Source organism: Lissotriton vulgaris, chromosome 12, assembly GCF_964263255.1.
Source record: "Lissotriton vulgaris chromosome 12, aLisVul1.2, whole genome shotgun sequence".
In the NCBI taxonomy this organism is placed as follows: Eukaryota; Metazoa; Chordata; class Amphibia; order Caudata; family Salamandridae; genus Lissotriton; species Lissotriton vulgaris.
Window position 1 is genome coordinate 778,827,316 of NC_141700.1, and position 265,587 is coordinate 779,092,902.

The window sequence follows — 265,587 nt, forward strand, 5'->3', positions numbered from 1 at the left end:
ATCTCTTCTACAGTGGGTATGGGTCACTCCACTGTCTTAGAAGGCCATCCTACTATGCACATTGCAAAGTGGAACAGGTACTCATGGAAGAAGCTGGGATGGAAAAAGGAAATGCTGGTTCACATGTGCATACAGTGGATTTTATGTATGTTGTTAATCCATTAGTCTGTACCCACTGGTGTTTGACCCAAAAAAATCCCCAAAAAACAATTGATTAATTTATATTTTCACACAGCATTGTCTTTTTGTTAATGATTATGACATTTGCTGTTTTGTTACAAGAGATGTGTTGTGCAGATTGTTTTTAAAAAAAGTAATTCTGACTGACACCACTACCAGCCTATGAAGATTATATACATGATATTTATCCGATGATCATGGTGGTTTATAGGGTAGCCGCTGCTCTCTTTATCGAAAGGAATGAAGGCACAAGATTTGAAACCAGGCGTTTTCATGACCTGAAGTTATGTGGCAGCCATATCTCAACGTAAGAAGAGGTTGGTGAATGACGGAACAGTTGGAAAGTCAACCTAGAGACTATCAAATGTGCTACGATACTAACGGGCAATTGGGTGCAAGAGAATTGCCACATATATTGTTGCGAGGAAATTAAGTAGTGTGCTTGAATATCAAGATATGTCATCACAAACCCAAAACCCCTACTGCCGGGCACAGCTATGTTGGAACATAATGGAAAGAGCCATTCTACATTACACACACATTTGTTGGGGAATGACCCCATGATGCCAGAAAGAAATGCTAATTCTGAAAGATAAGTTGGAATTCTCCAGATATATCTTCAACGGAGACGAAGATGGTTACAAGACGATGAAAGGCACACGGACTGCACAACCGCAGAAAACTGTGGTAGCCATTTCGAGAATCTTGCCAATGGTATCATATCATGAGCGATGTATACCATGTCATACCTCAGCCTCTAAGAGAACTAACAAGAACTAAAATGGTGTGGGTTTTAGCAAAATTGCATACTAGTGCAAGAGGCGAAAGAGACTTTGATACATAATACCACCATCCAGTACCTCAACAGTAACACGTTGAGTGCACTTATGGTTGATGCAAGTCTGTGTAGGCCACCCCAATGATGGGTCGTGTTGAAGGAAAGTAGAAACATAGCGCCCTTCCAGGGCCCTCACTGGCATGGAAAAACATACTCTCAAATCAAGCGGAAAGCGATGGTGTAGAAGTCTGGGTTTAAGATACAAAGTGTTTCCATTGGGGAAGGATCACTTTACATTTCATATTGTTTGTTGTGTTTAAACTAGTGAAGTGTTCATTCATATATTAATCATATTCAAACAATGCATTACTATTTAAGTGCAGTCTTTATTTTCACATTCATACAAAAAATACATACATCAAGTGTTTCATATCAATACATCCCATATCTGTACAAAACGTCATGCTGTTTCTCTCACTTCACATTTGTTATAGTATTTCTTTTAATAATCTTCTGTGCGTGTAATTATTTATGCAGACCAAGACACCGAAAGTCCAGTTCGGTCAATTGTTAAAGATGCCTTTTTTCAAGGTTGGACGAGTTTCAACAACCCTTGTAAGAAAAGTTCAGACTGACAGACATGTACAGAGTACTGATTTTCTTGTTAGTTTTCACCGCTCCTTCCGATTCTAGCGGCAGGGGCTTCCAGCTCTGAGCCGTGGGAGGTGCCGCGGGAAGGCATCACACTTAGATCTCATACTGTTTTATTTGAGGATTCGTCATTTTCTCCACTGACCCGTGGGGTGTTTGTTGTGCCTTCATCGCATGGCAAACTAGCCGCAGGAAATTCCTCAGTGTCGTCTTCGTGACTTTCTTGAATTGAGAGATGTTGTGGGTTCCACTTTCTTGGCCTCTTTGAGCGGTTACTTTGGTACCTTTGACTTTGACTACTGTCCACGGGTCGAGTTCAAACAGTAATCGAAATTTCCCTCCAGGATGACGGTCTTGCACCAATACATGGTCCCCTACTAGGATCGAGCGTTCTTGAGCGTGTTTCTGGGAGGCTTCTTCGCTGTTATGGGTTCTTCTGGTGTCCGACTGATTTGGGGGGTTGGGTGTTTCCTCCCACACAGGGTGATGTGGGATAGTAGCAGTCACAGTTCGACCAAAACATAACTTGCACAGAGAAATTCCTGTGGTGCAGTGCGGGGTGAATGTCTGACATAATATCGACAGACAGAATATCGATATGCAAAAATATCGGAGCAAAAATATCGACAGCAAAAATATCGGAATCCTATCTTCATTAAGGTAAGTACAAAAATATCGAAAAAATAATATCGAAGTACAAAAATATCGGAATCAAAAATATCGTTTTTTTAAATGTATTAATAATAATGTAAAAATAAATTTAAAATACATATAATTTTACAACTATTAAATAAAAATATTAAAACAAAATTAAAACTAATACATATACATTTAAAATAAATAAAACACGTAATAATTTAAAGTAATTTTAATTTTTTTCATGTAATTTATTTGATTTACTGAAATTTTTTTTTGTTTTTACCCTGTACGCCTGTACCTCAAAAACCCAAAACTGACCCTGAACCCTAAAAATATCCCTGTACCCCAAAAACCCAAAACTGACCCTGAAACCTAAAAATACCCCTTTACCCAAAAACTGAAAACTGACCCTTATCCCTAAAAATACCCCTTTACCCAAAACCTGAAAACTGACCCTGAACCCTAAAAAGACCCCTTTACCCAAAAACTGAAAACTGACCCTAAACCCTAAAAATACCCCTTTACCCAAAAACTGAAAACTGACCCAGAACCCTAAAAATACCCCTTTACCCAAAAACTGAAAACTGACCCTGAACCCTAAAAATACCCCTTTACCCAAAAACTGAAAACTGGCCCTGAACCCTAAAAATACCCCTTTACCCATGAACTGAAAACTGACCCTGAACCCTAAAAATACCCCTTTACCCAAAAACTGAAAACTGACCCAGAACCCTAAAAATACCCCTTTACCCAAAAACTGAAAACTGACCCTGAACCCTAAAAATACTCCTTTACCCAAAATTAATTAATATTATTTAATTACCAATTAATTATTAATTAACAATAACAATAAAGTAAATATATTAGCACATTTGCTGTAATTAATTTAATTTAATAATTAATATTATTTTTCCCAATTAATTAATTAAGAATAACAATAAATTATATATAAAAAACATTACTATAATTAATGTAATTTAAATAATTAATATTAATTAATTACCAACTAATTAATAATTATAAATATGTCAAAAATTATATTAATTAATTAACTAATTAATAGAAATTAATTACCAATTAATTATTAATTAAAATATGTACAAACAAATATCAATTAATTCATTATTATTAAATTACTTCCCACCCTATTCCCCTATAAACCCATAACCCGCTACAGAACATATTTATCAATTAATCAATTAATTAAAAATAATTAAAAATTATTTCTCAATTAATTAATTAATAATTCCTACTAATTAATAATTAATTTAACATAATTAAATTACTTCCCACCCTATTCCCCTATAAACCCACAACCCGCTACAGTAGTAAAAGACAATATTTAATTAAATTACATTAAAAATAAATAATAAAACATAATAAATACAATATAATATACACTAAATTTATTTAAAAATTGATATTAGTAACATCAAAGTTATTAATTTCGATATTATTGACATCGATATTTACAACTTCGATATTACTGATATCTGCCAATATCGATATTAAGACTGTCGATATTACTTACCTTCGATATTTTGTCCCATCGATATTTAAACTTCGATATTTTTGTATATCGATATTTAAAAATCGATATTTTGTCTGTGTACCGTGCGGGGTAAGCCGATATTCACATAGGAATTGGTACAAAGCTTGTTCCAGGTTGAGATTTTCTGCTAGGGCGATCTGAATCATCTTGTTGAGGGTTCTCATTAGGCGTCCTACTTTGCCACTGGCTTCAGGCCATCCCAGGGTTATCCGGCAGTGTTTGACAGTGTGGGATGCTAGATAGTCTGTGAATTCCGCGCTGGTAAATGGCGGGCCATTGTCAGTATGAATCTCTTTGAAGAGTCCGTGTGTTGCCATGAGCTTTTCGAGCTTTGGTATTACTTCAGCCGCAGACATTGTAGATATGATTTCTACTTCGTGGTACTGTGAAAAGTCGTCCATTACGACTAGAATGTGTGTCCCTACAGGGAACCTGCCGAAATCCGCACTTACCCTCTCCCAAGGGTTGCCGGGAGCTGCTTCGTAATGAAGGGTGCGGGCCTATCCAGTGGCCTAGTTGCTAAGCAGACGGGACAGTGCCTCAAAATGTTCTCTGTCTTTTGGTCGAGCAGGGAAACCGGACCTTGCTTCGAAGTCGGTTCTTGGAATTGACAATCCCTTGGTGAGCTCAGTGCGCTAAGAGCAGCTTTATGAGTCAGGCCTTCGGGTAGCACGAGGCGTGGGCCCCGAAGGAGGAAGCCAGCAGTAGTCACGGATAACTCTTGGCAAACCTTGTAGATGGCTTTCAGGATCGACTGAGCTGCCTCGGTATGGAGTGGGGTTGGATTTTGCAGTGTCTTCCAATCACACGAGGTGAATGCTTGTATTGCGATTTGAAGGCAGTTGTCTTTCTTCGTGGCCTCTATGACATCTTCCAAGGAAATTGGGAGGGGCCGTGACCTTTCTATGATCATCTTCACATAGTCTTCGGTGGCAGCCGCCTCCGTGACCTCTGGGATTGGGGCAGGTTGAGAGTGTCTTGACAGGAAGTCTGATTGATTTCGGGTGCCAGGTTGGTATTCAACAGTGAATTGAAATTCTTGCATTTAGCAAAATCCACTTCTCGATCCTCGGGGGAGGGCAAGACAAGGAGCCATGAAAAAGCGGGATCAGAGGCTTGTGGTCGGTGATGACAGCAAATTGCTAGCTGTACAGATATATGTAGAAGTGTTGACAGCCCCACAGGATTGCGATCGCTTCTCTCTCAATCTGTGAGTACCTCCGTTGTGTGAGTGTTCGGCTGGCATAGGCTACTGGAGCCCATTCTCTGCACTCTTGTCGCTGAGCTAGGACTGCACCTAGGCCAGTGGAGCTGGTATCCGCTACGAGTTGTGACTCTCTCTTGGGGTCAAAATATACCAGTGTGGTGTCTGCCGACGGGGCTGCTTTGGTTTATTTGAAAGAATCTTCCTGCTCAGATTCCCATATCCACGGGCTGGTGACCTTGGTCAGGTCTCTGAGCGGGCCGGTTAGGGCTGACAGGTTTTTGACGAACCGTCCGCAGTAGGTTACCATACCCAAGAAACTGAGACTCCTGACACTGAGGTTGGGGCTGGTGCCTCTTGGATGTCTTTTACTTTGTGGGGGTCGGGCCGATGCCTTTATCGGAGAATCAATAGCCAAAGAAACTGATATCTGTTCGCAGGAAATCACACTTCTCCCGGTGTAGGGTAAGCCCACTGTCTCTGAGGCGGGAGAACACTGCTTGGAGACAAACGAGATGTTCTTCCAACGTGGGGGCGTGCACCAGAATATCGTCACTTACGTTGAGCACTCCATTCAGCCCATGGAGGACGTTTCTGATGATGTTCTGGAAGACCTCGGCAGCGCTGGGGATCCCAAAATTGAGCCTCGTGTACTTCTAGAACCCTGCATGAGTTGAGAAAATGGTGATGGGGCGCGACTCTGGGTGCAGAGGTAGTTGATGGTAGCCAGACCGGAGGTCCTTCTTGGAGAACAACTTGGACCTAGCCAGCTCATCGATTATGTCATCCACAGTCGGTGTGAGGTGGTGTTCCCGCTTAATCGTTAGGTGTGGGACTCATGTCCACGCAGATGCGTACAGTGTAAGACTGTTTAGACTTCTTTGCCACAAAGATGGGTGATACCCACGGTATCGGTCCTCTCACCTGTTCGATGATACCCGCTCTCTTTAGGAGTCGGAGCTCGGCCTCCACTTACGGTCGGAGATGGAATGCGATTCTTCGGTGTCTGAGGGCTTTTGGAGCCACCGATTTGTCGATATGTAACTGGATGGTTGGTCCTTTCAAACACCCAATCCCATCAAACAATGGCGTGAAATCCTGCAGTAGGCGGTCTAAGTAGTGTGCGTGTACGTCAAATGAAAACTGGATCAGATTGAGGTTTTGAGCAGTGCGGCAGGTGTATAGGAAGCCTGACCCTTCCTGCTACACATGGACTTTGGCCGGTTGGTGGGTAGCGTCATGAGAGAGATCTGCCTGGAAGACAGCCACACAGCTTCAGAGGTGAAAGGTTGCCAAATGCATATACTTGCACATTGGTGCTGCGGAGCGTTGATGGTACATATTGCTGAATTATTGTGTGTGTGTGTGTGTGTATATATATATTCCCAAAGTGCCCAAAGCAACGGGAGAGCACTCGACTGTGACCTGCCATCCAGCATTCTAATGCATCCTTCCTGTTTGCTCCAACTTCATTATTGCTGCCGACGCGTTTCGAGGCCATTAGCCTCTTCTTCCTGGGCTGCTGGGGAAATCAAACAAAAGGCTCGCATTAACCATTTACGTCATATTTATTGCATGCTCGCCTCCAATGGGCGTATGTTCACAAGGATCTTTCTCACTGCATGCTGGATGTTGTTGTTCCCATAATGCGAGCGCTATTGTTCAATGTGCATTTCCTTATTAAATAGCAAAGTTTTTGTCCTTAAGTAGGTGTCAGAGCAACACCGAAGGCTTGGTTCCGCATTTGGGTCACAGTGCTTAAAATGTCTCGAACAGTTCGAAACCACAGCCTCTGACAGCAGGGATTGGCTTGTTCCCCCACTGACGATGGTTCTCTCCCCACGGCAGGACGGCCGTGTAAATTTTGATTCCCAAAGTGCCCAAAGCAATGGGAGAGCACTCGACTGTGACCTGCCATCCAGCATTCGAATGCATCCTTCCTGTTTGCTCCAACTTCATTATTGTGCCGACACGTTTCGAGGCCATTAGCCTCTTCTTCCTGGGCTGCTGGGGAAATCAAACAAAAGGCTCGCATTAACCATTTACGTCATATTTATTGCATGCTCGCCTCCAATGGGCGTATGTTCACAAGGATCTTTCTCACTGCATGCTGGATGTTGTTGTTCCCATAATGCGAGCGCTATTGTTCAATGTGCATTTCCTTATTAAATAGCAAAGTTTTTGTCCTTAAGTAGGTGTCAGAGCAACACCGAAGGCTTGGTTCCGCATTTGGGTCACAATGCTTAAAATGTCTCGAACAGTTCGAAACCACAGCCTCTGACAGCAGGGATTGGCTTGTTCCCCTACTGACGATGGTTCTCTCCCCACGGTGTTGCTCTGACACCTACTTAAGGACAAAAACTTTGCTATTTAATAAGGAAATGCACATTGGACAATAGCGCTCGCATTATGGGAACAACAACATCCAGCATGCAGTGAGAAAGATCCTTGTGAACATACACCCATTGGAGGCGAGCATGCAATAAATATGACGTAAATGGTTAATGCGAGCCTTTTGTTTGATTTCCCCAGCAGCCCAGGAAGAAGAGGCTAATGGCCTCGAAACGCGTCGGCACAATAATGAAGTTGGAGCAAACAGGAAGGATGCATTAGAATGCTGGATGGCAGGTCACAGTCGAGTGCTCTCCCGTTGCTTTGGGCACTTTGGGAATCAGAATATATATATATATATATATATATATATATATATCCTTTCATAATTTAATTTTTGGTACGCCTTATATGAATGCTTTCTTTGGTTAATTCAATATAGGTTGGATTTTTTTCATACCAACTTAAATCACAGTACATACACGTTACTCCTTCAAAAGCTCATTGTTTTCTAACTACGTTTATACCCAGTCTCCTGGGGTAACACTGAGTAGCCCTAGTGTGTGTTGTACATATAAAAGTAAGCACAGTTAACACAATTAGCTAAAGACATACAATTCCTGTACAAATATTCACCAGAGCAGGAAACACATTATTTACCTAATTTTAATGAATAGTACTATCATCTGGATGATTTCATCCGGTGTGACAAGATTCCAAAAACTTCAAGCAATACATTTAAATACCAAGCTGGTCAGAATCTATTTGTACATCTATTTATAGTGACTTTATATCACAGCAACATTTACAATATTTTAACAGATTTATTAAGGCCATATGCAGAACAATTGAATGCAGGGGTCTTTTATAGTTGCCAGTGTTCTTTCAAAGTTACCACCTCTATGGTTGATAAACACTGCCAAACGTTGCAGGACAGGCATCTGTTCCAACGATAATCCAGTTCCATCTCTGTCAATCTAAAACAAGACAACATAGGTCAAGCCCAGATGGGAAAAGAGGGAGAGGAGCAAAAGAGACACAGGTGGTGTTTGTTTGCTTTAGAACTTTAATAAGGATGTGGCAGTCTTCAAACTAAATATACAACAAAATATGTGAGCAACATAGAACAAAAACACCCGGATACAAAGTGTGGTAAAGAAGAATTAATGTCACTTACCGGACTTTGTGGCGGAAGGAGCTTTGACGAGCCCAACACCAACTAGGATACAGGTGCTTCAGTGGGACTCACAGGTGAGTTCAACTAAGTGTTGCATGCTAGGATCAGTAGCACATTTTCAAAATTCATTTACCCTTAGTAGGTTTCTGTGCTCTAGCAAAATGTTCATTTATTTTTTCTTTTCCGCTTTTCCACAAAAGAAGACCTGGAAACATGTGCAGGCCTATATACATGTTGTGGGGAAATGGGTTGTATTATATGAGGTGATTGTGGAGTCTCGTCGTGTAATACACTACCAGAGCCTGTAAGACCAGTCTGGTTTTGTTTGTTAAACCTTAGCTCAAGCCTGGGTAGCTCTGGCCCTGAGCCGTCAGGCTTTCACAAAAGACCAAGTGTAAATCATTTAAACCACACCAAAACAACTAAAGAAGAATGGCACTCGACACTTAATAAACCTGACAACAATTTATAAAAATAGAAGATATTTTTTAAGAATTTATGGTCACCAAAATGAAAAGCTCCCCTGGAGGGTTCCGGAAATATGAATTTGACAAGAAACAGTAAATCAGGGCCTTTAGCTTAACAGTGAACAAACTTGACACTTAAAACTTTTTCAAGAAAAACCTTTACAGTCATTTAGAGTTACTTTGGGTGACCAATTCCAAAAAGGGACCAGCAAGGTCCAACAAAACATTTACCTCCTCAAGAAAAGCAGTCTTCAGTCCAGTGCCACTGTCCATGGATTCTTGCCATTGACTTCTATGAATTGGTCCTGATGCAAGGGACCCAGGATGCTGAAGATAATCGACAGTTGATGGGAGTCTCCCTAGGGCTAATCCTCGGTCCTGGTGAGTGGTTTCCTTTTTTTGGTGGTTTAACTCTTCTTGTGGGTGATGAATCCACCTCCTGCGTCCAGCAACCTTGGGTACAACTTTGGAGCCTCGGTTCTTGGTCTGCACAGTGGCGATGAGCGGTGATACGGTATTCTCGGGTACCAACTTGCCACAGCAGGCTCCTTCAGCATTTGTGGCCCTGTGCTGCCAACAGGAAGTCAGCCAACGGAATCTTGGAGTCTCTGCTTCAAGGTGGGCTTGGGGGATGACTTCTCCACGAGCAGAACACAGCACGCACAGCACTTTGCTAGCCTAAGGAGCAGCAGGTGCAGTCCAACTTCAGTGCAGCCTCATCTTCACGGTTGCAAGGGCACTACTTCTTCTGTCCTCTTCCAGTGAAGTGAGATCTGAATTCTGGGTGCCCCTTTAATGCACAGAAAGTGTCCTTAGGTGAGGTTGTGGTCACTAGCCATGGTGCTACCATGATCCCTCCCGCCTGATGACAACTTCCTGTTAAGTGTGACATCTTGATATCCCAGCGTGCTCTATTCTGCTCACTCTCAAGATTGCAGACCTTCTCTCTCTGACTCGAGAGCTTGGTAGCCCACGCCTGGGATGTGGCTGCCTGTGGGCAACACACCCATGGAACAACTACTTTGGCAAGTGGAGTGTAGTGGAGAAGTGTGGCTCAATGGTTAGAGTGATTCAGAAAAGGGGGTGGTGATGAACAGAGTGTCTGAATTAAGCGGACCACTCTTACCCAGTCCAAAGATCACCGTTTTTTAGCTCACTGCACCATCCCAGCTCAGAACCTGGCTACATGCAAATTAGTCTGTTCCCGTCCCAGTGCATGATGGGAACAGGGCAAACCAAACTACCAAGCCAATTCTTATACTGGGAAGGAAACAAGCTTCCGGGGACCGGTTTCTGGCATTTCAGCCGTCGTCGGCCCGGCTTGCTTGAATCCTGATGGTGCAATGAGCAAGGGACTTACATCTGAGTATACCCTTCCACGCTTATGGTGGACAAAATGATTCAGAAAAGGGGGTGGTGATGAACAGAGTGTCTGAATTAAGCAGACCACTCTTACCCAGTCCAAAGATCAGGGCTTGATCCATCACCGTTTTTTAGCTCACTACACCATCCCAGCTCAGAACCTGGCTACATGCAAATTAGTCTGTTCCTGTCCCAGTGCATGATGGGAACAGGGCAAACCAAACTACCAAGCCAATTCTTATACTGGGAAGGGAACAAGCTTCCGGGGACCGGTTTCTGGCATTTCAGCCGTCGTCGGCCCGGCTTGCTTGAATCCTGATGGTGCAATGAGCAAGGGACTCACATCTGAGTATATATTTGTGAATAGACTACATGCAAGAGTGGGTTGTGTTGAAAAAGAGAGCCCCAGAATCTAGAGCAAGTTTAAGTTTAAATGCTGGCAGAGTATCGGAAACAATTTGTCTGATCTGTTCAACTTCTTTATTCCTGCAACTCCTCTAGCATTTCTGAGGAGGAGATTGAGAGGGATAAGAGTAGGACACAGACCATCATGAAGATAAGGGGGTGTTCTGTCTCCTCTTTTCAGTATATATCTCAGCCAGCTTGGTATAAATAATAGGACTCAACAACTAAGAATTCACCAATGGCACCCACAACAGACTTATCAGGCAAACCGGTGCCTTTTAATAAATGCTGCACTCACATCTAAATGTGTGAAAATTAGGCCTGCGACAAACCAAAAGTCTGCACATGCACTGCTTTACACATAAACAATAAGGTTGTATGAAATAAAGACACTTCTCTGCACACCCTTTTAAGGATTGACTGCACATACATCTTACAAAGAACGAGCAAAAAATAAGCAGCAAGAATTGTTGCTAGGGAACGCACCAATGTTTATACCACCACTATGGAGGTAATTTCCCACAACCCAAATCCAAGCAGCAACGGAAAACCAGGTCAAGCCCAACAAGAACCTCCATTCCTGGTTCCTTGACAAGATAGGAAATAAAGCTGAATTGCGAAGAATGCCTGCCCTTTAGGCCACCCAGTTTGGTGTGTGGGTCTTTAACTTTCAGCAATTATGGTTTGTTTCCCCTCTTGGAAGTGGAATTCAATAAACATATAATAACACGGAGTACTCTGGGCTCCATTTTTGGAGACTCAGGGCTGACTGGAGGAACATGTGGAGGCAGAGGACCCCTCCCCCCAGACAGATTGTGGATTGCTGCCAGCCTGTGAGCTGGGTGGGGAACACACTGGAGAAAGAAGTGTCCGGCTCTTCAATCTACCTCAAAGGGTGCTCATGATTAAGGAAGGGGTCACTGGAAAGGGGCCATGGCACATCTCAGGAAGGAGATAAGGATGGTAGGGGAATCATAAAGAGTAGGGCTGGGGCCCTGGGGTAACCTTTTGATGGATATATTACTGTGGCTAACATCCAGGTGTGAACCTCTAATCGTCCCCGTGGCCTGTGTTTTGGGGGGGTATCAGATTTGGAGGTGCTCCTGCTGTGAAAGATTGCTTTCTGAAGGAAGGACCGGGGAGAGGAGTGGGCACTTCAAAAGGAACCAGCCTCTCAACACAAACATTTAAAGACTCAGACACTAAATCATATGACGTGCTGGAAATGGACTATGAAAAGGAGAGCTTGAGGCCCCCAAAATTGTCCATATTCAATCAGCCAGTTGAGCTGCACGAGGAGAAGCTCTGCAAGACTTCTGCTGCCCAGGGCTGGGGGCTAAGGCATGCCAGTCTCCCAGCTGGGAGATGTGATATCACCCAGGAGAATCCAAGACCACCTGCCCCTGGAGCACCAGTGTCTCCCTTCTTGCCAAGACCAGTGAGCCTTGTGAGGAAGAGGAGAGGACTGGAGGCAGCATGATCCAGTGGGGTTTTCTGGCGAGTGGATCTGAGTAGCGAGGTGCGAGAAGATGGTTGCTGCACTGGCCTGGCAATCACCTGTGTGCAGATCCCAGTCAATGACCCCATATGCCACAGGAGGCTGCTGAGAAGTTAGCTGTGGTTGCATTGATTGGGGATCAGCCCGTGTGCCTAGGAAGTCATCTACCCCGTATGCCACAGGACTGCCATGAAGATTACTGCTGGGCAGATCAGGCAGTAGCCCTGGTGCTGAGCAAAGGCAGTGACCCTACATGTCAGAGATGTTGCAGTGAAGAATTATACAGTGCCGATTGGGTTGTAGCCAGTGTGCAGTGTGAATTTGGTGAGCCTGTATGCCAGAGGAGGGCACAGTGAAGACTAACTTACGGCTGTACTGAACGGGCTGTCCTGTCACCTGTGTGCGTAGTAAGGTTGGTAACCCCGTATGCCAGAAGAAGCCACCTCGAAGAACAAGGAACGTTGCCTGGTTCAGTCATCATTGAGAGGACGCTGTGGTAACCTGCGTGTACCCGAGCTCTGACTGAGGATCTGAACCAAAGCATTTGTCCCCATTACCTGTGAGTAAGATCAGAGGAACTTACTGTCTCATCGGAGAAAGTGCTCTGGACGCCCTGCCGCTGCCCTCGCAGAGCCATTGGTGCTAGTCATAGGCAACAACCCTCCACCACGTTCGAGATAGAAGCGCTCCCAGGGATTCAGTAGTGCAATCGCTGCAGATGCAGGTAAGACTAATCGCAGTCGGAAGAGCGCTCAAACACTTTTGAAGAAGTCAGAGTGGAACTCCTGAGACTCAGGTTTCTAGTGGAGCTTAACCAGAATGACGCCTATAGAGAATGGGGAATAACCATTACCAGAAGGACGGGTAAGCAGGACTCAGTTATCTGCCTATCGAACACTAAAGCCCCATCCTCAGGGGACGTTGTGTATCGCGTATGCTGGAATTTACCTTGTGTTCCTATATAAATGTTCATAAAATGTATTTTGAGTTATGAGCCTGTATTCACCTCTGCATTTACCCCAGTATCCCTGCCCCACCAAGAACTTGCACTGCTTTATCCCCACGATCACTGAGAGCCAAGTGCAGAAGGGATATTGGGCCCAATTGCTCAGCACCGATAGCAGGTTGGGCCCCCGGGCATAAGGAGTAAAAGGCCTCAACCTCCAAGGTTGGGACGAGAGCTCCAGCTTGCCTTGTGGCCCTATGAAAAAACACAGAGCTGCCTTAAAACCAAAGTTTAAAAAAAATAGAAAAGCGGTGTTAAAAAAGATTAAAGATGGTTTAATATAAAGCAAAATTTAAGTATCATGTCCGTAAGGGATACAAATGGCTGGTGTTTTTCTCTGGTAAAGGTGAGTACCCTAATTAAGATATATGTTTTAGGCAAAAATGTAAAAAGAGATTCATATCTATTACCTTTCCTGTGAATTATGCCTCAATTATATTTGTCAAGTGAAAAGAGCGAAAATAACGTGCAATTGTGGTAAACTGGAGATTTAAAATGGTGTTGGAAAGCTTCTGCTTTCAGCAGGAACAGGCAGTTTAAAAAAACTCATTCAGAAACACCTCCTTGCTGCTATTATCCATACAAAAATTGGACACGAAGAGAACAGGCTGAAAACGAGGCTTGAAGCGCATCGTCCCGTGAATAACGTGTACACGGCTGGCTCCAGTTATAGTTTAATAAAGGCGGGGACCTCTTGGCTGGATTTCCATACGACTGTCTGCACCGCCCGCGTCTCCCGCCAGGTCGCCACTTCGGAAAGAGAAGACGGACGACAAGGGGAAAGCCACCGGTCTTTACAACTGAATCTCAACGTAAAGGCAGTGTACATCTTGGAAAGAAGTACATCGTCATCTACTTGTAAAATTCAAATTCAAAATTGCAAGGAAATAAATTACAGAAAGGGAAAATGTGTTTATTAAAATCATGACGAGTGACAACAATCTTAGCTTTACAAAAAGCCTCATGTTGGGTGCGAAATATTTCTACAGCATTATCTAAATAAGTGTGAGATTTTATAAATAGTTACGAAAAAAGGAAAAATAAAGACTTGTGAAGAAGATCACAGATTGTCTGACAGTTAAATCCCTCCAAGTTGTTAATATCGCACGGATGCTTATCTCATCCGACATGGCCGTCACACCTTCCGTTACATTTGTCCGTCGTCGACGCTTATATCCGTCTGGCCGCCCGGTCGCTTTTTGCCCATCGTGGTCGCGCGCGTGTGACGCCGGAACGGCGACGGCGGCCGTGAGGGCTGGAGACAGAGAAAGGGGGTAACAAAAATAGGGGGAGACGCTGCTGAGGGGGCCGCGGCGAAGTGCCAGGGCAGGAACCGAAGCGGCGGACGAGGGGCGCCTCGGTAGGCCGTGCAAGGTCCCCCCGGAGGAAGAGGGCGGCTCGCGGGGGATGAAGGCGGAGGAAGTGAGGGGCGCGTGACCGGGAGAGGTGAGCGGCCAGTACCCGAGGGGCGGTGTGGGGGGAAGGGGCCTCTAACCGTTCCCGACAGGTGTCCTGTTTGATCGAGGAAAGTGAGAATACCCGGGGGGTAAAGGGGGCATGGTGGGAAGAGACGCCCCCGTGGGAGGGGGAGGCGGGGAAAACCTGGAGCAGTTGCAACTTTGTTGTGATGGTAAAATATCAGAGGCCCCTCCCCTCGCATAGGGGAGGGGGGCACAAGTGCCTTTCTCCAGACTTGGAGATGACAGCTGATATTGAGACCCCCCATACAGCTGGCGTTGTAGCAGGAAAGCGACAAAGGAGCGGTGTTGGAGGTGTTTTTTGGCAAGGATTGTGCAACACCAGTTGATCCTCATTTAGTCTCCATCCTTTCCTTATCTTAGTAAACTAAGTACCAGTGTCTTCCAGACATTTCACGCATTCAATGCCTACCCATGTCAATAGAAACACCCCTGTCTCCGTTGTAACCTGTTGATTGCTGCTAGTTTGTGAATAAGGAGTGAGTGGTTGAAGTAGCGGCTGGTAGGTATTGGGTTGACGGCAAAGTATGATGAGGTGCATAGTTGGAGAGAAATGTTGATGCCAGGCCGGTGGGTCAGGAATAGTGATGCAGATAAAGCAGCCTTCTAGTGTTCGGGATAGTTTGAAGGCCAGAGGGCATGGCAGGGGTGTGGAAGGAGTGGAAATGACATTGCCCCCCCCCCCCCAAACAAAAAAAATACCAGCGTTAGTTGATTTATTTTGCACCTGCAGGAACAACAAATATCTACCCTCTGTGCATTGCATCTCTGTAAGATGTGCTTACCTGTTGGGGCACAATAAAGTGCATTGGCATGGGGGTGTGAGACGTTTTATTATGATTTATTTACTTTTATATTTTATAGACCGAAAATAGTTTTGTATCAGTACCTTAACCTTCCATTTCAAGGGTTTGAAGCAGTTTCAAGATATTTTAGGGCTACTCGTTCATCAAATGGGTGTACTTTCTGATATTTGTTGCTTTCGTCTTCAGTGCTTGATTTTGCTTGTGAAAAAGTGCCTCTCAGTCGTTGAATGTCACTGATAATTACACTGAAATTATAAATGTCACGCATAAGAATCTGAAACCCTGGCTGCTATGCAGGAGAGTCCTAGTAAAACCAACATGTTATCAAAGGAATGTGTAGAGGATGCTTAAAGTGGTCATGATGGATGGTTAAATCAACTTGCCTACATGAAACAAGCATGGCACATTTATAGAAGGAAACAACCAATGCAACTAAACTGTTCACACTACGGTTCTTTAGATTGCACAGTAATAATGGTGGATACGCTAGAGGCTAAAATGCAGCATTCTAGAACTTTTTATTTTGCATTTTTATCTTTCTCTTATCAAGCCACATAGTGGCCCATAATTCCTGCCCCCAAAAGTAGTATGTCCATATATTTTGCATCTAAACTTCATCTGCGTTGCTCATTTGCCAGTTGAGAAGATACCCATCTCCCATATTGTTCACTTAAAAAAAAAAGTGTTGGCAAATGTTGAATAGCAGCAACAAAAACCAGCATTGGCATAGCCAATAGGTCTCGCCTTTGGAACCTTATAAGTGTTTAGCTAGAGCTATTGGCTTTGACAATGTTTTTAAGCTATGTTCTAGAGCATAAACAGCGAAATATCTTCGGTGGCACTTTCCGCATAATTATAAATGTTGCCACATAATCCATCGTTTTCTGCATAAACTGCACATTTTTACTCCCCCCCCCCCCCCCCCTCCCCCCCCAAAATTCTAACTTTCTAACTCAAACGGATCAATAATTATTACAAGACAGCAACTGGTGTTGTTGGCAGTGGAAGGCCATTCACAAAGAGTGACTAGTCAACTGTAAGTTTCTTATTGATGTGTTTGGGTGTTAACTTGGTATTAATGAGGTGAAATGTTTATCCACACGGTGTTAACACGAGAAGAAAAATAACAAAATAATGAAGTGATACTATCCCAAAATGTGGTGCATAACTTTCTTTTGCCACATAATATAGTCAACCCTGCTGCATACTTTGGTTCTCCCCTGCCGTCTAAGTCTGGTGACCCTGCTTGTATACCACAACTCTACAAACCTGGTAGTGTGGTGCCTGCCAATGACGGTCTGTGTTGGAGGTGGCGCGGGCAGCCGGCCTCCTTGGATGTGAATTCTTGGCGTTGCTCTAGTCTAGAGTTTATACACGGCTTGCAGTTAATCGCACCCGAAAAAAACTAAAGAACTTGTACGCATGTTGAATACTTTAAACCCAATTGTTTTAGAAGCCGGCTCTTATTTTGCGCATATTTCTGGAAGTAAAACTGTCAAGCCGGTCTACGAACCGTGGACCCTTACAGCTCTCCTTTGCCAGTGGAGTCAGGGCATCCGATGTATAAAATATGCCAATTCGATTTATAAAATAGCAATAAATGAGCAAGGCTGTCCGTATACTTTTATAGAAAATATATCGCAGAAATATAAGTTCTGGTGCAGGTGTTTGCAAATTCATTATTTTTGCAGAAGGCAAGCATTGCCTGCAGTTTGTTCTATACCACTAGACTGTACTGTGTCTAGTGCTACAGACGCAGTTCTGCACATCTAAGCGCTATACATAAAGTATTATGACGGAAAGCTGAACAGGCTTGCCTGGATTCAAATTTTAACCTTCTGATCATCACCTTCTGTTAGTGCGAGCTCACAAGATCTAATCGCACAGGATTTTATAGTAAAATAAGAGTTCAAATAAATGAACTGTTACAGCTAGGTGTATGTTTGCTAAAAATGCTTTTAGACACATTTGAGGAAAGAGAAAGAAGAATAAGGCGATCCTGTTTGAAAGAAGGCTCCCGAATGTAATTTTTGCACGTGTTTTGCGATGCTCGTGGCACAGTTGTGTTGGGTGTCCCAGCAGCCTTGCAAATGCTATTTCCGTTCAAACGAGCAGTGTTTACACTCTTTTAACAAGCTGGCACAAAAGTGAAAGCGACCACAAATGTAAACCAGTGCAGCCACGCTAATTAGAAACAGATGGCCCCTGCGCGCCGCTGCTCGCTCCTGCAAAGTGGATGCCGCCGCATGCACAAATGTTAGAAATGCGCAGACCGATTCCAAAAGATAAAATAGAGCAGCTCAAGCGCGCTGCGCTAGGCTCAACCTAAAAAACACCATGTGCATTCATACATGCACATTGGAAAGAACATAGGTGCCATTATTTAAATTGACTTTGAAGATAGCATATGTGTGTCTCTGAGCTGTACATAAAAAAAGAATACAACGTGCATGAAAGGGCCTTTTAAAAATGGAGCGGCCTGAATATTTAATAAAAAAGGATGCAATGGGCAAGAAGGTGGAGGGTACAAGTGGTCAAGTGCAGCAGAGGGTGAGACGGACCTGGGTGTGGAAGCTTTAAGAAAATGACGAGAGCTCAGGTGGGATTTTTGTTGAAATCTTGGACGAGATAGGAAGTGCAGCACAGAGCTCAGCAGGATAGCAGGAATGCAAGGAGAACAAAAGCAGCATGGCAGAGTGCAAGAAAACAACTTCTGGTGGAATCCCCCATTAGTATACCAAATGCACAACTGGTTATAAAATATGTCACTGTGAAAACATTAAACTGTGCCTAATTTGGGTCATCAATAATCAGTCAAGAGATGCACTTTTTAGAAAAAATATATGAATTCTATTTTATATATTCATTTACATTGTCTGAAATCAAAAAAACCATTTGAGATTTTTATATTTGCTTGTATCAAAACACAATCAATATAACGCTACTGTTGTACAGAATTGAATAAACATGGCCGTCAATCAATTATTTGCACATTTATAACATAATCACAGCTTGGAAAAGGCCCAATGCATTTCGGGAAACTCCCTTCTTCAGGGGCATTGTGGAAATAATAAACATAGAACACTTTATCAACTCTTTATATGTCTACTGAATTTTGTAATCATCATATTACTAGGTAATTCTAAGAAAGAAAGATTGGGATTTACCGAATAGCAGTTTGAAAAACAAACTGACACCGTTGTAGATTACATTGCATATACCTGATGAACTTATTGCTAGGTCAAGAGGAATCAAAATATGACAGAGCAATGAAAGTTACGTGTGAAAAGACCACCACCAAAGGTGTCTCAATATCAAATGTGTTCCTGCTCCTTTAAGCGTATATGGTGTGTGATTGTGCTTGTTAAACTAATAACACCACTGTGTGAACTAAGACACCAAAAGAAAAACTGATGCTGCGCTCTTGTCGAGAATGAATGTACTCCCTTATAAATGTTGTTGTATGACACTTGTGTTTTCGTATTGAATTTCTGAGCAACAGCGTCTATAATGTTCAAGAAAAAATGTTCAAGAAAAAATATCAGTTGCTGTTGTCCGCATTAATGCAACGTCTTGCTGTGAATTAAGAACTCAGAGACCCCGGTTGCCAACTTGCTGGTAGCAATGCCGTAGTACTAAATAAAACTCACGGTTTGAATTGTAAAAACAGAAATCCGCAAATGCGTGTTGTTCTCTCGCTAAATCTCGGCCCTGGAATGTGAAAATAGCGCTTACTAAATGTTAAGGGCAGAAAACTGTGGACTAATCTAATGGCCTGTTCGTGATAATAGGTTCGAACTGTGATCCGAACTCACCAGTAAAAGCTAATCAAATCCCTCTGGATTCTAGTATCACAATCCTGTTCAGGATAATATAGAAACAAGTGGCTTGTTCGAGATCTGCAATGAATAAACAAAGCACTATGAGTGTATGCGTTATATATTGTACATAACGCGTTTCTCAATTACATCTGCCTAAAGTTTCTGAAAACAACTCGCCAAAGGTATGAGAAAAAGGGGAATCCCTTTAAACACGTCTGTTAGTTAGAAAACGGGTTCTGAAAAAAGACCGAAAACACAATAAGTGTTTCGTGCATTAAAACTTGAGGTACCTACATCAGCTCCCAAACGCCTTTCTCAATTGAAACTAACAAGGATTTAACACACCGACTCACCAACAGTAAGAGTCAGCGTGTGGTCCCTTTAAACACGATCTCTATTCGTTAGATAACGCGCTCTGGAAAAAAAAACGTAAGCACAATGAGTTTACCCGCGCTAGAACTTAAAGATACCTGCCTGACCTCCCCGTAACTAGGAGGATATTCTAGTAATCCTGTACTCACCGGTCGATAGCAACATGTGGTATTATCTCCCAAACGCCAAAGCCGCGACTAGCACGATCACAGGATTCAGCGAGCCCCGTGAATTTAATTAGTGTGTACTTCCTAAATGCGCTTCCTGTATGCGCATGGAAAGCGGACTGAGCTGGTCTGCCACATTGAGTGGGAACGATCTATTGGAGGAAGCAGACTACACTTGTCCATCGCGTTAGGTGATTGGAGTGATTGTACTGAGCGCTGTAGAGTGTTGTATATGGAAAAAATGTATGTTCCATGCAGAACTAAATGATGTCGAGCATGTAAACAAACACTTGAGAAACGTGAGATCTGTTCTCACCAATCTGCTGCACTAGTTGAATACAAACCACCTAGTTATCCTACTGAATATATCCGCCCAGCTGTGAAAGAATCAAGCGCGGGAGGTGCCTAGAACTGCGCGTAAAACCAGGAAATATGTACTAAAAACCTAATTGTCCGACTGAGTACAACCGCCTTGGTGTAAAAAGAATCCAGCACGGGGGTGCCTAAAACTGCGCAAAAAACAAAGAATGTACACCAAATTCAATGGTACGAGCAGTCTGAAATGTACCTTAGACTGTCCGCGAAATACTGAGTTTTGGAATTCCTGATAGATAGTTAACAAGAGTGAAAAATACTGGTTACTGTATTTTGGAGTGCCTAATGGTTTGTGTGATTGAATGAGTACTAGTTACATGATGCCCAGCTTATAAGTAAATGCTTGAAAACGTAGAATCTGTTGTCGTAAAGAGAGCTGTGCTAGTAAATGTAAATGTACATGTATTTATATAGCGCAAATTACCCACATCGCAGGCATCTAAGCGCTTGCTTAGGGAACCCGTCCTGGTATTCCCCTGTGAGATAACCCCGGCAGGGTATCCACAAAGTGAAAGCCAGGCATCCCGCCGCGAGGGGCCGTTGTGGAGATTAAGCAAGCTATTGCCCAGAGTCGCAGAGTGTGAACCCGTGAGTCGAGTAGGCACCGGAGCGAGAATTATCGAGTCTGTGGAATTATTGAGCACAAGCCCCGTCGAGGTGGGGAATTGAACCCTGGTCCAGGGCCGATCTCAGATTCCGGGTCTGCCGCCTCTAACCCCTGAGCCACACTTCTCCACTAGTGAAGTGTTAAACACCCAGTAATCCAACTGAGTACATCCACCTTAGTGAAAAAAGAAACCAGCACAGGGGTGCCTAGGCCTATACAAAAACCAAAGAGTATATATTGAATTCAAGAGTGCGAGCAGTCTGAAAAATACCTGAGACTGTCTGCTGGAAACTGAAATTTGGAGTACCTGATAGATAGTTTGTGTGAGTGAGTAAATTACTGGATGGAAAACCAAGAGAAGATGTTACTTTCTTGTGAATAGACTACATGCAAGAGCGGGTTGTGTTGAAAAAGAGAGCCCCAGAATCTAGAGCAAGTTTATCTGAAAGTCCTATAGAAGTGTAAAATCAGGAAATGTGCGCACGAGAAACTAGGAGTGACAAGTCATGACATTGACCTAAGAATAAATCCATTTACAATAGATGGAAGGCAGTCTGAACATACAACACTATTTACAGTACTGGAAATGATCTTAGAAAACATTGTAACTCAATTCTGTCATTAAGTCACCCTGGTACTAGAGTTTGCAAATGTTTGATCCACCAAGCTTCTCTCTGTGCTAATAGTATTGTGTGATTATAATCAGATTTGACTGTGACCGTTTCCAAAATAGTAAATCGCAGCTGCGCATTAGTATGCTGGTGTTCTAGCCAATGTAATGCAAAGTGAGCCTTGGTAGACTTGGTGCGAAATGTGCTTTTATGTTCTGTTATTCGTACTTTTATTTTTCTTGAAGTTTTCCCAACGTATAATAATCCGCATGGACATTTTATTGCATACATTACGTTGGAACTGTTGCAATCTCCGTTGTATTTCAAAGAGATTGCTTTCCCTGTCTGTGGATGATATAACGTGTTGCTGATCATTACATTGTTGCAATGCACAGAATTATGGCATTTCCGCATGCCTTGATATTGTTGTTCAGTTACAGCTTTGGAAGACAGAATTTCCTTGAAATTTTTGCTGCGCGTGTACGCGAACAAGGGTTCCTCATCATATATACCCTTGAAGTCTGGTTCTTGTTTAAGTAATTCCCATCTTGGTTTGATCTTTTTGATTGCATGGGATTTAGATGAATATTTGGAAACAAAAACATGTCGGTTGGATTTTTCTTTAGGCTTAGAAATCAACAGATTCCTACGTTCTTTGGTTTCAGTCTTGCAAATTGCCTCTGACAATTTCAGGGGGATAGCCCCGCTCATTGAATTTTACTTGTTGTTTCTCTAATTCCTCTTGTAAGCTGGTTGTGTTAGAGGTAATGCGTTTAACCCTCAGCATTTGTGAAAAGGGTACATTTTTCTTCAAAGAGGGTGGATGGAAACTTGTATACAGTAACAAATTATTTCTGTCTGTTGGCTTTGTGTATACCGAAGTTTCCAATTTATTATTTTGTTGACTTATCAGTACGTCCACACATATTTTGTGTAAATTAGCTTCAAATACAGAGTACTTAGCATTTAGAATAGGTGTGCGCAGGCAAACACTCCACAGAGTGCAAGAAAACACATGGCTTTGTTTATGCTTTTTAGCTATGCTGTGCAGCATGACTAAACGTAAAAAAAAAGCATTGGCATAGCCAATAGGTCTTGCCTTTGGGACCTTATAAGGGTTTAGCCATGCAACAGTTGATGTTGTAGCACCAAAGATATTGTGCCGGATAACTAGGTCCCAAAGGCGAGACCTATTGGCTATGCCAATGCTTGTTGTATGTAATCGCATGGCTTGTTGAGGCAGAACAATTGGTTTTTGCCAATGCTCGTTTTAAAAGTAAATAAGAAACAAGGGGCCCTATTGACCGGTAACACGAAAGTCAAGGTCATGCAGTTATTTGTGTTCTGCCATGAAGGCACTCGGCTCATAACTTTTCAAATAAATACCCATGATGAAACCCTACATGTGTAGTTTGGGGAGGAGTCGTAGCCTGCATGTTCATAATCCTCCCATGAACTGCATGAAAGGATGCATGATGATAGAATATTGGTGTCAAAGAAACAGCTATCTTTGGTACTCTGAGACAAGGGTTCTAATCTCCGCATCACCATTGAGGAAACATTGTGTGATACTGCTCATTTCATACCTTCATGTGAATCCGGTTCTAAAATGTAAGGTAAATGTGTGAAAGAAGCCTTCAAAAGATGTGTAATACAAGCATTGGCAAAGCCAATAGGTCTCTGCACAGGGCCGGACTCAGAACCAAAACGGGCACTAGCAAAGTGCTCGGCCGGCCCCCTGGGGGTGCGACCGAGCTCTTTGGTGGGTCCGGTTTTCGACCGATTTTGTTACACTGCTGATTTTGCAGCTGTGCTTTAACAAACGGCCCCCAGGGCCCAAACCCGGCCCCACACCCTTGCGGCGCACCGGGGGATTGCCCGGTGCCCGCAACGGCCAGTCCGGGCCTGTCTCGGCAGTGCAAGAGCTATAGTCTTTGTTAATGCTAATGTTTTTTAGCCGTCTGTGAGCGCAAGGGAGGCCATCGCCTGAAACAGCAGGGGAAGTTATGATGTAGCAAGAGCAGATGGAACTGGGAGCATACGTCACAGCCGTCAAGGTGGGAGGTAAAGTGATGTGGGCGGGGACAGCCTGTGTACATAATTAGATATGTACTTCTATAGAATCACATACAGGCACTTTTACAGAGATATGCAAAGCCAACTTAAAAGAAAAACGCACCCATGCACATAAGGCCATGATTTGTAGTTTGATCTGCAGGGAAGAGTAAAGTGTGGTGCAGTAACATGCATGTTACGCTGTGATGGTGACTTCCCCCCTCCATTCGCAAGGGGTTGTCTTAGACTCTGTGACTTGTGTAGCTTATAATAATAATAATAATGTTCAGTACTGTGTGCTATCAGAATTTAGAGTGCCTATGTTATGGAGCTTAGAAGGGTAAAGGGCAGAGTTGGCCCTGCGAGGAGCCATGAATATGACTGACAGGTTAGGTAACTAGGCGAAACGTTCACCCTCATAGGCCGCTGAGATGTCTCATTGGTATCGTAACAGAGTGCGGTTATTAGCGTAGAATCAGGGCGCTGTAACAATCCAGTATCACTCCTTTACCGCCGTCAGGAGGATCAGAGACTGAGCGGGCCAACTGGGAGTTAATTTTTTAACTTTCATGCATTGCATACTTCTCTGCAGTGAGGAAATTAGTCCACTGAGCTATCTCGCAGGGCCACACTGGTCCTGGCACCGTCTTGTCCAGTTAAGAGGGAGACAGAAGGAGAAACGTCCACACAGCCTGTGTGTATTATCAGCTAGAGAAATAGAAAGACCGATTTTTAAAAAAGAGGAGCGCAATAGAAATAAACAAAAGAGCGAAGCAGATAGTATGAGAGAGAGAACTAGCAGGAGACATAGAGAGGATGCAACAACAGACAGTGAAAGAACGGGGAGTGAGAGCAACAAACAAGCATTGGCTGCGAAAGTTAAACTAATGAATGCCGCTAAAGTGAAACTGATGAAAGTGATTGTGCGGCCTGCTGCAGTATAGAGAGGTTTGGAGGGGGGGGGGGGGGGGGAGTGGAGGCCAGCACCTCTGGTAGAATTGAAGCACAGAGAGGCATGCAAGGTGGAGGTGCGAATTGAAGCACGGGGAGAGGCAAGCAAAGCATGCTCCTGAGCACATGCACTCCGCTCTAGGCTGGCCATGGCAGCATCTGGTAGCACTTTTATTACCCGTTACTAAAAGTCGAGCATACAGCGCATGCGCTGCTCTAAGCTAGACCTAAAAACTATTGACATTTTGAGGGTGGGGGAGAACAAGAGGGCAAGCACATCACTGGGGCGGGTAAGAAGCACATGGGTGAGAGAAAGCAGCATGGAGAGGGAAAGAGAAGGAACCCAGTGAGATAGCCGAAAAGTTTGCACCCTCGTAGAGTTCTCAAACGAAAAAATAGCACCTGAAAATAAAAGCGGTGTAAGGGCACAAGTAATGCGTCCTTGCTCCAAGGAAGGGACAAACACAGGAAGAGGAAAGAAAGTCCACACACAAGCGAATAAGAAGCACCCGTATAAGTGAAATTAAACCAAACAATAGTAAGTAATGGCAGGCTGTAAGCCCACTGTAAGTTAACAATATTTGCAGCAGTCTGCATGCACGGTCTAGTAGTCTTAACTTAAAAATTAGTTCTTGAATGTGAGCATTGGAGGGATTCACGTTATCCAATAACAAGGATGCTAAAGAAGCTGTGCAGTAGGGTAGGGAGACACGAGAAGGATAGCCATCCATTAAGATGTATGGAATTGCGAGTGGCAAGAAATTCAACCAATGATGGGTTGATCCAAAGCCCACTGAAAGTATTTGTACTGTCCACAGTAGTTCAGTTGCTGTATTTGCTCAGTGCAGCTGCTGGATGTTAGAGGGTGTGGATTAATCCCTCTTACAAGGTAGAATCCTGAACCTTTTCACATAGTAGGACAGCTTTAATTATTCATTCTACAGACCCCAAGAATCTAACCACTTGCCAGCTATTCTCAAACCTTCTACCCCAATCCCGGATTTGGAGTATAACGTAAGCCATGGGCTTATTGGACCAAATGATCTACTTATCAGTATGGTAGGAAGAGGAGCAATGCACTTTTATATCCAGGAGGCCCTAGAATCCCTATATGCTTTTGAGGCGAAAGCAGGGCCCTGGTCTGAGTGGAATGTAGTGCATTAACGTGTTCCGATGAAGACTAGCAAAGCTTTTGTAACATTGTGGCCACACCCAGAGGAATCTCATAAAAAATCAACTGCAAGTAGGATAAATTTATTCGCTCCTTCCGAATTAAGAGGACCAGAGTGGTACAAATAAATGCAGCTTAAAGGTTTGTTGGAATCAACAGTTGTCTGCAGGTGACGAGACACAATGAAACATTTAATCTGTTGACAAATGTCACAACAATGGACATATTTCTTGGCCTGTTAATATAAGCCATGCCACCAATAACGCTGTTGCAATAAGGAAATTGTGGCTGCCGCATGTGCAGATGCAACACCTTCATGTGCAGCTATCACTAAGGCCAGTCTTGGTTAGGAAGCGCATGATCACCAACTCCTGCAATTTTAGCCACAAGAGCATTTTGTTCCTCAAATGATAAGTAGATTTAGCTGAAAAGCTTCTTGACAAAGGGGTGCTTTTGCATATAGTATGAACGGCAGCCAGTTTATAGTCATTTACCTTCATATGAATGCTATCTTCACATCACACCACTGTAAAAAACGGAACCCTTTATTCCAGCAGATGATTTTAAATCAGTTGTACAATCAATCCGGTCTAGAATTGATTACGGTAACGCCACTCTTGCTGGTACCCCTAAACTCCACCTAACCCCTTTCAAATTTGTTCTTAACCTCGCTGCCAGGCTTATTACTGGCTGTAAGCGTTATGAGTACATCGCCCCTGTTCTCAAAAACCTTTAAATGGCTTCCGATCTAAGGCAGATCCACCTACGAGATCACCTGCATCGCGCGCAAAGCCCTTCATCAAAATAACCCATCTTACCTCTGACAAAATTCAAAAAGCGGGCTGTACTAGAACAATGAGGAGCACTAATGCTCTTGTCCCTCCTCTGTTAAAAAAGAAATCAACAGTCTTGCTCTTCTCTGGTAATGCGCCCTCCGCCTTGAATCCCCTTCCCAAAGATCTACGTTGCAACCCCTCCTACCCCTGCTTTAAAAAAGACCTCTAGCTGCTCCTTCTCAATAAATACTGGGGTTCTTAATTTATTTTCACTGGCTACGAATTCCTCCCCCTTACACTGTCAATACTGGCCTCCCTTTTACTTAGTTTCACTCCCTACCTCCGCCCCATCATATTTATTTCTTTCATCTCGAACACCCACCAACACCTCACCCTTTTTTCTTTCTCGGATAATACCCACCACCTGCTTTCCACCTACCCCGCACCCTCCACAATTGTCCTTCACTCTCTCTCCTCCCCACCTTCTCACACACTATATGATCTTTACTGTCTTCCAGTTCTACTATCTTCGATCTGTTATTTGATTTAGATCTTCCTAATTTAAAACGTTCTTAAAATGTGAAATTGCCTTACCTCATTTCTCAATGTACAAAGTTTTTCTGTTATTCTGTGTTACCAAATCCTGTAAAGCGCTCTGATACACTTGGGTCCAGCTGGCGCTATATAAAACCTTTTTTAAAATAAAAAAATAAATACAAAATAAATATGAAAACGAGTAATCGCAGCAACTGTCGCAGTCGAAACTGCAGATTTGGCAACTTTATCTGTAAAAGAATTCCCAGCAGCATGTATTTCAACACACTGACTCAATTTATGAATTGCATGAGTCTGCTAAAACCTATTTGTGAGGTCCACTACCTTCATCCAAAGCAGTTTGTGTTATAGTGATTCCTTTAGAATCTCTGAAACCATTCTGGTGCCAATAATGTAAATGATCATTAAAAGACTGGACACAGTAATACAAATCACACCCTGTAAGAGTGGGGAATTCAGAATCCGAAATATCTGGTGCCAGAATTAATGCTTTTAGTTCAGCCAACTGTGTAGCACAGTCACCAATGGATTGCTTGCATGTTTTTCTGTGTTTAGAATTTACCATTCAACATTGCACTGTGAACAGTAGCGCACACCGGTGAATATTGGTGCTTGGTGCCTCTCGCAGGCTGGGCTTGCGTCATCCGTATAAACGATATATTTAATCTGCTTAAGAGGAAAAAAATTGCTAGGCATGCAATAGACATTATTGCAGAAATTATTGTTTTTATAAAATGGGATAAAGACATTCTGTCTGTAGCTGTTAAGGATGTAGCCCATTGTATCCAACGTGGATGTTAGGCTTTTGATTTTGCTTTAGGGACACTTGCTTTTGTGACAGCCTCTAAGGCTAGAATGGGAGTAACGACAATGTTTCCCTTGTACAAGTGGCCTCTCTTTAACCACATGCGCGCTAGTGGGATTCTCCTTCTATGCTGAGATTTTAAAAAACCCATGTTACATAACGAGCTGGGCTCGTCATCAGCATGCGAGGAGGCTACACCATGACGAGCCCAGCTCGTCATGAGCCTGGAAGGGGTTAATGAGTCATTTGAACTGCAGTCAGTATTTTTTCAGTCAAAAAACACATTGCCGCTTTGGAATATAAACGTGATTTATATGCTATTGGCACAGTTTCACCTTTGCTAAAGGTGACCTATGTAAAACCAATGGCACCCACAACTATTCGGAGGGCCAGGTTTGTGGTATTGACACATAGATGTAGTGTCGCAAGCAAGTCAGATTGCGGTGATCTGAGTATGTCTCTATGAGCTGATGTTCAATGTAAACTGGAAAAGTCAGGATGAATTAATATAATTGTTTAATGTGTTGTGCATAGTCAGAAATGTAAGTTCTGCCCAAATTCAGGAATCGGAGTGGAGATGTTTTTTAAAAGTGTATTTGGTGGTAACAGAGCACACTTCTCTAGGAAGTGTGGTGCGAGGCTCTTTCCCTCATGGGTAAGTTTGCATCCCAGAAACAGGCCACTTAGAAAAGCTTTATAACATTTCTTAAAGTTGAATTTGTAGCCATAGTCCTCAAATCCCAATATTATGCGATCTACTTTATCTAAATGTATATTTATTTAATTAATTTTCTGTAAGGTAGATATCTACGTAGGACAAAGCTTCTGGTTCAATAGCACGTAGAATTGACACATTTAAGGCAGCAAACGGTTCTGTACTATTCTACCCCATGGGGAGTCAGCAAAAGCGACATTAAGAGCCTAGCACAAAGAAGGCAGTCCAATCCCTACTTTCAGGTGCTATATTCTGGCAGAAAAACCCATTGGAAAGATCAGGGTTTTATATTTGTTAGTCTAAGTGCCTTACTATGCGCATTTTGTGTTGCAAATGGGCGTGTACGATTGTTTACATTTCTTTAGTCTCAGATAAGACGATAGGAGTGGTCAGGCTTAACCAATGGAAAAAGAAGGGTGTTCATTTGGGAAATACAATGCTCAGTGACACTTCTAATAGTGAGAGTGTGTCTTGGACAGGAGCTTTAGCTTCTCGTTTAGTTTGGTATTCTGGTTGCACTTGTGGGCTGGACCTTGAGGAGAGGCATATCTCAGACATGTTTGTGGTATAACGCTGGGGCTTGTGCAATATCCCATTGAGATTCGTAGGCTTTTTTGACTTACTTAGGGAGAAGCCCAGAAAATGACGGTATTATTACAGCCTCACCTTGTGGGGATTTGCGTCCAATCTCCAGGGGGTCAATCTACCTCCACTAAGAGAATGTAATTAAATGTTCCCAGAATATTAAATGTATGGTGTGCTTTGTCACCCACAATTTGTAATTCCAAATCATATAATCTATCTGGAGCGCCTACGTACCTATCTGGGGTTTCAATTATATATTTTAGTTCCATTCGCCGCCAGAAACTCCTGAAGATTCTGGTGCACCATACTGATCTCTTCCGTGCTGTCGAAGAGTCACTGCCCACATCCTGTTCTGGAGGAGAGTTCTCAATGTTCGTTTCTTTTTCTGAAATCTGTGTTTAAACTGAAGACGTTTCTCTTTCTTGTTTATCTTTGCGTCAGACAAGCGTGGAGTCCTTTACCAGTTTCATGTACTCCTATCTGCACTCTGAATACCATCCTGTCTGTTGTTTATCCGATGAATCCTGAAAGGAACGAGAAGGACAAATATCAGTATACTGATACCTATCAGGTGGCTTAAATTTTGTGCGATCACACACGTTATAGTGTCTGTCAGAAGGCTCCTGTTAAGGCGAACATCCTCGAAACTGAGTTTTTTTTCATTAGGTTTAGGTTTGTCGCATCATTTTTTAATAAACTGTGTTTTACTTGGCAGTGTCCTTGTCGGCACCAAGTTTGCCAAGATGCGTTTTATTTAGTCTGACCCCCAAATTATTACTAGGTATGGAGGTGTATTTCTCTGCTGTAATTATTGGTAGTTCACGTTCCTGGTCAACTAGTGCGACCAGCACGAGCTGTTGGCGTATACTCAAAGATAATGCTTCACCTTTAATGTTAGCTAGAATCATTGAAGACCACAGGAATGTTTCCCATTCATTTTGTCCCCAAATCCAGGGCAGAAGCTGCCCTGTGCTCATTTTGTATTTGTTTCAGCACCTCCGGCAAGATTGTCATAGGTGGAGTACCATGCATGATGGTACAGACTGCAGCAAAGACTGCGCCCCAAGTGGCGCAGACACTTATTTGGGGAACCATCCCAAAGGTTAAGTACATAGTTAATATTCTATCTTTATCTTGTGGTCCCATAAGGGGAAACACTGCTTCAATCAGATTTGTTGAGCAATACAAAATGGTATTTCATCACGTTTTGTGGGAATTTTACCCATAATTGCATTAATAATTACGAGGCTAATTTGTGGTACAGCAGGCAACTGTTTGCCCTGCTAGAGCTGCGCGCCCAGGGACAGCTATCTGGGTGCACGTAATCCATTGAGTTAAGCGTCTTAATAGCCTTGATAGACCATTTTATAGTGGCAGCTTCTATTTCTCATAGAGAATCTGTACCTTAGGGTATGGTGCATAGCCAGCTAGCACCAGCCACGTGGCTCCCTCCTTACTGAGTATTCTGTGTGGATATTGTCCAGCACGTGTACTAGGTCGCCTCAGTGCTATGTTTTATGTTACCAAACACAAGGTGATATTCCTACCTGCTGGTATGTTCTGTATTGGGTGGGGGTGCAACGTCAGTGTATGTTTGAAATGTTTGTACGGTAACATCCACAGCTGGAAAATTGACCCAAGAATAAAAAAATTCCAATCAATAGCCATCGCGGACTTCCACTACGAGCATGGACTTCAGGTCTGAAATTATCAGCTATAGGTATAGGCTGGGGATTTTATTTCCGTATTACTCCGGTAAAACGCCGGCAGGGTGAATCTATCCTCCGATGTGGACCGTATTATCGACCCCTGACTGTATCTAACAGCACATTCCCTTATTACGGAGCCATTACTTTTGCCGTATCTGGTAGCTCCCACACCCCTAGGACAGCGACCTCTTGGCGCCATCCCCACAGGGGTTGAGCAAGTTAATTTATACCTTGTTACAACTCTTAAAGTGAAAAGGCATATATTTAATGTCCTGAAGATGAACCTGTATCAATCATAGGTTCGAAACGTCGTCGACTGAACCACACTATATGCAGTTTAAATGTGTATATTGATTCCAGCAATAGTGTGTTTATAATATTGTCTGACTGTGAATTTACTACACAGACTGTCAAGTTGCCTTGTTTGTTTTTTCTTTGTTAGTGTGTCAGTTGACATCGGCTGGTGTCCTGCTGTTAACACTTTTTATAAAGGCTTCTAAAATTTGTCTATTACAAAATAAATCAGTCCGGCTGGACTAAGAATATAGTGTCTATTTAGCCTATATTGACCTGACATCATTACCCTGTCTAGGGACCACTGTCCTGTTTATAGATATAATTACCCTAAGGTCCCTAGCGTATTGCTTCCTTGGGTTCCCTTGTAAATTACAAATGATAGGTATAGGCTGTGGCGCAAACTTTACCAACAAAGGAAAGGAAACTGAGTGGAAGCATTAAGATGGGTATCCTTTCAAAAATTCAACCTTGAACAATCAACCGACAAAATGTAGCTATTTCCTAAAAATACTGCAGAGGATTAATCCCCAACACCACAGATGTCTCCTGTAGAGCTGTATAGGGTACTAAGGGCACACAAGTTCTACTCAGGAGACCTGTTAAGTACTTCACCATAGCTGGAAGAGTCATGTTGCACAGACCATACTGGTAACGCATAAATGTGTTAGGACAGCATGCCGTTGGAGTCTCTCTATGGTGTCAGTGCCTGTCAGCCCAATCCTGGCTAACCTGAACTACTAATCTTTCCAGAGTAACAGGTGATTTCGGCAACCTCAAACATGACCCTCCAGTTCCCAAAGAAAACGTGAAAACTGATCCTCCCCTTTTGTTACTCGTGCATGCATACCTGTAGTAAACATAAGAAAGACATAAAGAAAGTTTCGAATATATTTAAGGCTTTCTGTTTTCCATTTTACAGATATTTAAGTCTAGAAATACTGATAACTTGGCTTCTTTTGAGTGACTCTCCATGATGAGGTTAATGACTTTCAGACCAATAGCTATGCATGGGGAGTTACAAGCTCAATGAGATTTGTGTAAATTGCTACACTTTGCAGCATGTATTGGTGCTAGTATGCACATTTTTAGGCCTCTCCTATGCAGCGCACATGCGCTGCATAGGAGGAGACCTCTTGGAATCTATTTGCTTTTTCACCCAAAAACGTGCATGCTTTGCATTTGCTTTCAATGGCAACGTGTGCATGTTTGGCGATTCCCTTGCGGGAGAGAGCTTTGGCGACATCTGTTTGTAATTAACTTGCAAACAGATGGTACCCCTGCTCGCTCCCGCAAGTGCATCCCTGCTCTCTGCTGCATTCCCCCAACCCCTCCCACTTATTATTTCTAATCTTTTCCCCACCTTGGTTTTTAACGGATTCCCTGGCTCTAGCCGCTTTGATTCATCGCCAGAGTGTAAGCCTTTCTTCCCTCCGCCGAAACTTCTACATAAAAGTTGAAATTATATATTTTACCTGCTCTTCCTCACTTCTTGCAACGCATATGTATTTTGCATGTCTGCGCATTCCCTCTGCAACAATGGAAACAAAAGATCACGTGACCATGGAGCAACAGCCAGCACTGGGGCCTATTGTATTACATGCAGACTAGAATCGCACTAGTTCTTCGCCAACCACTCAGCTGCATTTAGCTGTCGCGCCACGACTGACAGGGTTGCGAGAGCGCGCCCACCTTCCTACAGCGACTGCCTCGTGCGTTCTCTGGATGGGCACACTATATTTATAGGAGCGGCAGGTCCTGAGCGCTGTTGGAGGTGTGTTTTCCTCTTTCGTTATTTTGTTGCAGTTTTATATAGCGCAAGATCTACCCTAACAAAGGTTTTGCAGCTCTTTCCATGAGCGCCAGTTACAATCACAATAAAATATTTAGCTGCCACTCGGACTCTAACCTGGCTTTCCAATTCCAACGTCACCAGCTCTGACCTTTACTTTGTAGATTTATGTACCGTGACCTCGACCCGAATGTACCGGAGCATACATAAGCACCAGTCCCATTACACAAGGACACTTTCATTTTTGGTAGGCCCGGGAGATTAGGTGATTTGCCAGAAGCACAGATGCTGAGTAGACACAGAGGGTCGAACCTGGTTCACCAGCTCCAAAGAAGGCAGCTCTGGCCGTGAGACCACTTCTATGCCTTGATCTTGAAAGCAAACGAGTGGTGCGACCATTGTAGAATCGATACGAGTGGTCTGGCCTGAAGCAGATCTCTTATGGGGTGCGAATATTTATTTTCCAGTATATAAACAATTCTTAAAACAGCCCGCTATGAATAACTCTGCTCAAGCTATCAAACCATAGTCCTAGAGAGGATGTGGAGTGTGGCCAAAGCTCCTGACTTTAGAAGTAAAAACCAGTTTAAATTCTCCGAAGCCGCTCAACATCCTGTGTTTCTGATCAAACACTTAACCTCTTAGTGCCCAAAAAAACAAGCATTTGCAATGCAATAGGTCTGTCAATTACGTGAATTTTAGCTATTGGCACTTTAAATGAAAATGCCTTTTATGTTTTGCTTTTTAAAACATGAATAAAAGGCATTGCCATTTACAATGCTAATAGCTTAAACTGTCAAAGCACTGAAACACCAGAGCTGGCCTGGCTATCGCTGTTTTGCCCCTGAACCCAGGCGCCGTCCCTGCCTCTCGCTTCCTTCCAGCTGTGTTGCTGCTTTCCATGATTTCACCCAAAAGCAAAGAGTCTGCAGCGTCGATCCCAGCAACATCGTAAACGAGCATTGGCATAGCCAATAGGTCTCACCTTTGGGACCTTATTATGTTTAGCCATGTAACGGTTGATATTGTTGCACCAAGGATACTGTGCTGCATAACTAAATACTTATAAGGTCCCAAAAGCAAGACCTATTGGCTATGCCATCGCTTGTTTCAGTGTGTGTTTATTTTACTATTTTTGGATGTGTAATGTACGAAAACCTGGCAGACCTCAAAGTATGAGTGCATGTTTAGTTGTTGAATAAATGTGGAAATATGCAAGTTTTCTCCTCATCTGTGCACCAAACAAGAATGGAATAAATTCCAATAAGGTGGCCAAAAAAATTATGGATAAATGACGGAAATGTTGAAAAATAAATACTGTAAAACCGGGAGCCCTAAATATATTTATTGGAGCTATTGTCTATTGCGAAGCAAAAGTGCTGCGGTTACCAACAGACTGTATAGGACAAACATCGCAACCATGACAAATTCTATATTGTCTGTCTACCCTTACTAGGTAAGCACAGGGATATATTTGCAATCTATGGAATTGGCCTAGAACCTCATACCTGGTGTATGCAGTTAGGTGGGCCGCATCATTAGTGTAAACCTAAGCTTACACACGACTGCTGATCAGATACTCCTATCGTTCCAGAATTCTCCTCTCTGCTGGAATTCTCTTCCCTGCCAGAATACTCCTCTCTGGCCCCCAAGAGGACAGGATAAAACTTATATGAAAGAACTATTGTGCAGGAGATGCAGATGTACGACCGTGTTATGTCTAAACGTTAGTAACTGTTGCTGAATGAGCAAAGAAACAGTTGACTATTTTGTTATGTATTGCCAACAACCTTGTACAAATTGTGTAGACGAAATCCCTAGAAGGGTCCCTGTATAAAAAGACATGTACAGTGTATTTATCGATTTGTTTTGTTTTATTTTGATAAGGCTCACTCAAGTTGTCTTCAGTTGTATTTCACGTATTTACTTAACTTTTTTGAAATTTTTGTACACGTTTCACACTTTTGATAACGTTTTTAGCATGGAGCGCAGTTTAATTAAAGGGTCGATTATGTACTTTTTTAATTCTGATTGAGTGTTCCTTTTGTCTTAGTTACACCTGACGAAGGCCTGTGGCCCGAAATGCATGGTGTATAGCTTTTTATGGTGATTCACAAAGAATTGTGAACCGTTCAATGAAAGCTTGAATTGGCACTATATTAAACTTGTGGATTAAAAGTTGTTTGGAAATTTTAAGAATGAACACACCAGATTAAAAGCTTGAAAGAAACTGCTTTTGGTTTAATAGACAAAAAATTTGCTTCGTATAAAATATAAATCTAGCCGCATGACCACTGACTGGCCTCTTAGTTCATTAACCTTATTGCCATCCGGGTGGGGGCAAGAATGTTTCTTAAATCATGTTTCAAAAACCACTTTTAATAAACATACCTGAAACATGAAGTGGCAGCACACTTCTTTGTAATCAGTAGCTTTCCCATTGAAACAGGCACAACATTTTCCCACTAATGTTGTTTTACTAATAAAACAAAGTGTATAATGTTTGGAAATCAAGTTTCTGAAAATGTCATTTGCACATCAATCTGATTTTATTTCGCTCCTATTTCAATCTTTTTTTGCATCACACTTCTGAATTGCAGAAAGTTTTCTTAATTTCTGATATTTTGAAATACTTGTACTATTCATTTACATGGTGTTGAAATGTTGTGTTAGAAAAAAACCTGACATTATATATCCTTTTGTTTCTCAATAATTGTCAGACAGCTCAGTTGACAAAAACCTCTAACTGTAATAAGAGAAAGAAAAGTAAACCCAGTTTTCTAGGATGAGATGAGAAACCATTAGTGAAAAGATAAACTGACATTTGACTTGCGTCCTTGAATAGACGGTAAATGAGTCAATATAAACCAAGGTTTAAAAGTGTCTTTATTGTTCGTTCACTTTCTGAATGAACAGTACAACTGTTCTTCCAGTTTAACTTCACTCGCCACAACGGACCTGTAGTTGCAAAAAATAGCTTGACCTGATCAGATCCGACTCACCATAGCAAGTGGGCTTTCGAGGCCTGTGGGTGGTGGATGAGGTAAAACTTGATAGTCAATGTTACATGTCAGAAGAGCTCGAAGATGTTGAGCGTCTGTTGGAAGGGTGTGCAAGGCTTTCCTGGTCATGTATGTTTGGCAACTTACAGGATTCTGTAGTGTTGTGGTGGTGTCATGATGTTCAGCTGATTGTTAGTTAAAATTAGCCATATTTCTCAAATGAAAATAGTGTAATGGCTGAATGTGTATAACTAGGTTGACTTTGTCTGCTGAATGCATTTAGGGCAATGACTCAGCTGGTCTGTTCAGTGTACTTGGTGCAGACTGTGCTGAGGATGGTGACTGCGTGGCTGATGCATGGTATCTGTGAAGATAGTGCAATGTTTCATGTGCAGAATGAAGCATATGATGACCGGTGTGTTGCTGTGTTGTAGGAGGGTTTAGATGGAGTTTCTGCCACTTGCCAGGCCTAGCATGAATCGCCATTGCCCACTCTTGGCCAGAGTTGTCCTGAAGTAAATGGGGAGAATTGTATAGTGATTGGTGGGCGTTTGCTATTCTGACAAGTATTGTAACCATCTTGCGTTGCCTCCAGAGCTACAATATTTAATGTGTACCTGCACCTTTTGGCCCATATCAGCTAACATTATCTCCACCCCAAAGATAGAACATAAAGAGCCACTTCTACATGGCAGAAAAATTTACTGAAGAACCCCAACACTTTCTTGTGCTAGATTACTTTTATTTTGGATGGGGTGCTTCCTGTGCCTAATAGAGTTAAAATTGCCAAACACCATACTATTCGCAATCGGCGGATCCATCTGGACCAGCACTTAGTACACAAGATCGGAAGAACATGGGTGTACTCTGATGCTATTACTTTGACGAGATTCTACTGCTACGCCAGTTGAATTATTTTTATTTTACCAATCCCTTCTATGTAGAACCAATCTCCTTTTTGAAAGTTTGTGCAAGCGTGCACTGGCATACCCATCCCACATTTGTGCCATGTGCCCATTATGTATGTAATGGCCTACTAGAAACATGGATTTCTGATGTGTATATGTGGCTGGGTAGTAGTGATGAAATGACAATTGTATACTGATATACACGGCTCCAGCCGGTTTTCTTCTGCTGGAAGCACCGCAAATTCGGAGTCCCAGCAGCCCCAGCCCTGCCAACACCGTCAATACGCTTAAAAGCGCGCCTGGAGTCCTGCAGTGCTTTAGCCCCATTTCCACTGCTCCTGCTTGTTTTCTACCGCTGGGAGCAACGCAAATTCGGCGGGTCTCTGAGTCCCTGCCGCCCCAGCCCTGCTAACACAGTCAACGTGCCTGGAGTCCTGCGGCGCAAGACTCACGCGTGGACTCCCCGGGCCATTGGTGGGCCTGTCCACGCCCGGGGGGAAGCTGGGCCCCCCCCCCACTAACATCTGGTCCAACAGAGTGAACCCTTAACTTTCAGGGACTGTACTATTGATTTCTTTAAACAGTTATCAAAATTCCCTCAGCCCACCTATTTAAGAAACTCGAAATTAAAAAATGAGTAAGTGCAAGGGCCGTCCCGATTGTACTGGAGTAGCGGGAACCCTGGACACTTTTCTCACGCGCTCTGAATCAATGCTTACTCATGCGATCCAGTTAACTGAGCGTCGTCTTTCAGCTCGACCCGCTCACCCTGCAGAGATGTTCTACATTAGGCATTGACAACTCGACCAGCATTCTGCAATTCGCCCACCGCTGGGATAAACCCCCTTCTCCTCACCCTCCACCAGACTCTGTTGCCCCATCTCTTCTGATATTCCAAATGGGTCCAGCATAGGAATAACGGACAAGGCTTCCAAGTCACATGATGATCTAATGAGTTAACTTACAGTAAAGCGAAGGAGGGGCGTGGGACCGAAAGGGGCTCGTTTGGCCAAACTCACAAAACCTAAATGTCACGGCGATCCCGCACAGGGGCAAAGTCCTACTTCATTGGCCTCTGACCAGACAACACTGCCCTTCCTGCTGGACGGAGATGAATTTTGGAAACTAATGGAGATGCTGTTTATGGTGTCATTAAACCCCCTGCAGCTGAAGCTATCTGAAATTGAAGAGAGGCTGGCCAAACTAGAGGGTCTGGGTTTGCAGGGTCTCACTCGTACATCACACTCAACTGCGGGAATGGAAGAAGGGCAAAGGACTCAAAGAACATAATCGGGAACCATGTCAAAATATAAACTTGAGAACTCTTGCTCCATCCCTGGCAACTCCTCTAATTTGAGGGAACTCTTAACTACACCCCCCCCCCTAATTTGTAGTAATATCTCGGATACGCCCGGAAGTAGTCCACTCCCAAGTAAAACCGTGGGAGCCAATGATGTCAGTTTAAATGGGGAGGGGGGTGGTTTAAAGGGCCAGGCCCTGAAGTCGGAAATCCTGCATCTACCTCCTTCAGTGGCTCCTCTTGTATTGGTTTTAGGTAATGTTCCCATTTTGGGGGAAGGTCAATTTGAATGCACGATCCAGTTAATTGATAAATCTCTTCACTGATTGTCTAGCCATACAACAGGCTGGACGGAGGGGGCATTCAGGGGGGTCACGCCTTGCCAGCCATATTATGGCAAGAGTAAGGTGGGTGGGACCAACCCAAAAATACCTTGTAGGCGATTGAGGTACTCAACTTTAATAACTCAATATCCAGATCGCTTTTGTTTCAGTAACAGAGTACCACCTAGGGTCTCCCAGATTATAGCCCTCCCTTTGTCACTTTTATACCCCTGTCCCTCATATAGCTCTGGAACCAATACGTAACTATAGGGAGGGTCATACTAATCTTACCTCCCTGGGAAGCTTGGGCATACCTACCTCGAATAGATTTGCCCCAGTCTCAGGTATGAACCTCTGCGACTGACTGCCCCCAAGGCCATCTGCTGTGCTCTCCCTACTTCAAACGGTACCACCTGACGTTACCCAGTCCCCTAGATCATCTGACCACAAGCCAAGGGAGCCTAGTACATTTTTTTAGCATCCTGGAATGTTGCAGGTATAATAAATAAGTTGGGTGATGACAAGTGGGTAAAAACTTGGCAGAATTGCAACACCATTTCCTTCCAAGAAACCTAGGCAACAGACACGATTTTTGTAAATGGCTACTGCTCTTTTCAAATTAGGGCTGCTCTGTTGTCGTCAGGGAGGTCTAAGGGGGGCTTGTTAACACTGATCCCTAGCACGTCTGCCCTGGAAGTACAGAGGTTTAAAGACCAGAGCCAGCTTTTCTACATTATTATTTTTGAGCTAGCTAAACAAGGCGTATGTCTTTTAATTAACTTCTACAATAACAATTTCATGCCTAATATGAACCTGGCTGTAGACCAAGTAAATAGGGAATTGGATGAAATATTACCAAGGTTAAAGGAACCAACACATATTATATGGCTGGGAGATTTTAACATTCATCCTTGTAAATAAAACCTAGAGAATTTATGTGGTTTGGTGGACCTTGCCGGTAATCTGTTCTCATTTTTCACACTGCACCTATGGTAACAGTCTTAATCGAACTCTATAAGCCACGAATTTGATGGTTGTGAATAACTAATCTTCCCTCTCGGACTCAATGTTAAAAACCTTTCGACGGTCAGACTACGAAGCAACTATTGATTTTATCCTGGTCTCAAACCCTCTTAATGAGACCTGTACTAATGTTGATGCCCAATTCATGATTTTTAGTGATCATGCGATCGTTACCTGAGAGTTTTGGTCTTTCTCCAGAAAAGTGCCCACGAACAGGACGTTCATCCACCACTCTTAGCGAGAAGAAATGGATACCAGCTCAAGTGGGCTCAGATTGATTGTTCTAAATTACTTTTTGAAATGGTGAAAAACTCTCTTGATAAACTTTAAACCTGCTTGGATTTGAATATCTCTCCCCGCGTAATGTTACTAGGGTTTACGAAAATCCTAGAAAACATAAGCGGCGCGGTAATACGTTATAAACCCAAAAGGGCAATGGGCTTGTTTGATACATCTTGTTCAAAATCAAGAAAGGCCCTGGCAATTGCACTCAGGACCCAACCTAGAGACGCATTATTAATTGCATCGCTCCGTAGGGAGTCTAAAATGGCAAGAACGTCCAGGGAAAGGGTACTAAGGGATGATATTTAGGCAAGTTTAAAGGAGACCTCAGAAATGGGAAACAGTAAAGAGTTCTGGGATGTGATTAATTCCCCCTACTTTAAGATGCAAGGAGACTCCACATTAGAGTCCCATGTAGGTGAAGAAGATTGGGTGGCACACTATTAAAGTGTTTTGTTTCCTTTATTGACACCCCGCCCGGTTCCAATAAAGTAGGGTTTAATTTTCAGGATAAATTACTGTTCCCTCTCTTAGAGGTAAAGTGTGCCTTAGAGGCATGCAGTATGGGAAAAGCGCCGGGCACGTATGGGGATTCCATAGATTTTTCTGGTGGATCCGTATCTCTGGGTCCCCCTCCTGACAAATGTTTTTAACAAGATTGCGCAAACAGGCCCACTACCTTCGTGGAGGACAAGTGTAATAGTCCCCATTCACAAAAAAGGTAGATAAGAGAAATCCCAAAAACTATAGACCCATATCTCTTATAGACACCACAACAGCCAAATTGATGGGTCATCTCCTCCTGTCTAGACTTGAACTCTGGGCCCGAGACAGGAATCTTCTAATGCAGACCCAGTATGGTTTCCAGCAAGGGAAGGGCACTGTTGATCTGTGTCTGATCCTCTCCCTTACTAGGGACAAATATACAAGAGCCAAGAGTGGGAAGCTATATCTTGCCTTTATGGATTTATCCACCGCTTTTGACTGACTCTCCAACCCTTCCCCTCTATCTGTATTTCTACATGATAACTTCGAGCAGGAGAGTTGCGTGTTAATCCGGTATTTCTACCAGAATGTTTTCTTCATTCGAAATCCCATCAGATAGTTCTTTTAGGTTGAGCCTAGCGGCAGCGCGCATGCACTCCTCACTCTGCGAGGCATCCTGTAGTAGTGTATGATGTGAAAGCCTCGTCCACTCTCCTCGCATATTTGTCATTGGCTTTGTGTCATTGTGCTTCTCAAATGCTGGCTTCAGATTGGTAAATAGGCTTTTTAGTCCCTGCTTGGTACGGCCTTGTCTCAATTTGTTACCACCCATAAGGACTGGACCTTTTACTGGTCATGCTACACGGTTTTTCTGTATCATGGCTAAGAGCACTATTTATTTATTGCAGCGTGGTTGGCTTTCACTTTAGCAGACGCGCTTGTTTATTTAATAAATTTGCAGTTCAGCCCGATCACTTTAGCAATTGCGCTTGGTTATTTAATTAATTTGCTGTTTTCTTCTGCGTGAGGGGCACAGATTGGGGCTTGAGCCAGGCATGTCACGCGAGGCTTGGTTCTGTTGTGGTGAAAGGCAGGTACTTTTTACCTAAACCAGCATTTGCAATGCAATAGGTCTGACATTTACGCGAGTGTGAGTAAACTACAAGTCCCATGGTTCGTGTAGTTCATAGGCCATTCCTAGTCCACCAATCAGTAGTGCTCATGGTACTCGAGGGCATGCTGCTGTCAATTCCCTTCTTCTTTCTTGACTGCGATTAACATGACACTGAAGCTCGTCAGTCTGTTTTGGAGCCTTCAGACCCTTGGAGAAGCCAGAATGAGAAACCAATGAAGCCAATCTCCAAACTGCGTCAAGCATTAGAACAATGTACCAAATGCTCACAGAAACATCAGACAGCAAGACCACATCAAACAGCCTGGAAAAGCATATACTTATCCCATACGTTGGGGGGGGGGGGGAGAGAAACCAATCGTAACAATGTTCAGGCGAGTCTATATAACTGTGTGTTTGGGTGGGAACAGGTCTCCTTGAGCCGCGGGCGGAATTAATCCTCGCCTCTGCCTCCTTAATAGAATTGCAACTTTCCTTCATGATTACTATGACATTTTTCATTCTATGTCGGGATCTCTGGCGAGGATTATGCTTGTTCAAAGCTTATCCACCACCAACGACGCCATGTTCACGACTGGTTTAAAGTAGAATTTTTTGAACATGGAGTCTGAAGACCAGTCAGCAGCATTTAGAATATCTTCTAATCAGGCGCCCAGAGAAAAGCCTTAATTTAATTAATGCCTGCTACCTGCATCACCCATCTGATCCAATGAGCTATTGTTGGTGGCGACACCGCTTTGAAGGGCTTCCTTAAGGAAATTAGTAGTTGGCCCTCGCCTGGTGGGCTAGTCTCTTCTGTTATGTTCTCGTACTCTTTGAGACCTCTGACGACGCACAGCTTTGGGGAGTTATCAAAAGCTGGTTAGGACACTATTCGAGAATCAGACTTTGTTCTACGCGTTATATGAAAGGTAACACCTTCCGGGGTAAAATCCTGACCAGAAATGTCCAGAGCTCGAACATCAGACACCCGTCGGCAAGCACAGGAGCATAGCCAATTTGAATGAAAGATCTTTACAGGAAAGATATCTATTAGCTTGCCAAGACTGGAACAGGTGTAACACCCTATTAACATCCCATAAGGAGGAGTACCGTGGTTCCGGAGGCAGATAAGACTGATCCCTTGCTTTAACTTGCAGATCAACTGATGTTCTCCCACCGGGGCTCCTGCGACCGGAATGTATCCAGCAGAATTTGCCGATCTATAGGAATTGACAGTGCGATACGCAAGGTCTTGGGCCGCCAGCAAGGCCAAGAAATTCATAATGGCTACCATTTCGCATCCCATGCTATCCTGGTCGTTCCGAACTCACCAACGGACCCATCTGGACCATGCTGACTTACAGTGCTTGTTAGTGCTGTCGGCCCAAGCCACTCCCAGTAATGTTTGAGCTTCGGCCAGAGATTCTCCACCGTTGCCTGAAATCAGTCATGCTACCTAGGGCATCCTCCCTTGCTGAATTAGAGGGTGTGGAGCGCCCTGGGGTTCCCTCAGGAGAAAGATCTTGGGGTAGAAGGATTCGAGAATTCCAAGAAAGATCCAGAAGAACTGGAAACCACACTTGAGACCTCTAGTACGGGGTGACCAAAACCACCTTCGCCTGTTGCTTCCGGACTGGTCATGAGCCTCATTATCATGGCAAATGGGGGAAAGGCATAAACCAAATCCTTGGACCAATTCTGGAGGAAAGCATCCGTTGCTGACGCTAGGGGATCCGGTTTCCAACTGAAGAAATGCAGGAATTGGTTGTCCAAGCGGGACGCAAAGAGATCCACTGAAAAAGGACCCCATTGTGTCGTGGAGACGTTGAAAGGTCGGAGGATGGAGCTGCCAGAGACTCATGTCTGACCAACTCCTGGAGCACCAGTCCGCTATGATGTTGGAAGCTCCTGGATACTCTGCCATTACCGAGACACTGTGGGAAAGGCAAAAGGTCCAAAAATCTTTGGCTAGATCCGTCAAGGCCTTGGACTTCGTCGTCGTCCCCCAACCCCCCCCCCCCCCCCCCCCCCCCCACCCCCAGATGATCGATGTACCGGACCGCTGATATGTTCATTTTCAGAAGCATGCTGTAGGACGCTGTCTTTCGTCCAACACTGGATTGCGAAGGACCCCGCCATCCGTTCCAGACAGTTGATGTGGAGTTGACCTTCGTCTGCCGACCACTTTCCTCCAGTAAAGGAGTCCCCGCAGCAGGCTCCACAGCCTGACTTGCTAGCATCTGACTCTATCACTAAGTCTGGTTCACAACCGAATATGGCCCTGCCATTCCAGGCATCTATATGGGCGAGCCACCACTGCATCTCCAGGCACACCTAGTCTGTCCGGGGTACATGGTCCAAGTATTGTAGGCCCCTGCTAAGGTGGGAGTCTTTCAGGCGTTGCAATGCTCTGTAATGGAGCGGACCCTGAAAAATCGCCTGGATTGAGGAGCTGAGCAAGCCCACCAGACGAGCAATCTGTCTCAGCGAGGTCTAGGAAGGGCTAACGCACGTCTCAGTTCCCTGCGTATCTTGGTCATCTTCTGAGCCGGAAGGTTCAAAGTGCGGGATGCGGAGTCTACGACAAAACCCAGGAAGGTTACCTGTTGGACAGGTATCAGAAACGGCGACTTTGTATTGATTATGAACCCCATGCTCTGAAGGAGGTCTGTAGTTTCTTGGAGTTGTTGGGAGAGTCAGAGGGGACATTGCTCCAAAAGGACAATGTCGTCCAAATAAATAAGGTGAAACCCTTTGGCCCTTAGCGTATTCAGGGCTTGAGAACCATGGTGAAGCACCACAGGGCTGAGGACAAGCCGAAAGGGAGCAAGGCGAATTCACACACCTAATCTTTCCACATAAACTGCAGGAATCGACTGCGGGGGATAAATGGAAATCACCGGGTATCGATCTTTTAAATCCAGCCTGGCCATCCAATCGTCCGGTTGAACGAGGTCTTGCAGCAGATGGATTCCCTCAATCTTGAAATGGCGGTATATCAAACATTGATTGAATTCTCTCAGATTGATTACTAGACACTGTCCGCAGGCCATCTTGTCTACCAGGAAGACATTGCAGAGGAAACCCCTGGGCTGAAGGTTTGTGGGAGTCACCGCTCCTTTTGCAATTGATCCGTGACTTCCTGGTCTGAGGGCTGCTTGATCTCTTGCAAAAACCAGTAGCCGAGGACGAATGTCCTGCACAGGGGAACCGTAGAATTTTATATGGAACCCATGAACAGTCTGTAGCACCCAGGTGTCGGAGGTAATAGCCTTCCAGTTGTTTACAAAAAACGCCAACCTGCCCCCCACCGGTAGGTGTGAAAAAATGGGGAGTCTCCCCTGAGTTAGGCATGTTGTGGCCTCTGGCTGCTTCTCTGCCACTGTGGCCTCTGAAGCCGCGACGGGACTGGAAAAACTCCTGTCTGCCCATATCCTGCTGCTTTTTGCCGTTGCCTCTTTGAGAGCTTTGGTTGAAGAAACGCCGGTCGAACTTCCTCTGCTACGGCTGGCCCCAACCAAAACCTTAGGGCGAAACACCCTCTTTATGGAGGATTGCGCTTTGTCAAGCGACGTGAAGGTGATCACAAATTTGGTCAGCTCTTATAAACTGTTCTCCGAAGAGATCGCCTTGTGCCACTGCTCCTGCCTCCGTAGTGGGGAGGTCTCCCAATTTGGGGTCTACCTTCAGCAAAAACGAGCGCCTCCTTTCCACGGAAAGGGTGCAGTTTGCATTGCCCAAAAAGACTACAGAGCGTTGCGCCCAATTCCAGATTCTCTCCGGTGAAAGTGGGGTGCCACACGATTAGGCCTCTTCTGCCAGCTCCAGTACTTTGGTGTGGGGACCTGCGATGTCTAAAGCTTATCTTGACACGACCTCCATGATCGGTTAATCCCTTTTTTAAGATCACAAATATATTTTTACGGATGGTTGCCATCCTGGGGTCAATTTCCGGGGTCAAAGCCACCATGCCCGGCTGTGCGCGGGCATTCTACTTTGAGGCAAGCTCTTACCCCCTTCTCGGGTTTGTGTAGGCTCCCCCCGCCACAAACGCCGAAACTTTAGTGGAGGGGGTCCACTCTGAGCACCAGGAGGAGGAGGAGATCCTCAGGGACTAACCTGTCTGAGATTTTCTCACCCTCTGTGGTGTTGGTGGCTGAGGGCTCTACAGGGCGCCAAGGCTTGGATGGGCCTGCTTCATTTGTGGACTCATCTACTGCAAGCTCATCATCGTCTTGTAAAGGAGGGTCCTCTGGGAGGAGAGACTCTGATCCCCTTTTTGAACTGGCCAAAAACGTATTTATCAGGCGATAAAAGGTTCCCAGATCCATGTTTGAAATGCTTTTGCGCTTTGGAGGGTGCTGGGCTTGACAAGCAATTGTGAATTGCAAAATAAGACGTTCAAAGGGTCCCATGGTAGCAGAAACTGCCTGGTGGATGGATGTGTCCACCGCGTCGCAAAATTCATCATCTAGGAGAAGGACTTGGAGGGATTCCTCTTCTGTGTACTCCTCCATAGTAAAATGAGTTAAAGCCAGGAAAGGGGCTGACAGACTGGAGGTCATGAGAGAGAACAACTCTAAGCGCTAGTAGTGGCACTACACTTCAGGGGTTAAATTATGCGTGAATAGAAAGACTGGTTTTGGCACACAAGGTGTAAGCTGGGCTAAGGAACCTGCTAGGGGTGACTTCCCCCTTGTTCAGTTGGGTGTCCAAAGCGTCTGGGCCCGCCCCCGAGAATCTCCCCTCACTGCTCTGATGCGCGTGAGAAACACTGCCAAAAATCGCCGTTCGGTGTTGCTACCGACCCGCAATGCCGGCATAAGGGAGCTCGTTATTTAGATTCACGCCCGCGGAAATAAGGTCTTCTAGAGCTGTTGAGGCAACCGTGTATCAAGGGAGCTCGTCCGATACTCTCTGGTCCCGTCACAAGCGCGACGCGGACTAACGAGACGCACCCACGTGCCCCCTGCCTCGAGCATGTGAAAACAAACACTGCCTCAAGATGGGCCACGAGTGGAGCGGTGAAACCTCCCGCAGCCTGAACCTGAAAGGAAAAACCACCATAATAAACACAGGCGCTCGCGTGCAACACATATACCGCAACAACCATAACGAAGCTGCTCAAAAATAAATGTTAGCCAATTAACACAGAATGCCTTCCGCCCTGACAAGCGAGAAGAAAACGGTACTTAGCTTGTTGAGAGCAGGCAAGAAAGAGGAAGGGTATTGCCAGGAGCACGCCCTCTAGGACCATGAGCACTACTTATTGGTGGACTAGTAATGGCCTATGAACTACACAAACCATGGGACTTGTAGTTTTTTTGTTATTAAAGTTGAAGTTGCTGAGTATGGAATTAAAAGAAAGATGAGCATAATCCTCGCCTCTGGTCCTGGCTTGGAATCATGGACAATCTACAGAACCCAGTCTTGTACACTTCCTGTAGTTTAGAGTACTCTCCAAGTGCCTTCCAGTCATACCCCAGGAGACAGTCCTCTTCCCCCAAGCAACCATTCAGATTGGGTTTAACAATTAAGTAACATCTTAGACCGTTCTGCAAATTCCTCTGTAAGTTCATCATCTTTCCTTGTCTCATTAATATGTTGCTCAACTGCCAGACCCCAGTCCTGTGGATCATTTTTCCATGTACTACATTCTGGTGTGCATGGTGCAACCCAATGAATTGCTATTAGCCTCTGGGTATACACTGTTCCAAGACTCAACAAGTTTAACCTCATTTTGACTTTTCTTAAGAGGAAATATAGCCAGCTGACTTTTTTTTCCCAGGGATCTATCTAGTTGCATCCCTGTCATAGATGTTGAGGTAGTGCACACCCATGCCAAAAAATTCTCAAGCTTTAGCCTGCTCCATGTCATGTGTACAAAGCCTGCCCCATTTCCACCACATCTCCTTCAGGAGGCCTGTTGGTCTGAGCATACCTGCTTGTTCCCATCTCTGTTTGGTTAAGGTACATACAGTGTAGGAAATGGAACTGGATCTGGCATTACATTCGGGGTCCTTGACCTGCGCTAATACTCTTTCCCAGTCAAGGCCTTGCGCACTCCTCAACCCATTGATTGTATGCTTGTGCAGTATCGCCTGCTCTAACCTCCGTCTCCGCAGTATACATTAGCTTGCATATCCTCTTACCACATCACAAATCAAATAGGAGCCGTGTGACGCCACCGCTGGGACTTCTCTTATTGTTCCTTATGCCTCTGACAGTCTTCACCATCCTGACATATTGCAAAAGATTGGCCGACAAACGGGCTTGCCTTTCAAGCCTCGCTTCCAATACAGCCCTCCGATTGGCTGCTGTGTGCCACGCGTCACCCGGCCCCTACCGGCACTCCTCATTATCTTTCCCCATGCCCCGGCTCGTATCCACAAGGTCCGGTTGCAGGAGAAGCTAGGTGCCGAGCGGGTGCCAGGCGTTGCGGGTGTAAGACTTCACAGAATTTACGAAGAGCTAAGTAACTAATGCTTTCGCTACTTTCTGGCGCGTAATTTTTACCAGGCTTTCCTCTATCTAATGTCCCCCTACAGGGTGTGCCATTGTCGCCTCCACCCCCTCCCGAGACCTATGGGGCGTGGATCTTTTAAAATACAAGTGAGATCATCATGTCTTGTACATATGTTTAGCGTGTGATTTACAGGCTAGCACTTTTGGCCGTACATTCATGGCCCATTGATCGCTATTCACATGTGTTGTATAACTAGCCACTCTGTCATGTGGCCCTGTTACCTTTTGCCATAGTGCATGCCCACACGTCTGTAATGGCCCCCTGGGCAACTATACAGCGTTTCTTGCACTAATTTATAACCTATGGCACCTGGACCACCTCCAGAACAATATACAGCACCATGTTGCAGAGACTGACCTTGCAAGAAACATTCTTATTCTGAAAGCATAATGTATATGTTATGTCTTACATGTTTGAATGTCTTTTTATCTTTACAGACTACACAGGTTCCTCGTAACTGAGGTAATTCCCACAACTTGTGGTTTGTTTTTCTTGCACTTATTTTTACACCACTATCTCTATTTTAACTTTCACGTCCTCAGGTCAGGGTGGGCCTTAGCGCGCCCATACCGCCGAGGTACACACAACACGGTCCTGAAGAATGCCCAGTAAATCATCAAGGGTAGAAACATGTCGACCCCACTATAAAGTGGAAACTTCCATCATAATCTATGGTAGTTCTCCAACACATCTTTTAACCATGTCGAACTGACCAGTGAATAACATTTTTGTTTGGTACAGTTTAGACCTTTTTTAAATCACTTTTTCACATCACTCACAACAACCAGCTCCGCAGTAATCTGGCGTTGTAGCACACCAGGGAGGCATTCGGCTTCTCCTGGTGGGCCTGATGATGAAGCATGTCACCAACCAGGTTGGTGAGTGAGGGCTTCAAAATAATCCCTACGAGATTTCCAGTGTGTTCTTTGAAGGGATTCTTCTTTACAGTCTTTGCCTCAGTGTTCATACACAGATCTTTTTGCGCATGACACTCCTTTTGTTTGATACATTTAACCCAGGGGGACCGAGAGTGTCTCTAGCCCTCTCTCTCATATTGTTTTCTAATATTGCAATAACTGCGCGGGCCAATTCCAGACAATGTCCGTCCTCTGCAATATCAAGTCTAGTATTCTCATACAAGTCCCCCACTCTTACAACATCCCTCCTTCCTACCTCTTGAAGGATATATCCGTTTGGATAGCATGAATTGGTTGCAGCTTCCACAGTGTGTTATCCCTTACGAATGGGGATCCCTCGCCACCACACTATACCCTCCCAAATCAGCCAGACCAGGTCTCTTGGCAATCCTTGTCCATTCAAAAACAGATCTGTTAAGGTATATTCCACACACATCCCTGCCAGTTAGGGCTTCTTCTGTTTGGGACCTCCTAAAACTAGTACACCTTATGCTGCTGCTGGGTAGCTGCCTAATATAACCTGCATTTACAATGCAAAAGGTCTCACATTTACGCGTGTTTAAGCTATTGGCATTGTAAATGACAATGCCTTTTATTTGTTTTTAAAACTAAAAATAAATACAAGGCATTGTTTTTGCAATGTTAATAGCTCAAACTCGCATGAATGCGAGACCTATTGCATTGCAAATGCTTTTGTTTGATTTGACCACCAGATGGCAGTCACAGCACACACACAACCATTCCCTTTGTAGGTTAAAACGAAACGCTAGTGAAATTTGTGCCAAGATGATTGATCTTGAAAAGGGGCCCCTTCCTCCCTCTAAAAATCGGAGGTGAAACGCTGACTTTAGTGCTCACGAGCCGTTGACCTTTTTAGGGAAAATTTGTGGAGCCTGAACCTTAAAACTGCAGCAGTGTTAACAGGGCATTTCACAAGCCTTGCTGCAGGCTCTGCAGATGGACATGCGTTTCTGATATATGAATTTCATAGAAGCCAGAGTACAAATACTGTTCTACAAACGAGCCACCGTGCTTCCAGCACTGAAGGCATGTTTGTTAACTGAGATTGTCACAGAGCAGGCACGCAAGACCAGGGGTTCAAAAATTCTTTAAAGTTTGTTAAAGATTAGCTAGGATAATTTCCTGAAGTTTTGTATTGCTATTTCAGTGGAGTAACCAAACCATTGTCTGATAACAAGCTGTCGCCTTTGCCAAAGCAGAATGAAAAAAAATAGTGCCTACAGATTAATGAAGGATACAGTGTAACGCCGCTAGTAAAAGATCCAGTCTTGATGGGCAGTCGCAACAGGAGACAGGGCGGCAATAAGGAGGGACTAAGAAGCCTCATCAATCGGAAGCCAGCATTTACCATGGACGATGACGCCAGCCAATGAAAAAGATGGGCGGGGCTTCCACTCCACTACCCTACTACAGCATTCCTTTGAGAGCGAGCAGCGCATGCGCTGCAACGCTAGGCTTGATCTAAAATTAGATCTGGTAACCCCAATCTCCCCTTTATCCTCAGCAGCTTAAGAATGGGCAGCCACACTACTCCTTTTCCCTGATCACACCAATTCACAAAGGAGCCATTCAAAGAAGCGGAATATGGCCAGGGGTATCGGATACATGGTGTTTTGCATCGTATACAGATATCTAATTTTAGCTAATGAAATGCGCCCCATTATAGAAAGAGGAAGTGTCTTCCAAAGGTTAACCGAGCTCTATAAACTCTCCCCCACTCTACCCATATTACGGGCACATTGTTAGCTGAAGTTGCTAGATATCCAAATATCGCACTATCTTCCCCAACCCGAGGGAAGAGCTACTATTTACCCTGCTTGGTTTTGCCACAAATATTCTCCCAGATCTCTCCAATTCCACAAAAAGGCCTGAGATAGTGTTGGATCCCTCAAATACACTTAACACATCCGCATGTAAGAACACACCATGGTTCTGCTCTCTCACCTGTATTTTCCATTCCGCCCCACAGTCGGCCAGCAAGCTGTTTCACCGCCAACACAAAGAGCATGGGCAGTGTCACCCGGCTCTGGTCCCCCTTTTCCACCCCCATTCTTCTGTGACATCCCACCCATTTGCACTCTACCAGTAGGGTCAGTATAGAGCAATTTTGCTCAGCTTATAAAATTAGGGCAACCCCTGTTCACCTCTGGACCACCCAGAGTTAATACCAGCCACATGTCAGAGGCATGGCCCAGATCCAGTGCATACTCTCGTTCAGATTCAACCAGATCTTGTATTGTGTGTCAAACGTCTAATGTTAAACCTTATACGTCTGCCCGAGATTAACCCAATTTAATTCTTATGCACCAGACCACATATGACTACTCTATTTGCCAAAGCCTTACTCAACACTTTGATACAGTATTTATCAACGATAAAAGTCAATGCCTTGACACTTGTGTATGGTCTTGTCCTCCTTCTGCACTAGATCGATCTGTTATCGCTTCTCAGTGTACATGGCCTACTTTCTGGCCTCCTCCTACACTCCCAGCTTTTTTTTTCCACAGAACTTTGTTGGCTTTACCTGGTAAAGGTCGACTGGGATACCGCTTGTGTTCTTTCCCTTACCCATTCCCTCTAGTGCCTCCTTCAGTTCCTGTATCTCATTTGGGCCTCCAACATCTTTCTTTGTGCCTCTAAATCTCCTGAGGCATGCCCCAGCCACATTCTCCTCTATCTCGTGTTCAACTACATTATACTTGTTACCACGCGCAAGGTACTTCCTACATTCCATTTATGTGGTCCTGTGCTATCATCTCCCTCCCATCTTCCTGCCACAATGGTAATGTCTGTTTCTCCTGTCTCAGCAGTCATGTCAGGAGAATAACAGACTTATCTTAATCCCTAAAATATCTGGGCATGTGTTGTGTGTGTGGATACTTGTCCAGCTGAATCCACTTGTCTGCTATTGTCCGTTACAGGCTATGCATATACTCTTGGTCTCCCACAGCTTTAATGTCCAGATCTGCATTTGCCCTCTCTGCATCGACTAATTTCTTCACTTGTCTATTAATTCCAAAGATTCACAACTTACATTCTCATCCAAATGAATGAATGGAGTCTTCTAAAGCGCAACTTAGCCCAAGGGCGTCAAGGCGCATAAACAGGTCAGGTAGAGAATAGTAGACTAGGGGAGATCTTACAGATACGCTTCAGAGAAAAAACAGGTTTTCAGTGCTCTGCGAAACAGTGCAAGAGAGGGTTGCCTTAGGAGCTCGGCGGGAGGAGGGGGGGGGGGTTCCATAATCCTAGGTGCAACCATGGAAAACGCTCCACCTCCCCATTTGGCCTTATTGAACTTGGGTACCTCAAGAAGATTTTTGCTAGAGGAGCGATGAGATCGACAAGGAGCATACGGATGTATAAGTGACCTAAGACCCTCAGCACCTGTACCATGGAGAGCCCTGTAGGCAAGACAAAGAATCTTAAAGGAAATCCTAGATTGAATAGGAAGCCAGTGTAGGCTTTTACGGGCTGCCGATGCCGAGGCACGTCTAGGGAGGTTAAGAACCATCTTTGCAGCCGCGTTCTGAACCATCTGAAGGCGATGGATAAGACTCTTATTAATGCCCACGTAAAGGGCATTACAGTAGTCCAGTCTCGAAGAGACTAAGGCCACAGTGGCCAGTTTCCGGTCCTCAGCGGACAGGTAGTGAGCAATGTTTGAGGACCTTGATGATGCCACAACAGGTGGAGACAGTCCTGCTGACTTGGCGGTCAAAGGAGAGTGCGGAGTCCATCAGAACCCCTAGGTTCTTGGCAAACTGACGGGGGGGGGGCAATCCCTGAGAGAAGCCGGCCACCAGTCATTGGACCAGACATCCTGACAGCTCCCGAAGATCAACACCTCCGTCTTCTCCCCGTTCAGTTTCAGGAAGTTCTGAATCATCCACTGAGACACCGCCTCCATGCAGTTCCTGAAGTTCGAAGCCGAGTCCCAGGCTGCGAAAGAGACCGTTATTTGGGTGTCATCTGCGTATGAAAGTACTTCCAGCCCCAATGATCTAACTATCCTGGCAAGTGGGGTCACATAGATATTAAATAAGGTAGGGCTGAACGAGGAGCCCTGAGGGACCCCACAATGTACAGGCTTCGGGGAGGAAAGAAACTGGCCCAGCTTCACTCTGTTCTCTTTCAGTAAGAAAAGAAGACAGGAGGCTCAGGGCAGGGCCTCCAACCCCAATCTACCTAAGGCGAAAGATCAAAATAGAGGGAGATAGGGTGTCAAAGGCCGCCGTCGGGTCTAAAAGGACTAGAAGGGTGGTGTGGCCTTTATCGACTTGAGAGCGGATGTTGTTAACCATGCCGTTAGAGCCGTCTCAGTACTATGGGAGCTCCTGAAACCGTGTTGGGAGATATCAACAAGGGCTGAGTCCTGAAGAAAGTAGCTGAGATGTTGATTAAGATAGAATTCCAACATCTTTGCTGAGGCAGGGAGGAGTGAAATGGGGCGGAAGTTTTTTCAAGACCCCTGGGTCTAGAGTGTGCTTCTTAAGTAGGGGTTTAACGACCGCCAAATGGAAATACTCCCTTAGAAATAGCACGATTCATGACATTCATGAGGGGGAGAGTCACAACATCCCGGCAGGATTTGCGAACTTTAAGTGGACCGGGATCCAAAGGGGACCTTGATTTGATGTTGTCCAAGAGCTGAATTGTCAGCTCAGGAGTGAGTAAGGGGAAGGACAGAAAACTGGGTGAGGATCCAACAGATGTGCTCGGACTCTGGGTGAAGCCAGAGTGTCAAGAGGAGTCATACTCTGATTAGATCATTCAAGGGAGCTATAGATATCCACGATTTTAGAGTGGAAGAAGACTGAGATGTTATCACACAGATCTTGAGATTCCACTATAGGATCAGCTCCCTGAGGGGAAGACAGGGAATCTATGATTTTAAAAAAGATCCCTGGAAGAGCTGAGGGAAACTGTAATCTTAGAAAAGTGGTCCTTTTCCTCCATAATAGCTAATTTATAATCTTTAAGGAAGAGTTTATGTAATTCCTTCTCTAGGGGATCCAGCTTAGTCCTCCAACGCCTCTCCTGCTTACGACACCTTTGTCTCAGCAACCTAAGTCTGTCCGAGAACCAGGGGGATGAAGGATTCTTTCTTGCAGAGTAATGTTTCTTAAAGGGGGCCAGGATCTCTAATGCCCCTGAGAAGGTGCTTGCCAGTTCAGGAGCAGCAGAATTGGCATCCTGCAGTTCAGCGGGCGTAAGTTTGTTCAGGTAAGGGGATAGGGATTCATTATTGATGTTTTTAAGGTTCCTCCTAAGTTCCCACTTCTTAGTGTGCAGGAGAGGGGGAGATGAGTCCAAAAGAGACTGCTCCAGAGGAACAGCCAGGTGGTCAGACCAGGCGGTCAGACCAGGCTAAGGGGACTGGAGAGCCCACCTTCAACCTGGGGTAATTAGAGAAGACTCCGTCTAGGGTGTGCCCAGCCAAGTGGGAGGGACCTACCACCCGCTGCGTGAGGTCACAGGAGCCCAGTGTGTCCAATAGAGTCTTCGTATCACTTTATTTCATGTTCTCCAGGTTAAAATTAAAATCACCAAGAAGGGTGATGTTGGACCTCTCATCAAATGGCTCTAGTAGCTTGATCATGTCCTGACTGAAGGAGGATCTAGGGCCCGGAGGTCTGTAACACAGTAGACCATAGAAAGAAATGGACGGGGTGGAATTGATAGAAAAATAAAGAGCCTGAAAGGCCTCAGTAGGAGAGACAGAACTCAGTGTGACATGTGAGAGTATCTTTATAAAGGATCCCTAAGCCTCCTCCGTGACGACCAATCCTGTCCAGTCTAGCGAGGGCATACCCAGTAGAAATGGCATGTATCAGGTCAGGCCCCGAAGAGTCAGACACCCAGGTCTCTGTGATTAAAAACCCAAGTGGGTTTCCTAGCAGAAACAAAATCGCTGAAGGCAATATTGTTTTTTATTAGAGACCTGGCGTGGATAAGAGAACCTCTTTCCGAGATAGTATTCGAGCCAGGCATAGGGACGACTGGACAGGGATAAAGCAGACCGACAATTACCATCTCCATACCCACTGCTACCACATCCACAGCCAGTCCCAGTTAACCCCTTCGACGCTGATGACGAGCTGGGCTCGTCATGGCGTAGCCTCCTCGCACGCTGATGACGAGCCCAGCTCGTCACGTATAGTGCGTTTCCGCAAAACCCAGCGTGCGAGCGGAATTCCGCTAGCGCGCATGGTGTTAAAAGAGCTTCCGGTGTAAATGAATGATGGCAGGGCTTTAGTAATGGTTTAAGGGCATACATAAGTTGTCTAGAATAGCATACACCTACTTGTGCGTCGACCATACATGGTCCAGCCTCCCAGGCGCGGACGGGCGCAGACGGGCTGGACTTTGGTGCGACTTTGGCGCACGCCCGCGGCGAGCGTCTGCTGAGCGCGGAAGAAGTCATGAGGATTAAATAGGGCGGCGCCTGTAGGAGAGGCTAGCGCGTGACCCTGAGTCTCGAATGAGGAAGGGACCAACAATCTGAGCCGGCGCCCTCCACAGCAAGCGGGAAAACCCGTGGTGGAACGGGGCGATGGCAAACAAAGTGATCAGTGCAACAAGCAAATTTTGGACAGGTGAGTGCATCAGAGCAAAGATTTAAAATTAGGCAGTAAAGCAGCAACGTTTTAAAAATGCAGCAGAGTGCAACAAACCAAGTTTTAAAATGCAGCGTAAAATGCATCAGACTGTGCTTTGCCCCAACAATGACCACTTATGTCTCTATATAAGCTTCACATTCTCTAGCCCTACTAATTGTGGACTTGTGATTCATCTGACAAAACTGTTCAAAGAAGTCTTGCACCTGGGCAACAAAGACTGCATCCGTTTGGACTTCTGTCCTCCACTTCCCTAAAGGTATTATGGATCTGTGCTGTCAGATTTTGACAGCATAAAGCAGAGGAGAGTATTCCGTAAGATCTATTTAGGTGTGCATCTTTTTCAAACAAATCAACCTTGTCCCACTCATTGCACCAACATATCTATTCTGCAGTAGGATTTGTGTACTGAAGAATTTAAGTAATACACTTGATATGTGTTTGTATCCAAATATCTAATAAATCAAATGCCACCATTATTCTCTCCAACACAGTTTCCATCCCAAGTTCCCCCCCACCCCGTCTGCTAAATCCCCAGATAAACCCTATATATTTTTATTGGCATGTGGTACATCGATAGATTAGTTATATTATAATCAAGACAATAGGGGAAGTAGCAAATTTGATGCTTTCCTTATTCTTCATCGCAAATGTTTGGATATTGACTCTCCCCTACCCTTCAAAACTCGCGAACAATCCCTCGCCTTTCCCCAACGCGTTCCTTCCTGAACCCGATGTCCTAGCGAGTTGCTGTTGCACAATATAATAATTGGTCAACCTTATCGATCTATAGAAGTGGAGTTCTGACTGGGGTACATTGTCAAAGATATAAATCACCCTGCGCACCCATGAACAACTAGTATCTATCAAATGGAAATATTGAAAGTACATTTATTTGGAAAAAAGGTTTGCACGGGGTTCAGTGCACAATCAAAACACGTAAGGCACTCGTATATTTGGACCACAACACAGAAATATATTCAGTTAACATCCTTAAAAGTGCCTAGAAATTAAATTAAGAGATTGAAAAAACCTCAATTCCATTTTTGTTTAGTGAAGTGGTTTAAACATTCGTCTGCTGTATGGCACAGGTGTAGAAGCAGTGTGAGCTTCCTCACATAGTGCAGACAACAGCAGTTCACCCCTCACACAATGCCTACATGGCAACTTGCCTCAACACCCACACTGTAAACTTGCCACACACCCACACTCGCGACACACAGCAAACTCTTCTCACTCACTCACAAACATACACTCGCCTCATTCGCTTGCGCACTCCCACACTGCAGACTCACCCTAAACCAGGACATCTATTACCATTGCTACAGGAATTGTGCGACTCTGGTGAGGACGTCCCCTACATAATGAGGGATTTGCATCACTTGCTACATATCTGCTATAGCATGTATTCTTTGTGCATTTTAATTAAAAATAAATCTCTACTCCACAAGGATCAAAAGTTCCAAAGAACATGAACAGGGTGCTCAACAGTAACAGACACGTTTTATAGGGTAGTTACTTTTTGGAGGTCTGCCTGCTGTATTCAGATGTTACTGGTACTAGGATGAAACCTTTGTTTCAATAGAATAATTAGTGTTAAAGTGACAAAACAGCACAATAATACTGCCACAGAATGTGCTGCAGAATTTGCCTTTTCTTGTGACCTAATTTAATTGGTAATTCCACATAATCTAGTCTGCTGTAGTATTGCTTTCTCCTGCTACTCTTAGAGCAGATTGTATTTAGCAGTTCCAGATATGTCGGTCATCTCACCCAGTTCTGCCCAACAGCCCAATCTTTATCCTTTTGAACTGTTATCCTCTATAATTCTTAAATACTGCATTTTAAACAGCTCAGTGCACCATTATTACCTTGTATACACCATTTTACCCATATACGCTGTAGACCCTTACAAATGCTGTGTCCTAGCAATACTAAATTTGGCTTCAGTCAACACATTGTTTTGTTCTAACTGGTGTTTCACACCCACTTATGTACAGCGCTCTGAAGCTCTATTGGTTAACGTTTGTGCCATATAATACAAATTGATAATTCCAGTGTACTTGCCTATGATGAAGGCAGCGGTAATACAAGCTTTTTTGTGCTTGTGGTTTTCAAGTCCGTCCAACTCAGAGTACGTTAATTTGAGCTACTTACACCACAAACAAAGATTGTTTTTGCTGACGAGAGGTGATAAAACAAGGATAAGTTGATTGTTACCACTGCGCTGTGCAACACACTACTTTTAAGATCTTCTCTGGAGTGTTGTGCAGTATTTTGGGTCGCATCTAGTGCTCAGGTAGCCTGGCTTCTCCCTGCCCAACTAAACCTCTTCCTGGAACATGTGTTCTAGTGACTGACTTGGTAATTGTGGTTCGCTCTGCCTTATAATCCTGAAACCCATGCTTGTACGCTAGGTTTAATCTTGGGTAAATTACTTTACCCAGCTGCAGACCAGATCCCTTCTTTGCCGAGCCATTGAGGTGTACATTTGATGCACGTGAATAGAAGGTTAATGATGTATTAAATATTGTTGTGCTATATCTCATGGTACATGTAGGTAGCCCACTGGAATTCACCTTTTAGGTCAAGTAAGCCACAAGGACCTGCTGTTACATACCAGACAATTGCATGTACCTTGCTTAGTCTTTTTCAGCAGTACCAGCGTGTTGTGAATCAGGAGTTTATCCTAGTGGCCAGCAAGACTTTACTTTGGAGTAGATATGGTGTGGTCACTAAATTTAGGTTCGAGGCATGTGGGCTGCTGAATTCATATCTGTGCATAGATCGCCGCCTAGTGTTGGGTCCGGATGATTGCACATTGTTGTCCTGGAAGAGTCTTCGAAGTATCACGAGATAGGTGGCTCCTCCCCTGGACTACAGTGCGCATGGGCATCGACTCCATCCCCAGATTGTTTTTTTCCGCCATTGGGTTCGGATGTGTTTCGGTTCCCTCTGTCGGAATCGATAGTTGTTTAACTTTCTTTACTTGAGACCAAAAGGTCTTTAGGACTCGCGTCGGTATTGTTTATCGGTCGGGTTGGTTTATTCATCGGCTCCGATCAACTGCTGCCCTTCCGCGTGCTGTCGGTGCGGACGGGCCTACACGACGCTCCAGACTACTTCAACATGGAACGAAGTCCATTTAAGAGGTGCCCAGTGTGTGCCTCAAAGTACCCGCACATCGATGTGCACCCAGTGTGCAACAAGTGCTTGTCGCCGGACCACGACGAGGCCAAGTGTATGGCCTGCTCCAAGTTCCGGTCGAAGAAAACTCTCAAGCTACGTCGGGCCGCAAGACTGCAGGCCCAGAGTTCGGCACCCCCACCGACGAACATCTTTGAAGAGGATGTTGAAGACGACACCATCCAGAATGTCTCGGACTCTAACCCGGCGTCGGAGGGCGAGGAAGACTACGACGCGGAAGACTAAGAGTTCGAGGAAGTCGTCGAGGAGGTAGGGGACGACGGCTGGGCCATTGCCACCGTAGAGGATAGCTCAGAAGAGGAGCTTCCTCACACTGACTCCGGGGCCAGCCAACATTATAAGGCCCAGGTCGAGGGATCGCCTTCGGGCCTTACCCAAGACCTCAATACTCGTCCCACGGCTCCGCCTTCTGGCCCGGCCACTGACATTGGTGCGGCACCCCTCCCGGTCCAGAAACCGAAAGTGAAACCATTGGGGTCGACGCTATCCGTATCGAAACCGAAAGTGCAAGTCGCACTGGTTGGATCGAAGGCTTCAGAGGCCTCGGCGCCGAAGAAATCCAACATGGCCGTCTAGCTCAAGAGCCACGCCAAAATGGCCGATCCGAAGAATCCGGTGTCGAAGCCAAAAACGAAGACGCCCGACGCGGCTGCATCGGCGCCGAAGCTGGTCGACGCTCTGAAGAGTCGCGCGACGCCAAGAAGGTCGATGACCATAAGAAGGCCCCAAAGAAGCGTCAGGACGACCCCAAGTCTCTGGCTGCACCGATCCCGGTCGACAAGGCAAAAGGGGGTGCTGCGTCGGCTCCGAAGACTGCGGCTTTGGTTGCCGACCCGAATCCGGCCTCGGAGGACTCGCTCGAGCCGGTCCGTCCATCCGCCTCACTCACCAAGAAGGTCACGGAGCCCCTTCAGCGTATCCGGGAGGGGGCCGCGGCGCTCGAGCCGAAGGACACTGTGCCGCCCAAGCCTCCACAGAAACCGGCGAAGGCGCAGACGCCGATTCACTTCACGCTGCCGCCAAGGACGGCGCCGAAGGCTTTCACTCCGAAACCTGGGGCCGGAGTGCCCTTGAAGCTGGTTTCTATGCCGAAGGCATCATTGGTGGCTCCAAACCCACGGCACCAACCACTAGCAGAGGAGGAGCGTCGAGAGGTCCTCATCGATGCCAACACAGGCAAGCTCTCTCTCCTTAAACGGAAGATCACCCCGGAGCCAGCGTTGGAGCATTTCCACATCCCACTTAAAAAGAAGTTGGACTCTGCGGGTGCATCTACCCCTATGGAGCCTGCATCTCCACAAGGTCTAGAGCTCTCACCCACTCATTCTAACGCTGGGGAGGGTGACGGAGACTAAGAGGATGAGTATGCTTATCCAGTTTACTCAGACCCAGAAGATGTCAATGAGCCATGGTCTGCCGGGGGCGACCCTGAGGACCCTCATTCAGGACACGAGCCGCAGCTTTTTGCTGCAAAAACTTCCCCAACAGAAGACTCTGCAGCCTTCAACGCTCTAATTGAAAGAGCTGCAGCCAATCATGACGTCGACCTCCATGCAGACCCAGTGGATGTCGATTTTCTTTTTGACACTTTCTCAGTGGCTGAAAAGACTGTCAAGACATTGCCAATGCTCAAAGAAGTGCTAAAACATGCGCCAGAGGTTTTCAAGGAGCCCACCCGGGCAAGAGTCATCAATCCTCGTATTGACAAGAAATACAAGGCAGCGCCCACTGATCCAACGTACATCAAGGGGCAGTTGCCACTGGACTCTTTGGTTGTATCCAACGCACGTAAACGAGCCAACTCACAAACCACGGGTGATGCTCCTCCCCCAGACAAGGAATCAAAGGTGTTTGAGGCTTCAGGGAAACGTATTGCTGCGCAGGCAGCCAATATGTGGCGCATATCCAACACGCAGGCGCTACTTGCACGCTACGATAGGGCACACTATGACACCCTAGAAACCCTTCTACAGCACTTACCAGATCAGTTTAAGGAGGCTGCTGAAATGTTGATTCAGGAGGGGAAGCTTATCACCAATGCCTCAATTAAGTGTGCTCTAGATGTGGCTGATACCGCCTCACGAGCAATAAACACTAGCGTTCTGCTGCGCCGGCATGCATGGCTCAGAATATCAGGCTTTAAACCAGACATTCAGACTACCATCCTAAACCAAACAGTAAATCCAGACCACCTGTTTGGGCCAGAAGTGGATGCCACCCTTGAAAAAATGAAAAAAGACACTGACACTGCGAAATCTATGGGTGCCCTACAGTCCCAGCAGTTTCGGGGTGGTTCCTTTCGCCGCTCCAATAACAGGGGCACCTCAAAGGGTCAAGCGTCACAATCCACGCAATTCTATAAAAGTAACACCCAGTCCTCATATACCAACAAGGGTAGAGGTGGTTACCGTGGCAACAACGTCAAGGGCAGAGGACGTGGAAATAACAGCTCCAGGTCCTCCACCGCCAGCAAACAGTGACGCCTTGTCACTGCCCCCCGACCACACAACACCGGTCGGGGGGAGACTCCAGCATTTCCTGCCCGTGTGGAAGTCCATCACCACGGACAGGTGGGTCAAATCTCTTATCCAATACGGTTATTGTCTGGAACTCACTTCCACTCCACCAAACATACCTCCAAGGAACCGTCCTATGTCCGGCGAGCACTTGCACTTGTTGCAGCAAGAAGTCCAAGTCATGCTGCAAAAAGGGGCAATAGAGCTCGTTCCACTGCAAGAAAGGGGAACAGGGGTTTACTCCCTGTACTTTCTAATCCCAAGAAGGACAAATCCCTCAGGCCCATCCTAGACCTCAGACCTCTCAACTTGTACATTCTGTCAGAACATTTCCATATGCTTACACTGCAGCAGGTTCTCCCACTGCTTCAGCAAGGGGACTTCCTAGCAACTCTGGATCTCAAGGATGCATACTTTCACATTCCCCTGCATCCTTCACACAGAAAATATCTAAGGTTCACCATTCAAAACCAGCATTACCAATTCAAGGTTCTGCCTTTTTGGGGTCACCACGGCGCCCAGGGTCTTCACAAAGTGCCTGGCGACAGTGGCGGCGCATCTAAGACGTCAGAACATCCACGTCTACCCCTATCTGGACGACTGGCTCATTCAAGCAAAGTCGGACAAGTAGTGCGCCGACCACGTGTCCCAAACCATTCACCTTCTGCACGATCTGGGATTCTCACTGAATTACCCATAGTACCATCTCCAGCCCGCTCACATACGGCAGTATCTGGGTGCGACCATAAACACTCTTACGGCTACAGCACAGCCGAATTCAGTGAGGATCAACCGCATTCAATCGCTGATCCAAAGTTTCAGACCTCAACACTCGCTTCCAGCAAGAGTGTTCATGCAGTTGATAGGCATGATGGCCTCCTGCATCTCCATTGTCCCGCACGCGAGACTACATATGCGTCCGCTTCAGGAGTGCTTAGCACGTCAGTGGACTCAGGCTCACGGGCAACTGAAAGACCTAGTGTTGGTGAGCGGTCGGGCATACAACTCTCTGCATTGGTGGAATCCACAAAACCTTTGCAAGGGCCGACCGTTCCAGGAGCCTGTGCCACAGATTGTCCTGACGACGGACGCTTCTCTCCAGGGCTGGGGAGCGCATGTACTCCATTACACAGTGCAGGGACTATGGACACTACAGCAGAAGAAGATGCACATCAATGTGTTAGAACTGATGGCGACCTTCATGGCCTTAAAGGCGTTCAAAGTACATCTGTGCAACAAGGTCGTGTTGATCCGGACGGACAACATGACGGCCATGTACTACATTCAGAAACAGGGAGGAACACACTCTCCGCAGCTGTCTCATCTGGCTCAGAGCATGTGGAAGTGGGCCATTCAGAGGAACATCTTCCTCATGGCAGAACACCTCCCAAGCAAAGACAATCAGATGGCGGACCTGCTCAGCAGGCACAGCCACCAAATGCACGAGTGGGAGATACATCCATCAGTACTCCAGCCGTACTTCCAAAGATGGGGTCATCCAGAGATACACCTGTTCGCCACTAGGGAGAACGCAAAATGCCAAAGCTTCGCCGCCAGGTTCCCACACCCGCAATCGCAGGGCAATGCGATATGGATGAACTGGTCAGGCAAATTTGCGTACGCTTTTCCCCCAGCGCCCCTGATTCCGCTGGTGGCACGCAAGCTCAGGCAACACTCGATGACTCTCATCCTGGTTGCTCCAACGTGGGCTCGCCAACCATGGTACACCACGTTTCTGGAACTGTCCGTGGTACCGCATCAAAGGCTTCATCTCACACCCAGCCTTCTGACGCAGAGCCATGGCGACATTCAGCACCCAGATCCGCAACAGCTCAACCTGGCGATCTGGCTCCTGAGGTCCTAGAGTTTGGCTACCTTAATCTTCCTCCCAATTGCATGGACATCATTCGGGAGGCAAGAAAGCCCACTACTAGAGCTTGTTATGCGGCCAAATGGAAGCGGTTTGTCATTTATTGCGCAAACCACAACATTAACCCACTGGATGCTTCCATTCAGAACATCATCTGTTATCTGTTCCATCTGTACCAGTGTAATTTGGCATATACTTCCATCCGCATTCACCTGTCTGCGATGGCCGCATACCTCCAGAATAGACAACACCTTTCACTTTTCAAAGTGCCTGCTATCAAAGCCTTTCTGGAAGGACTCAAAAGGGTCATTCCACTACGGACACCACCAGCTCCGGAATGGAACCTCAATGTGGTTCTTACGAGACTGATGGGTCCTCCCTTTGAGCCACTACATTCTTGCGAACTGCAGTTCTTGACTTGGAAAGTGGCTTTCTTAGTAGCAATTACATCGCTACGGAGGGTTAGTGAGCTGCAGGCCCTCACAATACAAGAGCCATTCTTCCAGGTTCATGCTAACAGGGTAGTGCTCCGCACTAACCCTAAATTCCTACCCAAGGTTGTGTCTCAGTTCCACATAAACCAAACAATTGAGTTGCCGGTGTTTTTTCAAAATCCTGAGTCACTGGCGGAGAGGATGCTCCACACCCTTGACGTTAAAAGGGCCCTAATGTATTACATTGATAGGACCAAGGATTTTCGAAAGACTAAGCAGCTTTTCGTTGCCTTTGCATCACACCACAAAGGTAACGCTATTTCCAAGGCTGGTATTGCTAGGTGGATCGTGAAATGCATTCAGATCTGTTATGCAAAAGCTAAACGCACTCTTACAATTCCACCAAGAGCCCACTCCACCAGAAAGTTGGGGGCCTCTATGGCCTTCCTTGGAAACATTCCCTTAGAGGACATATGTAGAGCAGCCACATGGTCTACCACACATACATTTACTAAACATTACTGTGTAGACGTGCACTCTAAACAGCAGGCAGCTGTAGGTCAGGCTGTTCTCAAGACACTTTTCCAAACTGCTGCAGCTGGCACGGGCGGCCGCCGCTAATGGAGGGACTGCTATGTATTCTATGCACAGATATGAATTCAGCAGCCCACATGCCTCGAACTGCAAATGCTACTTACCAGTATGCATCTGTTCTTGGCATGTAGGGCTGCTGACATTCATATCGCCCGCCCTCCTCCCCGGCGCCTGTAGCAGCTGCAGTGTTTACATATCATTTCATAGCCTGGTCATCATTCACAAAATTCACTCCATCTCGGCCACAATGGCTAAAAACAATCTGGGGATGGAGTCGATGCCCATGCGCACTGTAGTCCAGGGGAGGAGCCACCTATCTCGTGATACTTCGAAGACTCTTCCAGGACAACAATGTGCAATCATCCGGACCCAACACTAGGCGGCGATCTATGCACAGATATGAATGTCAGCAGCCCTACATGCCAAGAACAGATGCATACTGGTAAGTAGCATTTGCATTACCAAGAGTATAATCCTAGCTGTCCCACTTAACTACGTAGGTGATCCTGGGCAAACTACTTTGGTTACAGCTGAAATTATTTTCCTCAAAGCACTTAAAGATTTAAATGTCACTGTCATGTGACGGATAAAACAAAAAACGCATGGGCTTCTCCATTGCTTGTGTTTATTGGTTAGATATGTAGTTATAAACCTTCTATACCATGCTTTAATCATTTTTATCATTTTAACGGTTTCTGGCATTCCAGCCGTCTTCAGCCCGGCTTGCTTGAATCCCGTCCTCAGAAGCTTGTTTCCGGTCCAGGGAAGACATGGCTTGGCAGTTCGGGCTGGACTGTTCCCATGAGGCACAGGGTCAGACTGATTTGCATGTCTGAACTGGGGTGGCAGAGTGGGCTAAAGAATGATGATGGATTAAATTCATATCTTTTGACTGGGTGTGAGTGTTTGATTCAGATGCTCCGTCCATCACCACCCCCTTTTGTACCGCTTTTGGCCGCCATAAGTGTGGCAGGGTATGCTCAGACGTGAGTCCCTTGCTCACTTTGCCACTGGATTCAAGCAAGCTGGGCTGAAGACGGCTGGAATGCCAGAAACCGGTCCTCGGAAGCTTGTTTCCTGTCCAGGGAAGACATGGCTTGGCAGTTTAAGCTGGACTGTTCCCATGAGGCACAGGGTCAGACTGATTTGCATATAGCCATGTCTGAACTTGGGTGGCAGAGTGGGCTAAAGAACGGTGATGGATTAAACCCAGATCTTTTGACTGGGTGTGAGTGTTTAATTGATTCAGATGCTCCGTTCATCACCACCCCCTTTTGTACCGTTAATCATTTTTATGGCACTGTTGTGCTTCTATACTCTTGATCAGTTGAGGTGTTTTGGGCTCTCCCTGGACCAGTCTTGAATTGTCAGATTTGTTTATTCTTTGTCGAGGCCAAATAAAATTCTGTTAGCTCCTTGGCAGATGATTAGGATGATCACATATATAGTACAATATCTGACCATTATGAATGAAGTTTATAGGTTATCTTAAATTCAAAATGGATTCTTAGTGGTTTGTATTGATCTTAGAAGTATTTCAGCAGTGCATTGTCCAATATGTTTCAGTCAGTTTATGAACTTTAGGGGTTAGGCTGTGGGATGCTATGGTACAATGATGAATATACCCTTTGTAGAATTTAAGATAGGAGGAGCCTTGGGAATAGTTAATGAACCCAAGCTTCCTTCTACTGCACTGCTGTTAATGTCACTAATCCCAGTCCTTTCTCCTTCCACAGGTAGATCGTCACGATGAGAGAGAACATGCAAGCAAGAAGGTTCTGTAAACCTGCAGGCTTCCGTGACACTAAACTCTACTCTGTGCGCAAGGCAGACATCCTAGCACGAAGGGACAAGCTTCGGCTGGCCAGAGGGCTGGAGCCAGAGGTCCCCTCTGCCAAGACCACAGCTGGCTTCCAGAAGCTGATGAAATATGGTGGCTGTGTCAGGCAAGAGTTGGGCCATAAGGTTCGGATCCAAAAGCAGCTACCTAGGAACATAAACACCTCTGGGAGTGTGGCGAATGATGACAGTTGGGATTTGCCTATGATGTCTGGCTGGAACAGCTCGGACCTTGTGAGAGGTGGTGCTGTGAAATCCAAACACACCATGGATGTGCAAGGGAATTCAAAGGGCCATTGGCCCTGTGCAAATAATGTGGCTCGTGGGCCTCCGGTGGATCGAAAAAATAGCCCCAGGTTTGAAAGGGAGGATGTAGTGCCTGGCGAAATTTTGCGCAAGAGGGCCATTCGGAAAAACAGACGGTCATTTCTGGCGTACATGATGCTGTATCATTTGAAAAAATCGGCGTTGACATTCCATTGGAAGATCTGGCGGAAGGGTGGAGGTCGGCGAAGGAGCATTGGCTCCAAGCGCATCCGGTCCTCTGTTTCCTTGTCCCCGGCTTCAGAGGCTGATGAAGACCTGGGTTCTGCTTATTGCCCATCAAAGAAAAACTGCATAGGTCCCCGGGAGTGCTGTGAGCCACCACTGTGCGGGAGAACTGCACCGGATGATCACACTCCTGTGCGGCTGCAGGTTGGACATGGGTCACGGGTACAGCCACACACTAACCTGAGTCCCCCTCATCAGTTTTCTCTGATCAACTGCAGCCCCTCGCCAGGCCCCAGTACAGACAGACTCCCACACAACTATGGGTATCGCAGAAATAATTCCACACCAATGACTGAGTATAACTGTACAGGCTATGTGTCGGCAGAAACTAATCATTTGCAAGGTCTCCTCAACCACACCGGTGAGAGTACCAGCAGGTCTCCCCACACCGGTCTCCTGAGCTCGCTAATGACTGAGGACGAGGACGCTGGGGAGCTTTCATCCTTGTATCCACAGTACACAGAGTTGGAGAAGGTAACCTTTGATGGGGAGAGCGAAGAGGACCAAGATGCCTTGTATCATGGGATGGATTCCCAGTCCTCTGGGGAGCTGAAAGGGGATGCTTCGCTGGATGGTGACTCTGGTAAGGGTTGTAATTAATGCTGGGCATCTTCAGTTTGGGAGAGGCATCTGGGGACTATTAAACTCTTAATCCCAGGGTTTAAGGACCATTCTGTTTGAGTGTAATGAACTGCCATAGATTTCTTTCCTGCCATTGGTTTAGATGTTCCAGCATGAGCTCTGGGATTGTGAACAACTTTTTTTGTTGCTTTCTTTCCAGTCGTTGAGTATCCTGATCCATCTTCAGAAGATTCATCGAAAGTCACATCCATAACTGTTGCTATGGTTTCCATCCATTCTAAGATTGTTGCTTTACAGGACTCCGTTCTTACATAAAACTCTTGTGGGGAGGGTGGGGAACTGGCAACAAGAATATGCCCTTTTAATTCTGCCCCAATAAGAAAAAAATACCTGTGGTCAGATTACCATTGGGTCTGGAACCTCTGCCTGTCTACAGAGCATGAGGAATCAAACTGCTTGGCATGCCATGTGTTCAAGGATTAAAACAAAAATTAAATATTGCCGGGAACATTGCTGGGTACTTTAGACCCCACTGATCTACTTGCTGCACTATGATTCAAAGAAACCAAGGAGAACTACTGTGAGCAGAGGACTGTGTAGTGTACCAGCAGCACAAAACAAAGGGCCCTGAGCTCCTCTCAGAGGCTCGAACATAGATGGCAGCCTGCAGTGCATTAGGTAACCCACAACAAGCACAAAGACAGTGCTGAGTCACCATTCCTCTATCCGCAAGGATCAAGCCTTTGGGAATCACCCTTCAAAGCAGTCTTTGAGGCTGAGCACTGCTCCCAGGGGAGTTTGTCCTCTAGACACAAGACTAATCCTAAGACACCCTCCAGCTTTCGTATTTGGCAAAAGCCCTCTCTGCTTTTAGCGGGTCCTTCAAACATGAAAGATTTTTGGGATGAGCCACAAGCCTCTGCATCATCTAACTCAATCCTCACTGTCTTGGGCCAGCCACCTACAGAGTCAAAATCAGTTTGAAGCAGACTCCAGAGCTGGCCCCTATATGCATCTTGATGCTAAGGCCTGAGTCTAGTGCCTCTCCATTGTCATTGAGCTCCGAGAAGGCCAATGTAAGACAGTGCATGATATATATGCATCCCCCTGAGAGAACTCTTGCTCGGCCTCCACCTCAAGATGAGCCTCGTACCCCAGCCAACACCTTGGAATAAGCAGAAACTCCTTTTCGAGGAACACATTGTAGTATCTTGTTATTCCCTATGCCTTCCCTCTCTACCTCTATTAGAATGTTGATGTGATGCATCTAACAGAATGTTGGTGATCTGCCTGTGATTACAGTTGGCTGTGCTGAGCACCATGTTGGATGCTCCTGGTGGGGTCTCCCTTTACATCTTGGAATAAAGCATCACTAAATACTACTCAACGTGTGGACTTCTCATCATTACATTCATGGCGACGATCTAAACAAAGAACCTACACCTGTCAAGTCTGGAAGAACTTCAAGCTGTGTGAAATTAAGAAAAGAAACAAGAAACCATGGAAGGTCCTCGAGCAACAAGAAGTTACCCCAACTGCCAGCATGACCCCACCAGTGACCTACAACCGGTCGCCCTCAGCAGTCTGGCAGTCGTCCTGTGTAACAGTGAGTCAAACATTTTTAAAATGGAGCTGTGCCCTGACTTTGGGTAAGCGTGCCTGTTGTGACTTTGGGACTCACGTTTATTCCTCACATGAGGGCAAGCATTTGATTGGGCAATTTTGTATTTTGTCCTACTTTCAAGGAGAGCCAACGTCCTATTTACAAGGAATGCGTTTTTTTTTTAGTGGTTAATAAAGCATCACTAAATACTACTCAACGTGTGGACTTCCCATCATTACACACATGTATAATAAATTGCTCTTATAGCCTGTATCTAAACAGTTATAACAAGGACACCAGTCTTGTACCACAACCTTGCCCACCCAATTATCAACTTCTACATCGACCCCACACATGCTCATAATGAATTCAGAGCAGCTATGACTGTTGCAAAAGAAAGTACAGACTCTTCTGAACAATGGTGCTATTAAACAAGTGTCCCAAAACCAGTGGGGCCCAAGGAAAAGACTGACCTGCGGCCTTAGCTGGAACTCTGGTCACTAAATCGCTATATCCTGTCTGAACCCTTCAAAATGTCTACCCTTCAGGATGTCATCCCGCTATTGTGCACTTGATTCCCCATGGTAACCTCTGCCTAAAGGATGCACACTACCATGTCCCCATACCTCTGGTACATGACCCATACCTCTGTGTGGTGGTAAGGAGACCACCCTACCAATTCAGAGGTCTACCATTTGGGGTTACCACAGTCCTAAGGGCTTCCACCCAATGTCTAGCAGTGATATCTGCAACAAAACACCATATATATCTTCCAATACCTGAGTGATTAGCTGATAAACAGCAGCAACTGACGAATTCCTCATGCTCACTTGGGTTGCAGTGTCTGTTATGACGACTGGAGTTCACAATCTGTGCAATACTTTCGCATCCTAGCCAATACAGATCCATCCTTTCCTGGGAACTGAATTAAACTTACCCAAACAAAGGGAGGATGATAGCATGCCAAAGACTTCTTCCTCTTTTTCAGTGACCAGGTCCCTTTACGATAAAGACAGTAGTGAAACTGCTAGGGAGGAGAGCTCCATGTATAGCAATAGAGCTGCATGGAAGATTGCCTGTGTACACTGCAAGAGTGTCTAGTACGGCAATGGCCACAAAAAAGGGTCAATTGGAACGTCTAGTGTTAGTATAACCCAGAATTCAGCACACACCCAAATGGTGCAGCTCACAAGAACCTTTTGCTAGGCACGCTATTTCTTGACCCTCAAACACAGGTGACTATTACTAGACGCCTCACTCAGCATATCTAAACTGCTTGCTGTTCAGGGTACCCGGACACGAAAACCACAGGAATGTAACATCAGCTTTGCAGCGTGAATCTTTCTGGATTCACTATGCTGTGCATTATTCTGCGGTCTAGTGGTTGGGTCCGGAATCGTAGTATTTTTTTAAGGTTTTTTTTTGTAGCCCAGGTGGGCGTCGACATCCCACAATTTGATGTCCTCCTGTGACGTTGGTGCGCTTCCCCCGGAAGCTCCCACCTTTGAACGCAATCTTCAGATTCTTTTTTTCCACCGTTGGGTTTGGATTGTCACCGATAGGTTCCAGAGGTTTGGAAAGGTGAAGCAAAATTAAAGCAGGAAAATCACCAAAAATTAGAAAATACATCTCGCAATCCAGAACACCGTTTCGGGATGACGAAGGAGAGGAAGAACAAACTTTGACATCCAACGGAGAATGTGCATACAGGGGGCCCTCTGAGCGCAGGAATACACACACCTTTCAAATTCTGCCGTAATGGCCACCAAAAGTACACGCAGAAGGACCAGCAAGGATTGCAAAGCCTGCTTGGCATTCACCCCAAAGACCCTCCGAGTAAGAGAAGACAGAGGAGATTCAACTACAACATGCAGGGCCATGGTCAACCTCAGTCACTCCGGGACTTGGGCTTCTCCGGTGGTGAAAAGGAAAACCTCGCCAAGGGACCTGAGGACTACACGGTCGTAGAGACCGTTATGAAGTCGACAAAGGAGGTAAGAGACGTAGACCCCTTAAAAACCCGACAGACTCTCGAGAAGCAGAGTCAAAGTCCTCGAAAGGAGCACTGGTGCCGAAGCAATCGACAGCCACAGCTACATCCAGGGATAAACAGCCGAGCGGATCCTTCGAAAAGGGCTTCCAGCCAACGAAAACCCAAGACCAAACCTAGGTCGTCTAAGCACGTCCCAGAAAAGGCACGCTCGACACCGAAGGAAAAAGAGCCGAAGGCAACTTTGACATCGAAGAGAACTGCTGAAACACTCCACACCGAACAAGCTGCCGAGATGGAAAGAAAAAAGAGAAGGCTGGAGGCCGAAATGACAGTATCCTCCAGAGAAAGAAGGATTTCGACGAACGGGCCCTTCGAAGCCCATGACTATTGTAGAAGTCGAAGAGGAGTTGGACGCCGAAGGACGGCCGAAACTCCCGAATCTGCAGAACAGCAGGATGAAGAGGCCCTATTTTGCTACGAGGGAGAAGGCGCGGAAGACCGACAAACAAGCTTGGGGTTGGCATCCTCTGTGGCGCAGGACCTGGATTGGCAGGACGTCAACGCTGAAAGCCCGAAAGAGGCCATAGAGACATATCCTTCGAGGCCTTCGCCGCCAGACGACATTGGCATCCTATAACATGGTCATCAAAAATGCGGCTGCAGCATATGGGGTGAAACTAGAGGAAGAGAAACTAACCGCTTGCTTCCTCTTGGAGACCTTGCTCCCCACTCAAACTAGGAGCCAATTCCTCCCCATGCTCCCAAGTGTCCTGGACCAAGGCAGGGAAGCATTCAAGGAGCCATCGACTTGCAGGTCAGTCACACCTAGGACAGAGAAAAAATATAAACATTCCTCTAAGGACCCAGCATACATCCAGGGATCCGTCCCGGCTGACTCCATTATTGCAGCAACAGCCAGAAAGAGGGCCAACATTCCCACAAACTCCGGACCACCTCCAGACAAAAAGTAAGAGGCTAGACCTCACAGGAAGGAAAATGGAGAGGAATGTAGCTATTCACGGGCACATTGCTAACTCTAATGCCCTACTAAACAGGCATACGTACCAGCATTCGGAGGAGGTCGGACAGCTACTCAAACACCTCCCTGAACAGTACCAGCAGAGAGCAACACACCTAGTGGAGGAAGGCAAGAACATGGCAAACTCCTGCCTCAAATCAGCCCTGAATGCGGCAGACCCATCCTGCAGACTCATGATGGAGTGGATAACAGAGGAGGCATGCCAGGCTGAGGATCTCAGGTTTCATGCCGGAAGTCCAGAATGATATTCTAAACACGCCCTTCAATGGGGAGACATTGTTCGGGGCATCAGTAAATGACAAACTTGACACAGCTCAAGAATGAGATTGAAACTGCGAGGTCCATGGGGGCACTGCAGTTCAGAGGTATGAGAAGGGGCACCCCCTCAAGGAGACCCAAACGGCCGAGGAGGAAACCAGCCGGGAACGTCCCACCAGTCCTTCCAACAAACCTACCAGGGCAACAACCAAGAGCAGCAGGGTCCGCAACAGCAAACCTGGCAGTCCCAACCTAGGGGCCAGTCCTTTCGAGGGCGATCGAATGGAAGAGGGCAAACAAGAGGGGGCCAGCAACCCACGTCAAAGTGACTCCGCTACACCGTTCGTGCCCACCCACACAACACCTTCACAGGAGCGGCACAACAAAGGACTCAAAAACAATTACACAAACACAAAAGAGATCAACGAATATGTAACACCAGTAGGAGGCAGGGTAAGACACTTTTTTCAGGAGTGGAAGACTATACCAACAGACAAATGGATACTGAACTTCATACAGTCCGGATACTGTATAGAACTGGAAAAGAAGCCACCAAACAGGAGGCCAAAAAGCAAGACGCGCTCTGCAAAAGAACTCGCGCTCTTTCTGCAGGAAGCACAAGAACTCCTCCACAAGGAGGCAATAGAAACTGTACCGTTCAAAGAAAGAAACAAGGGAGTTTACTCAAACTACTTCCTCTTACAAAAAGGAGACGAAACGTTAAGACCCATCCTGCACCTACGATTCCTAAACCAATACATAAAGATTCAAAATGACATCCCTACAGGAGGTTCTTCCTCAGATAAGGTTCGGAGATTTTATGTCCACCATAGACCTCAGACACCTACCCACACAGTCCCATGAACAGACAACACCAACCACTACGAAGATTTGCCATCGGCAAAGCACACTACCAGTTCACAGCCCTGGCCTTGAGACTAAAATCTGCACCAAGGGTCTTCAAGCTGTAGTGGCACACCTACTAAGGGAGGGGATTCATGTATACCCCTACCTCGATGACTGGCTGATAAAGGCAAGTTCCTACAAACAAGACTTTCTGGATTCACTAGCGAACCCACCCACCTTATATACCTGAGCTACAAAAGAAAAAAGTACGATGATTCCAGACCCAACCACTAGACCGCAGAATAATGCACAGCATAGTGAATCCAGAAAGTCTTCAAGCTGCAAAACTACACTGACAGGTAAGAAACTATTCGTTATCTGGAGCTTACAGCTATTCAGTTGACATTGTGCGTGCTTAAGGAGCTCGTTGGAGACCAGGATTCCTAGTAAAGACAGGCAACATGACTGCTATGTACTGCGTCCAGAAACACAGAGAACTTGCTCTCCTCCACTATCAGCGATGGCCCAAAAGATCTGGCATTGAGCCATTCACAATCCGCACCTAGCTGAGCATCTGCCTGGTGTGGACAACAACGCTGCAGAGCTGCTAAGCAGGACACATCAACAAGTCTACGAATGGGAGAGGGATCCCCAAGTGCTTCAGTGGTACTTTCAGAAATGGGATGCACATTTGGTCTGTGTGCCACTGTACAAATTCAAAATGCTCCAAATTTGCCACCAGGTAACGACACCCACAGTCGTGGGTAGATTTTTGCTTGTGCTTTCCTCCACTGCTTCTGATCCCATACGTAGTGAGGAAAATGAGTTAAGCATCTATGACTCTCATTGTGGTTGTGCTTGCTTGGGCGAAACAGCCATTGCATTCGATGTTACTAGAAATGTCTGTCCATTCGCATGAAAAGTTATCCATCAAACCAGGCCTCTTCAGCTCAGATACCCTAACCTAAAGACTATGAATCCCGCAATTTAGCACCTGGGGCCTTAGTTTGGCTACTTCTAACTTCCTTCAAATTGACTCGAAATGCCTCAGGTGCTGTGCCTAGAAAGGAACGTTCTTTCATGTGCACTGGGGTTGCCCTATAATTCCATCCTAAGGTTGCCCAAAGAAATGGGATCAAAAATGGGCAAATGGAATACGTCTAGTGGTGGAATATGTAATCTCCCATCCCCCAGTGCCCCACCCGCGCCCTCCCCAGGTGAACTGCGTAGAGGATGGGATGGGATCCATCAACTGTGACTGGGAACGAATGCATTGGATAAGCTTTATACCGGGACCAAGAGTTTCTACATGTACTGTGTACTATTGGCATAACCTGAGATCTAACTTTCAACCTGTTGTAATGCTACAAGTCTTTAAAATGAAGTTAGACAAACATGTATGCAAATCTATGCGAGGCACTCCAGCCTGCCACATGAGTGTGCTGTGCCGCAAAATGGAAAGGATTTGTCCATTACTGCCTGTAAGCATTTAAAATCACTCTGAGCCACTGTGCAGGATATAGTTTGTTACCCACTGTTGCTTCACCTTTAAAAAGTATATCTTCAATTTGTTTACATTTAGCAGTAGTGGCAGCCTGCATGCTAAATGTAGAACACTATTTTGTTCAAAATTCCTGCAGTTAAAACTTTATGGAGGAGATTAAGAGTTCTTTCTACAAGGACTCCACCGGCACTTACATGGGACCTAAAGTGGGGCTAACAAGATTCATGGGACCCCCTCTTGTGATACACATTTTCTTCCTTTAAAGGCAGCCTTCCTAGACAGTCACCCCACAAATGAGTTAGTGAGGAACAAGCACTCGGAACGTTTGTACAGGGCTCGCAATACAGTCGTCTTCAGGACAAAAACAACGTTTATGTCCAAGATGATTTCCCCTCTGTCAATCGGGTAGTGGTTTTGCCCATCTTTTTCCCACAGCCAGAGACCGTGACAAAGCGGGCATTATACATATTAGATGTCAAGAGGGCACAAATGTACTACATTGAAAGAACAAAAGATATGCAAGACCAAACAACTGTTTGTTGCTTTTGTGAAGCCTCACTCAGGAAATCCCATTTCAAAGTGTGGTCTTGCTAGATGGATAGTGAAATGCCTGCGTACATGTATGCTAAAGCAAAATGTACACTGCATGCTATTCCTTAGACACATGCCGCTAGAAAGAAGGGTGTAACTATGCCTTTTTTTAGGGAACATACGAACATCGACATCTATAAAGCTGCTACATGGTAAACTCTTCCCGGTCACTAGGCACTTTTGTGTTCATTTCAGGCCCAGCAAGACTGCTTGGTTAGACAGTGTTGAAAACTTCATTCCAAACGAGAATTGTCTGCTCGCTACCCACTGCTCGATGCATAAACTACTGATATTCAATATACGCACAGCATATGAAATACAGCAGCACATGATTCAAACTAAGTGCTAGTCTGTTTGTAACTTGTAGTACTGCATATTCACATGTGCCCTCCTGTGTCTTCAGAAGCAGGCAAAGATCTCCGATGTTTGCTAGCTTTATAAGTTACAATGCACCGTAACTATGTTCTCTTACATAGTTAAGCTTCACTACTCGCCCATTGGGGAAAAAAACTGTTTGATATGGAGTCCTGGTGCATTGTAAGATTACTATGGAGTTGATATCTCAAGACCAAAGACTTTTAAGAAGTAAAAACAACTTGCAAACATCTGCACCCAACACTAAATGGCAGGAGTAAGCAGAGCATGCCAATATAAAACAGTACATGCAAAAAGACCAGATCATTACAAGGTGAGTAACACTCCCTTAAATTGCAAGCTAAATAAAGGTGAGCGTTGCAGGTGCCAGAGTTTGCAACCCAGGTTGAACTCTGACCCAGTTGATAAATCTTTCTTTAGTAAGTCCCTTAAAGGCGCTTTTGTAATTCCTACTAGGACTCCAGAGCATCAGAACAGAACCTTATTTCCTCAGTTAGCTAAAGAGAATTTGATGCAGTAAGGGAAATCATCTGGGTTCTGGGACACATGTTATACATCCATTCCTATTGTTCATTTCTAGTGTCTTTTCTGAATAGTCCTGGGTGAAAATCATGTAGCTACTTTACAGAAATGCAGTTTTGTTGTGCCGCATTGGTCAGATGTTCTGCTTTGGATTAAACTGACCTGAATCAGCAAATTGGTATGGGTTTCTATGTATTTATCTCCTACAAAGAAGCATTTATGGGTATTTATTTATGGAAGTTGGAGAATTTGTAACATTTTACTGAATATAGTGCCCTTTTCACCTCACTGGTTATAGGGGTGGGTAACCCAATATACCCTTGCGGGCTTGGGCAATCAATATGTTTAAAGTAAAAGTGCCAGCAAGGGATTTGTTTACTGATCAAAGTTTAACAGTGTAGTGAAGTCTATATTATTTAGACTTATCAGCTGAGCAGAACAGCAACTGTTCAACGTATTTATAATCTGTTTCAGAACCCTATAGAAGCTACCACACTAGCCCCATATAAGTCAAACAAATTAAACAGATTCACAACACTTTTTGTGATTTTGCTCAATAAATGAAATATTGGAAACAAGAACAAAGGTAAAGCAACACGGAAAGGTTTGTTCTTCAAAGAGAATTATTATTTATATTCTTTTAAATGCAGATTGTCAAATTTTCAAGGGTATACAGTCAATGGTAATTGCATATGTATCTTAAGTAAATGGAGATGACAAAACAATCCATTAATACATAAGAAAACAATCCAGTCTTAACGAAATATATAAAATTGACTTCTATTAAAAATAATAAATAGAAAGTCAAGTGCAGGAGGTAGACTTGGACTGATGTGTCGACGTTTCGGTCTCAGAGGTGAAATCCAGAGACCATCATCAGGACAGTGAATTTAATGCAATGAAGATGACCCTTATGGTGAATTTAAGGACAATCTATGAGTAATCAGAGCTGAAGTTCAAAATCAATGTTCATTGCCTTAAGGGAACGTCAAGTCTCCCCTGTGATTGTGTCCATATATTCAGACCGATAAGTGTTAAATCCTTATGGTGAAGAATCCTTGTGTAATCCATCTCAGGATACAAGTAAGTATGGAGAAATGGCGTAACAGACGTAACGGCTCCTCTGCGTGGGGTCAAAGGTAATCAGGATTAACCCATATGATGAAGTATGTCACCTAACGGTGAGTGAGGGTTCTTGTCCTGAAGGAAATTTCTCCTCCTGGCTCTTTCTTCTGACATTACATGACTCTTTTCAATTTTAATCTTTCTCACATTTAGCCAGACGTGCTCTCTGTGATATTTAGTGTTCTAGAGGGATTAGTAAGTACCCCTGGCTTTCTTTTGATCCCCCGTTGATCCTTAGTGTGTAAAAATCCATCCCTTACTATCTCCAGTCTGGAGGCTGATATTTAACTGGACAGGACAAACTGGACCGGATACAACTCGCCTTCCAGTAGATGCAACTGTCACAGCAATATATGTTGCCAGTTTCCCACCAGAGAGACCACAAACCTGCTCGCAATTCAACTATTTTTGATGTGCCTGCGGCTGTTTGAGCATAAGTGCTGTAGAACTGGTACTGATTTCCACACTCCTAGGGAAAAAATAAAAATTGAGCAATGTATAGCACACCAGCTGTCCAGGACTGAGTTCATAGTCTCTTGTTAATGTACTTCAATGATTTTGGTGAAACTTTTTTCCTGCTCTTGGGGTCTGCTTACAGCTCTGACAATATGCCGCAGTATGGACTTGTACCAGCTGTGCTGTTCCAGTGCTGCAGCCTACTGCCAGTGCACCTCAGTCTTGACTCATAGCACCTATTCTACAACTAGAACCCATATACAGGATTACAAGTGAACCCTAATCCCGACATGCAGCATATCTGCCCAGTAGCACAGCTTGCTCTTAATGGGTTCCCCATATCCACATATAGTACTCTGCTGTTCCAGCACTGGGCCTCACACACTTTAGTGTACCAATACAGCTTAGTGGTGACTGGTAACATGCCTTGCTATCACTGGGATGACCTAACCGATGCGCAGAGAGCTCTGCAGACCATGAATTCATCAGCAAGCTAGCTATGGATTAAATCCTGTTGATTTTGCAATAATTGTTTCTTTTGAATATGCTGTACTTGCTCCTCTTATTGCTGTAGTGTTCTGTAGAATACTCATAACCTGTTTTCTTTGCATGCACAGCAGCTATGCTCCCAAATGGCTACATGTCCATGACATCACACAGTGACATTTGCCTTCCTGGTGGGACTACGGACCCCAGCATCATGATTACCAACGTTTGTAGTATTGATTCAGTGTTGATAGATCAATTGCATAAGAGCCCCAGAGCGCCGGATGCAGTGATCAGCAATGGCCCTCGCGCAGAACCAACTGAGCCTGTTCCCAGCAAGCTGGAAGCTCAAGTGGGAGAAGAAAATGAGCAGCCTGAGAAGCCAGGCCAGTCTGAGTCCTTGACAGAAGAACACATAGCCTGTGTACAGAGTAAGCCTACTTTTCTAATATTTATTTGAAGGTGTTATTAAATTTGATTGACACTTCTCCAACTGAAGCTATTCTTAGTCGGCCAGCTGTTAGCAGGACTTGAAGCTGAAAACGCTGAGTATTAGTGACCTTCCCTCCTTCCCTCCTTCCTTCTATAAGAGGCAGGTACTCATTGTATCCCTTTGTGCAAGCTGCATAAAGGATGGACCTGCACAGCACTCTGACCTGTCGATGTGACTGCTAAACGAGTGTTGTCTCACATATGTAACTTTAGAGTAGCCCTCCACCATCACTATTCATTCCCCTGCTACCCTTTTACAGATACCAGTGAATCTGCAAGCTACTGCAGTACTGCACACCAGTGTAGCTTTGTCACACCAAGGGTAGCTACTCGGTTTATAAGCTACTCTTTGCTAATTGACATTATTAAACTGCTTTTATACAGAGTGGCTAAAATGTTATGGTGTGCAATCATGAAAAAGCTAGTTGAATCTGGTGAAAGTAAATGCTGCATGCCATTCTGGAGAATGTTTCAACTTGTGCTGTTTTCCCTAAATTCCTGCTCTTGCCCGGCCAGGTATTTTGGATCAGTTTTTGCAGACCTATGGGAGCCTTATTCCTCTGGGCACTGATGAAGTGGTCGAAAAACTGGAAGATGTATTCCAAGAGGACTTCTCCACTTCACAGAGGTAAACCCCTCTATGTTAGAAGTTTTTTCATGCAGATAGTTGTTTGGGAAAACTTCTGTCTATTTTAGATATAAGCTAGCCTTCTTTGGGTGTGACTAGCTATGGATGACCTTGGACAAAAAAAGTGCTAACATTGTTATATACATTTCTATAGCGCACGTTCCCCAAATGGTTTCGTGGCTCTATGGTAGCTGAAACAAAGCACACAACTGATCGTTACTCACATGCTTGCCTGAAAAGCCAGATCTGTAGAAGTTTTCTGAACACAGAGTAACGAGTGATGAGGGGGGGAAGACCTGATTTCAGGTAGAAGGGCTTTGCATATGCGGGGGGGGGTCAAGTCCTTAGAATCTGGAGCCACAGAGCGTCTTTTTTTTTTTTTTTTTTTTTTTAAGTAGCAATGGTGAAAAAATCCAAGTACATAGAAAGTAAATTGCGAGAGGGGATGTATTTTTGTATGCGAGCAGAGATAAAACCAGGACTACCAGTCTGTAGAGATTTAAAGATGAGGCAGCCAGCCTTAACAATGGAGCGTTGTTTTAGGACTATCTAGTGCAATTTCCTCAGCAAGGGAGGGGGGGGGGGAGATATGACTGTTCCGAGGTTGTTGGAACAATAATCTGGCTGCCTGATTTTGAACCAGTTAGTCTTCGAGTCAGATACTTACACTATGCTAACTCCTTCTACTTGGGCCTTCCCAACATTGAGGTGACTAGAGCAATGATAGTCTGAGTGAGAGCCTTGAAGAAAAGGAATTTGCTGATCTTTTTTTCAAATGTTCAAAACTGTAGAAAGCAAGATATTACAGCCCCTAATTTAGGTTTAATACACAATTTGGCATTGATCAGTACTCCAAGGCTCTTAACTGAATTCTTGGGCATAGGGAGGGAAACCATGGTGACAGACCAAAGTGTAGACTTCCACTGGTCATGTTTATTTCTAGTGATGACCGTCTCCGTCCTGTCTGAGTTCAATTTAAGTTTGTTGTCTGTCATCCAGTAGCGGATGAATAACATTGTATTTTGAGAAGAGCATTTGCATTCCGGGGAGTTATAGTGAAAACCAATTGCAAATCTGCAGAATTGGTAACCTTTACCTTCATTTGGTTCAGGGATCAGACCAATGGATGTATATATAGGTTGCAAGGGTAGGGGGACAGAGCAGATCCTTGAGTAACACCACAGGTCAACCTAATCTTAGGGAAGCAGAAAGCCTAAACGCCTGGGACCAGTCTTCCAAAAAATAAATAATCCAGTCCCGCCCAGAGCTCTGGAGGCCTGCAGCCTCAACAGTCCATCAGGATATTGTGGTCGACCACGTTCAAAGCAGCCGAAAGGTCAAGAAGTAACAGTGCCTGGGTGGTGTCCCTGTCGGCTGACTCGCGTAGATCGTCCACTGCTGAGAATAAGTCTCTGTGAAATGGGCCGGCCAGAAGCCCGCTTGGTGGGTGAAGTTTTCCTCCACGAAAGAGCAAATGCAGTCAGCTACCTTTGCCAGGTAGGGAAGCAAAGAGATATGACTGTTATTTTTTAAGATAGATGGATCGCTGCCGATTTTATTCAGAAAAGGGACAACTATCTCCTCCTTAAAGGTGGTAGGGCCCCAACAACCGCTCAAGGACTTGTTGAGAAGGGATAGGGCGAAATCAGGGAAGTGAGAAAAACAATGTTTAGGTCCTCAGGAGGGCAGGGATCATTTGAAGAGCCCAATTTCGCTTTACCTAAGAGGCCAATAAGACCTGCATTTCTAGTGGCGTGCAGATCAGACATTATGGCTGAGTTAGTCTGTTGAAGATGTAGCCGAAGGTGAAGGACTAGAGAGGATACTGGCTTTGGTGTTGGTAATCTTAACAATAAAGAAAGAGAGCCTCTCAAAGTCTGAGAAGGAGTGATTGTAGGAGTCTGTTGGAAAGTGAGTTATTGGTAGGGGCAAATGTAGGTCTGCCACTGGCAATAAGGCCACTAACACATGATAGGACTCAGCATAGGTCTTAGAAAATCATTCCTTTGCTCAACCCTTGGTAACGTGGCTGCAAGTACAGGCTTAACTTCAAAGACAGGTATGTAAAGCATTTAAAAACACAATTTAAGTAAAAAAAAGACACAACACAAAATAAAAATCCAACCCCAATTTATAAAAATAGGTAATATTTTTATCTTTTAAATGACACCAAAACGAAAATAATCCACTGTAGGGTACCAGAGAGATGATTTTTTTTTTAAAGATTAGTCACTTTCTAGTGCTTAGAAACCATCAGTGCCCCTTAAGTCATTTCGTTTTCTCTGTCAGGGACACCTTTATAAATTGTTCTGAAGAATTCTCACCACTGTAGTGGGCCACCTTCTTCAGCAAGCTGGGTCCAGTTAGAACACCTTCCTGGCGTTCTGCTTGCTGGTCCCAAAGTATCCAACACACAATCCAAGGTTATGGAATCTCCAAGAGGGTCCTTGAAAGCGTGAAACTTCAATTCCGCAATCCACTTGAACAAAACCCTTACAAATCCACTGGTACTCCAGGCTTTGAATTCTTTGCTGGGCTGTCCAGGTGATCCCTGTTAACCTGTAGCTTGCAGGGAGTTTCCACTCTTGAGTCTTTTGGCAGCAAGGTAATCCACGGGGCTGTAGTTCCAGATGGCGCAGTCTTCATAGGTCAGGCCTTAGAGTTCCTGGCACACAGCAAAATCTTCAGCAGGGCACTTCTTGCTTCATTCAGTTTCAAGCAGCAGATCTGGAGGGCTCTACCCCTCTCAGATACTTATTCAAAATTCTCTGGGTCAAGCACCAGGTTACTGCTGACCAATGAGAGCAGGCAACTCCTCATAGTTAAGACCACATCCTGTGGAGTGTGGCATTAGTTTGTCCCAGAGTGCATCATTCTTCCAAATCCATAATGGCTGATTTTCCAGCAAGGAGGTAAGAGCTGGCTAAACACACCCCCTACCATCTGCACATACCTTTCTTTCTTTTTTTTTTTTTTTGAAAACCTTTATTTATTGTAAATATAGTACACAGCGTCTGCCTACAACCACTGCGGGCCGGCCGCTATGACACTGTAAAACATTCCAGGTTACCTTGCGCTGCAATCAATGACAGAAGTAACAACACTACAATGTACTGGCAAGGAACTACAGGAAAAGGATAAAGAGGGTTTCATTTTGTAATTTTGGCGAATCGTCCTAAAGTCAGACCGGGCAGCTGAGAGGGCGAGCCACATAGCAGGGTATCCACAAGTGAAGCAGCGTTATTAAAATACTGGCGTAAGTCATTATAAACAGGATACACAAGCGCGGAAATACATGTCGCCCCAGTTAGCGCCCGCCCAATCAATATATCACCTCAGGAGTTGCGATCTAACAAGTCTATGGTATACGAGGATGGACAAGGGTTCATTCTATAGCATCAATGGAAGGATCTGACGACCTATAAAAAGCATGTATTACGTGGAACAATTCGTAGACAGGATATGCGCCCTCAAACAGAAGTATAGGAGGGAAGGAAAAGCGGAATATGCGGTCATTCAGCGAATATGCAGTAAAATCGAGATCTTAGCCATAGAATCAATAAACCATGCGATAAAGACATAAACGCAAAGCGCAAAAATCGTCCCGGAAAGAACTAAACCCTGACCACCCGTCTGACCCAAGATATATAAGAAAGAAGAAGAGAAACAAGAGAGAGAACAAGAAAAGAAGAAGATAGCAGGCCATGGAGACAGAGGTACAAACAACACATCCCATCCCCCACCCTGCATACCAGCGGAAGGCCACGGCCCCCCCCCCCCCCCCCCCCCCCCCCATTAGGCATGCCTGTCTCCCCAAGAAACCCCAAAAGAGGGAGAAACGGAGGAGGGCCATAGCACCAGCCCCTTGTGCACCCCCAACCCCAGAAGCAAGGGCCCACTGAAATAGTACGCGGGCATCAATATGCAATCACCCCAGCCACCCGCGGTCCCCAGTGCAGTCCATAATCCACTCCAGCATTCAATTCACGAATAAGCGACATGAGTGAGCAAGAGTCAGCCCTGGCCAGTACGGAAAAGAGTCAAAAATGAGTCACAGTTGCACACAGGTGGTATCAGCAAACACGTAGTACCCGGACGGGCAATCTCAGATCGAGCCAAGAACCAAAGGAATAGTCCAGGAGGGTCCCCCCGAGGTAGAATCACATTCCACACAAAGGCAGGGTGTTGGCATTCAGGCAGGCAGGCTGGCAATAGGAAGGAAAAGGGATAAACAGAGTCACTGATCTTGTTGTTGTGCTCCCCGGACCCTCCAACACGCTTCCTGCACGCCTGGGAGACCTCGGCTATGACAACCGGGGAGCATTCGGGCTCACAGTCCACAGTGCACGGTACCGTAGCCAAGTCTTTCGCAGCAGGAGAGATAGTAGGGTAAGAAACATGTGCAGCCGCCCGCAGCTCTTGCCACTCAGTGCGCCAGTCTCGGAGGGCCAGCCAAACATCCATTAGCGTGGGCGCCATGTTGTATCTCCAACGCCCAAGGACTTCAAGCCACGCACACCAAAGAAAGTAGTTCTTACCGGTGTCACGGCTACATCAGCAAATCGCGGTGTTTGGAGAAATAGAATGAGGCACACGCAGGTTCCTTCAGATGTGCAGCGCTACACACCTCTCACCACGGTGTAATCAGAGTCCGGTCAGGCAAGCCAATCTGCTGTCCGATCATATGCGCGAGGTTGCTGGGGCCAGCAGAATGTGCACTCCGCGTTAGTCAGTGCTGCGTTGCGGCGACAGTCACAGGATCATAGAAGAGCGGTTTCGGTTTCACCACTCGGGTCGCCGGGTATCAATGGCCGATGGAGGCCGGTGTTGACGCTGTGCGGGACGGCTGCTTCGCTACGTGAGGTCCCGGCTCGTGCTGGAGGAAAGGCCAGAAACTTGCAGGCGGTCTTATTCGGCCGTCAGAGGGCGCAAAAAGATCAGAATAACGCGGTCAAGCTCCGTCGAGATTCCGCTGCACTGGGTCGTGGCTGGGGTGCAGGATCATCGCCAGGATAGTTCCGGAGGTGAGGGCGAGCTGCGGAGCCGGGCGTCTATGCGGCCATTTTGGCCGCCGTCTTGGCTCCTTCTCGCACATACCTTTCTTAAGCCTAGCCTGGACTCTGGGTCAGACTGTCATAGTGGACTGAAACCCAGGCCTCCCCTCTTGCCTTTGAAGAGCGTAGTTTACGATGCCACCTCCTGGCCTGGCATTCCTATAGAAAAGCACACGGCCCTCCCAGCAACCTGGCTAATCCACTTAACTCTGACCAATCAGGGCAGACCACTGAAAGGCTGAATTTGGACTTACAAACAAGAAAGTCTCATACCTTGTTGTATGTACACTTTAGGAGAAATTTAACAATATAAAGTTGGATTTACTACTACCATTCTGGAAAGTCTTTGAATGGTCTGGCTAGTCCTTTCCTATCAGTATTTATTAATCAATCACTTCCTACCATGTTAACCTATGGGCCATGGGGTTTGCAATAGGGAAAATGACCTGGCCACTTTTCAAGAACTAGGGCTTATAAAACCATATTTAATAAGTATTTCCCTAATTTCTACAGGACTCCCACCCCCTGTGCAACTAGGGGAGACTTCAGGGGTTCTGAATCTGCAGAAACATTGCAGATCATCCGTACCCAATCCTTCTAGCATCCAAGTCGAATTTGAGCAGCTCTTTAATACAATGTGGGGAGTGAAATGTAAAATTTAACTTTACCCAGGCATATAAAAACTCATTTTATAAGGGTGCTCCTTATAGATAACTGACCCCCCCCACCGCTGGGATACCTAGGGGTGACCCTGGGGTCCCTAATATACAAAAACACGGTAGGTTTTTAATTTCTAAGGGCCCCTACCCCCAAAGTTGTGTTTGGGCACAATTTAAGGTTTAAAAGCTGTCCTGGCCACTAGTGCAGCTTTTAAACTGACCTCCGGCTTCAGCACTGCACACATGCTGGTGCAGAGAGTCTGCTGGCCTGTAAACTGCCATTCCCCAAGATACTGGAGACTTCTAGATAGTTTCAATCCCCTGCCCTATTACATACTAGGGCCTTATGGGATAGGGCATGCCAATTACAGGGGTACCCCACCATACCATAGTGTACCCTAGTGTATGTTGGGTGTCTTAACTGTATTCTAATGTGTTCCTTTTAGCTTGGCACTGGCCCTGGGCCTGGTTTAACAGAGCACAGGGTCGGTCAGAGTCAGTTACCACCAGTTCCAGTCAGCAAAAAGTTGGGGGGGGTGCCCAGGGCACAGGATGACTTTGCAACATAGTCACTCTATCAGGTTTGGAGGGTTAGGATGCAATTTTGAAGATTTTCTTGGACCTATTAGCTGACTTAGTAATTTTGTTTGAGAAAAAGGCTGATTTGTCTTGAATAATGAGCATTTTGCATTGTTTGACAAGTGTTTGGTAAATTGGCGGAGTAGTTTTTCCGGCAATTGCGTTTAGCACGACACAGTTCTAATTTGCTGACTTTAAATCCTCAGAGAACCCTTTTGAAGCATTGTTGCTCCTTGGAGCTCTGACTCCAAAGAGGAGCATGAATATCGCATAGGCAAGGAGTTTGCGAAGGAGCTGCAAAAGGAATCCGTATTGACTGTGATGCTTGACACAAATGTTGCCTCAGAAGTACCAGGAAGGTGATGCTCTTTCCACTTCCTCCCCTAACTGGTTCACCACCTGCCAGAATGATATCACTGCGCAGGAATAGTGATGTCCATCAAGGGAACACAGGGAGACAAAACAAGGAAAGTGTGGGGCGGGGAGAAAATACATGTGTCGTCATGCACTGGAGGAGTAACTGTTATTCCTGGAACCACCGAATTTCTGAATACAGGAGTCCTATGTAAATGCAAAGAACAAATGGTTAGTGTAGTAATTACTAAGCGTACTAGAAAAGGTACTGATGGTGAGAAAGTTACCTACAGGGGTAAGATGAGAAAGCTGGCAAGGTGTAAATATGGAAGAGATGGCAGCCAGGAATGGCAGTCTCTGTATCCTGTAATATAGTGCAAAGTGAGTGACCTATCTCTGTGCTATGCAGGTAAATGAGTAAATGACAACTTACTGCCTACTTGTGTATAGGTTTTAAAGAAGCCTTAACGCCTGGAACTAGAATCAACACTCCTCTAGTTCCAGGTAAACTATAATTAAGCGCCGGGACTAGTATCAATGCTCCACTAGTCCCGGTCTGTATCCAGGGAAAAATACTGTCTTCCAATATCACCTTCAATCCACCACGCACCGCGTGGAAAACTAAATTCCAAATAAACTGCAGGTAGTATCTTGACCAATCCCTTAAACTCAGGGAAACGCCGAGGCTAAATAAACAATATAAACGTACTCGCGAGTTTGTAAACACAAACGCACTTCAAACTCAAATAGCAGATGCGCACAACAAGGATCTCCCTTCAGACGATGGTACCTGCCTGGTGAAGAACCGACGCCTGCCGAAGACCCGACGGATCCCGCTACTCGCCACCACCGTGACCCGGAAACGAGCAACAAGCGACCTCGGAACCGGAACGGAACGTGAAGCGTTCAATGCAGGGAAGGGGGGTGGTTTAAAGACTGGTATGTTCTATCTGCGCATGCTTGGCTCTTCAGGCATGCGCCGTGAGTTTGCCAACCAACAGGAGCTGAAGCTTGCCAACCACGTCCCCGAACGCAAGCACAACATTGACCCAGCCTGGATTTCTGGAGAAACTGCCAGCACCCGATTGAGACTTGGACAGGGTCATGTAAACATTTCTTACATTTTGAAGAATAGTACACTCAATTCAAATGAAGCATAAATAATTACATTAATCCTTAGGGGACTGGTGGTTGTTACATGTAGATGGCACAAAGTAGTGTGAGGCCGCATAGGTAGCACCGGTACAGGGCAAAGTACAAAGACCTGCTTCAACAGTAAACTATGCTTGCAAAACCTTGGATACTGTCGCAAGTAGCGCATACATATTTCTTTGGGTATCTTGGCTGCAGAGGAGACTTGATGAATAGTGCAGGGCTGATCTTAGTCCTCATCCCTTTTGCGAAAACTCCAGGGACAAGATTTTGGAAATCTGTGGATACTGGGCAATCTGAGGAGATCCAGTTCACATTGTGGTAACTTACTAATCTTTTTATGATAGTGAAACCTGCTTCCCAGGCCTTGCAATGCTTCTGATTGAGTAACTATATATCTGGAATCCAAATGCAACTGATGGTGCTAGCAAGATAAACTGTGGGCAGAAGTGATGTGGGGGATTGTACTGCTCTGGTGCTGTATTGAGTTACTTACTATGTGCTGGCACCTATACAGAGATCTGCGAAATTGGTGATGCGGATGCTTTGCTTTCTGTGGAAGGGTTAAACCTTGATCTCTAACTTATGTGTCAAAATTGTAGCTTAGTTGTATAACGGCAGGACAGGTTAAGGACGGGGGAAGGGAGTGGAGTGAAAGTTTAGTGATGAATGATGGTAAGCAGATTGTCTAGGGAGTGGAATGAATAAATTATTGGGGATAACCCCAAGCCTGTAATACTTTCTCAGTTCTAAGGGATTTTTGCAGGCACTAAGGGGAGGGTTGAAAGAGGCAGATTGTTGTTGCGCTTCCTAGTCCCTGAATGATGGATTTCTGATTTTGTGGTAGGTGTAGGTTGCTACTAGGCTGAAAGGCAACCTCCTTTTTTACCTGACCCACTGATGAGTTTGTGATTGTTACACTTGTGGTCCAAAATGTGGTTTGCTGGCATTTTATTTTCTGTCCTGTCCTTTTTTGTAGGAAGAGCTTAGTGTACCATCTTATTCAGTCCTACCAGCGCGTGCCCGGCAATGCTATGGTTCGAGGCTTCAGAGTCAATTACAATCGCCATGTGCTGACCATGGATGATCTAGGCACACTTTATGGACAGAACTGGCTCAATGACCAGGTATAAAATCACCTACATATTCATGCAAGTACTGTACTTCTTCATTGCCTGTAAATGATTTTGTTATTGGTGGCACTAACCAAGATCTGTATCCCTTTCCCAGGTTATGAACATGTATGGAGATCTAGTAATGGACAGTGTGCCTGACAAGGTGAGATTTATGTTTAGACTGAACTGAACATGCTTTTAAATTGTCAAAAGGGAAAAAAACGTGTCGTCCTATCCCTTCCAGAATTTGTGGTATATAATCAAGACTAGACTGCTGCTTAACTTTTCAGAGATTTTCAGTGTCTCCTAGCATTGGCTTAGCTTTGGTTTTGCAGCATTAATCCCTTTGTGGATTCACATACTGTGCGTTATTTCGCAATATAGTGGCTGGGTTTTCCGGGCGTTGTTGACCACTGTTTTGTGCTAGGTCCATCCCTTGTGTGACGTCAGGCGGCGCCCCAGAAGTTCCTGTGCGTGGTAGCCATCTTCATATTATTTTTCCGCTGTTGGGTGTGGAAGCAAGGGATATTTTTTGTATGAAATCCTAGAAAATGTTTGGAATTTTAGCTTAAAGAACCATTGTACACCGATTAGCAAGGCACAGTAGAAGCAAGACCTCGGGCCACCTTCCACTACGTGGGACCCCGTCGGAGCGCCAACCAAGCAGATGGACCGAAACGAGGCAAGATCGGGACCATGTAGAGTACCCCTTTTCAAGTTTTGCCCTAATTGCCACCACAATTTTGCACAATGCCTTCCACATAACATCTGCAACCTCTGCCTGCCTAAAGACCATAAGGATCAGGACTGCGAGGCCTGTGCTGTATGTTTGTCTAAAACTCAAGTCCCAGTGGATGCTGAGGGAAGAGCACCATGCAACTATGTTCTGCAGCCTGTAACCGCAGGTATCGCTGAAGGACTTGGACCTCTAAAGCGATGAAGACTAACGGGGGGCCGCAGAAACAACAAACTGAGAATCGGATGCTGATAAGATCCCCAAGGACATTGGAAAAAAAGCAGAGATGGCAACGAAGACCACTCACACCTAAGATACCACATTCCTCAAAAAGACAGCGCAAAAGGCAGCCCAGGCATGGAAGACTATGACTGAGGGTCAACTGCCGCTGTAAGAACCCCACGGATCCCATGCCAGGGATACCAATGGGGGAAAAACATAGAAATCCACTAAGACGTGTGCCAACAAGACGTATTGAAGGATAAGACCATTCCTTCTGTGGAAGAATTCACCACACCAAAGATCTCCTCGGCTTCAGACGCTTCAAGGGCCCTCGGTGGAGGAAAGACTCCTGGAGGCAGAAATGGTGGCATTTCAACATAAGGCGTTTGAGGCGCTAAAGAATACTGAATTCCTTCAAAAGTCTCCAGTACACAAGAGGAAGATGATATCCTCAATGCTCTGGCAGTATCCGAACCTCATGACCTCTGACCCTGCTTGCAGGTCAGGTCACCCCCCCCCCCCCCCCCCCTTCTGCCGAAAAACTCCACCAGCTGCTTGCCTGCTCCTGTGCGCGTGTGTTCGCGCCCGCTGTCTGCCTCTGATCACAGCCGTGTCCTGGTCAGACCTGTGCTTTATTATTGTCTCCTATACTTCGCTGTGCTCGCTGTATTTGTGTTGTGCCTTTCTCAGCCCCTTTTTTAAATTGCTCATTTGTACCTTCCTCTTAGCCCCTTGCTAGCTCTTGTCGCCCCCTCCCCCCCCCCTTTGACTTCTGTTAAACCCCGCTCTTTCCCCGACGCTGCCCCTGAGGCCACGCCCCCTCGCCGCCCCGCTTCTCAGCTGCTCCTCCCTCCCTCCTCGCTTTAAATGGCGGTCGCTGCCCGAGCACGCAGTGGGCGCCCCGATTGTTATCCGAAGGCAAGCCCATCTGCACCAGGGCTGCGCCCAGAGCCTGGACCCCATACACGCCAGACTCCGATACGACGCCAACACCCTCCACTCTCTCAACACCGGGCAAGACCCCCGCTGCTTCCAGGCCGCCCCGAAATGCACCCACGGACCCTTCTCCTGCCACACCTGCAACTTCACATGCGTCAGAACCTCCAAGGACCGGGCCCAACCACCTCTGCTGCATACTCAACACCCGCTCCGCACGCAAACACAACGTCGAGCTCTGGGACCTGCTCGACACCACTGCACCTTCCTGACCGAGACTTGGTGGAACGTCTCCTCTTTACCCGCCATTGCCATAGCCATCCCGGACGGCTACAAAATCTTCCGCAGAGATCGCACCAACGGAACCGGAGGAGGAATAGCCATCGGCCACAAGCCCACCCTCCAGGTCCACACCTTCACAGGTGACTCCCTCAACTCCGACGAACACCTTCACTTCCTGATCTACACCGTCACCCAACACCACCCTCAGAGGAACACTCATCTGCAGACCTCATGGACCCCGGGCCACCTTCAGCGACTCCATAGCAGACTTCGCCAGCACCCACGCGCACTCCTCCACAGACTACATCCTCCTGGGACCTGAACTTCCACCTCGAACAACAAAGACGCAAACTCCACTACCCTGATAGACAACCTCTCCAACCTCGGCCTCCGACAACTCGTCATCGAACCCACCCACGTGGCCGGCCACACGCTCGACCCGCTCTTCTCAACAAGCACCCACTTCTCCTTCAACCACACCACCGAACTCCACTGGACCGACCACCGATGCATCCACTTCACCTTCAAGAAACCAAACACGCACCACTGCACCCAACTGCTGCCTCGCCGTTGCTGGAGCAAAGTCACCGAAGACCAACTGACCTCCACACTCGCCCAGAACCCACCCACCGACAGATGCCGCTGCCCGAAATTTCAGACAGTGGATTGACGAGTGCGCCAACACCCTCGCCCCGATCAAGAAACCCCCCAGCAACTACCCCAGCAAGAAAGCCGTCTGGTTCGCCGAAGAACTCCAGACCTCCAAACTCACATGCCGGAAGCTGGAGAAGAAATGGCTCCACGACCGCACACCAGTCGGCCAAGCAGCCCACAATGACGCCATCCGCAGACATCACCACCTCATCAGAACAGCCAAGAGATCGTCCTTCAAAGCCCGACTGGACAACAACGCACACCACATAAAAGAACTCTTAAACATTGTGAAGGAACTCTCCAGCACCAACAACATCCCGCCCTCGCAGGATCTGTGCGACTCTCTGGCCACCTTCATCCATCGCAAGATCGCCGACATCCACGACAGCTTCAACTCCTCTCCCGCCCCAACCACAACAGACCCCCACCCTGAACGACACCTGCACCAACCAGCTGACCTCCTGGTCCCACTTCAACGACTAAGACACGCAAGATCATGAACTCCATCCACTCCGGATCTCCGTCAGACCCCTGCCCACACCACGTTTTCAACAAAGCTGACGCAACCATCGCACCCCAACTACAGAAGGTCATCATCTCCTTCGACACAGCGACATTCCCGGAAAGCTGGGAGCACGCCGAAATAAACGCCCTTCTCAAGAAGCCCAAGGCGGACCCCAAAGACCTCAAGAACTTCTGGCCCATCTCCCTGCTCCCCTTCCCGGCGAAGGTCATCGAGAAAATCGCCAACTTGCAGATGACCCGCCACCTCGAGGACAACCACATCCTAGACCCATCTCCATCCGGATTCAGACGAAACCAGCACCGAGACTAACCTCATCGCCGCCACTGACTACATCAGGCGCCAGCTAGACAACTGCGAAACCTCAGCCCTCATCCTCCTGGACCTGTCAGCCGCTTTCGACACGGTCTGCCACTGCACACTAAAATCACGCCTCCAAGAAGCCGGGATCCAGCAGAAGGCCCTGGACTGGACCACATCCTTCCTCGCCGGCAGAACCCAGAGAGGAGTCCTCCCACCCTTCTGATCTGAAGCCTCCGACATCTGAGGCGTACCCCAGGGCTCATCCCTCAGCCCGACCCTGTTCAACGTCTACATGGCCCCCCTCGCACAAGTGGCCCGCTAGCACGACCTGAACATCATCTCATATGGCGATGACACCCAGCTCATCCTCTCCCTCACTAAGGACCCGCACACCGCCAAAACCAACCTCCACGAGGGAATGAAGGCCGTCGCCGAGTGGATGAGGAGCAGCAGTCTGAAACTGAACTCTGACAAGACGGAGGTCCTCATCCTAGGTCTCAACCTTTCTGTGTGTGACAACTCCTGGTGGCCGGCCACACTGGGAGCAGCTCCAAAACCCACGGACCACGCACGCAACCTCGGATTCATCCTAGACTCCTCCCTCTCCATGTCAAAGCAGTTCAACGCCATCTCCTCCTATTACAACACCCTCCGCATGCTTCGCAGAATCTACAAATGGATCCCGACCGAAACAAGAACAGTGACCCAAGCCCTCGTCAGCAGCAGACTGGACTACGGCAACGCACTCTACGCAGGGATCCTGGCAAAACCCCTGCGACGACTACAACGCATCCAAAACCCCTCCGCCCGACTGATCCTCAACGCCCCCCACCGCAGCCACATCACCTCCCACCTAAGAGACCCACGCACACAAAGCACTCCACAACACCAGACCAGCCTACCTGAACAACAGACTCAACTTCCACACCCCTGCCAGCTCCGCTCCACCAGCCTCGCCCTTGCCGCCGTCCCGCACATCCAACGCACAACCTCCAGCGACATATCCTTCTCCTTCCTCGCCGCCAAGACCTGGAACACCCTCCCCACCCATCTGCGGCAGACCCAAGACCTGCTCACCTTCAGAAGGCTCCTCAAGACCTGGCTCTTCGAGCAGTAGCAGCCCCCACACCCCCCTCAGTACCTTGAGACCCTCAACAGGTAAGTAGCGTGCTTTACAAGTTCATTGATTGATTGATGAAGATTAAGTAGAGAAAGAATTTGTCGTTCCAGAAGAAGAGGAAGCTACAGGAACCTTTTAGGAAGAGTGGAATGACTTTGACACAGAGAGCCCTGAAGAAGAGATCTGTAGCTGTCCCTCGAAGGCTTCTCCACCAGACATAGCCTTTTACAGCAGCCTCATCAAAAGAGCAGCTGATAATTTCGAGGTCCTCTTAGAGGAGGAGACAGGATACATGTTTTCTCCTAAAAACATTGACACCATCCGCAAAAGGTAGACAATACCTTCCTATGCTACCAAGCATTCTTGATCAGGGCAAGGAGGCTTTCATGGAGCCTGCCTCAGCAAAGGGAGTAACACAAAGGGTAGAAAAATACAAATCCTCCACAAAGGACCCTAAATACATTCAAAGGAACACGTTTGCTTACTCCATCGTTGTTACAACAGCAAGAAGGAGGATAAAGAAGTAAGAGAAGGGACATGGAGGGGAGGAAGATGGAAAGGGAGGCAGCAACGCAATGGTGCATTGTAAACTCGAATACCTTCCTCAATAGTTATGGCCGTCAACATGGGACGTCATTGAGGAAATAATGAACAAACGGCCTGAGAAGGATAAAAGAGCAAAATCGATCATACAAGAGGGATAGAAACATAGCAAACGCCTGCCTTAAATCATATCTAGATAACAGCCGATACAGCCAGCAGACACATGTGCACAGGTACAACACTAAGAAGGCACGCCTTGCTCAGAATCTCAGGCTTCAAACAGGAAGTACAAACATCCATAATCTTAAACCCTTCACAGGAGACATCCTATCTGGACATGAAGTAGATAAGTCCCAACACCAAATAAAGAGACCATGAAACAGCCAAAGTTATGGGAGCCCTGCAATATAGGGGACCTTAAAAAAGGGAAGGATTTAACTTCAGAAGACACACAGGAGGGGGGCGGGTGGAAGAGTCTTCTCAACATGGCAACAGCAAGCGCAATGCAATGGATACCAGTCCGGAAACCAAGTTTTGCAGCAGCGACCTAATCAGTCCTTACGTGACCGAGGAAGAGCCAGGGTAAAATCCTCAAGAGGGGCAGGAGCAAACTCAGTGACTTACCCACAAGGGAAGACCCCCCACAAAATACCAGTGGGAGGCAGACTAGCGCAACCCACAACAATGGGAAAGTATAACTACAGACGATTGGCTTTTAAATGTGGTACGCCACGGCTATTGTATAGAAATAACAAAGCAACCTCCACCAAAGGAGGAAAGATTCCAAAGAACAGAACTCTTAAATTGAAGCAGGAAATAAAGGAACTCCTAGAAAAGCAAGCAATGGTTGAAAGTACCAAAAAAGGAGCACAACAAAGAAAACTCACCTTATTTCTTGGTGCCAAAGCAAAATCTCACTTTAAGACTGATCTTCAATCCCAGATTCATAAACCAATTCATTGCACGCAGCATTTCAAGATGGCAACACTACAAGAAGGAATCCCACAATTACAAAAACGGGACTACATGGCAGCAATAGACGGACTCCTAACTGTAAATCCCCACGAATCAAGCACACAAAAGATACATCTGGATCATCCACGAGGACATTCGCTACCAATTCAAGGTCTTGCCCTGTGGAATAAAATCTGCACAAAAAGTTATCGCAAAGTGCTTAGCAGCACCCCTAAGAAGGAGGGAAATCCATGATTATCCCCATCTAGACAAATGGTTGATGAAGGCACATTTGAAACAAATATGTTACACACACGTTCAACAGGTGATCGCAATGCTACATGGATTGGGTTTCTCCATAAACCACAATAAATACTCACCAAAATCCAAACAGGAAGAAATATCCCTAGGCGCAAGATTAAGCTCCAAAATGGCACGGTCATAACCGACCCAATAGAGGATACAAGCAATCTAAGCGCAAAATCTCCTCTACCAGAAGTAAGTCTCTGACAGTGAGGACATTATGAAACTAATGGGCATGATGGCATCATGCATCCACTTCATTACGCACGCACGCCTACACATGCACCTTCTACAGGAATGGCTGTGCAACAGTTGGTCACAAACCGCAAGGAGTTGGGAGGATCTAGTAGTTGTAACAGACTGGGTACAGAAGGAGATCAAGTGGTGGGCATCCAAGAACATAACACAGGCAGACCATTCAAATCACCAACTCCCTCAGTGACCATCACAACAGATGTGCCCCACAAGGGTTAGAAAGCGCATTCAGGAAACCTAAAGATACGGGGTCAGTGGAACTATGCAGACTCCATAAAATATATCTTCCTAAAGATGAAGACTGTTTCAGGCACTTAAAGCCTTCCAAGCCCACATTGCGGGGAAGATGGTATTGATCCAAACGGGCAATACTACAGCGTTTTACCTCAAGATATTGGGAAGAACAAAATCATTTACCCTAAGCAAGCTAGCTCCGGAAATATGGCAGTGGGCTGTACAAAGAGAATCCGTCTGCAGACCATTCACCTGCCAGGGAAGGACAACACAGACTCTGATCAGCAGGCAGAACAGCAGCTCACATGAATGGGAGATAAAGCAAAGGAGTCTGCAAAAGGTATTCAGCCTCTGGGGGACACCAATATTAGACGTATTTGCAGCAGTGGAGAAGAAGAAATGCCAATTATTCGCCTCCAGGTTTCAACATGGCCTATCAAAAAGGAATGACGGGTCACTAAACTGGCCAGGTACGTTTGCATTCACTTTTCCTCCAATTCCTCTACTACAAAGGGTAGTAAACCAGACCACCAGGAACAAACCATTCTCATAGCCCCTAAATGGGCAAGGCAAATCTGGTACTCGAGCCTCATCGAACTCTCCTGGGTTCAGATGATCAAATTCAAGGCAGAAAAGGACCTTCTCACAATTCAAGGGGGGGGGGGGGGGGGGGGGGGGGGTAGGGGCGTCTTTCCCCCCCCCCTCCCCCCCCCCCCCCCCCCCCCCCCCCCAGCAGGCAGGCATCTGCAGCTCACCTCTCTGCTCCGTTGTCTGCACAGTTCACTTCTGATTCGGTGTCTGCACCTTTGGACAATTGAATAATGGGTACCATGCTGGTTAAAGTTCAAAAATCGAGCTAGACGAGTGCCAAGGCATGCTGGTGAATTTTCCACATCGCACACTGTTCATTTAAACCAGCAACCATGCACACTGGCTGCTGGGCCATACCGTGTATGTTCCATTGTCTTGCACGTACCCTGCTAACTCAGAAAACATACTGTGGTGCCTGGGCCATACCTTGTATGTTCTCCAGTTTCCCAGCACCCATACACAATGGTGTTCGGGTCGTATCTCTCATGAGCTCTACTAACTCAAAAGCAAGTCACTGTGGCTCCTAGGCCATACATCTCACAGTGCCCCCATCTGCTCAATGGCCTCTTCATTCATATATGCTTATGTTGTCAGCAGTCCGTAAATGATGGTCCAGAATGCATTGTAAACCACTGGGAAATCCTACAAAACCAAGGTTTACACTGCACAATGTTATTGTTCCATAATTGAGTGAGCTGAGGCAAGGTCTCATGAATTCCCAGAACGATTACCACTCTGCCTTGACCAAAGTTACAAGTGAATTTGGTCTTCATGGTTATCTACACCACTGTTCCAGAGGAACTGTTCTTTTAACCATAGCCCTGCATTCACTAATAAAATGATAGACCTTTCACTTGGAAAGTAGGATGCAATTCATACAAAAATACTTGAGTTTTAAAGTTTTTGACTTTTCGGTTTTCACCGCCATTTTAAAGGTTTTGCCGCTTCTTTTTTGCCCATAGATCTCTCGATGAGGATTGTGCTGCTGACCACAGTGCCAAACTTTGAGCCAACCTGTAGTATTTTTTCATGCATCACAATGTATTTCACTACCACAGTTGCTTTTATGGAACAAAGAAGGAAGAGCATTTCATAATTGAGTGGTGCTGGGATTTTTGAATTGCCCATGAACTACTGCGCATTTCTTCAGTCAGTCATTTGTCTCAAAGTGTTAGGCCAGTATGTGAGGCTTCAGTAGCCCCAGAATTGCTCATCTTGCAACACTTTACTTAAGCAGTAGCATCACCACCTCAAAGCTTGCACCTTCTGCCTCTGGCGGAGGAGACTGTTTCGTGTCTGGATTCCCTGTTCTTTGAGAAGTGGTGCACTATCCATATACGACCAGTACCACTGAAGCAGCTGTCCTGCATATGCATATAGTAAGAGACTATAAGTAAGAGGCCAGAAGTTAGTCACCTGTAACTTCAACCCCAGCCACCATTTATTTTAAAATTGGGGCAGTATATCAAGTTTCATCCTGGACTGACTGGCAATCTACCCAGCAGTGAGTTATACGTGCAGCTTTTCCAAGAGCCATACTAAAGTTTGTTTGCTGCTGACTGCTAGTGTGATCTGGCCTGGTCATAAGTTCCATCTGCATTGGAAGCCCAGCCCTTGCACATAGTCAGCTGAAACTCATTCACACATCTATACCTAGAAGCTCTGTCTGGGACTCTTAAAGCTGCTGCATTCTCTGGACTCACTGTTGCTGAATGACTATATAGACGAACAGCATGCTTATCTTTCAGTCATTATCTGCTAAATTCAGACTAGCTGTCTTTTTGCAGGTGCAATTCTGTTAGGAAGAATAACTACCATTTATTTCCGACCTTATTTTCCTATCCATTTGACACTGGATGCCTCAAAGGATTTCTTTTTCTCCTATCAAAGGGAAATCACTACAACTTAATAATGTTGGGCTTTCTGAAGTCTCAGAAGCTGGCATTGGATTGTTGAGTTGATTTTCCTTAAGCCTCTAGGTGACTAGGAATCCAAAAGCGTGTTGCACATGGTGCATCTCTAAGGGCCATTGACTTATTCATGATTGTGAAAAGGTTGCGCCTTCCAGGTTCTGTTCGCAAAACGTGCTCTTTGAGATGGCTTTTCTGCAATGATTCATTATGCAAACTACCAAATCAGTGATCTTTTATTGAAATGCCTGAGAGTCCTAATTTTGAAAGTGTTTGGAAAGAGCATTTGAAAGTAAGGCTCTCTCCAGTGATGTATCCTCTCTAATAAACGGGGCTTCATTTGAGATTACACACAAGTACTAAACTTGCCAGGTTGGCTTTACACTCTGTGTGATGATGTATTGCTGGTGTCTGCTCCTCGTTCCTTCTCTTTAATGGTAGTGAATTATGCTGCGTTCTCTGAGTGGGTCTCTAATGGCATTGACTGTCTCAAAGTCTCAAAAGCTTGACTTTTGTACTGAGGTTGTTTTACCTACTATCCAAAACTACAATGTTGTAGGAAATTAGGAGACCGTTAACTGTTATCAACATATTTAAGTTGGAGGCAGTTTGTTCCCTTGATACATCTGCCTTTTTCTTGACTACGTAAAAGACCCAACATTTAACTGCCTGGCCATAGAAATTTGCGGAAAGCATTGACTTTCCCCCATCATTGCAGAATGCATGTGTAAATCTAAAGTCGTAAAAGAATGTAATTCAGTTCTCTTCCCAACGCTGATCGGAGTTGTGTAAAACGTATGCCTAAGGATTTCAATTTCTGCATCAAAAAAGGAGATCTGATAATGTTGTAACTAAGTATTTGAATCCTCCAGGGCTGAGCTGCCTTTCAGCTTGCATTGCTTTAAAAATGAGGGTACATCATCCACCTCCCCCCCAACCCCCTTCTCCCAAAAAATTTGAGCTGCAAGAATCCAAATTTTGGGTGACCAATATGAAATCGGAGAGCAGTAGGTATGCAAGCATTTTGTTTGGAGAAAATAGGATCAGGTAGTTTACTTGGTGACAGCGGCAGGATTATTGATACAGTTTCATGTCTTTAATTGGTCTGTCTCCTAGTTGAAATAAGCTTTTCAAATGCTTGTGAATGACAGCTGAATCATTGTCGGGTATGTCACAATATTAAAAGGTAACCTTGCTCAGCAATTTATCTTTTGATAGTTTTGTATGCTATTTGAACATTGCCAATTTGACTTGGGGAAATATGTGAATCTTTTCAAAGTAACCTTTGAACTACATACCCACCTTTATAAAAGTAAGTTGCTTTGTTCATGAGGCATTTGTTCATCCGCCCAGGTTAAAGCCCCGTTGCTGAACAATTAATTTAATCAGGAGAAAGTCTCCTCTCATCTCCAGGCTCTGGTTTCATCCACCATAAAAACATTTGAAAGCAAAAAAGTGACTCTATGCACTTGGGAAATAGTCTTCTCTTAAATGTATCCTGTTAGATTTAAATGGCATGTAAATGTATTTTTCTTTTCACAGGTGCACTTCTTTAACAGCTTTTTTTACGATAAGCTGCGCACTAAGGGGTACGATGGAGTCAAGCGCTGGACGAAAAATGTAAGTCTTGTATTAAGTATTTAAATGTGATTCCTTCTCTGGATTGCCATGGTGCTTATCATTGTTTGTTTAATACTGTTCACCAGTATCTCTGTGCAGGCCTGATCTGCTTTGTGCCACTGAAATGTTGACTGTGAGTTGTCCCCTTTGGTCAATGGTTGTATGGTGTGTTCTGTTTTCTAGGTGGATATCTTTAAGAAGGATCTGCTTCTTATACCCATTCATCTGGAGGTTCACTGGTCGCTGGTGTCCGTGGATGTAACTCAGAGAAGCATTACATACTTTGATTCTCAGCGTACCCTCAACCGGAGATGCCCAAAGGTAAGACTGGATAATGCAAAGAAGGAAGGGTCACGGTAATTCACTAAGCAATCCGTACACAGGCCTCGCAAAATCTACTCGCCCACTCACTATGGCGAGTCAGATTTGATCAGATTGCGCTATATTTATGACCTACTCACATGTCCTTGAGAGCTGACAAAAACGGGTGCTGTGCAGTCAGAAAGGGAAGGAGCAATAAAGATGCCTTTAAATCTTGATTTTATCTTGTCACATTTGCTCTGCGCTCAAAGACTGAGGTCAGAAGTCAGTTTACAATTACTTTTCCTTATCTGACTGCAGAGTTTCAGAATTTTGTAAAGTGAACTGTCTGACCAGCCATACGAAGTGTGAAATGAAAGGCTGTAGGGTTTCGGGTTTTTCCTAACACTCGTTTAAATAGCTTATAAGTCAACTGTACAAACATTCCAAAATATATTCCAGCAGTTGCAAAAAAACATTTTTGATAAAAAAATATATTTTAATAGGATGAAAAATAAATTGGAACACTATACTTGGTGATGTGCAAATGATAAATGTTTTCTGAAACCTAGTCTTCACAGATTACTACACTATGTAGATTTATCAGTAAAGTTGCAAGGTAGTGGAAAGGCTTGTGACCATTTCTTGGAATTTTGCCATCTGTAAATGGCAGTGAGTTACCACATGCTTTAGTAATATATTTATTAAAAGTGAGTGTTTTTTTAACTGCAAAATGGTCCTTCCTTGATGGCAATGCTATTAGTGAACTGAGAGGCAAGTCAGGGATCATGTGTACCCCATTTGTGAGCTATATTCTTATTACACATGGGGCAAACATTTTGTCTATTTAATCAAACCAGTTTTGTACAGCAGAAATGCTGAACTCCCATATTTGAAGATGCACATGTGAGAATAGAGAAAGGAGACTCTGTAAAGTAAATATTTACTAATTGTAGGAGGCTTGCTCTGTATATGATATTACTAGGTGGTAATACCGTGCACAGAGTCCATGGGTTCCCCAAAAGTGTACTGGGCTCAATGTAAAAACCAAAGATCTCTATTAGTGGTAGTGTAGACATTTATTGCACAAACATGATCAATAATGAACACATGACTCAAGAAGGAGATCTGGACCAATTTTATGAAATTATATTTTGTACTTTATATGAAGACCCAGGACTTCATAATAAGGTAAGTTTTTCTAATTAAAACTACTTTTCACTTTCAAAAATCGACTTTCTGCTCACTGTCCAATGTTATCCTATGGGGAAAACAAACTTTCGGTTAAACAGTTGTGTATCAAATTTACTATTTCAGTCTTCGGACCCAAAAGTAATTATGGGCCAGGGGTCAGGCAAGTACCGAAACTGCACCACCAGCAGCACAGGGGCGGCCGGGTGCAGCGGTCAAAATCTGAGTTTGGCCCAAAGCTTTCCAGTGAGACAGGGGGTGCCTGGAGCCACACTGCTTGCAGGTGCCTAAATCTGCTGCAGGGGCCAAGCTTTGGCAGTTAGGTTAAGCACAGACTTGGATGGTGGTGAGGGGGGACAAAGCTTACACCACCAGCGGCACAAGGGCGGCTGGTTGCAAGATGCATATTAGACATCTGGCACCCAATGCTTTTCAGTGATTCTTTGGTCAGCTAAGAGGCTGCCGGCGTGGCACCGGCGGTTGCAGGAGGTAGACCAACGGCAGCAAAGGTAAGTTGGGAGGTAGTGTTGCAGGGGCACAGTCAGTACCGCTCTCCAGGGTCGTCTGGTGCAGGGGTGCCTTCGGACATCGGAATCTTATTACCATAGCCGGTCGTGGACGTGGGAGCCTCTAGATTCACACTGCAGGCCCTGTCGTGGAGCATAGGGGAGGTCAACCAACACTGGACACGAGGTCTGGATCGCTGGGGCACTTCCCTGCACACGTGAGCCACTCCCCACTCTGGCAGGGTGTGGAGTGGGCAGAGACTCAGATCTGCCTGGATGCGAAGTCTATGGAGTCTGTTTCTTCTAGACCGGTCCACTGTTCTTGGGAGAGTGGAGTCTTTATTGAAGGCAACAGTCCTCCCAGGGGTTTTAGAGGTCGTTGTTGCAAGACCGGTTGCAGGGTCGCTGGAGACAGGCCAGTTGGGCTGGGGCCAAGGCAGTTGTCGTCTTCTGGCTTCCGCTGCATGGTGTCTTCTTAGGTCATCGCAGATCTCCCTTCTTTGTCTGGAGGAGCCACCTAAATACTAAATTTAGGAGGGGTTTTTAGGAGAGCAGTAGGTAGGGCCAATGGGCACCTTACTTGGGGTGACTATACCCTCTATTATTCCACCCTCCTATAGGCGGAGGCCTAGACATAGCCCTGATTGGAGGTGTCACCTCTTCAAGATGGGGACTGACATTTGTGCTTCACCTCGCCTCCCCCACATTAGGGGTGAGGCGGGTACACCTTGTATTCTTTTGAGTTTTTCTGTCGGTTTTCCTGCCCAAAGTGGGGGTGTAAACCAGGGGCTGCCATCTGCTGCTAGCAGCAGAGGTTGGTGATCGCATTGCAAAGGCAGCAGGTTTTTTGAAGCGTCCATTTCGAGCACTGGCCCATCCTGAGGGAGCGTGTTTGACACCTCTGCCCAGGAGTTGCATTGTACCTGGTGCTAGAGAGCAGAGGCTCTCCACCGAAGGGTCCAGAGACATGTCTGTGTTTCAGGCTGCCTAAAGCCAGTCGGTACTCACATCAGGGTTGGTAGTTTTTCAGGGGGCACCTCTGAGGTGACTTCGGAGTAAATGTTTTAATATATCTAGGCTGTTCTACCGTCTGTTTTACTGAAGCTGCACCCGAGTACTTCACAGGTCTTTAAAAAGACCATTCACTTTATGAGGCTTTGTTGTTCTGTCGCCCCTTCTCAGAGTCCCTGGGGGCGGGGCTGAGCGCAAAAACAGTCTTCATTGCGTGCGGTTTTGTCACATGTCTGGCAGCCGGCCCTGCACCAGTGAGCTTGGAATCAGACCCCTATTTGGCTCAAACGGGCTTCTGTCCCGTCCGCAGCCCCCCCCACCTCCCACCTTCTCCCCCCGTAGTGTCAGCCTGGGCTGAGCAGCCTCCAGGGCACACACAAAGACACGTTTTTGATCTGCCAGCCGCACTGAGTACTTCACAGGTCTTTAAGACCATTGACTTGTTAATTAGGCTTTGTCCGCAGCCTCCAGTAACTTTCCACAAGAGGTGGCTGGAGGCGTGCCAAAGCCCTCATTCGTAAGGATGCCAGTGTCCATAGCAAGGGCTTCACACCAGGCCCTCATGACCATGTACTAACCTGGCTTCAATCCCTTTATTTTCCCACACAGGGTATTATTTCCATTTGACTCCTCCCTACATGAGTGGCAATGCCCTGTCCCCACGGTTGTCTTTACGGCCCCCTAACATTCTTTTACAAGTCCCTGGCAGGTCTCCTACACACTCTGGAGTGGGATTGTAAATGATATGCGGATCAGAAAACTCAGCGTGTGTGCCAAAATAAGTGGCAGGGCAACAGAAACCCCGTGACCTGGCTGCCGGTAAACACCAAAGAGAAGCAAACTTTGTTTCTTTAGAGAGTTAGAAGAAACCCTTAAAACGTTTTTAAAACTACGGAGCACTTTGTAGCGGGGAGGAGGCGGACCGGGTATCAGACACTACCCCAGTGCACGAGTGGTGGAACTGTGCCTTACGTCCTACCTCTCTTTCACCATCTCAGGATCGATGGGAGACTGAGTCGAACAGCTGGTGGACGCAGCCCGAGACAACAGGAGAGGCCTGTACCTTTTACGGGGCCGTCTCAGATGCAGAGGAACGCCCCCCCAGCAGAGTCACTATTGTGCCAGCCAATCCGGATGACGGAAATCGACAAGCCTCTGGATGACGTACACCCAATTGCGCCGCTAAGAGGAGGGGAGGACGGAAGAGAGGTGTGTCCCGACACCGAGAAGGAGAAGAGCGGAGAGCGAGTTTGCGGGAGGAAGACCGGAGGAAACCAGGAGGAGCGAGAAGCAGAGCCAGGAGGCCAACGTTATCACGCAGCGCCCAGCCACGCTCGTGGAGGAGTGTGGCTCTCCCAGATGCGTCACCGTGTGGCAGGGTGGCTGGGGAGGCGGGACGCTTCCGTGTAACTATTGTATAGTTTCCCTTGCCCTTTCTTTCCTTGACGTTTCCCTTCCCTTCCCTCCATTCCTCCCTCCCTGCACCCTACCGCTTACCTCCCCGACCTTTCCTCACAGTACGCCCTCACTACCAACGTCCACAGATACTGCTTAGCACACGTGTACAAACTCACCGGTGTCCTTACTGCTCTGGTACCCCCTGGGAAAGCTCTAACCTAGAACGCCAAACTAAGAGTGTTCTTTCTCCCCGCATGTGGCGCTGGAACACCGCGAGAGACGACGACCGTGTCGCCAGGGAGCGAAGACGTGCAAGCCCTGGGAGGACCATCAACATAGCTGACACCTTGGATCCGGCGGCCTTAGCCCGGGAAAGACTCACTCAGAGGAGAAAGAAAACATTTATTAAAATAAAACCATCACTTCCACGCTCAAGTCTTAGTGTCCCTCCTTCTGTATCGCCACACACTTCCTCCACACTAATCAACAAAGAGTCGCCAGATTTTATATCTTCATCAAAAGCACAAATGTCCGTATTCTCTGTGCAAAGGTCACTGGCTGAGACTGCATTGCAGACACTTTGCATGCCAAAAAGCTCTTCGGTTTTGATATCTCCAGCACTACTACAAACAGCAGGCTAGAGACTGGTGGAAGAAGGGCAGTAGTTTGTTAACCCCTTCAGCGCGGCGCGAATTTTCGCGCAGTGCTGAAGGTTCTAATGAGTCTATCGGCTCATGACGGAACAGTTCCGTCATGAGCACAGCTCAACCGACGCTCATGACGGAACCGTTCAGTCATGAGCATGGGAGGGGATTAATGTGAGAAAAGTTTTGCCGGTCCCCGGGCTGATAATGGAGCACCAGGCGACTTGCGGAAATGTAGAGAGCAGTGGCATTAACCAGGCGGAGAGCACCGGGCCCCGAGGGCAGCCCGGGCAGCGGCGCACCATGCAGTAGTAGTTTCCATGCTTGATGCATGCATTTGGAAGCTGTCAGTTTCTCAAATACCCTAAGAGAAGTTCCTATGCCTCAATCATTCGAAGTGCAGTTGACAGTCTTTTTGGGATCTCTAGTGCGCCTGACCTAAGAACCCAAAATTTGCACCACCACCCTTTATCTTTGAAAATGACTTGTTTCCTTGTGCCCAGGAACACTGAAAACTTGTTTTGATTTAGCACAAAGCATGTACATGGATGGTTACTAGTGTCCTCTATAAACTGCAGGTTTAATATTAGGATACAGATGGGATGGCACCACCATCTATTTTGTAGTATACCCTTGTCATTTCTGTGAATGTGGTATTTTGTTTCTGGTGGGAGGAAGGGTTAAAGCCATAGGAAGAATAACAATGTGATGTATATGTGGAGTCTGTACTTTACCCACACCCTCATTCCGTTTTTGCAAGAAGAATCAACTATTTTTGATAAGAGTAAATGGTGGAAAATGCAAAAAAAAAAAATGAAACCCATAAAACTTCACCTAGTTGAAAAAAGTTTCATTTAATACACAGGCCCATAAATAGAATATAATTCCTCTTTGAAACGACAATACTGTCTGCGATACACATACTAAACTAAAATGACCGTGACATTTCATTAAGAAATAAGACAACATATTTTCTCCCTCTCGCGTCATATTCTTTTGCCCACGGGCGCCTCTCCATGTAAAAAACACAGAGCCAATATTAGTCAATTAAAAGTCCCTACACAAACGTCTGCGTAACTGTCAATAACACACTCGGTCAAATCCAAAAGCTACATTATATTCATCACCAACTTTATTATGAAAGTGATTGTTTTGCTAAAAAAACAAATAATTGTTTTGTTAAAACCAAACTAAAAAGGCTATTTTGACCGGCCAAGACCAGTTCAGTGTCTGTAACTGGTGCAACGACAGACGCAGGACATCTAGATTAGATAAAACTGTAAACCAGGTCTTGTTACTTGGCAGAATCCATCAAGACACCCTCCCCTTCAAATAGCTGCCCGCCTACTCTCTCTTTGAGAGCATATTTTCTTTGAGCCTTGTGTCTACGTAACAAGTACAGGGGTACGTTTCCATCTTTAATTACTATTTGAGCTAATTCACTCGTAACCATTCAAAGTATGTTGTTCGTTCAGGAAGGCATTCTCTCATGGCTCCAAAACCACAGGTCTATTTAGTTTAAAATTCGGTATTGGTGACTTATTTGAATAAGTGTCTGGCATTTCCATAATTTCATTATCTGAAAGAAACAGGTTAGTATTAGATTCCTTACCTTAGAATATCCCCAGGCGTCCGTCTGGATCCGGAAATTTTTGCGTAGCAGTACCCCCAAGTGTCGGTAGGCGTCGTCTGCGGCTCCGCGTCCGTCGTTGGCGTCCGGATGATGTTGCCAGAGTACTTAGACGCTGCCCTCACGCGTTCACTTCTGTTCTTTTTTTGGTGCCAGCAAGCACAGGTCCGGAGAAAGTGGTACCCTTTAGTCACTTTTTGACTAAGCTTTTTCGATCCGTTTCAAGTAGTCCGACTCCATCGGTGCCGGTAGGGATGCCTGGGTTCAAGACCTGTGCCGACTGCAACCGACTGATGTCAGTTACCGACCCGCATCGCTGGTGCCTACATTGCCTGGGGCCTGACCATGATGACAAATCGTGCCCCGACTGTCGGGCCTTGACGTCGAAGGCTAGGCGGGAGCGGTCCCGCAAGCGCCTCGAGCTCTGGCTGTCGGCCCGCGCCGTTCGAGGTCCCGGTCTGGAAGGAGGTCGAGGGACCGGTCGCGGGGCCAGAGTCATCACAGCTCAACGAGTCGACACCACTCGTCGGGCTCCAAGTCCTCAGGTAAGAGGCACAAGAAGTCGAAGAAGCGACAATGCTCTTCTGACTCCCCCCGACGCTCACACGACGCGGCCGGGGGTTCAGGTGACACCGCCCACACGGCCCCGCCGGAGCCGCAGGCATCGCGGCCTGCTCTATACCTGCCGGTCCCTGGGCAGAACGCAACGCCGGAGGAGATCGATGCCTTCCTCATGGCTATGAGATCGCTCACTCCTCCGTCTGGTTCCGCGGCGCCTTCGTGCCATGCGGCCCAGACTGGAAGCCCAAGCGGGTCGGGTGCTTCGGCCCCGGCGACTTCGGTCCTGACGCCGCAAGGCCTGGATCTGGATCCAGGTCGCCGCTGGTCGACCTTACGACCCCGCCAGCGTCGACTCCTAGAGTGTCACCCCAGGCGCCCCTGGTCCAACCCTCGGTCCTGATCCGACGGCGAGCTGCGTTGCTAGACGCCGCATTCGTCGCCGGCCAAAGAGGAATTCTTCGAGGATCTGGGTCCATCCTTTAACCCTGAATATCAGGAGATGGATGACGAGGGAGGCTGGGTGGGGTCTGAGGACCCTCTGGCACGTGAGTGCCAGTCATTTCAGGACTGCACACAGGAACTAGGGGAGGCCAGTGGCCTGGATACCTCCACAGACACTGGTTATGTCTCCCCTCCTACCGTGGCTACGGAGGAGGAGGCTACTTATAGTGTGGTGCTGATGAGGGCGGCCAAGGCCTTGGCTCTTGAGCTCCCCATCGCAACAGTGAGGTGTAACATCTTCAAAGAGGTCATTAAACCGCAGGGAAGCTCTCCTGAGCCTCTACTGCCGTTCAGTGAGGCTCTCGCGAACGTCAGGTTGGGCACTTGGTCCAGGCCCACTATAGGTCCTCCTGTAGATAGGAACGTCGCTAGGCGCCACCGCCCTTCTCCGGACGACCCTAGTTTTTTGTCCACCTACCCCACCCCCGAGAGCCTGGTTATCCAGGGTTCTACTTCCCGATCCGCATTTCCGACTGCACCTCCAGATCAGGAATCCAGAAGGTATGAGAAATATGGCAAGAAGATGTTCTCCTCCCTTAGTTTGGGGTTGCGGTCGGTCAAAACCCTGTGCCTCTTGGGCCGTTTCACCCACTCCCTGTGGGTTACGGTTGCGGCCGTGCTGCCGGAGTGCCCGGAGGGAGCCTGGGTGAAGCTCGCTCAAGCCCTCGCAGAGGGACGATACGCAGCGCCATACGATGTGGACTGGATACCACGGACTCGCTGGGGAGAGCGATTTCCACGTCTGTGGCGGTTCGCCGCCACGCCTGGCTGAGGCCCGCCAACTTCTCGGCTGATGTCCAGAACACACTTATGGACATGCCGTTTGATTGGAGCCACCTCTTCGGTGGCAAGGCAGATAGTGCGCTGGAACGCTTTAAGGACTCCAGGGCCAATGCCAAGTCCTTGGGCCTGTCGGTCTGTGCCAGCAATCTTCCGCCCAGCGCTCCTTTCGTGGCCACGGAAGGGGCGCCCCCACACGTCCTGCCAGCCACGGGCCGCAGACTACCATTCAGAGCGCGGCGGGCGTGGTTACCGTTGCGGCGGTAACAGGGGACAGCGGCGCGGCCAGTCCACATCCACCCCCGCAGCATCCGCCTCAAAGCTTTCCTAGTCTGAGCTTTCAGGCCCATTTGACGCCAGTGGGGGGCAGGGTTCGCCATCACCTCCTCCACTGGCGCTCCATCACATCGGACAGGTGGGTGCTGCAAATCGTCCGAAGGGGCTACTCCCTCCCCTTCGAGGCGACCCCTCCAGCCATGCCACAGCAGTACCACCGCTTGTCGGGGGATCACTTGCAAATTCTGCAAGAGGAAGTTATGGCCCTCTAAGCCAAGCGGGCCATCGAGCGCGTTTCTGGGCCAGAAGTAGGGTGTGGTTGTTACTCCCACTACCCCAGTACTTTCTGGTTCCCAAGAAGGGCAAAGGGGGCCTATCTTGGACCTGCGGAACGTCAACTGCTTCCTCCGGACAGAGATGGTCCAGATGCTGACTTTGGCTCAGGTCTTAGCTGCCATAGACCCGGGCGACTGGATGGTAGCGTTAAGCTTGCAGGATGCCTATTTCCACATCCCCATCCTGCCGGCCCACCGGTGCTACCTGCGGTTCACGGTAGGCCACGTGCACTTTCAGTTTACTGTGCTCCCCTTCGGCCTTACCAGCGCCCCACGGGTGTTCACGAAGGTGATGGCGGTGGTAGGAGCTCATCTGCGCAGGTTAGGAGTTTCAGTCTTCCCCTACCGCGACGACTGGTTGTTGAAGGTGGGCTCACCCCAGACAGTCGCCAGCCACCTCCAGACTAAGGCCGACCTCCTGCACCTGCTGGGGTTCTCAATCAATGTGCAGAAGTTGTACCTGTGTCCCTCTCAAAAGCTTCTCTTCATCGGAGTGGTTCTCAACTCGGCGCAGTTTCGGGTTTATCCTCCCGAACAGTGGGTTCTGGATATTCAGACTCTGATTCCGATCTTTCAGCAGTTATCCTCTGTCTCGATCAGGTTGACGCTGCAGCTTCTGGGGCTGATTGCCTCCTGCATTCTTCTGTTGCATCACGGCAGGTGGCGGATGCGGGCTCTGCAGTGGGATATGAAGTTTCAGTAGGCCCAGCATCAGGGCAACTTGTCTGACCATGTCTTGATCTCGGAGGGCACTGCAAGACAGTTGCAGTGGTGGATCACGGACCGCGATTGGGTCCGCGGCAGATCCCTCTCCCTACCCCAACCGGAGCACGCAGTTGTGACTGACGCGTCCCTCCTGGGCTGGGGGGGGCCACATGGGAGAGGCGGAGATCAGAAGCCTCTGGTCTCCGGCAGAGTCCCGGCTCCACATCAACCTTCTGGAGCTGCGAGCGATCCGGCTTGCACTGAAGGCATTCCTCCTCTCTGTCCGGGGGAGTGTAGTGCAGGTGTTCACGGACAACACCACCGCCATGTGGTACTCCAACATACAGGGCGGGATAGGGTTGTGGACCTTACGCCAGGAGGCTCTGCGCCTCTGGCAGTGGCTGAAACATCAGGGTGTGACCCTGGTGATTCAACACCCGGCAGGTTCCCTGAACGCCAGGGCGGACGAACTCGGCCGTCTGCATGATTGATCATGAATGGCGTCTGAACTCTGACGTGGCACAAGGTCTCTTTCAGCAGTGGGGAGAGCCTTGGTTAGATCTATCTGACGTGGCACAAGGTCTTTCAGCAGTGGGGAGAGCCTTGGTTAGATCTATTCGCCACAGACGAGAACGTGCAATGTCATCAGTTCTGCACGTTGGACTTTCCAAGGCGGCACTCGCTCGGAGACTCTTTTCGTCACGCGTGGAGTTGCGGTCTATTGTACGCCTTTCCGCCTATACCACTTCTGCCCAAGTGCTGAAGAGCAGGCGCGACCGTGCGCAAGTCATCCTTGTGGCTCTGGACTGGGCTCGAAGAGACTGGTATCCCGAGCTACTCAGCATGTGTCAGTCGATCCCCCGATTTTGTCTGCCTCTTCAGGAGGACCTTCTGTCGCAGCAGCAGGGGACAGTCCTCCACCCGAACCTGTCCAGCCTCCACCTCCATGCGTGGAGATTGAGCGGCAACAGTTGAGGCCATTTGACTTGCCTCCTGAAGTCTGTGGTGATGTTCTGGCAGCCAGGCGTCCCTCCACAAAATCGGTATAAGCCTGCAGGTAGAACAAATTTGTGGCATGGTGCACAGCAAAGGCTGCGGATCCCCTTTCTACCCCTCTTTCTGAGGTTCTCCTCTTTCTTCTTTCCCTTGCCCAGCAGGGCTCTGCTCTGGGCACTATCAAGGGCTACCTCTCTGCCATTTCCGCCTTCTTAAGGCTACCTGATCAGCCCTCTTTGTTAAAGTCCCCAGTTGTAAATAGGTTCTTGAAGGGAATCACTCATATGTTCCCTCCTGTTCCTTTCGTGATGCCTCAGTGGGAGCCACTTCATAACTGTCCTCTTCGTCTACTTACCCTTAAAACTGCATTCCTGGTTGCCATCACCTCTGCCAGGAGAGTGAGTGAGCTCCAGGCCCTTACTTCAAAACCTCCGTTCCTTTCAGTCCATCAGGACAAAGTTGTGTTGCGGACGCGACCCTCTTTCCTGCCCAAGGTAGTCACAGCCTTCCACATCGGGCAGTCCATCACCTTGCCCACCTTCTCTCCGCCTCTGCATCCCTCGAAAGAGGAAGAGAGACTCCACCGTCTAGACCCAACACGTGCCCTCTCATACTATCTGTATCGCACACGCCAGTTCCGGGTGGATGACCAACTCTTTGTTGGTTACGTGGGCGCTAAGACAGGCGGTGCACAAACTGACCATTTCCCAATGGGTCATCTTGTGCATCAAGGCTTGTTATAAACTGGCTAAAAAGGAGCCTCCTGTGGGGCTGCGTGCCCATTCCACTCTGGCCACGGCAGTTACTAATGCCCTGGGTCGGGGAGTCCCCTTGCAGGACATCTGTCAGGTAGCTACATGGGCCTCGCTGCACACGTTCGCTAGACACTACTGCCTGGACAGCCAAGTCCGGAGAGATGGCTTTTTTGGCCGTTCCGTTCTCCAGGACTTTCTGGTGGGATTATTGGTTCGCAGACCCACCACCGGGGTTGGTATTGCTGGGGTATCTATTCTAAGGTAAGGAATCTAATACTAACATGTTTCTTTCAGATGCACAAGTTACTTACCTTCGGTAACAATATATCTGTAAGAAACAGTAGTTAGTATTAGATTCCTTACCGCCCCACCCATCCTCCCCGTTCTGCGAACCGAAATCTAGGGTTAAGGTCATCCCCTTTCAGGGCCCTAGTTTCTTGGCACCAGTGTTGGTTTTTATCATGGCTCTGCGTTTCTGGCGCGGAAAAGCTGTGTATAAGAACTGACGTCGGTGCGCGAGGGCGGTGTCGAAGTACTCCTGCGACGTCATCCCGGAGCCGCAGACGACGCCTACTGACGCGCAGGGGTACTGTTACACAAAAATGTCAGGATCCAGGCTGACGCCTGGGGATATTGTAAGGTAAGGAATCTAATACTAACTGTTTCTTAGATATATCTTTACCGCAGGTAAGTAACTTGTGCATTACGTACAGCACGCTAATTATTTGAAGTGTGCTTATTACTAAGGAGAAATCGCACACTAATAAAGATGAAATTGTCTTTCTCTGAGCACCCGGCCATCCTTCACGCCGTGAGTGGTGTGGATGTCCAGCAGGCAGGGGCTGGGGTAGATGAGTGGAGCAGGAGTTTGATTTATAGTAGTGCTTCTTTCTGCTCGCATTTTGCTGGTACTCTTCAGTTGTATTTAACTGATCATGTTGATAGGCACCTACGGCTGAAACAACAAACCAGTTATCATTCTTTTACAAAACATGTTTTTGTAATCAGTGCGTTGCTGCAATGGCAAGATTTCAACTTTACAAACTGAAACACTTAAATCATACACTCTTCCATAAACCTTGAAAATAACAGGAGAGGATGTAGTCTTATGGTTAGAGTGGTGGACCTCAAATCTGACGAACGGGGTTCGAATCTCGGCAATGACGCTCTACATCCTGTGATTCTGGGCAAATCACGTAATCTACCCATCCCTAACAAAAATGAATGTGCCCTTGTGTAACGCAACAGGTGCTCATGTGAAGCGCTTCAATACCTTCAGGTCGAGTTAGCACTATTTAAATCTGAGGGGGAAAAAATAGCAGTGAAAACCAGCCTAGCTTTATTTGGAGCCGTGCCATCATGCTACATGATTTGTGAGGAGTGCCCAAAACCATGAACATGTCACCCAGCTCTCACTTCAAATGACAACACATTGATTCTAAATGAACTATGAGAACTGCCTGCCTTGCCTACAACGCCCAACTCCCCCAGAAATCTCTCATTTCCAAAAAGGTCTCTCTGTACCCCCCAGTTCGAGAGGTGTGAATGCAGAGCCTCCCTTTTTAGGCAAATATCTGAAAGTGCTGACTTAACCTTCGACTTATAAAAATGTATTTGGACCTCATATACACTGTACATAGATTGTCTATATACCATGCATCAATGAAGAAAGCAAGCAATAATAAAAGCAAAGTGTTCCATAAACAACGGTAAAACACTGTTTCAGTTGTTTTTTATGGTGCAAAAATGAGTAACCACTGAAAAGCACTGTTTTTTTGAGGTATTGAAATCACTGGAAAACCCTAAAAAACACCACCAGAATTTACCAAAAATAGAAACTGAAAACAGGAAAGCCTAAATATATCACACTGGCATCAGTGTGGATTTATTACAAGGAACTGTTTGGTACCAAACTCTTCTGGGTTCAGTGAAGCGCTCATCGTGCTGTGGAACGAACGTTGTCAAGTTCCCAGCCCATGTACTCTATTGCATTCCTTTCACTTACAATATTGGGGAATAGACCCTACTACTGAAGGGGCATGTCTGCTCATGCCGATATGCCCACATGTGGGATACAGTGCACCCTACCTTAGAGCTGGCAAGGAATACTAGAGGGCTGACTTACCTTTATCTTAAGCAGTGCTAGCAGGCATGGCACACTGGCAGCGTGTTAGGTCGACTTGGTCATTCTTTCACCTCACAGGGGCAGGCCAGCTGCAGGGGAAGTGGAATGGTCCCAGTGAACACTTCAGCCTCCAGGCCCTAGGCACCCAGGGTATCACTTACTAGATACTTACAGGGGGGCAGAAGTACCAATCTGGGACATGTTTTGAAGGAAAACACTGGTACTGGAAACCTGGACAGCAGGGACCAAATACTCTACAGTCCAAGTTGAATCAAAAGCCAGGCAAAAAGTTTGGTAGAGGTACTAAAACAAAACCCCATTCTCTCACTAATGATCGCACATTTTGGGCCAGTTTATGGGTCAAGTGCTTTACAATTGGGTTGAGCAGATTATTAAAGTTACTCGACCTGCCGGTCTAGTAACATCTTCATGCATTTTACTATTGACTCCTTGTCGCTTACGCATGAATTGTATAGGAAAAACAAACCAATCAGTGGCAGCAGATCTCAGACTGGGATGATTCTGTGATATTAACACCAACTAAGAAACCAGCACTCAAATGTTGATCTTCAAAGGACAGCTACAGAACCCAATAAAATCTAAGCTTTTTCTTACTTTGGCTACATTACCCCAGGATGCGGTGCACATCTTAATGGACAAAAGAGGAAGGTCAGTTGCTCATAAATATTGTGGAACTAAGAGTAGTGAGGTTGGCCTTAATAGCATTTTTGCTCATAGTGCAAAATCTACCCTCCCAGTGTGTCTACAGAAACCACGACAATGCTTTACGTATTGAAACAGGTAGAGACTCGTTCACTTGCGTGGTCATAGGAAGCCTACAAATTGTGGACAAGGTAGTTGGGTATATTTTAGACCGATCAGCAGAACAAGTCCTAGGATTGCACAATGAAGTGCAGATCGTCTGAGCAGACAGTTTAGAGATGTCCAGAAAATGGAATTGGATGCATCTGTTTGTTTTGGAGCTGGGGCTCTCCCAATAGGGACATGTTTGCTACAGAGAAAAAACATAAATGCAAAAATTTTCTAAGTAGGTGAACATGTCCAGGATATGGATCATCTATAATGATGTCGATCATCTATAATGATGTGGATAGGTTACAAAAGATCTATGAAATTCAGTGTTCTGAAATGTAATCCTTTCATTGCTGAACTAACATTGTTCCAGTCTGGCTACAGGGAATAAATCTGAAAGACTATTAGTTATAGATTCCTTACCTTAGAATTACCCTCAGGCGTCAGATTGGATCTGGAGAATTTTTCTTCAGCAATGCCGCTGCGTGTCAGTTGGTGGCGCCGGTAGACTCCGCGTCCGTCGTCTGCATCGTGGTTGCCAGGGTAACATTACGGTGCCTACTTAGATGCCGCTAGTTTTTTATTTTTCCGCGCCAGCCTAGCACAGATCCAGAGAGAGCTTACCCCTTAGTTATTCTTTGACTAAACTTTTGTCGATGTCTTTTTGTGAGTCTCCAACTTCTGGTGTGCAAGGGATATCCCATAGTCAGACCGGATTTAAGCTTTGTGACTCCTGTCAAAAACTGATGTCCGTTACGGATCCGCACCTCATGTGCCTCTGGTGCCTGGAGAGCAACCACGACCCGAAGTCTTGCTCAGACTGTCGGGCCACGAATTCGAAGTCTGTGCGGGAGCGGTCCCGAAAGCTTTTAGAGATCTGGCAGGCAGCCCTTCGTCGCTTCCGGTCTCGCTCAAGGGGAAGGTCTCGAGACCAGGGCCAGTCCAAGTCTTCACACTCATCCGGTGATGAAGTGCAAGAAGAAGGTGAAGAACTGTTGCTCTTTGTCTTCGCCCCGTCGGTCGGCTGACGCGACGCTGGACCTGAAGCATCGTCACTCGAAGTCTCCGGCGCCTGATTCTGGGACGACTCCGTGCTACCCCTCATTTCCGGGAGCCGGAATGTCCCCTGCCCAGCTTCGTACGTTGTACAAAGCCCTCCATCGTGTGTTTGGGCAACCTGACTCCCCTGGTGCGTCTTCGGGCCCTGCAGAGCTGGTTGGGGGGCTCTGGGCCTTCGATGCCTGTGGCTCTGGCGCCGCAGGATCCCCTTAGATATGGGCCTGGATCTAGATCGACGCCAGTCGACCTTACTTGACCTTTCCCGGCACCAATGCCGGCAACACCCCCCGCCGAAAGTATGCATCCTCATCCTAGAGATGGACCCGAAGCCAGAACGACGTCGGCCGACTTCAAATCAGACACCGGAGGGTACTTATGTTCTCTTGTTTATCTCAGGTGTACCCTATCGCCCTGAGGGTGGTGATGATGACTGGGGGGGTCGCTGGACCCTTTAACAGATCGGACTGGAGAGAGGAATTGGGTGACATCAGTGGTCTGGATACCTCCCCAGACCTTGGGATGCTTTCTCCCCCTACCGTGGCTACAGAGGAGGGAGCGTCCTATGCAATAGTGGTGCGTAGGGTAGCCGAGGCATTGGGCCTGGAGCTCCATATAGAGGCAGTCAGAACTAATCTCCTGCCAGAGGTGCTGCAACTTCCTCTGAACCACTCTTGCCCTTGTGGCGCCCCGGCTAGGGCGACTGACTCTGGAATCTGAGGATCACGGCTCGATCCCCGATGGCAGATTAGCCCAGATTAGCCCAGCACAATGTGACTCTGGGCAATAGCTTGCTTAATTTTCCCGACGGCCCCCAGCGCCTAGAGACCCTCACGGGTGATTGTGTGCTTTACAAATGTGGATTATTATTCAGTGAAGCCCTCACGGACGTCCTTCTGGGCACTTGGTCCAAACCTAGCACAGAGGCTCCTGTGGAACTGACAGTTACCCACCGCCCGGCTCTGGGAGATCGCATTTTCATCTCTCAACACCCTTCCCCTGAGAACTTGGTGATCTATGCCTCCTCTTCCAGGGGTGCATTCCCTTCCCACCCCCGCATATGGAATCCAAGAAGCTTGATCATCTTGGGAAGCGTATGTTCTCTTCCAGCTTGGCGCTGCGGTCCGTGTATACTGCATGCCTCTTGGGCCGCTATACCCATACAGTCAGGGATATGGTTGCGCAAGTGCTGCTGGCTTAGTGCTCGGAGGAGGCTCGGACCATTCTCCCCAGGCAGTGGTGGATGGGAGAGATGCAACAAAATTCACAATCTGCTTGGATAATTACAGCCGAGACTCTGGGCATAGCGATTGCCACGTCGGTAGCTCTTCGGCACTACGCCTGGTTGAGGAAGTCTGGTTTTTCGGGGGATGTCCAGTCAACCATGCTGGACATTCCCTTCGATGGCAGTCACCTTTTTGGTGACAAGGCAGACTCGTCGTTCGAGCAAGTTAAGGCTTCTCGGGCAACGGCCAGATCCTTGGGCCTCGCTGCGTCGTCCTGTTCACCACAGTCTGCCTTTCGTGGCTACGGAAGGGGCACCACACCACTTCCGACCCAGTCCAGCCACTGGCCCGCGCAAGCTGCCCATCCTCTGCGTGGCTGCAGACATGGGACCCAGCGACGCGGGACTGGGAACCAGCGGGTGGGCAAATCCACCCCTCTTCTTCCCGCTCCCAATGGGTGGCAGGATCCGCCATCAATTCTCCTACTGGCAATCCATCACGTCGGACAGGTGGGTTTTGCAGATAGTCCGAAGGGGCTTCTCCCTCCTCTTTGAGACAAGCCCTTCCTCCATGCCACAGTCTTTCCATCGCATGTCGGAGGATCATTTGGCTCTTCTCCGCCAGGAAATCCCATCTCTCTTGGCCAAGGGAGCTATCGAGAGGGTCCCAGCGCCAGAAATAGGTTGTGGTGGCTATTCCTGCTAGTTTCTGGTGCAAAGGCTTGCGTCCTATCCTAGACTTCAAGGCCCTCAACCGCTTCCTCCAGAAGGAGAAGTTCAAAGTGCTAACCTTGGCTCCGGTCCTGTCTGCCCTCGACCCTGAAGACTGTATGGTGGCGTTGGACTTGCAGAATGCCAATTTTCATATTCCCGTCCTGCCAGCCCATAGCCATTACCTATGAGTCATGGTAGGCCACGAGCAATTTCAGTTCCCCGTGTCCCCCTACTGCCTTAGCAGTGCCCCTCAGATATTCACGAAGGTGATGGCGGTGGTCGCAGCTCATCTGCGCAGATCAGGGGGTTACAGTCTTCCCCGATCTCGACAACTGGCTGTTGAAGTTGACCTCACCCCAGGCTGTCGTCCCCCACCTCCAGACTACGGTGGACCTCCTGTATTAGCTGGGGTTCCCTATCAACGCGCCGAAGTCACAACTGACTCACTCTGTCGGTCTGTTTCATCAAAGCTGTTCAGGACACAGTTTAGTTTTGGGCCTATTCCTGAGCAGCGAGTCTGGGATATTCGGGCTATGGTACCGATGTTTCAGCCATTGTCCCGGGTTTTGGTGAAAATGAGGCTGCCAGGCCTCATGGCCTCATGCATCCTGCTGGTGGATCATCCCATATGGCACATGCGGGCCTGGTGATGGAACAAGCTTGTGGCATGGTGCACAGCAAAGGCTGTGGATCCTCTTTCTGCCCTTCTTTCTGAGTCTCTTCTGTTCTTTCTTTCTTGGGCCCACCCGGGCTCTGCTCTGGGCACTCTTAAAGGCTACCTGGCAGCCATTTCTGCTTTTCTTTGGCTACCAGATCAGCCCTCTTTGTTCAAGTCCCCTATTGTAAGTCTGTTCTTTAAAGGCATTATTCATCTTTCCTCCATCTCCTTTCATAATGCCTCAGTGGGACTTGAACCTTGTCTTGATTTACCTTATGTGCGCTCCCTTCGAGCCTCTTCATAGGTGTCCCCTCAGGCTCCTCCCTCTCAAGACTGATTTCTTGTTGCCATCACCTCTGCTCGCTGAGTGAGTGAGCTTCAGGCTCTTTCTTCTAAACCCCCTTTCTTCTCAGTCCGGCCAGAATGGTGCTTCGAACGAGACCCTCGTTCCTGCCTAAAGTTGTCACTCCCTTTCACATCGGGCAGGCTGTTACTCTGCCCACCTTATCCTGCGCCCTTCCAAGGAGGAGGAGAGACTCCGTCTGGACTAGAAACGTGTGCTGTCTTTCTACCTATTTATTTATTTATTTTCGCGATTTCTAGAGCACCTGGTGACCCGTAGGCATCCCCGCGCTATTAAACCTGTCGATATCCAGAGGGGGGAGGAGGGAGTGTTTTAATTGGGAAACAGGAATGTTTTAAGTTTCCTACGGAACACTATGTGGGAGGGTTCCAGACGTAGGCTGAGGGGGAGTAGGTTCCAGGCTGTGGAGGCTTTGACCGAGAAGCGGCGTCCGCCGGAACGAGCCTTCTTGAATTTGGGCACCGTAGCAAGATGTTCGGCGTCGGAGCGAAGGGATCTTGAGGCTTTGTATGGGGTAACCATATGTTTAAGCGCGTCAGGGCCAGCTCCATTCATGAGCTTGTGGGTGGTACATAGGGCCTTGAACTCTACTCTCTGGCGAACAGGGAGCCAGTGTAGGGCTTTGAGGGCGGGCTTAGCCGACACTCAAGGGGAGAGGTTCATGATGAGCCTGGCCGCCGCATTCTGGGTACGTTGGAGTTTGGCCAAGGTGTACTCAGGGGCCCCCAGATAAATGGCATTGCTGTAATCGAGCCGTGCCAAGACAAGGCCCTGGACAAGTAGTTTCCTGGATGGGAGGGGGAGAAGAGGCAGGATCTTGCGGACCGACCGCAGTAGACCGAAACAGGTGCCTGCTGTCTTGGTTGCCTGCGTTTTCATGGTGAGGTCCGGTTCTAACCAAACTCCTAGAGTCTTGATTTCATTTTTAGGAGAGGGGATTTCACCGAAGGTGTCGGGCCAGGACGTAGGCGGCAAGGTCGTCCGTTTATTGCCTAGGAGCATGATCTCGGTCTTTGCGCCGTTCAGCTTCAAGGCCGAGTCACACATCCAGGTATGAATGTCCTGGAGACAGTGGAGCAAACTGTCCGGATGGATATCCAGGTGGGACAGGGATACGACAAGTTGGGTGTCGTCAGCGTAGTTAATTATTTTTATACCGTAGGGGGCCACTACGTCTTCCAGGGGCGCCATATAGACATTGAAAAGGGTTGGGCTGAGCGACGACCCCTGGGGAACTCCGTTCTTCAGTGGAAGAGGATCTGACCGGGAGTTGCCGTCCCACACCTGAAAGGATCGATGGGAGAGGAAGGATTCGATCCATGCTCGCGCCGTACCCACAATTCCTGCCTTGGCCAGGCGGTGTAACAGGACACGGTGATCCACCGTATCGAAAGCGGCGCTAAGATCCAGGAGGATCACTGCCACTGATCCCCCTGAGTCTAGGATACACCTTGCCTCCTCGATGACAGCGAGGAGTGCGGTGTCCGTGCCATGGCCGGGTCGAAACCCAGTTTGGGATTGGCGCAGATGTTGTGGGTTTCGAGAAATTGGGATAGCTGTAAGTTGACTAGTTTTTCAGCCATCTTACTGATGCAGGGGAGCAGTGAGATCGGTCTGTAATTGGACATGTCGTCCGGGTTTAGTTGGGGCTTTTTCAGCAAAGCCTTCACGACTGCGTTCTTCCAGTTGGGGGGAACCGTTCCACTAGCTAGGGAAGAGTTGATCAGGTCCCTGATGGTGGGGGCTATGGTGGAGGACACCTTTTTTAGGAATCTAACCGGGGCTGGGTCCAGGGGGGAGCCACTTTTCATTTTATCAAGCGTGGCCATCACCTCGGGGAGGGAAACTGCTCTGAAAGTTTTCAGCTGTGGGCCATTGTTTTCATCCGCTGTGTCCAGGATGGGAGGGCTGATGGTAGGAAGGGAGTCCAGTATCCGTAGAATTTTAGAGTCAAAGTATTTTGCTAGATCCTTGCTTCTGTCTGTGGCGGGGGAGTGAGGGGGAGGTGCTGTAGGGATGTTTAGTAATTCTTTGACAATCTGGTAGGATTCTTTGGCTGAGTTGGTCGAGGTTTTTATTCTGTTGTCGTAGAATAGTGATTTCGCGGATTTCAAGGCAGTCTTGTATTGTCTAACCGCATTGCGATAAGTATCCTTGTTGCTGTGGAGCCAATCTTTCCTCCAGGCTCTCTCAGCCTTTTTACACACTTTGCGCAGGGCTCTAAGATCAGAATTGTACCAGGGGGCATGGCCCTTGGTTTTGTTTTTCACCTCTCGGTTTTTGATGGGGATGAGGCTGTCAAGGGAGGAGGAGATCCAGTCTCTGACCTGAGTGTCCGCCGTGGTGGAGTCGATTGCAAGAGTGGGGGTAGAAGCGTCAAGCGCCAAGGCCCAGTTGTCAGTCGAAAGTCTGGCCCAGGATCTATCCTTGTTGAAGGTTGGAGGGTTGTGGGGTTTCTTGAAGGCCCCCGGGAGATGGGTCAAGACCAGGAAGTGGTCTGTCCACGGGAGGGGGATGGAATTGGTGAACTGGAGGGAAGGGATGTTCGAGAGTACAGGGTCGAGTAGGTGACCTTTCGCATGCGTGGCTCCTGAGTTAGTCAGGGAGAAGCCGAGGGCGCCAAGTTCACTGATTAAATCGGACGACCCGGTGTCTGTTGGGTCATCGAAATGAATGTTGAGGTCCCCTGTAATCAGGAAGTTGGAAGTTTGGTAGGCCAGGGAAGAGACGGATTCCAAGAAAGCGGTGGAAAAAGGGCCGAAATGACCAGGGGGTCTGTAGACCAGAAGGCCTGATAGGGAATAGGTCGGCGAGAGCGTCAGTGTGAACAGACAGCTCTCCGACTCCTTACTCTGGATCTCTGTAGAGCGGCAGGTGAAGTAGTCTCGGTGGATGATGGCTATCCCACCACCTCGACCTATAGGGCGGGGTTGGGACATGATGAGAAAGCCCGGGGGGAGGGCCGCGACTATGTCGGCGTTAGAATGGCTAGTGATCCAGGTTTCGGTGAGAAATAGTATATCCAGGTCGTGGTCGACAATTAAGTGGTTAATGTGTAGGGCGTGTTTGGGGAGCGATCTACAGTTAAGTGTCGCTAATTTGAGGCCCGGGAGAGGGACGGCCAACCTGGGAAGGAGTAGGTTTCCAGGTTTGCAGATGTTACAGCCGACGAAGGGGACATTTGGGTCATGTATGTCATGACAGTTATTGTTTTTCGAGGGTCTGAGGCTAAGGAGATCTCGCCGAGAGTAGAGTCTCCTAATGGCGGTAGGATCCGGCATGGGGGCTGGCCCTAGGCCCGGTCGTGCGCGGACGGGTGCAGACGGGCTTACCTTAGGCGCGCCTTCGGCGCGCAAACGGCGCTCCCGCTGCGCTCGACCGCTGCGCTGGTATGGCCGGCACATTTGTAGTCCTTGAGGGTGGGCGTGGCCTCGCAGTGGGCGTGGCTAGCGCTTAGGGCGTTCCCTGTCTCAGCGCGGAACGCTGTCTCAGGGAGGGGTGAGGAGGGCTGTGTCGGCGCGTGATGTGGGCGCTTTCAACAGGTGAGCTCCTTTTTAAAATCACAAGAATAACAATTTTACAAGGTTTTTTAAAAGCAGTTGGTGAAATAACAGTCCTCCGGCTTCCGCCTCAGAGGATAAGTACAAGTGAATAGCGAACGCTTAAAACCAGCGTATTTGTAGTCCTTGAGGGTGGGCGTGGCCTCGCAGTGGGCGTGGCTAGCGCTTAGGGCGTTCCCTGTCTCAGCGCGGACCGCTGTCTCAGGGAGGGGTGAGGAGGGCTGTGTCGGCGCGTGATGAGGGCGCTTTCAACAGGTGAGCTCCTTTTTAAAATCACAAGAATAACAATTTTACAAGGTTTTTTTAAAAGCAGTTGGTGAAATACCTTGACCGCACAAAGGATTTCTGAGTGGAGGATCAACTCTTTGTTGGCTATGTGGGTGTCAAAAAAAAGTCTGGCTGTGCAAAAGCGTACAATCTCTCGATGGGTAGTCCTTTGTATAAAGATTTGTTACGCTTTGGCTAAAAAGGAACCTCCAGGGGACCTGCGAGCTCATTCCACTAGAGCTACGGCAGCAACCATTGCTTTGTCACGTGGAGTTCCAATCCTGGATATCTGCCAGGCGGCCATGTGGGCTTCTATGCAAACGTTCACCAGACATTACTGCCTGGATAGTCCAGTCCGGAGGAACTGCTACTTTACCTGTTCTGTCCTCCCGGACTTTCTGGTGTGAACTTGGTTCGCAGACCCTCCTCTAGGGGATGGTTTTGCTGGGGTATCTACTCTAAGTTAAGGAATTTGTAACTAATAGTCTCTGTTAAGATGAACAAGTTACTTACCTTCAGTAACTATGTATCTGTAAGAAACATAAATTAGTTATAGATTCTTTACCGCCCCACCAATCCACCCGCTCTGCAAACCTACTTCTAGGGATAGGGACTCTCTTGCAGGGCCCTCGTATGGCGCACCAGTGGTTAGTGTCTTTCATGGCTTTGCGCTTCTGGTGTGGAAAGTCGTGTCAGAACTGACGTCTGCGTGGAGGGGCGAAGTCTAAGTAGCCACCGCAACGTCATTCCGGCAACGCCTATGCCTGACACGGAGTCGACCAACGCCACCTACCGACACGCAGGTATATTGCTGAAGAAAAATTCTCCGGATCCAGTCTGATGGGGGTCATTCTAAGGTAAGGTATCTATAACTAATATGTCTCTTACAGATACATTGTTACCGAAGGTAAATAACTTGTTCTTCAAGCATGTGAATCTGACAGATATCAATGTCTGAGATCCTCGTTACAGGTAAGTAACTTTTTCCCTTACGTTCTATGTTTTGAGGCTGTAGGATGGAGGAAGACAGTCCCCCATCTTGATTGTGTATGTAAAATAAGCTAAAAGGTTTCCTCCGTCTTTCAGCACATTGCCAAGTACCTCCAAGCAGAAGCAGTAAAGAAGGACAGACAGGACTTCTTCAGTGGTTGGAAAGGTTATTTCAAAATGGTAAGTGGCCCTGCAACTGCATTTACACTAGGTGAGTTTGGATCTTGTAAGGTGGTATGACCTGGACTTATGCACTTTTGCTTGAGGTCCATAATTAACTGTTTGTTGCTTCATCATGCAGTTTTTAGTCTAGGTTTCAGGTGGCTGTTTGCTACTAACCAGAGTGTTGCTTGACCCCATAACCTGCAATTCACTCACTTTCAGCCTCTGGGAGAGGAAAAAGGTTGTAACACTGCAGATGGGAATTCTGTTCCTCGAAGGTGTGCCAACATGGTCTTATTCATTTGCCTATTTTGAGCTGGTAGCAGGTGCCCCTACACATTTAATCTGTATTTTACTGCCTGTAATACCCAGTATGATGACTGTTTTGACTCTGGTTTTAGGCCATCAGGAAATTAACTACTATTAAATTATTCACAATCGCAAAAGAGGATGATATGGAGTTTTAGATTCTTGTGTTGACTGAGTAAAAGGACAGGTAGGGTGAATCTAATTGGTCCTGATAACCCCAAATAGTGCACAATTCTCTAGAGACACTGCGGTCCTGGTTGGGTATCACTCGATCACCTACCCTGGGAATGTGAACTAAGGGGATATTTTGAGGACTCAATAGATCGGAGTATTTTGCAGAATCGCCTTTAGGTAAGGGATCGCCACTAGCCGAAGCAGTGATCGCAGCCATTAGGTTATCATCAATCCTTGTATGTGAACTAGTAATCGCAGCCACAAAAAATCTAAACAGCCGCTTTGGTTGCTTCATCAGCCAATGAATTCCCTGCAACTTGTAATGCGTTGATGACTCAATGTTTGAATTACATGATCCAGTGACAAAGCATCCTTAAGTGCAGCCCCCTTGCCCCATAAAAGCGTATGCTAGATAGCCTTTCCTCTAGAATCTGCCAATCTCTGTAAGTGTCAATAAGGTAAATTACCAATAAAGGCCTGGACGCAGTAATATGAATCAAACACTAAATGTGGGGAATTCTGAATTCGTAATCTGCAAAGCCAGGGCCAAATTAGCCAGTTGAGCAGTGCAGTCAACTACGTTTTCAGTGCTTTTTTTGTGCCTGAAATACGTTCTTTCATGACACCTTTTACTGCAGCACATGCAGCAGAGTGCTTGGGCTTATTACCATCCGCGGGCTGCACCATCAGTATAGATTATAAAATCATTTTAATCTAGTGACAATATTTCACTAGACAGAGTATTGTTCATACTGGAGGTATTGTCTTTGTAAAGTAGGGCAAAACCATAATCTACATCAGTAGCAGTCAAGGAGAAAGCCCACTGGATCCTTCTAGGTTACAAGGCTTTCGTGTTTGGAACGCTGCCCTTGGTGACTGCCTCTAAACCCGGAACAGGAGACACCACAATTAAGCGTTTCACCAGAGCCAATGAAAGTTCCTTCAGAACAGCTGTTTTAACTGCAGTCAAAAATGTTGATGCAAAATTCATTTCATAATCCGAATATAAATGCTATTTTTAAGTAATCAGCACTGTTTCTCCTTCATTAAGTAAAATGTGTAAACACTGGAGCCTGCAATTATGTGGATTACCAAGTTGGTGGTATTATCACGAGTATGTCTGTGTTTAGACTCAAACAAGTCTACGTTTGAGAATAGTTGTGTGTTCAGTAGTTGTGAGAAAGTGCCCTCTTTCTTGCATGGTATGCCCCCACTTTTTGCTAAATTGCTGATGTTCTTGGAGTGTGCCCTGGGCCCCTGGTAATCAGGCCCTCAGAGCCTATGTTCCTTCCCTAAAACTGAATTGAAGCCTAAACCCAATTGGCAGCTCTGGCCACATGTCAGCCCCTGGTAAATGATACCACAGGTACCCAGGACACTGTGGCCAGAGAAGGCCTCCAAGGGCTGCAGCACTTATTGTGCCACCCTTGGAGGCCCTGTACCCTGACACTCACACTGCCTTTGCAGGCTGTGTGTCTTGCTGCAGAACAAAGTGAAGGTCGACATGGCACACACCCCTGTGTGCCATGTCCACAAACCACTGCCCTGGCATACATCAGTCACCCCGATAGCTGGGTGCCCTATGCCAGTGGTGAGGGTACAGGTGCATGAGCCCTGTACCCCTAGAGTACCCAGGCCTATTCCTGGGCACTGTAAGTACAGTGCTGCCATTAAGAGTATATGGTGCTGGGAGTTTGTCATTACGAACTCCACAGCACCATAATGGCTACACTGAAGACTGGGAAGCTTGGTGTTAAACTTCTCAGCACATTAAACCCACATTGATGCCAGTGTGAGATTTAATGTAAAATGTACAACAGGGGGCATCTTAGAGATGCCCCCTGAAACTCGACCAACTTCTAATGAACTGACTGAGTGGCTGCCTAGACTGCCACCACCAGACATGTTTCTGGACCCCTGGGTCGAGAGCTGTTGCTCTCGGGCCCTGAAACAATGCACATTCTGGGACAAGGTGCCAAGCCTCCACCCCCAGGATGGGCAGGGTTCACATAGGAGAAATTTCAAAAGCATGCCTCCTTTGTGAGCCTCTCCAGCCCATTTGATGCTTTCAGCAACCGGTCCCCACTGGTTCTACCCCCCACTTTTGGTGGGAGAACCGGCGGGAAAAACAAGTGAGGAAGAGGGGTGTTCCCCCCTCTGTCAACTTCACCCCTCAGGTGGGGGAGGCGAGGTGAGGCACAACCTCGAGTCTCTGCCATCTTGAGGATGGGGGGGACCCAGCCAACCAGGGACAGGCTCCTGCCCCCCTGCCACTGAGGAGTGGCAGAATAATGGGTCTACCCACCCCAGGGAAAGGACCCATTGGTCCCTGCCCTTTACCTACATGTAACGCCCCTAAATGTAGTATTTAGGAGTCGCCCTGAACCTTGCTTCCTAAGATCCAGAAACAACAAGAAAAGAAGAGAAGAAGGACCGAAGAGCTGTGCAGAGCTAACAAGAGGACAACGCCCACTGACTTGCCCCAGCCATACAGGCCTGTCCCCCCCCCCCCCCCCTCCCCCTCCCTCGAACCTGCTCCTGAAAAATCCTGGTCATCCTGCAGCCAGCAACCTCAAAAACTCTGGAGGACCTGCCTGCCTGCCTTCACTTCAAAGACTGAATCTCCAGTGAACACCGGACTTGTTCAAACTTCAAATTCTGGCTCCGGCCTGGCACCGCGAATCCAGCCCACTCTGCACCCGCCGAACCCTGCCAGAGCGGAAAAATATCACAAGGTCAACCCAGCGATCCTGACCCGAGATCCAGCGACCCCCTGACCTGCCTCCAGCCAACGCCTGCAGCCTAAATCCAGAATGCCCCTCTAACCAAGACCAGGAGCTGGTAAGAAGATCGACCCCAAAAGGCACCCCTGCACCCGACACCCCATGGCCTTGTTTGCCCCAACAGAAAGTGCCTAGCCAACCCTTAACTTCCCAACTTATGTCTCCCAAGTGGTGGTCGCACCCAGAAATCCTTAGTCTCCCTGCCTGCAGTGCTTTTGCAAATCAGAGGTTAGTTAGAACAACTGAAGACCCGGATCTTCATAGGTTATTTCACAATATGACAATCAGTGGTTCTAACATGTATAATCATTTTTTCATCTAATAATCTGTGGCTTAAGGATGAATAATCATGTTTGAAGTTTAAATTGTATGAAAAGAATGAATTATATGTAATTAGTATATTTCTAAATTTTCTATCTTGAAATACGGTGAAAGAAGAAAATAAGAAGAAAAAATAAAATATATTTTTCTATATTAGTTGTATTGTGTGTATATATCAGTTTGGTGGCCTAAAGTAAATTTGCTTTAATAATCTTATCCAGCACTGAACCTGGTGCAAAATTCTTTTCAAAAGCAAACCAGAGGTTCTCCATAGAAAACAGGGTGCCAGACGCCAAAACAGCACTCTGTACCCGGCTGCCCCAGTGCCGCTGAGGGTGCACCTTTTGTGCTACTTAGTTTCCCCATTTGCCCTGACCTTAACCCTAGGAGCTTTGCTTCCACAACCCAGTGGTTTGCTTGCCAGCAGCCACCAACCAGAGGCCCCTATCCCCCATTGGATAACATTGGGCCTCAACACTCTGCACCCGGCTGCCTTAGTGCCGCTGATGGTGCAACAGTGCACCACTGACCCTGGAGGACCCCTGAGACTAACCCCAGAACCTTAACTCAGTCGATTACTTACCTGAGAACAGTTAACCTGTTATCCCTCCATAGGATAACATTGACACTTTTTCTCCCAAAAGTTTCCAAATGTGGAGTTTTGAAATCGAAAAATATACTTTAAAAATCGCACAAATAACCAAAACGTGTGAACTTGTCTGTTTGCAGGAAATATCCCAGTGCTGAATCTAGGTATCCAGCACGGAGTTAGAAAAGTAACTTGCCTGCAATTTACAGTAAAAGCCTATTCATTTCAATGGACTGTATTTGCGAAGTGTTGCATACTACTGCTCCCCTGTAAATCAAATTAAAATTTCTATTGCATTTTCAAACTGTTCTATATCCAGTAGCTTATTACTGAAAAGTATTTAATGCTTACCTGTGCCAGGCTTGCTTGTTTCTGAAAATTAACAGTATATTTCTTTACAAAAACAATTGGCCTAGAGTTCAGTTCTTGAGTATGTGAATTCATCTGACGGAGTGTGTACATCGAATGCTTAACACTGTCCTCTGATACTGCCTTACTGCTCGACCACTCTACCACAAAAAGCGAGTAAGGTTCTAACTAACTTTATGAATAACATAGAATCCGTGGGTCCCTAGAAGAATTATATATAAACAGACGAGTAAACCGCGCAAACCAACAGGAAACCAAACATTGGGGGAAGTCTTATTTAAGAGGACTGAATCCCATCACCCACTGAGGTGTCATGCTTCATCATTTGGGATCTCCTCTTGGCTGCAACCTAGTGCAGCCAAGGAGCTACAACTCCTTGCTAGTGTAAAGGAGGAGCTCTCGGATCTTTTAGTATGATCCGGGGGCTAGATCTCCTAAGATCGATGGAGCATGAAACAGTGTGGTGACAGTACGTGGTACAGTGTATGAAAAAAGTGACTTAAAATTGACTACCAGGAGAAAATTGAATTTATTAAGTATCCCGTGGTGTCAAGAGTTGAAAGCAATAAGAGCGGGGTCTAAATAAATGTATGAGTGCGCTGGTGAAGAATGTTGGGAAGGTCTACATGTTTCAGCCAATCTTGATCAAGAATTGGTTATGGCTTTCTTTGGGACCTAGTTGTTACCACTGCAGAACTAAGTGAGTGAAAACTATCACAAAACAAAATGAATAACAGAATATTAGGAACAAAACAACCAACAGTATACCTGTGTATTATTTGTTGTGGGAACTACAGGGATACGTGGTGAACACCTGTTGGAGAAGAGAAAAAAACGAGCTCAAGTATGCAAACATGTTACTTGTCTATGTAGGTCTATCTAACTTTAACCTCTGCCTACCTCCGGGGACACTTGGACTCTATACACACTATACCTCATTTTGGTGTAGTATATATAGAGCCAGTTTCTTACACACACCTCACATAAAGATGTAGGACTCACTAAAGAAGAGCAACCCTTTATCAGTCACCATGCAGGCAGCAGCACAAGATTCATTCACACCGTCTAGATAGTTGGCATACAGTTTACTTGATGAGTTGGTGACCGGTCTTTCCCATAAATATTTTTTTATACACTTTGGTTCCTACTCTAGACTGATCTGTTTTTTTTGTTTGTCCACAGAACGTAGCAAGACAGAATAATGACAGTGATTGCGGGGCCTTTGTACTACAGGTGAGTGTCTGGGCACGGCTCAGCTCGGATTTCCTGGGTGATGTGGGGTCATAGGGTGATTAAACATTGTGGAGGCTGGAGAGACCAGCTGAGACTCTGGGTTGTGGGTGCATCAATGTGGAGTCCAGCATGGGGGCAGGAAGAACTCAGTGAAGAATGGCTTTATGCAGTCATGGAAAATGTTTTCTTTGATTATCCACTTACATTTGTTATATTTTTTCTTAATGATTTTTTTCCAATAGAACCTGTACCCTTATCTTCAGACACATGTGAGATCCCAAAGGATTTTGGGATACATTTTTGCATGACAAAGTTGGTTTTCGAGGCATGTGTAGATAAACATGATTTGCATACTCCTGCCATCTACTGTTGGGGCAGGATGTGTTGTTGTTCTTAGAAGTAAAGCTCCACCTCTTTAATAGTGTGCATGGGCATCATCTGCATTATTAGATTGTTTCCTTTCTGACATCTGGTTCAGATGTGTATTACGGCGCTCCCGAAAACTGTCTCGAGCTTGATCCTTTTGTTATGTAATCTACTCTGCCCTCATTGATATTGTTTCAAATGCATTTCCCTCTCTCACGTATCGAAATTTGGAAGACTTTCATTCATCGGGTTGGAAAGTTTTGATCCCGGCCTCTCATTCTACTCCATTGATGATACTGTGCTAATGGGACGTACTTAGTTTTGATTTTGCCGCCAGTACCATTCAAAGTACCTGTGGACTGATCTTCACCAGGTCTGTAATCTGTGCTTATCCAGAGCACAGAGAAGAAAATTGTGAGGCCTGTTGGTCGTTTTGATAGAAAAAGACCCTGCAAGACCATTGGGCACAAGGCAGAGATATGCAGACATGTGAAATCGAACAGGACAGGAAGATATCGAACCAGAAGAGTAATATCTTGAGGCATCTGCAGTCAAAGAAGGGATCTACTCTCTTGAACATACAAGAGTTGTAAATTGTTATTCTGGACCTTAGAAATGTAAATGATGTCACTATGGATCACATAGGAGCTTGAATTGATATTATACTCTGTGGTTAATTTGAGCGGGTGTTAGCTAGTGAGGGCAACAGTTTTCTCTGTTTGGATTTTGATGAAAGCAAGAGAGGAGAAAACACAAACTGGAAAGGAGGAGGAAAAGATTTGACCACAAAACTATCTCAAAGGGAAAAAGCAGAGCCTAGCAAAAGTGAGATAAAGGGGTAGGGAGTGTCTGGCAGTGGATTAAAGAGGCCTGGGGTGAATTCAAGACTATGCAGACTTGGCATTCAGCACACTGACAATTTAACATCGCTGTCCGTGGCTTCTGAGCAGAGCTATGGGCCCTGGTAATGATTCTTTTAGAAACTAAGCACTGATGCATACTAGATTGTAACGAAGCCATAGTTAATACTACTCTAAACCTTACTTGTGCAGTAATCTTTGTTACTTAAGAAACTCAGGCATGCATGTTAATCTACGCCACGACTTCTGTATCCATGGAGAGAACAAGTTAAACATATCCTCTAAAACTCTTGCCGCTTTCCTCAAACAGTATCATGCACAATGTGTAACCCCCCTCCACCCCCCCCCCTCCTCCCTCCCTTTAAGGACCTCGCTCTGGACCTAATCTTTGCAAAGGTATAGATTGCCATCAAAATCACCATCTTGGTCTGTTGGTCCCTTATGGAATTCCTTTCTCCCTCTTTTCCACTGAACCGCAACCAAAATGTTACGGCGTGAAATGCAGAAACCGAAGATCCAAAAATGTTGAAACCCTAGGCCAGATCATAATCTGATCTCACGCTGATGAGCAAGATGGATTAGTTACTTACCTGTAATCCTAGTTCTCTTCCAGGGAGTATACTCATTAAAGTCATAAGCACTGAATAATCTCCGCCCATGAGCGGGAACCCGGAACATATAACAAAAAACATATGTGTAAATATATATGAATAGTACATAGTACCAAACAAATTATACACATATACATGTATAAACCAATAAAATGCAGCCTAGCATAACCCATAGGCTAATAAAGCCATCATTACATACTTTTTGCAGTATGAAAATAAACTATATAAACGATGCAATGAACGGGCATGAGCCTAAAATGCATTCCATAACCAGCAAAACCTTTTATTTTCATCAAAGAATCTGTAATAAAAGGCAATTAGCCTAAGAAGGCTGCATACAAAAAAACTATCCCTGTACAGAAAATCAGACTGACACCTCGCCTTTAAGGCCTCAGAGAATCTGAACACTTTGCCTTTAAGGCCTCCAGGGGAACTCTGTTCCCATCATGCACCACAGGTGACAGTTAGGTCCGTTCTTTTTTACGGTACAGTAAACTTAGCAGGTATCTGCATCCAGAAATACAATAATATATTCAAAAAACCATAATGTTACTGCTCGCCCGGGGAGGCGGGAGGGTGCTTATGACTTTAATGAGTATACCCCTGGAAGGGAACTAGGATTATAGGTAAGTAACTAATCCTTCTCTTCCAAGGGATACTCATTAATAGTCATAAGCACTGAAAAGAGTAGCAAGCTCATACCCACAAGACGCGGGCGAACAGAAAAAATAATAACCGCTTTAACACACAGATCTCGGATAGAATTAGCAAATATATTTCTGAGAGATGCTTGTCCAACCTGTGCATCTGCCTGTGTGTCTGAGTCAAGACAATAATGGCGAGTAAAAGTATGTACTGAACGCCAAGCAGCTGCCTTACTGATTTCTGCCATAGAAACAATTAAGAAAGGTGTGGTGGAAGCTTTCCCTCTTGTAGAATGCGCCTTTGGTCTTCCTGACAAAGACCTGTTTGACAACTGATAAGCTAGAAGTATACAAGAAACCATCCATCTAGAAATGGACCTCTTAGATGCTGCAGATCCTGTATCAATGGGACCATAGTTAATGAACAAACGGTCTGACTGTCTCAAAGTCTTTGTTCTGTCCAAGTGAAACTTACGGACCCTCTTCCGATCTAAAGAGTGAAGAGCCCTTTCAGCAAGACCGGTAGGGTTTGGGAAAAAAGAAGGCAATGTTATGGCCTGATTAATATGAAAATCTGACACTATCTTGGGCAGAAAAGCAGGATGCGTCCTGAGTACCACTCTTAGAATGGAACACAGTGAACGGTTCGGAGATGCAGCAGTTGCAAAGTATACTAAATATGCACTTTTTCATGTAACTTCGAACAAGCTTTGGCAAATTCACCGAATTAGACACTTGGAAACTTTCAAGAAAATCTTAGGTGTAGGTATCAATGTGGTTATTTTGAGTTACTTTAGGCGACCAACTTCTGTAGGACGCCACTCAGGGGGACCAGCTAGGTCCTCAAATAATTACCTAGGAGGAAGAAAATGTCTTAAATAACTCATAGGTACTTTTATCCCTGTGCTAGAAGTTTCTATGAAATTGGTCCTGATGCAAGGGGCACAGAATGCTTAAAGATGCTGTGGATGCAATGCAGTTGGGGCGGGGGCATTTCTGCAGCTACATCGTGGTCCACAGAATTGATGAGGCGGTCCTGGCCACAGGGGTCAACATCCCTCTAAGTTCTCTTGGTTCTGGTAGAAGTTCAGTCGCCATTTATCTAGCAGTTGACAGATATGGTTACAGCCGTATCCTTTCTTGGGCAATAACTTGTCTTCTGCACGACCAACTCAGAGGACTCTCCTGGGTACAGCAGACTATAGTGCAATTTTCAGCATCCGGTCCTGGTCTCTAGTGTTGCAAGGCGATGAGTGCCTGCAATGCAAAGATCTGGGCTACCATTTTGTCCCAGTAGGCTCCTTCATCTGTTGTGGCCCTGTGCTACGAACAGTTCAGTCAAACTGACTCTTGGAGTATCTTGCTTCAGCTGGGCTCCGGAGAAGATTTCTCCACAATCCGCACACAGCAGGGCCCAGTACCTGCTTCTTTGATGGCCACCAGGTCATGCAAGTGCAATCTACACCAGTGCAGCCCCTTTGCTTGTCCATGGTGCAGCAGGGCAGTCCTTGGGTCCTCTTCTCAAGTCCTTAGAGATTTGAGTTCTGGGTGCCTTTTTTATCCTCAGAAAATGCCCTCCGGGTAGGATGCGGTTAGTGCCAAAGAACTGCCGGGCTCCTTCCCTCCTGATGACCACTTCCTGCAAAGTGAAACATCTGGCTATCGCAGAATGCATCATTCTGCCCACTTCCAACATGGCAGAATCCCTCTCTTGGTGTCCAGAGCTCCCTAGCCAACTCAGAGGTGGGTCTACACCCCTGGAAAACCGGTCTGACACCTGGTTTTCCCTCTCATTCCCTAATGTAAGCCTATCTTTCTAAACAATAGGGCCGCTTCTCTCCCAAGTGTTCCCTATTTGCTCTTCAAAGACAGCTTCACCTTTGAAGCTCTTGTTTTGGCTAACACCTGAGTGGCTTCCTGCCAGGGAAAGAAAATACCTCTCCCCCACGCAAGTGAGTCGTTTGTACATCTTCCCAGGAGAGCAGGAAGCTCTCTAGGATATACCCCTATGTGCAACCGTGGATGGGCACAGGGGATTAAGGGCAACAAAGTAGCTACTTTGTAAAAGTCGCACACTTCAGCAAGTTTAGCAGCGTAAATCTTTCTGGATTCACTATGCTGAGCATTATTCCGCCATCTAGTGATTGGGTCCGGAATTGTAGTGTTTTTTTTTTTTCGTGGCCCAGGTAGGTGTTGAGATACCACCATTTGTTGTTCTTCATAACATCAACGTGCTTCCTCCAGAAGCTCCCACCTTTGTTTGCCATCTTCCGATTCTTTTTTCCGCTGTTGGGTCTTGATCGTTGTTGAGGAGTTCCAGAGTTTTGGGGAAGGAATCGACGGAAAACAGGAAAAATCGACGAAATCGATGGTTATCGTCTCACCCGACTACAAGCCAGGTAGCAGGGACTACTAAGGAGAAGACATTTTCGAGAGAACTAGACGTTCACACAAAAATGCGCACACAGGGGGCTCCCAGAGCGCAGGAATGGACGAAACGCCCTTCAAGTTTTGCACCAATTGCCACCACAAATAAGCCCAGAAGGACCAGCATCCAGTCAGCAACCTCTGCCTGCCGCTCGACCACAACAGCGAGGACTGCAACGCGTGCTCGGCGTTCACACCCAAGACCCTCAGAGTAAGAGAGGCAGAGAAGGGCGAACTACACCATGCAGGGGCAGAGGCCACCTCCATTGCTCGGAGACTTGGGCCTCTCCAGTGAGGAGGAGGACATCATCGCCGAAGGACCAGAGGACTGCACGGTCGTCGAAGTCCGTAAGAAAACGTCAAAGTTGATAATCGTCCATTAGGTGCATCATAGGCTATTGCCTTAGTTCCATTTTATTAGAATTTTCTAGGTGTTTGCGTGGCATGTATGATTCACTATACTGCCTTCCACCAGCAAGACTTCCCATTGTAAGGAATTGCTACAGTCAATGACCAGACTGCTTTTCAGACTTTAATTTATCTTGTTTAGCCCTGTGGCACTGAATGCCCGCCTGCTTCTCCTACTTCATCCATGAGAAGCACTGGTGTCTCTTGTGACTTCCCAAATATCATTGGGTGGATCGTGCTACAGACCTTCTGCCGCTGTGTCCAGACAGTGTTTCTTCACTTTGCTGCGTTGTAATCTACGTAGGAGCGATCACCTGCTTTTGTATCATCGTTGGCAGGTTTCTTCTCTACATGTCAGTCACTCATTGGAAATAGGTGGCAGTATAGAAAAATATGAAAATCAAACACTTGTGGTGGTCACATAACCTGAATTTCCTTAAGGTTTTTTTTCCTTCAAGATTTTCTGGCCTCTATTTTTGACCAGTCTGCACAGAATTATCAGTGAGCCCTAACTCTGAGCCACAATCCACTCTAGTCCTCTCTGGGGAGAAAAATGCTCCAATATTAAACTTTACACTTGTATATCTGGCACAGGTGGATGTCAAAGCACAAGTAGTTCTAGCCGACTAGCGGACATCACTCATGAGTAGGCGTTCTACCACGTTAAAGGCCAGGAGTTCTGATGGGTATGTTGTGGAAGGCCTGTGCCTCTGGCTGTTCCATGCACACACCCTGGCTTCTGATTTCTTAGATTTGCCCACTCTCCTACCCTCCTGTAAAAAGAGGAACCTCAAATTATTAAATGTCACTTGTGCTTGTGTTAGTAAATATTTAGGACGTGTAGCTTTTATCATTAACGCCTAGTGCACAGTTTGATTAATGGTTTTTTTTGTCATCCCCACAGTACTGCAAGCATTTGGCCCTTGGTCAGCCTTTTACCTTCACACAGCAAGACATGCCAAAACTGAGACGTCAGATCTACAAAGAGCTGTGCCACTGTAAGCTGACTGTGTGAGGAGAGCAGGAGAGGGGGGACCCTCTCAGTACAACATACACTGAGGCACAAGTAGCCCTGCTGCAAGACTAACTTGAACCGGGGGCCAAAGCACCTGCTTGCCGAGACTTTATGTGAAGGGGCCGGGGGCAATTTGAGGAAGCCCGACAATTAAGATGGAACTGTCAAGGGGGGGTGGTGTTAAGGGTGGGGGGGTGACTAAAAACAAAAAGCGAAAGCTGTCTTCGAGAAAACAAAAATGGAAAAAAAAATCCGTCTGTGTTAGTACGTTCTAACTTAATATTGGGACCTCGCGGTTAACTTTTTTTTTTTTTACTTTTATTTTCTTGGTCACCATATTTTTGCATATTTAAATGTTACTGACTTGAGGACGCAATTCTGTAGTTTTTTTTTTGTCGAGATGAAAGATGAAGAGAAAAAAGCAAATGTTGGCTGATAGGTGGTGAAACTTATTAAAAGTTGAACTTTGTTACCACTTATGCTCCTGTTTTTGTAGTTGGGGGGCAATACAAAGGGATTGTAAGGAAATGCGGGGTCAAAATGACACCTTTAATTTAAGAGAATCTCCCTCTTACATTTGAATACTTATTGCTGCACTTTTTAGATTTTGCCAATCAGTGCAAGTTGTCTGTAGGCAGAAAGGCCTATTGTCAGCTTACAGTTGGCTTGGACCTCACCCTTTACTTAACATTGGTTGGCTTTGTTAACTCATTTCCTGCTTCCTTTGCTTGTACCTCCCCTGAGCATGTACACATTACTTGCCCTTCCATTGCTAATCTTTTTAGGTGCTACTTTTTTCTTTTCTAAGCTCTCCACAAGAGTGCATGTGTTTTACAGCTGTATCCCTCCTCTATTTTGTGCTCCTTAGCTTAGTGTTGCGCGCACACACCAGTGTGCCGCTCCTGGCCCCTTTCTGTGATGCACTCACCCTAGTGTGCTTCTTTTTACCGCCCCTAACTGCCTTTGTGTTGCTTTCTCCGCTGTGTCCTCCTGCCCCTCAATCCCAGCCCCATGCTGCTCCCTTGCCAGTTTTCTATTCTCTGCCCCCCTTCACATTGCTAGTTTCCTGTTGGCTGCCCTCCCATGTGTTGCTTCCCCTTCACCCGCCCCCATGTTGCATATCCCCAGCCCACATGTTGCATATCCCCAGCCCCCATGTTGCATATCCCCAGCCCCCATGTTGCATATCCCCAGCCCCCTTGTTGCATATCCCCGCCCTCCGTCATTCTGCCACCCATGTGTTGTCTAGTTTCTTAAAATCCAGTGTCTAGGCGTATAAACAAGAATATCTTGTTTGAAAGTATGCAAGTAGGATCATAAAAATCCTGACCAATACCAATTAAAATGTTAATGTTGGTGCAATTGTACTTTTGAATTTATCCTGCTACAGCTACCTATATTTTGTATACTTGTGATGTGTAGCCTAGGCTCTAGAGGGGTAAATGGGTCCAACCTGATTTTTTTTTTTTGGTTCACAAAATGTGGCCAGCCGCGTCCATTTTTTTTCCTTTTAACCCTACTACACAGCATGGTGGATGTTGTATAGTATGGCAAAAAACATAGGGGCGGGCTACCAGCACCATTATGAAGAAAGGTATGGCAGGGTTTTTTTTCTCCTTGTTTTTTTGCAACATACCGCCTAATTCTGAAAATTGCACCTTTTCACTCTAGTTTTCTGGTTCAGTGCAAAAAGAAGTCAGTTGCTGTAAAGTGGGACAAGTTGCTGAATGCATGTGTGGGCTCTGAACATCAGTATTTTCAGGTTCTAATCCCACCATCGACAGTCCACACTTACCTCCTGCCTAGAGTTCTAAAACATTGGTGTAACTGGATTATGAGCCTATGGCAATAAAGTACCCTTTAGCAGTATAGGAGTATAGGGGTATAGGCCCTCTAAGTACAGTGGTGTTATCTTTTGCTGAAATAGTTTGCACCCGAATGTGACAGTGGTGCCACTTCTGCTGACTGTGAGCAGGGTGATTAGTTCCCTCAGTCTTTCACAGATGACATTTGGGGTTGACTCATTACAGAAGGTAAGTGGCTCAGACACCTTGCTCGAGATGGCCCTTTCTTCTGCTCTTGAACCCACCACAGGGGAATCTGCCTCCTACGCTGCGGTGGCTGAAGTTTGCCTTCCATCTTGCCCCATGGAGGCCAAAGCAAATATTTTGTCTGATGTCCTACAACCTGGTGTGATTTCTGCTGAGCCTCTTCTTCCATTTAACAAGGTTATGACAGATGCTTTATTAGGGGCCTGGTCCAAACTTTGCTCTGGGCCCCCAGTCAGCTGACCAGTTGCCCAACACCATCGTCCTGCTCCGAACGACCCTGCTTTTCTCTCACTACGTCCTTAACCAGGCATCCTTGTTCAGGCATGCACAAGTCGGTCTAATCTAAACAGGTTTCCCTCTATTGTCCCCTGATCTAGAATCTAATTCTGTGGAACATTTGGCAAGAAGGTCTTTTCGGCCCCCAGCCTAGCCCTCTGCTCTGTCAATGGAGGCTGTTACTCCCATGCCCTTTGGGATTCGGTGGCTCATGTCTTGCCTGGTGTTCCTGATTATCTTCGTCCTATCTTGGCACGGGAAATTCGAGATGGCCATGATGCTGACCTATTGACAATACGCTGTGGTTTGAACACCGCTGACACCATCTGGTGAGCCAGTGGTTGTGATCTACCATGTTCCCAAGCGATGTTCAGTCCTCACTAATGGACACACACTTTCCCGTGACGTGCCTGTTAAGGGACAATACTGACTGCTTAAAAGTGGTTAAAAAAATAAGGCCACGGCTTGCTCTTTGGGCCTATCCTCCAACTGCCCAGTGTCCGCGCTCCTTTCACTGTTTTGGATGGCACCCCATAACGCCACCCTGTCTAAACCTCTTAAGCGTGCCCTTGACTGGATTAAACACAGCAGCCCAGAAGAAGTCCGAATCCGATTCTTTCTTGGTTGACAGAGGATCCTGTTGGACAGACGGGTCCTGCAGATTGTTCACAGGAGGTATGCTCTACCATTCCTTTCTTTCCTGCTGCACCTTCCACTTCTTTCCGCCCTACCCCCAATGAATGGCTAAGGAACATCTCTACATTTTACAGCAGAAAGTGTTAACCCGTTTGGCCAAAGGGGCTATCAGACGGTGCCAGCAGAAGCTCATGGTTGCTATACTTGCTACTTTCTGGTGCCCAAGAACGATGTAGCCCTCCAGCCTATATTAGACATGCACCCTTTCAATGCCTTCTTCCAAAATATGTAGTTTAAAATGATCACCTTAGCCCAGGTCTGGTCTGCTCTCGGGCCTGGATTTGCTGAACAGCTTTTTTCTTCCTGTTCTGCTGGCCTATTTGTGCTCCGTGTGGTTCATGATGGGATAGGAGAATGTCCGGTACTCTGTGATTCCCCTTGCTCTCAAGTGGACCTCGGGTGTTCACAAAAATGATGGCGGTGTTTGCACCTCATCCTCAGAGGTCTCGGATATCAGCCTTCCCCTTACATTGACAACTGGTTGTTGAATGCAAGCTTGCCCCAGACAGTAGTCGGTCATCTCCAGACTAGGGCAAACCTCCTGTCCTCTTTGGATTTCACTCTCAACGTGCCACAGACGCACTTGACTCCTCCTGTGACACTCCTGCTAATCCGAGCCAATCTGAACACAGTTTGGTTTCATGCCTTCCCCTGGCACAGTATACATGACATTTCAATCTTTAAACCTCTGTCCTGGATTTCAGTGAGGTCAACTGGATTTCAGTGAGGTTAACTGAGGCTACTGGGACTAATGGCCTCGTGCATCCTGCTGGTCGAGCACACCATGTTGCGTTGCTGTGTAGATTTTACCAGACAACAGCAACTGTGCGTTTGTGGACAGCATAACCTTTAGGATGGTGCCAAACATATTCCATGCACTCCCTCAGGGTATGTCATCCTATAGGCCAGCTAACGCACAGTGCCACCATAAGCCCCCCTCCCCCAACTTAGGCAGGTAGAAAACGGTTCTGGCAACCACTGAACATGGTAACCTTGATGTTGGATGCATATGAGCTGCAAATTGTACACTATGCATAGATCGCCATCTGGTGTTGGGCTTGGATGTTTGCATGTTTTTGTCTTTGAAGAAGTCTTGTAGTTATAAGGTTGGTGACTCCTCCTTCGGTCGACCGTGCGCATGGGCTTCAGCTCCATTGTTGGATTGTTTTTTTCCGCCCTCTGGTTCGTATGCGACTTGCTGCACTCCGGATTGGTATCGTTATCGAACCCCCTTTGACGTGCAATCACAGTTAACCGACTGTATTGTTTCGCATGCATTCGGCGCGCACCCTCAACTTTCGATTACACTCGGACGCCTGCGAACCTCGACTCAGGCGGTTGGACCTACCCGCGCCTATAGAGATGGACGTCGATGGAACGGACACCATTTAAAAAATGTCCACAGTGTGGTGCTAAGTTTTCACACTAGGACCTCCATCCCGTTTGCATTCTGTGCCTCTCTCCGGAACATCGAGAGGATGATTGTGAAGCTTGCCTCTCATTTAAACCGAAAAAGACCATCCGGGATCGTCCAGCTCGACGCTGCGACATGCAGCTAGGCACAAGTTCCATTCCGGGCATCTTCCATCTAGGTCCCGATAACCTTTCGGAGCCAGAATAGATCCCGGACTCCGAAGTAGACCTCTCCGAAGCTGAAGATGGCATCACCCCGGCTCAAAGGGACGTGAGTACTGAAACCCCAGCCCCGACCAAGCCCACACCAATGGCTCCGGTAACACCATCGCTTTCGGGCTCAGGTTCACACCGTATTAAAACTTTGAACGCCTCGAGCCCGGCACCAAAGGACAAAGAAAAGCCATCTGGCTCGAGCCAACTATCCGGTACTGAAAAACCACCCTCTGCACCGACAGCTCAGTCGTCCTAGTTGCCACGCCCTCTTCACCGGAACCGGGAACACATTCGGCGCACAAATCTACAAAAGATTCCTTGGCACCGAAGCACTCCGATAAAGCATCGGTACCGAAGCGACCGGATAAAGGATTGGCGCTGAAGCAGCCGCATAAGCCATTGGCACGAAACAGCCAGATAAAACCTTGGCCCCGAAGCACACAGAAAAATCATGGGCACTGAAACACACTGAAAAGACTTTGCCACCAAAAGCTTCAGAGCCAAGACCATCAAAAGACAAAGCACCGAAATCTTCGGGAACGGATGCTGTACCGGACAATGTCCCAAAACATCCAAAAACAGCTCCCAAAGAGAAATCTTCGAGGCCAAGCAAGCCTTTTGATCCCCAAGAGTTTCTTTCCGGATCCAAAACAGACTACTAGCTTTATTCACCTCAAGACTGGTCACATAGTCCCCAAGCCACGTACAAAGATGAAATCAGAACTTTTGCCACAAGCTCCAGTTCCTCCAAAGAAGATTCATATAGCTACTAACACTTCACCACCACCACCACCTTCACCTTTTTGCCACCACAGTCTCCACAATCGGAGGATAGTGACAATTCACAAGGGGATGGGCAAGTAGATGAAGACCTAATTAAATCCTGATGATTCACTACAGGAACCAGACCCATGGCGTGATTATAATACTAATCCTGATCGAACAAATGCTCCGTACTTCTATCCCTCAAAACCATCCCCACCGGATGACAAAGTGGGATTTGCCTAGCTAATCAACAGAGCAGCTACCTACCACAAGGTCAAATTTCATTCAGACCCTGTAGAAGAGGATTTTTTATTGGAGACTTGCCCAACCACAAAAATCTACTCCTGTCTTACCCATGGTACAAGGCCTTCTTGCACATGCTCCTGAGGTTTTTAAAGACCCAGTTAGAGCTAGGGTTCTTAACCCCAGAGTAGAGAAAAAATACTATGCAGCTCCCAATGACCTTATGTACATTAAGGGCCAACTTCCCTTAGATTAATAGTTGCTAATGCACACAAAAGGGCAAACTCCCATGGGTCAGGTGACTCGCCACCTCCTGACAAAGAATCTAAGTTATTAGACGTGTCAGGTAAACATATGGCGTCTCAAGATGCTAATTCATGGAAGATAGCAAACACACAAGCCCTTCTAGCAAGATACGATAGGGCTCAGTATGATGAGCTGGAAAAGCTCATTCAACATCTAGCCCAAGAATATAAGGACCAAGCCAATGACCTTATACAAGAAGGCAAACTTATAACCAATGTGCGCTTGACGCAGCAGACACCACGTCACGTGCAATAAATACTAGTGTTCTGCTACGTAGACAAGCCTGGCTTAGGGTATCTGGGTTTAAGCAAGAGGTGCAAAATACAATTCTAAATCAACCATTTGATCAAGAGCACCTCTTTGGACCTGCAGTCGACGCATCTTTGGAGAGAACTGAAAAAGACACAGACTGCAAAGCCTATGGGAGCCTTAGTCACCATCTGCCAGAGGCTCCTTTTCTCGCTCCTTTTATAGAGCAGATTCCAAAACAAATACGTCAGAACACCCCACATCATCCTATAACAGTCCCAACCAAGGGCTCCTTTTCTAGGGGATACAATAGAGGAGGTTACAGAGGTAACAACAAGGGTAGAGGCAGAGGTAATAACACCCGCAACTCCCCTAAAAGTAAACTGACTTCCCTGCGTTCCCCCCGATCATCCCACTCCTGTCGGAGGAAGCCTCTCACGGATCCTACCTGTCTGGGATTCCATCACAACAGACATGTGGGTAAGACAAATTATTCAGTATGGTTATTGCCTGGAACTCACTTCTACACCCCCAACATTCCTCCAAGACAGCGTCCACTGTCATTAGGACACCTAACGCTCCTCAAACAGAAAGTCTTAGCAATATTACAAAAAGATGCAAAAGATCCAGTTCCTCTACTTCATCAGGGCACATGAGTCAACTCCCTTTATTTCTTAATCCCAAAAAAGGGCAGCTCTCTAAGACCAATACTGGACTTCAGACTGCTCAACTTTGACATTCAATCAGACCACTTCCACGTGGTCACTTTACAGCAAGTGCTTCCTCTACTACAGCAAGGTGACTTTCTCTCCACTATAGATTTAAAGGATGCCTACTTCCACATTCCAATACATCCCACTCACAGATTTGTGGTAGATGGTCAACACTACCAGTTCAAGGTGCTCCCCAGCACCCAGGGTTTTCACCAAATGCCTTGCGGTAGTTGCAGCCCATCTCAGAAGACAACAAATTCATATCTTCCCCTACCTAGATGATTGGCTAATAAAAAAAAAAAAAACACAACATCTGTGTTCAACACACACTCCAGACAATACAGTTGCTTAACGGTCTGGGATTCACTATAAATCTAGGTAAATCCCATCTCCAACAGTCTACAATACAACAATATCTAGGGGCAACAGTGAATACTTCCACAACCCTAGCATATTCCAATCCCATCAGGAAAAATGCTATACAAATCCTGGTGCAAAGATTTTAACCACAACACCCACTACCAGCAAGAGTGTTCATGCAGCTAATAGGAATGATGGCATCTTGCATTTTTCTCGTCCCTCATGTAAGATTTCAAATGCGCCAATTACAAGAATGTACAGTACGTCAGTGCAACCAGGCTCAAGGTCCACTATCAGATCTGGTGTTGGTGGACGACCGCACACATCGCTCTCTGCAGTGGTGGAACACAAAAAACCTTTCCAAAGGGCAGTCGTTCCTCAAACCAGTTCCACAGATTGTGCTAACAGATGCACTGCTCACCGGCTGGGGAACACATCCCCAAAACCATACCATTCAAGGTGTATGAACATCTCAACAAAAGCAATTCCACATCAACTACCTGGAATTGTTGGCAATCTCTCTAGCGTTGGAGTCTTTTCAACCACAACTCCGAGGCAAAGCTGTCCTAATCCGTACATATAACATGACATTAATGTATTGCATACAAAAACAGGGGGGGGGGGGACACTCCAGTTATCCTGTCTAGCACAGAGCATCTGGAGATGGGCCATTCCACGGTATATATACCTCCTAGCAGAACACATTCCAGGAGTACACAATCCAATAGCAGATCTGCTCAGCCATCAAACAGATCAGATGCACGAATGGGAACTTCAACCTCAAGTTCTTCTTTCACATGTGGGGACATCCAGACCTAGATCTGTTCGCCACACACCAAAACGCAAAATGCCCAAGCTTCGTATCCAGGTATCCACACCCATTGTCCAAAGGCTATGCGCTATGGATGAATTCGTCAGGCAATTCTGCTTACGCTTTGCCGCCTCGCCCACTCATTCCATTGCTAGTGAGGAAACTCCAACAGCATTCCCTCACAATGATCCTGGTTGCTCCAACATGGGCAAGGCAACCATGGTTCACAACTCTGTTGCAGCGATCAGTAGTACCACATCAAAAGCTGCACCTTTCACCCAAGCTTCTCACTCAGAACCATGGAGAGATAAGACACCCAGATCCCAATCTGCTCAACCTTGCGATCTGGTTCCTGAAATCCTAGACTTTGGCTGCCTTAATCTTCCGCCAGACTGTATGAACATTATCAAAGAAGCTAGACGCCCTACAATAAGAGCAAGCTATGCACCAAAATGGAAAAGGTTTGTCATTTATTGCTCTCGCAACAAAACTGACCCACTGGATGCTTCCATTCAAAACATCATTGGTTACCTTTTGCATATACAATATAACCCAGCGTATACATTTATAGGACTACATTTAGCTGCTGTAGCGGCCTACCTGCAAAACAGACAACATTTGTCTTTGTTTAGAGTTCCAGCGATCAAAGCTTTTATGGAAGGACTTAAAATAATTCCACCAAGAGCTCCGCCCTCTCCATTGTGGAATCTCAATATAGTCCTTACCAGACTAATGGGTCCGCCATTTGAACCTTTACACAAACGTGAACTACAGTACCTTACATGGAAAGTAGCATTTTTTGTCTCCTCCACATCTCTCAGAAGAGTGAGCGAACTCCAGGCATTAACCACAAATGAACCATTTTTACAAATCCATCATAACAAAGTGATTCTTAGAACAAACGCAACATTTTTACCCAAAATAGTATTTGCCTTCCATTTAAACCAGAATGTTGAACTACCAGTATTCTTCCCTCAACCAGACTGAGTGGCAGAAAGAGCTCTACACGAACTTAATGTTAAAAGAGCATTACTTTACTACATTGAAGGAATAAAATCCTTCAGGAAAACCAAACAACTTTTCATAGCTTTCTCCCCAACTCATCAGGGCAATCCTATATCTAAGACAGAAATGGCACGGTAGATTGTAAAATGCATACAAATATGCTACCTTAAAGCCAAACGCATGTTAACCATTCCCCCTAAAGCTCATTCTACATGTAAACTAGGGGCATCTATGGCATTTTTAGAGAACATTCTGCTAGATGACCTATGCAAAGCAGCAACTTGGGCCACGCCACACACCTTCACAAAACACTATTGTGTAGCTGTGCAAGCAAAACAAGCTAGTGTGAGCCAGGCTGTATTAAAAAACACTTTTTCAAACTACTGCAACAGATACAGGTAGCCACTGCTAAGAAGGATACTGCTATATAGTCTATGCATAGTGTACAATCTGCAGCTCATATGCCTCAAACGGGCAATGCTACTTACCAGTATGCATCTGTTCTTGGCATGTAGAGCTGCAGAGTTGTACACCCCCAACCTTCTCCCCGGATACCTCGATCTGATCCAGTGTTCTCGTAATTAGATACATCACAAATGGACATCTTTCTATTTCTCTCTACTCCATCTAACCCTACTGGCAAAACAATCGAACGATGGAGCCGAAGCCCATGCGCGCTGTCGACCGAAGGAGTCACCAACCTTGTGACTACAAGACTTCTTCAAAGACAAAAACAACTTGCAAATATCTGAGCCCAACACCAGATGGTGATCTATGCATAGTGTACAACTCTGCAGCTCTACATGCCAAGAACAGATGCATACTGGTAAGTAATATTTCTGTAGTAGGGGATCTCTGTGTATAGTCATAATCTGTGACTAGTCCCGCCCATGTGTGGGGACCCTGGAGCAGTCAAAATAGTCTCTTAAGTCATCTTCTTCTGCAGTCCTGCATAGACACTTAAGAGAAAATGGGACAAATAATGCAGCCTGACATTAAGAAGGCTACATTGGCCAGCACTTCATCCTGAAGTGAAAAGGATAGCCAAATAATATCATTAAATTTACACATTTTACAGTTTCATCACACATAGAGAAACTCCCCTTCACAAAAATCCTTTGACAATGAGAGGAAGGGTTGGTCAGATAAGCCTCCTAGGCTGCCATTATGTGTCTGGGAAAGTTACAGAGACCCTCGGTAACCCATGGTGCACAGCCAAAGGAAAGTTACTTTCATTTTTTTTTGGCTCCTGCTAGCAGGACCCTGGAGCATTGAGCTCTACCTTTATTGGTATTACATCAATTTTCGGAGCTTTTTTGATCTAATTAGTGTTTCATCCGACGTCTGGGGCCTTTCTCTTCCATTTGCTGCTTCTTTTGAGCTGCTAGACCACCTCTTTCTTGTCAATGCCAGCTTTATTCGACAAGTGCCTCAAGTGTCGTAGGAAGAAGGCCAAGTCAGACCCACACAGAATATGCATAATGTCTTCCATGAACACATGTTCCTGACTCCTGTGGTATTTGTCAATCTTTCTCCAGGAGGACCCTGCGTGACGGGGAGAAGATCAGTCTTCAAGGCCTGGAGCAGAGAAGACCTCAGGATGAAGGTGGGACCTCTGGGCATGGAGGGACTCTTTCTTTTTCCTCTGCCTGTGCATTGGTCTCTGTGGGGCTCCCCAGTCAAGAAAAGGCCCAGAAACAGCACCGGTCCTGGTCGACGTCGACTGCTACGGCATTGAGAGGTAGGACTACAATATGCTCCCTGTCGACCTAGGGCTCTGGGTCGAAGCGACGTCGATGCTTGGTGTCGAGGGGAAGGATGTCGAGACCTCGGATGAGGTCGACATCTAGGACTACGTTAACACGCCGTCGTCGTGCTAAGTCCCGTAGGCATCAGCGCTTGCCGTCAAGACGACACCGCCGTTCGCCGTCAACGTAGACACGAAGGTCGATGTGAAGGAGATGGTCTACGTCTAGGAAGGAGTAGACGTTGCGGCAAAAGTCTACGTCTAAGAGAAAGTCGATGCCCAGAACAGTGTCTAGTGAAAGTTCGTCCTCTGTGGTTAGCCTTTCCACATCGGAGTACCCGCTCGCGGCGCCGCCGGCGCTCTTCCTCAGGAAAGTCGACTTATCCAGTATTAGGGGTGTCTTTCATAGATTCACATGCCTGAATCATTCCCCGTCGTCGAGACGGGAGCCTCCGGTAAATAAAAAAGTTATGTCCATAGACATACATGGAGAGAAAGGGTCCAAGGGTCTCCCCTTAGTAGCCTTTCCTTGTCCTTATGTAAAAAGGACCAAACTGACATAGTCAGCCAATCAGCTCCGACCTCCCTCTAGAACCTTCCTGGGAGGAGCCTCAGTCCCTCAGATTTTCTACCGCACGTTGTGCTAGGGAGTCTCCAGCCTGAGCTCTCCTCAGGATTATTCTAAACTCAACAAACTCTCTTGGAAGTTTTTCTCTGAACCTACAAACTCTTCAAGGACTTCCTCAACACACTATCCCTGAAGTAAGTGTGTGGTTAAACTGCCTTTTCCATGTCTGACTCGGGGAAGAAAGCCCTGTTCAGGGCCTGCTCTTCCTGCAGCAAGAAAAGGATTCATGTGGATGATAAACACGACCTGTGCCTGTATTGCCTTTACCCGGATCACAATTCGGAAAAATGCGCAATCTGTCGGTCTTTTCCCAGAAAGACTGTGAGAGACAGAGAAGGTCGCCTTCTGATCTGGTTGGACAGGCTTAAGAACAGGGACAATCTGGAGTCCTCTGTCAGCAGCGTTTCCAGAACTTCTGCTGTTTCGAGTAAGAGGCCAAGGGACGCTTCCCCGGGCCCCTCAGACACTCCTCCTGCGAAGACCCACAAAAAGTCTTCAGAGGCGAGATCTGTATCATCCTCAGTGTCTGCTAAGGAGGATAAAACCTTCAAAATGCCTGCTCCGTCCTCCAGACAAAGCCAGAGGACTACTTCAGTCAAAACCACAGTGTCTACCACGTCAGCATCGTCGCCCTCGGCTTCGACGACGATGACTACTTCCTCTTCGTCTACAGGTAGGCCTGTCTCTTCAATTATTCTCCTGACGTCATCATCGTCGACGACAAAATCCATGTCGACAACGAAGACTGCACCGTCGACGACGCCGTCCACAGTGACGAGCCCATCGTCGTCACAACCGACGACGACGAGAGTGTCGACGAGAGACTCGTCGACGAGACCATCGTCTACGAAGACACCGTCGACGAAGACGACGACTGCGCAATCGTCGACGACCAAGATCCCGTCCTCCACCCCTCCGTCGACGACGACCCCGTCGACGAGAGGCTCGTCGGCGACGAAGACACCGTCGACGAAGACACCGTCGACGAAGACACCGTCGACGAAGACACCGTCGACGACGACACCAAAAGCTCCGTCGACGGACTCGACGACGACACCGTCGACGGGCGATTCATCGTCCAATGAACCATGGAAAAAAAAATCAAAGCTGGTCGAGACGCCGTCCATGATGCTACCACCGTCGACGGTCCCCTCGACGACTACAAGCTATACCATTCAGACTGGCAAACAGGGCAAGTCAATAATTACCCCGGAAACAACGTCTCCTAGCAAGGTGGAGAAGCAACCACCTCAAGAAATTTTCCAAAGCGAGGAATCCGAGGAGGATGAACACCTGGATCCCGCTACTTCAATCTCAGAGCTTCACATAAAATGCCAGAGCACAGATGAGGAACAGGAAGAATTCACATATCAAGAACACTCTGTCCAAGCCAGTGTCCGCACCGAAGTAACCCCCATGATATGCTTGCCGGCGACCCTGGTGGATGACTTGAAACTTCTTGTGCAAGACTATAAGCGGCGCTTTCCGGAGCCTAGCAGAGGCGGTCAAGCGCCTGAGAGCCCCGCACCAGGGGACAAGGGAGATCAGACACCTCCAGCTCATGTACAGGTGTCCGCACCGGAACGCCCTCATCCTCACCACCAAGAAGTCCATCCTCAGGTGGTGGTCTCTTCGGACGAAGAAGAGGAAGAGGAAGAACTGGAGGAAGGAGAGGTCCAGGAGGTTCACTCAGACCACTCAGACCAGGATGTGGAGGACGAATATATTACATCATCCCCAGCTTCACCACAACCACGCCAAGCGGACTCCCCACCGGTGGACATTGCGGGTTTCCACAAGCTGGTGGAGAGAGCGGCGAAGAGATTCCACATGGTGGTGGAATCCACGGAAACGGACTGTTTCCTCCATGACTTCAAGGAACAGCCTCAAAAATCTGCAAAAGCGGTTCCAATCATAGATTTCTTGTGGGAACAGGGAAAGAAGCTAATGCTCACTCCTGCCTCTGTGCCAGCGCTGGTCCCACGCCTTGAGAAGAAATACAGGGCACCACTCACTGCAGCGGCTTGCCTAAATGGTCACCCCAAACCGGACTCGGTGGTGACGCAGGCGGCCCAGAAAAACTCCCGCAACCCTTCCTCACCACTGTCAGCTCCCCCTGACAAAGAGGGCAGGAAACTGGACACGATTGGCAAGCGCTTCACTTCCACGTCGGCCATGTCCATCAAGGTGGCCAACTCCATCGCCTTGCTGGGGCGTTACAATCGACAGCTATGGGAGGACATTGCCCCTTACATAAAGGAACTACCTGATGACGTCCAGGGTGAGGTGAAAGCGCTCCTCGTTGAGGGTCAATCTTCTGCAGCGGAACTCATAGACTGTGCTATCGACGCAGCCATGACAGGCTTCCGTCAACTGGCGGGAGCTGCCGTTCTGAGACGCCAGGGATGGCTCAAAGCCACTTCATTCCGCCAAGAAGTTCAGGCAAAGGTTCTAGACATGCCCTTCGACGGCCAACACCTGTTTGGAGTACAGGTCGACGAGGCCCTACAGGCCATTAAGAAGGACACAGACACGGCAAGGGCACTGGGCTCTCTACAGTCTAGGAACCAGTCCTTTTGAGGCAACAGGCCCGGAGGTCAGTCCTCCTATCGAGGCTCATATCAAAACAGGTCCTCGTCCTCATTCTCGTACAATCAAAAAGGCCAGTACCAAAACAAGCAAAATCAGGGCAGACAATCCTCATTCGGAAGATCGTCCTACAGAGGTAAAAATACCAAGAGGGGCGCTGGCGGCCGCCAGTGACCACCTACTCCAGCCAGTCCAAACACCATCTCCATCCTTTCGAATTGGAGGAAAGCTGACCCACTTCCTTCACAATTGGCAGTACATCACCACGGACCGGTGGGTTCTTCAAATTATTCGATTTGGCCACTCTCTCGAGTTTCGATTTGGCCACTCTCTCGAGTTCACCTCCATCCCTCCCAATACCCCTCCACGCAGACGGACACACAAACATCAGCGCCTGCTTCTAATGGAACTTTCGACAATGCTACAAAAAGGAGCAATCGAAAGGGTTCCGGCATCCTCGAAGGGGAAAGGATTTTACTCCCACTTCTTTCTTGTACAACAAAAAGAAAACAAGTGGAGACCCATCCTGGATCTCCGGGGCCTCAACACCTTCCTACGAAGCCAATCGTTCAGGATGGTGACGATTCAGGAAATCCTGGGCATTCTAGAGAAAGGGGATTTCATGGTGTCACTGGATCTCCAGGATGCATACTACCACATCCCTATCCTCAAAAATCACCGGAAGTTCCTAAGATTCGAGGTGGCGGGCCGTCACTATCAGTTCAAAGTTCTGCCGTTCGGCCTCAAGTCAGCGCCGCGCATATTCACGAAATGCCTTGCGCCTGTGGCGGCCTTCCTGCGCCAACTGGGCCACCAGATCTTCCCCTACTTAGACGACTGGCTGGTGAAAGCACCCTCACCGGGGGACGCGGTCACGTCCTCCAACGCCTGCACCAATCTCTTTCAAAATCTGGGATTGACGCTCAATATCAAGAAATCATGCATGGTTCCCGCAACAAGAATTACCTTCCTAGGGGCCATGTTGGACACAGGCTGCACGAAGGCCTTCCCCTCAAAAGAAAGGGCAGACAAGATCTTATCTCTGGCCACGGCTGTGGCAAAGAAAAAGCACCTGAAAGTTCGGACTTACACCTCCCTCCTAGGGATGATGTCCTCCTGCATACTCCTCATCCCACACTGCAGGCTCAGAATGCGGCCCCTGCAGGAGGCGCTCGCGAGCCAATGGACCCAAAGCACTGGCTCATTCGAAGACATCCTTCGGATCACACCGAAGATTTCAAAAGCTCTACAATGGTGGACACATCGCCACAATCTGACAGTGGGCCTGCCGTTTCTCCTCCCAGCATCACCTCTGGTGATAACAACCGACGCCTCCCTAGAGGGATGGGGCGCGGTGCTCCAGGACCTGCGGATCAGCGGCAAATGGGACTCTCAAGAGCAATTGCTCCATATCAACCTCTTGGAACTGAGAGCAGTGTTTCTGGCTCTACAAGCCTTCCAACCACGCATCCGGAAATCCCCAGTGCTCGTCAGGACGGACAACACCACGACGATGCACTATCTGAACAAGCAAGGGGGAACGCGTTCACTCTCGCTCTCACGCGAATCACAGACGATCTGGAACTGGCTGGTACTACACGACATCCAACTCAAAGCGGAATATGTTCCGGGAAGGGACAATACCATCGCAGACGCCCTGAGCAGGCAGAAGTCCCTCTCCCACGAGTGGGAACTATCGGACAGCGCCCTCACTCACGTCTTCTCTCTTTGGGGAGTCCCAAACATCGACCTCTTTGCCACCAAGAGGAACGCCAAATGCCCGTGTTACGCAAGTTGGCATCCCCAACCAGGATCACTAGGAAATGCGTTCTCCATCGGATGGTACAGCGTCTTTGCATACGCCTTTCCTCCGTTCCCGATGATTCCACGGCTCCTCAGGAAGATGAAAGCGGAGCCATGCACCCTGATTGCCCCGTCCTGGCCGAGGCAACACTGGTTCTCGGATCTGCTTCGACTATCCATCAAATCACCGATCCGCCTGAACCAACACCCAGCCCTACTGACGATGTCCGACGGGCAAGTGCAACACCCGAACCTCCAATCGCTCAAATTATCAGCCTGGCTCCTGAGCACAGAGAGTTCGGTGGCCTGAATATCCCGCAAGACTGCAAGGATGTGCTAGCCAAAGCAAGAGCAGACAGTACGAACAAGACCTACTGTCTCAAATGGAAGAGGTTCTGCATATGGTGCTCAGTACAGGGCTTACGGCCACTCTCCATCACACCAGAACAAATATTACCATACCTCCTGCATTTGGCCCAGTCGGGACTGGCGCATGCGTCCATCAAAGTCCACCTGGCAGCGATCTCGAGATTCACCAGAACGGTCACAGGACCTTCTCTGTGGTCTAGTCGGCTAGTCAAGCAATTCCTCAAAGGACTATACAGATCCTTCCCGAGACCTCGGAAGGTACCTCCCACATGGCAGCTTAACCTGGTACTCAACCAGCTTATGCGTCACCCGTTTGAACCCATCCACAGGGCATCGCTTCAACACCTCTCATGGAAAACAGCGCTCTTGCTCGCTCTAACTTCGGCCAGAAGGGTTAGCGAGCTGCAAGCCTTGTCCATTCAAGAACCATACCTGCAATTCAGAAATGATAGGGTGATACTGCGACCAAACCCTAAGTTCATTCCAAAGGTACCGTCGGACTTCCATCTCAACGAACCATTGGTCCTTAGGTCATTCTTCGCCAACCCTTCCACAGCAGCGGAAAGGTCGCTGCACTCTTTGGACCTTATGAGGTGCCTGAAATTCTACCTGGAGAAGACTAAGGATCTCAGGAAATCCTCACAGCTGTTCGTGGCATACAGCAGGCCAAGAATGGGCCTACCCCTCACGAAGCAAAGCATATCCAGATGGATCTCCTCGGCGATTTCCTTCTGCCACGAAAAGGCCGGCCGGCCTTTGAATGACCGTGTCCTAGCTCACTCAACCAGAGCGATGTCTACATCGGCAGCACTGTTTGCTGGGGTACCGATCCTGGACATCTGCAGAGCGGCGACTTGGAAGTCACCGCACACTTTCTCCAGACACTACTGCCTGGATATCGAACTCCAGAAGGACGCGGCAGTGGGCCAGGCGGTGCTTCGCCATCTCTTTCAGTAAGGTGAGCCTTCCTACATCCCGCCTTCCAGGTATGCACATTATTGCTCTGATGAGATTATGTCTAAGCTGTCTCTTTATTGTATGATATTATATGCATTATCTACTATGACGGCAGAACAACTCTGTTTTACAAATGTGCTACTGTGATTGCTAGCTACTCTGATTCAGGCATGTGAATCTATGAAAGACACCCCTAATACTGGATAAGAAATGCGTTACTTACCTGTAACAGCAGTTATCCAGTATTGGTGTCTTTCATAGATTCACATGCAACCCTCCCGCCTCCCCTGGAAGGACTCACTTCCCTCTCGGAACTATACTACGCCAAACCTAGCTGGGTGCGTACGAAAATCTGAGGGACTGAGGCTCCTCCCAGGAAGGTTCTAGAGGGAGGTCGGAGCTGATTGGCTGACTATGTCAGTTTGGTCCTTTTTACATAAGGACAAGGAAAGGCTACTAAGGGGAGACCCTTGGACCCTTTCTCTCCATGTATGTCTATGGACATTACTTTTTTATTTACCGGAGGCTCCCGTCTCGACGACGGGGAATGATTCAGGCATGTGAATCTATGAAAGACACCAATACTGGATAACTGCTGTTACAGGTAAGTAACGCATTTCTTCCAGAGCACCCTCCCCGAGGCCTGCTCGTAAGAAGGAGAGTAATTCGTTCACCGGACTCGGACTATTCCAAGACCTACTCACCTTCACGGCCTAGGACACCTCCTCCTCCTCCTCAAATACCTCCACCGCCTCCCTCCTCCGCCACCTCCTCCTCCTCCTCCTCCTCCTCCTCCTCCTCCTCCACAGCAGAGGCCGTTGTTTCCGGCTCAGCCTCCGCCTCTTCCGCAACTGCCTGTGCCGGTGGTGCCCAGGAGACCAAGATCCAGGGGGAGACGCTGCTCGTGCAGTGGGCGCAGATCTTCGACCAGATCACGACATCGCCGTTGTAGAGAGAGGTCACGACCCAGGAATACGAGGTACACTTACTCTTCCAGTGACATGAGGTATTCATTTACATTGTTGGCGTCTCCGCCTACCAGAGTTTCAGCAGTGGATGACATTGTTACGTTTCAGGATGTGCTGCTGTGGGGAGCGGTGAAACTGGGAATAGCCCCGACTGTGCCTACTCTGTCCACCTCTGTCATCTTCGAAATGCCACAGCGTTGGCAACTCTCTCGTCCGTTGGGGCCAGGGTTGGAGGAACCGGCCATGGAGCTGTTCTTGATCAGTAAAACAAAGTGTTCCCTTGAGCGTAAATGAATAGGAAAAGCCAGAGGGTCAAGAAAAAAATAATTACAAAATACAAGTAAATATAAAGAATTCTTACAATTTATTAGGAAATACAAATTTTAAAAGGAGAGTTGTCCGAAATGGAACCCACTCAACACAGGTAAAACAATAAAAGGTTTTTTTTTACATTCAATTTTGGCCAGCAGGATTGATTCACAAGGACAGAAAGGACTGTAAGACATGGAATTTGTGCAATACTGGTTGTATATTCGGACTCTATTATTAACACCTAAGCTATGTGCACTATAATACAATATATCAGCAAAGATGTCGAGATCATGAATTATACTGGGTGAAGCGATGCGTTTCGGTGGTTTTCCAAAGTTTTGTTCACCTTTATCAAGACACCATTTAGTTTCTGTCGAGGTATTGGGGTCAATATAATTGCCCTTGTTCCTGATGCCTACCACGGCAGAAGAAGTACAGACCCCCAGATTCGGATCCTGCATTTCTGAGAGCGGATCCTGCACCGGGCTCGGTCATTGTGACAGCAGCCAAGAAGCAACATTCTGCTGCTCCTTTGTCTACGGTCCCTCAGGACAAGCATTCAGAATTACCCGGCAGAGTGGAATAAAATTACTCGGGACAAGTGGGTGCTAAATATTGTTTGCAATGGATACAGTCTACGTTTTCTAAGCCCTCCTCCAGCTATCCCAACGGTTCGCTCGCAGTACCTGCTGCGCGAACTTCAAGCGGAGGCCGATACCCTGTTAAGAAAAAGGGCGATAGAAGGCATCCCTCTGTCTCAAAGGGGAAAGGGTCTATACTCAAGGTTCTTGTGTGCAAAGAAGACAAAAACGAGATCTGAAAGAAACCGGTTAGTATCAGATTCCTTACCTTAGAATATCCCCAGGCGTCAGACGCATCCTGAAATTTTTGCGCAGCAGTACCCTTGCGCGTCGGTAGGCTTCATCAGTGGCTCCGCGTCCGTCTTGATGACGTCGTCTGAGTACTTGCGCGCGCTGACGTCAGTTCTTTTTTCCACGCCAGCAGCGCAGATCCGGAAAAAGTGGTACCGTAGTCCATTTTTGACTAAACTTTTTACGATCCTTTTTGATAGATTTCAAAGTCTTCTACTCCGAACGGTGCCGGTAGGGATGTCAGGCGTTAAACCCTGTGAGGACTGCGACCGGCTGATGTCGGTAACGGACCCTCACCGCCAGTGCCTTCACTGTCTCTGCGTCGACAACGACGACAAGGCCTGCTCCGACTGCCAAGCACTGACATCGAAAGCTAGGCGTGAGCGGTCCCCCAAGCGGCTCGAGCTCCGGCAGTCGGCCCCGCGCCACAAGAGGTCCCGGTCCGGACGGAGGTCGAGGGACCGGTCGCGGGGCCGGAGCCATCATAGCTCTGGGAGTCGACATCACTCTTCAGATTCGAAGTTGTCAGGTAAGCACAAGAAGTCGAAGAGACGTCATCGCTCTTCCGACTCCCACCCTCCCCGACTCTCGCGCGACACTGCCCACGCGGCTCCGTCGGAGTTGCAGCCTGCCCCATACCCTCCGGTCCCTGGGCAGCAAGCGACGCCGGAGGAGATCGAGCGCTTCCTCATGGCCATGAGGTCCCTCTCTCCTCCGGGCTCCGTGGAGCCTTCGGGCCCAGCGGACCCGTCTGGAGGCCCTAGCGGGTAGAGTGCTTCGGTGCCGCAGGGCTCTGCTGGGTCCGCTTCCGGATCCGGGTCGTCGCCGGTTGACCTGACTACCTCGCCGGTCCCCAGGGTGTCCCCTCCGGCGCCGCCTATGGGCGACGCTGTCCCCGATGCCTCACTCGATCCGGTTCCGGCGTCGTCACGGCGCTGCTCTTGACGCGCTTGGAGAGTTCTACTTCAATGAACCGGCCCCATCCTTTGACAACCCTGATTATCAGGAAATGGGTGATGAGGAGTATTGGGAGGGGTCTGAGGGAGTGTCAGTCCCAAGAGGACTGGACAGGTGGACTTGGGGATGCCAAGGCACTGGCTTTTTCTCGCCTCCTACCGTGGCTACGGAGGAGGGGGCAACCTACAGTGTGGTGCTTAAGCGGGCGGCCAAAGCCTTGGGCCCCCCGTCGCGGCCGTGAGGACTAACCTCCTCACTGAGGTCCTTAAACCGCAGTCAAGCTCGGCTGAGCCTCTGCTGCTGTTTAATGAGGCCTTGACTGACGTTCTTTTGGGCACTTGGTTCCCCCCCCCCCCGGGAGCCTGGTCATCCAGGCCTCCAACTCCCAGAACGCATTCTCGTCGGCTCCACCCGATCCGGAATCCAAGAGGTATGAGCAATACGGCAAGAAGGTATTCTCCTCCCTGAGTTAGAGACTGCGGTCTTCCAACACTGCATGCCTCTTGGGCCGCTACACCCACTCTCTGTGGGACACGGTCGCGGACGTGCTGGCACAATGCCTGGTGGAGGTCAAGGCTAAACTCACCCAAGCCCTTGCGGAGGGTCGAATTGCAGCACGTTTTTCCATCCTATGTGGGCTGGATACCACCGACTCACTGGGCAGAACGATGGCAACGACTGTGGCAATTCGTCGTCACGCCTGGTTGAGGTCCGCCAACTTTTCGGCCGATGTCCAGAATACACTCATGGACATGCCGTTTGATGGGCGTCTCCTTTTTGGCGACAAGGCAGACCATGCGCTTGAGCGCTTTAAGGACTCCAGGGCTACGGCCAAGTCCTTGGGCCTCTCGGCCCTGCGCCAGCAAACTGGTGCCTTTTGCTCCTTCCGTGGCCAAGGAAGGGGCGCCCCCACACGTGCTGCCAGCCACGCACCGCAGACTAATTTCCAACGCGGTGGCGGCTGTGGAAACCGCTGTGGCGGCGGTCAGGGACAACGGCGAAGCCAGTCCACACCTACCCCTGCAGCATCTGCCTCAAAACCCTCCTAGTCCGTGCTTTCAGGCCCATGTGACGCCAGTGGGGGTCAGGGTTCGCCATCACCTCCTCCACTGGCGCACTGTCACATCGAACAGGTGGGTGCTGCAAATCGTCCAAAGGGGCTACTCCCTCCCCTTCGAGACGACCACTCCAGCCATGTCACCGCAATACCACCGCGTGTTGGGGGATCACTTGCGACTTCTGCAGGAGGAAGTTACGGCCCTCTTGGCCAAGGGGGCCATTGAGTGCGTTCCTGGGCCAGAAGTAGGGTGTGGTTGCTACTCCCTTTACTTTATGGTACCCAAGAAGGGCAAAGGGGGCCTACGCCCTATCTTGGATCTACGGAACGTCAACGGCTTCCTCTGGAAGGAGAAGTTCAAAATGCTGACACTGGCTCAGGTCTTAGCTGCCCTGGACCTAGGAGACTGGATGGTAGCGTTGGACTTGCAGGACGCTTATTCCCACATCCCCGTCCTGCCGGCGCTACCTGCGGTTCACGGTAGGCCACAAGCCCTTTCAGTTTACCGTGCTCCCCTTCGGCCTTACCAGCGCCCCACGGTTGTTCACGAAGGTGATGGCGGTGGTCGCAGCTCATCTGCGCAGGTCAGGAGTTTGTCTTCCCCTACCCCGACGACTGGTTGTTAAAGCCGGGCTCGCCACGGATAGTCGTCAGCCACCTCTAGACGACGGCAGACCTCCTGCACCAGCTGGGGTTCTCCATCAATGTGCCGAAGTCACACCTGTGCCCCTCCCAGAAGCTCCTCTTCATCAGAGCGGTTCTCGACTCTGCACAGTTTCGGGTTTATCCTCCCGAACAGCGGGTTCGGGATATTCAGGCTCTGATTCCGATCTTTCAGCCTTTATCCCGAGTCTCGGTCAGGTTGACGCTGCGGCTTCTGGGGCTGATGGCCTCCTGCATCCTTCTGGTGCATCACTCCCGATGGCAGATGCGGGCTCTGCAGTGGGACCTGAACTTTCAGTGGGCCCAGCATCAGGGCAACCTGTCCGACCATGTCTTGATCTCGAAGGGCACTGCGAGACAGCTGCAGTGGTGGCTCACGGACCGCAATTGGGTCAGCGGCAGATCCCTCTTCCTTCCCCAACCGGAGCACGTAGTTGTGACGGACGCGTCCCTCCAGGGCTGGGGAGGCCACATGGGAGAGGCGGAGATCAGAGGCCTCTGGTCTCCGGCGGAGCCCCGGCTCCGTATCCACCTTTTTGAGCTGCGGGCGATTCGTCTAGCACTGAAGGCATTCCTCCCCTCTGTCCGGGGGAGTGTAGTGCAGGTGTTCACGGACAACAACACCACCGCCATGTGGTACTGCAACAAACAGGGCGAGGTGGGGTCATGGACCCTCTGCCAGGAGGCCCTGCGCCTCTGGCAGTGGCTGGAACATCAGGGTGTGACCCTGGTGGTTCAACACCTGGCAGGTTCTCTGAACGCCAGGGCGGACGAACTCAGCCGCCGGTGCATGATGGATCACGAATGGCGTCTGAACTCTGACATGGCGCATGGTCTCTTTCTGCAGTGGGGAGAGCCTTGGTTAGATCTATTCACCACCGAAGAGAACGCGCAATGTCATCAGTTCTGCGTGTTGGAATTTCCAAGGCGGCACTCGGTCGGAGACTCTTTTCGTCGCGAGTGGATTTGCGGTCTGTTGTACACCTATACCACTTCTGCCCAGAGTGCTGAAGATCAAACTCGACCGGGCCCAAGTCATCCTTGTGGCTCCAGACTGGGCACGAAGGTACTGGTATCCCAGGCTACTCAGTATGTCAGTCGATCCCCTGGTTCGTCTGCCTCTTCAGGACTACCTTCTGTTGCAGCAGCAGGGGATGGTCCTCCACCCGAACCTGTCCAGTCTCCACCTCCATGCTTGGAGATTGAGCGGCGACAGTTGAGGCCATTTGACTTGCCTCCTGAAGTCTGTAATGTTGTTCTGGCAGCCAGGCGTCCCTCCACAAGGTTGGTATACTCCTGCAGGTGGAACAGATTTGTGGCATGGTGCACAGCAAAGGCTGTGGATCCTCTCTCTGCCCCTCTTTCTGTGGTGCTCTTCCTTCTTTCTCTTGCCCAGCAGGGCTCTGCTCTGGGCACGATCAAGGGCTACCATTCTGCCCTTTCAGCCTTTCTGAGGCTGCCTGATCAACCATCTATGTTCAAGTCCCCTATTGTAACTCGTTTTCTGAAAGGCGTCACACACCTGTTTCCCCCTGTTCAGTTTGTGATGCCTCAGTGGGACTTGAACCTTGTTCTTACCTATCTGATGTGCGATCCCTTTGAGCCACTTCACAACTGTCCTCTCCGCCTTCTTACTCTGAAGACTGCTTTTCTGGTTGCCATCACCTCTGCCAGGAGAGTGAGTGAGCTCCAGGCTCTTTCATCCAAGCCTCCTTTCCTTTCTGTCCATCCGGACATGGTTGTGTTGCGGACTAGACAATCTTTCCTGCCCAAGGTGGTCACGGCCTTCCACATCGGGCAGTCTATCACCTTGCCCACCTTCTTTCCGCCTTCGCATCCCACTAAAGAGGAAGAGCGGCTCCACTGTCTGGACCCATAACGTGCGCTATCTTTCTATTTGGATCGCACACGCCAGTTCCGGGTGGATGACCAACTCTTTCTTGGTTACGTGGGCGCTAAGAAGGGACGAGCGGTGCACAAACGGACCATTCTCTCGGTGGGTCGTCCTGTGCATCAAGGCATGCTACTCCTTGGCTAAGAAGGAGCCTCCTGTTGGACCGTTCTGTCCTCCAGGACTTTCTGGTGTGATCATTGGTTCGCAGACCCACCACCGGGGTTGGTATTGCTGGGGTATCTATTCTAAGGTAAGGAATCTAATACTAACCTGTTTCTTTCAGATGAACAAGTTACCTTTGGTAACGATATATCTGTAAGAAACAGTAGTTAGTATTAGATTCCTTACCGCCTCACCCATCCTCTCCATTCTGTGAACCGATATCTAGGGTTAAGGTCATCCCCTTTCAGGGCCCTAGTTTCAATGGCACCAGTGTTGGTTTTTAACATGGCTCTGCGTTTCTGGCGCAGAAAAGCTGTATCTAAGAACTGACATCAGCGTGTGGAGGCGGCGTCTAAGTACTCCGACGTCATTACGGCGCCAACGACTGACGCGGACCCGTGGATGATGCCTACTGACGGGCAAGGGTACTGCTACGCAAATATTTCCGGATCCAGTCTGACCTGGGGATATTCTAAGGTAAGGAATCTAATACTAACTACTGTTTCGTTCTTCAGGCCCATTCTGGATTTGCGACAAGCAAAAAAATGGATTCGCAGGGAAAAATGTTGCATGCTGTCCTTGCACCAGATTTATCCTCAGCTGCATCGAAGAGACTGGCTTTGCGCAGTAGATCTGCAAGATGCGTACTTCCATGTGCCCATTGCACAGAAACATCGAAGTTCCTGCGCTTCCTAGTCTGCAACAACCACTATCAGTACACCGTACTTCCGTTTGGTCTGAAATCTGCATCCAGCACGTTTTCGAAATGCATGGCGGTGGTGGCAGAGCACTTGAGGAAAGAACAAGGTGTTTGTCTACCCGTACCTGTACGACTGGTTGATCAAAGCCTCCACCTTCCAAGAAGCGCAATTGCATTCCAACAGGACAGCTGTTCTGTTGTACCAACTGGGTCTGCATATCAACATGTCCAAGTCCATTCTACCTCCTGTTCAGTGTCTGCAGTACTTGGAAGCCTCCATCAATACACTCAAGAGCAAGCGTAGGTCCTTCCAAGGAGCGACTCTTATCGATCCTTTGGAAGGCTCAGACTCGTGTCTGTTTTATCAACGACAGTGAGAGCAGTGTCGTCTCTCCTGGGGTCGATGGCTTCTTGCATCTTCCTCACACCACATGCACGCCTCCACATGAGACTACTGCAAGAATGTCATGGAGGATTAATGGGACCAGAAACTGGGGAGCTGGGAGGACAGGATCACACACTCGGCACTCAGCAATCCCTGAAGTGGTGGTGTTAAGCAGAGAATCTCCGCAAACGGGTTCCATTCCACAAGGATATTTCAATACAGACCATTGTGACGGATGCTTCTCTCCAGGGCTGGGGAGCGCATTCGGGTCATCTGCAGATCCAAGGAACGTGGTCTCAGGCGGAATCCACATATCAATTTTCTGGAACTCAGAGCTATTTATTTGGCGCTGAAAGCCTTTCATCCGTCTTTCTGGACCAGCTCCCTGCTTGTACAGACGGACAATACGACCACAATGTATTACCTCAACAAGCAGCAGGGCTTGATCGCGCACACTGTCTCTGGAAGCGCAAGCGATCTGGTACTGGCTGCTAGCCAGAGGACTGACGATAACGGCTACCCATCTACCAGGTGTACAGAATCCTCAGGCGGACGCTCTCAGCAATCTCGTTCAGGAGAACCACAAGTGGGTCTTAAACGACGAGGTGCTAGGAAACTTATTCGAAAGATGGGGCACTCCAGAAATAGATCTGTTTGCCACCGCCGAAAACAGCAAATACCGAGACTTCGCCTCCAGGTTTTACCAACCAGGGACTTTGGGGAATGCACTATGGATCAACTGGTCGAACAGCTTTCTGTATGCTTTTCCTCCTATTCCCCTGTTTCCAGCAGTGCTCATCAAGCTGTCTCAATCCAGAGCGCAAGTGATCCTCCTTGCTCTGGAGTGGCCTCGCCAGTGGTGGCTCACAGACCTGCTCCACCGATCTCTCCAACCCCATCTGCGGCTTCCATGTCGGCCGGACCTTCTAAAAAAGTTCGGGGGACAGATGGTGCACCCCCACCTCTCATCGATGAGTTTGGCGGCATGGCTCCTGAGATAGTACAGTATGGACACTTGAACTTGCCCGACAACTGCATGGAAATACTGAAGGCGGCTAAAAGACCATCCATCAGGACTTCCTATGCCTACAAGTGGAAAAGGTTCTGCATTTGGTGCACGTCCAACAATGCTGACCCTACCTCCTGCAAGGAAGATGTCATCCTTCCATACCTACTGCATTTGGCTAAATCTGGCCTTAATTTCCATTCTTTTAAGGTTCACCTCGCAGCATTAACTGCGTATAGGAAATGCCCTTCACAAACCTCCTTTTTCCAGATACCTTCTTCAAACCTCCAAAAAGTCTTTAATACAGGTATTTCCCCCCCAATAGGCATCCTTCGCCTTCGTGGGAGATGAATGTGGTGCTGTCAAGGTTGATGAAGGAGCCTTTTGAGCCTATTCATAAGGCTTATCTACAGCACTTGTCCTGGAAGGCGGCTTTCCTTGTGGCTGTAACATCGGCTCGCAGGGTGAGTGAGATTCAGGCTCTGTGTTGTCAGGAGCCCTATACTGTATTTTATGCTGCCAAGGTTGTCATGAGGACTCGCCCTAAGTTTCTCCCTAAAGTGATATCTGATTTCCATGTCAACCAGACTATCACGTTACCTAAGTTTTTTCAACATCCGTCCTCTCCGGCGGAGAGGTTGCTTCATTCACTTGATGTGAGGCGGGTGTTGAAATTCTACTTAGATAAGACCAAAGACATTCGTAGGTCAGATCAGTTGTTTGTGAATTACGGTTCAGTCAGGACTGGCCTTGCCACCTCCAAACAATCCATATCTAGGTGGATTGTGTCCTGTTTACAACTATGTTACCGGAAGGCAAACAAGACTCTAGGGGGTAAGCCTAAGGCTCATTCGACTAGAGGCAAAGCGGCTACAGCGGCATTCCTATGTAACGTTCCCATTGCAGACATCGGTAGGGCGGCTATGTGCAAGTCTGTCCACACATTTGCTAAACATTACTGCCTGGATTCTGATGCCAGGACAGATGAGCAAGTTGGGCAGGCTTCGCTGAGGAATTTATTTGCTCAGTAAGGATTTCTCTTCTAGTTTTTCTTCCACCGCTGGGTTTGGTTGTTGGGGGAATGGGCTTGCCATTCTATTCAAAGATTATGACTATACAGAGAGATCCCCTACTACAGAAGGAGTCGTTTCTTACCTGTAACTCCAGTTCTGTGGTAGAGGTATCTCTGTGATAGTCCTAAGTGACCCACCCTCCTCCCCAGTGGAAGAAAACGTTTTACCTGGATGCTACATGCCGGGCTTTAAGGGACCTTCAAAAAGAACTGAAAGTAACTTGCCTTTGGCTGTGCATCATGGGATACTGAGGGTCTCTGGAGGGTTCTTTAAAGACATGGTATCCCTTTTCCAGACACACAATGGCCGCCTATGAGGCTTGTCTGTCCAACCCTTCCTCTCTATCATGTCAAAGGATTTTTGTGAAGTGGAGTTTCTCTATGTGTGGTGAAACTCTGTAAAAGGTGTAAATGTAATGATATTATTTGGCTATCCTTTTCACTTCAGGATGAAGTGCTGGCCAATGTAGCCTTGTTAATGTCAGGCTGCATTATTTGTCTTTCATTTTTTCTTAAGTGTCTATGCAGGACTGCAGAAGAAGACGACTTAAGAGACTATTTTGATTGCTCCCGGGTCCCCGCACATGGGCGGGACTTTTCACAGTTTATGACTATCACAGGCATACCCCTATTACAGTACTGGAGTTACAGTTAAGAAACTACTCCTTCCTCACCCCCGCTGCCCCGGAATTGTGCTAATCGATCTAGAACCCTTTTGCTCACTCGTGCTTCACTCTGAGATATACAAGTAGTATGTGGGACATTTCCAATATTTATTGAACCAACGTGGGTCTTGTATAAAATGTGCTTCAATGATCAATAGAAGCAAATGAAAGTTATTAGAAGTACTATGACAGTAAACAGAATGAAAAATGCCACAGTCTTGATGAAACAACCTAAATATGCAAGCATATAAAATATTATAGAAATCTGGTGTACTCCTACTATATGTCCACTCAACTAAGGGTCTAGGGCTTGTGTGTGTGTTCTGCCAAGAATCCCCGTACTGGATGATCAACCCCTGTTACCGGAAGGGAAAGAATGTAGATCCCTGTCATTGTCACAAGCTGGACACCCCCCTATAGAGATCTCAACAGGCTGCTGGACTGAAGCATCCGCATGTAGAGACCTCCTAAATGACAGCAAAGTGCTTCTCTGCCAACACCCGGAAAAGAGGTTTATAGCAGAAGGCATCCTTGCCTTGGGCTGAGATCTTGATTAAGCTGCTATTGTTTGTGTTATAGATAGCTATATTGCCACCTCTACGAGAACAAGCACATTTGCACAACGTATGTATAAACCTTGTACATAGTGTCAAGGTAGCATGATAGTCTTATTGCAAAGTTGATTCTGTAAGCAAGTAGTTTCCAAGAAACTAATCCAGATTGTCATGGATGTAAATGTGTATCACAAGTCATGTAAAAGCAGTTTTAGGAAAGACCCTGTATATCTAAAATGGGAGTGCTTACCTTCAGGCCTAACTGGAAAACGGCACCCACTCCGAGGACATAAGTCAACTAAGAAGCTATCCAAATAGAAAAAACTCTATTGCTAAAAACGCTGCAGCATATGCAAAGTAAGCCTTTAAAAATCATACCTCAAAGCCAAAGAAAAAACGGTTTAAAAAGTTGCCATATGATTTAGAAGCACAAAAAGTAAACTTTAAAATTACAAAAGCGTAAAATAGTCAATTTAAAAAGCAGTTTAGGATGTTAAAGACAGGCAGAATAAAAGTTACCCCAGTATTGGAACTTTCATAGATTCCCATGCTTTGTATCATTCCCCGTCGTCGGAATGGGAGTCTCGGTAACAAAAATACCATAGCTGTAGGTACAAAAGACAATGGAAAAAAGGCCTAGGCCTCATTCCCTTTTGTAGCATATCACCCTCTTTGTGTAAAAGAGACCAAACTTTGGCATCAGCCAATCAGAAGTGCCTCACCACTTAGAACCTTCCTGAAGGAACCTCAGAGCCTCAGATTTTCTACCGCACGTTGTGCTAGGGAGTCTCCTTGAGCTCTGCTCAACTTCTACTCTTCAAAAGGATTACTTCAGGATTTTCTAAAAGGATTTTTCTTCAGAATCTTCCAGATTCTCTTCAGGATTGTTGCTGCCTTCCAGGATGTCGGAAATTGAGAAGAAAAAAGCCCTTTTTCAAGCCTTGTTCCACCTGTGGCAAGAAAAGGCTTTTTGTGGAGGATAAGCATAAGGACTGCATTTATTGCCTCTATCCTGACCACCAAGCTGCTGACTGTAAGATCTGTCGCACTTTTTCCACCAAGACCCTCCGGGACCGTGAGGGTAGGCTCCTGACATGGCTTCAAAAGCTTAAATCAAGGAAGGATACTGTCTCAAGTGACAGTGAAGATGCAGGATCGATGTCTTCTACAAGAAGGTCAGTGAAAAGGGGTAGGGGTTCCCCTTCTACTTCTTTGGGAAGATCTTCAAAGGCCTCAAAAAAGACCCCCAGTGAGTCTGAGAGCCCAGGTCCCAGCAAATCTCCTCACGGAAGTGTAAAGGAGAGGGATGGACCTTCTACGCCTTCTACAGGTGAGAAGACTGCTACAGCCTTCAAAACACCTTCATTCCAGTATTCTGAGAGGAGTTCTAAGTCCTCGTCGGCGGAGTCCTCGCCGTCGACGGAGAAACCGAAGACGCCGACGACGAAGGTACCAGCTACAAGGGTGTCGACGAAAGCCCCGTCGACGACGAAAGCCCCGTCGACGACGAAGGCTGCGATGGTGCCGACGACTATGTTGCCGACGGCGACGATGACGACTGTGTCGACGACTACGGTCTCGTCGACGAGGGCGTCGACGACTACTACGGTGACTATGACAACAGCTGGCGTGTCGACAGTTTCATCGTCGACGACGTCCACGACGCCTATCTCGACGGCGTACATACAACCGTCGACTACGGAACCGACAATATTATCCACAGAAAAGCGGATTACCATTTCTGTGACGCGGATTACGCCAGAGATGACTTCTCCGAGGACTGTCCCCTCTGTTACCTACCATGCTCCTTCAAGAGGAAGAATCAGAGGAGGATGAACAAGATGCATATAGCTATGCCAATAGTCCTTCCCAACTTTTTGTCAAATGCCAGGACACTGACTCAGAGGGCGAACACGGCCACGAGGAGGGTGGTCATCTTCAGCTGCAGCAGCAACCTGAACAGGAAATGGTTTCAGTGCCAACGTCTTTCCTGCAAGATCTGCATAAGATGCTACAGGACTATAAATCTAAGGCCAGTAGACCTCTGCCAGTTACGTCAACGCCGGCTACACCTTCAAGGACTCCGGCTTCATTGGTGCCACCTACTTTAACGGCTCCAACTTCTCCACAGCCTCAAGCGTCCTTCCAACAGGATTCCAGGGACTCATGATGTTGATGAATCCTCGGATGAGGACCAGCAGTCAGATCATGTCTCTAATCCCGACACGGAATATGATGAATATGTTATTGACAATCCCGCATCACCAATTCCGGACCCGGCTGACTCCCCGCCAGCGGACATTGGGGGCTTCCATCAGCTGATGGAGAAAGCTGCGGCAAGATTTAAATTGGCCATGCCTAAGGTTACCATAGATTGTTTCTTATATGATTTTAAGGAACCCTTTCGGAAAACTGACAGGTCCATTCCTATTGTGGATCACCTATGAAAAGAGGGCTTAAAGGCAATGACACACCTGGCGACGGTGGTCCCGGTGCTACCGCGTCTCGATAAAAAGTACAAGGCGACCGATGATGCTCCTGCGGCCTTGACAGGTCATCCAAGACCAGACTCTGTGATCTCGCAGGCGGCGCAGAGGAAATCACGCAACCCTTCTGCGATCTCGCAGGCGGCGCAGAGGAAATCACGCAACCCTTCTGCGCCACTAACAACTCCTCCGGACAAGGAAGGGCGGAGGTTGGATAACGTGGGAAAACGATTCTCCTCGATGGCAAGTTTGCTGGTGCGAGCGGCTAATGCCTTAGAGATCCTGGGTAGGTACGACCGCCAACTCTGGTGCGATGTCGCCCCGTACCTTGACCAGCTGCCTCCCGAATCTACGTCTGAGGCAAAGAAGATTTTACAGGAGGGAGAGGCGACGTCGATGGAAATCATCGATTTTGCAATGGATATTGCAACTACTGCATTCCGTTCATTGGCTGGAGCGGCAGTACTCAGTCGCCAAGGATGGCTTAAAGCTACCTGGTTCCGGCCCGAGATCCAGAATAAAGTATTGGATCTCCCCTTTGATGGAGAAGGATTGTTCGGCAAACTCATTGACGACACCCTGCAAGATATAAAAAAGGACACAGAGACTGCTAGGTCCTTGGGGACACTTCAATACAGGAAGTCGCCTTTCAAGGGATCCAGAGGCAGGGGTGGTAATTACAGAGGATCCTTCCAACAACAACACTATTCCAACACAGGCTCAGGTTCCCAGCAACACCGTCAGCCTTACCAGCAGCGGCAGGGCCAGTCTTCCAATTACTCCAGGCCTTACAATAAAGGAAAACAGGGGGCAGGAGGACGAGATTCGTCCAAGCGCCAATAGCGGCCTCCTGGCTCTTCCTACTGGACCCTCCTTCAGGAAGACATCAGTTGGAGGCAGGGTCAACAAATACCTTCACAACTGGTCCAAGATAACATCGGACCGTTGGGTGCTCAACATCATTCGGAAAAGGCATACCTTAGAATTCACACAAGTCCCTCCACCCAAGCCCCCGGCAGCCACTCCATCAAAACACCAGCGTCTCCTTCGGCTCGAAGTTCAACAGATGCTCCGAAAAGGAGCAATAGAGCCAGTTCCCTCAAGCCAAAGAGGTCAAGGATTCTACTCCAGGTTCTTCTTGGTGAGGAAGACGCTCGACAAGTGGCGCCCCATTTTAGACCTCAGGGGGCTAAACACCTATCTCATTTCTCTGTCCTTCCGGATGGTGTCCCTCCAGGACATCTTGAAGCTGATCAGCCCGGGGGATTTCATGGCCACACTTGATCTCGAGGATGCCTATTTCCACGTTCCGATTCACCTAGTGCACAGAAGGTTTCTGCGATTCACAGTAGCCAAGAGCCATTACCAGTTCAGGGTTTTACCCTTCGGACTCCGCTCAGCCCCAAGAATTTTCACAAAGGTGCTGGCGCCAGTAGCAGCTTTCCGGCGAAAACACAAGTTTCAGGTCTTCCCCTATCTGGACGACTGGTTACTGAAAGCTCCGTCCAGAGAAGCAGCGCTGCAGGCGATTCAAGCATGTACCAATTTGTTTCAGAACCTGGGACTCACTCTGAACAACGAGAAATCTTGCCAGGTCCCTTCCAGAAGGGCTCGTTTTCTGGGAGCCATCTTGGATTCGAAGCTATCACGAGCTTTTCCTACTCCGGAAAGGAGGCAGAAATTACAAACCATGGCCCAAGACTTACAAACAAAGTCTCTTTCAGTACGCCGCTACAAGTCTCTACTGGGAGTGTTATCATCGTGTATCCCACTAATTCCCCATTGCAGACTGAAGATGCGTCCCTTGCAGGAGCAGCTGGACAATCAGTGGAAGCAAGTCCACGGTTCATTCGACGACAGGGTGACAATCACTCCAGAGATGAAGGAAGCGGCCTTATGGTGGACAGATCAAAACAACTTGTCCCAAGGTCTACCCTTCGCAAACGACCCGTCTCCACAAGTGATCACGACGGACGTGTCATTGGAGGGTTGGGGAGCATTGATGCAGGACCTACATGTCAGCGGTCATTGGTCACCCCAGGAAAAACACCTCCACATCAACCTGTTGGAACTAAGGGCGATACGACCGGCTCTGCAAGTGTTTCTTCCTCGCCTGGAAGGTTCACAAGTGCTTATCAGGACGGACAACACCACGGCCATGCACTATGTGAACAAGGAAAGAGGGACCAGATCGCGCCCATTGTCGCTAGAGGCTCAGCAGGTCTGGGAATGGGCGATCCAGCACAAGATGTCACTGACGGCAGAACACTTGCCAGGCGTCCTGAACGAAAACGCCGACAGACTGAGCAGGTCATCCTCGGTCAGCCACGAATGGGAGTTGAATCAGGAAGTCTTGGAACAAGTCTTCAGTCTGTGGGGCAGGCCGGACATCGACCTTTTTGCCACTCCGACCAACAGGAAATGCTGGTCTTACGCAAGCAGGCTTCCCCATAAAGATTCACTGGGAAATGCCCTTTTGATAGCCTGGTCGAAGACATTTTTCTACGCTTTTCCTCCCATTCCTCTGATACCACGACTAATCAGGAAACTCAAGGTGGAACCGTGCAGGATGATCCTGATAGCCCCGGCTTGGCCGAGGCAGTTCTGGTTCACAGAGCTCCATCTTTTGTCGATAGCTCCTCCCTTACCTTTAAGGATTCTGCCGGATCTTCTCACGATGTCCGGAGGACAGATTTTACATCCAGATCCTCAGTCGTTACACCTGACTGCATGGCTCCTGAACAGCGAGAATTTATGAACCTGCCATTGTCAAGGGAGGTTAGGGAAGTTCTGTCCCAAGCAAGGGCTCCTTCAACTAACAAAACTTACCGCCTTAAGTGGAAAAGATTTTGTTGTTGGTGTCGAAAATAAAGCATTGATCCATTCAATTCCAAGCCTCATCAAATCCTACCTTACCTGCTGTCTTTGGCCAAATCTGGACTAGCCCATTCATCAATTAAGGTCCATTTGGCTGCTTTGTCACGGTTCAGAACGACAGACTCCGGGCCTTCATTGTGGTCTTCCAGAATAGTCTTTGGCCAAATCTGGACTAGCCAACTCATCAATTAAGGTCAATTTGGCTGCTTTGTCACGGTTCAGAACGACAGACTCCGGGCCTTCATTGTGGTCTTCCAGAATAGTCTTTGGCCAAATCTGGACTAGCCAACTCATCAATTAAGGTCAATTTGGCTGCTTTGTCACGGTTCAGAACGACAGACTCCGGGCCTTCATTGTGGTCTTCCAGAATAATCAAGCAATTTCTTAAGGGCTTGTTCAGGGTCTATCCACCGGTGAGACCGCCTCCTCCTACATGGCATTTGAATCTGGTCCTTTCTCAACTTATGAAGGGTCCATTTGAACCAGTCCATCGTTCTGACATCAAATATCTTTCGTGGAAATTGGCTCTCCTCCTTGCTCTCACGTCGGCTCTGCGTGTAGGAGAATTACAAGCTTTGACCATCCAAGAACCTTTCCTTCAATTCAAGAGGAACACTGTGATCATGAGGACTAACCCTAGGTTCATGCCAAAGGTTCCCTCGGATTTCCACTTGAATGAACCGGTCATTCTGAAGACGTTCTTCCCTCAACCTTCTACGCCAGCGGAGAAAGCATTGCATTCTTTGGATGTGCAGCGATGCTTAAAATTCTATTTGGAACGTACTTAAGATTTTCGAAAATCTTCTCAACTGTTTGTGGCCTTCCACTATCCAAACAGGGTGTTTCAAGATGTATCACGAGTGCCATATTACATTGTCAAAAGGCTGCAGGAAAACCTCTGACTTGAAAGATAAGAGCACATTCCACAAGATCTGTGGCTTCTTCAACAGCCCTCTTCGCGGGGGTGCAAGTTAAGGATATCTGCAGAGCTGCTACCTGGAGCAGCGTTCACACCTTTACCAAGCATTACTGCTTGGAATCTCTGCAACAAGATGATGCAGCAGTAGGACAGGCTGTCCTGAGGAACCTCTTCCACTAATGGTGAGCTTTCCTTTCTTTCCCACCTTCCATTTTTCACATTTTGTATCTAATGTCATGTTATCTATTGCTATAATGTACGATGCAAAATGTGATTCTCTTGCCAACTGCTTGCTACTCTGATACAAAGCATGGGAATCTATGAAAGTTCCAATACTGGGGTAAGAAAACAAGTTACTTACCTGTAACTTTAGTTCCCCAGTATTGGTAACTTTCATAGATTCCCATGCGCCCACCCACCTCCCCGGGGAAAGCTCAGCCTACTACAGATATGGTGTCTAAGTACACAACGGCTACGAAAATCTGAGGTTCCTTCAGGAAGGTTCTAAGTGGTGAGGCACTTCTGATTGGCTGATGCCAAAGTTTGGTCTCTTTTACACAAAAAGGGTGATATGCTACAAAAGGGAATGAGGCCTAGGCCTTTTTTCCATTGTCTTTTGTACCTACAGCTATGGTATTTTTGTTACCGAGACTCCCATTCCGACGACGGGGAATGATACAAAGCATGGGAATCTATGAAAGTTACCAATACTGGGGAACTAAAGTTACAGGTAAGTAACTTGTTTTCTTCCCACGAAACGAAATAGCCAGATGTGTATGTTTTACACGTGGTAGTCGAAACCTTGCTGTTCCCAGCATCTGCAGATGATCCCAAAAGCACACCTCAGGACAAGATTTTTGAGCAAATTTTCCCATCTAACCCCTAATGCCGCTGCTGAGGTAGCGAAAACAGCTAATCGGTGTTCCGCCGACGTAGAACCAAGATCCAATCCATCCAGGGCAGAAGCATCCCAGAGGTTCATGGGTGCAGCCAGGAGCAATGGAATATGCAGCGGACAGCTATGCACATGGGCCTTTAAAGGGTCCATCTGTACATGTATGTCTGAAGTATCAACCAGTTGCGATCCCAGGCACAAATCCAAGGCACACTCAAAAGTGCATAGCAGATAGCGAAACCCAGGCTGCACTAAGTGAAGCTACAATGCGAAATGATAAAAACCAATGCTCATTCAGTTCTTGAAGCAAGGGTACGCCAAAGCAATGCACCATGCGCTCACAGCACAGTAGCACATGAGGTAGTGCCAGCTCCATCTGATCTCGAAATAGGACTTTTTTTTGTTGTTGAAAATATATTGTCAAGGAGTACAGTGATACAATCAACAAAAAGAAAAGGGCTTAGTAAAGAGAGACAAAAGAAAAACAAAGCAATGGGAACTTTCCTGAAATATTTCACATCCATATATACATATGGCAATCGGTATGCTTTCAACATGTGTTTTACAGCTCTTCTAAACAGCCCCATATGGACCTATACTTTCGCAGAGCCTGAATACCCCTTGCTTTAGTCAGCGCTTTTTCCCTTTCCCCAGTTTCTTTAAGGATTAGCCACCATTCCATCTCGGTAGGAGGTTTGGGAGAAATCCAGGCTCTAGCTATCGCCAGCCGGGCAACCAGCATAATTGTCAATCTAGGCCTATTCCAACCACAATCTTCCTTGTACCCTAACATCTTTCCAGTTATCGAAAGCATGCGATCCCTGTCATGTCTACATTTAATTGCTGCTAAGATCTTATTCCAGAACAGCTTTAAGGCAGGACACATAACAAACATGAACAATGCCAGCTGCAAATAACCCACATTTAGGACAGTTCTGACGTGTCCCTCCATGAATCTCTCACCATCCAGCCCCGCCTTGAGACCATCTGGCAATCCATTCAGGGGTATAATAAAGTAATGCAATTCACAAAGGAGCCAAAAGGGATATAAGGGTACCTACGGGATAGCCCTCCACTCAACAGACGTCAATATCAAAAAAAATCCCTGTACCCTGGACATTAGCATTCATCGAATAGGCATCCAATTACTATTTCCTGGAAAAAACTATACTATTTAGATCCAGTCTTGCACCCTCTCTATATTTAGTTGGGTATATTCTATCTCTGCCTAGCTGTCCATCCAATATTGTTGGATCTTCAACATTGGGACCATACAACACACAAAAAACATCTCACAGTACTAATCTCAATTTTAGCACTAGGCCATCTCCCTCTTTGATCTGCTAGCACCTTGTGGACTTGACAGTCTAATGTTTTAGACACCAAGATGTCAGTCCCTCTGACACATTTTGAGAGGTACATATTATAGTCTGAAATCAATACATTTCTAGAGCGCGCTACTCACCCGCGAGGACCTCAAGGCGCTGGAGGGAGGGGCGCTACTGCTCGAATAGCCAGGTCTTGAGGTGTTTCCTGAAGGTGAGGTGGTCCTGGGTCAGTCGTAGGTGAGCGGGGAGGGAGTTCCAGGTCTTGGCGGGGCCAGGTAGGAGAACGATCGTCCTCCGGTGGTGGCTCTGCGGATCCGTGGGACGGTTGTGAGGGCGAGGCTGGCGGAGCGGAGCTGGCGGTAGGAGAGTGGAACGAGAGGCGGTTGTTGAGGTAATCGGGCCCATGTTGTGGAGTGCTTTGTGTGCGTGGGTGAGGAGCCTGAACGTGATCCTCTTGCTGACGGGGAGCCAGTGCAGGTTTTTCAGGTGGGCCGATAAGTGCTTGTGGCGAGGGATGTCGAGGATGAGTTGTGTGAAGGCGTTCTGTGTGCGCTGCAGTAGTTTCTGAAGTTTGGCTGTGGTTTCTGCGTAAAGGGCGTTCCCATAGTCCAGTCGGCTGGTGACAAGGGCCTGCGTGACCGTCTTTCTGGTTTCTGTGGGGATCTGTTGAAGCAGGAGGATGAGATGGCGTTGACTTGTTTGGTCATCGTGAGCGAGGAGTCCAGGATGAATCCCAGGTTGCGTGCGTGGTCCGTGGGGGGCGGTGCGGTGCCCAGTGCAGTGGGCCACCAGGAGGAGTCCCAGGCGGATGGGGATTGTCCGAGGATGAGGACCTCCGTTTTGTCTGAGTTCCGTTTCAGCCGACTGAGCTTCATCCATTCCGCGACGTCCTTCATTCCTTCCAGGAGGTTGGTTTTGATGGTGGTTGGGTCTTTGAAGTAGTGTGGCTCACTGGTTAGAGGCGGCAGACCCAAGAGCAGAGGACGGCCCGGGACCAGGGTTCGATTCCCGGCGCGGCGGGTTTCTGGACCAGGGTCAGCGGACTCGATAATTCTCTCGCCTCGGTGCCCACTCTGATCAGCGATCACACTCGGCAACTCTGGGCATTAGCTTGCCTCATCTTCACTAACGGCCCCACCAGACCGCCGGGGATGCCTGGTCTCACCCTGGAGATACCCATTAATGGACCATCTCTCAGGGAGGCCAGGAAGGGTTTCGCAGCGGTCGAAGCGCCTTGGGACCCTACGGGTAAGTAGTGCGCTATATAAATGCCAATACATTTACATTTGGTGAGGGAGAGTTATCAGCTGGGTGTCGTTGGCGTAGGAGATGATGTTGAGGTTGTGTTTGTGTGCGATGGCGGCGAGGGGGCTCATGTAGATATTGAAGAGGGTTGGGCTGAGTGAGGAGCCTTGGGGTACGCCGCAGATGATCTTGGTGGCCGTAGAGTGAAATAGGGGGAGGTGGACTCTCTGGGTTCTGTTGAAGAGGAACGAGGTGATCCAGTCCAGCGCTTTTCCTTGGATCGCAGTGTTGTAGAGGCGGGTTATTAGGGTGCGGTGGGAGATGGTATCAAAGGCGGCTGAGAGGTCTAGGAGGATGATGGCGGTTGTCCATCAGGGTCATGATGTCATCGGTGGTTGCGATGAGGGCTGTTTCGGTGCTGTGGTTGGCTCGAAATCCGGACTGGGATGGGTCGAGTGAGTTGTTTGCCTCGAGGAATGCAGTCAGCTGTTTATGGACGGTCTTCTCGATGACTTTAGCCGGGAAGGGAAGAAGAGATGGGGCTGAAGTTCTTGAGGTCTTTAGGGTCAGCTGTGGGTTTTTTCAGAAGGGCGTTGATCTCTGCGTGCTTCCAGCTCTCGGGGAAGGTGGCTGAAGCGAAGGAGTTGTTTGACGTTCCGGAGGTGGGGTGCGAAAATCCCAGTTGTTCGAGAAAATTCCCGATCTTTATCTGCTGTGTGTTTCTGTTAAAAGTACTAAATGAGGTTTATATGCCCTGAGCTCCTCTCTCACGAATTGTCTTTTAGACCCCCTATTCAGTGCAGACACATTCCAAGATAAACGCCTGATCAATGACATACCCATTTAAATTGCCAAACCTCAAAACAGAAATAGTAATAACCGCTAAATTCCCACCACCTAAGATAAGACTGCAAACCTTCTGTTTGACTTTTTCCCTCTTCATAAACCGCTCTCTCCCTAGAGCACCCTTCTCCTCCCCCCCTCAAAAACTACCTACCCATCTCCTCCCCGTTTCTTAAAGAAGGAATTACCCTCCCCCAACAGCTGCCGCTAAATATGGCAGCTTACGTCTCCGCGTCCCACAAAGCCCGGCCCCAGCTGGCCATGAAAAGACGCTTTACTTTTGGGGAAGGTAGATGGCGGACTAACGCTGCTGTGTCTTGCAGCTCCGCAAAGCCCCCGGCTGGCTATCCTAACACAGCGATGTGAGGGATAAGATGAAAAGAAGGATTTACCTTCATTAACTACCGGCGATGGTTTAGATGGGGTGTAGCCTCTTTTACACTGACCCAGATTCTGTTGTAGATGCTCGGACCTGGCTGCAGTCTCTGGCGGCACTGGATGACCACGAGGAGGGTCTGGTGGTGAGTTTGCTGGTCGACTAGTTACCGCTGCTCCTTCAGATCGGGGGTCTACTGGCTGTGCTTTCCTGAACGAGAGACAGTGCTAAGGAGGAATATGGCGCTGCTGAAAAACGCGGCAAAAACTGCCCGTGCTACTCGGATAGCGGGTTTAAAAGCCCCCCTGCAGGGAGAGGACCATCTGAAGAGTGGTGCTAAAGCCGCTCTACAAGCGCCGGTAGACCTCCATTGCAGCTCCTAGAGGCAGGTAAGGCGGCGGAGCTGATTTCGGAGGGGGAGCTCAGAGTTCAAACACCGGATGCTATCGCAATTGCATTGTTAATTTATATCGCGACTTCTAAAGAAATTTTGGAGACTGATCCTGAGAGCAAGCTATTGCCTGAGGACTCTGTTGAGAGTGCAGAAGAGGAGCCTAAAGTCTGTGGCGAGCTGCCTGCAAGGCTGAATCGGCAGGGGGGGGAGCGGACTTGGGAGAGTCTTTGGGTATTCAAGAGGATGACATAGAATTGCCTGTTACAAGGGGCAGGGGCACTGATGAGCATGGACCGGAGATTATTGGAGAGAGCCCCAGTAGCATCTGCCAAAGCTGTGATGTGTTTAGTCCCGAGGCCGATGGGTCCAAGGGCACTCAAATGTGCCAAGGCAATGCTTCTGGGCAATCTGAGGCGAGTGTTAAACTTAACCCCTTTGCTGCGGCACGAATTCCGGCTCGGTGGGGGTGGGTGCTGAACGCGGCGCTTCCGTGCTCATGACAGAACTGTGCCGTCATGAGACACGGGCAGCTTGTGCTCATGACAGTGTGGTTCCGTCATGACCACGCCCGCTCATCAATTCACCCGCACAGGTGGGGAATCAGTGCTTCGTGGGCGGAGCGGCCACAGCATGATGAAACCATGACATCATGAGCACATGCCGCCCGTATCTCATGACTGCGTGGTTCAGTCACGAACACGAAAGAGGTTAAAACGAAAAATAAATGCTTAAATACACCTGGCGCTGTGATGGAGGCTGCAACCTCAAGGAAGAATCAAGGGGGCTCGCAAACATCCTCTAATACTTTAGTGGGGAACCAAAAAAAGAATAACCGCAGAAAAGACCTTAGAATTTCTAAACCTCATAAGAAATCTATTGACCCGCAAGGGGCTAACTGGTATAATAGCTCTTGAGCTCACAGAGGAGGAGGCTTGGAGAACAGTCCACTCAGGAAATGGGGTCAGGCAAAGGGAGAGGTCAAGGCACTGATTTCTCGCTGATCTGGCTCGGTAATGGGGGTCAAGGTATGGGGAGTACAACCAGTAATGAAAATAACAAGGTTATTGGGGAGCAAGTGATATCCCAGAGTTATCCCCTAATTAATCTGGCAGGATACTTTAATCAGAACAGCCTAGACAGTCTGCCTGGACCCAGTGAGGAATTAGCCAGTAAAATACAGACCGCTTCACTAGGTGTTGAGTGCGAGATGGAAGAACAGCTTAATGCGAAGGAGCCATCACTGGCAGTAATATTGCAGGCCTTGCAAGAACAACGGGGTGCAGCCCAGGACCACCATGCGCAGATTAGAGTGGACTATTTTAGCATCAAGCTGTCATTGGATGAAGTGACGGACACGGTGGCTAGTATCACAAAGGATATGACCGAGCTCCAAAGTAGGGTAGCAGAGAGAGAGGAGTCAGTTACTTCTTTTGCACAAACTAACCAGTCACTTGATCTACAGCTCCAGGCTTGCCAAGCGAAAATTGAGGACCTGGAAAACCGGCAAAGGCGGAATTACTTAAGATTACTTGGGGTGCCGGAGGGTAAGGAGGATGCTGATCCCCGAGCATTTGTGGTCCAACTACTTCAAAAGGCATTTCTGGATCTATCGGACTGGGATTGCCAAATTCAAAGAGCACACAGGCTCCCCTGCTACACAGAGGCCAAATGCCCGGTACCCTTGCCCCGTTTTGAGTTTTTGGGGGGAATTTTTTGCTGAGACAAGCATTGTCCTTTAAGGCTTGCCCCAATTCACCAGTAGCAGTAGATTCTTTATCAATATTTTTTAGATCTGATTTAAGCCGAGCTACTGTGTAAAAAAGATGGAAAATGAGACAACTCATTGACCCACTTAAAGCGACAGGGGCTCAAGTGTTTCTGCGGGAACCTGCCAAATTGAAAGTTATTAAAGATGGACAGCCGCTATTTTTTGTTTTGGATCTGGAGGCTAAGCTGGCACTATGCAAATGGCAGACGGCTTGAACATATGGCGGGACTGCTTGGATTATGTTGAATCCTACAATCTTGCACTTTTTAATTTTTGACACCTTGTTTTTGTGTCTCGGTTAAAAGTGACTGGGGAAGAGTAGATTAGAATTATATGGCGACTGGGACCGTGCCTGGGTGCGCTGGGGTAGCAAGGGTTTAAGTCTGCTCATATCCCTTTTTCTTTTTTCATGGCCATGAGGGGCCTGCTGGGGCCGGGCTTTGTGGGGCACTGAGTCGAAATAGGACATCCATTGCAGAGTAAAAATATTGAAATGACTGTCCCAGCAACCAGGAACAGGATCAGCGTAAGACATCTAAAGATGATCCCAAGGACAGACTGAATAAAAGACGGAATGTCTAAGAAAGCTGCCTGGAAGGTGCTAACCAACCCAGAGCCTATACTTTAGAAAAAAAGCACAATGCCATTTGTACTAGACATTTTAAAGATATGATGCACCAGCTTCTCAAAATGTGGCAAGTTAGTGTGGAGTTGCACCTGTATTTCTGAAGAGGACCTTGCCACCTGAAGATCAACATCTCCTTAGCAAAAGTTAATGCTACATCTTGGAACAGTAAGGCTTTCAGTTTGCTCAGGGTGTCAAAATGCACAGTGGTAAGATTAATTGAAGGCAAGCCTCTCCTCCATAACTGTACATGTAGGTGGAACAGTATGTGTGTACAAGTGACAACGCAAGAAACCATTTCCAGATAGGCAACCCCTGCCTTCATTCAGCAGCAACCTTGACTGTTCAATATCTGGTAATTCCCAATTGATAGTAATCTGAAAGTCTGACGTATCACAGCAGCCGGGGAACCTTTCAAGTTATAGGACTGGTTTGCAACAGAAGTATTACAAGCCCAGTGCAATGAAATGTCCTTGCAAACAAGGGATCCGCTTAAAGTACTCTCACAGTCTGAACCGCTGAGAAATACTTCAGTTCCCTTATTTCGAAACCGAAACTTAAAAGAAGTTCACAAGACTTGTGTACCAAGCCCTACTCCTAACTTCATATCTGCCCACTTTGGGATGTTGTTGAAAGTACTGAAAATGAAATGTTGGGACTGGCAGTGTAATATGCCCATAGATTATCCAATCCCCAAATGCAACTTTAGCAACAGTGAAAGGTAACTTCTCTAGCTTTTCTGTGTAACATAGTGTATTTAGCATCTTTGCATGCCATAAGTATAAGTTGTTCTGTGAGATAGTATGGGGAAAACAGACTTGTGATATTGATATGTCGTCATTGCAAGTGGCCAGAAAGTAATATTTTTAATGTCAAGCTCAATAGCATAATAGACCGAAGTTGTGACTACCCATATTGTAACGCAGTGTGTCTTGTTGAACAATGGCTATAACTGAGGATAGTATGTTTCCCAATGAGTAACACCTAGATAAGGTGATCATACTACTAACCACTGCAAGAGCTTGTTCTAAATTAACCCTATCAATTTCTCGCAATCTTTCCTCAGCCTCCTGCTGCGAGACCTTCCATAATTAGTTGTATATGGCATATAAGAAGTGCTTTTGACATGGTTTCGATGACCTCACAAAGTCCCTGAGTTGCAGGTCATAAGATAAAAAGGAGAAGAGTTTCACCTGAAACAGTGTTGAGGATTTTAGCTAGTCAAGGCACAACTTCCCAACACTGTAAATTGTTACCACCCGGTGTGTTCAGACTGCATGTACAGCATATCAGGCCTACACATTTTAAAACCCTGCGTGTTGTCGAGGAAGTGTGCCTGACCACCATTAGTGTCTAGTGGCCAAACTAATTGGGGTAAGATGACTTGTATGTACCATTACGCATCATGGTATCTAATGTATCCTCACTGTAGTGTGTAAATTGTTGCTAGTTTTCAGAATGCGCAAATGTAGGAATTTGTGGTGTGTTCAGACCTTTCATCTTGGGAAGTCCAAGCTGTGGTGTTTGTTGCAATTTTGTTCAGGAAAATCACTTGTTGTGGAATCAGGCATGCTCTATGCAAAGCCTCCATTCCCTGAACCTGCCCCCAAATAGACTTTACATCTATAGTGTACTTCCAAAAGTCAAAACCGTGTAGAGACAACTGGAAAGAAAAAGAAAAATAGCAGACTATATCACCTTGGTGTCAGTTAGCATGATTGTTTTTGCAGTAAGCCTGGTCGGAGTTTAACTACGCGGAATTCCGCAGAGTTACCAAAAAACGCCGCCAAATTCTGCTGGGTTTCGCGAGGAGGTGGAGTATTGCTCAGCCATACCTAATTGATATACCAATGCCATAGACACAGCATTCAATTACAGAAACGAGCCTAACTGAACACGCCAACATCGTTCTTCATCCGTTTAAGAGGTTGTAAAAGAACTGCAAACAGTTTGACCTCTGTGTTAAATCCGTGTGTTTGCTTGTGTTCACTTAAATGGTCAAAAAAATCCACCTGTTAATGCAACTGTAAAATCCATCTCACACAACCTTTTAGTTTAATGCAACTTAATCCGGTTTGCAGAAAAGAAACTTACACATCTTTTTGCTTGTGCTGTGGCACTAACACATTTGTGTAACACTGACTGGAACGATGTGCTGTGTAAATCCATGCAGTGTTTGTGTTCCGCATCTGGGTTACAGCTTTGCCATTTTGCTGTCGGGCTCTTTCATTGGTTCAGCCCTGATGTGGTTCAGGTGCTGGCATTTTCTGATTCATGCTAATTGTGCCTAGTTCGTAAAGCTCCCACAACGGATCTGCTGATGGAAGAAGGAAGCAGTCTTCTCTCATAAAAAGCATGTGGGTCCCGAAGACCAAGTCTCAGCCTCTCCGAGACAACTGGAACTAATATGGATGCGGTATGAAATCGGTTCCAAAAGGTAGGCAGAATTTCAAAACAAGATGCATAAATAAATACACCCGTGGGTTTGAGTACTACGTGAATTATCCTCCGAATATTAAATGATTTCAAAATGCAGGCACTCAGTCTGTTCTAATATTTCCCTACTTTGCGTGCCCCGGCCTCCTATTCATACCTGTATTTGTAGTCCTCGTATCCTATGAAAGAAAAACGCAGTCAAAGGAGAAACAGCTTAATGAAGTTAAAATTAATGCTTCGTATCGGGACCCAAGATGATTCAACCTAAGCATTGTTTAACCATGAAAGATCACCCATGCCCACTCATATCCGCCATGGGGATTTGCTCTTTGGGAGAGCCTAGAGCTCACTTCCTTCGGTGAGCCTATCCCCTTCACCCAGCTGTATTCTGGCTTAGTTACCATGAATCTCTTACTCACCATGCAGGAGTATTCGAAAAACTGCTACCAATTATCAGCACAAGTTCCCAATAGGACCGGCCTTATAATCGGACGCTCCATTTATTCATTTCACACCAACCAAAGATTGCACGCGGTGAAGCTATAGCAGCCAGGGCAGATGGGGTGGGTGGGAGTGTTGGCACTCCCCTCTGCGATGTGCAGACTGCAACATCCATCACTGAAGCACAATGACATGGCCAGATTTGCAGAAGGCAACCCCACACCAGTGTGATGAGAAAGAACCACGAGAGCGGCCAATGAAAGGGCAATACTCCAAACAAGGCAACCGGGAAGATAGTTTGACCATTCCAAACTTAACAAACCCAACACCATCACTTTGGCATCGAACTCTACAATGCCTCAAACAATGAAATATGGAAATCAAGCTTCTCCCACCGGTAAACTCCGCTCTGCCGGTGGCAAGCAGTGTTTGCTGAAAACTCTGTTAACTGTGCCGGCGGAGCGGAGTTCACCGACCACCTTTACTTTGCAGGTGATGGTGCAAGCATTTAAAAGAAAATAAGTTACTTACCTGTAACTAAGTTCGAGGCATGTGTGCTTTAGATACACATGATTTGCATACTCCTGCTATCTAGTGTTGGGTCTAAATGTTTGCTAGTTGTTTTTCTTCGAAGAAATCTTTCCTAGTTACGAGGTAAGGTAACTCCTTTCGGTGATAATGCTCATGTCATCGACTCCATTGTTAGGTAATTTTTTTCTGCCCTCGGATTCAGAAGTGTAGTGCTGCGCTCCGGTGTGAAACCGTTCTTCCGGTTCCCCTAGATGTGCAATCCTCTTTACCCTCGACTTTTTCGTTTCGTATGCATTTCCCACTTCTCCGCGTATCATTTCGGTCAATGGAATCGACTTTTCGATCGGAAAGCTTTGTGGACGGCCTTCGGGCCTAACCGCATCAATCAGCTCTTCGTCGATGGATTGGACACTCTTTAAATTCTGACCGCAGTGCCACGTGCAGTATCCACACACTGATTCACAGAGTGTGTGTAACTTGTGCTGGTCTTCAGAGCACAACGAAGACGACTGTGATGCTTGCAGATCGTTTCGATGAAAGAAAAATCTTCACAATCATTGGGCTTGCTGTCGAGATGCAGAGTCAAAGCATCGAACACACACCGGACATCTTCGGTGAAGATTCCGGTCAAGAAGACGTGGCGGCAGCAGCAGCAGCGGAGGAGGAGGAAACCTTCTCCGTACAGGGCTCCGAATCTGAGCTTGAGATGCACCTCAATGCTGAAGAGTTACCGCAGGGACAAGTTGACGGCAGTACAGAAGATCCCTTACCACCTCAAATTGCCACCTCAAATCGCACCACCTTTGCCTTCGGGCTAAGGTCGGCACTGAGACGACGTTTCCAACGCCCCACCTCCAGGCTCGGCTCCGAAACAGCCAGTCAAGCCTTGCAGTTCGGTGCCGAGTCGGCAAAAGTCCTCATTGAAACCGAAGCCCTCCGGTCCCAAACAGAAATCCAGCTCTGAGCCGAAATCCTCCATGCCGAAAGCCAAGTAGCCTTTGGAGCAGAAACCCTCTGTACCGAAAGGTCAGCAAACACTGGCACCGAAAGCACCGGCGCTGAAAACTTCAGTGACTCAATCTAAAGATGTTTCTTCGCATCCAAATTTAGACATTCTTTCATCTAAAACAGATCCTAAGTAAAAGAGGCTATATATCAACCCTGACACTGGTCATATTCATACCAAGCTGCCTCAAAAACATACATTTTCTGATGAGGACACTCCTTACAAGATTCTTTAGAGAAGTCTGGGGGTTCTGTTCTATCGACGCCGGCTTCGGCTCGGCGCCGCAGGACCCCCTTGGATCCGGGCTCGGATCCTGTGCAACACCGGTTGACCTCATAACACCTCCACCTGTGTCGACCCCTCCTCCCGCACCACCTTCGACATCGTTCAGTGCTACCACCGACGTCGACCCCAGTTTTAGCCCCGGCGTCGGAATGGCGTCGCTCAATGCCAATGGGACCCTTTTACCCCTATGTCTGTCCTCCTTATTTTAAACCTATTTCACAGACTTCGGAGGAAGGGGAGGACTGGGAGAGGTCTGATGACCCTCTCACACAACAGTCTGGTTATGATCCGGACTGGCAGAGGATTTGGGGATGCCAGTGGTCTTGACACCTCGCCTGACCTGACCTAGCATGCGGTCTCCTCCTTCCGTGGCTACGGAGGAGGGAGCAAGTTATGCAGTGGTGTTGCGTAGGGCAGCCGAGGCCCTCCACCTCAAACTCCCTACAGTGGCCGTCAGGATTAACATCCTGACAGAAGTGCTTCAGCCGTCGGCAACCTCTTCAGAGCCCTTGCTGGCTTTTAATGATGCACTTTCAGACGTTCTTTTGGGCACTTGGTCCAGGCCCAACACAGGGGCTCCTGTGGAAAGGAACGTAGCTCGACGCCATCGCCCGGCTCTGGGCGACCCCCTCTTTCTTTCCCAACACCCCACTCCTGAGAACTTGATTGTCCAAGCCTCTACTTCCCAGAGTGCCTTCCCTTCCGCCCCTCCGGATAGGGAATCCAAGAAGCTGGAGCACCTTGGCAAGAAGCTGTTTTCATCTGCCAGCTTAGGGCTATGGTCGGTGAACACTGCATGCCTCTTGTGCCATTATTCCCACTATGTGTGGGACACAGTTGCGCAGGTGCTGCCTAACTGTCCGGAGGAGGCCCAGACAGCTGCGTCTCTCCCAGCTGCAATAGCTTGGGAGGGTACTAAGTTCACCATCCGTTGTGGGCTTGATACCGCAGACTCGCTGGGCAGGGCGATTCCCACTACGGTGACGCTTCGGCGCCACGCCTGGCTGAGGACAACTGGCTTCTCAGGGGATGTCCAGAAGACTCTGATGGATATGCCCTTTGATGGCATTCGACTCTTTGGCAATAAGACAGATAGTGCGTTGGAACGCTTAATGGACTCCCAGGCTACAGCCAAGTCCTTGGGCCTGTCGGCCACTCTGCCTCCTCCGCCACAGAAAGGGTGCCCCAACATGTTCGTTCCAGAACCACAGGCCTGCACAGCAACAACCTCAGTGCGGACGTGGGAGCCGTTGAGGCGGTTCTGTGGGCCAGCAGGCGGGTCAGTCCACCTCCACCTCCACCCCGCAGCATCCACTGCAAAGACTTCCTAGTCCAGACTTTCAGGCCCATCAAATGCCAGTGGAAGGCAGAATTTACCATCCTCTCCCCCACTGGCGCAACATCACATCAGACAAGTTCATGCTGCAGATTGTCCGAAGGGGCTACTCCTTCCCCTTCGAGACTACCCCTCCAGCCATGCCACCCTGATACCACTGCATGTCGGGGGACCATCTTGCGCTTCTTCAGCAGGAAGTCATGGCCCTCTTGGCCAAGGGGGCCATTGAGCACGTTCCTAGGACAGAAGTAGGTCATGGTTGTTATTCCCACTACTTTCTGGTCCCCAAGAGGGACAAGTGCCTGCGTCCTATCTTGGACCTCAGGAATGTCAACCGCTTCCTGCGGAGGAAGAAGTTCAAGATGTAGACGTTAGCTCAGGTATGGTCTGCCTTCGAACCTGGAGACTGGATGGTAGCGTTGGACTTGCAGGACGCATATTTCCACATTCCCGTCCTGCCGGCCCACCGGTGTTAACAGCGGTTTATGGTAGGCCACAAGCACTTTCAGTTTATTGTGCTCCCCTTTGGCCTTACCAGCGCCCCCGGGTGTTCACGAAAGTGATGGCAGTGGTCGCAGCTCATCTGTGCAGATCGGGGGTTCCAGTCTTCCCCTATCTCGAAGACTGGCTGTTGAAGGCGGGCTCGCCCCAGGCATTCATTTCCCTCCTCCAGACTATGGCCGACCTCCATTTGCTTGGGTTTTCCATTAATGTGCCGAAGTTGCACCTGATTTCCTCTCAGAAGCTCCTCTTCATCGGAGCGGTTCTGGACTCTGCACAGTTTCGGGTTTATCCTCCTGAGCAGCGAGTCCGGGATATTCAGGCTATGATTCCGATCTTTCAGCCTCTATCCCGGGTTTTGGTCAGGATGACCCTCCGGCTACTGGGCTTGATGGCCTCCTGCATCCTGCTAGTGGATAATGACAGATGTCATGTGCGGGCTCTGCAGTGGGACCTAAAGTTCCAGTGGGCACAGCATCAGGGCAACCTGTCCGATCCCTTCCCGATCTCGGCGGGCACTGCACGCCAATTGCAGTGGTGGCTCACGAATCACGGTTGGGTCAATGGAAGATCCCTCTCTCTTCCCCAACCGGAACACACAGTTGTGACAGACACGTCCCTTCAGGGATGGGGCGGCCACCTGGGAGAGGCGGAGGTCAGAGGACTGGTCTCCGGCGGAGTCCCGGCTCCTTATCGACCTTCTGGAGCTTAGGGCGATCCAGCTTGCACTGAAGGCATTCCTTCCCTCCGTCATAGGGAGAGTAGTGCAAGTGTTCAGACAACACCACCGCCATGTGGTACTGCAACAAACAGGGTGGGGTGGGGTTGTGGACCCTCTGTCAGGAGGCTCTGCTCCTCTGGACATGGCTGGAACATCGGGGCTCGAAGAGTATGGCATCCTAAGCTACTCAGCGTGGCTATCGATCCCCCGATCCGACTGCCTCTCCAGGAGGATCTTCCGTCGCAGCAACAGGAGACGGTCCTCCACCCAAACCTGTCCAGCCTCCACCTCCTTGCGTGGAGATTGAGTGGTGGCAGTTGACGTCTTTTGACCTGCATCCCGAAGTTCGTGATGTGATATTGGCAGCCATGCGTCACTCCACTAAGACTGTATATTACTGCAGGTGGAATAAATTTTTTGCATGGTGCACAGTAGAGGCTGTGGATACCCTTTCTGCCCCTCTTTCAGAGGTCCTCCTGTTCCTCCTTACTTTGGCCCAGCAGGGCTCTGCTCTGGGCACTATCAAGGGATATCTCCCCACCATTTCAGCCTTTTTACGGCTTTCAGATCAGCCTCCCCTTTTCAAGTCCCCTGTTGTAAATAGATTCTTAAAAGGCATTACTCATCTTTTCCCTCCTGTTCCTTTCATAATACCTCAGTGGGACTTGAACGTGGTTCTGACATATCTGATGTGTGCTCCCTTTATCCCACAAAGAGGACAGTGAAGTGGCTCAGAGTTGTTTGAGGTTTGGCACTGCTGTTTTATACACAAAGTATGAGCAGGAAGGTGAGAAGATGGATGTGCATAAGATGAACACTACCACAGCTTATCGTGGCTGTGGAAGCTCGGGTGACCACCACAAACTGGATGGGCCATCCCGCGAAAGGTCTACATCTTGCAACTTTATTCACCATTGTTTCCGTTCTTTTTAGTATCTTGTAACCTATGTTTGGCTGGTTTTGAAAATGAAGGGACATTGTGAACAAACTTGAACATGTTGGAGCCTGCGCCCACTGAGTGCTGTGCGACAGGAGACTCAGTGTGGCCAGTGTGTGCCCACTGTGCCTAGAAGGAGCTACCAGAGATTGCAATGTGTAGTAAAGATGCCATCAGCTTTTGCAGGACAGCTCCAAATGGTGGCAAGAGGGGTAGAAAACTAGGTTGCAAATTATATGTAGTCTCAGAAGAGGGTGGGAACAGGGATGGCACACATGCAAGGTTTACTTAGCTGAACAAAAAGCGTCTAGTGAAGCTCTTGGATTGGATGAAGGTGGTCAGCTAACCATCCTGGACCAGATTTACTAACGTTTGACAGTGCCACGCTCGATGACAACCTGCCGCACTGTCAAATGGCGGCGTCAGGTATGCAGGAAACAATGTTATCCTGAGCACTCTATAAATGAGTTCATCCAGGTATGCCCCATATCTACTAGGATTTATGGCACATTCCTGCTCTCTCATTGTGTGCTTTCAAGCGCCAATGCAGACACCCTTGCTCCATAGTACAAGAGTGCCTGCGTTGCTGGCAGGATTGGTTTGTACATATAGAGACCTGCCTGCACAAAAGCAATCCTTAGAGGCGGTTTCCTCTTTCTATGTGTGCAGCAGAATGCAGGACGTGTACAAAAAGAAAAAAAGGAGAAAAATAAATATATTTCAATGTAACACATTGCCTGGAACCATAGCGAGATGTCAAATCAAAATAAAAAACAGATTTATTGAGCGCTGCTAATCTCCTGTGAGGGTATCCAGAGGCTGAGAGCAGAGCTGCTAAGGGGTTCAGCCAAACTAGCAGGTCTTCAGTCCTTTCCTGAATTCCAGAAGAGAGGATGTTTTCTGGAGGTGAAGGGTGAGGTCATTCCAGGATTTCGCTGCAAGGCAGGAGAAGGAGCGTCCTCCACTGTGGTTCTGGCGGATACGGGTGGGTATGCACGAGGGTGGTGGATCAGGGCCTTTTAGGTGTGGATCAGCATCTTGCATTGACATCGCTTCTGAGTGGGGAGCATGTGTAGCTTCTTGAGGTGGGGGTGATGTGGGTCCTCTTACGGAGGTCAAGAATTAGTCTGGCCGCTGCATTCTGTATGGTCTGCAGTTTCTTCAGGATGTGCATAGTGATTCCTACGTAGAGTGTGTTGCCGTAGTCCAGCTGGCTGGTGACTAGGGCTTGAATGACGGCTCGTCTGGTGTTGATGGGGAACCATTTGAAGATTTTATGGAACAGGCGAAGATTTAGGAAGTGGGTGGAAAAAGCTGCGCTTATCAGGGTTTTCACTGTGAGCTCGCAGTCCAGGATGATGCCAACGTTGTGTGCATGGTGTGTTGGGATGGGTAATGGTGTGAGTTCTGGAGGCCACCAGGAGTTGTTCCATGGGGAGGTGGTGTAGCACTTCCGTTTTGTCTGTGTTGAGGTTTAGGTACTTGTCTTTCATCCATTCGGCGATGTCTGTCGTGCACCTGCAGATGTTGACCTTCGTGATGAAGGGGTCTTCTGATAGAGGATCATCTGGGTGTTGTCTACTTAGGGTATGATGTTCATTCCATAGGATCTGACGATCATGCAGATGTTGGCCAATGGGGTCATGCAGATGTTGAACAGTGTGTGGCTGAGGGACGAAGTGTGTGACTGAGAGACATATCTATTCTTCTGCAGCTCGATCAACCTGTCTCCACCAACTCCTCTTGCTCAGTCCTAAGATCCCATGTGACCAATAACCGTAGAAAGGTGTCCACCTCCCCGTGCTCTGCTGCTTTATGCAACATACCAACAACATGCGACCGCCTTTTGTCCCTAAATCTGGACAACCTGCATCCCAGAAGACTAAGCAGGCATAAGTCAGTAGGGATCCCAGTTTAGACAGACCCCTTAGTCTTTTTATTGTGTTTGCAGTTTGGCATCTAGGCTTTCCAAGCCAGGTCTCCATCCCCTGGATCTCAGTGATGGTCGTTGTCTCTTTATGTGGTCTCCAGACACTTGCGAAGGAGGGATTCAGAAGTGGGTGGGGAGGCACTGAGAATGGAAGATAACATGTAATGTAAGCCAGTGCCTGACACTCCAACCTCCGCAGTCTGGATAGATGGAAAAGAGGGCTCTCCTGGTAAGGACGAGAGATTGAGCTGCTGCAGCCACGAGGTGGGATATTGATGGATCTGATTGCGACTCCTGCTTAGCTAAAGAGTGGCAGGTGGACGGATGAGGGCAACCCATTTACACATACATGGAATGGGCTACATGAGTTGGTCTCATCGAGTCTCTAGGCATTGTCTGCACTGACCGTAAGGGGACTTTATGGAGGAAGAGTAGGAATGGGGTCATTTTCCATCAGGAGGTGGTGACAGACAATTTTACCAGCTGCTTGAGGCAAGCCTTGAAGAACAGATCGATAGTGAACATAACTCATAGGTTTCGGTAATCTGGAATGATAAAGGTTGAAGACCTAAGCAGGCGTGGTAAGGTATACTGGATGGGAGACACTCCTAAATGTAGCTTTGAGTGATGGTGTATCTGAATTGGTGCCTTTGGAAGGCTGGTGGAAACCCGCTGGATGTCCTTGCATACATCTGGAATCCAAGGTGAATGCTATGGAGGAGTTCTGTTTTGGGGCAATGTTCATAAAGGTGGGGAATCCTGGGTTTGGAATAAGAACAAACACATTGTCATTTGGGGGAAGCAGTTAGTTGGGGGGTGGTTTCAGCCATGGCGGTACCCAATTGCAAATGCCAAAACGGTCTTGTAGCCTGTCCTTGGGTTGGGGTGCTGTGTCAAAGGATGTCAACTGGTTGTCGAGGACAACGCCCCACCTTTTGGTCCATTTCTTCAAAGGTTGTTTCCTGGCAGGAAAGTTTCTGCCCTGGTGTGCAGCCGGACTGATGCCGCTCCCTCCTCTTGTAGTCCTCAGTTGAGGTTTGAGGTCCAGCAGGCCGGACACTGAAGGACTCTGCCAGTTCCATGTTGGCAGATTTATTTGGTGAGTGATCAGGTCGAGAAGGTTTTCCATTTAGCCTAAAAACAGCAGAGTGATTACAGTATTTATGGCAAACGTAGCAGCCTGGTAAGATTTGCTGCAAAGAATTGTGAGGGTTGACTTGCGAATGTGTTGGCCCGGCGGGCAACTGGTCAGGCTGGACATTGGCACAGAGGAGAGGAGGAGCGGTCTAACTAGTGCTTGATCCTAGTGGCATTGCCTTTGGCCAGTTTATTTTTGGTGGTACAGTACCAATGCAGGTTGTTACATTTATTGTGAGCCTATGGCACATTGCAGGACATTCTGGGTTTGCCAAGAATGTTTCAAAGCCCGAAGAAGCTCTTGGCTGCAGCTCTCTGCGTTGCCAGTTGTGTGGCTGTGATGCTTGCCAGTTGTAGCCCTATTGTTCGATCTCACAGGTTAGTCTGTCTTTGGGCATGCCAGTTTCCCTCTGCCTGCTGCTGACGTTTTCCTTTGAGAACAGAAAGGTTATTGTTCCCCTTCTCTTTCCATAGGTGGGAGCCAGGTTTATTTGCCTTGAAAGCCTTGTTGCTGCGTGGGTGTGTGCGTTCAGAAGTGCTTCTGTCGAGAGCGGTTTCTTAGACACTGAGGTGGCTTTCTGGAAAGCTACAGCTTAAGCTGTGTGAATGCTCTGTAAATCAAATAAGCACTGGCAAAGCCAGTACGTCCAGCCTTCTGTCTGTGGGCCTGTTGACTGTGCAAATGAGCATTGGCAAAGAGATGGAAAAAATCGCTTTTTGCTAATGCTGTGCAGCATTGGCAAAAAGACGCCACACTAGGAGCCCGATGTGGGTAATTCCCATTTACCTACTCTTAAATACCGAATCATACCGATTCGGTATTTAAGAGTAGGTAAATAGGAAGGGGGCAGATGTAGGTAATTCTCATTTTAGAATTTCCGAATCTGTAAGATTCGGTATTTACCGATTCGGTAAATACCGAATCGGTTTTTCCTATTGATTCCTATGGGCCTTGAAGCCCCTAGGAATCAATGGGAAATACCGATTCGGTATTTACCGAATCTGTAAATACCGAATCCTGCAAGGGTGAACGGGGTGTCACTTTGACACCCTGTAGCACCCCGATTCCAGGCTTGTGTGCGCCATGTGGCACACATACATGCCCTAAGGGCATGTATGTGTGTCGCATGGCACAGGTGTGCATGCACAGATGTGCATGTACACCTGAATTCGTTATTTACCATGCAATAGTATTACATGGGAAATACCGAATTCTAAAGGGCCTGCGGCACACTTAAAAGTGCCACCTACATCTGCATTTACAGATTCGGTATTTTTACCGAGTCTGTATTTACTGATTCAGTAAATACAGAGTCAGTAAAAATACCGATTCTGTGAATGCATGCCCCCTACATAGCAAAAGGCATTTACCGGTCGGTAAATGCCTACCTACATCGGGCCCTAGGTATGGTAAATTAAGAAAAATAAGTTAGATGGGGGCCTGCCCGTGGCAGACGCATGAGTGGACATGCTTTCACTGCGCGTGAAGACCTTTGCTACAGGATGAGAGAAATCTACCCTTATAGCAGCTGTGAAGACCAGAAATCTATAGCGAGATGTATGTACACCCTTAACCAGAGCAGGAGGTTGGATCCCACTGGCTGCCTTTTACAGCCGACATAACCGAGTGGCAGGGAGCGCGGGGTTGGGCTTTGGACAGTGGTCAAAGTGGGGGGAAAAAGTAGGGGAACTGTGGGCAGAGAATCAGGGGGCGGGAATAACCCGAGGATTGAATCAGTGGGCAGAGCCAGAGGTTTGGCCAGAAATAGCAAAACCTACCAATTTTTAGTATGTTTGGCATTTCACTGACCAGCTACAGCGTATAACGTTATTTAATTCAAAAAATGGATAAACATGTTTATGTGCGGTTTAATATATAAGTTGTTTACATTAAAATACATTTAAAATGTGCGACATGTTTCCAATCACAGAAATTCCCAAATACGCTTAAAAGTGGAATCATGAGCCATTTGTCTCCGAGCCATGCAGTTTCTTTTATCAGCACATCTCCTCCCTTTTTCTAACCATTTTTGAAAATAAAATTCAGGGTTAAATTCTATGTCAGGAGGCCGCACGATGTTCATGAACATTATAGAAGACAGACGGTTGATTGATATTCTGTTTCCCTGTGGTGGGAGCACATTAGTCATTACACTAAAGCCCCGTTCACATTTAGCAGTGGAGGTACAAAAGGTGTCTATAATGTGCACTAATGGTTTCAAGCTTTCAGGGATGCAATTTCTATTTTGTTTGTACTCTCTGAAACCAATGATGCACTGCTTGGTATAAAATACATGCGACCTTGTACAAAGGTTTTGTAATTCTACCTCATTATATAAGATGTCTACTGGATCTGGCTAATAAACTGGTTGTAGGAGTTTCATTCTATGGACTAACTCTTTGTATTCTATTACGTCATTGTTTGTGGTTATGCTTCTAGAAACATTTGATGCATTCGTCATTGTCGTCCTTTTTCGCAGGTTATTTGCTAAGCTCCGAAAGAACTGTGCCCTATTGATGCTAGCACAGCCTTTGTTCTGTTGCAGTCCTACACCAGCAAACTGCATCCATTCAGCAGCATTTAATGCAGTTGTAGCAAAGGGCCCAGGTGGATCAGCCATTGATTCAAACACTAAAATCTGCATCTTAGTTTCCTGTTTTTGAATCTAGACATAGCACTCAAAAGTTAATATATATACACCTCAAACAACGCAGGCCTGTAGGTTTTGCAGACTCTTTTAGTAGTATCAGATGAATGAGATAAAACTATGATATTAGAAGTCTATGTAATTACTACTCAAATTACAAATGTATCAATTCTGTAGTTATGAGACTCCTACATTAGTAGGGTCAGAAATAGGTAGTGGTCCTCGGATTATCTCAATCCGTTATTTTCTCCCCTTCAAACTACTATCCTCTTCAATCACTATTAGACAAATTCTTCCTTTGTCTCACCGCGAGCTCAGTAGGTGTCTAGAAACACCACCCAACAAAGACTGCATGAGAGAAGTTCAAACATGAATGGTAGAATACCCTAGTTTGCAGCTGTTTTCCACTATTTGCCACATGATCCATCTGTTGCATAATCTGATGGCTTTACCTAAAAAGTGTTTGTAGCTCAAACGGATCAAGTTACGAAACAACGTGACTTGTGTTGCTGTGAAGTGGGGGGCCGTGTGCAAAGGTTGACTGGTCACCTTTCTCACCGTTGCATTTGCATGTTACACTGGCATTAATGAGGCAAAAGCTTTGCAGAGACTATTTTTGTAAAAATGTCAAAATAATAAAGTATCAGAAATTGTACAACATTACACTGCAGTCTTTTTTGCTGCATAATTTAGTCAACACTGCAACATCATTTTGTGCTCCATTGCTGCATCATTGCAGTGGCCCCAAAGCAGGCAGCAAATGCTGAAAGTGCTTGTGTATGAAGCAGAGAGACCATGAAGTTTGTGAGCTTAGGGTCATATTTATGGGAATGGTGGCGCAGGGCATCACAGCAAGTTACTTTGCTGCACTGCCCTGTATCACAGGGAAAGGGCAAGAATGCATGGTATTTATCCAATATGGTGCATTCCTGTCTTTCCCCCCTGCGCTGACGCCATTGCGAAAGCCTAGCGCCAACGCAGGCACCTTCGTACCATGGTGCAAGGGTGTCTGTGTTGTTGGCAGGATTGTTTTTGTGGAGGAAGGGGGACCTTCCTGTACAAAACCAATCCTGAGAGGCTTTTTCCTCTTTCTGTGGGTGCTGCAGAAAAAAGCACACTTTGCAAGAGGAAAAAACAAGGAGAAACCCAGATCTTTCTCCTCGTTATGCCTCCCCTGGGGAGGCGCAAGATTTTGACGCATTCCCAGGATTACAAGCCCTTGTAAATCTGTAAATGCATCAAAAACCGTGGGAGACTTTTATTGTTGCAGGAAAACTACTTGGTTTACAAGGAACTCTGCAGTAATTTATGTGTTTGTAAGAGTGAGTCATTATGCTGCACAGTTCTGCTGCATAAGCGGTCCCTAGTTATAAAACCAGTCTCCGGCGCAACACCTCCCTTGCGCACAGTAAGTCAACGCAGCAGTGTGTGCTGCATTGCATTACTCCGTATTTATGAAGCCATTCAAAGAGGCTTTACGTGGCTTCTAAAATATGACATGGAGCTTTGCGTTGTGCATGTACCACGTTGCAAGCATGACGCAAGGCCCTTGTAAACATGCCCCTTAGTCTGGTGTGTATGCAAATCCTGCATTGCCAATCCCTGGTGAGTTGCATTAGTACTGCTGGAACAAGGCCTCTGGGTGAGGCGGACTGGCCTTTAGGGTCCTGTGACCTCAGTGGCAAAGTAACTGCTGCTCTAGGGTGTGCTTCTTCGTAGGCCTGCCTGAAAGACTGGAGGTGAACTTCAGTACGGATTGTGGTGGACAGGCCTTCAAGGTTAACCCACACTGGCCACTGATAGGGTCCACCTGCTGGTGCTAAGAGACCAAGGGTTCTGTGGTCTAGTAGGGCCTTCTAAGGTCTAGTAGGGGAATGTGCTCCCTCAGGAGAGTGGTCTGATGGACAAGTCATGAAGGCTGCACCAGGTTCCCCAGTTGCAACTTTGGTATCTCTGGCCATAGTGCCACATCCTATCCCCCCCGAACACCCTTTCTGCCCCACTGAGTGAAACTCTCTCTGCCTGCAGCTCAGCTACTTCCAGATTCTGCCCCATTTTAAACACCTGGATGTGACTCAGTTCAGATTATGAAGCCAAAAGGTATGCTATTCCTGGGGGGCTGGAGGGTGGGGGGAATGGGGTGGGGGGAATGGGGGGGGGAGAGAACGTCGGGAGGGCGTAGGTAGGTGCTAAAGGGAGCAAGTGAGAGAATACTCGTCCGAGGATAGCTCCAATTAGGAGCAAGGGCCCTCACACACCCCTGGGGATGTCATGCTTCATTATTGGGCAGCTCCTTGTTGGGCCGGCACAGCAATGCCCAATGGGCCCCTCGAGGGGGCTCTTTGCCGGAGGTCTTCTCGATTTTGCCGTTGTGAAGCTAGATGATATTATTTGTGGGCAACCCTGTGTCAAGTGAGTAGATGTGGGAATGTGCGGGTGTGATTTAAAAATGACTCCAAGATACTCCAAGGTGAATTTATTCACGGAGTGTCTGGGCCATAAGTAAAAACAGACTGGGAAAGTCACAAACCGAGAGAGGGAATTAGACCTGTGTCAGTTCTTGTGAGTTGTGCAGAAGGGTCAACATGTTTCTTGCCTTGAAAAAAGTCCAAAAGGATCTCGGCAATTCATCAGGACCTAAGAACCTCGTCTACTCTCAAGGGGGTGGCAAATAATATAAGACCGAGGTTAAAGTCACGTCCCCTTATGTCAGGATATTCTATTCGTCCTAGTGTGTGGAAAAAATTAAAATAAAAGTGAGGTACAATGATAGCTTTCCGGAGATAACTGCACCGGAAGAATCAGGTAGTCATGCCCCAACTGAGACAAGCCGGAGGACTCTCAAAGCACGTGGGAAACCACTTTGTTTCCTCGAGATTCCCGTGCGGGACCTACACTTGGCCAGTTGTCCCAGGATAGATACCTGATTCTTCCGGTTCACTTACTTGCTCCCTTTAGCACCTACCTACGCCCTCCCTGACGTGTCTCCCCTATCTCACCCCCTATCTCACCCCCTTCCCCCCCACCCCACTCCACCCCTCCACCACCCCCCCTCCACCCCCCCTCCACCCCTCCCCAGGAACAGCATACCTTTCGTCTTCAACTTCTGGCCGGAGCCCGCATGCTGAACCTATCAAGCCCCCTGTCCCTCCCTGTGAGGCTTTTCAATTCAAATTATGCGCTGCCTTAAAAAAAGTAACAATATTCTGGAAAAAGCAAATACTCATAGGGAATGCAGGATTGTGTAAAGCGTGCAAAATATAAGCAAGTACGACATGTTACCTTAACGCTTTTACTCTCATTGTTCAGAAATCCATGAGTATTTTTTGTCTCACACATTGAGGTCTTGAATACAGGGCTCCTCCTGTACACATGTGTTAAGCAGGGCTCAGAAGAGCAAGGGACTCTCCAGGAGAATCTAGACTCCCAGAAACCCACAAGGGCTCCTTCATATTCATGTCACCAGCTAGCTGCTCAAACATAGTATAGTACATATGTAATCAAGTGTCCTGCAAAGGATACCTTTTGAATTGTCCTGCTTGGCCAACTCTTCTACTCACAAAAAATGAGACATCCTGACAGTGAAAAGCAAAATTATATTTTAATTCGGGAAGTGAACAAAAAGCAGTAACCCACCGAGCTAAGCACATAAAATATTGCTCTTTGATCTGCATGGAACATGTTCTTTGCAGCAGGCGTATTAACCCTCTGTGCTACCTTAGATGAGTCAAAACCGCCATTAGACAAAACTCCCCTCCCATCTCTCCCCAGCAGGTACATTGATCACCAGAGTTATCTTGGCACAGCAATGTAGCCCGAACCCTGCTGCATATGCAAAGAACTTTCCAGTGTTTTTTAAACCCCTGCACTGCTACAAAACCGCCCCCCCCACAAACTAAATCGTCCCCCCCTACCCTTCCAGTCGCCCTGAGATACACCTGATGCCTGGAACTGCCAGTCCGGCCTAGTTATTGTGAAGCCATTTTCAATGCAACACTGCAGATATGCAATGGTTACTTTATCTTTATGCATTAAATAATATGAAGTTTCTAAATGTTTTGTGCATTTCACAGAAACGAACAACATTTCTTTTGAGGTCCCTATAAAATATGGACTTAATCAGCATTAATCAATTATTGACAGCTGCAAACTACTGTTCCAGCTTTACCACTGCCGATTCTTTATTTAGAACTTTAGAACATTAAATACATTTCTGCCATCCGTATGATTCATGTTCTTTGCAGCAGACATATTAACCCTGTGCGCTACATTAGATGAGTCAAAACTGCCAACAAACAAATCTCCAATCTCTCTCCATCTTAAGACTTTTATTGTTGCAGAAATAGGACTGGGTTTACAAGGAACTCTGTACTGATTTGTGTGTTTTTGAAAGTGAGTCATTATGCTGCACAACTAATGGCCAGCAGATCTCAGCGGGAGTGTTTAACTCATGGAACCACCCTGCTGAATATCCGCACCTGCAACTACCGGCTCAAATTAAGCACTTGCTGCAGGCTTCATCATGAACTGAGCAGGGACAGCGCAGTAACTTTACTGGCTGCCTTGAGTGCAGAGGCTCAGGTGCGAAACCTTATGGACCAGGCCTCGGGATCTGCACAAGTGGCATGTCGTTTTGCCGGGATGCTGGGAATTTTTGTACCAATATTTGGACCCTCCGACTGGTTGCAAAATAAAATGTTATGTGTAACTGATTTATCAGTGCAAATTTGGATTTGTAACTGAACGTCCGTGCAAAATGTTGTCGAAGCCTGTACACAATTGTCCAGCAGGCTCATTACACATGATTTGGCACTTGACCTTGTTGTCAATAATGCACCTACCCTGTGCCACTCTCTACCTGAGGAAATCTGTGCAACCCTTGTGGTAGGGTGCGCCACGCATGGCTTCCACCATGTAACCAACACAAAGGGCAGTCAGTGGTCGAAATGGTGGGAAAAAGGTAAGGGAACTGTGGGTGGAGAATCAGAGGGCGGGAATAACCGGAGGATGGGATCAATGGGCGGACTCGGAGGTGTGGCCAGAATGTGCAAAACATTCAATTTTTTTGTATTTGTTTGGTATTTCACAGACCAGTTACAGCTTATTGTTATGTAATTCAACCAATGAATACACATGATTATTTAAGGTTTCATATGAGTTATTGACATTAAAATACATTCACAAACTGGGATATGTTTCAATCACAAAATTTCCCAGATGCTCTTAAAAGTCGAATCGTTAGTATTTGTCTCTGAACCATGGAATTTCTGTCATCAGCACTTCTCCTCCCATTTTCCACAAGATCAGTTCAAACATGAATGGTAAAATATTCTAGTTTGCACATGTTTTCTGTATAATTATGGCTCTGCCATATTTGCCACATATGACAACGTCTGATGCATAATCTGACAATTTTAACTAATAAATTGTTTGTAGCTCAAATGGATCAAACGTTACTAAAAATGTGACTTGTGTTGCTGCAAAGAGGACGGCCCTTTTCAAAGGTTGACTGATCACCTTTCACACTGCTGTATTTGTGTGTTAGACTGGAACATCTGTCCTGAGACTGTTAGCCTGTGTAATAATGTCAAAATAATAAAGTATCAGAAAATATACTGTATTACACAGTAGCCTTTTTTTCGCAGCATAAGTTAGTCAACCCTGCGGCATAATTTTGTCCTCATTCGCTGCTTAATTCCAGTGGCCCCAAAGCATGCAGCACATGTTAAAAGTGATTGTGCATGAAGCAGAGAGACTGTGAAGTTTGCAAACTTAGTTTAGTTTGGTGTGCAAACAAATCCTGCATTGCCGATCCCTGGTGAGTTGCAGCTACAAGGGCTGAAACAAGTCCAATAGAGGTACCAATGTGCGAGGTGGACAGGCCTCAAGGGCAGGACCGGCTTTAGCGCTGGTGGTGCCCTGTGCAACAATGTTTGTTGGTGCCCCCCCTCAATGACCACCTCCGCCACGGATTCTCTCACTACCACCCTTTAACAGTGCCCTCAAGTCTCCATAAACACACACTCTCAGAAGCATTTAGATTGATTACAGCATCACTCATATCAGTGTATGGTATCAGAGCACTTACACCACACACATTACACGTAGACAATCACTTATACATGTGTAAATCACTATAACATAAGAGTAAGGACTACAAGGTGTAGGTGTCACCTGACAACCATACTAGTAGGCCATATAGTTTAATAGTGATTGATCTGGAGAAACACAAACTCAGAATTTAAAACATAATATCATGGTTGGGGGTACCCCTCAATAATCAGAATTGATTTCCTATCCAAATGAACACTTTTTGCAGCATCAGGATAATTAAAGATTGAGGGGGAAAACCTTAATGTCCTAACTTATACCTTGCAGTTTGCATGCAGCTCTTAGATGACAGTTAATAGCTCACTGTTCTATGGTAGGATTTAAACTTATAAACTGCAAGTAACAAAATAATCTCTCTAACAAAAGCAGTAGCCCACTGACCCAGCCACATTATGTGCACTTTGTGATTTGAATGGCACATGTTCTTTAGAGCAGGTACATTAACCCTCTGTGCTACCTTTCTACAAGTCAAAACTTCCACTAGACAAAACTCTGATCTCTCTCTAGGTAGTACACTAATCACCGGAGTTATCTTCAATTTTTATTGTTGCTGACGTCACCTCCCAAAGTCAGCACCCGGTGTGGTCACACCGGCTGCACTGCCCTAGAGCCGGTTCTTCTCAAGGGTCCTGTGACCTCAGTGACAGTCACTGTCACTCTAGGGTGTGCTGCTTCATAGGCCTGTCCCCAAGACTGGGGGTGAACTTCAATATGGATTGTGGTGGACAGGCCTTCAAGGATTGACCCACACTTGCCACCGCTAGGGCCACCTGCTGGTGCTAAGACGCCAGGGCTTCTAAGGTCTTGCGGGACCTTCTAAAGTCTAGCATGGGAAGGTGCCCCCTCAGGAGAGGGTCTGGTGGACTGGTCATGAAGGCTGAATCTGGTTCCATAGTTCAAAATTCGGCAGCTCTGGCCATAGTGCCACATCCTCTCCCCCACTGAACACCATACTGCCCCACTGAGAGAAACTCGCACTGCCTTCAACTACAACCCAATTGTGCCCGCTATAATCACCTGGATGCAATTGAATTCAAATTACATGCTATACAAGAGGAATATGCTGCCTGAAAAAGAAAGTTACAACATCCGGGAAAAAGCAAACATTCCTAGGGAATGCAAGATTAAGTAAAGTATGTGAAATGTAAGCAAGTACAATACGGTTACCTTAAGGCTTTTACACTCATTATTCAAAAATCAGTGAGTGTTTTTGCCTGAAAATTTAATGACTTGATTACAGGACCCAGAAGGGACCCATTTCAATGTCCATTGCTTATATTCTTACAAAACCTGAGCAGTATAGTTTAAAAAGACCACATCCATGAACACTGAGCTGTGGGGCACATTTTGTTTTCCAATCCACCCATTAATCAGGCATTGCTGTACCTCCAGGATTGGTGCACTTCCCCACCCAGAAAAAAACAATGCTATTCAAAGACAGACAAGGAAACCAAAGTAGTGCATCACTGGCAAACTCTGTAAAGTGACGCTGATGTGTTTGGGTGAATAAAATCAAACTGGCCACTTTGCAACCACTCTGTCTTGCTTTATTTAGTTATTTATTTTTCATATTTTTAACCTTTTATTCCAAAGGCTGCACGTTGGAAAAGAAAAATGTCAGAAAAAGACGACATTTTCAGTAAAATGGATGTTTATATTTTACATTAATTTCACAGGGGAACAAATAAACGAAAGGAGGAACGATAGGGTGAGAACCATTTCTAAAAGCCACGGTTTTCAGTAAGTAAGGAGTAGCTAGACAGAAAGAGAGGGGATAAGAGGAAGAACGAGAGAGAGGGGTGCAGCTGCCAGCAGCAGAGCAGAAGTGGACACTGTCCTTGTCTTCGCTGGTCACAAATGAAAAGACGGAGTCCTCTTCCTTCTCTACCCACCCGCCAGTCCCCGAACGGCCACAAACACCAGAGCCTTAATCTGTAGACCTTGGCTATTTCTGCCGTCCACGGATGCCTGTTCAAAATTAAAAAGTAGGGGAATTTAATCTATTGAATAAAGAAGTAGGGGCCCGCCGTGCCCTGCCAATCCTGCCCTCTTCGACCACTGCCAACACTACATCGGAACCAAAGACACACACTCCACTGTATCTGTCCCTTCCTGACTGGAAGGATCCAGTCAATCACCGTGGCACCATAAACGTCGGACACCTGCAACCTTATGTGCGGAACTGCACAAGTATCCCCCTCACCCTATTAGAGCCCGATCCTCTTCAAAGTATACATGACCCCTCTAGTCAGCATCATCCAATCTCATGACATCCATGTCTTCTATGCTGACGACAGGCAACTCATTCTTTCCCTCATGGAAATGACGCCCAGTACCCATACCAAGTTAAATTCCTGCATAACTGAATTCACCCACTGGATGAAGACCAACTGTCTGAAGTTGAACACCGACAAGACCTAAATTGTGATGTTGGGGAAGAGCAATTCACTGTCAGACTCCACCTAGAGGCCAGCCGAACTAGAACCTACACTCACCCCATCACCCATACCAAGAAACTCAGCATTGTCATCAACAACAAACTCAACATGACTGCTCAAGTCAACACCTCATGCTTCCATACCCTGAAGATGCTGAGGAAGATTTTCAAATGACTACCAGTCAGCACTCGTAAAACTGTCACGCATGCCCTGGTCACAAGCAAGCTGGACTACGAGACCACCCTCTATGCCGGGATAAAAAAAATAACTCACAAGAAGGCTGCAGACCATTCTGAACTCGGCAGCCAGCACCACTCTCAACCTCCCACGCCGCATTCACATCACACCACCGATGAAGGAGCTCAACTGGCTCCCCATACACAAACAAGCACAATTCAAACTCGTCACCCACTCTTTCAAGGCACTATAAAACACTGGCACGGCATAGCTCATTAATCGCTTCTGCTTTCTCAAACCTTCCAGACACCTCCGCTCAACCAGACTTTTACTTGCACACATCCCACCATATAGAAAACCAGATCTGCCAGTAAACCATTCTCCTACATCGCCCCTAAGGGGGGGAATGAACTGACACTACACAAAAGAGCCTCCTTCTCACTTCTTAAATTTTGAAAGAAGATGAAGAACTGGCTTTTCGAGTAGTCTCACTAGGCCCAAGATTTGGCTAGTCTCACACCCGCTCAGTGCGAGGATACCCTTCTGGGTGATAGTGCGCTCTACAATATGCCTACAAAAACATAACATACGGCCATTTAGGTGGGGTTGCTGAAAAAGTCATAGGCACATTGGGTAAGAAATACTCTAACCAGTTATGGATGGATGTTGAAATATGATTAATACTTTTTTAACCTTCACCCTAAGTTGCACATTGTCTGCTGAGTTGTGTATTACAATCATGCTAATTTTGATACACTGGTTATGTACACAAGTCCTTCATAATAATCACATAGTTGAGAATCATAAATCATTGTGTGTGTGTATTGTTCTGAGGGTACAAGGAGGGGGCCCTATCTATCATCAACTGCAGGTAACAGATTTGGTGACAGGATTTTCTGACTCCAAACACCGGTCTACCAGAGCATATAAAGCGCTACAGAGGAATAGGAGACACCTGCCAGTTCCCTTTTACTCCAATAAGGATGCATATTTTGGGGAGATGAGGGTATCTACCAGGTGTAACCTAAATAATACTGTGATTGGGGTGAACATGACACATGCTCAGCCAAAACTAGAGGAACATCCCCAAAATTCAAATGGTGAAACCTCCTCAGCCAGTTCTCTGTCGAACATTTGATCTGGCCACCTGGGCCATCTTGACACCAGAAGAGACAATGCTGAGATCATGAGTAGAACCCCTACTGTGTCATCGCTCTCTCTTCAAACTGGGCACAAGACTGGGAAGTCTGTAGAGTCGCGCTGCTGCTGGACGGGAAGAGAGATGGAAAAACTTACCTACCTGCATGAGGTGATGGAGTGAGCATGCCAAGAGGAACGGACTGAGCCATCAAAGAGAGCTATGGCCCAGCTGGCTGAAGAGACCTCTGTAGAGGACATCTCTTGGACGGCCAGGAGCCACACAGTCGCAATAGCCTATAGCAATAGCCTATTGGTGCCCCCGCTACTTGAAAATTGTGATCAGCAGTTCTGGGGATATACTTGACCATCTGAAGGGACACTCAGGGTGAACCAGCTCCTATCCTGCCACTGTCTCCTTCGTAGGCTAGTGGCTGCTGGAGTTCTGGACTCTGGTGAAGGGGCCTGTGCCCCTTAGCCGGGCATCGTGATCAGACACCAGGTCACTCTTGAACATCACCGGGAAATGTTAATGTGTTTGTATTTATATAGCGCCTTCTACCCAGAGGTCTCGTAGTGCTGTATTCATACCGCTGTGGAACCCTTCCTGGCTTTCCTGTGAGATGTCCACTCCTGGGCACCACCAAGGTGAAGCCAGGCATCCAAGCGCTGCTGGGGCCGTTGTGGAGATTAAGACAGCTATTGCCCAGAGTCACAGAGTGGGACCCATGATTAGACTAGGCACCGAGGCGAGAATGATCAGGTCCGGGGAGATTGAGTCCAAGAGCCGCTGAGGTGGGAATTGAGCCCTGGTCCCGGGCTAGACCTCTGCATCAGGGTCTGCCGCTCTAACCATTGAGCCACGCTTCTCCAAAGTTAATTGAAAGAACATAAAAATTAATATTGTGTGGGTAGGCATATCATCCTTGGGGTGGTTGGCATTTTGGCAGTTTTTACTTCTGTAGTCGATGCACGGGGTGTATTTTGGGGCACAGTTCTTAGACCCCGTCATCTGTGATCACTGAAGCCAAATATACTGAAACTAACACTGAAAGCTTCTTAAAGACTCAAGATTAGACAAGTAATCCACTACAAGAGAACAATGGCCCCAGGGCCCAGTGTTACACAGAACCTTGCACCTTCTGTGTGGTTGTGTAGGGGCCAGTGATGCTTGAGCCTCTGGCCGAAGGTGTTAGGCAATTCTGGTGTTCGTTTCTGATCATTATTTAAAGTGTAAAATTTGTACTTACTGAGAAAGTCATTTACTATCGTCAAGAACTGTCTGTACATTAGGTATTAGGACATCCTTTTTAAAGGGTCACACTTGGGAGCTCCTAACTCCTGTGGGAACTTTGACTGCTCCAACACATACCTTGAGAGAGGCAAATGCTGAAACTGAGCCCTTGGTCACTGTCTGATTGCATCAGTGTTGTGGTCCCAGGACAATGGTGGTAAACAACAATGCGGTTATGGCCCAGTGACCTCTGAATGTCCTGGGACCCAAGAAAGCACCATATTTGGTCTATGTGGCTGTTATGATTAGAAAAACCTCTCACTAAAAACGAAGTTTGAGGTATTGCCCCAGGGAACCCAGGCAGCTTTAGAGTTTGAATATATTGTTCTTACTGGTTTAGCTCGCACATCTTGTTGAAATCAGCGCCTCTTGCTACATTTAACAAGCATTTGCAATCCAAGAGGTCCTGCATTTGCGAGAGTTTAAGCTAAACACATGAATAAAAGGCAGTGTCATTTACAATGCCAATAGCTCAAACTCTCGCAGATGTGAGACCTATTGCGTTGCAAATTTTTTTTATTATGCTGCGGAGTGCTGAAAATTTTACAGCGCCATTGCCATTGGTATGGGCAAGCTGATAAAAAAAGAATGTTACTGTGTGTAATGCAAAATGAGCACATGCCCACTCCAGGCGTGCCGCTGCCATTGGCTAGTACTCTGATAAAAAAGAAAAGAAGGCGGCCGCTATAGTCAAAGCGAACCACAGTGGCAACGTAAATAAAGAAAGGAGCATGACCACTTTAGTCAAAGCGGTCTGCGCTGGCAATGCAAATAAAGAAAGGAGTGTGGCCGCTATAGATAAAGTTGACTGCGCTGCCAAAAAATTTACCTTTTGATGAAAAGGTGCAAGCATATTTTGTAAATATGCTGCTGCCGACATTACTAAACAAGCTGGTTTTGTAAATATGGAGTGTCCGCCATTGCTAAAAAAATATATAAAAGCGGGCGCCGTGCTGCGTTACAGGAAAGCATGTTGTGGGTGGAATAGGAGAAATCCTTTAAGAAAATAGTGTTGACAGACTAAATAAAACATACAGAGTAACAACACAAATAAAGGGGCAGTCCTCATGGGAGGTTACTATTGTAGACTAGGTGATACTAAGGAGGGACTACTAAACCTATTCACGAATCAAAAGTAGCCATTTAGAAAGGACAGTAATAGGAGCCAATTGAAAATATGGGTAGAAAACGGGCGGAGCTTCAAGTCCACACATGAATACAGCATGACTGGAGGGCAGCGCATGCGCTGTGCAGGCTCGACCTAACTAGGGAGACGCTACTGACTGCCAGGGGATCGATGGAAAGAAAGGGCAGATGAATAAAAAATCTAGCCTATTTCGCAGTAATAAAATCATTAAGAAAGCGTCGATGCAACGGTGACGCTGATGCATGGGCGCCGTCTCTTTACGCTTGCTTTGACTTTGTTCGGCCGCATTAGTGTAACACTGTGTCTATATATGAGAAGTAACAACCCAGGCAATTTAAGCAATTAGGTCAACTTGTCTGTACAATGACATAAAGGAGAGGTAACACATAAACAACTACGGTCCTGCTTTTGTCCTTTTTATTTTTGAATCATGTTAATTGTAATTACATTTATATATGTGACATTTAAAGTTTTTATTAAAAGTATTTTATTGCATACTCTTTTTAGGTAATACGTGGCTATTCCTGAAGAAGGCGCTAGTTCGCCGAAACGCGCGTCGAATGTATTATTGTGCCACTTATTATGTTTTCTTTATAAATTTGTGATATTGTTTTTATATATTGATGTGATTTGGTCTAAACTGCCTTCAGATACAAATCTTTTAATGCAACATGTATTTTTAACTAAGTCAATAAAAAGCAGAACCTTAGTTGTTTATGTGTTACCTCTCCTTTATGTCATTGTACAGACAAGTTGACCTAATTGCTTAAATTGCCTAGGTTGTTACTTCTCATATATCTTTTTGTCCCTGACCTAGGAATTGAAAGAATTTGTATGTCAGGGGGTCCTTGTTACATACACTAACACTGTGTCTAGATTACACTGCGGATTCAAGAAATGTAGGGGTTCCATAAATAAGTCCTTGTTTAGCTACTTAAAGAGCTGGGGTGCAAGGGAAAAAATAAGCACTCATTTGAAAAAGTACAAGTATAGTGTAAAGATTCCTATGCACGCGCTGTTAGTGTTCAATACAAGTTCATCGTGAGGTTGGAGCACAAAAGTTAGTAATGTCTCATAAAGTTCTTGCTTTGTCTTTTTATTCAAACAAAAGACTCCAGCCAACATGTGTTTGAACACTAACAGCGTGTGCATAGGATTATTTTCACATTTACTTGTAGGATTCTGTGGTCCTTCAAAACTTAGGGGTTGCAGGGTGTTTTCCCTACCTCTTGCACTGCACATTTCATCAGATCAGCATATTACACACAGATTTTGACAGGTGCCAACGCTTCCTATACTACTAACACCCCCAAAACATTAGTATAAAACAAGTATAGTGCCTAGTTGCTGGCTTTGCGCTTTGTAAGTCTCATGCATGCAAACTAGGGTGTCGTTTCCACAGTTTTTTTTCCTGGCTTACTTAATCGTAAGTGCTACTCGATGGGCGGGCTGCTGCTTTTGAGGTGATCTGAGAAAATAAAAAGGTGACAGAAGGAAAGCTTAAATATTTTTTCTCATAGGTAATTTCCAAGGGCACATTTCATTCCATTGTTTTTTTGCTGGAATGAACTGTACATAACATTTCTAGGCAGGGCCTAGACATTTTAGCCTCCCTCGCCAATAGGAAATATCGTCTAACAACAAATTTTCTAAAAAATATATTGCTCTTGACCAGATAGATTTCAAAAACAAGGTCGGACAGCACCTGCTGTAATCTGGCAAAACTGAGCCATCGGTTCAGCCCTCGCCTGCCCCGGACTACGTAGTTTGTGTCATGATTTCCTATACATTGCACATACATCGCTGTATTGTCATGATGTAATTGTCATTTTTGTTTTCTTTCATTGTTACTATTTTGTTGACTTTATGGTGCCTAGTTTTTACTTTTGTAATTGTTGTTACTGGGCCTTGAAGTTCGGCTTTAGGTAGTAGAATTGTACATTATAAATAAAAATAAACTAAATGTGGAATCGTTTTTTGCCTAAGAGACAAACTTTCAGTTCCCAGTCAGAAACCTCTAAGGTATTTAAATGAGTTTCAGAAAAATGTCTCATGCTTAGAAGAATCGGTGTCTTACTCCACACCTCATGGTGGCAACAACAGCACTGGGCATTCATGAATCACCAGCATTTAAAAACAGAGGGGCAGATTTACAAGAAACTAACGCATCTCGGCATTATAGCAGAGATGCGTCAGTTTACTTGTGCGACACAGAAAACCCTTGCGCCGCCATAGATGCAGCAAATTTACAATGCAAACAAAACAGGTGATGGACCGAATGTGGATCAATGTCACACATTCACCCCAGTCCAAAGATCTGGGCTCAAATCCATCGTTTTTTTGCACTCCACACCACCCTGGGTTAGACAATGGCGATATGCAAATCAGCTCTGACCCCATGCCCCATGGGAACAGTCCAGTCCGAACTACAAAAGCCATGCCCTTCCCAGAACGGAATCAAGCATCCGAGGACCGGACCGGTTTCGAGGTAACACCTCTCATCAGCCCGGCTAGCTTGACTCCAGTGGTGTGGAGTGCCTGGGACCCACGTCTGAGCATCCCCAGCGCACATAGGGCGAATTTGCAAACAAAACAGGTGATGGACCGAATGTGGATCAATGTCACACATTCACCCCAGTCCAAAGATCTGGGCTCAAATCCATCGTTTTTTTGCACTCCACACCACCCTGGGTTAGACAATGGCGATATGCAAATCAGCTCTGACCCCATGCCCCATGGGAACAGTCCAGGCACTCCACACCACTAGGAGTCAAGCTAGCCGGGCTGATGAGAGGTGTTACCTCGAAACCGGTCCGGTCCTCGGATGCTTGATTCCATTCTGGGAAGGACATGGCTTTTGTAGTTCGGACTGGACTGTTCCCATGGGGCACAGGGTCAGAGCTGATTTGCATATCGCCATTGTCTAACCCAGGGTGGTGTGGAGTGCAAAAAAACGATGGATTTGGGCCCAGATCTTTGGACTGGGGGAGTGTGTGACATTGATCCACATTCAGTCCATCACTTGTTGTTTTTGCAAATTTACAATGCGGCACACTATGGCGCAAGAATTGACAGATGTGTCACGCATCTGTTGGTGCAAAGGTCACGCATTGCTGGAGTCGTTTTGCAAGCACGCTGCAACTCAAGCAATGCTCGAGAAGGGCTATACCTATTATGCTGTGTCACTCCTTACGTCTGCTTCAAGCAGGTGTAAGGTTTTGACACCGTGGCATTGTGGCACAGTGAAATCTTGTAGATTTCACTGTGTCACTTTTACGAGGCTTTCTTGCCTTGGAACCCCCACTCTGCATACATTATACCTGATGCAAGTATAATGTGGCGCAGGGCTTTACAATGTGACACATCTCCCTAGATGCGTCACGTTGTAAATGTGGCACAACATGGCGCATTGTTTACGCCGCTGCTGCGTCACAAAAGTGATGCAGCGGTGGTGCTAAGGTGTTGCAAGGGGCTTGTAAACCTGCCCCAGAGTAATTATTTTCCATCTCAGTGTTACTCATTTCAGCAACTTTAAATGGGTGAAAGGCTGAGACAACACTCTGCTGTGATGTGATCATGGACTCGGCAGATTTCTGCAGTGGTGTCTCAACCCACTGAGCTGTCTTGCTAGCTAAACAGTTAATTTTGTTATAAATTCCTGCCACAGAGAAGACCCTTGTGGAGTTATAGACATTTTAGATGTCAAAGATTTTGACTGACAGAATAGGCAAATAAGTGGCTTGTCTAACTGTGCATGATCGAAGGTGAATCGCTTCTGGGCGCTACTGTGTGGATTTTAAAACGCTAGAAAGGTGAAAAAAGGTAGGCACTGAACTCATGAGTGCGAGGCGCATGACAGCTAGTCAGTGTGCATCAAAACCAGTTCCACAAAGAACATCGTTGTGCTGCGTTGTGTTATGGTAATGTAGGATACTGGTAGAGGTAGTATTGGTGGTGGTGGTACTGATGGTGGTGGTAGAACTGGTGGTGGTGGTACTAGTGGTGGTAGTACTGGTGGTGGTATTGGTGGTGGTACTGGTAGTACTAGTACTGGTGGTGGTGATAGTGGTCCGGGTGGTAATGGTGGTACTGGTACTGGTGGTGGTATTAGTGGAAGTACTGGTGGTGGTGGTTGTGGTACTGGTGGTGTTAGTGGTCCTATTGGTGGTGGTGGTACAAGATAGGAGCTCGAGGCATATATACAGGGTGAGGAGCTTCAGGCAGTTACAGCTGGTTTATACAATAAGGATCAGTTTGAGGAATATATACACAGGGTGAGCTGGAAGTCGAGGCATATACACAGGGTGAGGAAGCGCTTGAGGTATATGCCGAGAGGCGAGGAGCTCGAGCACAGCCAGGTTATACAAAGAGAGGATGAGGAGGGATTTGGAATCTATACACAGAACAGACCATTTTAATGTTCAAGGAGGTTGTGCACCAGAACCGCAGGAGTGGATCGTCAGTCATTCATTTATTAAATGGCAGGCCAAGCAGGAGGGCACCAAGCAATTTTTGAGGAGGCTGGGTTTGAATGGCAAGAATATTTAAGGACAATGATTAGGCGAAGGCTGCCCTCATCGTTTGGTGATACACTTTGTTTGTGATCACTTTCGCGGCCGCTTTGATGTTCTCAGTGGCTGCGCGGCTCACTGAGAACATCAAAACGGCCGCGAAAGTCCTCCCAAAGGCTGCAGGCGGACAAATGGTGCGTGGGCCCGGCGCACATGCACTGTGCCCGATCCGCCTGCAGACTTTGGGAGCATTTCCGAAAGTCCCTTACTTAATCCTCGCAGAGCAACGCATGCACGTTAGCTCAGCGAGATCTAAAAAAGGCGTGGAAGAAGGTGTCCCTGCTATAAACGGGATAGCTGCTTTTTGTTTTACATGCCATGATCATTCTACCCCTGGCCTCTCTGCTGAGTATGCCAACAGTAGGCATTGGGAACATTCTTCCTGGGATTACCAAGCTATCTCTGAGCAGTCGCTCGACGGTGCTATCCCAGCGCCAAGAAGCCTTCTGGGTGACATCTGTGGCTAAGATTACAACAGCACTGCTCTCCTCTCGGAGTGAGGCTGCAAGAGAGTCACTCACGTCCGCAAGACAAGGTGTCAAATGTTGACGCGTTTAATTTAGTAGTGTATCTGTGACCTTTGAGTCACAGCTCCTTTGCGCCCCTTCACATGCACCAAGGCGCTACCTGCTCGGAGACACAAGTAATGCTGCACCTGTCAAAAAGTGGGGTTCTGAGTCGCCTGTCTTGACTTGGAATCTTGGGTCAGTGTGCATGCTGTCAGAAGAGAATGAGCAAACTTGTGCCATTGGATGTTTTCTATAATCTCAAACAAGGCAAGAGGGGTGCCTAAAATATTGGGGCAGATTTACAATAAGTGGCGCATCCCTGCATATCAGCAGGGATGAGCCACTTATTGTGCACCATGCCTCCGCCACCATGGATGCGCCGTATTTACAATGCGGCGCACCATGGGGGAAAAATGGCACAGATGCGTCACGCATCTGTGCCGTAAAAGTGGCGCATTGCTGGAGTTGCGTCGCATGCGCGACGCAGCTCCAGCAATGCTCTGGAGGGCCCTATTCTTACAATGCTGTGTCAATCCTTACGCCTGCTTTAAGCAGGCGCAGGGTTTTGACGCAGCATGAGCCCCAAAGTGACTGAGTGAAATCTTGTAGATTTCACTCAGCCACTTTTAGGAGGCGTTCCTGTGCCGGAACGACCCCCTCTGCGCAGGAACGCCTCCTTCTGGCGCAGGGCTTTACAACATGATGCATCTCCCAGATGCGTCCCGTTGTAAATACACTGCACCATGGCGCATCTTTTGCGCCGCCGCTACGTCACAAAAGTGACGCAACCGCAGCATAAAAGAGGAGCAAGGGGCTTGTAAATCTGCCCCATAGTGTTTGAGAAGAGGTGCTGGGGCGCCTCGTGAGACTTCAGATGTACACAGTGATTCTGCAGAGCCCAGGCATTCTGGGGCTGATTTACAAGTCCCTTGTGCCTATTTTACACCGCTGTTACATCACTGGGAGATGCATCATGTTGTAAAGCCCTGCTCCATTAGGAGGCGTTCCTGTGCAGGGGGGGCGTTCCAGCGTAGGAACGCCTCCTAAAAGTGGCTGAGTGAAATCTACAAGATTTCATTCAGTCACGTTGGGGCCCATGCTGCGTCAAAACCCTGCGCCTGCTTAATGCAGGCGTAAGGATTGAAGCAGCATTGTAAGAATAGGGCCCCCCAGAGCATTGCTGGAGCTTCGTTGCGCTTTCGACGCAACTCTAGCAATGGGCCACTTTTACGGCACAGATGCGTGACGCATCTGTGCCATTTTTGCCCCATGGTGCGCCGCATTGTAAATGCGGCACATCCATGGTGCGGAGCCGCAGCGCACAATAACTGGCGCATCCCTACTGATATGTAGGGATCCGCCAGTTATTGTAAATCTGCCCCTCTGTCCTTTTCAAATCTTGCGGGCATCACTGCGTCAACGAACGAGGTGCCTCTTACTGGTCAAATGAATATTTTAAAAGCCAAAGGCATATTACCCATTAAGAAAATACATACAATAACAGTGTACCAAAGAAAGAAGAGATTTGGACAGTGCTGGCAACGTAAAGAATGAAAGGAGCAGGAGCACGGACGCTATAGTTAAACCGGAACCACACTGTAATTTACATAAATTCATAACTAAAAGCACGCGTGCCGCGTGTTACGAAGTCATGGGTGGAAGAGGGGAACACCATTAAAGAAAATAGAGCTCAAAGGGACTAGTTACACAATGTGATGCCAGGTAGTGTGCCATCGCCAGTGTGCGAGACTAAAGTTACACATCGGGGTGCCAGGCAGTGTGCCATCGGCAGTGAGCGAGACTATAGTTACACATCGGGGTGCCAGGCAGTGTGCCATCGGCAGTGAGCGAGACTATAGTTACATATCGGGGTGCCAGGCAGTGTGCCATCGGCAGTGAGCGAGACTAGTTACATGTAGGGGTGCAAGGCAGTGTGGCATCGGCAGTGAGCGAGACTATAGTTACACATCGGGGTGCCAGGCAGTGTGCCATCGGCAGTGAGCGAGACTATAGTTACACATCGGGGTGCCAGGCAGTGTGCCATCGGCAGTGAGCGAGACTAGTTACATGTAGGGGTGCAAGGCAGTGTGGCATCGGCAGTGAGCGAGACTATAGTTACACATCGGGGTGCCAGGCAGTGTGCCATCGGCAGTGAGCGAGACTATAGTTACACATCGGGGTGCCAGGCAGTGTGCCATCGGCAGTGAGCGAGACTAGTTACATGTAGGGGTGCAAGGCAGTGTGGCATCGGCAGTGAGCGAGACTATAGTTACACATCGGGGTGCCAGGCAGTGTGCCATCGGCAGTGAGCGAGACTAGTTACATGTAGGGGTGCAAGGCAGTGTGCCATCGGCAGTGAGCGAGACTAAGTTACACATCGGGGTGCCAGGCAGTGTGCCATCGGCAGTGAGCGAGACTAGTTACATGTAGGGGTGCAAGGCAGTGTGGCATCTGCAGTGAGCGAGACTATAGTTACACATCGGGGTGCCAGGCAGTGTGCCATCGGCAGTGAGCGAGACTATAGTTACACATCGGGGTGCCAGGCAGTGTGCCATCGGCAGTGAGCGAGACTAGTTACATGTAGGGGTGCAAGGCAGTGTGGCATCGGCAGTGAGCGAGACTATAGTTACACATCGGGGTGCCAGGCAGTGTGCCATCGGCAGTGAGCGAGACTATAGTTACACATCGGGGTGCCAGGCAGTGTGCCATCGGCAGTGAGCGAGACTAGTTACATGTAGGGGTGCAAGGCAGTGTGGCATCGGCAGTGAGCGAGACTATAGTTACACATCGGGGTGCCAGGCAGTGTGCCATCGGCAGTGAGCGAGACTAGTTACATGTAGGGGTGCAAGGCAGTGTGCCATCGGCAGTGAGCGAGACTATAGTTACACATCGGGGTGCCAGGCAGTGTGCCATCGGCAGTGAGCGAGACTAGTTACATGTAGGGGTGCAAGGCAGTGTGGCATCGCCAGTGAGCGAGACTATAGTTAACAGGGCACAAGTCCTAAACAAGCATTAGAAATGCAATAGGTCTCGCAGCATTAGAGTTAGTGCTTTTAGAATTGTTAATGGGTTTTTTTGTAAATCTTTAGCATGAGGTTGAGGGTGAGTGAGGGTGAGTGTGAGGGTGAGTGAGGGTGAGGGTGGGTGTGAGGGTGAGTGAGATGGGTGAGTGTGAGTGAGGGTGAGTGAGGGTGGGTGAGTGTGAGTGGGGGTGAGTGTGGGTGAGTGTGGGTGAGGGATTGAGGGTGAGGGGTTGAGGGTGAGGGGTTGAGGGTGAGGGAGGGTGAGGGGTTGAGGGTGAGTGAGGGTGAGGGGTTGAGGGTGAGTGAGGGTGAGGGGTTGAGGGTGAGTGAGGGTGAGGGGTTGAGGGTGAGTGAGGGTGAGGGGTTGAGGGTGAGTGAGGGTGAGTGGGGGTGGGGTGAGTGAGGGTGAGGGTGAGTGAGGGTGAGTGAGGGTGAGTGTGGGTGAGTGTGGGTGAGTGTGGGTGAGTGTGGGTGAGTGTGGGTGAGTGTGAGGGGTTGAGGGTGAGGGGTTTAGGGTGAGGGTGAGTGAAGGTGGGTGAGGGGTTGAGGGTGATTGAGGGTGAGGGGTTGAGGGTGAGTGAGGGTGAGGGGTTGAGGGTGAGTGAAGGTGAGGGGTTGAGGGTGAGTGAGGGTGAGGGGTTGAGGGTGAGTGAGGGTGAGGGGTTGAGGGTGAGTGAGGATGAGTGAGAGTGAGGGTGAGTGAGGGGTTGAGGGTGAGGGGTTGAGGGTGAGTGAGGGTGAGGGGTTGAGGGTGAGTGAGGGTGAGTGAGGGTGAGGGGTTGAGGGTGAGTGAGGGTGAGGGGTTGAGGGTGAGGGAGGGTGAGGGGTTGAGGGTGAGGGAGGGTGAGGGGTTGAGGGTGAGGGGTTGAGGGTGAGTGGGGGTGAGTGAGGGTGAGGGGTTGAGGGTGAGTGAGGGTGAAGGTGAGTGAGGGTGAGGGTGAGTGAGGGTGGGTGAGTGAGGGTGAGTGAGAGTGAGGGTGAGTGAGAGTGAGGGTGAGTGAGAGTGAGGGTGAGTGAGAGTGAGGGTGAGTGAGGGTGAGTGAGGGTGAGTGAGAGTGAGGGTGAGTGAGAGTGAGGGTGAGTGAGAGTGAGTGAGAGAGTGAGAGTAATGCTTAAAAAAACAGGCTTATACCCCGGAACAAATGGGGTGCTTAGTGCGAACACTCCAGCCCTGGCCAGGTCGCTGTGACAGAGGCCCCCTGTCTACCGGTTGCACAATTGTGTATCCCTCCAGGCGCCCGAAAGAAAGAGGCAGGGTCCTGGAACACTAACTAAATCAAGTTCACAATCTCATGGTCTAGGCCCCTCTCTTAGTAGCAGGGGCGGCTTGTAAGGAGAGCCTCGCTCTGTGTGTGTGTGTGGGGAGGGGGCACGGGGGGCAGGAGCTACGTCACCCAACCAGTTAGCTTCGGCTGGGTGCTGTTAACTACACCACATCCAACAACATTCAGCTGAGAGACTCCATTATTGTGTTTCATCTCGGCTCAGTGGCTCTCGGGGTGCTGGGGGAGGGGCGCGAAGACGGGACGGAGCATCCAAATGATTAAACCAACTTGACACGGTGACAGCAAGATGCGAACACAGCCATTAGTGACAGGAGAGAGACCACTATGGTGTAGTCCTTTTTCTATTTCCGTGAAATGTCCTAGTTTTTGGCTTTAAGCAGATGAGGTGAACGAAAGGGTGTCTGGGGGTGTGATGGGGAGAGTGAGTAATCCAGAGCGAGGGAAAGAAATAGCTGAAGGAAAGAGGTGCGTGGGAACAGAATGGAGGTGTGAGTGAACACAGGTGCGCGAGGACTCTGGGGAGGGCCGTGAAGAAGGGAGAGGGAGAGAACGAAGGGCAGCCGGCTGACCGGACAGTGTGGGGTATGAGGGGGCGAGGGGGAGACGAAAGGAGAATAAGGATTATTGAAATAAACCTGAAGATGGGGGGCAGGGGAGTCGGGGGGGGGGCATGGGGTGATGTGGAGGAGTGAAGGAGGCAGTAGCACAATAAAGGGGGGTTCAGAGAGGATTGTGAGGGGTTTCCGTCAGGGTTTGGGGGCGCCTGGAAAGGAGCAGACGGGCGAGAGGAGCGTTTATTGTAGGGCCTGAGGGGAGAAACGAAAGAAGAGGACGCAAGTAAGGAAGGATGAAGAGCGGCTTTAAAACACCTTCCATTTAAAAGACTGGGGGCAGTGTGTAGACAGCTCGGCAGAGGGGTGATAGTGAGATTGCAACAGAGCACCTCGTAGCCACTGTTCATAGACTAGACAGAGAGACTGCGGCAGGAACACATAGGAGACCTCCGTTGTCAGGGCAATAAGACTGCCAGCATCACTGCCATGGAGGGTGTGAGGCTCCAACAGAACAGACCAGACAAAAGTGCCCACCGGAAGTGCAGCGAGACTGCCCAAAAGCATGCTGCAGACATTCTACCAGTACCCAGAGATTCTGAGAGACTGACGAGCGCAACTTTCAGGGGCGGCCCACAGCGAGGACAGTGGGATTGCCTACAACAGCCCAGACAGGTAGAGTAAACGAAGCCCGAGGCTACCCAAAGGAGGTCACGGATAAGCTTGCTGCATTTCCAACAGCGCTTTGGCTTGGTTCCTCTGCGCCTTTCTACAAAAATGCGACACGGCGGGAGGGGGCGGGCAGGGGAGGGGGCGGAGAGGGGAGAGGTGCGACATGGCAGGAAGACGGAGGGAAGAGAGGGGAGGGGGGAGGAGAAATGCGACACGGCGGGAAGGGGAGGGGGCGGAACGGGGAGAGAGAGAGTAGGCAAGGGTAAACAAACACGGGCGGGAGGGGGCGGGCAGGGGAGGGGGCGGAGAGGGGAGAGGTGCGACATGGCAGGAAGACGGAGGGAAGAGAGGGGAGGGGGGAGGAGAAATGCGACACGGCGGGAAGGGGAGGGGGCGGAACGGGGGCGGGGAGGGGAGAGAGAGAGTAGGCAAGGGTAAACAAAACACGGACGTGCACGCGCCCGTGACTTTTAAGGTCAATGCGCATGCGCATAAGCTTAATGCGCATGCGCATTGACCTTAAAAGTCACGGGCACTGCAAGGAATCGCCACGATTCCTTGCAGTTGGATAAAGAGTGGATGAGCCCCTATAGTCTCGCTTGCTCGATGCGCATGCGCATCGACAGGCGAGACCTAAAAAAGAAGTGGGGGGACTAACCTAGTTAATCAGTATGCAAATGGCACCGCAGCGGGTGGCATCGCAGCGTGTGACATCACGGTGCGTGACAACACAGCGTGTGACATCACATGAACTGGCATCACAAGAAGCGACCTCCGATCTTAAGCCCTCACACATATGTTTAGCAGGTGTACCATGAGTACATTTGAGCACATTTCGAATATTCTTGCAAACCCTGCTGATTGAGGCAGAATATTCACACTTTTGTACGCTACACATAAAATATTGTTACCTTATGTCAGCGTTAAGCTTTCTATAGCCATAGTGCTTTAAAAGAAATAGTGATATTTAAATTATTATGACGCCTCCTCAAGGGTAACAAGCATATATAAATGCAGTTAATTGTGTGCAAATACTGCGAAAAATCAACACATCTGACGTTCAATCAGTGTATACATAACTCCCAAACAGAGCCTGAACAAAGATAGCGGCCTCTCCTAAGTATGCGTGAAGTGCTAACGAGGTGTGAGCCTTTGTTTCCCCTCTGCTGCATTTGCATCAGGTGTGAGGCTCCTGACTGCTGCCAGCCAGGGGTCTCAACACAAGGAGGCCTAATGACCCATCAACACGGCCTTTGTTATGGCCAAGTATCCCAGCAGGAGTCAGAAATAAGAGAGCCCCGCCCCCTCCTGACAACCACGTGCAGGCGCTGCGGAAAGTGTCCCGTGTTTGGAAATTACAGCGGGACGAATTCAGCATATTTTTTAGTGGGGCCCAACTTCTTGGCAGGGTGGACGGCATCCAGCCTGTGAAACGAGTGGGGGGGACTCCGTCCACCCGCCCGGACCACCGACTCGTGCCCTGATAGTTACACAATCTGATGCCAGGCAGTGTGCCATCGCCAGTGAGCGAGACTATAGTTACAGAGTGTGATACCAGCGGGTGAAACTGTAGTAAGTGGCACAGCTGTGCCTGTCAGGCTGCACGAGTGCCAGTGAGTGAACCTGCCTGTGCCATCTCGAGTGAGGGTGGCTAGTCACAGCGATGCCAGGCAGGGTGCCATCTGCCGTGACGGTGCACCTAGTCAGGCCTGCCAGGTAGCATGGGTGAGCCTGTAGTGTAGTGAGTCACAGGGATGCCCGCCAGTGCCCTCTCTGCGGAGGCAGACTTCCTTAAATGGGTGCACCCCCTCCGTGCCAAGCAGTGACTGCGAAACTTGGCTCTGACGACGTAAGATGCCCCTGGAGGTGACTCAGCTGGAAGAAGCTGTCGGCGTCAGAGGAGCCCTGGGCGGGTGCCGCTGGGCACGGTGCCAGTGTGATAACCAACCAGGAGTCATTTCTGCTCATTAACATGGGACGTCACGGGTGACAAAGCGTGCATGTGTGTGTGTGCACGCGCGGGGGATGCTGACGCCGGAACCGCTGGGTCTGCTGCCGGTGCTACCCGGAACCAGGGGGGCATTCCGGGAATCCGCGCGGCGCGGGCATCAGAGTGATACACACATAATCAGTGCGATAAACAGAACGGATGTTAACCCGTGCTCGCCTGGAAAACCGCCCGAGGCCTGGAAAGAAACCCACACGCACGAGATGGGCCATGATGGGCAAATTTACAACTCTATGGATTCATGGGTCTGCCTCTCAGCTGGGTAACCTGGCACTCTCGCGGGCTCGGGCCAGCACAGCCGGGCAGCGGAGTGACTCCCTGCAGTCACTGAGCGCACAGGGCACAGACCCCCTCCCCCATCCCCCCAGTCCCACTGGCTGGAGGGGACACTGCACGGGCACTCGCTCACTGGGGATGCACAAGCTGGCAGCGGTCTAACTTACTGCACTCTCTGACTGACTACAGAAGGCACAGCCTGGCGTCCCTGCAACTTCCTGAATACTCCTTCAGCAGAGAGGGCACTGCCCGATATCCCTATGACTTACTGCAGTCTGACTGACTGTAGATTAGGCAGCAGAGGCAACCTCATTCACTGGTGGTGGTACAGCCTGGTGTTTGCGAACTCACTACAATCTGCCTGCTTGCCTTGCTTGAGATGGCACAGGTTGGCATCCCTGTAACCCTGTAACCTGTATAACTTACTGCTGATGGACTGGCTGGCAGCTCTATAACTTAAAAAAAATACTTCATCATTTGAATCAACTACAAAACAGAAGTACATTTTGTGTAAAACTCATTGTTAGGGACATAAACACCTCAGCAGGAGCGCGGATGCTCAGTAGGGGGTTATTATGCAGCGTCACTGGGTAAACACATCAAGACACATCCACCCCACGTTTTACTAAGCCTGCCCCAACCCTCTGCTGCTCTGCGCGTAGCTCCTCTTTTATGTCCCAAGAGCCGGTCCCACTATGTCTCTGCTATGCTGCCTCATAGAGGCCCAAGTAATGGCCGCCCCTTGCACTGGGTGCGTGGGTGTGTGAGTGTCCTGCCCTTTGCCGCCTAGAAGCCTCTGTAGGGGCTGCCAGTGTCTCTGGGGCTGAAGCTGGGCAGAGAGCTCACTCTGCTTGTTACAGTACATTCAGCCTCTATGCCAGTGTATGAGCCTTGGCAGTGCCCCCCCCTCCCCAATGAATGGCTGTTGCACCTCTCTCTTCACCTGCATCAGAGCCAGCCATCTATGCGACTCACTAGAAATATTATTGACAAGACCTGATAGTGCAACGCACTCTACGCCAGAATCCCAGCCAAACACCTACGACGACTACAGCGCATCCAAAATGCCTCCGCCCGACTGATCATCAACATCCCCCGCCGCAGCCACATCACCCCCCACCTGAGAAACCTACACTGGCTCCCCGTCGACAAGAGGATCACCTTCAAGCTCCTCACCCACGCACACAAAGCACTCCACAACGCCGGACCAGCCTACCTGACCAGCAGACTCAGCTTCCACACCCCTCGCCGCCAGCTCCGCTCTGCCAGCCTCGCCCTCGCCGCCGTCCCCCGCATCCAACTAACAACCTCAGGCGGCAGATCCTTCTCCTACCTCGCCGCCAAGGCCTGGAACACCCTTCCTACACACCGACGGCAGACCGAAGACCTACTCGCCTTCAGAAGACTCCTCAAGACCTGGCTCTTCGAACAGTAGCGAAGCTTCCAACCCTCCCCCCCTCAGCGCCTTGAGACCCTCACGGGTAAATAGCGCGCTCTACAAATAGATTGATTGATCGATTGATTGATAGTGCTACAAAAGGGTCTGGATCAGTCCTAATCTTAGCCATAACCAACAGGCTCGAAAAAACGTGTGTCCAAAACACACGGGGTGAGGGAGGTTGCAGGTTCACTCCATGCCAAGTGCAGGAAATCGACCTTGGTGCAGCCATATTGACTACAGTTTGCATCAGTTCTCAATGTCAGGTGTTTCAAACCAGCGGGCTGTAGTGCAAACTATGCAGGAATTTGGAATGTATGGGTCGATGATTCATAGAGACCTCTCTAAGCTGCAAGCAGCCGAACACCATTGCTCATCTGATAGCTGCCTGTCTAGGTCTCGCTTCCACCTAGCTCTTGCGCTGACACTGGTTTTGTTATATTCCATATATCAAATTGGGCTGCACTATCTTTAAAGCATTGGCTGGCCTCGGCCCGGCCTTCATCTCCTCCCTTCTCCAGCACCATGTCCCCCCCCGAACCTCCGGTCCTCCCATCTGGCTCTACTTAAAACTCCTACCTTCAAACGCAAGAAACATGGAGGGCTCAAATTCTCGTTTCTTGCCCCTTCCTTTTGGAATGCACTCCCCTTAGAGTTCAGGCTCACCACCTCTTACCCTCATTTCAGTTCCCTCTTGAAAACACACCTGTTCCGTAAGGCACACAATTAATTCCCTTATCTTCTGTTCTCACCTGTTTCTCTCTGCCTCTCTACTGCCTATAGCGCCATGAAACCGCTGGGTGTAAGTGCGCTCTATAAGAATTTTTTACATTACATTACATATAGGTACCCCAATATTGGCTCAGGTAACATCCTAACCCTTCACCTATATTATTCCCTACATTATATACATAACGGTTCTTAGGGACTGACCTTGGAGAAGTGTGGCTCAATGGTTAGAGCAGCAGACCCTGATGCAGAGGTCTAGCCCGGGACCAGGGTTCAATTCCACGCCTCGGCGGGTCTTGGGCCCAAAATTCCACGGACTGGATAATTCTCGCCTCGGTGCCTATTCTAATCATAGAGTCACACTTTGCAACTCTGGGCAATAACTTGCTTAATCTCCACAACGGCCCCCACAACGCTAAGGATGCCTGGCCTTCACCCTGGGGGTGCCCAGGAGTGGATGCCTCACAGGGAAAGCCAGGACGGGTTCCACAGCGGTATTCGTACAAGCGCCTTGAGACCCTTGCGGGTGAGTAGTGCGCTATACAAGTATCAATTTACAATTTACCTTTTACCTAGGTATGACACTGCACACAGAACGCTGGATTTTCTATAGTAAAGGCCTCATACATTAGGCTGAATATTCTTGGAAACTCAGCAGGACAACCATCTCCTGTCCGACAAATGGCACAGCAAGGTAGAACCCCCGTGGAGACCTTCGGATATATAAATATCACATCTTGCTGAGGCAAGGAGAGGAGATCAGGATTTTCCTGCCGACACAATGACGCGTGGCGCTGATATTCCTGCATGCAGATACTCCAGCTCGCAGTGGTCTAAAACATCCCTTGCGGGTTGTGCAACTCGAAACCAAGATGGGGTCACACAGTCTCTCACTTTAGGTAATGGAGTTGACTTTATCCTAGAGAGATTCTTTGCTTAACACCTGCACACATGCTAGGTACACTTAGGTACATCTAGTTAGGATTGCATCGTAGGAGTACGCATTTTATTGTCATGTATTTCATATACTTGCCTGTTTTCATGGAGATTCATAGAGATCTACCATTGTTTTACTTTCTTAGTCCTTCTAATCATTTATATCTTTTATTGTCTAATGATTGTTTCAGCGCACCTATTTTACAGTAGAATAACAACTGTTCAATAAACACGTATTGAAAAACGTCCCAACTTTTTATTTGGTGTAACTCTCGGAGACTAAGTGAGCACGAGTGACTGAGCGAGAAGTAGTACACTGTTTCCACGGTCCTGAGGGATCAGCGTTGTCATGTTCGATGGTTGCCAAGAACTATTCTCTCCTTCCTAAGAGGAGGTTCTAGTGGCACTGTGAGCATGCTGGTACACTGGCCAACATACCCGGCATCAATCCTGCAGTGTATGTTGTCTAAACGCGCAGATCCTATATAGGTTTATAGGAACTACACAACATGGTGCCCAACATTGGTTGGGTACTTATTTAACAATCAAATCTGAGTAGTTCAGTTGTGCTATTCTCAGAGACCCCTTCTCACACCATCCCAGAGAGATCTGGAGTAGGGGGGCACAAACTCCGCCACAGCTGAGTAGGAACAATCTTATTTATTGGCTGTTGGTTTTATTAAGCTTGAAGGACACATTGTTCCTATTTGTGCCTAACACCTTATCTGTTCCCTTGGAAAACTCTTCTTACTAAAACAATGACTGGGCAAGCGGATAACACTGTACATAACCTAAATCTCTCAGCCGAAGAAGAAGACGCAGATGCAATACAAATTACAGAAAAGTTAGAAACTCCATCACCCTAAAACTAGCTGCATATGGTTTAACAGCTAGGGATGGGCCAGTAACTTTCGTGATGGAGGCACACAAATCATTTAGAACGGAGGTATTCTATTCATGGGTTACATTCCCACAGGCAAATGCACTAACAAAGACATTTCATTACTACACAGAAGATGAAATACCAAAGAATATTGACTGTACGAGGACATTGATGTTCTGCTCACTTACCAAGAGCATTTATACTGGTTCAAAGGAGCCCTACCCCATACAAGAAATAAAGTAAGACTCGGTCCGCTCGGAAGAGACATAGCAACATGGCCAGTACTGGCGGCCTAAACACCACATCCTGACATCGAAACGATGCCAGGAGGAGACTTACTTACACTTCATAAAGAAGTAATAAAACTTTACAGAAACATGACACAGCTCGTGATGAGGACACTCACAGTTCAGCCAGCGGTGGCTACACAAAAAGGTCTGACTCAAACATCAGCAACTAAAATCACACCACAAATGTAATATGCAGTCAAGGTCAAGATGCCATCTAAACGTGAACAAATGCCATTCTGGGTGGCTTAAAAAATAACACAGCTAGAGGCGGTATTTCCAAACACCGGGCCACATGAAAAACATTGAATGTTAACAATTTGCTTGCCCATGGGGATAACACCCCAGATAGAGGATTGTACCTCTTGGGTTACCGTTTTCACTGCAATGTATAACAGGACTCATGGTATCCCGTCATTAGCAGTAACATCAGATGTATCAAGACAAAAACAGAATGAGTATAGAGCAGAGCGTGCTCTAAACTTAGGGAAGACATTTCTAGGTCATTTTGCACAGGTATCAACTATAATATTAGCGAATATTAAAGGGGAAGCAGCATCAGTGGCAATTCGCCAACGCCTGAGGGAGTTTACTCCTTTGCAACAGGAACATGAATTACCTAAAATAATTGAAACAGGTTATGCTGAATTAGGTAGAGACAGTTTGGGGGCTAGAGCAATAAAACCTCAACTCATGGGTGGTCCTGAGAAGGATAACACAAAGCAAGCATCGGCTTCTTCCAAAAAGAAATGTGATAATAATAAACAACAAAAGAATAAAGACAATAGAGCTCAATCCAGAGGAAGGTCTCCTCAACAAGAGCCCTCCAAAAGGAGGTATAACCTTAGGAATAGAAATAACATTAGAAAACCTGACAGGTATCAGGATACTGATACACATTCCTCTCGTTCCATTCATGGGGAAACGAAAAACTCTGAGAGGGAAGGACGGTCAGAGCACAGACAAGAGGAGTGTACAAAGTCCAGAGAAGCACAACGGACTTCAGACTACACTTCTAAAAAAGAAGAAAAGCCTAAGGTCTCAAAGTTAGACATGCCCAGAAGCCTGAGGACCCAACTACTGAACGGGGAATGTGATCTGACAATGCTAGACAGCGCAGCAGAAGTAACAATAGCTCGCCAGAACCTGATGGAATTTCTGGTGACAGCGGAGTTGAGTGAACGTATCATGGGGAAACACCTGATACTAGGATAAGTGTCCCACATAGGTTACATGAAATAACAATCCAGATGGTGGGGGGGAACCCCAGAAAAATTAAAGGTCTCTTTTGGGAGAGCCTGACATTTGGCTACAACATCCTTTTAGCTGAAAGAGATTGGCCGCCTACTATTGTTATGTATTGCCCAAGGGGAGAAACAGTAATTATGCAGGCTTTTTCTGACCTCGTTCCCCAATAATTAAAACCCACTTATGCATGGGAGTATGAAGTAGCCCTTGCTCCTGCTTTATATCGCAACCATGTTGGATGGGATGAGGATTCAACTCACCACATGATACCATTAAAATCTACTCCGACTCCACAGAGACAATATCCAATTAAGCAAGAAGCTAAAAAACAGGTCAGAGAGATCTTAGATCAACTTGAATACCAGGGGGTGATTGAAACTTGCAGCCCTTCAATGAATAATTCTTTATTTTTCCGTAATGAAACCAGACAACTCATATTGTCTAGGTTTAGATTACAGACATCTTAACTCATGCACAAAAACTTTTGCAGTACAAAACGCACACAGTGCCGCATTGTTGAATACCATTGTGTGGAAAAAATACAAAACAACACTAGATATCTCAAATGGATTTTTCTGCCAAAACATAGTGCTTGAGAGCAGATATTTGTCAACATTCTCAGCACTAGAGTCACAACGTCAATTTTGTCAACTCCCCCAGGGGTATAAGAACAGCCTGGGTTTGTTCTCAGCTAGGGTAACTGAGATACTTCAGAATCTAGATGAGGATGCATTGTCCTCCACCTAAAGGGCAGCTTAGCCGCGGGAGCTAGTAGCCCATGGCTACTAGCACCTACACCCCTAACACCCCATAATATATGATTTAGGGTACACCCTTGGCACCAGAACCTCAGATCTGATCAACTTGCAACAAAGGACAAGTAAGAGACCTGAGTCTGCCACTTCACAACCTGCACAAAGCAAAGGTGCGATAAAGCGCACCTGTGGCAGTACCCTGTTACTGCACAACTGTGACTTGTCCTGGACCAGAGACTGGTCCCACTGGGAGGAACCACTCTGCAAGCCAAAGACAACTCTAGAATTTCTTTGGACTTGAGGTAGAAGTCTCTTGCAGCCCGCAAGTAAAGCACGCTCCTGGAACAAAAGAACCACTGGCCATCGGGTCCGCAGTGGGATCGCCCAAAAGTAAATGGTCCAGTGCATTTTGGGAAATGCAGTCCTGACTTCCAGCAAGGTTCAGGCAGCCACTGTTTCCCCAGGAATCCAGGACATCAAAATACCCCAAGGCTGGGTTTGCTGTTACCAAGGCTTATTGATGTTCAGTCAGGCTACCACTACCTTTTGTCGATGCAGTGCCTCGAGGGAACCCCGCAGCTTCTTTAAGCCGATGTACCAGTGGCCCTATTGTCAAAATTTTGCAACTCTTTCCTCGCCAGCACCATCCAAGAAGCAAAACCAGCACCTGTGGCTCCTGAATTCAGCACCAGGACAGCCTGGACAACTCTGTACCAGTGCCCTACAAGCCAGATAAAATTCAACTGACTGTCGGACCCTGATCCTGAGATCCGCATCACTTTACCACAAATTGGTTTCCACTGAACTCAACCTGTAAGTGACCGGGTGTCACTAGTGTCATTTCTCATCGACCAAACGTTATTGTTTTGCAAGAGTGAAAGTCATTGACTTATTTTTTCTTTTAAAATCCATAACTTCTGTTATACTCATTCAATTGTCTTCATTTTGGTGCCTAAATTTATGTAAAAATCTTCTTTGTTTTTACCAATTGGTGTGAGATTTCGTTTGAGTCATGTCAATTACTTATCGTACATTAAATAAAAAAAGCACCGAAGCGCACACGTTCAAGTTACTATCATCCAAAAATTGTCTCTGTAACCGCACAAATTCCCTGTTGTCAATTGAAGTCCCAACAAATAGCAGTACAAAGATCTTGTTTATTGCAGGAACACTTCTCAATTATCACAAATGCAGCAGCCAACGGGTGTTTCGTCCTCATGTACTTTCTCAAGGCTGATCAAAGTCACAATAACAGAGTCACGATTAAGCCTCAGGTTAGCAAAACACCTAACGTTCTAGAATGACGTTCCCATAGTATGTAGTAGCACACTAATAGGGTTTAATGAAACTTGTCTTTGACTTATTTAGTGGTTTGGTAGGTATCCCTTTATTTCAACTTCTTCTGTGTCCAGAATTCAATAGAATTTGGAGATTCAGAGTAGCAGGATCTTGATAAGTCCGCAATAGTAATATCCATCGCATGCCCCAGAAATGCCGTCCAACACGTGAAAGTCTCAAAATGATCGTACATGTTGGTATTCTGAAATGCTTAACACATGTTCCTCTAGTAGAGCCTGACTACTCTGTGCCACACTACAAGGACTGAGCTAGGGATTTATTAGTATTAGTGCCAAAGGCACGCCTAATGCAAGCCCGTCTGCACTCATCCGTGCACGTACTGGGACAGGGGCCAGGAACCCTGGTCGACCTCACTCTGACCTTTGAGGAAAAATTAGGTACACTAAGGGTGAACTAGAACTACTTAGGCTGGCCATGTCCCCACTTTGCATGCATGCACTTCATGGAAAAATGCTTCTGGTGACGGAACCCCCTGCCAAAATTTTAACTTCTCACTAAAAACAAAGTTACCCAACCCTGGTTGCAAACAGGTCATGAGTGGTAATAACTTACACTGGAAGATGGACCTCATTAACTGCAGAAGCCTCCCAGGCCACAAAATCAAAATTCGGATGCTATTATAGGATGAAGCCATTGATGTTCTGTTTATCACAGAAAAATGGCTTAAAGAAAGCTCAACACCAGATATCATAATGACCCTCCCCTCAGGTTATGGCATACACAGACTGGATCGGGTAGGATAACCGGGAGGGGGCTTCTATTTAGCTGCTCCATTAACCCCCTCAAACTAACCAATTGCGAGGCCATACAATTCAGATTGGCGTTCACCCCCATATCCTCCCTCTCTGGCACTCTTATCTACAGGCCCCCAGGGCCATGCACATCTTTCATAGAGTCCCTACCTGATCTCCTCGCCAGTCTAATCATAGGAAAAAGTACATTTACAGGCTTGGGCGACTTTAACATCCACTTGGACGATATAAACAACTCATCCTCCAAGAGACGTCTATCCGACCTAGAGGCCCTGCACCTTCTTTAGCTTTTGGGCTCTGCCACACATGAAAAAGGGCATATTCTCAACCCTATCTTTTCAAATGACCCCAGACTACAGGTACTTATTCCAATCCAAACCCCCTGGACGGACCACTTCTACATTCCTCTCCTATATGCGAAAGCACTTACCCAGACCTAGGACGAAAATGGCCCAGGCTTGCACTTGAAACATGGACTATTCATCTAGAGTCCACTACCCCTCCAACTTTAGAAGACCTCCATGAGGCACACAAACGGTGGTCAGACTGGATCATCAGCTCAGTTGATAAATGCTTTCGGAAACCCAGACCAATAGGGCAACAGAACTGTAGGAAAGCCACCTGGTTCAACCCCCAGCTAGCGGCCCAGAAAAAGCACTGTAAAAAACTCAAAAGGATCCGGAGGAAAACATATGCCACAGACCTTAAATCATTATATAAAAGCGCCACCAGACAATATCATGAGGATATTAAGAAAGCTCAGGCAGAATTCTATGAGGAGAGGATTGAGAGGTCCTCTAATTCCCCCAAAGAAGTATTCAAAATAGTGAAATCTCTCATCACAATTGAACAAGGCTCACACACACATCAACCCTCAAAGGAGAGATGCAACAAAATAGCCACTTTCTTTAAAAACAAAGTTGAAAACATTTACAACTCGCTACACACTCACCCCAGGGACAACTCCGAAGTGACGCAGGACAGCTCAGGTAGGATGGACTTACTTCCCTGCCCAGAACAGCCCAGTCTAACCCCACTCCCTTCATTACGCGATCAAAGCTGAGCAAAGTTCGCACAGGTCTTCTCCTAAGTAACATTAAGTCACTAGATCCCGCCCCTCTAAACATCCTACTCCAGGGGGGTGATCCTATACTGCTCAATATGGCCAACCTCATCTCACTATCTCTAGAGATAGGCCTAGTGCCCAAAGAGTGGAAACATGCCACAGTGAATCCTCTGCTCAAAAAACCTTGTGATCCCACAGCTATGGGAAACTTCCGTCCCAAGTCACTCCTACCCATTTTGGGTAAAATTGTTGAGAAAATCGTGAATAGCTCCATCTCCCAGTTCCTTGAGGAAAAGAACATCCTGCGCCAGTCTCAGATGGGGTTTCGTCTGGAACACAGTACTGAGTCTGCCCTGCTAGTGATCACGGAGAAACTAAAAATTATACTCGACCAAGGTAGAGCCACTGCAATCGTGCTCTTAGAGCTAAGCGCGGCTTTTGACACCGTGGACTACAAAATCCTAATTCACAGGCTCAAAGCAATAGGGATTAAGGACAAAGCCAATCAATGGGTGGCCTCATTCCTCAGGGAAAGATCATTCCAGTATTTGGGATCAGGCATCCTCTCATCATTAAGCCTTACATTGTTCAACATTTATCTGAGCCCTCTAGCACACATTGTACAGGAATTTGGCTTGTCAATTGTATCCTATACTGATGAGATTTAGCTGGTGGTCTCTGTGTCAGAAGAGTTGAACTCGAACCATCTTCGGCCTCTACCATGCATGGAAAAAATAGGAAATTAGATGGCCAACTCTAGCCTAAAATTACATGGCGACTGATGGAGCAAGGTGAAGAACAAGATTTTGTTCAAACTTGTGAAGTTAATCTCCCATAACGAGTAATTTAATTAATAAGCCTGTGGTGAAATTACTGATCAACTTAGTTTAAGAATACATTCATCATTACACGTGTGATAAAACTAATGTGCTTTATGTTGCAAACGCAAAGAAAAAAATAATAAACTAACCTTGTCTATTGTCTTTGTCAGTATTAAATGCGGCAGTTAAATCAATGGCATGTGCTTATTTTATGTGCTTACGTTATGTTTTTTCTGTGATGAAAAGCTCATGGAGTTCGTGCTGTTCGAAAAAGGAAATAGTAACTATAATGCTACTTGAGTGTGCTTTTGCTAGGTAACATAATTAACAGGATTAATTAGTAAAGGGGGAGGGTAACAGAATGGGTCTCAATTCTTTAATTAATTGATGTCTTATGTTTGTTTAATAATAGTTTCCAAAGTGAGGCCTAAAGATGGTTCAGAAAACATGGCTGACAGAGCTGCAGACGCAAAAGCTTGTCCAGAGTGAAGTCTTACACATGCGCAGCTGTGAAGATTTTTATTGCAATGTCATTGTGAATTGAAAAGCAGTTCTTTGGTCGCGTTGAACGTGCTCACGGAGAGATGGCTTAAGGACAGGAACTTAATGTGTCTGCCAAGGTTAGGAAGTAAATGTTCGCAACTCGAGGAAAAAGTAACTTTCCTTAGGAAGCTGAAAGACGTGGAAATAAAAGACAATAGGGCTTATATGAAGCCTGGACTTGGTCAAGAGTCGGAGATGACCTAATAATTTTATCATGGACTGACACAGGACAGCCAATGAAAAGCTCGGATTTGCTTAAAGGAATGTAAAATGTAGAAAGTTTAGTTAGAGAGAAAGGTATAAAGTCTGACACTATGAGTGTTGGACCCGGCCCTTTTGGCAGGTTCACCCCGAAACTTTTTGCTTTTTCCTAGCCTGTTTCTGGAACCTGGTGGTGGTGATTTTAGGCCTCTGCGCACTTTTTCACTGTGGTACAGTGTAAAGTGCTTGAGCTCTCTGTGTATGTGTTGTGAGTGACCTGCCCTCCCATAGGAATGAACGGGGAATATGTATGCCCATGGTAGTTCCTGATGTGTGGGGAGTGCAGGGGCGAGTTTGATATGTACGAACTCGTGAGATTGAATGCTGCGTAAAGATATATGTGGCATGACTGTGTCTAGTCTAGAAGTGCCACTTTTAGAAGTTGGCATATTTGTGTAACTTGTGTCTGGCGTGTGATTGGCTGGTGAGCCTGGCCCAGGAGTGCCTGGGCCTGCTTGTGGATTGACTGTCTGGTTTGAGGATGACATGGGCTGCAGAGCCCCCAGGAAAAAAACTCTTACTTTCCGATTCCTGAGTGACGTGACATGCTGATGGACCTTTGGCGTATGTAAGGACAGCAGACTTTAAATGATTTTTCCTTTTAGGTGAAGTGAGAAATAGACAGGGGAATAGATTTAGGGAATGGAAACTGTTATTTTTGCTAATACCTTGTTATTTCTGAGCTTGCTTTTAAAATGTCAGTTTTAAATTAATTTCCTTATTAAAATGCTGCTTTCTTCTTTGCTTATAAAATAAAGATTCTAAAACGTAAATGCCTTTTCTTTATGAAAAATAAAGTAAATAAATTAGATTTGAAAAGACAAGCTGGTCTTGTTTATTCATGGACTAGTTTCCATCAGTTGATCCAATCGCCTTAAGTGGTTTGATTAATAGATAATAAATTATTTAAAACCATGGTAAAGAAAGATAAACTGCAGTTGTATATAATAATGTAAATAATATGTGAATAGTTTTATTAATCATACCACCAGATTCAGTTGCTCAAAAATTGTCTCATTGGTATTATGGGCCTTTATATGTGTTTCATGATTAATGGTGAGTATTGAGGTGATAGGTAGCGTTTATGAGACAGTTTTTCAATCGGAGCGCTGGATCAATTACTTGGTAGCAGAATTACGGTTTCTATGGTAACTAGCATGTTACATGGTAATTACATAGGATTGATGTCTAAAATATGTTAAGTTTGTTCAGTTGTTATATGTAGTCGAAAGGTTTTTTTCCAGCAGTGTGAAAATTCCTGGATTGTGCCGGCATGAGAAGTGGACAGGTGAAGTTACACAGTGCATTTGTTCTGTTTCAAAATAGTGGTATCGCCGTATATCACAAGAGTTGTGGTCGTACAGTACAAGTTTAGGGAATTTAGGGATTTTAGGTGTGTAAGGAAGAATGCATAGTGAGGATTGTCTATGAAATTGTAGCTTTCGAGTATAGGGACTTCTGTCCTGTTTTAAAACTCACTGTGAAAAGAGTAGTAGAATTTATCTAAGCTTGAGTGAAGGGTAAGGAAGCGTCGTCTATCTTACTGGCAAATGAGGATTTCTATTAGTGGGTTAAAGTCCTACTAAAGATTTATGTATGCATGGCTAGGGATTTTTCCGTATGATTGTGCGTAAATGAATTTGTAATGTGCGATCGAGTGAAACTCTAAATTTTCTCTAAGGAGATGTAAAATATCTCTGTATGTGCATTTAGAGAGAAACAAGTTCGTTATTACCTGCTAGAAGGGTAAAGTAGCCTTACTTTATCGACAAATTTAAATATTCTGTGAAAATAGCGTCGTCTATTTCACGTGAAAAGAATACTTGAATGTTTGGGAAAGCTATCACTTTATTTTAGTGAAACAGACAAATGGTTTGTTTTTGTGGAGTTATTAACTGAATTCAATTGGTAGCATACGTCACAAGTGTCGCTCTGTGATTGGCTAACATACGCCACAGTATTTGCGCACAGATTGGTTCATGTGACTAAGGCAAACTTACAGCTGATTGGCCTATCCTGAAAAACAGTAATTCTATTGGTTGAGCAAAATAGTGACGAAGCTTAACCTGATTGGTTTGTTGGTAAGTTTTGCGCACGGATTGGTTGGTGCTGCAGAATAACAAGGAAGTTGTTACGATCTTTTCCGAAGTAAGGGAAATTGTTTATAAAAAACATGGATTACTATTACATAAAGGAGAAAAAGAAGCTTTCATGGTTTCAGAAATTGAAAAATAAAATTAAACCTGACAAGAAAATTTTAACGCGGGGTGGAAGATTACTTCATAAGTACAAAACACCTGCAGCTTATATGTTGGGTGAATATGGTTATCATACTTGTTTTTGGATTGAGAATTGGATGAAATATACTGAAAATGATGGTGTATTAGCATGGCCGGAAGATGGATCATTTAACATAGCAGTTTTGAAAAATTTAAGAGAAAAAATGATGAAACTTGTACCAAAGCCTAGACCTACTCAATTTGAAGCTTTAGTTGAATGGGAGGATGAAATGTTTGAATTAGAGCGAGAGAGTAGAGGAATTTTAAGGGGAGTAGGAATAGGTCTTGGTAGAAAACACATGAGGATAGAATGCGTCGATGGAGAAGTGCAAACATGTGTGAGGGCTTGTACCCAGTGACATTAATTGATGAGGTAACTGGACAAAAGAGTACTCAAAAGAAAAATAGAATTAGTGAATAAAGTGATTCAGAAGATGCGGTATTAGAAGAAATTTATACTAAAAAAACGACACCTTATCAACCAGTTTGTTCATGGACTTCTCCAAGTGCCCCTCAAAGAGAAATTATTGTGGAGACATCCCATGAAACCAATCCGATTAATAGAAAAACACCTGAAAGAGTAGAAACAGGACGTAATGCAAATATATCAGGAGAAAATAGTATTTATACTGAAACCCCAGTTCAAAGAAATGAAACCCCAAAAAGTGGAATTAGAACAGAAAGGTATGAGTGATTACCAGATACCTCAGAATATATTCGTTCTACGAATGAATTAATACAGCAGTTAACTAAAAGCATGGAAGCAGTAACAGTACCTGTAACGATTGGACCTATTCTTCCAGTCTTTGATCAAAAGGAAATTAGGCATTCAGCTTTAACTGTTCCATTAAATTCAGAAATACAGAAAGTGACTGAAAATTTTTATTCAGACCTGTCTGAAATACATCGAGAGAAAATAATGATGCCTGACTTAACTTTTAATCAAAGTTTGTTATGTAAAACTCCAACTGGTGCAGATTCTGACTCTGGAACTCCGGAAAAGAGTCTGAGTAAAATAGATTTAACACAAACCCCAGAATGTAAATTACTTGATGTTGGAAAATTGAAAGCAGACTTAGAGGAATTAATAATTGGTACGATTGGAACTGACAGTTTGAAGGCATATCAGGATGATGAATTATTATTTATTTGCAAAAGCATAACATGGAAAACGAAAAACAAATATGATCAATTGGAAGACATGACTTCTGAATTAGAAGTAGATTTAATTAAGCAGAAGAATTTGCAGAAAAATTATACGGTGGATTTCTCTGAAAAAGACATTGAAAATATGAATACCACAAGAAGAATCACTCATATAAAAGATTTAATTGTGATTTTGAGAAAATGGGGTGAATTAAGTAAATGAAGAGCAAAATGGACAAAGAAAAGAGATGAAGACAGAATAAGTTTAGCTTTTCCTGTCAGAGAAAAGGAAAAAGTAGTAAATGAGTATCCAATGAGAGAAATAGCAGGAGGAGGGTATGTGCATGTCCTATGGACAAGACAGGACATTTTACTGTTCACAATTGATTTCCCTTGATTAAGAGAAAAACCTGTAGAATGGTATCGGCAGGTAGAGAGATTTGTGAAAGTTTCAAAAGTTTTGTGGGTTGATCTTGATGGATTATTTGACATAGTTGTCCCATCAGATCTTTGGACAGAATGTAAAACTTCTATAGATTGGCCTAGAGAAGAATTAGAACGAGATAAAGTAACAGGTGCTCCTTCTCCAGAGGTAATGAGAAAGCACGAACAGGTAATTGTGTTTTTGAAAAACAAGATTCCCCCAAAAGAGATAGATTGGGTTAAAATAGATAGAACAATTCAAGAGTCAAAATAATCAGTACATTCATTTTATGAAAGATTACTGCTCTTCTTTAAACAATACAGTGGTTATGAACATTTAAATAAAAGGACATGAGCCATTTTATATACAGATTTGTATATGGCTTGAGACCTGAAATTAGTGAAATGGTAAGAACTGGAATAGTTGGTTGGCAATCACACACAGTAGATGATATTTTGAGAAAAGCAAAATACTGTAGTGATGAAATAGATGCTAAACAAAAGAATCTGTAAAAGTGGCTGAACAACAAATAGCAACTTTAGGAAATAAGAATGTTGATCAGAATCAAGGGAAATTTAAAGGTAATTATAATAAACCAAAATTGATGGGAAATATAAAAGAGTTAAAACAGAAACTCCCATGTTTTAATTGCGGCGAAATTGGACACTGGAAGCGTGAGTGCAAGAATCCGCCCAGAATTCATTTAAAAAATACATTATTAAATCCACAGATGCAGAATGAGATAAATGAGCAGCATCAGCTACAGTGACAGGTAGTGATTCAGCAAAGTCAGTTACCTCAACCGCCACTCCCAAACTGTGTACATTTGCAGAGATACAGTGCAGAAACAGGATTCAGCGGAGGTGAACAGGTAAACAGATCACCGAGAGTGAATGTGTCAAATGTGTCTCAACAATATTGGTTGAAAGAAAATGATAGAAGCGAATCTGAGGATTACTTATGATGGTGCCTGAGAGAGGAGGAAGAGTGTGTGCTTGGAGCCACTCTTGAGGTAGATCAATCTGGTCCATTTGTGAATGGCAAAGTGAATGATGTAGAAATTACTTTCCTAGTGGATACAGGTGCTACCCGTTCTACTGTTAGATCAGTGGAAATAGAAAACCTTCCTCTCTCTGGAGATAAAATCCAAGTAGTCGGTGTAGCTAATCAGCAAATAAAAACAGATTTAACTGAACCAGTTGAAGTTGAAATAGGTGAATTTAAAGACATGCACAGATTTGTAGTTTGTGATAGTAGTCCTGTAAATCTATTAGGTAGGGATATTCTTTGTAAAATGAACTGTGCAATATATTGCTCACCGGATGGTATAGAGCTGCAAACTCCAGAAGAAGATGGGCTTTACAAATTAACAATGTCAATGGTTGAAGCAGAAGAAAGCAAATTATTTCCTGTGTTCGATAAGAATAATTTACCTGAAGAACTAAAAGACACAGCGAATGTAAACATTTGGGATTTCACTGGAGATGAAATGTGTTTGATGAAAAACGTAGATCCAGTACAAATAACTGTAAAACAAGGAGCAGACTATCCAAACATTCCTCAGTATAAAATGAAAGCAGAAGTGATTGAAGGTGTTACCCCTGTAATAGACAAATTCATAAAACAAGGTGTTCTAAAAGAAATTGAGAGTAGCCCATGTAATTCACCAATTATGGGAATTAAAAAGCCAAACTGAACTTTCTGAATTGTTCAGGACCTGAGAAAGGTTAATAAAATTGTGGTTCCATGTTGCCCAGTTGTACCAAATCCAGCGGTAATTTTATATCAGATTCCGCATGATACAGAATGGTGAACAGTTATTGATTTATGTAACGCATTCTTTACTGTTCCATTTCATCCAGAAAGCCAACAAATGTTTGCGTTCCGGTTCAAAGAGCATATTCTAGCATGAATGAATGAATGAAAATAGATTTGTAGAGCGCAACTAAACCCGAAGGCATCAAGGCGCTTAAGATGGTAAACTGTTTGTTCAGAAGAGGAGTGGGAGCGGGTTATTGGTAAGCTTCCTGAAAGAGCCAGGTCTTAAGTGCTTTGCGAAAAAAGGCATGAGAAGCAAGCCCCTTGAGGTCACCAGGGAGGGTGTTCCAGAGTCTGGGGGCGAGAAATCGGAAGGCCCTTCCGCCCCATCTAGCCTTGGAGACTCGAGGAACAGCAAGCAGATTTGTGTTAGAGGAGCAAAGTGCTCTGCCCGGGACATAAGGGGACACAAGTACCGAATGTCTTCGGGCCCAGTGCCATTCAAGGCACAGTGCGTAAGGCAGAGGGCCTTAAAGTTTATCGTAGCCTGCATGGGGAGCCAATGCAGGTTCTTCCTGATGGCCGAACCCGAAGAGTGTTTCGGGGAATCCATGACAAACCGGGCCGCTGCATTTTGCACAATCTGAAGGCGTTGGACCAGGCCGATGTTAATGCCTAGATAAAGTGCATTGCAATAGTCCAGCCTGGAGGCTATAAGAGCCACTGCGACCTGTTTGCGGGCTTCAAAGGAGAGGTAGTGGGTGATTTTTCTTAAAATCCCCAGAGCACCACAGCAGGTGGAGACTGTCCTGCTAACCTGTTTCTCGAGGGAAATAGTGGTGTCCAGGATAACATCCAAATTACGGGCGGAGGAAGAGGGCGTGGGGCAGATGCCAAGGGCAGGGGGGCACCAGTCCATTGACCAGGTCTCATGTTTGGCTCCAAAGATGAGGACCTTGTTTTTTTCCCCATTCAATTTAAGGAAGTTCTTGACCATGCAGTCAGCGACTGCCTCCATACAATTTTTAAAGTTAAGGGCTGTAATATCCACAGATTGTGTTATGGAGACCATGATCTGTGTGTCGTCGGCATAGGAAAGAAGTTCTAGGCCAAAGGACCTTACAAGCCTGGCGAGTGGGGCCACATAAATGTTAAAAAGCGTAGGGTTCAGAGAAGAGTCCTGGGGGACCCCACACTTCACAGGCTTGATTGGTGAGATGAAGTCGCCAAGCTTTACCCTTTGCTGCCGTTGGTCAAGGAAGATTGTGAGGAGGCTGAGTGCGGGGCCATCTACACCCATCCTGCCAAGGCGGCTAGCAAGGATAGATGGAGAAAGGGTTTCAAAAGCCGCCGTTAAGTCAAGCAGCACCAGTAGAGTCGTTTGGCCACTATTAACCTTGGCCGGAATGCTGTCGACAACAACAGTGAGTGCTGACTCGGTGCTGTGTGCCCTTCGGAAGCCATGCTCAGAGGGGTCTAAAGAACTGGAACTGTCGAGAAGGTACTCAAGTGGTGGTTAAGATGTGCCTCCAGGAGTTTAGCGGGGGCAGGGAGAAGGGAGATGGGACGAAAGTTTTTTTAAGTCCCCGGGTCCAGTGTGGGCTTTTTCAGAAGGGGTTTGACAATGGCCGTTTTCCACGTCGAGGGATAAACCCCTTCAGAAATAGCTAGATTCATGACCTCCACAAGAGGGGGCATGAGTACCTGCCTGCATTCTTTCAAGATTTTTACAGGACAGGGATCAAGCAGGGATCCGGACTCAAGCCTGTCCAAGAGCACACTAAGGTGGTCGGGGGTAAGAGGGGGAAAATGGGTGAGCCGAGTGGAGAGCTCGGTGGCTTGATTTTCCAGAGTTACAGCAGATGGGGGAGGGATCACGGGGTTGAAGTTGAGGGTTTCCAAATCAGTGTAAATATCCAAGATTTTTGTGTGGAAATAGGTGGAAATCCGATCGCATAGATCTTGGGAGGCTATTATGGGGTCGGGAGCCTGAAGGAGGGATAAAGTGTTGACTATATTGAACAGGTCTCTGGGGGAGGTAAGTGAGCCAGTTAGTTTAGTAAAGTGCGCCTTCTTTTCAGCCAATACTGCCGCTTTATAGCCCTTGAGGAGGGTTTTATGTTTATCCTTCTCTATGGGGTCCAAGTGTGATCTCCATAGTCTTTCTTGCCTCCTACAGCCCTGTCTAAGGGTCCTAAGGGAGTCCGAGAACCAGGGGGCTGAAGGTCGCTTCCTGGCTGAATAGTGTTGGCGAGCCGGGGCGAGAGATTCAACGGCCTCTGCTAAGGTATTAGAGAGCTCGAGAGCTGCAACTTCGGCATCTTTTATAGGCAGGGTCGTGCGTTTGGATAGGAAGGAAGGAAGGGTCTCATTACTTATCTTCCTAAAATTCCTCCTCAGATCCCACTTCTTGCGGTCCGGCTGGGGTCCAATGGGAAGGGGAATTACAAATTCAAGGGGAACGGCCAAATGGTCAGCCCATGACAGGGGGAGGGGGGAACCAGTCTGGAGCCGGGGGTCGTTAGAAAATACCCCATCCAGGGTATGCCCAGCTAAGCTTGTTTCCTTCCCAGTATAAGAATTGGCTTGGTAGTTTGGTCTGCCCTGTTCCCATGATGCACTGGGCCAGGGACAGACTAATTTGCATATAGCCAGGTTCTGAGCTGGGATGGTGCAGTGAGCTAAAAAAACGGTGATGGGTCAAGCCCTGATCTTTGGACTGGGTAGGAGTAGTCTGCTTAATTCAGATACTCTGTCCATCACCACCCCCTTTTCTGAATCGTTTTGTCCACCATAAGCGTGGAAGGGTATACTCAGATGTGAGTCCCTTGCTCATTGCACCATCAGGATTCAAGCAAGCCGGGCCGAAGACGGCTGTAATGCCAGAAACCGGTCCCCGGAAGCTTGTTTCCTTCCCAGTATAAGAATTGGCTTGGTAGTTTGGTCTGCCCTGTTCCCATGATGCACTGGGCCAGGGACAGACTAATTTGCATATAGCCAGGTTCTGAGCTGGGATGGTGCAGTGAGCTAAAAAAAGGTGATGGGTCAAGCCCTGATCTTTGGACTGGGTAGGAGTAGTCTGCTTAATTCAGATACTCTGTCCATCACCACCCCCTTTTCTGAATCGTTTTGTCCACCATAAGCGTGGAAGGGTATACTCAGATGTGAGTCCCTTGCTCATTGCACCATCAGGATTCAAGCAAGCCGGGCCGAAGACGGCTGTAATGCCAGAAACCGGTCCCCGGAAGCTTGTTTCCTTCCCAGTATAAGATTGGCTTGGTAGTTTGGTCTGCCCTGTTCCCATGATGCACTGGGCCAGGGACAGACTATTGCATATAGCCAGGTTCTGAGCTGGGATGGTGCAGTGAGCTAAAAAACGGTGATGGGTCAAGCCCTGATCTTTGGACTGGGTAGGAGTAGTCTGCTTAATTCAGATACTCTGTCCATCACCACCCCCTTTTCTGAATCAGCTAAGTGGGTCGGACTGCCCACTAGCTGCAGCAGACCGCAGGAGGCTAGGGAATTTAACAAATGGACAGTGTCAGGGGACTTGCGGTTTTCAAGATGAAAATTAAAATCCCAGAGGATGGTAAAATTAGGGGTATCGATGTAGGGTTCTAGAATTTTTAGAAGTTCGAGACAAAAAGCGGAACTGGGGCCAGAGGGTCTATAGATCCAAATCCTTGAAAAGGAGACTGTGGGGGGTGGATTTAGAATAAAATGCATAGCCTGAAAGGGGTCATGCGGGGAGGACAGATAGGAGGTTCGGCATTTTATCGAGCTACGGTAAAGTATCCCGAGGCCCCCTCCCACGCGCCCTATTCTATCCATTCTGGCCAATGCATAGCCTTCAGGGATGGCGTTTACTAAGTCCGGCTCAGAAGAGTCCATGGCCCAGGTTTCTGTGATAAAGACCCACTGGGTTGCTTGTCGGAGGTGAATTCCTTGAAAGTGATAATGTTTTTAACAAGCGAGCGGGTATTGATGAGGAAACCGGTGTGGATAGGCATAGAAGGAGGACCTGGCCTTAAGGAGGAGGGCAGATATTTACCGGTATCCGAGGCCTGCTGGTGGTTAGCTGTCTTAATCCAGCAGCACTCGGGGGTCATAGAGAGCGTTTCCGGAGTGATGGTATGATGGCAAGGTAGGCGAGGGGGTTTGAGGGCTCGTAGGGTGCTAAAGGTATAAAGGGGTTCCACTCTGGTAGGAGGGAGAGGGGAGGCAGCGTTCCTGGCGCCTCCTTGTCGCTGACGGGCGCAGACGGGCAGGACTCTGGCGTGACTCCGGCGCTGATACGGCGTGTCCGCTGGTCGCGTCCGCTGCGCGGAGGCATGACCGTATCCTTAAGTACTGTCCCTCTAGTGGTGAGAAGGAAGTCTCCCAAGCCAAAATGGCCGCTACAGGAAGCCCGAGACCGAGGGGCTCAGCACCTTACTAGGCTGAGAACCCCTAGGAATGCAGGGAGAGCAAGGGAAATAAGTAAGTAAATAAAACTGTTGGAGATAAAGCAGAGTGCAGGGGAGGGTTTAAAATGATTTAAAACGAGAGGGAATCGCTCGCGCTAAAATCTGCGAGGAAACCCCAGTGATAGCTCACCTAATATGGTCACACACAGTTAAAATTAAACAACGACCTCCCGGCTTCCGACTCAGGAGAAGTACGAACAGCGTATCACATGGTGTAGAATCCCTCACAGGTACACCGAAAGTCCATCTATTTTTAATCAGTTGCTAAAGAAATCATTGGAAAATCTAGATTTACCTGGAAAATCTATGTTAGTGCAGTATATTGATGACCTCCTTGTGGCTGCAAAAACAAGAGATAATTGTGTAACAGATACCATTACTCTTTTAAATCATCTGGCAGATGAGGGACATAAAGTATCTCCTGCGAAATTACAGTTTTGCAAACAAGAAGTAAAATATCTTGGTCACAGAATTGAAAAGGGAATCAGACAAGTGACAACAGAAAGAATAAAAATTATTCGGGCAATGCAACCTCCAAAAACACAGAGACAAGTCAGAATGTTTCTAGGAATGGTAGGTTATTGTCGCCAATGGATTAGTGGATTTTCAGTAATTGCAAAACCACTGCAGAGACTGACAAAAGCAGACATAAAAGACCTGATTAGCCTAACAAAAACTGAATTAGAAGCTTTTGAACAGTTAAAGAAAAGTTTGTGTGAAGCTCCAGCTTTGGGAATGCCTGATTATGAAAAATAATTTGAGCTGTATGGCAGTGAAAGAGAAGGATGTGCATTATCAGTCTTGATTCAAAGACATGGAAGACTGAGAAAGCCAATAGCATATTTCTCAGCTGTTCTTGACCCTGTTGCAAAAGCATTACCAGGTTGCTTAAAAGCAGTGGCTGCAACAAGTGTAAGTTTGGAACAAAGTGAAGGAATAATAATGGGGTTTCCCGTAAAAGTATATGTACCACACTCAGTTGAAATTCTCTTCACTAGAAGCAAAACACAGCATTTGACAAACAATAGGCTAACAAAATATGAAAAAGTTATTTTTGGATCAGACAATGTTTCAATTGCAAGATGTGTAAATTTAAATCCTTCCACATTACTACCTGACACTACTGAAACAGAAATCAAGGATGAGATTGATCATGAATGCATGGATGTATTAGAATATTGCACAAAATCAAGGCATGACATTAAGGATGTCCCGTTAGCTGAATCAGATTATGTTTTGTTTGTTGATGGTTCATGTTTAAGAACAGATGAAGGTGTTCTGAGTGCAGCATATTCAGTGTGTACAGTTGCAGATGTGATTGAAGCTTCCTGTCTCAAAGGAATTCGTTCAGCTCAAGTAGCAGAATTAATTGCTTTGATTCGTGCATGGGAAAAGAGCAAAAAATTACCATAGTGACTGATAGTCAATATGGTTATGGTGTAGTCCATGACTATGGCCAGCTCTGGTCTCAAAGAGGTTATTTAACTTCTGCAGGATCACCAATAAGAAATGCTCAGTTGATCAAAAGATTGATTGACGGAATTCAGTTACCAGAAAAAATTGCAGTAGTTAAATGCAAAGCACATAAGAAAGGGGAGGACTACATAACAAAAGGAAACTCATATGCTGACGCAATAGCAAAATTCTGTGCAAAACATAATGTATCAGTCAATCGGAAAAAAAAAAATGAACATGTTTTGAACTCACTTATGCTAATATCTGTAGTTGAGACTTGGCAGGGAGTAAAACAGTTGCAAGATGAAGCGAGTGATGAGGAGATAGACACATGGTTAAAAGCAGGATGCAGACAAAGAGAAGAGGATGAGGTTTGGGTTCACAAGGATGACAGAGCAGTAATGCCAGATAGTATGATTTCTGACATGGCACGCATGTACCATGGTCCGGGACATATTGGAAGAGATTCAATGATCAGATTATTTAGGCAAATATGGTACAATCCAAAATTCAGAATAATTGCAGAATCCTTTTGTCAAAGATGTCTTATCTGCCAACAGATCAACCCAAACAGAAAAACTGTTGTAAGCATGGGAACCATAGGACGGGAGGGTGGTCCATTTGGTGCAGAGCGGGAATATCGTCGTAAAAATATCGACTAACCTTAATATGGCCGCAGAAATATCTACAAGAAGAAATATCGATGTCAAAAATATAGTTTGACCAGAATATCGAGAGACAGGTAAGTAATATCGTTAACATTAATATAGTTGTAATAAATATCGTTTACAAAAACATAGTTTACAAAAATATCGTTTTTTAAATAATTATAAGTAATTTAGTGTTTTTAATGAGTATTGGTTGTCAAAGTAGTATTTTTTGTAGTATTTAGTTAGTTAATAACGTATTTTATGTTGAATTTAGTGTTAATAGTTCCGTAGCGGCTTGTGGGTTTATAGGGGAGTAGGGTGGGAAGTAATTTAAATATAATAAAATAATTGATTAATTAATGTGTTAATTGAATATAAATAGTGTCATAAATAATAGTTAATTAATTTCAATTAGTTAATTGATTAATAATTATGTACATTAATTATGTTAATTGTTTAATTAATTTTAGGTGTGTGTAGTGGAATTTTTAAGTGAAAATGTAGTGAATTAATTACATTTTAATTGAATAATTATTTAATTAATGATTAATTAAATAAAAATAAAGATTTGTTAATTTTTAAACAATGTAAATACATTTAGTAATTTTTACCCCTACACTATCCAACACCTTCCCTACTGTTGCACCCTCTGGAGTGGGAATAGTAATTTTTACTCCTACGCTATCCAACGCTTTCCCTACTGTTGCACCCTCTGGAGTGGGAATAGTAATTTTTACCCCTACGCTATCCAACACTTTCCCTACTGTTGCACCCTCTGGAGTGGGAATAGTAATTTTTACCCCTACGCTACTCAACGCTTTCCCTACTGTTGCACCCTCTGGAGTGGGAATAGTAATTTTTACCCCTACGCTATCCAACGCTTTCCCTACTGTTGCACCCTCTGGAGTGGGAATAGTAATTTTTACTCCTATGCTATCCAACGCTTTCCCTAGTGTTGCACCCTCTGGAGTGGGAATAGTAATTTTTACCCCTACGCTATCCAACGCTTTCCCTACTGTTGCACCCTCTGGAGTGGGAATAGTAATTTTTACCCTTACGCTATCCAATGCTTTCCCTACTGTTGCACCCTCTGGAGTGGGAGTAGTAATTTTTACCCCTACGCTATCCAACGCTTTCCCTACTGTTGCACCCTCTGGAGTGGGAATAGTAATTTTTACCCCTTTGCTATCAAATGTTTTAACTAATAATATATTTAATATTTTAATTATATGTATGTATTATTTTTGTTATATAAAGTAATGTGTTAAATATATGTATATGTACACATTTATTAAGTTTATAATGAAAAAGTGTAGTTAATTTGTTTTAAATAGTCAAAAAATAAAAGTAATGTAATGTATTTTGTTAATAGTACTTATATTTATTTATTATTTAATGTAATTTTAATTATTTTAAAAATTCAATATTTTTTACATCTATATTTATTACAACAATATTTGTGAGTAGATATTTATGTACTTACCTGTTTAGGTATAGGGTGTCGATATTTTTGTAAACGATATTTTTACAACTATATTTTTGTAAACTATATTTTTGTAATCGATATTTCAACACCCTACCGGTCCATTTACCAGAATACAGCTTGACTTCATTGACATGCCACCTCACAACAAACTCAGATATGTCTTGGTGATAATCTGTTTGTTTTCAAGATGGGTAGAAGCATTTCCAACATGTCACAATGATTCAATTACTGTTGCAAAATTGCTTTTGAGAGAAATCATACCAAGGTATGGATTTCCAGTGTCGATCGAGACAGATCGCGGCACACATTTTGAAAACAGATTGCTAAAATTGATTTGTGAAGCATTGGATATAAAGCAAAAATTACATTGTGCTTACAGACCAGAAGCATCAGGTGTTGTTGAGCAAGTAAATGGTAAAATAAAAAACAGAATAGCAAAAATGTGCTTAGCAACAGGAATGAAGTGGACAGATGCACTTCCACTTGTTTTGATGTCTTTGAGAAGCATTCCAGACAGAAAAACAGTATTGAGTCCTCATGAGATTTTAATGGGCAGGGTCATGAGGCAAGGGTTTGTTCCAGTCGATAAACTGTTGAGCATTAATGATAGCATCATTATGGATTACTGCAAAAATCTATCTGAGGTGGTGACTTCTGTGTTCCATCAGGTAGGAACTGAAGTATTTACAAAAGAGAAAGAACAAGCTCATGATCTGTTATCAGGAGACTGGGTAAGGACAAAAGTACATCGAAGAAGAAATTGCCTTGTACCAAGGTGGCAGAAGGCAAGACAGGTGATATTAGTCACGACAAATGCAGTAAAGTGTAGGGGATTGAAGAGATGGATTCATGCTAGCCACACCATACGTGTGTCAACACCTGAGAATCCCGACGAAGGTGAAACAACAGCTGATTCAGATTCAAAGAAATCCAGATCCTGAAGATCGACAAGAAAGTCGACATCTGGAAAATTCAGATAAGAATGAGGCACTGAATGAAAAAAATGAAGAGATTGTAATACAAGATTCTGAAGAAGAAAATGATAAAGATCTGCTAGATCAAGTAGCAGAAGAGGAGACTGAGCAAGAAGTGATTCAAGATCAAGATCAGGAGAGTATTGAAAAGCAGATTGGAAACTTTGGAAGAAGGAACGAAAATTCTGAAACTGGTGAATTGGAAGTAATTGAAGAAGAAGAGGAAGAAGAATTTCCAAGTACCAGCTATAAGGATGTTGTTCCTAACAAAGTGATAATGCTGAGTAAAGAAGTACCTGAATCAGAAGAAGAATCTGACACAATAAGACTGATCATCGATGAATCAGCTGATAACACAGAAAGTGAAACAGATGATAGTGGAGATGAATCAAAAGTGAAAAGATCAAGGAAAAGAGCTTGGAAAGTGGAGTATAATTTAGCAGAACTAAAAAGGAAGCTAACAAGAAAAGGAGATAATTGGCCAAATGAAACAGAAGGCCTGAAATTTAAATTAGTGAATAAAGCAAAGGAGCAGGTGAATGAGATTACAAGTCAAAAAGAAGAAGACTTAAATAAGAAAAAACAAGCAGGAAAGAAAATAGAAGTGATAAACAGCAGAGCAAAGAGAATAATAAAGCCGAATCAGAAGTACAAATCACCTGAGTGGACCTATATTATAATTCCACCAGTAGTAGAAGTAAATGGTACTCAAAGTAATTTAGATGATGCAAGTGATAATGATTGATTTTGTTCATTAGGTGACACAAGGTTGAAGAAATTGTGTTAGGGGTTGCAAGATCGAAGAAATTGTGTTAGCTGGAAAACACATTGATGTATGACATAAGGTCGAAGAAAAGTTGTTAGAAAACAAAGTTATCTGTTAACCGCATCATTGCTACAGCATATTCCCGTGGTGCGCTGCAATTTTAAAAATCCCTTGTTATGTGACAAGGTCAACTCGTCAAACGCACAGCGCAGGTAACACCCATGACGAGTTGACCTTGTCACAAGCATCGAAGGGGTTAAAAAAAAAAAAGAGGGGAGTATATTTAGTAATTTTTCATTTATATTTTTCATTTTTATTTTTGGGGCTTTTGTTTGAAAGTAAAGATGCCTTATACTGATAATAATTCGAGATGCTCAATTCTCAAAAGATGTTGCAAATTGTCTTCAATATGTGTAATTATGATAATTTTAGTTTGGTTAATTTTAGCTGTCATTTTTCCTTTTGGAATAGATAAAGAGTCGTATAAAACTAACATGACTAGTAAAGTTGCAGTTAATCATGAAGAAGATGATAAGACAGTTAAAATTATTGTACATAAACCAGAGATTCATCAAGATAGATCTGTGTAAGATTTTTCTAGCAATACCTTTTCAGGACTTTTATCTGAATATGTTAAGGTGATGAACGCAAAAGACTGCTACATTTGTCTGAAGTTACCTACTTCTGTGTCTGAAGGTGTTACGTATAATATGCTTCCACTTACTTATGGTATAACATGTAGTGTAATAGCTAGTTTGTTTTATAAAACTGGACGTTTGGAATATCACTATTCCGATTTTGATGAGATTTTTGCAAATTTAAAAATTGTAGACAGCTTGAATAAAGTGAAATATGCTAAACAGATGAGGGAATTTTTCTTAGAAACTAGTGAACTTACTTATGAGTATGCTTTTAGAAATAATTTAACATGTAAATTGAGAACAGAAGAGAAGACATTTTTAAATATGGTGGAAGAGAGAAGGGCAATTTACAAGCGAAATGAGATGTTGAAAACTACTAAGTCAAAATTATGGCAGATGGAAGATGAAAAGCTTAATGGCAAAACTTAAAATGTTGCAATTCACATAGATAAACCTGTTAGTGGAAAATTTTGTATACGAAGAGATAATACTTTGTTTGATAATTATTTTGTTGGTGCAAGTCAATGTGAAGACACTTATCGTATTGTAGGGAGTTGGGGATTTAAAGGAGGCAAAGATCCAATTTTTCCTGGAATTTATTTTATTTGTGGGAATAAAGCTTACTACAATCTCCCAGACCACTGGTATGGGACATGTTATGTAGGTTTAGTTTTTCCTAAAAATTTTCATGTAGATAGAAATGCAAAAGCTTCATTTGAAATTGGCAATCACTTGAATAGATTTAGAAGGGAAAGCTTTACAGAAATTATGGGAGACATATTTGGTGCATTAATACCCATGGTAGGAATAAACCTGAATGTAAACAAAATCAGAAAAATGTCCACAATTGTTGACAGATTGTCAACAGATACGGCAAGTGGATTTCAATTAGTGAATACAGAACTTGTTGCCATGAGAACTATGGTAATGAAGAATTGTCTTGCACTAGACATTTTGCTGGCAAAAGAGGGTGGAGTCTGTGGAATTTTGCATGTTCAACATTGTTGCACTTACATACCTGACAAAAGTTACATGAAGAAGTAGAACCTTTAGAAGACGAGAGTTTTTCAGAATGTTTAAGTAAAAGATTTACAGCAATTAAACACTGGTTTCAAGAGATTGGTAGGTCAATAATAGGTAAAATAGTTTTTCCTTTAATAATCATAGCTATAGTGATACTTTTGTTAAAAAATTGTTGCATGATACACAAGAGAAGAAAACATGTAATAGAAAAGAAAAGAATTTGCAAACTAAGAAAAGAAAAAGAAATAGAATTAGAACAGTTTCGGAAAACTCAATATGAAAAATGCAGAAAATCAGGTGAATCTAAAGTTTAGAAATACTAATATTAAGAAAGTCCAAAACATGTTCAAGGGTTGAAAAATTTATAAAATGTTGGGTATTATTTGGTGATTTAGAAATCACCAGATGAGGGAGTTGATGGAGCAAGGTGAAGAACAAGATTTTGTTCAAACTTGTGAAGTTAATCTCCCATAACGAGTAATTTAATTAATAAGCTTGTGGTGAAATTATTAATCAACTTAGTTTAAGAATACATTCATCATTACACGTGGGATAAAACTAATGTGCTTTATGTTGCAAACGCAAAGAAAAACATAATAAACTAACCTTGTCTATTGTCTTTGTCAGAATTAAATGCGGCAGTTAAATTAATGGCATGTGCTTATTTTATGTGCTTATGTTATGTTTTTTCTGTGATGAAAAGCTCATGGAGTTCGTGCTGTTCGAAAAAGGAAAAAGTAACTATAATGCTACTTGAGTGTGCTTTTGCTAGGTAACATAATTAACAGGATTAATTAGCAAAGGGGGAGGATAACAGAATGGGTCTCAATTCTTTATTTAATTGATGTCTTGTGTTTGTTTAATAATAGTTTCGAAAGTGAGGCCTAAAGATGGTTCAGAAAACATGGCTGACAGAGCTGCAGACGCAAAAGCTTGTCCAGAGTGAAGTCTTACACATGCGCAGCTGTGAAGATTTTTATTGCAATGTCATTGTGAATTGAAAAGCAGTTCTTTGGTCGCGTTGAACGTGCTCACGGAGAGATGGCTCAAGGACAGGAACTTAATGTGTCTGCAAGGTTAGGAAGTAAATGTTCGCAACTCGAGGAAAAAGTAACTTTCTTGAGGAAGCTGAAAGAGGTGGAAATAAAAGACAATAGGGCTTATATGAAGCCTGGACTTGGTCAAGAGTCGGAGATGACCTAATAATTTTATCATGGACTGACACAGGACAGCCAATGAAAAGCTCAGATTTGCTTAAAGGAATGTAAAATGTAGAAAGTTTAGTTAGAGAGAAAGGTATAAAGTCTGACACTAAGAGCAAGGAAAAAACTCTTACTTTCCGATTCCTGAGTGACGTCACATGCTGATGGACCTTTAGCGTTTGTAAGGACAGCAGACTTGAAATGATTTTTCCTTGTAGGTGAAGTGAGAAATAGACAGGGAAATAGATTTAGGGAATGGAAACTGTTATTTTTGCTAATACCTTGTTATGTCTGAGCTTGCTTTTAAAATGTCAGTTTTAAATTCATTTCCTTATTAAAATGCTGCTTTCTTATTTGCTTATAAAATAAAGATTCTAAAACGTAAATGCTTTTTCTTTATGAAAAATAAAGTTAATAAATTAGATTTGAAAAGAGAAGCTGGTCTTGTTTATTCATGGTCTAGTTTCCATCAGTTGATCCAATTGCCTTAAGTGGTTTGATTAATAGATAATAAATGATTTAAAACCATGGTAAAGAAAGATAAACTGCAGTTGTATATAATAATGTAAATATTATGTGAATAGTTTTATTAATCATACCACCAGATTCAGTTGCTCAAAAATTGTCTCATTGGCATTATGGGCTTCTATATGTGTTTCATGATTAATGGTGAGTATTGAGGTGATAGGTAGCGTTTATGAGACAGTTTTTCAATCGGAGCGCTGGATCACGACAAAACAGAGCTTATGTTCCTGGACAATGGCCCTGGGCTAAGGGCTGGGATCAGCTGGCCTGGGAGTTGGGCCCCACCCCCACTCCTAAAACATCCATAAAAAACCTGGGGATGTGGCTAGGACAAAACCTATCCACAGAAACACAAGCCAAAAAACTATTGGCAACCTGTTTCGGTATGCTACGGATGATCCCTAAAATCATGAACCTAATCCCAGAAAAAGCTAGAAAGACTGTGGTCCAGGCCCTGGTGATCTCGCGGCTGGACTACGGCAACTCTCTGTACCTGGGCTCTCCTAAATATGTGACAGACAGGCTGCTGGTGGTCCAAAACTCTGCAGCCATAATGCTCCTGAAGATCCCCAGACACAAATCAGTGAGATCCTCTCTGAAGAAGCTGCTTTGGTTACCCATCCAATCTAGGTTTAAATTCAAGGCCCTCTGCCTCGCCCACAAAGCATGCAGGGGAGAGGCCCAGCCATGATACAATCCTTTGTCTCTCCATACGTTCCCAGCAGGCTCCTCAGGTCATCAGATGATTTCCTGATGAATACCCCAAAGATAAAGAAAGCTTGATGGGGGGGAAGATCCTTCTCAAATAAGGTACCAAAACTCTGGAACTCAATCAATCATAACATTTGTATAGCGCGCTACTCACCCAGAGGGGTCTCAAGGCGCTGGGGGAGAGGGGTACGTTACTGCATGAACAGCCAGGTCTTGAGTTGCTTCCTGAAGGAAAGATGGTCCTGGGTCATCTGAAGGTGGATGGGGAGGGAGTTCCAGGTCTTGGCTGCCAGGTAGGAGAAGGATCTTCCTCCGGCGGTGGCTCTGCGGATGCGTGGAACGGCGGCGAGGGCGAGGTTGGTCGATCATAGCTGGCGGGTGGGCGCGTAGAAGGTCAGGCGGTCGTTGAGGTACTTGGGGCCCAGGTCGTGGAGAGCCTTGTGTGCGTGGTTGAGGAGCCTGAACGTGATCCTCTTGCTGACGGGGAGCCAGTGCAGGTCTCTCAGGTGGCCGGAGATGTGGCTGTGTCAGGGGATGTCCAGGACGAGTCGTGCGGAGGCGTACTGGATGCGTTGGAGTCTTTTCTGCAGTTTGGCTGTGGTTCCGGCGTAGAGGGTGTTCCCGTAGTCCAGTCGGCTGGTGACGAGTGCCTGGGTGACGGTCTTCCTGGTCTTGGTGGGGATCCAACGGAAGATCTTGCGGAGCATACGCAGGGTGTTGAAGCACGATGAGGAGACGGCATTGACTTGTCTGATCATCGAGAGGGAGGAGTCCAGGATGAAGCCCAGGTTGCGTGCGTGGTCCGTTGGCTTGGGAGTGGTGCCCAGGGCAGGGGGCCACCAGGAGTCGTCCCAGGCAGAGGGAGAAGATCCCAGGATGAGGGCTTCCGTTTTGTCTGAGTTCAGTTTCAGGCGGCTGTTCTTCATCCACTCGGCGACGTCTTTCATCCCTCCGTGTAGGCAGGTTCTGGCGGTGGCGGGGTCGTTGGTGAGGGAGAGGATCAGCTGGGTATCGTCGGCGTAGGAGATGATGTTGAGGTTGTGTTGGCGTGCGATGGCTGCGAGGGGGCTCATGTAGACGTTGAAGAGGGTCAGGCTGAGTGATGATCCTTGTGGTACGCCGCAAATTACTTCGGTGGCCTCGGATCTGAACGGGGGAGGCGGACTCTCTGGGTTCTTCCGGTGAGGAATGAGATGATCCACTCTAGTGCTTTCCCTTGGATTCCGATGTTGCTGAGGCGTTGTACTAGGGTGCAGTGGTAGACAGCGTTGAACGCTGCGGAGAGGTCCAGGAGGATGAGGGCTGCTGTTTTCCCGTTGTCGAGCAGGGATCTGATGTCATCGGTGGCTGCGATCAGGGCGGTCTCGGTGCTGTGGTTGGCTCGGAAACCGGACTGCGAGGGGTCGAGGGATCCATTTGTCTCGAGGAAGGCAGCGAGCTGTCTGTTGACGGCCTTCTCGATGACCTTGGAAGGAAAAGGAAGGAGCGAGATGGGGCGGAAGTTCTTGAGGTCGGTGGGGTCCGCTGTTGGTTTCTTCAGGAGGGCGCTGAGCTCGGCGTGCTTCCAGCTCTCCGGGAAGGTGGCGGTGTGGGACGGAGGTGTTGATGATGTCCCGCAGTTGGGGTGCGATGATGGAGTCGGCCTTGTTGAAGACGTGGTGGGGGCAGGGGTCGGTAGGTGATCCGGAGTGGATGGTGTTCATCGTGCGGGTGGTGTCTTCGGTGCTGACCAAGGTCCAGTTGCAGAGGGTGGTGGTGGGGGGCCGAAGCTGTTGTGTATGTCGGCGATCTTGCGGTGGAAGAACGAGGCGAGGGAGTCGCAGAGGTCTTGCGAGGGTGTGATGTCATTGTTTCCAGCGCTGGGGTTGGAGAGCTCTTTGACGATGCTGAAGAGTTCCTTGCTGTTGTGGGCGTTGTTGTCGAGTCGTTCTTTGAATGCTGTCTTCTTGGTGGTGCGGATCAGCTGGTGGTGCTTGCGGGTGGCGTGCTTGAGGACGGTCATGTTGTCTGAGGTCTGATCGAGGCGCCAGGCTTTCTCGAGGGTGCGGCAGTTCTTCTTGGAGTCCTTGAGTTCGTTGGTGAACCAGGGGGCTTTCTTGCTTCTGGGCTTGCTGGAAGGGTTCTTTAGTGGTGCGAGGTCGTCGGCGCAGTTGGTGAGCCACTGTGTGAGGTTGCTGGCTGCTTCGCTGGGGTCCGTTGTGCTGTCGGGAGGGTTCTGGCGGAGGGAGTTGGTGAGCTGCTCGGCGGTGATCTTGCTCCAGTTCCGGTGGGGAATCTGTTGTGGGTGGTGGTGGGTCGTGTTTCTCCTGAAGCTGAAGTGGACGCAGCTGTGATCAGTCCAGTGAAGTCCGGTGGAGTGGCTGAAGGAGATGTGCTTGCTGGAGGAGAAGACGGAGTCAAGCGTGTGGCCGGCGTAGTGGGTGGGGGTGTTCACCAATTGCTTGAGTCCGAGGTTGGCGAGGTTGTCCAGCAGGGTGGTGGTGTTGCTGTCCTTGTTGTTCTCCAGGTGGAAGTTGAGGTCCCCTAGGAGGATGTAGTCAAAGGAGGCGAGGGTGTGCGGGCTGATGAAGTCTGCTATGTCTTCGCTAAATTGTGTGCGTGGTCCCGGGGGTCTGTAGATGAGGGTGCCTCTGAGGGTCGTCTTGGGGTCGGCGTGTATCTGGAAGTGGAGGTGTTCGGCAGTGGTGATGGTGTCGTTGGAGTTGGTCGAGATGCGGATGGTGTTCTTGTGTACGATGGTGATGCCTCCTCCAGTCTGGTTGACACGGTCCCTCCGGGTGATCTTGTATCGGTCCGGGATGGCTATGGCGATGTCGGGCGCTGAGGAGGCGTTCATCCTGGTTTCTGTGAGGAAGGCGACGTCTAGTGATGTTGTGTCGAGCAGGTTCCAGAGTTCCACGGCGTGTCTGTGGACAGAGCGGGTGTTGAGCAGGATGCACTTGAGGTGGTTGCTGCTGGTGCTCGGCTTGGCGGGTGCGGTGCAGGTCCGGAGGCAGGTGAGTTTGCAGGCTTGGCAGGTGAAGGGTCCGTGGGTGCGTTTCGGGGTGGCTTGGTAGCAGGCGGGGGTTCGGCCGGCGTTGAGAGCGTTGAGGGTGGCGGCGTCGTAGGTCCGTCGTGTGGTCTGGCGTCGGCGGGGCCAGGGGTCCTGGTGCTGGGCATGGTCCATGCGCGGACGGGCGCAGACGGGCTTGCCTTTAACGCGCCTTCGGCGCACAATCGGCGCGCCCGCTGCGCGTGACCGCTGCTCGTACGCGCGGTCTCCATTTAAGGCGAAGTGGGAGGAAGGAGCAGCTGGGAGGCGGGAGCGGAGAGGAAACAGAAGAAAGGGGGCGGGCCGCGATGTCACAGCGGCGGGAAGCGGGCAGCGGAGGGGGGGTCACACCAGGGGAGCAACGTGCAAAATAACCAGAGGTACAGTTGAAAACAAATTACACAATAGAGGCACAGGAGGGAAAAACGGAGATACAGTATAAACCAACACAGTCAGAGGCGCAGGAGGGAACAAACGGCGTCACGAGCAGCAACGAGGGGCACAGACTCGCCTACAGCAGGAGGGCCGTGCGGCGTGGGGGTGTCCTGGGGATAGAATGACCATAGAACTGAGACTGATCAAAAAAGAATGGTGTTTCAGAAAAAAACTCAAAACCTGGCTGTTCCCATGATGCATTTCTAACTGACTGCTCTTCTTTGCAGCGCTGGGAAGCCCTCAGGTAGTCATGCGCTTTATATATCCCATAAACATAACTTTCAGTAATTCATGTTAAATTGGACTGTGCCTGTTTGTCGACACTACCTGCTTTTTAAGATAAGGCTGCTGTGATGCAGCTAGGGTAAGGGGCAATGAGTTGGTTACACGTAAACTTGTGTGCACACTCATGTGCACATGGGTACAGGCACCTGAAAGACTGTAGTCATGCATAGCCTGCTAGCCGAGCACAGGTAACCTGCCTGTGGCAGTTTTAAACCGCAAATCTGACCTGCAAAAATACTCCTTTTGACAGGCTTAAGCATTCCTTTTAAAAATTAATAAGTCACCCCTGCAACTTCTTGCACAAAAGGCGGGGTGCAGATAGCTCAGTGGAGGAGTTGGGCCGTGCATTGATACACTTCAAAGGGGCTTTCCACAGCAAACACGAAGAGACCTGACACCAGTCTTTCATTTCACTAGCCAGGTCAAAGCCAAACCCAGAGAAAAGAGAAGAACGGACCAGAACCACTTTTAGGGTCAGACAGAGGGATGTCCAGCAACCCACACGCTGGACTGGGCATAAAAGTGGCAGCCCCAGAACACGAAGGAGAGCAAGAAGACTTTGGACCTGGACTGCGACAGCGGCAACACCATGGACCGTTGATGGACTGAAGGCTCTGCCTACAGCTGACCTCAGGACCAGTGGGTCGCTCCAGTGCCAGTGATGCTTGCACCTTTAAGACCCTGAAAACCAGTTGGGGTAAGACCTAGTCTTCTGTGCCCCGGCACAGGGGAGCATCAGGAGCCTGGCACAGGAGAAAGGTGGCGCAGGGAGCCAGTGTGACCAGCGCAGGAAGGCATTGAAACCAGCTCCCCACAGAGTGTAACCATGTGGAGACCAGGAAACCTGGTGAAACTGGTTATGGGCTCACCACCATTGGCAAAATGAGCCCAAGATCTTCAAAATCGGCTCATCGGGGCCCGGGTTATGCATTCTTGAAGTTGCTAATTTAAACATGTTGAAATTCAGCGAAAGAGTGCGTGGGGTTCTGCCTCAACTTCCAACTTTTCCGCTGGGGTGGGTCACAGCCCAGGGGGTTGGCGTAACATTAATTTATTTATTTTGCCCAGGGAAATGGTGTGTGTGGGGCTCCCTCCCCAGAATTCCTTTGGACCTGGGTACCCCCTTTTCCAAGGTTGCACATGGCACAAGTTCCATGGGGCCCAGGACCCCTACCCCGAAGAGACAAATGCAGGGTCCCATGACCTTGAGCACAAAAGCATCACCCTGCTCCCTTGCCTGTGACCATGTGGTGCAGCGGAGGCCCAGCCACAGATTCCTGCTCCCGCTGCTGGTAAGAGCAGGAAACAAGCGGCTTCTATCAAGGGAGCAAACAACACACAATTGATGGATGGAATGCAGAACAAATCAAAACATTCACCCCAGTCAAGAGATCTGGGTTAAATCCATCGTTATTTTGCTCACCACGCCACCCCAGTTTAGACCTGGCCATATGCAAATCAGTCTTGACCCTGTGCCTCATGGGAACAGTACAGTCCTACCAAGGGAGCAGCAGAAGAAGGACAGGCTCATGTGAGCTGCACTGAGGTGCTCGCACAAGTGCGGGGGGCTGCCTGCGGTCGTAGTCCTGGATCTCCTCCCTCATCCCCCAGAGTGGGATCCTCTTTGGGGTGTCCTGGGTGAGACCAGGAAACCGCAATGAAAGAAAGGAAAACAGGGAGAATTGAGGCATGAGGCTGCTCACCTCAACACAACGGGGCTCTCCTGAAAGTAGCAGGAGAACCGCAAATCAAATATTCACTGCTCTGGTGAGGGAGCACCCCATAATGCATTGTGCAGGCTTATTTGCATATGTTTCCCTGCTTGTGGTTGGCCCATGAGGACAGGGGCACCACTAATGAAGTAAAGGAGTGTCTTGGGTGGCTGCAGGAGTTGCAAAAGCCCCCCAGAAGTGAATTTGAAAACTGACCCTAGGTGTTTGGGGTCATAAAATATATGACCCCACCAAACTTTTTAATCATTTCTTTTCCCCAAGGTGTTCCTAAGGCTAAAATATTTGTTCCACAGCTTGGGAATGCAGCAGACTCTAGGGGTTGGTTCTATGGATCATTATATTTGACCTAAAACAGTACAATAAAGGCTCAAGCACATGCAATGTTGGTTTGAAATGTTTTATTGACAGCAAATTGCTGACAGTGATGTTTAATAAACATTGCAATGCGTTATTGATAATAATTATTGCATTAGGATATGGTTACTGATTTAAATGATATGCTGTTTTTTTGCTTCAATGTCTTTTAATGCGGTGACCCCTTGCCAGAGCGAGCAGGCTTGCCTTATGTATTGTAGTGATGATCCCTTGACAAAATCAATGGGCTTGCCTTACATATTGATGTGGTAACCTTTGACCAAGCCAATAGGGCTGCTTAATTTTAAGAGATACGCCCCTATATTGTAATGTTCTATCTGGTATTGTTGGAGGAGGGGGGTGGTAAATGTAATTTTGGGGTTCAGGACCCATGAGGGGTAAATGTGATTTAAGATTGTCAGTAAAGGTAATTTAATTTACCTAATGTATAGATTTGGAAAATTGATGTGTAGTATTTAGTAATGTACATGAATAATAAATGTACTTTTACTTTTTCAAAGAAAAAGCAGTGACTGGACAACCATGTATTGACTTTTATTGTTGCGTGCAGGCAAATGGTGATTACGAGCCCACATCATCTTCCCTGAGTAGGATTTAGACTGCTCTGTTTCACTATCCTTCAAGAGTCCAGTGCTACAATGGGGGACCTGGCTCCCAGTAAGGACAAATTGTGGACGTATTACTTGCACAGGCCTCATATCCTGCACAATAGTCCCATTTCTTACAAACATCATTAGAGCAGAGGTGGACACTGACTGACGAAGCATCAAAAAACACAACGTGAACTCATTGTAATGGACACCAGACATATAAACTGAACCAAATCCCAGCCTAGGCTACCTTCCCTTTGCCACTTACAATGCGTACCTAGTCACATTATCAATACTGGGCATTCCCTTCAGTTCAATTGTCATATAGAATCTCCAGTGAAGCCCATCACCTGAAAACCTTTTAATATTTTCAGCAATCCAAATCTTCCCAAAAAGAATCATAGAACAACCAGTTCCATATTTCCATCTGACCTTCATCATGCAGCAGTTGGTACTTTGTCCTTCTCTCCCCCTGATTATGAGCTCGACATGCCAAAAAAGTGGAAATCCAGCCAGTAGAGTGGCAGCTGGAGGTGGCATACTCACTTTCCAAAACTTAAAAAAGCCTCATCGACTTCCCACAGAGGCCTGGGATCGCTTCCGAAACTACCCCATAACACACAAGTCTTCACACTCTAGTGCTATCATGTATCTATACCACAGACTTAAGAGCCGTACTTTGGTTTGTTGGTAAATTTTTTATCTGCTTTGTAGGCCGGTCTTACAACCTTTGTCAAATCAGTTGTTGCATGGAATATGTTGCATACCCTGTAAGCATCTGTTTGTAGCATGTAGTGATGTATATTTTATTCACATGTTCTGCAACCCCATACCATCAAGTGTTGGATTCAGATGTTTGGAACTTGTTTTTCTTTAAAGAAGTCTTTTGAGGCACCAGCTGTAGTGCCTCCTTCCCTAGTTGGTAATGTGCATGGGCACTGGCTCCATTGTTAGTTTTTCACATAGCGGGTGAGCGTAGAAATTGAGCAGTAGATTGGAAAGTTTGGTGACCATGAAAAACGTATACGCAAAGAGTTTAAGTATGTAAATGAAGAAGTGTACACCTGTAGCAACCAATGAATCCCAGGGAGGCAGGTGGGTGCATGTGAATCTACAGCACTACAAACAACAGATGCTTATAGGGGAACATATTCCATTTATAGTATGTGTGGCTATAGATACTGATCGTTGGAACAAGCGTTCATATGGAACTCATTCTGAGAAATGTTTTTTAGTTGCACAGATCTTTCTGTGTGAGGTAAATCTTCATAACAGCATATTTAATTCACTCAAAAATGATCTGGAATAAGGCATTGTAAAAAATATTGGAGCACAGCCAGAATTTATGAGTAACTACGTTTTAGCCGAACCGAGTTTTATTATACGAAAATTATGTAGACAGACAACTTGTGTTTCTCAAAACAAAGAAGAAAAGAATGAGTAGACCCCAGGTGTAAAGTCAAACCAAAACTGAAATCAAAGGAAAAAAAGAGTTAAATAAAATGTGAACATACACTACTGTGTATTGGTTGCTTTATATCAAAAGATAGCAGTTGATATTCAGTACAATTTAGGACACAGGGAATTAATCCTTGTATCACAATTACAATAAACAGTCTGTATTTTTACATGAGACAATGGCGTTTTGACTCTTAGAAGAATACACAGTTCTCATCAGGACTAAAATTGCTTGGGGTCTGGGGAAGACATGAATGACAGACTGTTTTTCGCAATTGTGATACAATGATTAATTCCCTGTGCCATAAATTGTACTGAATATAAACTGCTGTCTTTTTATATAAAGCAACCAAAACACTGTGTATGATCATCCTCGGAGCTAGTCGGGTATGCCACTTTCGGTGCATAGTGTGCCTTCAGTTTTGAGGGAGTCCTTGATGTCGAGGTGATCTTTGCATGGATGTGGGCTTTGGTGCCAATGTAGGCTTTGGTGCCTGTGTCGAGGGCCCTGTCGGTTTCGCCCAAGATCTTTGTGGCCGCAGGGCAGAGCATTCTGGACTCTAAAGACTTAGGTTGGTGCTGACCATACCCCGAACTCAGCGATTGCCCGGTAGAATGTTGTTTAGGATCTGGGCTTGATGCCCGACCCCCACTGGGGCAATGCTCTGCCTCTACACAGGGCCGCTGAGTGAGCTTGGGTTGTGGGGAAGACATGAATGACAGACTGTTTTTCGTAAATGTGATACAATGATTAATTCCCTGTGCCCTCATTGTACTGAATATAAACTGCTGTCTTTTTATATAAAGCAACCAAAACACTGTGTATGATCATCCTCGGAGCTAGTCGTGTATGTCACTTTCGGTGCAGAGTGTGCCTTCAGTTTTGAGGGAGTCCTTGATGTCGAGGTGATCTTTGCATGGATGTGGGCTTTGGTGCCAATGTAGGCTTTGGTGCCTATGTCGAGGGCCCTGTCGGTTTCGCCCAAGATCTTTGTGGCCGCAGGGCAGAGCATTCTGGACTCTAAAGACTTAGGTTGGTGCTGACCATACCCCGAACTCAGCGATTGCCCGGTAGAATGTTGTTTAGCATCTGGGCTTGTCGCCCGACCCCCACTGGGGCAGTGCTCTGCCTCTACACAGGGCCGCTGTGTGAGCTTGGGTTGTGTGTGGGTGCCAACCATACTCACGGTCGAAGTCTTCTTCCGTGGTTGCGAAGCACCTGTGTCTTGCTATAGTACTCCCTTAAATTCAGTGGGAGAGCTCGTATCGAAGATGGGCTGGGTTAGCCAGGCCTCTGAGGAACTGGCTTTTTCCTTTGCTTCAGTGCTATATTTCCCAAAGCGGTTGTGGTGTCGTCGGACTCCTGCCCCTCCATTCTCTCCTAGACCAACCTATGCTCATGTCACTACTGAAGAGTTTTCTTTGACTGGAATGAGAAGCAGGCCTCAAATGTGGTGTCTTGTGCTCGGGTGCCATGTAGTTCCTATAAACCTATACAGGATCTGTGCGTTTAGACACATAGACTGTGGGATTGGTGTCCAGACTGATTCCAGACACCCCCACCGGGTATGTTCGCCTGTATTCCAGCTACCTCAGAGTGCCACTGTAAACTCTTACCAAAGAGAGAATAGTCCTTGGCAACTATCAAACATGACAACTCTGTCCCATCAGGGACCATGGAAACAGTACAGTACTTTTCGCTCAGTCACACATGCTCACCTTGTCTCAGAGACATACACAGAATAAACTGTGGGGACGTTTTCAGTAAGTATTTATTGAACCAGTGTCATTCTAGTGTAAAATAGGTGTGCTGAAACAACCATAAGTCAGAAACAGATATAAATGATTAGTAGCACCAGCAGAGTAAAAGGAAGGTAGATTCCTACCATCGTGCTAAAACAGTGAATACAGGCAGGTATATAAATACATGAAAGTAATAATGCGTACTCCTATGATGCAACCCTAAGTAGATGTACCTAAGTGTAGCATATATGTAGGTGTAGAGCCAAGAATCTCCCTAAGATAAAGCCAACCCCATTACCTGAAGTGAGAGACTGTGGGACCCTGTCTTGGTCTCGAGATGGGCATTCTGCGAGGGATATCAGACCACTGCAAGTTGGAGTGTCTGCATGCAAGAACCTCAGCCTCTTGCGTCAGTGTGTCAGCATGGAAGTCCTTTTTCTCCTCTCCTGCCTCAGCAAAGATATGGTATTTATAAACCAAAGTGGTACCCTCAGGGGATCTACCTTGCAGTGTCATGTCAGACTCAGGATGATGGAAGGAATGACCCATACACATTATGCAGTAGATGGTTGTCCTGCTGAGATTCCAAGAATCCTCATGCATAATGAATGAGGCAAGTTTTCAGAGAAAACCTCACGTCATTTGAGTAGTACCGTAACTAGGTAAAAGGTCAGTATCAAGAACCATTATGTAGTGTAATGGCAGGGGAAATATAGGTGAACGGTCTGGTTGCTACCTGCGGCTATATCTGGGTACCTGTATGAAACAGAACAGGGGGAGGGACAGAGATTGCAGGCTTAATAATGGCCAGTCCAGGATAACTTGCAATGGCACTGGGGTTTGTATTGGAAGGCTGTAATTTTCATCACTGACTTTAAATTATCATCAATGGGGGTCTTAAGACGACGAGCAGAGTGCCCTGGAAGGGGCCAAAGGCTGAACTCTGACTCAGCCCCCAACACTGTAATCTGAATGATTATCGAAACAAATAGCTCATCAGCTATAACATAATAAACACTCCTTAGTATTCTACTTTCACCTCCCCACCACTGGCAATACCTCAATGCCATACATGATCCAAGTGATAGGTTTGTACAATACAGCGGATTCACTAGCGCCGCCTGTGAATAGGTGCAACAGAGTTGATACGGCTGATTCCAGTGTATAGAGCTCGTAATCTTTGAAAGGATGGCTCAAATACTCAGGGCCTGGTTTAGATATTGGCGGACAGGTTACTCCATCACAACTGTGACAGATATCTCGTCCGCCAAATTATAAATAACAATATATCCTAAGGAATTTATATTTCACCGGACGGGATGTCCGTCACCATTGTGACAGAGTAACCCGGCCGCCAAGATATATATAACACCCTAAATTGCAAATCAAAGTCTAAATCCGTGGTCTCTAATGTTTATCCGGAATACTTCTCTGAGAACAAGGTCCTGAAAACTCTTCATAAGAGCACAATGATTTCCAGTCTCCTGGCAACAAAATTCCAGCTGAATCAACAAAGTACCACAACTCCCTAACAATGAATGCTCTGAACCATGGGAAAAAAGTGGAGCTAAGATGGCCGCCACCATTGCAAGTGTCAAGAGAGGTCTGTGGTGCTCTGGGAAATGTAGTTTACCTTAATTCCTCTTGCATGCAACATGCAGTGTATGCATTGCAGCCGCGAAGCCTCATGCCGAGGGCACCGGCACTCTGGGTGTATCTCTGGCCTCCCATGCAGTGGAAGACTTATGCACCATTGAAGTTCAAAGGAAAGTGTCTGTGTGCCAACTTACCATACATTAGTAGGTGGGGCATGGGTTGTGACAATAAACTGTTCAGGGGCTATGGCCCTGTTTTGTCTTTTTTTGACGGGGCATCAATTCAAATTGGGATCAATAACTTGTAAGGAGTGATCGTTTGAAGTCTAATAAACTGTGTCAAATGGAGAACATTGTCCGGGGCAAAAAAACATCCTCTCAAAATAAAATATTTCAGGTTTGCAAATTGAGAATTCAGTGATTAAAATGAGATCTCAAATAGGTATGTGGCAAGCAGTTTTCTATGGTGCCTTAGATTGCCCAAACACTGACTCGCTGCCTTTGAGCCCACAGAGAAGAAGATGCAAACTCATAGGGCATGGTGCCATCTTAGACTCTAGGCTGGAGTGGTAGGATGGTAGTGCCTTGCCAAAGCAGCAATGGGCTCAGTTTTCTTGGATGATGATGGTAAGATGTGCCAATAATAAACACCTATGTTTCGGCCCAGAGACCCCTTTAGAATAAGCAACAGCATCAAAAAGGAAAACTCTCCCCAAGGATACTACAAGTGGGTGGGGATGAAAAACAACAGCACCCATCACTATTCTTTTGGACTTACAACATATTCTGGCAATCGAACTAGATCATCAGTAGAAGACACACAATTGATGGACAGAATGCAGAACAAATCAAAACACTCACCCCTAGTAAAGAGATCTGGGTTAAAACCATCATTCTTTTGCTCACCATACCACCCAAGTTTAGACCTGGCCATATGCAAATTAGTCTTGATCCCGTGCCTCATTGGAACAGTCCAGCTTGAACTGCCAAACCAGGTCCTCCCTGGACTGTAAAAAAGCATCCTAGAACTGGTTTCGGGGTTTCACCCTTCTTCAGCAAGGATAGCTTGATTCCAGTGGCACAGTGAGCCCAGGACCCACATTTGGGCATTCCTGGCGCACTTAGGGCAAGAAAGCAAAATACACACAATTGATGGACGGAATGCAGAACAAATCAAAACATTCACCCCCAGTCAGGAGATCTGGGTTAAATCCATCATTCTTTTGCTCACCATGCCACCCCAGTGTAGACCTGGCCATATGCAAATAAGTCTTGACCCTGTGCCTCATGGGAACAGTCCAGCTTGAACTGCCAAGCAAAAGTCCTGCCTGGACCAGAAACAAGCATCCTAGGACCAGTTTCGGCGGTTCACCCCTCTTCAGCCAGGATAGCTTGATTCCAGTGGTACAGTGAGCCCAGGACCCACGTCTAGGCATACCTGGCGCACTTAGGGCGCGAAAGCAAAAGACACACAATTGATGGATGGAATGCAGAAAAAATCAAAAATTTCACCCCCAGTCATGATCATCAGTCACAGTTAATTCAGCAAAGCAAGCAAAGTGTGGTATCTCTAGGCAAAGCAAGAATATTTCCCCTCCATTGAGCTGTGACATCAAATCCTAACCCCTCTCCTATATACATGACTTTGTATGGGTTCTCTTCATGCACACTTCAAGAAAGAGTACATGCGACAGAAAGTGAACTCGGTAATTAGGTGCTCCTCCTTCTCCTGAGAAGAATGAAGAAGGACCTTGAAAAAGATACATGAAATGAAAACTTTCAGAGGCTGAGTTAGTTGCTTATGACTCCTTGCTTAGCACACTGACCACACTGAGCGTGGAATAAGCTGAAATATCTATCTAACTTTCCACCTGCCCGCTCAGATTTTTTAACCGTGCTGGGTTGGTCTACAAATAAAATGTCTTTAGATACAACCTGGTCACTTTTACTTCACTTCACTTGATCACACACACACAAAAGAACCTGCTCCGCAGTAATTCTGACGTTGAAGCTCACCAGGGGGGGTTTAGACCTTCCTGGTGGGGCCCGATGATGAAGCATGTCACCAACTAGGTTGGGGAGTGAGGGCTTTCTAAAGGAATCCACTGTGATTCTTTCTCCAACTTCCTCTCTCAAGGAAAGTAGACTCTTTCGTTGTTTTTGACTCTACTGCTCAGGGGGACTAAGAGTGCTTCTTCTTAGATTACTTGATAACCCTCTCTCTCTTGTTGTTTATTGGTCCTTGCTTAGCAATGCAAGGCACAAGAGTGAGGCTAAATGCGTCAGACACGATAAAGCAGTGAAGGCTACACACAACATGGGCAAACGAAACAGCAGCAAATCAATCAACATGGCATCAGCTGTTATGGCAATTTCAAAATAATTTTTACACCTTCTTGATCCCACCCTTTTGCACCATCTGGTGAAACACCTTTATTAAATTAATCAACATCAATCTCTTTACTTCATTATTCAATTCTTCATCATGACAACTTTTCATTTTAAATTCTGAGATGCTGTCATGGCTATCAACAGCTTTAGTAACAGTCAGGGGCAAAGAAGGGGTAGAGGTTTTATGAATGGTGAGAAAATGAATAGCATGCATACAGATTTACATATATATAAATGATAATCAGGAGAATTAAACCAGCCAGCACAATTTCAAAAATATGCATTCCCTGCTATGCAAAAATCCCTTTCATCCAGGACTAGATGCTATCGCCATCTTAATATAAAACACATTTTTATTGTATTTCTCTTCTTCATACTGTTTCTAATATGTTCAAGATGTTTATGGGTGATGATGTTAGGGATATGGCAAAATATAACACCATCTCCGACAAACTGAAAAAGGTAGTCAATAAACACTGGAGGATTCTATGCAGAGGGAAACTGGACTGGAAGACACCCCTTTTCTCATTCAAAAAGGCTAGGAGCCTGAAAGACAGTCTAGTTTAAACCCGCCTGAAGAAGAAAAAGATCCAGATAAGGACCACAATCCTCAACGGTCGGGCCTACAGGAGATTGTAGGCCACTATGCCTCTGGAAATTGTAGTGTTTGCCACCTCCCCAGCACTACAAGTCACTGAACTTGGAAGCAGGAAAGGTATGGACATTACGAAACATACCAGTTGTAATTCTACCAATGTGGTGTACCTAATAACCTGCCCATGAAACCTTCAATACATGAGAATGACTAACAGAAAGGTTAAAACATGGATCTGTAAATTCAATTCAATTCAATTCAATTAATTTATATAGCGCGCTACATACCCAGAGGGTCTCAAGGCGCTTGAAGAAGGGTGGGGAATTACATGTCGAAAATCCAGGTTTTAAGTTGCTCTCTGAATGCTAGGTGGTTCTGAGTGAGGCGAAGGTGAATGGGAAGTGAGTTCCAGGTTTTAGCCGCCAGGTAGGAGAAGGATCTTCCTCCCATGGTGGTTTTGTTGATGCGAGGTACAGCAGCAAGGGCTTGGTTGGAAGAGCGTAGCTGGCGGGAGGGGGTGTAGAAGGAAAGTCGTGTGTTGAGGCATTCGGGTCCAAGTTCGTAGAGTGCTTTGTGTGCGTGGGTTAGGAGGCGGAATGTTATCCTCTTATTGACGGGGAGCCAGTGGAGGTTTTTCAGGTGACCGGAAATGTGGTCTTTACGCGGAATGTCTAGTATGAGTCTGGCTGATGCGTTCTGGATGCGTTGGAGTTTTTTCTGAAGTTTTGCGGTGGTACCGGCGTATAGGGTGTTTCCGTAGTCCAGGCGGCTTGTAACCAGTGCGTGGGTGACTGTTTTCCTAGTTTCGGTGGGGATCCAGCGAAATGTTTTTTTGAGCATGCGAAGAATGTTGAAGCAAGATGATGAAACGGCGTTGACTTGTCTGGTCATCGAGAGTGAGGAGTCCAGGATGACGCCCAGGTTCCGTGCGTGGTCCGTCGGCATGGGTGCTTTTCTAAGGGCCTCTGGCCACCAAGAGTCGTCCCAGGCGGAGGGGGAGGTACCTAAGATAAGGACTTCTGTTTTGTCTGAATTCAGTTTCAGACGGCTGTGCTTCATCCACTCGGCTACTTCTTTCATTCCTTCATGTAGGTTGGTTTTGGCGGTGTTAGGGTCTTTGGTCAGTGAGAGGATCAGTTGAGTGTCATCAGCGTAGGAGATGATGTTGAGGTTGTGTTGGCGTGCGATGGCCGCGAGGGGGCTCATGTATACGTTGAAGAGGGTGGGGCTGAGTGAAGATCCTTGTGGCACGCCGCATATGACTTCGGTGGCCTCTGACTTGAATGGTGGGAGGCGGACTCTCTGAGTTCTACCGGCAAGGAACGAGGTGATCCAATCCAGTGCTTTTCCTTGGATTCCGATGTTTCTGAGGCGTTGTAACAGGGTGCTATGACAGACTGTGTCGAAGGCTGCGGAGAGGTCGCGGAGGATGAGGGCGACTGTGTCTCCATTGTCCAGTAAAGTTTGAATGTCGTCTGTTGCTGCGATGAGTGCGGTCTCAGTGCTGTGTTTGGCTCGGAAACCGGACTGTGAGGAGTCGAGGGATTTGTTGGTTTCGAGGAAGGCAGCGAGCTGGTTGTTGACAGCGAGCTTTCTCGATGACTTTGGTCGGGAATGGAAGGAGCGAGATGGGGCGGTGGTTTTTGAGTTCGGTGGGGTCAGCTGTGGGTCCAGGAGGGTGGTGGTGTTGCTGTCGTTGCTCTTTTCCAGGTGGAAATTGAGGTCTCCCAATAGAATGTAGTCTTCGGAGGGGAGGGCGTGTGGGGTGATAAAGTCAGTGATGTCTTCACTGAATTGTGCACGGGGTCCTGGTGGCCTGTAGAGGAGGGTGCCTCTGAGTGTGGTCTTGGGGTCGGTGTGGATCTGGAAGTGAAGGTGTTCGGCGCTAGGGAGGTTGACGTCTGAGCTGGTTGAGATGCGGATGGAATTCTTATGGACGATAGCGATGCCTCCTCCTGTTTGGATGGTGCGGTCCTTACGGATGATCTTGTAGCCTTCCGGGATGGCAATGGTGATGTCTGGGGCTGAGGAGGCGTTCATCCATGTTTCTGTTAGGAAGGCGACGTCCGGAGAGATGGTGTCTAGTAGATTCCAAAGGTCGATGGCGTGTGAAGGGTGTGTCCAGGAGCGGCTTGGGCGCAGTTGGGGAGTCGACCAGGGTTTAGGGCTAAGAGGGTGGAGGCGTCGTACGTAATGCGGGTGGGGTGGGTGGGACGGGGGCCAGGGGGTCTGGCGCTGGGCGCGGTCCAGGCGCGGACGGGCGTAGACGGGCTTACCTTTGGCGCACCTTCGGCGCGCATGGGGCGCGACCGCTGCGCGTGAACGCTGCGCGAACAGACATCTGTCATATGTGGATGGAGGAGGGGGAGGGGCGAGGGGTGGTCAGCTGGGAGGCGGGAGCTGGGCGGGGATCTGGTCGGGGAAGGCACAGGAAGCAAACAACAACAACAGCAATAACAAAATGGCCTCAGCCAAGATCTAACCGGATTGGGGCACAGAGATCGAATAGCGCGATCCTGATGTTAAAGGCATCGGTGAGATCAGGCAGACAGCGCAACAATTTCCACAATACCAAGTGATTACTTGCAGCGTAGTTAGGCAGACGGAGCGCTACGGCAGACTAATGCACAACAAAGTCCCAGCCTCTCAGGCAGTTCAGTTCACACTTCAATGGGTACTTGCAGAAGAGCGAGGTGGGGATGCAGAGGCACTTCAGCAGCCAGGCAGAGCGGGGAGCAGCGTCTGGAGCGACCGTGTCTGTTGAGAACAGGACGGTCACAGCGCTGCAGCGGGGGAGCGGGGCAAATGGTGTCAGTGGGAGGGGTGGTCAGCTGGGAGGCGGAGCTGGGCGGGGATCTGGTCGGGGAAGGCACAGGAAGCAAACAACAACAACAGCAATAACAAAATGGCCTCAGCCAAGATCTAACCGGATTGGGGCACAGAGATCGAATAGCGCGATCCTGATGTTAAAGGCACCGGTGAGATCAGGCAGACAGCGCAACACTACAGCAATATATGTTACAAGCGAAACCCCACAAAAATGACAGATCACTTCTTGAGAGCTGGACATACAACAAATGACATGAGATGGGTGGTCATAGAAGAGATTGTGCAAACCACCAGGAACATTGAAGGACTACTCTTGGAAAAAGAACAACGGTGGAGATACCATATGTCAACACACAAGACAGGGTTAAACGATAATATCCTGTGGTACACCATACTTCAGCAGTGGTGAACAATGCTCATGACACATATATGTTCAAGATATGACACGCATCGGTGTGATATTATGTATATGTTACTCTCTAGTTCTCTCCATAAAACCAAACAGTATGTTGATGCTAGTATTATACAAACACACCCCCCCCAGGGGACACTTTACCAACACAGATCATAAATCAGACCCTAGGATCTGCAATACCAACACAGGTCACAGAACAGACCCCCTCAGGTCTTCAAGGTTGCCGTAGTGGTGACATATCGTCCCTTCATACCTATGCAATAACATGGCATATACGGGGTTAAAAGCACCAACTCTTATCTACCCCATAACCCACTATATGGGTGGCAAGCGTTAAGAATGGTGATTTTCCTCTCAGCCTTTGGTGTGACTTCCTTACACTCACACTGTTTATTGTCACCTTTACAAATGCTGGCTGACGTAGCATACCAAGAATGCCAAGGGAGTGCTGGTACTGGCAGTGGACGCAATTGCACTCTTTTAATTTTTTGATTTAGATTTACACAAATGTATGCTTGCAGGAATCAGTATGCAGGGCTAGGTTACTGGCCAAGTCAAAATCACTCCTTTCAGGAGACGTACCATAATGCCAGACAACCAATGAGAATCCCGAACCACTCCCAGCCTCATTGTTATGACAACATGGACTGCAGAACCCAATCACACACGCTGCATGGGCGGCACTCAGCCATGCCGTCACAAGGACCACTGAGTCCAATCACTTGTGCAGCTAGATCGTTCCCGGAAATGCCTCTGATCAGTCGACTGTGAGTACTTAGTCTGATTGAACGGCATAACGAACAAGATGCGGGGCTCAAGAGGAGAAGATGGAGGTGAATCGGAGGGTGTGATGCCTTGATGAAGTAAGCCTGAGGGGGGTTAGGGGCATTTCAGACTAAGCCCAAGGTACCATGGATGGTTTTGTCTAACCCTTATTCCAAAAACATTATCCTTCTAGAGTGCGACAAGAGTCCACCCCCTTGAAGCCACCATGTTGTGAAGAAATCCTATAAGTTGGTCCTGACTCAGGGTGCCTTTTTAAATTGTTAATATGTGTGACACCAGCTTGAAATCATGAGGTGCATGACCAGCTGACATTGTGCTGCCATCACTAATACTTATAGGCCCTGCCTGCCATATATCCACAGTATGATTCTGAATGCGGTGGTACAGTGACAATGTGTGCTGGAGGTTCCAGAATGTGTGGGACATACTGAATTTACTTTGTGCTCCGCTATGCCAATGTTACCTGTTTTGAAATGCTATCCACATAACCACACTGTCTCTCTCCTTTTATATTTCATTATCAAAAATTGTAACAAGAGGTGATTTCTTCATTGAAGGTTTGAATTCAAGTTTACTCCCCATGTCTTATCATGCATGCAGCATTTTCTGATCCTGAGGAAAGCCATATTGACCCACATGGGCGCAGAGTAAAGATGGCTGAAACATGTTGACCATACATATGGAAACATGAGAACACTTATATCTCAAAGATATCCACCACTGCTTTTAAAACTTGCCCAAGATTCCATTATT

At 46.9% G+C, this 265,587-nt stretch overlaps 1 protein-coding gene across 2 annotated transcripts; it reads left to right on the forward strand.

Annotated features, from left to right (window-relative positions):
- Positions 1–14,460: 14,460 nt before the first annotated feature.
- Positions 14,461–135,135, forward strand: SENP3 (SUMO specific peptidase 3). 2 transcript variants are annotated; one of them, XM_086946141.1, is made up of 11 exons: positions 14,461–14,696; positions 65,775–67,012; positions 77,941–78,240; positions 78,818–78,929; positions 87,707–87,854; positions 87,958–88,005; positions 98,951–99,028; positions 99,212–99,349; positions 122,486–122,569; positions 128,279–128,329; positions 134,550–135,135. In XM_086946141.1, exons 2-11 carry the CDS (start codon positions 65,788–65,790, stop codon positions 134,658–134,660), a joined length of 2,295 nt encoding a protein of 764 aa, XP_086802267.1. In that variant the 5' UTR covers positions 14,461–14,696; positions 65,775–65,787; the 3' UTR covers positions 134,661–135,135. The 2 variants fall into 2 exon arrangements, with proteins under 2 accessions (XP_086802267.1, XP_086802268.1); XM_086946142.1 differs by having other exon boundaries at positions 77,944–78,240.
- Positions 135,136–265,587: the final 130,452 nt, after the last annotated feature.

What these genes read in the sequence shown, in the direction of transcription:
- SENP3 (XM_086946141.1), top strand. Translation starts at nt 65,788, where the DNA reads ATGAGAGAGAACATGCAAGCAAGAAGGTTCTGTAAACCTGCAGGCTTC. An exon ending in TGGACAGTGTGCCTGACAAG is followed by an intron (nt 88,006 to 98,950) that starts GTGAGATTTATG and finishes TTCTTTTCACAG; the next exon opens with GTGCACTTCTTTAACAGCTT. An exon ending in GCGGGGCCTTTGTACTACAG is followed by an intron (nt 128,330 to 134,549) that starts GTGAGTGTCTGG and finishes TCATCCCCACAG; the next exon opens with TACTGCAAGCATTTGGCCCT.